Consider the following 220109-nt stretch of genomic DNA (forward strand, 5'->3'; position numbering starts at 1 on the left):
AGCTGTCCAGACAAAGCAACCTTCCCGGCTACAATCAAAGTAATTGGAGGGAGAAGCAACTCTTTCAGAACGAGGATATGACCAAGATACTCGAAACCTTAGAAAAACTAAAGACAATTACTTGGAGCACACAGAAACTTAAATTGTCGCCAAAAAGAGAGGTGTTCATCATGACTATTGTACCTGATTCAAATTCCAGGCTATAGGTTAGGTGTCATGACAAGAAAAGGCAAAGGGGAAGCATCACGTGAGCATCTTGGCCCGTGCCCAACCATTGGACCCCGCCAGTACGGAACAGTCAGGAGAACAAGGGAGATCCAAGTCAAAGACAGGAGATATCGAATAAAGTGACCTTCAACGCATTAAGCAACCAATTCGTTATCGAGATTAAAACTCTGGGACATAGTTTGGAACACATCGACTTAGAACGATACTTCTTAGCTCGCCGCCATGGATCTGGCTTACGATCATATCACTGAGGATGGCTACGCTAAGAAGACGGAAGAGCCAAAGACTACCCAACCCCAGTCAACTCTGAATGAGGACCTCCAGGACGCTTACAAGGCGTTTTCAAACAGTCCATGGGGCGCCAGGATTGGCGGTTTCTTTGGCACTGTAGCCAAGCAGGTATGCCATATCAGCCTACAGCCCTGACCTATCTAACATGGATAGGGTGAATCGGTATATACACAAGCATCAAAGGAGTTGGCTGAAGTGGGTGAAGATGCGTCAAAGGGGCTTACAACGCTGCGCTCAACTATTTTGAGTCATACACGGAACCTTTCACTCAATACTGCTACAGGAGGTGAGAGCTCAAAGGATGGAGAGAAGGATCAGGCCACCCCAAGAGCTTCTCAAGATGGCTCGCAAGAAGCGAAACAATCTGAGAATACCCTTGCTCGTCTTCGAGCTGAAGCCGCCAAGAGGTTGAAGGACCTTCAACAAGCTGAGGATGCTGCCGATGAGGCTCTCATCAAGTTTGGTGGCAACGTCCGAAACTTCCTTCGTGACGCTGTCAGCATCGCACCACCACAGGAGTCTGATCAAAGTGGCACCGTTCTCTTTGAAAGCAAGGACGCTCAAGGCAAGCGTGTGATCCATACCTCAAGATTTGATGCTCAACTACATGTTATTCACACCTCGACTGAGAGCTTCACGAAAGACCCCAACAGTGCTGATTATGCTGTTTGGTCAAAGGAGTTTGATGCTGATAAGAAGACCCCTGATATCAATGATGATCTACAGAAATTCCCCGACTTGCGAGCTACCATGGAGAAGCTTGTTCCCGACCAGGTTCCCTACGTTGACTTCTGGAAGCGCTACTATTTCCTTCGTCACGGTATCGAGACAGCCGAAGCCAGACGACGGGATCTCCTCAAGGGTGAGTCAATTATGATATCTCAACAACAATCCACTAACAAACAAACAGCTGCATCTGCCGAGGATGAGGTTGCCTGGAGTGACGATGATTCCGACGATGATGACTCCGACGACTCGGCCGACACCAGCACCCCCGCCAACAAGGACAAGACTGCACCAAAGGCTGAACCCAAGCCCGAGGCCAAGACTGCCCCTGCCCCTGCGGCGGCGGCCGCCGCTTCCTCCTCCTCCTCCTCCTCCACCACTACTACCCAACCCCCCGCAAAGACCCTGCCGAAGCCAACTGAACCTCGAAAATCCAATGATGAGAAGTCACAAGCCGATAGTGAAGCTAGCTATGACGTTGTCGGCGCGGCCTCCGGAAAGACAACTCAGACTCCCAACAGTCCTAAAAACCCAAAGGACCCCAAGAAGAAGACGGAGAGTAGTGACGAGGAAGACAGCGACGATGATTCAGAGAGCGATGATGACTGGGAATAGAGCCTGAAATTGGTCTAGTATATGCTTGGGATGATCGGATTTTGTTTGTCCAGCTCGGCGTTCGGTATTTTGTGATTGGCACGTTGAACCAGAGCCTGTAGCTTGATATTGAAATACCAGGATCTCGTGTCTGATATCCGACTGTCACCTCCAGCCTACGCCTTTTGTGTTGTTTCCGCCGTTGCTGCATTTATTTCTTCTTGGTGACCATGGTGAAGCCGTCCTCGTCCACCTGGGGCTGGGGCTTCTCCTTAGGTGCCGCAACCAGAGCAGGAGCCTCGTCCATCTCGACGTCAGCGCCACCCTCATCATCGTCGTCCGAATCACCACTCTCCCAGTCAGTATCCTGATCGTCGTCTTCAACCCTCTTGAAGACACCTTCGACCTTTGTTCCCTTTCGGTTCAACCAGCGTGTTCGCAGAGTCTTGACCTCCTCAAAGGTTCCAAGAGTGCAACTGGCACGAGCACGGAGAATATTGGTAGCCACCTCTGTACCTGAGTCGTCGTCGACGTTGACCTCGAATTCGTCGACCATAACCTGTAAGAGGACGGTCTCTATCTCCTCGAGATCAGGATCTTCGGGAGCCTTGCCATTCTGGGGAGGTGTATCGGTGTACTCTGGAAAAAGCTCAACGACGGCGCCGGCAAACCAATCGCGCTTATCGGCAGAGTCGGGACCTCCCCAGCCGTTCTGGACGGATAGTGTAAGGGCGGGCCAAAGGTGAAGGGCGTATGCGACGGCTTGCTCGAACTCGGATTGACGTTCGGCTGTAGATTTTGAGTTAATTCGAGCTGACTCTCCTTTCCCAGAGCATGAACTTACCGGCTGGGGGCAGCTGTGCGGGTTCTGTAGAGGCCATGATTGCGGTTATGATTTTGGCGGGGTTGGAGGGGCAATCTGGAAGATGGTTCTGCACAAAAATTTTGGTGTTTTTTTTTTTACCATTCACATTGGCCCCGCCATGGCCTTCGGTAGGCCCACATGATTGGAACCTCGTACCTTGCGATCTGGATGATATCTATTTTTGTTATATAAATGGCAATCGAGTTCGCTTGAGAGGTGAAGAAAATTTCCGACTACGGGGAAACTTAATACCACCACTTTTAACGTGTTTTATTAACATTTCCAGGTTTTGAAGAGCTATAATGTTCTGTTTATAGCATCGGTAATTCATTACTTGATTTCTTGGCTGGAAATCTTCCCCACAAAGACAAAGCACAGGCCACTTTTTAATGAAAAAGAGCGACTCACTCACTGCATGCAGCAGGTGCAGACTCGAATGCTCCCTTCCGTCGTGGAGTCAGGGGTAAGATTGGATGCATTGATCCTCCAAGCCAGGGATAGATGACATCATGAGACCCTGACTAGCATTAGGTTTTGGGTTCAGCTGAGCCGAGCCTGAACGAATTGAACGGGTCTCTTTCATGTCATGTCATGTCATGTCATGTCTTGATTTTGGTTTTGAATTTGTCAAGCTTCTATGGCAGATGGCGCTTCTTTAATAGCTTCTAAAGCCACCGACAGTTGTGTACCCAGCAACCATAGAGATTCACAGCCATGAACTCGCTCAATACCACGTCCGTCTCATTTGCTGTGACGCCGACAGTTGTCTCTACTTTATTTTCTCATGTAAGTACGCGCTCGTCGTAAGATCGATCTGCATCCTTATTGCGGGGACAAATACAATATTGGCATTGGCATTGGCATTCAACCAATACCTCGGGACTGATTACTGATTGCTTTCTCTTCAATAACTAACTCATTACTTCTAGTATTTCAATAGAAAGCCTCTTAGACAGCGCCCGACCGCGCATCTCTCTTACGATGAAGGACTCCACCTGATCCGATCCTTCCTGGAGTATGCATCGCATCATACTGTTGAAGAACTTCAGGCTTTCACTGCGCAATGGGTACCGCATCCTCAATGGGTCAAGGTCGAAGATGTTACCATTCCCGAGGACCATCTGACGCGCGCCGCTGAGTCTTTGCAAAAGCAATTGGGTCCCGACGGCATCAAGCAAGTTGGTGGAGAGAAGTGGTGGCAATGGCGGAAACCAGAGACCACCCTCGATGCTGAATGGATTGAGATGCGCGCGGATGCTTACGAGCGAAAGCAGGAAGGGGGCAAGTCGCGGCGCGTCATGATGTATATCCATGGAGGCGCGTACTACTTTGGTAGCGTTGACGAGCATCGATATCAAATGCAGCGACATGCGCGCAAGCTAAAGGCGCGCGTCTTTGCGCCTAGATATCGCCTTTCACCACAATTTCCTTTCCCGTGCGGTCTTCACGACTGCCTTGCCGCCTACCTCTACCTGCTCACCGTACAAGACCCGACAACCATTGTCCTAGCGGGCGATTCTGCGGGTGGTGGTATGGTTATGTCTCTTTTGTGTATTCTTCGAGATCAAGGAATTCCACTCCCCGCTGGTGCTATTCTCATCAGCCCATGGGTCGACTTGACACACTCGTTTCCCAGTGTCGCTGGTGACGCACCCTTCGATTACATCCCACAAGCTGGTTTTCACCACAAGCCTTCCAAAGCCTGGCCCCCGCCAAATGAGGATGATGTGGCAATGTTGAGAGAGGAAGCTTTGAAAAAGAAGAAGAGTGGGACAAAGAAGACCCCAGGGAAGAATGAACTTAAGGAGAAGCAGCAAGCGCCTGTTGCGAAGCAGCAACCGTCAGATGTCTCATCAAGATCGGAATGGATCAATGGTGGGGTTCCTGTCAACCCTGAGAAGCTTCTTTCCGTCAGCATCGATGGTCAGCTTGTGAAGCTGAAAGACCAAATCCAGGTAAGTTTGATATATGGCATAGTCAACTGGGTACTGACGCGCTTAGATGTATACTACTAACGAGCTTCTTGCTCACCCTCTGGTCAGTCCAGTTATGCAGCCTACACTGGGTGGTCTGCCTCCGCTCCTCATCATGGTTGGAGGAGGCGAGATTCTCCGAGATGAGCAGATATACATGGCTCACAAATGCGCCAACCCTACGAAATACGCGCCCCCAGAAGGGTCACTGACACCAGAGGGGAGAGCAATGTTAGAGCAATACAAACCGACAGATGTTCAACTCCAAGTATGGGACGACCTTTGCCATGTGGCACCAACACTAAGTTTCACACGACCTGCCAAGTACATGTACAGATCTGTTGCTCAGTTCGGAGCATGGGCTCTTGCCAGAGCTCAGAAGCGTGGTATCGAGATTCTCGACGATGACGAAATATCGGTTATCTCCGAATCCGGTTCCGATGGCGAATCCCAGCAAAAGCCGCCCAAAACCCCGGAAACTGTAGGATCCGATATTTTGGAGTCTGGCCAGGTTGGAAAGGCTGGCGACCCTTTACCACATTTCAAGAACCACATGATCCGACAAAGAGTTACCCGCCATGGCGAAACTTTGCCCTTGGTACCCGAGGCTGAGCTCACAGCATGCTGCGTGGACGCTGTATCTGTAGGCGTTGTGAAAGAGGGCACGGTGAAGAAATGGCTGGCCATGAAGGATCAGTGGGATCATCGATACGCGACTAAGAAAGCCAAGGTACAAGCAGCAATGATTTCTGACATGTCAGTTGGCTATCATGACTTTGGCCCTGGCGAATGCCCACCTCCAACGGCATTGGCTGGTCGACGAAGAATTGATTCCAAGCTAGTAGAAGGGAGCAAGAAGCAACAAAAGAGCTGGGGTCTAGCGATGTGGTCTCTCTGGGGTTCTAAGCATGACGAGATGACCGTTGAACGAGAGAAGAAGGCATCAGGACAACCAGTAACCCGAGTTGCAACTACTGCTGAAGGTGAGGGGGCTCGTTCCTTTGCCGATATCGAAGAACAAGACAGGCCACCTTTGCAAACAGGCCGATCGAGGAGTAGATCTCATACGAAAGTGGTCACCGATGAGAACCAGACGGGCAGCCATCCCATCACCGAGGATACTCCAGTTGCTAATCTCATTGAGCAACGAAAGGAGCAAGAAGCAGCCAGACCTAGCCTGCTCAGTCCAAATTATGCGCCAGAAACCGGCGTGGCAGGTAAACGGCCTTTCCTAGATGGCATCGCATTGCCGTTTAGCCTTAACAAGAATGCCGAGACGGCCAGTATGATGACACTTCAGTCTGATACCACGCCCCTTCCAGGCTCAAGACCCATGAGCCCAAGCTTTCAAGATGACGATAGCACTCAACCTTCACAGTCAACCCAGCTCACCTCACAGGATGCGCCGACTATCGAGATTGCAGGAAAGCGACCCTTCCTTGACGGTACGGCAGTCCCTTTCAGTCTCAAGAAGGAAGCAGAAACTGCCAGCATGAGGACCTTGCAATCGAATGTCACTGCGATGCCCAGCTCACGGCCTATGAGCCCAGCCACTCAGCCAGCCGAACCAGATGAAAGAGTCCAGGAGAATGGGGTGCCAAAAGAGAAAAGTGAATTGGACGATGGAGCATCGAGTATAATTGTTACACCACTGGAACGACCCGGCCTGGATACATTTGTCACGGCCCAGGAAGACCTTCCTAGGGTCAAGTAAGAGGAGGATTTCACGGAAAGGAGTTCATCTTTTGGCGCAATCGGTGGGATAGAGTCAGTTGTACTTTTTTGTACAGTCAGGATATCCCGTGTGTCAAAGCACAATCGTTATCGTCGTTTTCTTGCGTATGTAATCAACATCCATAGTCAATAGTCCATATGAAACAGGAATACCCAACATTCATCGTTCTCAGCCTGTCGAGTCCATAATCATACATAGTATTACAGTGTGTAGGGGTATATACGGCCTCGCAGAGATCCCCAGGGCTCTGGTAGGTACGTCATGTCTTCGTCCTAGATTCGCTTTGTCTAGAAATCCTTCCACTCCAAACCAATTCTGGTCGTTTTGGTCCGCTTAATCCACACCATTGAATCGCTTCCACTGTTCGACGTAGAAGTATGGATCTTGAGGACCCTTATCGAGGCCCTTGTAGTCTCCCGATTGCGGCTTTACCTCTCGGCTCACGAATGGTGTGAGCTATTCCATGATCATTAGCTTTCTGAAGCATTACGACTAAGAATGTCACATCCTACCTTAAAGTCCTTCAGAGGTGGAACAGCATATGTTCGGACCTTGTTCCACTCGATTATGTAGCCTCCGTACTTTGTGTGTCGACCCATGGAACCAGTGCGGTTACCCTTGTAGAAGCCCTTTCCAACATCTTTGGTGGTGAGTCTGATGTGGCGGTATCGACCGACCGAGAGCGCTTGTGTAGGTCTCATCTTGAGAGATTCGTGGCGGAAACGTTCGGACTCGTTTCGTGAGAAAGCGTCGGGCGAGGCGGGGCGAATGGGGGTTTATCCGTGGTCAATTGCTGCTGTTGGTACGATCGCAACATTGAATATTGAAGTTTTGGAGCTTCGGCGGTTGGTGTTATTCCGGTTCCGGGGGTCAGCTACCGATTGATCGCAGGGGTGCCGTTAACGGCCAAGCGTTCATCTAGAGGTTGCTGAGGCATGCTTCAAATAAATAATGATGTCGCTCTTGTCCCAATGAAGTTTGTAACAGTTTATAAGCAGAAAAATCACTCCCATTCTGCCTGAAATTTGGTATAACGTACTGAACGGCTTCTTACTTCTCTTTGAGCTTTGTAAGTGGGCTACAGCGCTAACGAGGGGCACATGCGATGGGTATCAACATGGATGGCTAACGTCGTTTGGTTACAGCAGCTCTAAGCCCGGCCAACATTCGCTATAGCGAACTCATGCCTTCGCATTCACAAATATTCTACCATGGACGGGTATCCGACGGGAAGTCTGGACCATAATGTCCCCTTTTTAGTGGCTTCCGGTCTCAACAGCGACACGAACGAGCTACCGCTGAGCGCAGAACTCAAGGAACAGAGCATCCTCCTCCGATCAGAGATACCGCCCATCGATGGCAAGAACGCGGAGGCTCTGTCGCAGTACTTTAAAGATGTCGATGCGAGCGCAAAGTCATGGAGCGCCTTTGAGAGAAGTGAACAGTATAGGTTTCGGGTCAGGACTACTGGGAGGGTAAGCGAGCGCGGGGACATTAGCCGTCAAGCTGTTCTAATTACTTGGGTAGTCGTTCTTATTACCGCCGCGCCGAGCTCGTCTTCCCGAAGGTATCGAACCTCTTAGCGAACACCCGACACTGCATTCGCCCTTTTCGCCTTTAAGTCCCATATCAACATTGTATCCCGATGGTCTGATCGACGCGCAATGGATCAAGAAGCACCAGGACCTTGTTCCTAGTGTATACTTGTGCTTCTACTCACTAACGAGCGACCCGAACTCCATGACACTGCAAGACAACCACATAAAGTCCGATATCAACAACATTAAGGGCGCTCTGCTACGATCAGGGTACAAGACCCGGCTAGCGATCGTTCTGATCGCAGACAACGAAGGCGAACCTCTTTCACTAGCTGAAGGTATCCAAGAGAGACTGGAAAACATACGGAGAGGAACAGCTTTGGACCCCAAGTCGGTCTTCTACGTTCCGTCGCAAGACTCGCAAAATGATCAGAAGCAAGTGTTCGACAACATACTAGGGGTTCTGTACACATCAGCTGTGGAATACTACCGTGACTTGGGACGGCATGCCAGGAAGAAGCGATCTCGTGGCATAGCACCCCAGCCAACTGTACCTCCTACATCTGGAACGTCCCAGACGCTGTCACTATCAGATTGGAATTTCAGATATGACTTTAAGTCAGCGATCCTTGCAGAATTTCGACAAGAAACGGATGCGGCCCTGCGGTTTTTCGAGCAAGCATATGAGGTGCTCCTTGGGCAGGATGTGCTGGACATTATTCCCAGTTGGAGCCCGCGCTGGAACGAGGCCCGACTTCTGGCAGATGTTATAGCTATACGGTGTTTAAGATGCCATCTGTGGATGGGACAGACCACACTGGCTGTGCGAAAATGGCACTCACATCGAGAACGAATCGCGGACTTTGTCGATCGCCGCGGGCGGGGAACCAACAACTATGGGTGGCAGGCTTGGGAGGCTCGATGGGCTACAGCCATGGCCAACCTGGTCGAAAGGGTAGGCTTGCCAGCTTTGGCCCCAGCGGCAGGGGCAATATATGTTCCCCAGGATAAATCTGTCTCGGGTGAGAGAGTTTCACCATGGGAATTGCTACATCACACAGGCTACTGGTATCGGATAGCGGCACGTCACATTATCGCTCGTCGGAAACTGGCGTATCAAATACCGGAGGATGATAGACATTCACCCGACACATCGCCCGCATCTGCAGTTGCCAGTAAGGCCTTCGCATACGATACGTACATGTGCCCAGAGCCTTATCAAGAATACCCGCTCTCCGGCAAAGGAGTGAATCATGCGCAATTGGTCATTGATTGCCTCCAGGCGGCCAGCGCACAGTTTCAAGCTCGCAACCAAACAAGGCTCGCTACAGAGATATCCCTGGAGTGTGCCAGGGAGTTTGCCAACATGGGACAATGGGATGATGCGGTTGAAATGCTATTACCTTTCTGGGAGGATATCACATTTCGATCAGAGGGCTGGATTAATATATCAGAGGACCTATGCTTGACTATGCGAAAGATTGCTGCAGGAGCTCATCGTCCCGATTTGGTGGTTGCTGCAGACTGGGAATTAATGGGCAACCGTGAGTATTCCGAATCATTGGTATTATGGAATGTACTAACCAAACCAGACTTTATGCGGCAACCCCAGTGGCATTACGACATTGCCAGGTCGCTCGAAGGAATTACTACGGATGAAAAGCCCTCCATCATCTTGAGTGACGAAAAGTCTGGATCGTTCGTTTCAGCATCCTTCGTGTTTCGAAACAAAGAGGGAAAGGCTGGTGAGAGTTGTACCGCGCAACTTGCGATAACCTCACATACGTTCCGGGATGCTGCCCCAGTCACCTTTAGCTTCCTGAAAGTCGAGTTCGATGGGAGCTTGAAACCGATACTACTTGAGCACGAGGCCTCGGGAGAGGAGGAATCATCGCCAGCAACAAGCTGTTCTATCCTAACGTTGTCTTTGAAGGAAGATTACGCGGAAGGGTCGGAGGATGAGCTACCGACATTGTTGAAGGGACAATCCAATCTGACACTCAGACCTGGCCACACTCGGGTCTTTGAGATGAACATACCCCTGAGAGAGCCAGGTACTGCGACAGCCGCAGCTGTCACCCTTTCCCACACAAACGATAGTTTCGATCTCGATTACAAACTGAAGATCCGCCCTACAGACCCTGTTGTTGGCTGGTACATCCAGGGTTCATCAAAGCCCAGGAGCACACGACCAGAAGCAGGTACCATACAAATTCAACCTCGACCGCCCAAGATGGAGATTAAGCTCTTGGAGCCCCTCGCTCAATACTATGCAAACGAAGCAATCGCCCTGCAGGTTGAGGTGATCAATGCGGAGGACGATTCTGCTACTGCCAAATTGGACATTCATCTGTTTGGAAAGGAGGTACCCGCAGTCCGAGTTGAGGTTGACGGACGTGAAGGTAGCGCTGAAGCATCAACGGAAGAATCCAAGATTTCAGGACTTACGCTAGGTGCAATCAAGAGCACAGCATCAGTCAAGCTAATCCTGCATATTGAGCCCCCTTCGACTCCCACAACACTGGATCTGCACCTGAGGACGTCGTATCATCTGGATTCAGATATCGCGACACCGATTATGCAGATGCTTACAGTCCAGCTTAACATTGTGAACGCATTCGAAGCGAATTATGATCTGGTCCCACGCCTTCACCCAGGTCCCTGGCCGAGCCTTTTCGATTCCGAGGGGCTCGGAGATACGGAGGAAGGTGTTGCCAGAGGCTTTGCGCAAAAGTGGTGCCTCCTTTGTCACTACGCATCATTTGCTCAAGAAGATCTAAAGGTCGTTGGGATGGATCTCAAGGTGGTGTCGTGTGTCGGCGGTGCACGATGCAACGTGACTCAGGGACCCAATGCATCACAAGAAGGGGTAGTCGTTTCGCCCAAGACGATGCAGGATGCACAGTTCGATCTGGTAGCCCAGAAGCTTACGATGGAGGATAGGCACCCTGTCACGCTCGAGTTGGCGTTTGTCATCCGATGGCAGCGCCAGGACCGCAGCGACGGACCAGTCAACACGACAACTATGCCGGTCGGCAAATATCTTGTGCTAGGCACAGAACCGCGAGTGCTAGCGTCTGTGTACCACGCCTCTAAGACAGAAGATGATATTCCGGGGTTACTGCAGCTGGACATGACAGTCGAGAACCCATCGAATCATTTCCTTACGTTTGGTCTCGGCATGGAACCGAGCGAGGACTTTGCATTCTCTGGCGCGAAGCAGACCACGCTGAACTTGCTTCCGCAGTCAAGACGGACAACAACCTATCGGCTACTACCGCATGTCAGTGGAGTCTGGATACGACCAAAACTGACAGTGCGAGACAAGTATTTCCAGAAGGTACTGCGCATAATACCGACAGAAGGGATGAAGATTGATGAGGATGGACTATTAGTATGGGTTCCAGGAGAGGAGAAGAAGGAAGAGGAAGAAGCTGAGAAGCCAGAGGAGCAATGATGATTCGCATGGCCAGATAGCATAGAGAAGGGATGACAAGTGTTTACATTGAGAGGTGCTGTTTAGGCGGGTTATAGATGGGAAAGCATAAATGAAGTTATCACGAGTAAATGTAAGGTACTGGCGCTAGCATAAATTTCAACGTGCACGTTAATTGAACCAAGGTATTGTTCTAGTGCAACAGCATGGAGATTTATGTATGACGAGACGTCGTGTTAATGTCTTTGAGGAAATGACAAGGTTTGACAACATCAACGGGTAATGCAGAGGCGTTACGAGTAACTATGTGCAACGTTCTAAACATGGGTGCAGTTTCAATCAACGTCAGATATCGAATAAGATTGAATTGATGGGTAAGGAAATAGAGTTCCTCCGTCTTTTCGGTCGTCGGCACTCAGCAAAGAGCGTAAATGATTAGCATCACGGAGATAAGATAACGGAGAATGGTATTGAATCCGAAAAATGAGTGCCTTGTCTGGACTTGAGCGCTAAAATAAGACGGTCGAAGTACGGTCGACAGTCTAGACCAGGGCCTATAGGCAGTCAAGTCTATGATGACTGATGACCGAGCTTGGCACGGGATGCGGCTGATGGACCGGGGGGTTGAAGATCGAGTTTAACGTCTAGTCTAGGTAGTGGAGATTGTCATTTAACGGTTGAGAGAAGAGAATTTGTACGAATATTAGGTACTCTGTACTGTATGTACCTACAAGTTAACGGTCGAGGTGATGCTGATATCGTGTGTCGATCGACTAGATATGAGATGCTTGCTGCACCTTGAAATGATGATCCAAATCAATGACCCTTTCAAAAAGCTAAAAACGAATGAAAGAAAAGAAAAGACTTCCATCTTCGGACATCGGCCTTGGAGAATTGTCCGACATGACATTTCAGTTCAAACTCGGCTATCGAATTGAATCAGCCCAATTTTACTGGGTCCTCTAGTCTAGTCTAATCTAATTAACTGAATTGTCACTTTTGACTTTGGCTTCAGCTGAGACAAACCTGTATCCGTACTGTACTGTACCTACTGTAGGTTGCTTACCGGAACACGGACGAATAGTTTACCGCGTCTCCACGATTCTTTTATTTATGTGTGTAATAATATTCAGAATTGTCCATTTTTCGGACTAAACAAGGACGGGGAAAGGGGGGATATTTGCTGTGCATCGGATCGTAGCTGCCATGCCATCCATACCTTGATGAAGCCAATAATTGACTGACACTGACACTGACCTTAGGTTAGTACTACTTATTTATACAATCTTTAGCCCATCTCCAAATCTTTCCTCTTGTTCTCGTTACTCGCCATTCGCGTTTCCCTCGCCTTTTCATTCCATCATCAGTTGCTCCTCCCAAACGAGAAAAGCAAACATCTAATAATAAAAGTCCTCCCTTCCCTTTCCCTTTTCCTTTTCCCTGCCGAAACAAACCAGAGCAATCTTGGTTGCCCGGGACCGAACCGAGACCGATCTAACGCTATTATCAATTGCTTGAACGGGTACAGAGTACATAAACTAGGATATCCCTTCCATCTTCTTGGCTTTCTTCCTCTACCACACCAAATCTGTTACAAGAGAGCATCACCAATGGCGACAACTACACCCGCCACGGCGCCAACAAACGCCATGGTCGAAGAGACTCGTCTCTCATCTGATGAAAAGACTGAAGTCGGCTCTAACAACATTATGGATACAACTACCGACAACAAAGAGCCACAAGCTGGAGCTGGCTCCATCAACGCTAGTAATGCCAATCCCGCTGAGGGAGAGCCTCAATATCCTGGCGCCGCCAAGCTCACTCTCATTATCTCATCTCTCTGCCTCGCCATCTTCCTCGTTGCTCTGGACCAAACCATTATCGCACCCGCTCTTGGAGCCATCACTGCTCAGTTCCGGAGTGTCAAGGATATTGGATGGTATGGTTCCTCTTACCTTCTCACCACCACGGCTCTGCAGCCCATGTACGGAACTATCTACAAGTACTTCAATGTCAAGATTGCGTATCTTGGTGCTGTCTTTATCTTTGAGATTGGTAGCTTGATCTCGGCGGTTGCGCCCTCTTCTGTTGCCTTTATCGTTGGGCGAGCTATTGCAGGAATTGGAACGGCTGGTCTTTTCTCTGGTTCCATCGTCATCCTGTCTCTCATCATGCCTCTTGAGAAGCGACCTCTTGCCTTTGGTCTTATTGGCGGTATGTGGGGTATTGCTTCCGTTGCTGGTCCTCTCCTTGGTGGTGCCTTCACCGAGCATGCCACCTGGCGATGGTGCTTCTACATCAACCTTCCCATCGGTGGTCTCGCCATGATCATCGTCTTCTTCTTCGTCCATGTCAACCGCAACAGCTCCGACAGCGTCAACTTGACTTTCATGGACCGTATCCGCAAGCTTGACCTTGCTGGCGCTGCTATCTTCATCCCGGCCATCGTCTGTCTTCTCCTCGCCTTGCAATGGGGTGGTGCTGATTATGCTTGGAGCAACTCGCGCATTATTGGTCTCTTCTGTGGTTTCGGAGCCATGATTGCTATCTTTATCGGCATCCAGTTCTGGAAGGGTGACGAGGGAACACTCCCTCCTCGTTTGTTCAAGAACCGCAACACCCTGGCTGCCATGGCCTTCGCCATGTTCTTCGGTGCCGGTTTCTTCCCTCTCATCTATTACCTTTGTAAGTCCTAACAGTGTATATCTTCCAATGCTTCAACTGACAATGCCCCAGCTCTCTACTTCCAAGCTATCCAGGGTGTTAGCGCCGTCCAAGCTGGAATCAAGATTCTCCCACTTCTCCTCGCTACCGTCCTTTGCTCCATCGTCACTGGAGGTCTCATCACCGCCATCGGTTACTACAACTTTGTCATCATCCCTTGCATGGTTCTCTACACCGTCGGTTGCGGCATGCTCACCACCCTCGATGTCAACTCTCCCCTTAAAGAGTGGTTCGGCTACCAGGTTCTCGCTGGTCTTGGTATTGGTGCAGGCTTCCAGATCGGTGTTCTCATCGTACAGACTGTACTGCCTCAGGAATGGGTTCCCGTCGGTACTGCCTGCGTTCAGTTCGCACAAGCTTTTGGTGGTGCCATCTTCATTGCGGTCTCTCAAACCGTCTTCCAGAACGGTCTCATCGACACAATCAAGGCTGATAACATTGGCATTGATCCTACCATTTTCCTCAACAGTGGCGCTTCGGAGATTGAGGACACTTTGAGAAAGATGGGCCGTCTGGACGCTCTGGACACTGTCCTGGAGGCATACATGAAGGGTCTCCGAGACACCTTTTACATTTCCCTGGCCTGTGCTGCTTGTGCTCTGATTTCTTGTCTATTCTTCCAATGGAAGTCTGTCAAGAAGGGGCCTGACGGCGAGGACAAAAAGGCCGAACCTGCTGTGCCTGTTTAATCTAAATGAATTATGGAATAATTCTGTTATGTATGGAATGATTTGGCATAAATACCCCAGATATCTCTCTGCTCTTGACTTCAGTTGGCGTACTTAATGATAATATCCATAGACTAGTCAGTTAATCAAAAGTTATCCTGCAGTACTTGTATTTGCTCATTGTGTATCATCTGGGGGCATATCCCATGAAACTCGCGCCCTTTTAGCTCTTGTCTTGACCCCAACAGCAGCTCCCACGAATCTGAGTACCCAATCTTTCACCCGCTTGGCCTTTTGCAACTGCGGATGCATCTGACCGCGCCTCGACAACTCCCTAGTCGAATAGAGACCAGATCCGTCTCGTCTCCATAGCAAGCTGACCCTCGTCATGCCTCTTCGCAGACTTTGACCGTATACTTTGTTTTGGAACACGTGCAGGGCTACATTTTGCATGAGAACGACGTCTTGCCGGCGTAGGGCCCTAATCTCAGCGGCGGCAGCGTTGTGTTCTTCGAGCCAGAATGTGACAGCGAATCCTGTCTTTGTGTCGTCGCCGAGTAGAATCTCTACTAGAGATAGAGTACGACCCCAGCGCGTCGTGACCGTTCGAGGTTGGGCGATAGATATTATTCCAGCAATGACATTGAGAGTAATTGTTTGGGGATTTAAAGCCAATATTTTTGATGCAGAAGGTATATCTTCCAAGTCAGAAAGATGTGAGGGCGCAGACTCGGTCGCATCAGCCCGGACTGCAGCAACAGTAGTCATAAAAGAAGTCTCCTCAATGGAAGTCTCTTCAAAAGCCGTTTCCTCAAAACTGTCAAGCCTCGATGAAGGCAGCGGGTTATGCACGGCCAAAGAGTGATCGTAAAACTGCGATAACAGCGTTTCTGCTTCATCTTGTTCAAAAGACTGTGACTGTTTATTAAACGAGACTTCGGCCGTGGTGAAGAATTCAGATTGGTTGGCGAGGTTAACGCTGATATCGTGTGTTTGACTGAACCCTGTATGAAGAGGTTTTCTGTCTAGGGGGAGAGACCGCCATGGTGCAAGATTCTGCAATGGCGCAGGTGCTGATTTGGGAGGGACCAGCCCTAGAAATTGGGCAAACGAGTCGTCGATTTGAGTTATCGTACATGACTCAGAAGTTAGAGATGAAGATGGCGGTGCGCCTGCGAATAGGAGTAGTCTTTGTGCCATGACCAGCTTGTCACGCCTGGCCTGGATAGTTTGAAGAGAAGTCTATTTGAAGCATTTCATGATTTTGTCAAGATGTTGTCTCTGCCTAACATAGAACGGAGCCTCATACGATAAAGTAAAGTGAGGTCCAGTTAAGGTAAGGCTAAGGATGCAATGCAGGATGGAAGAGAGATCGGCTTCCACTTCCCGGGCGCAGGTACCGAGGTATTCTTTCCCCACCCCCACAACTCCCGTTGAGTTACCAGTGCTCCACCACTTGGACGCCTTGCCGAGGTCGCATCTATTTCACATTCAACATTCAATCTTCAAATAATACATCTTGTACCCTACTAGACGCAGAACTCTAAACGAATATTTTAATTAGAACCTACCGGTAATTCTGTTTGCGCCATTCACTTGCAGTGCTGCTTTTATCATGTCCTCCTTCCCATTCACCATACAAGAGCACACAATTGAGGCTTCACATATACGCGAATACGCCCGCGCAACATCGCACTCTCAAGATGAGAAGCTCTACCTTCACATAAAGCAATACACACCCAAGGATAACACCAATCCTCAAAAGGGCGATGTAACCATCATCGGTGGACATGCCAATGGCTTCCCCAAGGTAGACTGTTCAGAATATTCTTTCATAAGAAATACCTGTTAACTTTCTGCTTCTAGGAACTTTATGAACCTCTATGGGAAGAGTTCTACCATGAATCCAAGCGGCGAAACATCCGCATTCGAGATATTTGGATAGCTGATACAGCATGGCAAGGGCAAAGTGGCCTCATAAACCAAGATGCCCTTGGCAATGATCGTAAGACTCATCCTCCTTCTCACTCAAATTTACACATGCTAACACTCATATAGCAAGCTGGCTAGACTATGCCCGCGATATCCTTCACATGATAAACACATTCCGTCCACCACCACCAATAATGGCAATGGGCCACTCCTTTGGTGCAAACGCTCTCACAAACGTCGCGCTTCTTCACCCTCGCGTCTTCACATCTCTTGTACTTCTCGACCCGGTCATCTCTCACTTTGCTTCTACGCCCGGCGCTTCGAGCGCAGGCCCTGCGGCAGCAAGTATGTATCGTCGCGAAGTCTGGCCTTCTCGCGCCGAAGCGGCAGCATCTTTCGGTCGTAGCGCCTTCTACAAGGCCTGGGATCCTCGCGTGCTACAGCGCTGGATAGAGTACGGTATCAGTAATGTGCCAGGCGAAGAAAGTGTAACTTTAACCACGACGAAGCATCAGGAGATTTTTACCTTCTTGCGTCCCAGCTGGCAAGCCTATGACGCCCAAGGCAAAGACGTCGTTCATCCTGAACATGCGCCCGATCTCGATACAAGTCTCAACCGGCGCTGGTCAACGTATCCCGTCTACCGTCCCGAGGGCCCCAACACTGTTGCTCGCCTTCCTAATGTTCGACCCAGTGTTCTATATGTCTTCGGTGGAAAGAGTAACGTTTCTCCGCCAGAACTGCAGGATGAGAAGATGGCTCTTACAGGAACTGGGGTCGGTGGTAGCGGTGGTGAGGCACAGGGCCGTGTCAAGAAAGTCGTCGGCGAGAACAATGGCCACTTAGTCCCTATGGAAGATCCTCGCATGTGTGCCACCGCCGCAGCTGATTGGATCAAGCTTGAACTTGAGCGGTGGTGGGCAGATGAGCGTCAGTATGAGGAATGGGCGACCAAGTCCAAGAAGGACAAGACGACCGTCTCAGACGATTTTCAAAAGTACATAGGCAAGCCTGCACCCCGCCCCAACAAGGGCGCCGTAAAGGCGAAAATATAGACAGACGGGCGCGTTAGCTTGGAAAGACACTTCTTAAATACCATTGCAGGTACTTTCTCAGTTGATAACCAATCTATTGCTGCAGACTCCTGATTTTTGCGTACGAAATGAAGGACTAGAAATTACTTTCACTATCTTTCCCAACCTAAACAAAAGAAGGCATAGGCAAAACAAAACAAACCAAACCAGACAGTCAAAGGTTGGTAAAGGTTAACACGCTACCCCAACTCAAATTCCAACACGGAATCCGACCTTCCCAGAGTACGCCGACTCTTTGCTTCTGTGGGTGACTAAAGAATGGCTCCAGCATTGATATCGCAACCCACTTCAGATATAGTACATCGAATTGGCCAAATTAGGGTGGACCTGTTTTGAACCGCTTGCACTTCCTCCTGGCCCAGCAGTGATGACACTTTCGTCGTCGCTAATCTCAAAGAACTCGGGTCGGTAAAACCTCGCTCGAGTACACACAATGTCTGAATAGTAAGCCGGGGGACAAATGCTTACAGCCTTGGTGGCTCGGCCAAACAAGTAGCAGAGCTCATGGGTATATCTCTCGAGTTCGTTGGCTGCCTCGGCTGCGTACTTCGCTCGGAAGACCTCATCTAGCAATACAGTGTAGTGCGCAGGGCGAGCTGTGCCCTTGATACTAGAATGAGCAGTGAGATAGAAGTCCCAGTATCGAGCTTGCGTGACACCTCGATCCACAACGGTGCCATTTTCGATGTTGTTCTTAGATGTCATGCTCTCGGTAGAAGTGGGATAGAAGCGAGTATGATGCCGCTTTACGGATACAATCAGAGTGATTCTGGGCCCTTTGTTCTTCGCGTACTTGGCATTACAGGCGATGCGAATGCGTGGTAACTCTTTCTGTAGAACTTGAGCAAATTGCCCCTCCGACACGCCGTCACGGAATATAACTATATTCTCCGGCAGCTGTTGGCGGTTGTGCTTTTGCCAAAGATCGAGGCGAGACATGAAAGCTTCAGTCAAAGTCTCGTCCAACATCTCCTGCTTGGACGACTGCTCCCAAGAGTAGGCTGGCCATTGCCCCATATCCCGGTCAATGGTGGCTACCAGGCCGACCAAACTAGGAGCAGCATCGCTCTTGTCTGAAGACATGTTGGTTGGGTGAGTGACATCGTAGCCTACAACCATTGTTTTGCCCTCTTTGATGAGACCAAACTCGTTATGAAGCTTGTGGTTCACGCCACCTGCCTTCAAGTTCCATTTGAGAGCGGCATTGGCGAAGTATGCCAGCGGGTTCTTTCCTGTTCCAAACTTGTCGCCTTGAACACAGCAAGTGTGGATGCCATAGGTGCAGTCGCCCAGTGTCTTGATCCTGCCATAGTATTGTGACTCTGTAGTGCCAAGAATCACGAGTACAAACTCGATGTTTGCTCGCTGAGCCCATTTGAAGAAATTTTCCATGTCTCCTTGAAGAAATTCATTTTGGTTAATGATTTCCTTGGGAGGCCTTTGAGGCTCGCTGTTGATTGCAATATTCATCTGTTTCATGGCCTGAGCAAAGTCTTTCACGGTACCGATCTGAGCAGGCCCGTTTCTGCCTGGGTTGACATTGACATAGGTCCACTGTGAAATGGGCTTGCCGGGTTTGTACACCTTTATGGCTTTCATGTTCCAGGAGCCTTCTCTTGGAAAAACCTGGATAGGCTGCTTTCTAGAGTCAAAGTAGGAAACACCCGGGGAGGCGAGAACGCGTCCCTGGACAGTGAGCAACTGTTTGCCAACTTGAATACCGAAATCACCCTAAACCAGTCAGCCTCTTTTCCAGAAAGCGCGCCATGACTATACATACCAGTTTTTCGTCATCAAGGCCCAAAGCCGCCCGCGCATCAGTGACAATGGACAGGGCGTTCGCGTATGGCGATCGGCAAGCAAAGTTGACCATCGCGGTCGATTCGCGGCCAGTCAGCTTCGCCTTAATTGACTGCCCTGGGATGATTTGGGCAAATTCTGCCGGAGTAAAATTTGGGTTTGCGGCAGTGCCAAGGTTGAGAAGAGGATAGTCCTGTAGGGTTGCATTGTATTCTGGAATTGTTAGGATCGTCTCAGAGCAGGGGATAATAACGTACTCTTTTTGTAGTATTGTTCGACGGTGATATATTTACCGCTTCCATTGCCGTCAGATTCAAAGAACTGTGCGTTTCGTGGCCCGGGATAATCGAACCCTCCCGTAAACTTGGGAGGATGGTCCTTTCCACGACAAGCTCGTTCAATCTCAGGTGCATAAGCCAGACCATAGATTGCTTTGGGTCGGTGGATTACTTTGCCGTTGGAAAGTTTCATTTGTGTCAACACACGGGTTTTGGGAAGGAACTTGTTGATCAACCTGCATCTCTGCTTACTTGCTGGCTGAATCCCTAGCTCCGCAAAGATCTTGTCACATTTGCCGTCGATCTTGAAGATACCATGAGTGACGTTTGTGTTCAGCAGAATTCGGCCAGTGCCTAAGCGTACGGACTGAAAGAATCCACGGGCAATCTGCAAGGGTCTCCCGTAGGTTCGCAAGTCCTCGACGATGCCACCATTCTTGAAAGAAAAGAAGCGGGATCTTCCTACAGCGCTGGTATTGTTGTTCGACCTCGGACCAAACCCGAATATGACGTTCAGGGCATCAACAACGTCGGGGAATTTGGGGAATGCCAGGGCTTTAGCCGCATCGTCACTGTCGGTAGAGTTATCTGGAGTGTCGTTCGAAGCACCAGTGGTCGAGTTGGTATACTTGAGCATCTCGCTAACTTGGATTTCGGCAGGACCATGCAAAGTCACTTCAAAAACTTCAGTCTTGTCAAGCTTTGTTGCAGATGGGAGGTTCACTTGGATCGAGTTGTTAAGTCCGAGATCAAGCTTGCGTAAAGAAATAAGCTGTGACGCGAATTCAGTCGCAAGGACCAATGTCTGGTCATTCTTGGTGAGCTCTTTCAAAGTTGCCTCGATGACCAGATAGAGCCGGCGGCCCTTGACCTCGCGGGGTGCGGGGTTCTTGGGCTTCCCTTGCTTCCCCTGTGCCTTTCCCTTAGGCTGGGCGACAGGCTCGTCGGCCTTTTCTTCTGATTCGGTCACTATCTGCTTGATGGACATGGTGTATTTGTAGATGACGGGGATTTTGGCGGTGACTTCGTAATAGTTCGCCCACAAAGTGACGGGGCGACCTTTGTTTCCGAATGCAGGTCGAGGAGGAAACTTGCCCAAGTTCTGCTTTTCTTCCACTCCCAAGTTGGACATCTTTGACGTAAGTTGGGCGACGGAATCGTTTTGGTTTTTCACCACCTCGTTCTCGAGCTTGGTGATGGCAGCGTCCGGTTGAGGAACACCAGATGTGACCCTGGAAGAGTAAGTGTAAGCAGACAATGATATACCTACTTGGTCAAAACTTACGTGAAAACAGGCGGCTCGTTTGAGGGCGCTCCTCCACCACGACCTCCTCTGAAGCCTCCCCTTCCGCGATCATGACCACCGCGGCTACCTCTAGGGCCACTGAAGCTGCCACGGAAGTCACCACGGCCTCCATCGCCGCGTCCTCTGCCGCCGCGGAAACCGCCATCGCCTCTTCCCCCTCGGCCATCATGGTAACCGCCGCCACGCCCACCTCCTCGCCCATCTTGGTAACCACCGCCGCGTCCGCCTCCTCGCCCATCTTGATTACCGCCGCCGCGTCCACCACGGCCACGGCCTCCACGTCCGCCTCGGTCACCTCTGTCCGCCATGGTAAGAGAGTGTCTGTGTGCTTTTGGTATGTATGTAGAATGAGGTCAAGATGTAAGAATGTGGGTTCTAAAATCCAAGAAAGATCATTGATATGAAGATGGTTCCTGCTCTTAATGCATGTGTGTCAAAAAGTAAGATTGATGAGAGAGTAATTGGAGGGGGGATTTGATGCCTTTATGTAAAAGCAGTTGTGGTAGAAGGTACTCGCTCATTCATAGTGCCGTACGTTAAGCAGGGTAGGAACGAACGGCGAATCAGCAACAGCAGCCAGAGAGCTGTGTTTGCGGTCACAAAGTTGGAAGGGAGTTCCTGCCTGACTCTGAAAGTGACTGATCACTAGAATCCAAGAAAGGAGCCAGTCTGTCACTGTTTCCAATTGACAAAGAAGCAAGCCTCAGCTTGAGGTGGTGAAATGATGGGAAGGTGGAGGGAAGGAACTAGGTGAAGTCGGTAGCTGGGATCAGGCCGGGAGGACTATCACGGGCGCTAGTCAAGCTCCTTGGTGGAGCAAAGCCAAGCGAAGACGACAGCCCGTCACCTAGCTTGCCTTGGGTTAGTAGGTATCCGTATAGGTGCTTTAATTGACAACGCGCGGGGCAACAGTTGCTGATTGACAACGAGGGGTCCAATTGATGGGAAATGTTAAGGTAGGCAGGTTATACTTTTTTTTTCTGTGTGTGAGAGAGAGAGAGAGAGAGAGAGAGAGAGAGAGAGAGAGAGCCTTAATTTAATGAACAAAGAGAACTAGGCTCGCTATTCTTTCCCCTCTATCTTCTCTTTTTTTAATATTCTTTTCTCTTCTACGCGCCCGACTAGGTAGGTTTTGTTGTGTAACCCTCAATGGTCGGCCTCCCAAGCCATGATTGTCTTGCCTTACATCAAGTTGCTGTTGAGTTGGCATGACGTCTCCAGCTGGCCATATTGAGGGGCGATTTACAATACGTTAGTTTTGTTTTTGGGCCAACAAGGTTTCCTGTTTCTTTAAGAATATAACTTCCCTGAATACATTCAGCATTATTGCCTTTGGCAATTAATTATAAGGCTCTACAGTATATGTCTTACAGTGCACCGAGAGTAGGTACTGAGTTTCGCGTTATTATAACGCGTGCTTAGGTTTCGTCCATCTTCCATGGTATCCTTGTGCTTTGCAACCGATAGAAAGCATCCTTGCTTGCTTCCAGGTTGGTTGGTTGGTTGCGTCTTCTTCAGCCACAACGCCAACGCCCAGCATTGGGCTGATAAACATAGAAAGGCTGTACGTACAGTATACCTATCTATTGCCTAGGCAGTAGGTAGGTAACAGGTATCTTATGACGGAAGTACGTACCTGTTTCGAATAGACGAATAGGCAGTCTGATTCAACAATGGCTCCTGAAAGAAACTGGCTGGGCAATCAGCCGTCGCGGTCAAGTACAGACCTCTCAGGTACCATCACAATCACTGTTGGACGAGATCCTGCCAACAGTCCCGTGCCCTTCCGATAAGTTGACAAAGATGATAGGGCTCATGTTTGTCTGATCCGTACTGAATCTTGGTACACCTGCAATCAACTTTTCATCCACTTGATTTCTCACATGCGAGACCAGCCCTGCGGGTGTTCGGATAACCAAACATCCAAACAACACCTGGATTGTTTGAGCTTGAGTAGCTGCAGCCGTAACTCGTCACAGATGTACTGTAGCCTCGTACAAGGGGATAAGTTCCCTTCAATTGGCCCCACTGCCTGGTGTTTGTCCCGTGTCTGAATCTCCCCATGCTATTCAGCTCAGTCACTTACATGGACTTTTTTTGTGTAACCTGAACCGATATCATGAAACTCAGAACCGAGATGAAGCTCTAAATCTCTCTTGCTTGGGAAACTGAGATCGAAAGTTTCGTAAAGGTGTACTATCTTCAGTAGGAGACTCTGTACTGGCTAACCCCGTGTCGATGCTGTACTATCGTCGTGGCTCAAGCGATGCTCGGTCCCTTGCATGGTTTAAACAAAACGATACAAAAGGCTGTATTAAATGAGCTCGGCTACATCTCAATGGCTCCGGAAGTCTTTGAGTCTTTCACTCGTTGGTGAATCACAAACAGCAATCAGAAAGATATTCCGTCACCCTTATGCTAAACACAAGTATTTCAAAGCAAATGGACCACCAGAAGATCAGCCCTGTTAACTACACCAAACTACAATCGTATGACACGGTTTACAAAAGCGCAGACAATCAGAAGACAGCACGTGAAGCAACCCTATATTGGGCAGCACGAGAACGAACATAGACCCTTCAGCGTTAACACTACCATGTGTACTGGTCAGAGGGGGTTTTATATCTGCCCTTGCAGAAGTACACATTGCCCAAAGAGAGGAATTATACCTCATAGACTTATCACGCAAGGTCACGTCTACAGGATCGAAATCGACACGATAGCATGGGACATCTGCGACTGGTGGATTGTGAATGGCCCCCCTGAACAAGTTCTCAACCGGTACCTCAAACCCAGCTGCCAATACTTCACATGGCACACACTTATGGTTCCCTCATCGCTCTGTCCTGAGTGTCAAGTCACTTGCACAGAAAAGAAAGAAGTTAAGGATGAAAACAGCAACAGTGATAAGAAAGCGTCGCGGAAGGCCAGAGGCAAAACACCGAAGCAGTGATGGATTCTATTCACACATGATCTGTCAGTTCTCTTAAGTGATGGCGCATTTCAGATCCAATAGAGCATCACTGGTGACTGAGGCCATGAGTCAGGGGCAAGTTCTGATTATATATGTTCAAGCCATGGTGTACCTTTCCTCTTTGTACTTGGTGGACATCCCAAGACAGAGAACAAGAGCAAGATCACGTTTGTGATATTTGTCAAGAAGAAAGCTGTGAAGAATTAGACCTGGGTGGTGGTGGTTAGTGCAAAGCTGTCAGGATTAGCACACAGCCAAGGTTATACGAAAAGGATATAGATATACTACATTTAACATGCCACGCCTTGTATGTGGTGTATCCGGCGAACAGAGTCCTATGTGTTGTGATGCATTTTACAACTCTTAGTTGAACCACCAAAAGCAGTGGTACCACCTTAGGACCTAAGGTGGGTTACATTAGTATATAGCAGTCTAACACTCTTATGAGTCTCTCTGCATGCTCAAAGTGTAACATTTTCATTCCTGTAGTCATGTAACCCACGATTTAGCACAGTATTTTCTCATTTATTTCACCACTACCAACTCCATTGTTCTTCCGATGCAGACATGCCATTTCAATGTTTTGGCCTATCGATACAACTGGCCCTTCAAGTTATATGCAGCAAACATTAATCCTTATCGTGTCCTGCAGTTGCTACTTTTAGTATGTCATCTTCCATTCCCGACACATGATGGATCTCAATCCCAGCATCCTCCAGCGTCTTGCGACCCGTGTTCTCTCCAACAAAAGTCTCGGGTTCTTGAACGCCGACATAAACTTGGGTGATCCATGACTTTTGGCGTAACACTCTCTCGACGCAAGGTAGCTTGCCGCTCAGCCGTTTAAAGCATGGCTCTACGGTAGTGTAAAGAGCATGAGGGGTGTTGAATACATCTGAGAGGTTCTCTTCAGTGGTTCCATGCTGTTCAGCAAGTTTCATCAGACATGTCTCTTCCGCATGTGTATTTCCAGGAAGTTCCAGAGTGTATCCTTCGGCAATAATGGTGTTGTCGTTAAGGCGCACAATCAAGGCACCCACGCGGAAGTTGGTGGGTTTAGGGGGGGAGTTATGTGCCAAGCTCAATGCCCGCTGCATAGCAGCTTTGTGGTTTCCAGGCTCTAATGTAGTCATTTTGATGTTGAAAATGTGTGTTGTATAAACGAATCCAGATGTGGGATCTTCCTGAATGCTCCATCTCCAGTCGGTGGGGATAAGCTCCGATGACCGAAAGCACTTAAACGTCGGCCCCACAATATCACATCAGCGCGTTGCGACGCGTCTTCCGCGCCAGCGACGAGCTTGAGCTACCACCAGCATGCATCTCTACTGATACATCACCAATCGAAAATTAACAACAGAATCATAATGTCAGATCACGAAGATGTTTTGGAGAGCGAGCCTCCGACCATCGATCCCTACGAGGTCCTGAGCCTTGAGAGAACAGCGACAGGCGATCAGATCAAGCAAGCATACCGAAAGGCTGCCCTCAAGAATCACCCAGGTTTGTCTGATCTGTGCTACAACACAGAAGTAGTTTGTTAATAATCTCTGGTAGACAAGGTACCTCAAGACCAAAAAGAGTCTGCGCATGAGAAGTTCCAAGCCATCGCTTTCGCATACGCCATTCTTTCAGACCCCGCCCGGCGCAAACGATACGACGAGACCGGTTCAACCTCCGAATCGATCGTAGACTCTGAGGGTTTCAATTGGAGCGACTACTACCGAGAACAATTCAAGGAATCTGTGTCTGGCGATGCCATCGACAAGTTTGCCAAGAAATACAAGGGATCTGACGAGGAGAGTGGAGATGTCCTGGATGCCTACGAAGACTGCGAGGGTGACATGGATGCGCTGTATGAGAGAGTTATTCTCAGCGACGTACTGGAGGACGACGACCGTTTCCGCGATATCATCAACAGGGCCATCAAGAGCAAGAAGGTGCCCAGCTTCCCAGCTTACACCAAGGAAACAAAGAAGAAGCGAGAAGGGCGCATGAAGAAAGCCCGAGAGGAAGCCACAGAAGCTGAGGACTATGCTAAGGAGCTCGGTGTACACGATAAGCTATTTGGCGACAAGAAAGGCAAGAAGAAGGGCAAGGGCAAGGGAAGTTCAGAGGATGACCTGGCGGCGCTGATCCAAAAGAGACAACAGGACAGGTCCGAGAGTTTCTTGGATCACCTGGCCGAAAAGTATGGGGCTAAGGAAAGTAAGGGAAAGAAGGGCAAAAAGCGATCAGTTGAGGATGAGCCATCTGAGGAGGCTTTCCAGGCAGCTGCTTCTCGTCTGAAGGGTTCGAAGAGGTCAAAACGCTAAGGGCTGGATGGATGATTGTTGGCATTCCCCTTGACATGGGATGGCTTGGTGGTGTTTGGGCGTTTGTTTTGCGCGATAATACCTTTCATGTTCAATAAATAATCAATCAAGAAGTTTGAAATCCTGTTGATCTTGTGTTTAAGTTACGTCTGGTGATGGACGCTAACTGGGTTACCCATTTGCCCCATACATTCCAAACGTCAACCAAAACGGGAGGCGTCAAACTCCCGTAATGAATAGACCAGAAGGTAGTTGCCTTACCCGAAAGCAAGAAACCATAATAGATTTAAGATGCACATGACAACTTTAAATGTTAAATGTTGTTTCAGGCACTTGTAACTGACATCGTGATCGTGTCGGTCCTACCCTAAACAAACCTACCTGGGTACTACTTTGGTGGGGCATGTCTAAACCACCGTGAACAGGTCTCACTCCAGTTGACTTCCTTCCTTACATGTCGGTTCATGCGAAAAGCACATCAAATCATCGATGATGCCAGGGAATGATAGACTCGTCACCTGAAGATACACTGCTATCATGATGCCATGAGCGAACCGAACAAGCCCCCAATCTACCCTCGATACTGCTTTCATCTTGCACCCACCGTGAACCAATGGTGCCCCTTCCGCGTGACCGATGTCCACGGTCTTGACCAACACTCAGGTTTTGAAGGTGAACAATATATTGCAGTACGATGATGGATTGAACAATGATGACTGACAGTCTCAAGGTGAAAACTTCTACTTCTATGAAAACCTACCAATCAAATGGGTGCGCATAGTTGGGTTAGTCGTCGCCATTGACGAATTCACGGGTAGACGCGTCTATACCATAGATGATAGTAGCGGCGCATGCATCGAATGCACTGTCACGATACCCGTCTTTTCAGGGGAATATGATAATGCGACTGCAACAGGAGATGCTGCCTCGAAGAAAGCGGACGCGAACCCGCCACTGCCTGCTAATCCCTTTCCGACTATCGACGTTGGATGCGTTGTAGACGTCAAGGGGGGCCTTTCCAATTTCAGAGACGAGCGGCAGCTCAACATCGAAAAGATGACTGTTCTACAGAGTACCCAGCAAGAGGTTGCACTCTGGGAAAAGAGGATCAGATTCCAGTCCGAGGTTCTCGCCAAACCGTGGGTCCTGCGAAAAAGCGAAATTCGCAGATGTCGCCATGAAGCTGAGCGAAGCGAAGAAGCAGCGGGGAAGAAACGAAAACGGATGAAAGCGATGGCCGGATCTGGCTCTACGAAGCAGGCATTGAGGTCGGCAGAGCAGAATGAGCAGAGTGACGAGAGGGTTAAGCGGGAGCCAAGCAAGGAAACACGCCTGGATCTTCGGCAAATTCTCGAGAGGGGCGGAAGAGGCAAATACAATGCGCTGGGATTGTGAGATGGAGACGGAGAAGCTGGTGCAAACTATTGATCGGCTTGAGTTAGATAGGAGCTACTAGCGGGTGTTGATGGGGAGCTGAAGGGTCTGGGCTATCTAGAGTGCTAGGTTGTGCGCAATACAGCTATCACTGCCAAGTAGTGATTGGCATGGCCAAGGATGTACGGATAGAAGCTGTCGTGTTCTGGAATGCGATTTCGCAAACAACCAGCGTGATCGTCGTCGTATGCTGAAAATATTTCCATCACCTAAGGATTCATGGGACAGCCTGGAACGGCTTGGTCACTAGACCGGTTCTGTCTCAGTTTATAACAAGTTTCTTTTTCTTTTTCTTTTTGTGACCTGGAGCCCGGTTTTTGGGCAAATGTCACCCTGAATCAAGTGCGGGTTGTCTTAACGCCCTTTTAACGTATGGCGTTCTGAGTCAAGTGACTGTCTCACAATAGAATCGAACTGCCTCTTTCATGAATGTTGATGTCGTTATCATCATGATCAAGTCATTGAAGAGGTTGGAATAAGAGACAACAAAGATAGTAAAGCAACGTAGCAAAGAAATGACTCGATACTCATCAGCCGTCCCCATCGTGAGGTCAATAGTGAGTTGTGCCAAGCATCAATATTTGGGACAAAGTCACTGCGCCGGGTGGAGACGATATACAGTATGCGAAACAATAACAGCCTCCAGGCGAAAAGCCTCCGAACCATCAACGTTGAAGCTGAGACTTGATTCGGAACGAACGCCAAGGACGTTAATGAAGGAGCCGAGAGGCGTAAACTTTGGACCTAGACTACCTAGAGGTAGACTACGAATACTGTACCTCCAAGTCGGAAGCTGAAAAGTATAAGCAAATTTGCAGAGCATTAGGCATCTAGCTAGTCTACCTAGGAGTTAGTTCATCACTACAAGATGTGGCAAGCGAGAAAAACCCCCTTGAATTTAATCAATCGCGAATCGATAGTTCCAGGAACTAATGCCAGCTTACCCAGAACGGCGCCCGCTAAGGAATAGTTTAGCGCTTGCTACTGCAGGCACACGCGGACGCCACAGACGAGCATCTAGGAGACTTCCCCTTTGAGACCTTCAGTCACATTCTCTCTACCAGGGGCCTGTAGGGCCTGCAGAGACTGCAGCTGCAGCTGCAGGAACGTGAACATGCGCTCCTGGCACTTGATTCGACTTGGTAAAAAAAAAAAAAAAGACCCTGCCTTTTCTGTTCACGATGCTCTTTCCTATCCTTCAATGATACCCAAAGCAAAAGGAAAGGACTAAGCTGTATAGAACACATGTTCAGGCTGTCTTTGATACATATTGGACCCTCAAATAGAAGATAAAAATGGAATCATCTCCAGTCATCCTTTCATTCTCTCAACCTCAAAAACAACGCACTCCAAGTTCCTGTCAATCGATCAAATAAACCAGCATCTTACTAAACGCCATCCTAAAGAATCCAATTTCTCCAGTTGCTACCCTAACCTCCATCACTGCTCCCCATCTGCATCTCACCGGCTTCTGAGTGGTCTCGACCCCTAGTGTAACATTTCTTTTGGTGGTAGATTCTAGCCTTGGTCTAGCCTTCAGGTAAGCCACACTCATCTATGTTACTGGACGTGTTTGTATTCTGTGCCTCTGAGACACGTCCACTTCATTTCATTCTCCGATGCAAGTGCCTGCTAGTCCCATCAGTCGCGGCGCCACTCGACTAGTGGTTTTCCCTTCTCGATGGCGTCCAAGGAGCTTGAGCCTAGGAGCTGGCCCTTGGCCGATTATATTATAAGCTATGAGGCCCCTTGTCCTTAAGATCTATCTCCAGCTTCACCCAAGCCTCTATCATCTTGATCTCCCCAGGGTTGTGATCTCGTTGCTCAAAACAGACTCACACTTTGCATCTGCCCAACATGAGATCTCACAACATTCTGCCTCTATGGCTTCTTTGGCTAACTCAGGGACAAGCTTCAGCCCTGCCACAAGGCGAACAGAACTCACTCGATTCTTTGGACGACTCGAACCAAGAGTTCAAGCGCGATCTCGAAACATCTGCTTTTGAGTACCTGACAACTTACGACAAGGAAGATATCATCCCGGTCACCGAGACTGTCAAAGTCAGCACCAGCAAGGCCGGCACTACTGCAACGGCTCAGGTTTTGCCATCTCTCTCGGACGTTGAGCCTCATACCGAAGGTTTCATTGTCACAGATCTTTACAACCCTTTCTACACCAAGCCTGCTGTCCTGAGTACTTCAATCCCCAGCCCAACAAGCCTTATCAAGCCCGTCAAGACTACTACCAAGAACGCGGAACCTTCTGGACTCTTCAAGATGGCTGCTGCTGTTGATATCTTTGCGAGCCCCATCGACACGAGTGCTCCTATGTCAATGTTCCAAAGGAAGGCCATCCATCCAGTCTCCAAGAAAGCCGTCAAACAGAACACCCCTATTGGAACCAACAAATTCTACTCCAACTTCTACCTGGAGGATCAAAACACTCCTGTCTATACATACCCTTACTCTCTCACATGGGCCAAGGGTTCAGGCCCAGCAGCAAGCTGGGGCATGGCTATCTCGCACATCGATGGAGATAAACGTTCATATGGTCCAGTTAAAGCTAACGGCGCCGTTGAATTCTACTCTAACCCCGTCGGCATCCAGTCCATGATCATCTCGGCCAAGGAACTTGGTAAGAACACTGTTCTGACCATGGACTCCATCACTCCTCATTATGCCAAGGCATACCTCAGCAAGGACAGCAAGTCGGCCGCTACAATCACCTTTCCTCTCTACCAAGGCAGCGTCTTCACAACTGCCTACTTCAGCGGCGGCACGCCCTGGATCCAGACCGGTGTCTACTTCCGAACTATGACTCAAGTGACAAAGGACCCTAAATCCAACGTGCGCAAATATAACTTCGTCCTCGAGGATGGAACCACATGGCGCCTCTATGCCTACAAGACAAAGGGTGATCCTCTTACTCTCAAGGTTACCAACCAAGGTCTTGCTGCCTCAGAAAAGCCTTTCTACGGCTTTATCCAGATTGCCAAGGACCCAAAGGTCGGCCAGTCGGAGGCGGTTCTTGACAACGGCTGTGGAATCTACGCAACTGGCATGACTATCAGCGGCACCAACGTTGGTTCTCAGGGCACTTACAAATTCAACTGGAGCAAAGCTGGTCACACAACTGGAAAGCTCTGGATCTTTGCTCTCCCCCACCATGTCGACTCATTTGACGCCACGACCAAGAAGGAGATGAGGACGTATACCATGCAAACCCTCACCAAGGGTGTAGCCACGGCTGTTGGCGGAGATTCTTGGACCATGGTCGAGCCATCACTTCCCGTTAACATGGGCTTTGCTCCTTGGGACCCTGTCAAGGGTAGCCGCGGTCTGTCTACCAATGCCAAAAATATCATTGCACCGATTGCCAAGTCTGAGGTATCTCAAAACATGGATCAACAGGCCAACACCGATTCCATGTACTTCTCCGGCAAGGTAAGTTATTGTCTCAAGAATCTAAAAGTGTATGAACTAACGAAGCACAGGCCCTGGCCAAGTTCGGATCGGTCGTCTATGTCATCAACAACATGCTCAACGATAAGGCGTTGGCACAAGCTGGTCTCGAGAAGCTCAAGACTGCATTCGCTCGATTCGGTTCAAACAAGCAAAGCTTTCCTCTTGTTTATGAATGTAAGTTGTCCATGAAGCTGCTTCTTACATTGACTAACTGGGTGAATCAGCTGTTTGGGGTGGAATAGTCTCCACTGCATCTTACGAATCTGGATCACCTGGGTCCGACTTTGGTAACACTTACTACAACGATCATCATTTCCACTTTGGCTACCATGTTCTCGCTGCCGCCTATATCGGCTCAATGGATAGCAAGTGGCTTGCCGCCAACAAGGCGTATGTCAACACACTCATTCGTGACTATGCGAACCCCAGCACCAGTGACAAGTATTTCCCTCAATGGCGAAGCTTCGACTGGTATCACGGACACAGTTGGGCTCACGGTCTGACCGCCATGTGGGATGGTAAGGACCAAGAGTCAAGTTCCGAGGACATGATGTCCGTTTATGCCATGAAGATGTGGGGTACTGTGATTAAGGACACCAACATGGTCGCGAGGTGAGTTGTCTAAGTAACGAGGTTTGAGGAAGGAAACTAACTCCGGATACAGAGCCAACCTCCAGCTTGCAGTCATGTCTCGATCTATGCAGGCCTACTACTACTACACTACAACTAACACCGTTCAGCCTAAGAACTTCATCGGAAACAAGGTGGCAGGAATCCTGTTTGAGAACAAGGTACACCACACGACCTGGTTCAGTGCAGACATCGAGGCGGTTCAGGGCATCCACATGATCCCTATTCTCCCATTCTCCAACCTTGCGCGAACCGGAACGTTCGTCCAGCAGGAATGGGACACTTACTTTAACAAGGGACGCGTCGACAAGTTCAACAACCTGTGGAAGGGTATAATCTACGGCAACTATGCAACAGTCCAGCCCAAGACTGCATGGTCTTTCTTCACAAAGTCCAATTTTGATCCCATCTGGATCGATGGTGGAGCTTCCAGGACATGGTATATGGCATATGCTGCAGGTGAGTTTTGAAACACTGAAATCACGGGAACATGACAGCTAACAATTGACACAGCATTGGGTGGCATTTAATGCGAACAACGAATCAATACTAGTGCTAGGATAAGCAGGGAAACCTTGTATAACACCAATTGAAGATAGACAGGACGATACCTCGAAGGGAAGATTTTCTTTGTACATTTAGAAGAAGGAGGAATGTTGCTTTAAGCGTATAGAGGTGGACAAGACGGAGAGTCAGATATCCCTGACCTGGCCGAGACTACAATGCAGATAGACGGCAGGCAGTTGCTGGACCCTTAGACTGGGTAATTCTTAATTTCATTCGTTAATTTCAATAATTTGATGTTGCTGCACATTGTTTGATGTGACCCTGGCAGGAGATCTGAAAATCAATTAAGCCATAGGACCAACCACGTGCTGAGAATGACACGTCGATTAAGGTACAGTAGCTTGACTGGGGCGCAGTTGTGACGACCCTGAGAGATGTGCGCCAAGGCGGGGGGAATATTTGAGATGAGTGCCAAGATGCAGATTGCTGACACTGCCTCTCACGTCTCAAACTCAAGTCCAGAAAGATGAGCAGAGTGACAGACTGACAAGTTGTTATGGATGTATGCCAAGGTGGATCGAACATGGGGCAGCCAGAGTCTGTGCATGTTTCGAATTCGGACCACAAAACGAAAGATTCCTACTGTACTCCGTACTGTATGTTTTACTGCAACAGGATGAAAGGAGATGCAATTATTTCTTTTCAAAGCATGTATCAGATGCAGGTAAGAAAACAGTGCAACATTACTTTGTTTTACCTTGCTTGCCTACCCATCTGGGAAGTATACCGCGGACCTGTAAGACGACGCCTCCATTGGAGTGATGCGTTGTTCCCTGGGAGATGCAGCCACAGCGTTGATCCCAGCAGTTCGGCAACGTCGGACAAAATACTAACCTAGGTAGATAGGATAAGCCTCGACGGTTACGCAAAGCGGAGAAAAAAGAAAGAAGCAGAGAAGCAAGACGAGAAAAGAACGCGTGCTATCACAGAAGATTGATGGCGGAGTCGATTGAGTACTTACTGTATGGAAGCTGCTGATACCTGGTATCGTACCCCATTCATGACGTTTAATATACAACTAGAGCTGGGGCTAGCCTCGGATATCTGCCCACAAGATAGGGGTAAAAGGTCACTAGATACCTAGATGATAGAGGGAAAAATAATAATAAGGAGAATCACAAGGCGGCTGATTGACTCTTTTTTCTTCTTCTGCCATTGCACAATCAAAAGATATCAATTTTGAATTCCTTACAACTTAAGCGCTCGCAAGTTCAAAGTAAAGTTTTAAGCTTTTTGCTCAGCCATCAGCTAGACTAAGCCGAAAGCCGCCCTGTTTCTCATAGGAAAGTGGCCTTTTATGGGTCAGGAGCTCAGGGAGGCGCGCACCGAATAAATGAGCATCAGTGACACAACAACCTGGCAAGGAGCTCAGAGCTTCTCATGTTAAAAACTAAAAAAGGGTAAAGTGGAGACCTTTGCCGCACCAGCTCTTGTCAGCGGACGAATGAGATTGGCTGATGGAGGCGTTGATCCTGGGAAAGCCCATGTCCTACGTCAACTCGTAGCGGTAGCGTACCTAGCTCTTTCCAGGTTCCCTGCTTGCCCGTCGTACAGCCAAACTCGAGCAGTCTTGCGCCCAAAACCCAAAGCAAGGCAAGAGGCCTCCTGGGCAACGGGTTTTCGTTTCTGCAACGTAACGCAACCATCATCGCTGCTAGTCGACATCAACATCGTCACCATCTCTTTTCTGGAGTTTCGCCAAAGGCTGTGTAGTAGCTTGACAATATCTCCTTCTCCTCCTTCTTCTTCATCTTCTTCTTTATCCGCCCGCTTGTTCCTTCTAACTCAATTGAGCAGGGGCCGAGCGTATCGATATTGTCACTGCCTCTTTCCTAGCTGGATTGGATTGGATCGTCATCCGCCTACCTCTCAATCGCAATTCATCTCGTCGCGCGCTTTCCTGCTCCATTCCAAACTGATTTATCCGCACATACCTTAGTACCTACCTAGGTAGTCTACTTGGTACCTACCTGATCGCCAAACCGCAAAAGACGCGGGGGAACACAGACAAAGACAAAAACACCCATCACGTTAGATTGATTTAGCCAGAAACAAGTCAAGCCATGGTTTGTGAGTGAATACCTGCTCTTTCCTCTTATTCTCCTTCAATGTATCAAGCAACATCCATCAACGCCGTACCCGCAAGCTCTATGAATACTTTCATCAAGTAATTACCCCTGGCATTGTGGAAAGCGAATCGTCATCTGCTTTTTCCTTTCGGTCAAACTTCTTTCTCTATCTACCCCATCCATATCCATATTCATCCATCGCCGTCACCCATCCCTGCACTGCACTGAGCACAGAGTACCGAGTACCACACACATCCAGAACGAGACAAAGTGCAAGATTAGCTTCTTCCACGGGGGGTCTCGACTGGAGACGCCACTCACGATATTGTGTCCGTTATGTATCTTAATCTACTGCCCCGTGCCTGAGCTCTTGTCATTTTGTCCTTCTTCCAACTTCATTCCCACGCCTGTTATTCCTGTTCCTGTTGCTTCCCTTTCGACAAAGGAACGCGGGAGTACATCCAGCGCATCTGTTCCTCGAATCCATCGAGTATATTGACAACGCGACGACAATCGGCACGCCTATCCTTCGCCTTCAACTCGAGTCCTTTCATTCCAATGTATGCTATCTACCTCTCTTCCCCTTCATTCGGAACCCTGTCATCAGCAAGCGCTGTTGCTGCACATGCGACTCTTCATCCACGCGCCGACTCCAGGCATGATCTTCTCATCATTGTATAGTGAAGATGGCGCAGCAGGGTCCTTGCCCTGTCGAGAACAGAACAAGCTCAAAGCAATCGCCCATGGGGAGGGAGCCAAGAAATCTAGCCCAGGCCAGGCCCAGTCAGCCTACCATGCAGCCTTTCCCAAGCTAAGCTTGTCTTGCCTCATTGAGCTTGACTGCTTATTGCTTAATTGATCTTCCTCCGCCTTTTGAAGTTCTAACACTAGTTCATGTTCAATAAAAACTAGATCGCTGACCATGTCGGTGACTTTCTTCACCATATAGCTCTTCCGTCCTTTACCCTTCAAGTCAGACGATCAATGTCGAACAAACCAGCAAACCTCAGGGCGGCCGACGAGACCAGCCCGCTCATCAACGGCGGTGCCTCGTCGGCTCTTCATGATACTCTTGGCCATCGCAATGGAAATGGGAATGGCAATGGCCATATCGGCCTTAGCCGAGACTCGAGTACCATGACGTTTCTCTTCGACTCGAAGCACACACCCGGCATCGATAATCACAACATTGCTGTCAGAAGCTTGGCTTATTCGTGGCACATCGCCAAGGTCACTCTTCTTAGCAGTAAGTCTGCGACCCTTTATATCCAGGCGCGCATGCATCTAACACCAGTGAACAGACTATGTCAACTTTCTCTTAGTTATGGTGCCTCTCGGCATCGTCGCTGGCAAGATGGGCTGGAACTCCACTGCTGTATTCACCATCAACTTCTTCGCCATTATCCCGCTTGCCGCTGTCCTTTCGTTTGCAACCGAAGAATTCTCCCTGAAGCTTGGTGATACCCTAGGTGGCCTGCTGAACGCTACTTTCGGAAACGCCGTCGAATTGATCGTCAGCATCGTTGCTCTCCAGCGAAACGAAATCGAGCTTGTTCAGGCTTCGATGCTTGGTAGCATTCTTTCTAACTTGCTGCTTGTCATGGGAATGTGTTTCTTGTTCGGTGGCATCATTCACCGAGGCGAGTCTGGCAACGGAAGAGAACAAGTATTCTCTTCAGCTACTGCCCAAACGACCTGCTCTCTCATGACTTTGTCTTCAGCCTCTCTCGTCATCCCTGCTGCTGTAAGTTGAGCGACTTCGTATATGAGAATCTGACTAACTTTTGTAGCTGTATGCTGTTCTTGACCAGAGTGGCTCTAAGGAAAAGGCTCAGAGCATCCTTACCCTGTCCCGTGGTACTGCTGTTATTTTGCTTCTGCTCTACGTTCTTTATCTTGTTTTTCAGCTCCGAACGCACAGCAACCTATTTGATGCCGAGAACCAACCGGATGATGAGGATGCTGAGCAGGAACATGAGGAGCCCACCATTGGTCCCGTCGCCGCTGTCGCCGTTTTGGTTGTCACGACTATTTTAGTCACCGTTTGCGCCGATTACCTTGTTGACAGCATCGATGACCTTGTCACTACCTCAGGAATCAGCCGTGCGTTCATTGGTTTGATCTTGATCCCCATTGTCGGAAACGCCGCAGAGCACGTCACCGCTGTTGTAGTTGCCGTTCGTGATAAGATGGATCTTGCTATGGGCGTTGCCATCGGTTCATCTATCCAGATTGCTCTTTTGGTCACCCCCTTCCTTGTCATTGTTGGCTGGATTATTGGATCCGAGATGACTCTTCACTTTGAAACCTGTAAGTTTGAAGGACCCGGCATTTGTATGAATGTTCACTTACAACGTTTTAGTCCAAACTGTTGCATTTGCCGTTTCTGTCCTTGTCGTGACTTATACGGTCCAGGATGGCAAGTCCAACTACCTCGAGGGTGCTATGCTTATGGGTCTCTACATTATTATTGCCTTGGCTTTCTACGCCACCCCTTCTGATGTGATGGACCCTGGTAACTAAACTAAGTGCTAGCGCCAGATTTGGTGTTCTAAGCTCTCAACAATCAAGTATTATGTTCTTAGACATACCTTTGAAAACTCGTGACTTGTTCTACCAAGTCACTCGAACTGGACATCCAGTGAAGCCGCTTTAGACGAGTGGCGTCGACGATACGTTAAACTACGATCAGATAATCGGGTCAATTTTTCATATTTGTATTACTAAGGAGATGCAGTCCGCTGGACTGGACCGCGCATCTGGAAGTTTCAGACTTCAGCGAGCTCTGGAATGAACCAGAGGAAAGAATGGGGAGTCTCAGTCGCATTCGCAAATTTTCATTGTGTCAAAAGGAATAAGGGGTGGGAATATGGTCCCGTCTCGCTAGGCTGGTCTAGCCGCAAGTTGCAATATAGGGGTTTCTTGTTTATATCATTGGACTGCAAGGTCGGAGAAGGAGTGGCGAGAACAGGAAAAGGTTGGCTAAACAGTGAATCAATGTTTCGAAGTTCTATTTACTGCCCCAGAAGTCTCCAAGCCCACACATGTCTGTCGCGCTAATACTAATTTCATGGTATCAAGGAAGTCTTGTCTTCACATTGATGTTCGGTTCTTTGCTAATACAGGTTCCAAGCCTTGGTGATAAACAGTCATACGTGACCAGCATAACGTTCGCTTTGTGATATGTCGATAGCTAGAATTTTATGCCGTTTGACTAGATCATGTCACATTATTAATATGATCTGGCTTCAGTTTGGTTCTCGGAAATCTGATTCCAAACAAGCAACATCTTATTACAGAACTATTCTTGTGCACCAAAGACCTCATCAAATCTACACGAAGAGACCGATAAACCAAGCTTTTGATTCTCAACGCCAATTATATGTACCGGTATATATTTGCACAGTATCCGTATTTTTAAGTCATGGGCTTGGACATGGGCGCAATAATGCCCTGCTTCATGAGCACACGAGGCTTGGTGCTCTCCTGGAAGGTCTCCTTTGTCTGCCATTCGGGCCCAACTGGTAGGCGCAGCGAGCGCTCGTACTGTTGGCGAGACTCGAAGGGGAAAGGGAGCTGGGATGCGAGGTAACGGTCGTTCTGGGGGATGTTAGTTAATGGCTCCTTTTTCGAGGTCTGAAGATGTAGAGTGTCTTACCTTTTTGATGCGCTTCTCGTTGATAATGACCTTGTCCAGCTTGGCGTCCTTCCGGTCCTTCTTCTTGATACCGTCAACCTTTGTTAGGAAACGGCCTTGGTGACGCTTTTTTTCCTTCGCGCTCACACCATCACCAACCCATGATCCCCAACCAGGTAGTGTGTTATCAATGACCTTGTCATCCTCTTCGTCGGCGATGGCCGTCTTCTCGGCCTCGAACTCTCCTACAACATCTTCTCCAGCGAAAGCACGATCAAGCATTTCTTGATCGCGGATCGCCATAGGGAGATGCAGATCTGTCTCGGACTCGACATCTGAAGCTTCATCGGCAGTCTGGGCTTTCGACTTGGGCTTGGGCTTAGGTTTGTTGAAGCCCTCTTTGAGCAAGCCAGCGGGTGTAAGGTCGATATCGCCAACATTTGTAGCAGACTGGCCCTTCTTACGGCGCGTGTCGGCACGAGCCCATGGACCTGCAGTTCCTGAGGTGGCGGGCCCGGATGAGGCTGTGATGTTAGGAATGGCAGGGTTGCTAGCAGCACCGTCGGTGGTTATTTCAACTTCGTCATCACTGTCCTCTGACCTGCGCTTCTTGGGCGCTCGGGACGATGTTTCAAGAGCCGGCTTGAATGGCTTGCCATCTGCTGCACCGTATTGTCGTCGACCAATCTCCTCCAATTCGTCTGCAGATCCATCAAACTCCTCGCCATCGAGTTCTCGTCGAATCTGCTTGATAAGAGCATCATCCTTCTCCTTCTTAGCAGCCTCTGCCTTTTGCATAAATTTCATGCCCATCACGCCCTTTTGAGGTACACTCTCCTCTTCCTCAAGGGCTGCGAGGTGACGACGCAAAGATGCCTCACCGCCATCGGAGTCACTGTCAGATTCAGATGTCGAATCGTCGGAGCCACCAGCACGGCCTTCCTTTCTTCTGCGGAGCTCTTCGTCCTTGCGAGCCATCTCGGTCAAGCCAGCACGGAATTCGTCATCCCACACAGCTCGCTTTGTCTTGTTGCCAAGCTTGGCCCACTTGCTGTCCTTGTGTCGCTGACCAACACGCTCTAAAGCGCGTCGCCGATCTTGGGCTTCACGCTCTGCTTCGGAATCGACCTCGCTATCCTCCTCCCCTTCGCGCTCACGCTCACGCTGCTTCCTGTGTACACGGTGGTAGGCCTTACTCTTGATCTTCTTGATGCGCTTGGCTCGCTTAGCCTCTCGTGCGGCCACCTCACGGTCTATACGCTTGCGGGCTAGAGCCTCCTTGCGAGTAAGCTCGTTGCCCTCTTCATCGTATTGCTTGGGTTTAGGCTTCTTTGGCTTATCCATGGACAAACCGCTCTGCTCCATGATAGACATGATAGCAGACTCAAGCTCGTTACTTGGGTTCGAGGTGGTCAAGGGTCGTATTTCAGTAGTGTCGAGGCCAGCTGTATCCGAGTTCTGGGCGAGAGGGAACATGAGATGCTCTGCTCTTCGGTTTTGCTTAACTGTATCATTCCATCGATCCAAAGTCTCATTGGTTTTCTCGTAAGCTGCGCTTCGGTCGAGACGGTCCTGCTGTCTCCTTGCTAAAGGCACGTCCAGCTTCTTGGAAACACCAGGGCGCTTTTCCTTTTCCTCCTTGCTCATAAGCTTCATGGACTTCTTGATATTAGCGTCGTTAATGCCAGTCAGTCCAAGGTCGCTCAGGCTAATCTTGGCTTTGGCCTTGGGTTTGGCGTCTTCATCGTCTTTCTGGCCTCCAAATTGCTTAATCAGGTTCTGCATCTTTTCTGAGTTTCCATTTTCGCCATCCTCGTCGTCGTCGTCTGACTCGTCGTCATCCTCATCATCTTCTTCCGATTCGTCAGAGGCATCGTCATCAGACTCTGAAGATCCAGATTGGTCCTTCTGCTCGGGCTCGTCGTCTGACTCTTCGAATTGATCGAGGGCAGTTGCTAGGTCGATTGCGTCTGCGCCAAGGGTTTCGCCCTCATCGTCTTGGGAATCGTCCTCAGAATCGTCGTCCTTTGAACGTGTTAGACTGAGATCAGCCAGTTTTCATAAATCAACCTACCTCGCGCTGTGTTGTCTTGCTTCCCCGAAATGCGTAGCCATCGAACTTGTCTTGGTCACTGTCGCCAAACGCATCGTCACTCTCAATTTCGGAGTCCTCGTCATCTTCTCGTAGTCCTCCTAATTGCCATTCGTTTCCTTCGCTGTCGCTTCCGTAATCGGCATCATCTGCAGGTCTGCTGGGTCTCTTGACCTTCTTCCTTTGGGGCTCCTCCTCTTCCTCTTCCTCGTCATCCTCGTCATCATCTCGGCCATGCTTTCGTTCTATCTCGGCATCTAGCTCTCTCGCTCGAGGTGTTCGCTTTTGTTTGGGCGCGAAGTTTTCCTGCGCAATGCCAAATGCATCGAGCGCATTCTTTTGTGCTCTCGCCTTTGACTTTTTGTTGGCGGCCTTGGCTTTAGGGGCGGCCACAAGTGACCTTCCGTGAGCCTGTCGTCCACCCATGATAATTCTCGATCGTCGTTGTCCAAAATGTCGAGAGTTGTGGTGGGTTTCGCGGACCTGATTTGCGACGTGAGATGGTCTCACAGTAACACTTTTTTCCAACTTTTCTGCCATGTAAAAAAGTTTGGCGGTGAGATGACCCTTAGTGGGGCATCCAATGGACGGATCATGGCGTCCATGTGAGTGAGATAAGCCTATCATGATCGCTGTAAATTGCTGATTCTAGTGGGGTCCTTTCCCACTGAAGCGGACCTAGTCCTGCACCGAATACCGAGTCACATCGGATCAGACAGATGTCGACCTATTTTATTGAATGACCGTTGTTCTGGGGTCGGGTCGTATGATTTATAAATGAGCCACTAACTACTTCTTCATCCTCCTCCCAATTGATCTCCTTTATTCACCTTTAGAACATTGGCTTCAACCATGGCGTCCTCTTTCGCCCCCGGGTTCCGGAGGTTACTCTTGCAGACCTCGATTACAGCATCCGGGCCTTCAAAGTTCTTCTTATGCAACCAATGTCTTCGAACTGCTCCCCGGAGCACGCCCTCCCGAGTCCTTAACGCCGTCCGATCACGATCATACGCTGATGCTGCTGTCAACAAGTCAATTGGATCAATTGCCGAGCAGGCTTCTGCTCGTGCAGCTCCCTCTGTTTCTCAAGCCGCCAAGAAGGCATGGCCTGAGTCGAACCCCAAGGGTGTCGGCCTCTGGCTGATTGGCAGCGCTGTTAGTGTTTTTGGTATTGTCGTTTTTGGTGGCCTGACACGATTGACCGAGTCTGGGTACGTTAATTCGCTCTTTTGTGACAATTGAGCAAACCAGCTAACATCATGGCAGCCTCAGTATTACTGAATGGAGACCTGTTACCGGTTCGCTACCCCCCATGTCTAGGGAGGACTGGGAGTCCGAGTTCGAAAAGTACCGCGCCTCGCCCGAGTTTAAGCTTCTCAACCCTCATATGAATCTCGACGAGTTCAAGAAGATCTACTTTATGGAATGGTTTCACCGTGTCTGGGGTCGTTTTATTGGCTTGACCTTTGTCATCCCCACTGCCTACCTAGTCGCTCGTCGCAAAGTCACTCCCAAGATGGCCCTGAACCTGGCTGGTATCTCTGCCTTGATCGGTTTCCAAGGAATCATTGGTTGGTGGATGGTCAAGTCTGGTCTCAAGGACGATCTGTTCGCGCCTGGCTCTCATCCTCGTGTCTCCCAGTACCGCCTTACCACTCATCTTGCCACCGCTTTCGTCTGCTATTCTTGGATGCTTCTCTCTGGTCTAACTGTTCTGCGAACTCGCCGCTGGCTCATGAACCCTGAGGCAGCCATGAAGCAGATTGGTGAAATGAGTCAGCCCGGTCTTCGCACAATGCGCCGTGTCGTTTTTGCCCTTGCTGCCCTGACCTTCACTACTATTATGTCTGGTGGTCTTGTTGCTGGTCTCGACGCTGGATTGATCTACAACGAATTCCCCAAGATGGGTCTCGGTATCTTCCCTCCCAAGCAGGAGCTTTTTGACAAGTTCTACTCACGAAAGGAGGACCAGTCTGACCTCTGGTGGCGCAACATGCTTGAGAACCCAAGCACCGTCCAGATGAACCACCGAATCCTTGCCGTCACTACTTTCACCTCCATTCTTTCACTTTTCATCTATGCCCGCACCCGACGTGTCAAGGCTATACTTCCCACCAATATCAAGAAGGGTGCCAACGGCCTTTTCCATATGGTGTCACTTCAGGTCGCTCTTGGCATCAGCACCCTCATCTATATGGTCCCTATTTCCCTTGCCGCAGCTCACCAGGCTGGTGCTTTGGGTGTTTTGACCATGGCCCTCGTGCTGGCACACAGGCTGCATATCCCCAAGCCTACCCTCCGTCTTCTTGAGAAGCGGTTAAAGGCGGCTGCTGCTGCTAAATGAACGGTTTGACGAAGTTGTAAGACCCGGAAGGAGGACATGTAAATTATCATTGTACAATATGGTACCATACCAATAGCATCAATAGAATTGCGAAAGAGGCAGCTGGTTCGCGCTGTCTGGGCGTTTGTAACACAACAGAACTAAGTACGCAACTCTCCGATCCATTGGCTCGTTGAGATGTTATCGAGCTCAAGCTTATAGAAGCCACTGGTTTCCAAGCTGTTTCACTAGCCCTAAGTTTGCAAAGTAGTATCTGACCTTGTTACAATGTTGCGTTCCTACAAGGCATCTGGGATTCAGGGCCTGGTGAGGGCTGTGTTTTGGGACGAAACAGGCTATGGTCTTGAGAGAATGGCCGATGTCGCATGATTCACATGAAATGTAAGAAGCAGCTTGAGCTCTTCTATCTAAAGCTGGAGGAAAGCTGAGCCTTATATATAGCCCTGCTTAGGCATCCAGAAGGTTCCTTAGGTTTACCCGTTAGATAACCTACATACAAGGATAACTAGTAAATAACAAACAGAGGCTTACGGGTCTGCCTAACAGATTCGCAGTCGTTGTGCTCTCCTGACAAAGGTTTGAGTGAAACATATCACGAGTGCCGCACAAAGATCAGATCAACTGTTAACAAGCCAAAGGCATTTCATTTTTTTGTTTCAGGATTGAATCTTTGTCCCTCCTGTTATCATTGTCCTAACTTTAAATCGTACTCTCCAACTATCATATGAAGCTTACAATACTTATTTCCCAATTTTACTTGTGGGCTGTTACAAAGTTAGCTGTGCCACCATAACCAAAGAAAGTACTAAACTTACCAATGCCCTCCTCAGGCATGGGCTCGATGCCGGCAACCTCAGCAGCCAGCTGCTTCTTCTGCTCTAGCTTATCATCCTTCATGAAGGGGAAAGTAAGGACCTCACGAATGGTGTAGTTGTCAGTAAGGAACATGACCATTCGGTCAATACCCATACCCCAGCCACCAGTAGGAGGCAGACCGTACTCGAGCGAGGTACAGAAGTTCTCATCGACGAGCTGGGCCTCGTCATCACCCTGGTCCTTCTGGCGGGCCTGCTCCTCGAAACGCAGGCGCTGGTCGAAGGGGTCATTCAACTCGGTGTAGGCGTTGGCAATCTCCTTCTTGCACACGAAGGCCTCGAATCTCTCACAGAGACCGGGAATCTCGCGGTGGTACTTGGCGAGAGGGCTCATGACCTGAGGGTGACCAGTGATGAAAGAGGGGTTAACACACTTCTCCTCGATGAACTCACCAACCAGCTTGTCAATCATGCGGGCGTTGGTCAGAGGAGGTGTGCACTCGAGGTTCATCTTCTTCAGGACCCTCTTGAGAAAGTCGTTGGTCTCTTGAGTGTGAAGTTGATCACCAGGAGGAAACTTCTCGCCAGTAGCCTCTTCAAGAGTGGGGATCATCTCATAACGAGGCCAGGGCTTCTCCCAGTTGACCTCATACTTCTCGCCGCTCTGAGTGTGGAAGGTGGTCTTGTAACCACCGGTGAGGTACTTGACAAGGCCGGAAATCATATCCTCAGTGGTTTCCATCAGGTCGTTGACATCAGCGTAGGCCTCGTAGAATTCAATGGTAGTGAATTCGGGGTTGTGGGTAAGATCAGCACCCTCGTTTCTGAACTGACGTCCAATCTCGTATACACGGTTGAGACCACCGACGACGAGCATCTTGAGGTACAGCTCAGGAGCAACACGCATGAACATCTGCATATCGTACTCGTTGTGGTGAGTGGTGAAAGGCTTAGCGGTAGCACCACCAGCAATCTGATTCATCATAGGAGTCTCAACCTCAACGAAGTCGCGCTCGTCGAAGTATCGGCGGATCCAGGTGATCATCTTGGATCGGGTAATGAAGACATTGCGGGCCTTCTCGTTGCAGATGAGATCGAGGTATCGCTTGCGGTATCGCTGCTCGAGATCCTTGAAGCCGTAGTGGTCATCAGGAAGAGCGTGCAGACAAGGAGTCAAGAGGACAATCTCAGTAGCGAAGATGGACAGCTCACCCTCCTCACCCTTCTCAATCTTGGTCTTGGGAGCAGTTCTATGATGATGTTAGTTCAGAGGTTTCTTCAATCGACATTTGAAAGTTAGCCTACCGGCCAGGGTATCCAATGATACCGATGATATCACCACGGCGAAGGTGCTCATGCTGGTCCTCGAAAGAGGGAGCCCCCTCACGGACCTCCTGAGCCTGACACATGATCTGGACCTTGACGCCCTCAGTTCGGACATCGTAGAAGAGGAGCTTGGAACCGGATGCTCGCTTTCCATGGACGCGGGCGCCGATCTGGATGATCTTGTCCTTGGCATGCTCGCCAGACTTAAGGTGACCGAACTCCTCAGCGAACTTGCGCAGATCGTATGTGACATTGAACTTGTGGGGGTAGGGGTTGGGGCTCTTGGTCTCGCGGAGCTTGTTGATGTTCCTTGATCGGATCTCGAAGTACTGGTTGGGGGTGAGGTCCTTCTCAGCAGCCTCAGCACCACCGGCAGCCTTCTTGGGAGTCGGAGCGGGGCCACGCTCAGCAGCCTTCTTCTTCTTTTCCTCCTCCTTCTGGCGGGCCTTCTGGCGCTTCTTCAACTCGGTCTTGGAGATCTTCTCGCCAGTTACCTCATCGAGGTGCAGGTTGGCGACCTGCTCGGTCGGAGGGGCAGCAGCGTCAGCCATGATTGCGGCTCGTTTCGCGGTTAAAGAGTCGAAATGGCAGGATCTCCAGATCAGGCGTCGATACCTGATATAAATCTCTGATGCCGGCAAATTGAGTCAAGCTGGGATGTTGTGAGTCAGTGGAACAGTCAGGGCATTGGAGGGGCAGAAGAAATGGTGGGCGCCACAATCGCGGGGTAAATTTTCAGTCAGTCCCGGCGTCTACGACTCAGCCACATCCGAATCAAAGCAAAGACCGTACATATGAAAGCATTTGTGGATGTCATTGATGTTCACCATGTTGTTGCATTGTGAGCAAACACAGATTTAGCTCGCTCGAATTCTTTCATCATTACATATTGTTTTCGGTGGTAGCCTCCCTATACCAGCCATTGTGCTATGAAACATAAAAATGGATGTATTATTCCAGAAACATGGCATCGCCGCGAACTCCTTGCATTGCCATGGCCATGTCTCCTCCGTGCATACCCCCATTTTGCATAGCCATGTTCATGTTAGGCATAGAGCGACTCATGTTGATTGCCGCCCGGTTGGCAGGACTTCCTGCTCCAGCGGGCATCATGAACTGTGGATTGCGTTGTTGTTGTTGCACAGGCCGTGTACGTGGCACTTCAAGAGTTGCTTGCTGCTGAATAGGTTGTTGTGGCTTAATTGGAGAGGGGTTAACCATGGCAAAGCTATCATCGTCCTCCATCTCCGCATCAGCATCTTGATCACTGTTTTCGGCAGTGGAAGACGGGTCAGTTGTGGCGGTGGAGGCAGTCGCATGTTCGCTGAGCGCGCCGTTAACGCTCGTTGTTGAAGGACGTTTGGAAAGCTGAGGTCGCTGCTGTTGCTGTTGCTGTAGTTGCTGTTGTTGTAGTTGCTGTTGTTGAAATTGTGGCTGTGATGGCGTCTGAATTTGTGGCGTAGGTTGAGTGCCGTTAATGGCGGCACCGCCAGAAGCTTGGCCGGATTGGTCTAAAGGTCTTTGAGCATTCATCCCGTTGGCATTGGCTCTCGACGAAGCAATGACGCTCTTCCAGCGCTCGATAGACCTCGAGACAAGTGTTGGAAGATCAACCTGACTATCCTCAAGCGAGAAGCCAACAGCTCTTCCACCCTTGACGGCCTGTTCATAAGAAAGGGCAAGAAGTTCTCGTTCCATCGGGATCGTAACGGGCGGTGCAAGCCTAAACTCCTTTGGTTGCTGAAGCTTGTTCAGTTGTTCTATCTGAGACTTGAGATTGGCGTTCTCTTGTTTGAGTCTGTGATGCTGTTCCTTCATCTTCTCGGCCTCCTTGTGTTTTCTTCCCACACCACGTGCCAACTCTAAGATCCAAAGCTCTTGCTGACGTTGAAGAGGCAGAGTTCCCCATACTGCGTACGCTGATTGTAGGTGCTCATCGACCTGTGCCTCCAGTTGCTCTGCCATCTTCTGGGCTTTACGGACTGACTCTTGGGGGTTTCGGAAGTTGTTTGCTGAAGGAGGATACTTAAACTCATCCATGACGGCGGTGGTGGCGGCAGCGCAAGTCACTTTCCAGGTCTTGAATTGTCCTGCGAACCAAGATTGTAGAGCCTCGAATTCGCGTTGTCCTGGGGATTGGACAGACCATGATGTTGATGTAGGATGCTGCGTCGATGAAAAGAGGGTAGGAGGAGGTTGTAGGCATTGAAGGGTCAATGCAGGGAAATCGAGAGACAAAGGATCAAAATCGAATGGCATTGAGTTGTTGTCAAGTTGCACCCTGTCATAAAGTTAGCATTCGATGAACGAAACCGACCCAAAAGTAAAAGCACATACTTGGCCGCCCTCCAAGAGCTGAGAAGCTCTCGCAATGCGAGCTCCGCGGCACGTGCTGTATCCATGGCATCGGAGAGTTTCTGTTTGACGTCGAATTGAGCCTTCTGGATAGCTTGTTTGCTGGCGGTCCGCTGCATGCCAGGGCGTTTCGGTGGCTCGGGTGCGGCGTCGCTTTCCCAACTGCCTCTTTTCGGGATATCGTTCATAACGCCAGTTGCCTCCCAGGTAGGTTGAAAAGGAGGCGCATATTTCATAGACTGATCAACTACAAGCTGGTTGTTTTGGGAGATGACAGGCGATTGATAATCCTCGCCTTCGGGAAGAGACGCTTCCTTCATGACAGGTGCTTTTGGTGTTCCCACAGGAGTCGAAGTTTCCCGCCTGCCACCCAGTGAACCTCTGGGCTGTCGCCTTGTGATACTACCACGGAGCTTCTTGATAGCATCGACATCGTGAACACCATCTGGTGGTTTCGGGTTCTTCTCCTTGATGTAGAGATCGAGATGGCGACCGAGGGATGATGACGTGAAAGCCTGGCCGCAAAAGGGGCAGTTCTTGTCTTTAGGGGCGCCAGCTTTGGGGGTTCCTGCATCGGTGGTTTGGGGCGTCGAGTCGGGCATTTTGAAGGAGGTATGAAGGATCAAATTCGGGGAAAATTAGGGGGATGCGAAAAAAACTTTGTGAATACGAGCGCCGAGAAGGAAATACGGTGGTCTCGATAACTATAAGAGTGTAAAAGTCGACTACGGCTCCAATGGGGGAGCTGTACAGACGTTAATCATAAGGAGCGAGCGAAGTTTGAAGTGAAAAAAGAACGAGCGTATTGGGGCCGAGACCTCCGGACGGAAGAAGAGTTTAATGGACGGTTATGAAAGTCTGGGCATGGAGTTTAGATGAATTGGATTGTAATGTAAAAAGAAAAAAAGAGCACGAGATGTGAAGTTTCGGTACGGACGAGTTAAGAGAGCGAAGACAAAGGCGAGAGCGGGAGCAAGACGGAAGGGAAGAAAATGAGAGACTCGAAATGTTAGCTAGTTAAATTTAGAGGCGAGCGATGGGAGACTAAAGGGGAAGCCAGGTTTCTTAGCATCGCTGGGTTTAATTGTTCTTTTGGTTTTTTCCCCCTCTCCATTTTAAAATAAAGCCTCCTCCCAGGCCAGGTCCAGGCTATTCAGGGGCGCAACCAATCCAACCAAGACCCCCGAAATGGACCCCCAGATTGGCGCCACTAGCACTAAGCAGCACCCATGAAACCCCTGACGCTTAGTGGCCGTCCCGCCGTCTGGATGTCTCTCCCGCTGCTCGCTTAGCGCTGATCGGGCTTCTCTGAGAGGTCCGGTTTAGTGCCGTCGGGACCTGGAGCTACCTGTCGATGAGATCCAATCCATCCATTCCATCTATTCATACCAACACTTCCTACGGTAGGGCAGCCCATGCAGTTGAGCTTGTGTATTGTGTTTAGGGTTTTGTAACGGCGACATCTCGATTCATGATGTAATTACTGCGTTAGTGGCTTCATGGCCTACCAAGACATTGTCGAAAGAAGTACTTCGTAACAAAGACTTGTCTACCGACTTAAGACAGCTCGTAACATAAATTTGGACCGGCAATTGCAGTTGATCGGCCCAGGGTCGCCAAAAGAGGAGGAGGATATGCAGCTATAAATACAACAATTTCTCATGCTAAAATTAAGCTATGGATATCACACGTTGTATTAACAAATTCGCTCTCGACTCCCTCTTCCCGTCCTTGTAATGAGATGGAGTTGCAGCCCACTAGACAATGTCGGTTACGTTGATACTAGGAATCCACTCGCGCTGTAGTCAATCAGACCCTTGGAGTCTATACTCTATAATAGTCGTTGGTTCCTTTAGATTCAGCTGCCACGATAGCCGCATATACGAAGATTGTGAAGCGAAAATTGCTGTCCGAGATTTACAGCATGGACTCTGCAATAGATCCGAAGCTCATTACTGGTTCTCTCCAACTCAACAACTTGGCGTCAACTAAATAGTGTCCTTTAGTTTCAACTGTTGACCACATTTATTGATTGGATGCTCAGCGGGCTCTGGTCACGCCTCAAACGTGCATATCAGAGCCGAAGGGGCTTGGTGGCTTTGCACCAACGTGCGCCCCTTTTATATGTCTAATACGTGGGTTCATCAAAACATAAGTTCTTCTAAACGGCTCATGGACCAACGACAGATCATCTTCAACCCAATCATAGAGAATGTGACCCGGGGGAGAGAACAGCTGTAAAGTGTAATCCTTCCGGCAGTCTTACAGCGCTAGACATCACCTAGACTGGACAAGATTGGCTTTGAAGCGCAAAAAGCATGGGTGGCACCGACCACAGGGTTGTTCTTAGGCATTGAATCCTTGTCCGAGACATGGTGAGCTTCTGCATGCCCCTTAACCACCGCAGCAACACTATCTCATAAAGAGCAGAAAGGCAGTCAATACCGCATCTGCTTAATTATACTCTGCAGCTGCTAAGTCCGTCAGATGCAAAGGAACTTGCTTCTGTGGGTTTCCAGTAACTTTCCAAGTTTTCCAGATGAGAACGCAGCACTCGGCAGGTCTATCCGTCCTTCCACCCTGGGTTTTCCGTGCCGAATTTAAGAGTGCCCATTTGCCCGCTTGGCAAGATGTCGGCCTCCTGGTCCATATTGAGCAGCTCGGAGATATATACAATAGAGTACTGGCAGAAAGGACTGGACGAGAAAGAAGGATGTAGAAACCTGGTCCTCTGTAGTCCGTTAATAAACTTTATACCTAATACCTCTTACCCCTGAGCAGAGCCGCAGCCAGCGCCTATCGTATGGTCAGAATACGATAACTAACCTAATTGAACTTGTGAGGCTACAAAACATACAATAGCCGCCGGTAAGAGCACATGCCTGTGCATCTAATTCTTTACTAGCCGCTATCCATCTTAGTTCATTAATAGCATTGTGGAAAACGAGACTGAGCATTGCCATGCTTAATTAATTAGGGGGAAACAAACATGAGACCTTGTGGTGGAAAAAGTAAAGTGATGTGAATAGTTTGTCTTCTACACCGGTAGTCGAGACCTCTTCTACTCCAAGGCATTTTGGTCAAGAATTTGTTCACTACAGTTTTTGGCATGCAACAGTCCTAGGCAGATTGCAACTTCATACAGTGACTTTTCAAACCTTTGCTTTTCAGGAGGCTAAATATCAATAGACAGGCCCCTCGTCAGTAAGTATCTATCAGTCATGCAATTCACTGTAGCATCAAACAAGGGCTCGGACGACTGTGGAAAGCTGCAGGCGACGGAAGCTTGGTAGAACAAGCACAGCCGGCAGTTAAAGAAAAGGGACACAAGAACAGAACAGTCCAGCCATGAGATGTATTTGTTAATGTGTCTTCCTTTTTCGTCTCAAATGGTGAAGGACTCCTGTAAGATTATAACAGAGAGGTCACGTGATGCTGAAGAAGCGCCACAGACTTGATCAAGCCACAACACCGCCCCTCCAAGATTGGGCAGTACCTACCTTCTTATTGGTCGGCAAGCTGCCTACCCGTGTTAGCTGTACCTACCTCGCGACTTTGCCTCCACTTATCGTCGTTTCTTCGCCGAATCAAGGAGCTTCCATCACTTGTACAAACAGCCCGATTCAACAGCATATAGATTCTGTCGCCCTCGTTTTGGCAAAACGAGACAATATCTGCGCAACCACGCCCGGTCCTCAAAATGCCTCCTGGTATGTTCCTAATCGCTTCAATAATTTGCACAGTCCACGCCTACCGCACGCGAGCGCGTCTCGCCCACCCCCAAGAAACACCACTTTTCGTCGTCGCAACATGTATTCGACAGTTGCTAATTAATGCGCAGCTCTCAGCGATGAGGAGACTTCTGACGTTGGTGAATTCACCACGCCTCCACCAGCTACCAGAAAGAAGTCGACCTCAGCTGCGGTGTCGGATAAGTTCGAAGATGCCAGGCCGGAAGATGAATCAGATGGGGATGGAAATGATGACGAGGACCTTGATGAGGACGAGTAAGACATCAGCTCAATGGCCAAGCGAATAACACTGATGCGCCACAGGTTTGTTGTTGAAGCGATCAAAAAGCACTTTGTCGATGAAGACGTACGAGAAGCCTGCATTGATTGAGTCCCACAGACTAATCATGATCGCAGGGTACTTTGAAGTTCCAAGTGAAGTGGGAAGGATATGAAGCCAAACAGGATATGACATGGGAACCAGAGGAGAACCTTCGGTAGGTAAAACGTTTACTTCCGACTATGTGTTTCTTGTTTAACGCATCTTCTGCAGAGAGTCTGCTCAAGAAATCCTCGATCAGTATTTCGAGCAATTTGGAGGGCGAGAGAAGCTTTTCCAACAGACCGAGACCGCTGCCAAAACTAAGAAGCGCCGCCGAGCGACCAACGGCACACCCAGCACCGCTACTCCGACGACAACAACAAAGCGATCCCGGCGAGGCAATACACATCCTGCTAACACCACACCACCTGCCACGTCCAAGCCGTGGAGCCCGCCCGCTGGGTCCTGGGAGGATGAAATTGAATCAATCGAGGTTGAGGAGGACGAGAGCCGAGGCAAGATCATTGTCTACCTAAGATGGAACAATGGCAAGAAGACCAAGCACGACACCGAAGTGGTCTACAGAAAGTGTCCGCAGAAGGTGAGTAGGCAACGCAGTTTGATCTAGACATGTACTAATGCGACGCCATATAGATGCTTCGCTTTTACGAACGTCACCTTAAGATTGAGAGAAGTGAGAATAAGGCCCTTTCTGAAGGAGCTTAGAATTAGATGCAGCAGGCAAAAACTTGTGCTTGGCTCCGAGCTCTGTCTGACACGAGATTAAAATGGAATGGCGTTTGGCGACTGCTGGGGGATAATGCATCCTGCATTTATGTTTTACTTTTACAAAGATACGCGAGGAATATGGACATGCAGTAGCTATTCGGCTGAGAGTGAACTTTATTTCAATTGGGAGATCTAACCATCAAGCATATGTACAGTATAAAAGTTGCAACTCGATATCTGCTCAGTACCTTACTGGACCTCAATGAACAACTAAAATTGAAAGAAATGCATGACATGGATGTGACCATGTAGAGAGTTGTACCTTGCATATTCACAGGCCGGCCGTAGTACTAAATTAGGCCGACTTTCATGGGAGAGGTATCTTAGTAGGTAGCGAGGGTCTTACCTTTCTCTTAGCTTTGAGTCCCAACGCGCTTTAACGCGACGATATAGCGCCTAAAAGATGATGAGGTGACGTTTTCTGCGAGGCTGGGAAAACCTCAAAGCTGTCCAGCGTGTCAGAACCCCTGGAAGACCCCACTATAGGACCCCTGTAGGGCAGCTTCTTCGCTCCCAGCCTTGCCATTTAACGCGTCCAGATCCAGAGTCGTACCTGTCTGGTCTAGCTGTAAGAAAAAAGACGGTGGCGGGGCAACGACTTATAACAGAGTGACTGGCCATGTGCGATTGAGAGAGAGACTGAGACTTTGCATTCCTGCTCCCGTTTGATCTTTAACTTTACTTGTTTTCTTAAGAAATAAATCTAACGATTTAATATTCTTGGGTAAAAATAGAAGGACAATTGCAGTACGATTGATTACTTTACGACACCATCTATCTGTATCACGAAGCTTCTGATTGGTTAACTTGATTGCACCACGTCCGTCTTTGACTCGACACCGACTTTAACTCAACACTTTACTACCTTGCATTTTTTATTGAGTATGTCAACTCTGTGCTTTTAGCATTCTGTTCCAAGAGCCTCAACTAACTCTGTATCAGATCAGGACATTCTCTCAAGCATCAACACTATCTTTAGTTTATATCAAACTCAACCCCAAACACAAACACAAACACTCCCCGCTCAAATCTCCAACCGCCAAGATGAAGAAGAACGACGTTATCGCCATCATCATTATTATCCTCTTCATCATCCTCGCCGGTGTCTCATTCGGTATTTGGAAGCTTGTCTCAATGGCGAAGAACCACATGAGCGCAACAGGCTCATCGAGCAGAAGCTCTAGCGAGATCGCCGACTAATTCAAAAACGTCCTCTCTCTGAATCACGATCCATCGGCCTTCAGGGCTCTCATGCCTCCTTCTCGATACCCCACAAGCACAGAAAGTGCTTGGCCTTTACTTCCTTGTTTATTCTTTTTGGGCACAGCGGTTTGGCGGTGAATGTCTATCACCTTTTTCTTACCTAAAATCATGGTGGAATGTGGATGGGTAATGTCTGGTTGACTGATTGACTACGAATCACTCACGTTCTGGGTTACGGCGCAATATCATGGTGACGTTTGTTTACGGTTTGTGTTGGGCTGCGGGTTATGGATGTTTATGTATACATGGGTATGACTAGTACGCAAGATAGACTGCTTTTACGATTTTAGGAAGTCAATTATGGCATGAATGATAACAAAACGCAATGGATTTTACAACCGGCATGTTTGTAACTCTGAATCTTCTCAGTGACTGGACACTCTCGTAACTGGTGTTGTGGGCCTCAACAATGATTCACTCAACTTCAGATACCTAGCCTGTCCGTGACAGGACAGGTCCAATGGCGTATATAAAGGTCATGAAACAACCGACTTTACATCCACCAAGCAATCTGTTTAGAACAACTCTAGTGTAACAGCTACAATGGGAAAACTTAGCATAGATCTCAACCTCACTGGCCTGGCCATCGAAGCCTCCAAGCTCAACCTTGACAATCAAGAGGCCGAAAAGAAGCCAAGCAGCATTGACCGCTACCAGAAGTACCCTTCTCTCGTTTCAACATAGACGAGACCCAGCCCGATGTTCTCGACAAGAACAGCCCCCAGTATCGCGAGCGTGTCATCAAACTTCTCGACGCCCTTGATGAGGCCTACCAAAAGAAGTATACCGAGTATCTAACCCAGCGGGCCAAATACATCGCAATGGTGGAGGCGGACGAGGAGCGAATCTGGAACCGTTATATTCTCAATCCGTTCGACAAGACTTTGATGGTCAGCGACCTCGAGCTCCACGACTTTAAAGCCATTGACTTTGAAGACCGCTTCGTGAAGACAAACAATCGCGAGTTCTTCTATCTACGAGACCTGCAGCTGGAGTTATTCTACATCGGAAGACTGGTCAGGATCGGGCGTCTTGAGAGGGCCCGACTTGAGGAATCTGACTCGTTTATTCAGCTTCGCAATGAGTGGGCGGACATGCTCGGTGATTATATTGACGATGACTCGGTGTGCAGTGATGAAGAGGGCCCTTCTATCTGTTGGCCCTCTGACGGGCCGGTTATTGAGGATTAGGGTGAAGAGATCCTGAGCACCATGTGTTTAGTGAAAATAGCAGGCAGAGGTTAGAAGAGAAAACCAGCTATTAGCTACTATTACCGGCCGGCATCTTCGATCGGGTTCATTAGGTAATGAAAGCATTCATTGACAGAGTGGAAGTGATTAATAGAACAAGTAAAGTACCTAACGACTGTTGTTCGTCTTACTAGACTGAGTCACTCACGCCGTTCTCAAACCAACTCTTACAAATCTACACAGATACTCCCATCTCATTGGGCTAACCGCTCTGCGTCGACTCAAAAAGGCAGCCGAGTACAATTGAGGATTATCTAATATCTGAATAAACTGGTCAAACTGATCGAACCGAGTGAACTCTTATGAGTGCTCTACTTACTTGACTTACACTTAAGTCTAGTCAGTTTACGCTCCAATTATAAGACCTTGAGTAGGTATATAAAAGCCCAACCCTTCATTTTGGTTCACATTAATATCGCGACATCACAAGTCACCATGTTCGAACTAGACTAGTATTGAACCCAAATCAAGTATGATTTCTTTCGCCGACTAGCGGCATTCTATCCATATGTATAACAAGAGAACCCTAGTCTATCCATCTAGTTCCTTGTTTCGCATCCTATTCAATGTACAAGAACAAAAAAGAAGTAAGCTCATTCAAGTCGCCGTGTTTGACGTCTCTACTTGCGGGCAGCGGGAGTGGGAGTAGGGACCACAACGGGCTCCTCGGGGGCAACAGGAGGAGCAACAGGAGCCGCAGGAGGGGTGAAGACGGGGGCTCCAGGGATGGGAGTAGGGACAACGGGAGGAGGGGTAGGAACAACGGGAGGAGCAACGGGAGGAGTAGGGACTAATAGGATCTGTTAGTATCAAGGTCTTGAGGTATAGACTTGAAGTGTAACTTACCACCTTGACCGGGCTGGCCTCCGACGGGGGGCATGGGAGGAGGAACTGGCAACCAACCACCAGGACCTCCGGGAGCACCAGGAGCACCAGCACCAGCTCCGGGACCGCTAGGACCACCGGGACCACCAGCTCCAGGACCAGCTCCAGGTAGAGTACCGTTCATGGGAGGAGGGAAGAAACCTCCAGGGAATCCACCATCTATACGAATATCATTAGTATCTCATGTATTCAGGAGGGTCAAAGAGTGTGACTCACTGGGAGGGAAAGGAGCAGCCATAGCGAGAGGAGCCGCAGCGGCGAGAACGAAGGCAAAGATTGCGGACTTCATCTTGATGGTTGTGTATGAGAGATAGTGACAGAAGATGTGTTTTTGATGTTGTTGAATAGAGACAGACAGGATGGTAGTCTTTTATAATCGAACGAGACCAGCTCACAGATAAACAACAAGGATAAAAGATAGGCAGACAATGGATGGGTCTCAGACCAGGGAAGTTGTTGTTAAGAATAGAGAAAAAGAATGGGTTGGAGCAGGAAATAGAACCTGTTTTTGCAAGAGAACAAGGCCATGACTATATACTAGAATCTGTATCTATGGCTACGTAGTCGTAGCAGGTCCGCACACCCCTTGGTAGCCTCGCAAATCCCTACTTGGATGGAAAGATTTCTCCGTTTCTAGTTTCTCAAACCATTGAGAGTGATCGACCGGCAAAAAAAAACAAGAGGTATCAGGTCGGCTGTTAGACTGGATGCACATCTGGGAGCGAACCAATAATGACCCACGAAGAGCCGGCAGATAACTAAACTAGATCAAGGCCACTAGACTAGAGTATCGTTTTGATGAAGCTTACAGTTTAAAGTGCAGGGGGTGGAGAGGAAAAGCTTGTCTTGTCTTGGATGTTTCCCTGTTGAATTGAATGGTTGGATGAGGCTCACGAGTAGGCTGCATATGCTCTATTCGCAACCCTATATGTCGACTATTTTTCCAGTTAATTAATTAATTATCCCATGTCAACTATTAACTCACTCACTAGTCTACCTAGCTGAATCTTTTACCACAACACCTCATCTTTATTCCAACCTCTCTTGTTCTCAATCCAAGTTTCTATCAACCATGACTTAAAAATAACCTTGACGATCGTCCATTATGACGCTCGAATTGTTCCTTTAGGTTCAATGAGAGTCTCCATAATTAAAAAAGGAGTTGGAAGTCCACAGTTTTCTAACAAACGACGCGTAACCAAAAGAAACATTGATTCCTTCTCCAGCCAAACAAAATTCCCCACAACCCAGTTCCTTGACAGCGACAGTTTCACGTTACGCCTTGTTCCTGTTTCTCCACCCGCCGTTAGACTAAACTCAGGGTTTCTGTCTGCAAGGCACCAAAGACAAAGACGAGAAAGGAAGGAAAGAAAACGTAACTACTGTACGTATCTACAGTATCTTCATTGCAGATCCTTCTCCAACAGGGTTCCTTGCTCCATATCAAGGAGGGTGACGACGCGGCCTGCAGAGACTGAGATCCAGTGGATTGCGTTGATGCACGGGGAGATAAAATTATAGGACAGATATGGAGGACGATCTGGAGGCTTGCAAGGTTTTGTCTCATCCCTATATCTCTCGTTCGTTTTCTCATGACAGCGTCGAGATGTGAATGGTGCAAGAATTGAAGAGGGTTACATGTTGCACGACACACGGAATGACTTGCTCCATATGGTATCCGCAGTGTCTATCCATGATCAGATAGATGAGAAGACACGACTCTCCTGTAATCACTCTCCATCCATGCAGCGTAGTCTTTGGCACTGCCATAGTATATCGTATATTCTATCTCTTTGTTCTATTCCATTCCCCCGTCTAAATATGTAACTCACACCTGATTGATGTACACATCTTCCCCATCGAAAGATCAACACTCTCCTCCCCGGAACCGTGGGTATCGACCTCTTCTTTAATTTCTCATCTTTTACCCAGAACAGTGGTCTCTATCACCCTGCTGCTTCTCACCAACTCATGACCCCTCTACCACGGTCGAAACCGCCTCGTAGCTGACGCTCAGGCTTGACGACCTTGCCTCTGAGGACAGTGTATCGGATCAAATTCTCGCAGTCCTCGGGCATGACTCGAGCAAGCCAGATGCCCTGAGCTGCACCCACGCTACCCTCCCCCGAGCCGTTCTTCTCAACGCCATTCGTGCCATTCTGCTTCTCAGCTGCATCATCCAGACCAAAGGCATTCGGCCGTCGGTAGATCATGACATTGGCAGAGTACTTATGTCCTCCCACATGACTGATGTAGTAGATACCGACACCGCCAGGTCTTTCATCATGCAAATCCCGATACAGACCTAGCGGCCTCAACTGGCGCTCAAACTCCTTTCTCAGAACAGGAGCACTCTGGGCACAGCGTACATCGCGTGTTCGATGACTGCACATGAGGATGACGGCGTTGTGAGGGCAGTCAGCCAGGGTCACGTCGGGAATACCAGCGGCCGGATCTGGAGATGGCAAAGAAGCAGGTAAGGGCGTTGGTGTAAGTGGAGATGTGCTGGTAGGGGCTTGATTGATGACCTCTGCGATGATCTGAGGCACGCTGAGAGGGTGAACGTCACGAAGAAGTTTGAAAGCTGGGAGAAGCAAAAGTGTTGTGGGTTCAGAGTAGTCATCTGTGTCATGGGGAGTGGGCATGTTAGATGCCGAAAGCTTGAGTTTCTGTGAGTTGATTGTTAGTGGTCGCTCATTCAACTAAACCAAGCATGGATGAGTTGGTATGTTTGAGAAATACCTTCTCACACAAGGTAAGAACTCACCCCATTCGAAGGCTCAACTGCTTTGGAAAAAGCCTGCATGACACTGCCCTCCTCCTCTTCCACATCCCTCACCCAATCCGTCTTGCCCGTCCCAACAAGAACATGCGTACTCCAAGCCGCGACATGACCATATAGCACATCCTCCTCTTCGATCTTGAAGCCCCTGGGATACCGCGCTGAGCAATTCTCGCAGTCGTGCAGACACTCGTCGCCGTCTACTTTTGGATCCGTCTTGACAAACAACTCCGAGGCCGATGGCGGCTTATCATCCTTGGCTCCTGAGCCCAGGACTGAGCTGACGAGGTTTTTGAACGAGAGGGCCATTCTCTGCTTTGGTGGTGGACGTGGAAGCCAAGATGGAGTGGCAGCTGTTGCTGAAGAGGAGAAGTTGGGAGTATGAGTACGAGTGGATAATAAAGTCATGGTGTAAGAGAAGTCAAGTCAGTCGGTAGATTTTAGGGCCGTCCACTTCAGATACCGTACAGTACAGTAGGTTCGGCTCGGCTACCTCAGACTGGTTGATTGGCAGTACGGAATCCACCTGGATAGGTAATTAGTTCGTAATTGATGGATCCGACAGGTATGCGATTGGATTTCCCCAAACTTTCTACTGATTGATAATCAAATAATCAATCAGTTAAGTTAATCAATCTGGGCTGTCAGGGATCAGGTAACTTACCCAGCCAGCTGACTTAATTACCTCAAACTAAATGAGGAATTACTCCAAGGTTAAATAAAATGAAGAGTGTTTAATTCATATACCTGTTCGTCTCCGCTGAATCTCGCTATATTGCCTCGCTCTTTTGCTTCGCTCTATTGCTTGTCCCGTTGACAGCAAATCAGAGGAATTGGCCGCCGAAATCGCAAGAGACGAAATAATTCAGTCACTTTACGCTAACTTAGATCTCCATTTAGGCTGTTTCTTTTTGGTGCCCTCGACCTTAAAGACATTTTTTCTCTTCCAGTTGGAGGTGGGCCCAGTAATGTAACCCGTCTAACTCCTATCACCGAGCCTTCGTCCACTGGCTTGGCACATCATTAGGTGTAGAAGGCATCTTGGAAGTCATTTTTATAAGAATAAGAAATATAATGCAATGTATTGACGCTACTTGAAATAGTACAAATGTCAAAGTTATGGCTACTCGGCGTCTTCCAGACTCGTTACAAACCATTTTCGTCCCAACGATTATGCGTTCTTCTTTCTAGCTTCGTCGTAACCCTCCTCTTCACTATCGTCTTCTTCTTCATCTCCATCTGTCTTCTCCTGGTCTGTCTTGTGTCGGCGATGCTTCATCGCCTCTCGAATCTTGCGACTCGCTTCATCAAAGCCACCACTTGAGTCGAGTGTAGTGAATCCACTGATAGGGAATCCACCAGATCCAAATCCACCTCCGCTGCTGCTTGATCGCGACCTGCTGCGGGCTCTGGATGGTGGCCGTGTAGAGAAGATGCCCACATGACCAATATTGCTGAATGAGTCGTTGCGCGGAAGCGCACGGCTGGATTGTGTTGTGCTTCGTCGTGACAGAGCTGGTGGTGTCTCAGGCTCATAACCAGTGCTTGACTGGTCGCTGTCTCGTCGTCGGTACGCCTTGGGAGATGTCGCGGCACCACCCTCGACCTTGTAAAGATCGGGAACAAGCCGAGCCTTCTCAAAATCGTCAAACATCTCAGGTCCAAGAGTGTTGATCACATCCGTCACCTGAGCGCTCAGCTCCGCTCGCCTTAGTCGTAATTTGTGGATGTTATAGTTTGAGGTTGGCGTCAAGCAGAGCAGAAGTGGTCGTAGAGACTTGAATATATCGATGCCGACCTCACCAAAGCGCAGAGACGCAAACGTGATGCCAACCATAAATGGCCACATAGCGAAGTAGATCACCCACAGTGGCACGCCCTCGGGGACGTAACCCCACAGGCGATCTTGCCAAACCTTGAACGTAACGATTCCTGAATAGATGTGGTACAGTGTGGGCGCAAGGCCAATTGCTACAAGAATCTTCCATGTCGCCATAACATCGCGGCCACGGATCTTGACAGTTGAACCGGCCAGAGCTGTCTTGGCCTTTTGCCGACTGATGATTCTTGTTGCGACGAAGACAGGTGCGAAGAGGATCAAGCCTGGCAATGTGCAGATGAAGAGGAAGAGGAGCTTGATCGATCGGTAGATGAAGAGGAATATGACCTTGAGCATGTTCATCTTGGCGTACTGTACTTGATGATCTTTCAAGTTCAGGTATCGTAGTTGTGAGTTGTACTCCTTGACGGCAGCAGACAAGGACGTAATGCGCTCGTCATTCTTGTACCTCTCATAGCCCATGCACAATCTACGGTTCAGCTCGATAACTACTGGCAGCGGCAGCTTCTTGCCAGTTGGGTTATAAAGTCGGCGAGCAGCTTGGATCACCATGAGCGTGTCGTAGTCAGGGGCGGAAACAGTGACCGAGTTGAGAGCCTGATACACCGTGTCCAGGACTTGACCAATGGCTTCACGACGTTGGTTATTGCAGTAAAGCTCGACGAGATGGCGGGGAATCTCAAAAGGAGCACCGAATTCAACAACAGCGCGTGAACGGAACTTATGAGCATGGAAGTAGTTCATGCCAACAGGAACGATCTTGAGACCACAATCAGGATCTTGAGCCAAGGTTCCCAGAGCCATGATTGCGACACCAGCCTTGAGAGGCAGCAGCTCAGTGCGATCATGACTACCACCCTCGGGGAAGATACCAACACAGCCACCGTTGCACAAACGGGAAAAGACAGCCTCGTAAACCTTAGTCTGGTCGATATGAGGAGCCATCTTGAACTTGGTACCCTGGTAACCTGGGGCAGGTCCGTTGACATCCTTATTGGTGAAGTTTCCGTCGGTATCAATATCGTCACGGCCTGTGAGTTGCGACAAAGCAAGCTTGCCCTTAAAAGGTCGCTTGACACGGATCTCCTCAGGGCCGATGATCTGGGAAATATCGACACTGGCGCCACTTTGGCCCTTGATGGACGGCAGAAAGAGCATGCCCTGAACTTCACCTTCGCCCTGGCCAAATTTGGTGCCAACACCGCGGATTAAGGTTGGGTCGTTGATAGGATCGGGTAGGTAGATGGCTCCGGTTGCTGGCTTGGCAGCATCTTGGGCGCGACCGACGGGAACTGAGCCGACTTGTCGTGAACCCCAACCGATAAAGCCGTGAACTGATTTTTGGGCGATCAGAAGAGACGCTCGTCGTTTAGCCTCGTTACGCAGAGTTCGCTGAAGGATAATGGCATCGACAAACTATTGTAGGTGTTGGTGAGTTTTACTGTCCAATGGCAACGTCAAGCTGTTCCTTCGCCTTCCCCTCTGTGTGAAGCATAACTTACCTGGTTGGCATGCGGCGCAGCGACGAACAGGACGGGGCCGGTTTGAGGGACGCGCCAGGCACCTCGAGGCACGACCTCTCGGAAGAACATATCGACAATGTTACCGACGGTGTAGAGAAACATGTCGTATTTCCAGTTCACCATAGGATAGAGCTCCTTCTGCGGGGTCGGGTTCGTCGCAGACTGCGGCGCTGCCGCGTCCTTGGTGCCGGCGTGTTTAGACATGGCGGGCGAGCGAGGAAGAGACCAGCACTCCTGAAGCAGGTGATAGGAACAGTATTTTGAAGTCCAAGGGTGGATATTGATTGTAAAAATCTTAACAGAGCTAGACAAGCGAGGTGTAATCGATGTGAGGGGCGGCGGGCCTCTGGATGGAGCGAAACGAAGAAAGGTCGATCGATAGGTAGTTACTAAGGTAGGTAATGAGAGATATGAGATATATTATATTGAAAGATGGACGCTATGAGCTGTTTAGAATCCTCAGCATTCCTGCGCAGAGACAGGATGAGCTGGGGAAGAAACAAGACAGGAGGTAACGAAGATGGAGAAATAGCTGGGGTTGGGGACGTTCTCTTGGTAGGAGGGGAAATGGAAGACTGGATGAGGTGCCTTAGTACCCAGTATGGAAGAAGGAAAGGTCCACTTTAGAGCTGTGAAGCTACCATAGTACTGTGGTAGGTAGAAATTCAACTTTATCGAGAATCTTCCAATTATCCTTTACTACCAGCTTCCTCTTCAGTCGTTTTCGCTTACTTGTGAGCCGCCTCTATTTAACTACCTCCTACCTAGTTCATGACCGAGGATAATTATTAGTTACACACCGTACTCGCTCTCGGCGGTTTTGCCCTTGCGAATACTGGTCTATCACCCCACTTAACATAAGGTCAGGTACATTAGTACAGGATGCACAGTACTAAACTTATCTGCTGCACAATCAACAAAATCAAAGACATTGATGAACCAGACTACAAGCCACATAACAATGGTGAAATTGAACAATAATAATAATCCATAGTGATATATTCAACTCGAACCGTCAGCCTCTCAGCATCGTGCATGTATGTATCACCATCTATATTCTTACAATATAGTACTTTGTTCTTGGCTCATCTCACAAGTGCGTAGTAGGCACGTAGTTCTTAATCACAAGTTGATTCACACCACCATCATGACCTAGCAGGTACCTATTCAGCCCTCTCTACGGACATTGATACCTTGAGCTATTCGAACCCCGGAACCAACCGCTCCATCACGCTACAGTTAAGTATCCATCATGGATCCTCTGCGAATTTCCGAGAAACAACGACAAGGAAAACAGATCCCTGCACCCGGGCTTTCACATGTTAATTTCGTAGTAGAACATTCGAACTGTAGCACTGTAGTGTTCATTATCATCGTATTGGATCCTAGAAGCCCTATGTAGAAGATCATTCTCTGGGCTCGTGCCTTGTCAATAGGAGTCAAGTCCCAACAAAAAGCAAAGCGCCAACACTGGTCGCATTGAATGTGGTTGAGACTCTAATGCGCCATCAAAACTACCTCTAAGGGAGGGGGAGGGGTACACTGCACTTCGCTTTACAGTACAGTACTAACTTCATCTACCTCATCTGTACTCCGTCAAGCCGTCTCCGTATCCCGAGGCCGAAAGGATCCCCAGATTTCTGCAAATGCTGGGTTGGGTTAGACTTGGAGAATGCAGCTGATCTGTTAATTTATCAAGCCACTTTCAAACCCCCCTACTTTTGCATATGCAATACTCCATTATGCTACAACTTAATTGTGCCGTAATCTGTAGAAAGCCAGTTAGTAACGATCTTGTGCATGCTGCACCTAGACACAATGGAAGTGAGTTGGCTCGGTCAGGATACCATATCTTTATGCAGGATTGTGTTGATTGTTCGGATTGACAAGTTGTTGACGAAGCTATCATGAGCTCCAACTTTCAAGCTATTTCAACCTTTCAACATCCCAAGCGATAAGGAAACCAATGCCGCATAGACTCGTGAACTTCGCCGATGCGCTATCCATGTTATCTAAGTAACTATTCAAAAATGTACAATGCGATTTCGCCGTGCGTCTTTCTCATCGCTTTCGTCGCCGATTCTTCTTCTCTGGTACGCTCGCGCTACTTCCCTCAAGGTCAACCTTGCCTTCATTCTCCAACTCTTTCAGTTTTTCCTGTCCAGAGATGAACATACTCAAATCCCGATTCATCTCCTGTAATTCGGCATTCTCTGTTTTGATCTTGTTCAGCTCTTTGGCCATTGTTTCGTGGTCGGTATTGAGATGTTCAATACGCTTCATCAGTCCTTCGTTCAGTCGTTTCTCTTCCTGAAGAGATTTCCCAAGGTTGCGTGCCAACATTTCACTCTTGCTTGCCTTGTTGCGCTCTCGTTCAAGCTGTTTCTCCAGCTCAGGAATTGTTGCCTGACTGAGGGCTGTATACTTCTCCTCTAATAGCGCCAACTTCTCCATAGCCTTAGAGGCTTGTGCAGCAGCATTCTCAGCAGTCGCAGATGCCTTCGAGGCTTTATCGACTGTCTTGCTAATCAGTTCTTCATAGTATGCCCGCTGCGATTCGAGTTGACTCGTGACTAGGTGCGTGTACTCCAGGCCAATGCTTTCGAGCTTTGCCCGAGGTACGACATCCTCTTCTTCTAGGTGACCAACTGATCTGTTTCTTGATGGGAGCTCCACCACTTTGCCGTCGCCTTTGTCCCGTATAAGCCGATGCACCCACATGTCACCAGCATAGTCCCAAACATGCTGTGTTTCCAGTTCGAGAGCAAAGCAGTGCGCTGTCTCTTTCCAATGGTCTTTGGCATGACCACCCTTATAACGGCCACAGCCTACATGGCCGCAAATCAGGCAGATCCACAAATCGTCTGTACAATCACAGACGGTGCAAAGGTTTGAGACTCCGGAGCCAAATGGCTGTGTATGAGGATTTGACGAGTCCGAGTCTACCTTAGGTGGCGTGTTCGTGAATCTGCAGACCGGACATCCGGCTCCTTTCCAATTCTGAAGGCATGTGCAGTGGAAGACGTGTGAGCAAGGGATAGTCATCAAACCGTTTGTTTCATCCATCCGCTCTAGGCAGACAGGGCATGTAGGTAGTTCTACCAAGTTCGGCGTTGGGGGAGGAAACGGTCGAAGGCTACTCGACATACCAGCTGAGGAGGTTAAAGCAGAGAGGGCAGCGCTCGTTTTTCTTGTCGGGATTTCGAACGTTATAGTTTTGACGAATACCACATGGCATATCTGAGGCTGAAGGGTGTTAGCAAACATGCCTTCCTATACTATTAAACCATCACATACCTCCATGGTGTTAAAAACCTTTCCGTCAAATTCTTGACGCCATTGTTTCGCTCGGAAATTATCTCGAAATTTGAGGAGAACGAGATACCTGTTCATCCGGGAGGTCATAACCATACGACAGTGACTTATACCACTTCTCCATTTCTCTCCTACGAATCCCATAAGATCACCTGGGGACATGTAGGCAGGAACTGCCGGAATGCAAAGGGTGGTGCAGTCGTTATCTCTTGAATCCCCAATTCCATTTTCTGGGCCACCGGATTCCACAAGACTTGGTGTCTCATCGCCGTCTCGGTAGAAGTGCACAACACCCCATCCAAGTTCAGTATTCTTGGTCTCGAGTGGAAGGAAGTCGGCCTTGGTTGCCGTACCGGCCCCTCCGAACGTTGGCCCTAGAGAAGGGGCTGCGGAAGGAGTGCTTCGACTAGCCTCGCCCATGACTGTATGTCCGGTTCGTAAATCGACCGTTTCAAGACCAACACGACCAAACCTCCAGTCTCTAACTGCGTTCTGTGGGTGTATTGCGACGCTCGAGTGCGGTGGTGGGAAGCTGTTAGCTCTCTCAAGCCACTGTCTTTCCGACAAAATCTCAATGTTCTTTTCAGGTTCTTTTACAGGCGGCCTGGTAGCTGCACCACAGTCAATTATACCGAGACTTGAAGTAGATGAATTTTGCCCTGCAGTTGTGTACGGAGATGTGTGGTTCGCAGAGCTGTATGAAGGAGATTCGAGGGCGTTCGGTACTCTGTATATTGTTCGTCGATCGGGTCTTGGGTGGGAGGGGAAGTCGTCGAAAACGCTCGCTTCGGATAGTGGAAGCCAGATATCCTTATGCTCCGTCGTCTCTTGCGCGGCGGCTACTGGGTCGGGCGTCGGATAGAGCTCGAATTTGATGTGATAGAAGTAAGACGGCATAGCCTGTATCAGCCCGTGGCTGTACTAGTTGCTCGAAAGTTGATAGAATCACAGTTTTAGTTGCAACTCGGGCTCAAGAGACAACCGACGAGTATGACTCTGATTACTAAGGAGGCAAGAAATTAAGATGTTGGTGTTTACGATGTTTTAGAATCATCATATGATACTGTGGAAAGGCGTGAATATGGCTTCGCAACTTTGAGTTCATGAGTGTTATTATATATGTCGGCTGCCCCACTCGTCATGAGCTGGGCTGTGGAGCATGAGCCGGGCCTGAGGAGAGTACCCCACCCACAATTAAGCGCAACCTCACTTACAACGACAGGCTGCAGACACCGTGTCAGACGTCAAAATCCGAAAGCATGAAAGCATGAAAGCATGAAAGCATGAAAGCATGAAAGCATGAAAGCATGAAAGCATGAAAGCATGAAAGCATGAAAGCATGAAAGCATGAAAGCATGAAAGCATGAAAGCATGAAAGCATGAAAGCATGAAAGCATGAAAGCATGAAAGCATGAAAGCATGAAAGCATGAAAGCATGAAAGCATGAAAGCATGAAAGCATGAAAGACGAAAGAACGCAGTCAGTTTATGTCCAGCTGATATCAGCGCTTGAATAATTTTATGTTGGCGCCCTATCCTTACGATTTCACACGGAATGTTGAAGAATGATGCAGACTTTAATCGAGTCTATTGTCAGAGCATGATTATTGCATGCGAAAAACTACATAATGTACGATCCCGGTTTCAAATGAATCCCCAAACGCCATCGTTAATCCACGTAAAATGCCTACTGGCCGCCACGAAGTCGGAGGACAAGGTGAAGGGTAGATTCCTTCTGGATGTTGTAGTCGGACAGAGTGCGACCGTCTTCCAGCTGCTTACCAGCGAAGATAAGACGCTGTTGGTCAGGAGGAATACCTTCCTTGTCCTGAATCTTGGACTTGACATTGTCGATGGTATCAGAGGACTCAACCTCAAGGGTAATGGTCTTTCCGGTGAGTGTCTTGACGAAGATTTGCATACCACCACGAAGGCGGAGGACGAGATGAAGGGTAGATTCCTTCTGGATGTTGTAGTCGGAGAGGGTGCGGCCATCCTCAAGCTGCTTGCCGGCGAAGATCAAGCGCTGTTGGTCAGGAGGGATGCCCTCCTTGTCCTGAATCTTGGACTTGACATTGTCGATGGTGTCAGAAGACTCAACCTCAAGGGTGATGGTCTTGCCGGTAAGGGTCTTGACGACTGAGGGTGAATGTTAGTAACGAGACATGTAGCTGTGATGTCAGAATAACTTACAAATCTGCATACCACCACGGAGGCGGAGAACAAGGTGGAGAGTTGACTCCTTCTGGATGTTGTAGTCGGAGAGGGTGCGGCCATCCTCAAGCTGCTTGCCGGCGAAGATCAAGCGCTGTTGGTCAGGAGGAATACCCTCCTTGTCCTGAATCTTGGACTTGACATTATCGATGGTGTCAGAAGACTCAACCTCAAGGGTGATGGTCTTGCCGGTCAAGGTCTTGACAAAGATTTGCATGATGGCGGTGGTATGACGCGAATACTCTTTGCGTTGATGGTATTTCGGATGAGGATGTAGATGAGTCTCGAGCGCGTGGTGATGTTTTATGAGAGACAGAGATGTTGTGAGAAGAAAAGAAGATGAAGTTGCGAAGAGGCGGAGAAGGTTTAAGTAGGTGAGGGGGGTTGTTGTTTGATAATCAAGGTGCGAGGGGGCGCAGTGACCGGTCAGTGACGAACAGTAGCGACAAGGCAGGCAGGCGCTTTGGTTGCAGGCAGTGGCAGCCCGAGCCAGACAAGGAGAAGGAGCGCAGCTTCCGGGGGCGGATGATTCATAATACCTAGCCAATGATGGTGACGACTAGGGAAGGCTCCAGAACCTGGCCAGGCTGCAGCGCGCCACATTAGGTTTCAAGTACTTCAATCATTCACTGTTCAAATATGCAAGGCGAAGTATCCGAGACATGTCACTTGGGTTATCATGCCAGAGTGGGTCCGGGCAAAGCCAAAGGCTGAGAGTCAGACTGATGTCAGGAGCGTGCTTGTTTGTTGTTTCTACTCTGGTGTTTTCTAGCAGAGTCTAGAAGGCTGCATGAATAAAGCATACCAAGAACAAGCAATGGACACATACATGCGTCGCAGCCTCAAATCTAAGACTTTTCTCAACCGAGAGCGCATGCTGTAAACAACAAACACAGAGGCCATGTTGTACCCGTCATGGGCGGTCGCATTCACTTGCCCGTCACCGTCTAATTCACGACCATTCACCCATCAGCAGATACCCACGGCCAAGCGCTTGAGCCCAGGCCCCGCCACCCCGCTCTGGTGCATAGGCAGCGGTATGTCGCCACTTTACCCCGGGAAAGGCTCTAAGAAGCAATGCTTGACTGGGTATTATTGACAAAGGCCGTTGTACAAGAGAAAGCGATATCGAAAACAGACGATCTCTATCAGCTTTATACGGCAGATCACAGTTGATCGTTACCCTAAGCTTCCAATGGCTAAGTCTAGGCTCAGGAACCACGAGTGTAACGCGCTTTGGATCAACTTCCATTGCCGAGATAAGCTCAGAGTGGAGATGCCAGCCTCAGTAACACTAACAAAAGATGGGGAGACTCTACGCACCTGGACGGACACCTTCCTAGAATCAAGGCTTGTTTATTCCAGTAATCAGTTGCAACCTGCTTCGCTGACTTTATCACAGCAGAGGAGTTGACGATAACTCAAACTCCAGTTGAGGGATAACCGACTTCTGCTCTCCGCTGAATCCGGCCGTATCGGCCTCCGCGACGTCATCAGCCAACGACAGGCCTGGCCCGTGAGGACCCTACCTTGAAGACCACCCTGTTCGCATCAACTTGTTGAGCTGGATGCAACACTACGAGGCTGGTCAGTTTCGCAGTTTTTCTGTCACCCACCTGCCATTATAACCCGCCATCCATGGATATGACTCGTTACTGAAGGGCCGTGTGGTCTTATCGTGACCCCGCCTTTCGTGGTGTTGGTTCGGTAATACCAGTAGTTCAGGATTGTCTACCCTGGATCGAACCGTCACCAAAGAGTGGTAGTGTGAATACCGAATTCCTGCGTTCATTGCATCAAACCAAAGGCACGTAACCGTCAAATATCCGTGAAATACCACAATATCTTTCTTCTCATGCGATTGATCGAGCTTTTAAAGCTACATAGTGGCATACCAACCTCCTACGATTTTTAACTGATGCTGTTGCTGACTGCTTGTCGCGACCAATTATTGAAAGTTAACAGGGCACGACAAGTCTGATAAGAAACCTGTTTGTTCCGACAAGACACAGTTTCAGCTGCTTCTGACCATGGTCTGCGTCAAGCAAACCACACTGGATTGCAGTGAAGCTGCAGTTAGTTTCTTTATTATCGGATGAGCAGACTGGGATCATCACACTGCACGGTTTCTTCGTCCAACATTGGAGACAAGTTTGCGGGTTAATCTCAATTCAATATACTCGTGGCAGTGCTACAGCGCTTGCCTAGCATGAAGCCTTTTTTGTAACTACCCAAATATCCCTTTGTCAAACTGCTATAAAAAAACATGATTCGCTCTGCTCTTCTGCTCTGCTCTGTCGACCATGGCTTGTCGCGAGTCCAGCCCACTTGAGCTCACCAACGCCCTCAAAAATATAAATCACTCAACCTCCATATAGGCTCTTCAGCCATGCAAAATCAGTCATCTCAAATGCCAGGTCGTCAAACATGATCCCATAATCACCACAAAGTGGGTGAGGTTCGCTCTGGATTGTATGATATGTTCGTTCTCCTCCGCCGCCAAGGTTTAAAAACAAAAAAATATGATAAAAAGAACTAAAACGCTCTGTCTTCTTCAGTCATACATTCATAGAAGAAAGTCATAAGAAGGTCATAACACATTTTCCCGTGTCAGGTTGCTTCGTGTTGTCGGGCGGTGACCAGCCGTGGTAGAAGGTTAAAGCCGTATTCGTATGCTCAAAAGAACAATTCTGGGGTCGCTGTTGACCAAGATCGAAACGGCCTTGCCAACGCTGTCGCTGTGATAAAAACAATTGTGACAAATGAAAAAGGCGGGCGCCTTACGGGCCCTATCATATGTTTTGACAGATTCATAGCAACTTGAACAGGCTAAGCTATCCTAGTTGGCCCGGATAACAAGCTTGGAAAGGAACTTGTTGGACAGAGAGTCGAAGTCGTAGCGGTCGAACTTGGACTCCTTGCGGGTACGGAGATAGGCCTCTGTGTCATGTGTTAGTGGTGTAATGCGAGATAAGGCATTGGAAAGGATACATACCGTGCTTGATGACATGCTGTCGCACTTCAGTCATGGCCTCGCAGACGGAGGTGTTGTTGTGAAGCAAGTGACCATGCTTGCGGGTGTCCCAGTCGGTAAAGGCGGGAAGCTTCTGAGAAATGGCGTGGAAGAGACCCACAATGACACCAACAGGCGTTGTCTCCATGTCAGTGCAGAACTTGTTGACGGCGACAGGGTCGGGGACTCTGTAGTGGCAGTCGAACTGCATCTCCTCCCAGACGGCAAGGAGGATGGAGGCAATCATGAAAATGGTAGGCCAGTTCTTCATCTTCTCGCCGCTGTAAACACCAGAATACAGAGCCGAGAGCTCCTCAAGAATGTCCTTCTGTAGCTCACGCCACATGTCGGCAAGGGCACACTTGATCTGGAAGTTGATCATGACGGGAGCGACGGTGCGACCGTAGTACTTGGAGTCCTCGTCATCGATCTGGCCATCAAGCTCGACCTCGGATCCCTGGTTCTCAACCATGGTAATGTGCATGGTCAGGTTGTAAGCAAGGACAAGCTTCAGAGACTTGCGGATGACGGGCATCTTCTCCTTGACATAGAAGCGGTGAGCAGTCTTGAGGATCTCCGTGATGAAAGGGGTACCCTCGAAATGGTCGTCAATGAAATCCTCGAAAGGTCCGTCGATGTGCTTGTCGAGGTATTCGGACAAAGCATCAAGACGAATACCCTCGGCACCAACATCGAGCTTCTCAGTGCGGGTTTCAAAGTCAATGGGCTCCTGATCAGTCAGAGTGGACTCGACCCAGTCGACGGAGAAGCAGCTGTCGTCGGCGACGAAGACCTCGCGGACCATAACGGGAAGGGCGAAACCGTAGCCATGAGTGATCCACATAAGAGTCTCCTTCTGGGCGAATCCCTTCACGTTGTAGACCGAGACACCACGGTCCATGTGTCGCTCGTAGTCAGCCTTCCAGTCCTTCATAAAGTAACCAATGTCCTTAATGTCGATACGAGTGCAAGGAACCTGCCAGAGACGAGCATGAGAAGGTTGGCAACCAGCGCAGGGCTCTCCCTTATCACAAGTCTTCTTGAGAAACTTGCATCGCAAGCAAGCTCGGAGCTTCCTGATCTCACTGGCCTGCTTTCTCTGCTCGGGCAGAAGAGGTCCCTTTCTGCGACCAACCTTCTTCTCAACGGTACCATCTTTCTTGCCGTTGGAAATACGGCGAACAACGCTCTTAGTAGTGCTCTTAGCAATGGGGCTCTTGCGAGGACCCGAATTTCTACGGTTTGTGCTGCTTGAAGACGGGGATACGGATCCAGCACCACTTCCGGGGCTATGACGGCTCGAAGAAGGTTCGGACTTGATGGGAACAGTGGCAACAGTGGTAGTGGCGACGGGTTGAGGGCTGTGATTATGGGTATGGGCGTGGTTGTGGTTGTGGCCGTCGTTGGCGAAGCAGTTGCGGTGGTTACCAGCATCGACATAACCGTCAGACTCGGGAGAGAAGGGGGAGTAAGGGAAAGGTGGAATCTCCTCGAAGCTTCCAAACTCCATAGAATTGGCGCCATCGGATGAATCGGAGTTGGTCCTCAAGTGAAGGGTCTGGGAAGGGTTGAAGATAGCAGCACCTTGAGCGTGAGCCTGCTGGAACTGATCAAAGTTGGGCTGGTTCCAGTCCACCATAGCCCAGCCTTCGCCCGACGAGGAAGGAAGCGACAAAACCTCGAGGTAAGTTCCGGTAGGCGAGTTGCTGCCGACGCTATCCAGACGAGGCATTCCATCCATCTGCAATGTATTCTGAAACTCCTGCCAATTCTCCATGCCGGTGTTAGGCCAGACTGTTTGGGTATGGTCGTCCATAGTAGGAAGGCCGCTGAATGTCGATTCGAGGAGGTTGGCCTGGAGAGCAGCCTGGGTGGTCGCAGGAAGGTAGTCAAGAGGGTTTGTTGGCTGGAAGTTGTGGGGGAACGCATTGAAGCTCATGAGCGCAGCATCCTGGATGAACTGTGTCATATCAGCAGCAGCCAGGTGCTGCTGCTGCTGCTGTTGCTGCTGCTGTTGTTGGAGGGCCCAATCTGTCAAGGGGTTCACGCTCTGCTGGAAGGGCGATTGTTGTAGCGGCGAGTGCTGGCTATGAGGGCTGGCGGATTGCGACGGAGGGGAAGAGATCTGGTGCTCCTCGGGACTCATAGAGCCATATCCGTGAGAGTGGTTTGAAGACATATCGAAGGGAACGGCCCAGTGCCGGGCGTCCTGTGACATGATGTTTGAAGCAGCTGAAGGACTCGAATGGGTAGTGGCCGTCGAGTACGTTTGGTAAGCAGCGCGGTTTCGATTATCGAAGGTCGTCAAGTCGAGATAGGCATCACCCCCGCCGTTGTTGAAGTCGTAAGTCATACTGGGCAAAAATCAAGAAGGAAGCGGAGTAATAGATACGGATGATCGATAATATTGTAGGAACTCAGCGGACGACACCGCTCTTTCGTGAAGTCCCTGTTGAGGTGAAGGGAGAAGGTTTTGGAGCAGCTGGAGAAGGAGAGGGACTGCTGGAGAAGGTTTAACGGGTAGATCATGGGTTAGTCTCGCTGCTGTGGGCGGTTTGTCCATGGGGGGAAGAAGCGGTGAAGCCGTCGGGACATGCAGCCAATGGCCAAGCCACCTGAGATGGAGGCGCCCACCCACTAAACTGGCCGCTACATAAGCCTATCCGCTGGCGAGCACACCCTCGAACCCTTGACTACTGCAACCTTCCTGCGCCTCTCTTCGGGGGTTAGAGTATTGGCCAATTGGAAAAAAGCTTGAGGGGAATTGGTTCATCTGTTAAGAAGGACTAATAAACACTATACAAGCGCAAACAGATGTACCATGAGTTCAGCCAACCACCTCTGTAGCCGCGACCGCCGCCGTCACCCGAGGCCATGATCAAGTCCGTAAGTATCCCGATCCAGTCGAATCGAACCAAGAATTCGGCCTATCGCCAGTCCTCAAGGCCCTGGTCAAGGCCCAAAGCTAGAGTAGAGGCCCCGTAGTCCAGCCATCTCCATCCTCCAAAATAGCTATTTTATCCTATGCCTATGCCTATGCTGTTTTTTCCCTGGCTTTGTGTTGGAGAATCACGATACGGGGCGGGGCGTTGTGCCAGCAGATCCATTGTGGCCATAAATCGTGCATGAAATCCAGGCACATTGTTCTAGCAAGAGCTGTTCCTGGATGGGGACCTATTGATGGATAGCTCTAGCTGTTGAGATGAGGTTCTGGCATTTTAACATCTCTATTGAACGTCTGTTTTCTCAAGATAAGGCGGTTTGGAAATGCTCAGATCTACTTAACTTGCGCCATCTTATTTCTCTAGTCCCAACCTTGGTTGAGGCCCCCGCCGCATTGGCTCCATCAAGTTTAGCAAGTGTCAAAAAAACCTACCTAGAGGCCAGGATCTTGCACAGTGCATATAGTTGTTGTTGGGTGAGAACTTGGTGCACGAACAGTGCATATCCGACTGTCTACTGTAGGAGACCTGTCATCCACTGATATTCCACCCACCAGCTCACCTTGCAGCAAAATATCGTTACAACGCAGCACCGTTGGTGGTTGCATTACTACTTCGTAAGCAAATGGGAACGCATCATGGCGACTACGAGATATCAGTCTTACGGCACATAGTGGTCTTATCACGGAATACCCGTCTACCCAATAGTCGTCTTTGCCTCTCGTTCAGCTGCAGGTTATTTCCTGTCCTGGCTTCGAGCTTCCCGTCTGCCCGCCTGCACGTCTTGCGTCTTGTCTTGATGCTCCGAATGCTCCACTATCTGCCTCTATGTGGTGCAGTTCTGCTACATTCTAGACAGCGCAACTTGTCGCTCGCCCACTCCGATTTCGAGATTCTCTTCCTCTACATACGATAAGACGGCCGCCGCAAAGGACAAGCTCCGGTCGGTTACGCAGAGTGCAGTGCAGCGCATGTCATCCGTTGGCGGAAAGCTACACGCTGGTGGTAACACTAACACGGCCATGCGGCCAAATGTCTCGAGGCTTGGAATGCTGCAACATAATACTGCACGTGCGAGGGTTTGACTTAGGTTGTACCCCAGCACCTCTGAAGTGGACAGTCCAGGACATGTCACGCATCGCATCTGTTGTCTTGTCTTGAAAGCATCGGGTCTGCAATTCCGTCTCGATTCGAGTCTCAGGGTCCAGTTCCAGGAGCACACTGGGTTCGATCGACAGAGTAATTCTGAGCAGGAGATATCGCCTGTTTGTTGTGCGGCTTGTTGAGCGGTAAACCTCACAATGGATCATTTCAGCCATCCCGCCAACCATCAAACCCAGAAAAGCGACTGTCAGCGGCCAATGCTCAACAACCCTTGTCATGGCCTCACTTACAAGAGACCATCGGCGAAGCACTAGCTAGCTTAGACTCCACCTCAGGGTCTTGCAAGGACATGTTCAGTTAGACCGTCGATCCCGCTCGACTTCTCAAACGCCCCATCCGCTTGTCTGTCTGGCGAGACCGGTGCTCGTGATTGCCAGCGAACACGTCAAGGATTTATCCCAATATATCTCCATCCAAGGCATCACAACCAATAAACAACCTCAAATCTGCAGAATCTGGTCTGCAAACCCTGCTCGGGAAATGCACGATATGTCCGCGCACATAAGTTGATGCGATAGATCGTTCCGCAGCTTTAGCTCTCTACAAGCTCGTGGGTCATGCCTCTTGCGAAATAGCTGGATGATTGATCACGATCATGAGGCACCTGCGATCGTCCATTGTTTCCTTCAAGCTGTTTTTTAAGCTGGAACTATTGACTGCAAGGGTCAATATATTGCAATTGAAACAGCTACTATATCCATCAGGCATTTTTCGGTTTGCAATGAGCGATACAGCTCACGAGCCTCTAGATGCATACCATACTTGCGTCCGCAAATGAGGGGCTACCCAGGCTTGCATCTTCGCAAAGGCATATCGATATGGCTGATTGAAGAAAAGAACCTGATGGGCACATGTTGCAATCGTCGATCGAGGGTTCAATTGCATTAAATGCAAACAAGATTGAATGCCTTGATTGTTAGTTAGTTGAAAGACTAGCTATGTCTTGCGTAGTAAGTGTCTTCAGGCGCGCGAGCATGGGCCACAGACGCCCACTTCGGGTTATCTTGATCTGGCGTGAAGAAAATCTCCCGCGCCAGGCGTTACATGGACGATGGAAGAGACAAGGAATCACCGGCAGTGCAATAGAACCAGCCCAACGCACAGCCTGCGTTGCGTCCTGTAGGCCACGCAACATGCTGGCCAGCCTCCCCGGAGTTGTGAAGCAGAGGCCACCTGGTGTCTGTGTGTGATGTTTCTCAGACTCGTAGCACGCACGAGGGTTGAAGACATGGCGCACAGTCACGTCTGCGACCCTGCTGTCGGACCGCTCGTTCATGCTGCGAGACTAACAATGATGTCAGCATCTCCTTACAGACAATAAGCTGAGACAATCTCTAACATCTGAGTCTTGAGTCTCAGGAACGCATAGGACACACTACACAGCGGCCTGTTCGACCCCTTCTTGAGTTAAAATGTCCCAAGTTAATCTATGACCTCCCCTTGATATCTTGACCGCATCTGATGTTACAACCAGGGATCTCCCGCAGTATCCTGGCCTAGCTTAGCTGTTTTCCGTGTGCACGTCTCACCTGGTGGTACTGTAGTCCCCCTCTTTGGTTCTCCTTCCTTCTGGACCACGACGAAGAAGGATCTGCGGTTTCTGTCTACGGAGAATCGATGATGCGAGCTAGAGCGATTCATGTGGAAAAACTAGCAATTCTTCCAAGTCTCAACAGAATGGCATGGCCTGCCGCAGTTTCGATACACAGCATGAGTCAGGTCAATGAGCGCGCTAACAGCTCCCTCCAATTATCTGGGTTCACGTTGTAGGAAACCCTGCAGAAACATACTAGGTATTTACTGTACATATGCAAATACGGTACGTACATGAGAACGCTATCGAAACAAACAAACAAACATGGTATGTTACAGCAAGGTGGGCTCGGTACATCCTCCGGCTTCCTGTTGGGACATGATCTTGGCAAACAGCTACAGTGACAGCCAAGCAATGGTCTAACCAACACGAACTGTCAAGCCAGAGAGGCGAGATAGACTTAACGGCGGTCGTTCTGAGCTCGGCATAGTACGTACATGGATGTCAGCCGCATCGCATCTCGCTCCACTGCCGATGGATTCTCTTGTGCCGGCTATTGGCAACTCTGTCGCCATCAGACCATTCTTGACGCAGGGGGTAATTTTGACGCTCAGTTCTTGGACTTCGATTCCAGGGAACAACCGCCGGCGGTCAAGAGACATATATAGACGAGTCAAGTTAATTGGCAGATTGAGAGGCGATTTAAATTAAGGAGTCCTTATTTAACGCTCCATAGCCGCTTGACAAGCTCTTTTTCTATCTCTCGCCCTGCTCCGCTGGCCGATCTCCATATAAACTCAACCTGTGAGCCTCCGCCTCACCTCCACAACAACTCCGAGACGATCAGTCTCCGCCGTGGGGACGCAAGGAAAGGCTTCTGGTCTTATACATACTGGAGTTAACTTGATAGACCGGAATCGAAGGGCCAGGATGCGTATCGTGCGTACGTACGTACGATATGTACGTCTGCACTGTCGAAATGTCGTGGCTACTGTATGTCGATCGCACTTGTTTCGTAGTCCCTTGACTATGGACGTGAGGGGCGACTTTGAGCTTGAGCGTGTCTGTGTCTGTGTTTGCCCGCTGTGACTATGAATGAATCCGGCCTACTAGCATCGGAGATGAAGCTGCGATAATAGACAGCCTAACAGACTATTGAGTTATAGTTGCCATTCATTCCAGAGAATAGAAACTTGTCGGTCTCTCCTCTGCATGCTACTATCTCTATCTAAGAGATTGATAGCCTATACTGTACAGAGTACCTGTACTATCTAGACGTCTTGGCGTTGCTCAATGATTGGGTTGACTTGACCTCGGATGTACATGTAGCTGGAGGGGTTTCGTCATCATGGACTCACTTAAAGACCTGGCCAAGCCGATTCGAGAAGTTGCACGATCTCACTCACGAGGCGCAGTCAAGTTGTACAAGTGTTCAGAGATCCCTTCATCTGTGGACTTATCAAGAACTCACAGACTGCTCCACCATCGCCTAGCTAACCTTTTCGTAAACCTAAATTCACTAGTTATTGGACAAACTCGGCTTCTCTAACATGAGAATCGTATCAAAAATCTGCATTTCGACCCAAAGCAACTTGACGTGCAGAACTCTCGCTCTCATCTTGGGCAGCTGTGCAGAAGCTCGCACATGGCCAATAATCCGGCCCAGACTAAATTCATGCACATGATTTCGAACCGAAGCATGCAGCAAGTAGTGAACAGATTTTCCGGGGATGCATGCCATACATGCAAGTATGTGTTGTTTCATGCATAGTCGGCCACATCGTTTCCAAAACGCTTGATGTATGATGAATGCTGCGCTTTGTTAGCAGGCGAGACGCCGAAGTTGTCGAGCCTCTGAGTCATAGTTATCCGGATGGCGAATTTCCTCTACAGAGAAGGAGTTCATTGAGAGCGAGTGCCGACTTGAACTTCTATGTGAAATGTAAGCTTAGGAACATGCGTATTATTTGGTGACTAGGTGGCAAGTATTGTGGCCAGAGTATTAGCTATTTGCATCAGCTTAATGAGGCTTCTTGTGTAAGGACTGAGACTTATACAAACGTTATGACTTGATCTTACACGTCACTCTAAGATATACCAGCTGCTATTCAATCTGTCCTAATATCTCGTACTTGGACTCGGCGAGGGATAACTTGCTGTAAATGTCATGAAGGGTTAGGTGAATCAGCAGACTCATATAGGTTTCTAGATCGTTAAAAAAGGCTATTGATAACGCCTTTGTCAACCTGTTCGAAAACTAACGATATGTAGTACCTGATCTTTTCCCATATTCTCATGGTAGGGTTGGGTTTAGGACTTCCAAAGCTTCAACCGTCTAACCGTATAAACCTGTCGGCCAAAGCCACGCCATGTCATGATGGGCTGCTTACCCCTATCTTATATGCGACTCCGGTCATAATGCTTCAAATATGAGAAGGTTCTTCAGAGTCGGTAGGGGAAAGTCTGGTGTTGGAATGAGTTCGGCGAAGAGTCAGGCAGTTTTTTATATACCCCCTTCTTGTTAAGGCCACTGAACGATTGGCAGCTTTAACACAGAATGGCGGGGAACAACTACGAATCAATGGGGGCCTTCCATTATCGGTTTGAAAAGATCTAAGTCACATATGTAAATAGATGTTCTTTCCTGTGGGAGTCTCAGGCAAATACCAGTTTCCGCCATCAGTCAGGCTGTATTGAGTCAGTATGAGTTAAACAAAACATAAGTATCAACCATGCTAAAACAAAAGCTATGCGGTTTACCAGACAATCGTATATATGCCCACAAGCAGATTGAGGACAATCAAGCAGATTGAGGACAATCAAGCAGCTGGTTCATAAAAGAATTTTTCAGTATTGATAGCTACTACTGGGTATATAAGACGCAAAACTATAAAGAAACGACGAACATGCTGGCTAATCGTAAATACTAATGGGCTTTTGGGGGGTTTTCCTCCTGGTACATTAAGCGTAAATGGCCATAACGATACAAGGAGGGGAGGCGGAAGTTAGAGAACTGATAGCCCTACATGGCCGTAAAGGACCTGCGAGCATCAGCTAGACGAGATAATATGATCGTAAGACGAATCTGATGCGACATGGAGGCTCATTGCAAAAGACCTGTGTCTGAGATGGTCCTCCGAACTGTGATACTCACTCACATACCCAGAAGGCGTCGTACACCATAACATTCATGTACGTGCTCTCTGAAGCCTTCCTGAGACCACAAACGAGTCAATAACGCGAGAAGTGGGCGATATGGTCCAACATCAGCTGGGACAAGCTGTGAGAGTGTATGCTGGGGGAGCATGCCCTGCATATAATGGCTATATGTAACAACGCATCCTTGACACAAGACTCCTTTCTCTGGACCAGCGTCTGATAGATACGGGAACCGGATTGATGCCATGCCACCAAAATCGTCCTCCACTACCTCAGCTTTTCTGGGCAGTCTCGACAGGTCACAGCCTGGAGGATCCAGTGAAGCTTCGTGAAAGTGTTTGAATACAGCAGCATCTTTCATCGATACTCTGCCAGGGCGATATGTCGGTCTCAACTTGGCCAGCTTCTCGGCTGAGCCGTGTACTTCCAGCGCAAGCTTCTTTGCCTGCTTGACACTAACCAGGTGCTCTACCTGTTTATGGGCGAACTGAAACCTCAGACCAAAGGTACCAGGGACACTGTGCATTACAGGAATCCGCTCGAGATCCTGATCTGTGAGACCGAAGCATTGCTTCGCCATGGCCGGAGAAGTCATCCGGAGAGATTGATTCTCGTACAGGCACTCGAAACAAACCCTCTCACAAGTGGGTAGAAGGAGGAACCCGCCGAAAGCAAAGCACGAGGCACATCTGCTCTGTCGTAGAGTAGAGTAAATCAGAGTGGCGGGATGATAGCTCAACATATGAGTTTGTCCCAAAGCGACCAGCGCCTCGGGAGCATGCTCAACCACGTCCCTATAGACTGGCAGATCCTCTATGATATATTTGCCCAAGAGAGAAACTCGCGAGAGACGGGACAGAGATTGGAAATCGAGAAGATCAATAACAGAGAGGAGAAGCTCTGCAGGGAGGAAGTCTAATTGGCCTAGAGATGAAGCATAAACTCGTGGCTGGTTGGAGATGGTTGTGATGGATGGGAGAGTCTGATCTTGGTTCTGATTGGATACATGACGAATCATGCCCTTGAATTCTGATTCTTCGGTACGGATGAGCTGTTGGATGATGCTGTTGCAGGGTGTAGCCATGGCGTGTATCAAGCAATATGTATGTATGTATGTATGTATGGGTAGATGGATAGTATAGTTTCTATGGAAGAAATCCAAGTTCTCAATGACACAGAAGGAGAAGAAGAAAAATCATAGAAGGTACACTAGTAGACGGGATGGATGACACTAGACTTATAGCTCAGAAACAAGAAAGCGGTAAAATAGTTGCACGAGTTACGGATACCCTTAGAGAGAATTTTTAAAAAGGCCGAGGTTGTCGACCATGTCCTCCTTACTCAGCAGGATGAACCGCTTGGTTTCAAGGATCCAAGACAGAGGAGAGACACAGCAAGACTTATTATTTGTGTCTTGGAAATGCACTGCGCTGTAGAATATGCATGGCCATGGGTTCTAATTAAGCGCGGGGGACTTTGGTGTTGGGGGCACTAGAATGAGTGAGGCTCTGATGTCTCAATGATTATATGGATAGTCATAGGGTTAATACATGACGTTGAGAAGCCTTCTTTTGTATTTGGTAGCCTCTCACTTGTAGTCTTTCATCTCATTGTACATCAACATAGCCGATTAACTTGATCAATAGAAAGGGTATGGTACTCAATCAGTACGATGTTGATGGCTAGTATCTGTATGATGGCCCTCTATACCCATGTCCTTGTACCATACCCATGCCATGATGGTCGATATCGTGCATATGCCATGCCATGCCCCGGACCGGTTTGGTTTGGTTTGGTTTGGTTTGACAAGCCGGTCTTTGAGTTCCGGCTTCTTTCTCCACCAAAGAAAATGTCTTGGATTTGTCTCAAGCAAGGGACTAGTTTTTGATGCCCTTTGCCCAAGAATTGAGTGAATCTGAAATAGCATCTGTCAACGTACAATAGAGCTTCGTTGCATATACGAATTGATTTAGTGCACACACGTCCTCGGGTCGGCCCTTTACTACTGTTGGATGACATGACAGCTGGAAAGTCGGGAGACCAGCCGGCACATCGAATGCAGCACGCACGAGACAACGATACTGTACTGTACGTACAACACAACTCGTGAGTTATTGACATGTTGATATGACTAAATTAAGAAGCCTGGTTATCAGCGGAACAGAGCAATTAGACTGTCTCAAGCCTGGCATCATTGCAGCTTAACTCTGAGCTTGTCGCATTGAGAAGCCATGATGCCTCTGTCTAGGCTCTCGTTCGCCTTAATTTCCCAAACCAAGGCTCTGATGTTGGATTTTGTGAAGCAGATTTCAGTATAGACTGTTCGTATATACCGTAGGATAGTATATACACAAACTTCTATCACCGCAAAATGGTTCATCACAATTACACCCGTTCAAATGATCCTCCTTAGTGCCCCACTAGCCGCTCTCTTGGACTCTTAGCGTTTCCTTTAGGTTGGGGGTTGTCTGTCGTCGGTTCGGATACAGGAAAAGGGCTCGGTCGAGAACTCGGATATTCGAGACCATATCAATCGACTTCCGAATGTAGCACCGGGCATTCAATTTTCGTTTTCCGAGACTCAACAAATGATTCGCATTTGATCTGCAGTCTTCTTTTTGTCTCACTTTGTTTGTGTATATCCGCTGCAGTACTCGTAACTGCGCAAATAATACATCATGATGTAAGCCTGTGTGCAGCTGTAGTTACGATAGTGTGAAACTGAGCCGTCTGAAACCGAAGCTCTTGCACCCACTAGTCAAAGTAGCGGAGCTCTTTATCAAACATGTTCAATCTTTAATGGATGCTATGATCTGCTGGTCGGTAGGGATACGGACACATACCTCCGCTGTGCTGTCAAGTTGCAGCGATGCTTCTTAGCTTCGGTACTTGAGGGCGTCTATGCTTTCAACAAAATAAGACTTGGTCTTGTTGGCTTCTAGAAAGACGTGCTAACAAGAATTTTCTGCTGTGGTTTCGGTCCGATATTGATGGCGTGTACTTGGTTGGACAATGGTTTCGTGTGAGTTATATAGCTTGCTGGCAACTGTTGATATTGTTAGTCGCTTTCTGTGCAAGATTGGGGGACGGGCAGAGTTTGTCGAGATCCGTTGTTATCTGATCTTCCAGATCTGATCGCCCCAGTTTGTGAGATCCTTATGCTCACTAGGCCTTCAACGAATCTCTCATAAAAGCCTTATCGTGTACTACTATTCTGGTGCGTTTAATGTTCAGATCTCATATTTCTGACTGTATGGTGATACAGTCTATGATATTTGATCTTATAAGTAGGTGTTTTGTGAGTATCCGCGAAGGATTGTTATATCAAGAGAATTACACAGTTTGGTTCATCAAGACAACCATATCAGTTGAACCACCAAAAGCAGTGGTGCCACCTTTGGACCCAAGGTTGTAACTTTGGTATATAGCAGACTGACCAACAATAGCTACCTATGTAATGGCGTTCACACTCGGCGTATTGGTCTGAAGTAAGGCAAGTGAAAGCCTTGTTAATTGAAAGATACTTCACTGGGCGTGACCCATCATAACACACCAGCGAGCTCTCAACAAAGAGTCGAGCCGAGTGACTATAGGCCGGATCCCAGTAGCCCACATGGGTATAATCATCAATAATATACTTATATATAACTCGATTCAGTATAAATCTGCAGTTGTAATGATGAGGTCGTTAAATGAATATTGTTTCTCTCATGCTTTATGTCGAATTGTGAGTAGCTCAGTACTTCTCTCAAGATCTGATTTCAACGGGATAAGAAATGAATGCGGGCGACTTCTAATTCCAACTGATTTTTTTCCACTGAGAATCTCCTAACATTTCTGAGAGAAATCTGGCGACGTCTCATCTCAGTCGACTCTCATTAATCGATAAACTCAAGAGCTTCAGGGTATACACAGCTGTTTTAACCACCATTCTCAGTATTGGGTCTCATGACTGTTTTCTGAGTTTAATGACTTCATAAAGGAATATTACTAGATCAAAGCATCAAACAATACAAATAAGCAAAAATGAAGCAAACAAACTCATAGAATGTTGATGCCGTTGGTGCCAGAGTAACCGACAAAGAGAATTACCCCGCCAAGTGCATATCCTGGCAATAGTGGGGTTGAGGATGGGATGCGATATGCCATGGCTTGAAGAACAATATGAACCAAAAGTTTCATTGTTGTCAAGTCGATGCTGCCGATACCACGACGATAAAAAGAAAACGGCTATCCCCATATAATCGGCTGCGTGATGAGAGCTCGTTCTCGCCTTACTCGTCCTCGTCCTCGCGTTTTGTTTCCACACAGCAACAACAACAGCAACAGCAACGGCAATACTACTACAACCACTACTATCAAAAGCAACACCAAGCCTAAACCGAGACCCAACACCAGGATGGCTTCAGTAGAAACACCACCACAGCCAGGGGTGCAACTGGAACCCTCTATTCCTCAACTCTTCACCACTGATCCTCCCATCCACGATAGCCTACCCACAGAGTCGTCTCGCCTACAGGACAACACCATAGACGAAGTGCTGCCTTACCTCAAAGGCGAAGAGTACGAGCAATGCAATTCCCACGGTCTGCCTCACCTGGACCGCCGTCGCCATGTCAACTTCTTGCATAAGCAGCTGGGCAAATTACCTGCCGCCTTCACATCCGCTGACCCCAGCCGACCCTGGTTCTTCTATTGGTGTCTCTCTGCTCTAGTTCTTCTGGGAGAGGACGTCGAGGCGTACCGGGAGAGACTTGTTGACACTGTTCTCCCTATGCAGAACCCCGATGGAGGCTTCGCTGGCGGCTTCGGACATACCTCGCATCTCGCCACCTCCTATGCAACCGTCCTGTCTCTGGCTCTGGTCGGCGGTGAAGACGCCTACGAATGTATTGACCGGCGAGCCATGTGGAGATGGCTATGCTCGCTCAAGCAGCCTGATGGAGGGTTCCAGATGGCCCTGGGCGGCGAGGAGGACGTCAGGTATGTGCATACTGTACCACTGCACCATGCACTCTCTTCTGCAATGTCATGTTGGCGATCGAGGCCCGTACCCCGATTGCTATCATGTTGTGAACCATCAAGAAACAAATCCACGATCCGATGCTTCGTATCAACCTGCATACTGACAGAATTGCAGGGGTGCCTACTGTGCGGCCGTCATTATCTCTCTGCTCAATCTCCCTCTTGAGCTCTCACAGGATTCTCCCGCACGATCTGCTGGCCACACTGGCCTGTTTGCAGGACTTGCCGACTATGTACACAGATGTAAGTGATGCTGATGCATGAAGCCCTGCACGCTTGTGGTTCCCTCTCTGATCGTCCACCTTAAACAGGCCAAACGCACGAGGGCGGCGTGTCGGCAAAGCCGGGCATCGAAGCACACGGTGCATATGCCTTTTGCGCTCTTGGATGCCTTTCAATTCTTGATTCTCCACATCGAGCCATCCCGCGGTATGTCTTTCTCCCTTTCCTTGTCCACTCAAATCTTGACATGAGAGCGGTGCATGCTAACCTAGCCCTGATCATCCGGACTCTTAGGCATCTCAATGTACCACTGCTCATCTCTTGGCTATCTTCTCGTCAGTACGCCCCTGAGGGTGGTTTCTCGGGTCGCACCAACAAGCTAGTCGACGGTTGTTACAGTCACTGGGTCGGAGGATGCTGGCCCCTCATCGAGGCCGCGCTCAACGGACCCGGGTCGGGACATGAAGGGCAAGAGGCCAACTTAGGTGACCGCCCACTACCTGCGGCCCAGGATAGCCTCTTCAGCCGCGACGGTCTGATCCGGTACATTCTTTGTTGCTGTCAAGATCAGTCTAAGCGGGGTGGTCTGAGAGACAAACCAAGCAAGTATGCCACTCCGTAGCCCTGCATTCAGAAATTTCAATGAGCGCTAACTCCAGTTCAACAACAATCAGGTACTCGGACGCATACCACACGTGCTACGTACTTTCTGGTTTGAGCTCAGCGCAGCACAGATGGACCTTGGGTGCTGCTCGTCCTCACGAGGCGGATGTCAAGGGCGATTCGTGGTCTGTAACACCTTACATGGAGGGGGAGCAGATCTTTGACGAGGAGGATCGCGTTGCCACTGTGCACCCAGTTTATGTTATTCCACAGCACAAAGTGGAGGACATGCAGAATTACTTTTCATCCAAGCATGGTTTTTAGATTAAGTAGCATCTGTGTAGCGCCAGGTGGATGCTTGGGAAAAGATATGAGACACGAGAGATGACGGACTCCAAGCTATTAGAGACCAGTCACTTCATGATTCTGTAAGTGAGAATGTTACCATATATAACAAGGGCGTATGCGTCAAGTTCTAAATAAATTTGCTTGCAGTGCACGAAGATCTGCCTTGTTAACGATGATCTACACTCGACATATCAGACTCGAGTGGCCAAAGCACGACATGGCACCTGCGCCGTCGAGGTATGACAAACTGTGCTGCTCTACATTCTTGAGATACCGCGCAAACAAACATCCATGAACATTCATGAACATCCACCGCAGTGCATGCATGCATGCATGCATGAATCAATCATTGAACGCGGGCGGATTCAACTTACGAGTCACAACGACGCCGAATGTGCCATACTGTACCGTCAACAACAAGCATGACAGAGTAACAGCGTAGCAAACATGTATCTTACTTCGATGGGTTCGCAACAGCAAGATCTGGGAATCGTTTCGGTAACAGGGAAGATAACCATCACTTCTAAGTATCGGAAACTTATTACGCAATGTTGTGTCTTAGTTACAAAATGTTCCACGTTCAAGAGATAGTTCTGTTATCGAATTGATGGCATATACACATCTATGTAGTTCAAGCACGCGGCCACTCTGGGGCACTTTGTCATCTAAATGTATTGGGTTTTCGGAATATAAGTCTCTCACAAGCTTGACGCTCTTGCAAGAACTCGATCTTCTCTTACGACATACCATAGCAACAAACCTCGCATTAACAATCGAACTACCATGAAGCGCGATAAACATAACTCTATTCACCCCATGAATTGTCCAATCACCATGAACAGCGTGGAGGTAAGAAAATAGGGTCCTTCAACGGTCGAGAGCAGGCATCGGCATGTAAGACAACCCCACGATCATGTCTCAGTTGTAACGTGCGTGCTGTTGACCGCAAGTACCTAGTTTATTTTAGACTGGCCCGGCACGTATTCGGCAAACCAGTTCCACGTATTTTATCATTGATTGCAGTGTAGGCACAGTTGCATACTCCATTCTAGTGCAGTGACTTGTGCCATAATTTTGGCCGGGACGGTATTCGATGAATCGGAGGAGGGGCCCAAGCACTTGGATCGACCGACAGGGTATAAGCGAGTCCGACCCTATTTATATCTTGTCGATATTTTGTTCAGCAACGCTGTACATAGCTAAGTAGTCATCTTTAAGAATTCTCTATAAGTAAGTATATTGGCCCCAAAAAGTGAGAATGGAGTCAATAAACATGGATCATGTAAAGATACCTGACCTTGTTGAGGGTCGTAATTGTTGCCCTCGAAGGTCCAGCCTTGCTTCCTTGATCCCCGTCAGACGGGGCTTCCCGCAGACCGCGATATCAAAACATACCAACATGATGGATCCTTTTGCACGTTTCCTAGCCGACCTATATCTTGAACACAAAGCGCTTGGTCTAGCCGCCGGAAACCGCAATGAGAAGATAACAAGAGTCGCAGTTCTGGAGTGAACTCAATCTGCCACGGGACAAGTCTCCCAACTAACTTTATTATTGCTCAACATGCGTAGTTCGAGCAGGATATGCAAGGTTGGTAGCGGACTCACTCACATCGTCATAGCCCATCATCACCGGCACTTCACCACTGTGACCGTCGCCACGCTCCGGGCCCATGTTCATTCTTAGAAGGGGTTAGGAGTTGAGGGGTGACAAAAGAAGAAAGGCAACCTTAGCCAACTACCTAGGTAGGTGGAACTTGTTAGGTGCATCTATAGTCTAGGTTTTGGGGCCAACTTCCTTCAAGGGTTTTTTTCTCCTTCTTCTTTTCGTGGAGTTCCATAACAGTCTATTCGTAGGTCCAACCGCAGCAACAAGCCCACAGACTGCTTGCCTCGATGCATTTTCTTCTTCTTCTTTCTTTTTAAAGCTGTTCAAGTCCTGTTGTTATTGCCGGTTGTCTTGGCTGTATAACCGCTGTCTCTCTAGCACAGTGATTTGCTTTCGCATGCATCACAGCAGGCGATACGCCCAGATTGATAAGGCGCCTAAATGATAATGTGCTCTTGTTTTAACGCTCGCGGCTCCAAATCGGTATGCCACAAATTTGGGGCCGACCGAACTCGCAAAGGAAGAAGAATCTCCAACGGTTATTTTCCAATTCGATGTTTGTCATGGGGCTGTCTAGAATTGGCACGTCAGAGCCAACTAGCGGCATCCTAGACAGAATTCTGGAAGAGTTCGAATTGTCGAATCGTTATTCGACGTTAAAAGCTCGAGCTCCGTCATGGCTCATCATGTTGGAGGGGGGTACCCTGGTTCCTCCACAAAACCCACAAAAGGCCACAATCTTTCAATTGAATTCAACAACACCCCTGTCGCGACTCGCAGTTTGATATCAGTCCTGCAGATGCTTGGCAAATCTTTTGTTCTCGAGACTCTTTGAGCTTCGTTAGCTTGGCTTGGACCTACCTAGCCAGTCAAAGAACAAACCTAAAGGACCGGGCCAAACATGGTGAGCATGTGTGCTGGACCTCGGTAATCACGATGCTGTAAAATTAAATTCCGCATGCATTGTGAGATGACTTGCTGTCATGTCAATCAATGGCTGCTGCTGATGGAATGAAGTTGGCAAATTGACATGGAGGGAGCATAAAGCGGCCACCTCACCTCACGCATAGGTGAGGTGAGGTGAGACGCTCAATGAGGTAGTAGAGGTACTTGCTGTTGACAAGCTTGTCGGTTGTTGTGTCTCGCCATTGCAAAGTTTCTACAATGTTATTATTGTTGATGTTGTTTTTCATTTGATTCAAAGCATTGCCAACACATCTTTGCATGAGGTTAGTACTGTAGGGGCTGACCCGAAAGCTACAGTACCTGCTGCACCTGCCTTACCTTGCCTTAGTCGTTACCTCGAGCTTCTTTCTATTGGGGTTCTTCCTACCATCCATTTCCATACAATACCCCTCCTGGTGTAGAGGTAGCTGCTGCCTCTGATAGCTTACTTTCGATTAGGCAAGGACGGCGTTCGGACGTCAGGATACCTTCCCCTCTTCGACTTAGGCCTCTCTAGCCCGTACCTCGGAAGGTACCTTAGTGTACTGGCCTAAGCTCCGGGCTGGCCTCCAGTACCTAAATACCACCAAAGAGACGAGACTCCTCTTGTCATCCAATTTCTCGAATGCCATAAAGAAGGTATTCTGCATTCTTGAACCATCAAACACCCTCTGTGCACACCATTTCAATGGATGCAAAAGTCCTAGCCCCGTATTTATTGCTGAGACATTCAAGCAAAAGTTGATGTGCATCTTCCAATCAACTGTGCCGCTTTCACCGTTCTCGTCATTCGAGTTATGGATTAGAGACTCCTTTGCTTTTGCTACGTGCTGGGGACAGCCCTAACGGCGCCCACACCCACGCCTGTAGATGCATGGCGCAGGGTATGGTGGGCAGGGATCGATGAGCAATACCGGACTCTGCTCTGTATTGCTGAGAAGCCCAGCCACTGACTATACTGTTCATGCACTGCACGTCGTCGCGCTGCTTCACCGACCCTTTCTCTGGGTCTTGGGGAGTGGCATGTAAAATCCACCAATGTGGACAGACAGTCTTTGTCAGGGAGCTCGGGTGCCATCACCGTAGGGCCATCCTCATCTCTCGACACATGGCCTTGCACAAGTTGGTTGTTGACCATCTTCGACCAGTCGATAACGAAGGACTGTAGCTGATATCGTATCCAAGAGTTTGATAGAATCGGTCTCAAAGATTCACCCTGCCACCTATCTTACTCGTGATGCTATTCCGAGCATGGTTCTTACCAATTCTCGTGACAGCAGTGCCAGGCGCCCGTTATGGTCACACAAGGTCTTTTCGAAGTTTGATATACTCACTTTAAAAACATGCGCGCTTCACGATCTTGTTGTTCTGCGTACGAATTAGTCCTTGGTTCTAACCGCCACATGAAGTTGAGAACGTGGCCCGCTTTCAATGAGTCGTTGTCACTCGGCCCCGGTACGACACTCTAGTCTTCAGGCTAGGCCGCTCAAAATGGCCGTCCATTTCGCGCGCGACTGGTGAGGATCAAAACACAAACCTGGCATATGTCAATCTCGACCCTGAGAATTTTCGCTTCCAATTAGTTGCGGTAACGATGGACAACTTCGATGGTCCTGCAGCATCTCCGGCCACCGGGGCTCTCGGCGCTGGAGAGGAGGGGTTCAGAGTGGGCTGCCCCTCGCTGCACCTCATCGTCCAGCCTCAGGGCAGTACTGCGCAAATACAACACGGTACGGACGTAGTACTTTGGAGGTCTGGCCGCTGTGCATTAGTGGCCGCCAAAGCAGAGATCTCAGACGTCAAGATATGGTGTTGAGCCAGGGACGCATTGTCTTGGATACTCGGACGTTATTAAAGCTGCCTTACGGCTGCAGACTATTTTGCCCCTCGTCAACCTTTTGGTCTTTTCAGACGTCCGGCCTGACAGCGAGAAACGGATTACCCGCCTTGGACCACTGCGGTGATCTCCTCTTCGCCACTTGAGTTGAAGCTAAAGCAAGTTGAAATTGTTGCCATGTAGCAATGCATCTTCAATCGCGTGTCTGCATGAGCTTCAGAAACGGGGCCCTCACTGGCCCCGTCGCCCCCCATTCCAGACCATGCCATCATGTCTTCATGTACTCGGCCGGATACAATACAAAGACCCTGGCTATACCATGTACCATTGGCCTCGAGATGCCAATATGGGGGGAAGTGGGCAAACGAACACGTTCAACAATACAAAGTTTGAACTAGAGGCCATAGCCGAGACCGCCAAACAAAACGTTGTCAGCGAGGAGAGGAGAAAAAAATATAAAATCAAATAAAATCAAAACAAAAAGAAAGAGAAAAAAAGAACATAACCCGCAGTAGAGGATCCAGCTGCAGAGCAATGACTGAGAGTAAAAATGGGAACCTACTAGGTTCCTTGGTGGTACGCCAGTGGCCGAAGGCGTTAACTTTGAGACTTATCAGAGAGATCGCCTGCTTGCTGCATCCTCCATGTGTCGCGGTGGAGTGGCCTAGTCGCCAGCGGTTTTGATCAACTGGCAACCAGGTAGGCCAGCACAGCAAGATGGGTCACACTCTTTTGAGAGCCGCATCGTTGCTTGCATCTGCCCCATTCGCGCGTCTTCCTTTGTCTCCAGACACCCCCGGCCCCGCGCTAATAGGTTGTCTGGAATAAAGGCACACACGTCTCGCCGTGCCATCGGCTCAACTCGTCGTCTGCAGCAGATGGAAGTACATGCTGTCAGTACCTAGTATTACTCAAGACGGATATTTTGACAAAGCTAAGGTTATTCTTCCTTTTCTTCCGGTGCTCGTTCTCAAGTGTATCGAATCCTGCTTCATAACCACCTTGCTCCTTCGTCCCATCTCAACTCTTACAATTCATCTTGTACGTCAGCCGCCTGGGCTTTCTTCAGCTTCAGATACAACACGAGCCGAACAAACTTGACAGGACCCCCAAGACTTGCAAGGCTTGTTTCAGTTTCGATTCGGTTCCTGACATCTCTCTGCCTCCACATCCTCTACCCGCTGCAACGCTCGATCCTAGAGTTCGTCCTCGGAGCTAAACCCTGTCTTTCGGCATCAGTCTTCTCCTTTGGATCTAGACAAGCGTTTATTTTGGTCGCGTTTCCTCCATTGATATTCCTTCTTTATATCAACTTCCCCTCTCGGGCCCTTGATCCTCTCCACTGTCTTTGCCGCCCCAGAGAAGCTTTTATAAACTTCGATTTCCACCTTTTTGTTTACTCAAGCGCAACCACAACTGCATCTCAACCGACCTCCAACTTACCACAACTGCCCATCAGGTGACCGCCACCAGCATCAACATCACAATGGGCGGATTTTATATGCAGTACCTCGAGAGTAAGTCAATAATGATTCGATCTGTTTCATTTTTGCAAGTCAATTCCATCCACGCCATCGGCAATTGCTCTAGGAAACATTATGTGACGGACGAGAAAAAAAAAAGTGTACAGGGTAAACCCGGGTTCTCCGCATGGGGTAATGAGCAATCATTGTTCTTGCTCGTGTGCAACCGGGGTTGAATTGCATGGCACAATCGAGGGAAGACTGTGAAACCTCGTCGAAATATAGGTGGTGACTATTCAGTAGTCCTTTCTCGATGTTCCATGGATTTGGCTTATCCTTGAGTCTGGATGGATCGCGGGGGTTTCTCAAGCCACCAACTTACACCGGTTATTGAGACAAGGACTTTTTGCTAACAGAACTGTGCACAGGCCTCTGCCGGCGTCGAGGATGGACAGACCCCATGTACGAATGCTACCGGGATCACAACGGCTACACCTGCCTGGTTCTTGTCAATGGTCGCGAGTACCAGACAGATCTTGCATACGAATCTGACGTCCTTGCCCAAGAGAACGCTGCCATGCGTGCTTTCATGGTCTGCCGCAACTTCTCTGTCAACGGGGGTATGTTGGCTCGCAATGGTATTGTCCAAGGCCTCCCAGCTCAGGAAACATCACGCCGCCGCAAGAGCCGTCACACATCCTCACGAGACAGCGACCGCCACAGCAGGCGATCAGGACATCACTCTAGTAGTAGCTCGACGGCCTCATTCGATTAGAGGGTGTTTCGACGCCACGCAGCTGTCAACAGACATTCGGGATACTTGATGGTATGCGTTTTGTCTCAGATTAGCTTTACTCGGAAGCATATCGAGAAAGCATTGGAGGGAAACCACACAAGACGACTTATAAGCGGTTGAAATGCTTCACAGCAATCCCAAGGGATATACCCAAGCCAACCTCCTTTGGTAACCTCTCTCGCGAGACTTGGGGAAGGATTATCAGTTATTTCTTTATTTTCTTTTATCTGTTGCTCGAATTTGTTGCATCAATTTGCTTTTCTGTTCGACACCCATTGTTCGCTTTGAACTGGGTCAACGAGGATATATAACCTGATATATCCTCACTATCTTCGACGATTCATGACGACACGACACGACTTTAGATGCGATCTTAAACGTCTGCAGCCGGCATTTGCTATGACGCCTTCATCCAACCCGGCGATTTGTTATTTCTCGCAAAAAGAACAAAAAAAACTGGATCGACTTTTACCAGGGAGACTCGACCTGGCTTACTCATGACGAACACCCTTTTCGTCGTTCTGGTACTTGGCAGAATATTCATCAAACCCTGAATGAACTGACTGTGTCAAATCGATCTGAAAGGACGATATTCCACAAAAAAGGCCCCCAGTGACACCGGAAGCCATTCCAACTGGGCCCGAATCCGAGAAACAATAGTCGCAAGAACGAATGGAGAAGATTGAAAAGGGCACGAATACCTGGGAATGAACAAGTTCTGGATCGGATGACAGTATCATTCAAAAAAAGAAAAAGAGCATTTGTCTTTCAAAAGTCACGCAAAGGCGGATTTGACACGCGTTGAACGACCGTTTGATGAACCACGACGAAAAGAGAAAAAGCACATTTCCTGAGGGTTTCTTTTGGCATGGGGCACTATTAGCGACGGCTGGGTTTTCTTAAGCACATTTCTATAATGGATTCTGATGAGAAATTGGAATCTTGTTTTGATGGAAGAAAAAGTACGAGCATGGTAGGAGCTAGCGTTGATTTTTACATGAGGAAAGATGAGAAGGATCACGAGAATGCAACGATTGATGAGGATTAGCATGGCCTGTGGAGGGATATGATGACGAGGTACTTTGACGACGATAATGATCACGACTTTTTCTGTTTCACTGCCGATAAATGTGCAGGTACCACCATGTGTTCCCTGATCTTGATGCATCTGTGGTATATGATGTGAGACTTGAGCTACCTTTCAAGAGGGTTGTACTCATTACACAGCGTTTCTCCAACCACAAGTTCCTGTTACATTTGACCTGTTTTTTTATGCTCTGGCTCCTTAGCTTTGCTACGTGTTGTGGTGTGGAACTTGCTGGGAGTCTCATTGCTTTGTTCATTTGAGTTTCTCTCATCCGGAGCTCTAACATGTTGGGTTGTTTGGTGCCTGACGAAACAAAGGGACGTTGACTGCATGCACAACACCAGAGGCCTTGTAACACTCCATCCTTGGTGCTTCCTTCCTGTAACTACCATGACCGGGTTTCTCACTGGCATCGCGGGCATCCAGCCATACGCTTAGATACAACACCCCACCTTGCGCTTATAATTATCTCTGTCGAGAACATTAGTGCATCTGAGGGTAGCCTTTTCAACCTAAAGTAAAGCGTCTCGCATTCCATACGTTTAAGGCAAGCTCATGTTGACGATGTTATTCTCATCCTGGTCATATAGAAGCATCCTTGCAAATGTCAATAAGACCCCCGCCCCTCAACTGTGCATCTATACTCCCATTCTATCGTACGTACAGAACAACCCATTCACTACATAAGGCGTACCACACAAATCCTTTATTTATGTGTTGAAACTTGCCGGTAATAGAAATACTATCTTGCCACATGATTTTAACCCCGCAATGATTCGCTTTGAGGACATGTTAAGATCATCGACTCTATGGTCTCTGGGGAGACAGACTTGTCAACTTTCGCTACCAGCCTGCAAGGACTTGCTAGATTGCGGACAATGCCTTTGAATAGGTTATATCATGTGATTGGCGTTTCTTCAAGATGACAAGTGGGACTTCGAGTTGCTTCTTCATGCCTTGTTGAGCGACGCATCCTGTCGTGGTAAAGTTTCTTAGAGACTTTGTAAGTCATGAAAGGACTCTTGAACTCCCTACGGTCATCGTTCAGCAGCAAATATCTGGCCTTACAGCTTCTTTCTCTGTCACGAGTACGCCGTGCGCTTCGGGGCAACCCTGGGAAAAGTCCAGAGTCGACTTGCTCACGAACCAGGCACAAGCGATACAAGCCACTCAGGGGATCCTTCACAATACCCGATGTAGTTGAGGCATAACAGTAAAAAGCAGTAATTTATTCTATGGAAAAGCCTTAAACAAGATTTAACTAGGTTTAAAGGTCAGGCCTTGATAGCCTGTAGGACAGGAGCGAGAAACATACAGAGGATGTCGGACGACTGAACGAGGTCAGATACATTACACAATTCGATTGAAGTCATCTGTAGTGGGGAACTACCTTGTGTCAGGGAGCCTATGAAGAGCTACAAACGGCCGTTCGGTTTGGAGAATTGAACTGCATTGCGGTGACACCGGCAACTGTCAGCTGTCGAAGTAATGGACACAAGACCACCCAACACCAAACTCTAACGTCGTACATTTAAGCTTTGACGATTGATTGCCGAGCCAGTTCAGCTTCAGCATCCAAGTTTCACCCATATCAAATGTGCGATGACGTTGAAGGAGAGCGTAGCATAGCCGTGAAACAAGAGGCTAGCAGGGCGATGACTGTAGCTTGGGGCCATTAGGTTGATTCTATCTTCAAATCATGATCCCATTCGTCATATTTGAACCGCAATAATTAATTCAAGGTATCCGTAGAGGGAAGAGGGGAAGTTGACAGAGTTTGGGGATTGAAGTTAGTTAGCTAGCTACGGATACGTGTTGGGGTCACGGGGTGGTGATCAACCTGTCAATCAGATGTAAGGAGACGAGAGGGTCTCTCACACTAATAAGTTTGCAGACGTGTCAGATGGGGACACGGGAGAGGCTGAGATGGAACGCCTCGATTATGAAGTCATATGGGGCTACTTGTGGAACGGTTTCAAGGTTCACGACACTGAACTGCATATCTACGAAAAGATGGCTCAAGTCAAAGGCGAGGAAGGTCGAGACAGAGTCATGAGGATGTTATACTTGGAACATCAATGCCGTTGAAGAGCCAATGTAGAAATGTCTGGTACCAACACGAAGGACTCTCGTAAATGAGTTGCAGGGTCCTTGACAAGGGTTGTATAAATGAACGTCAGCCTATGAGTGGTTAACTTTGCATGACCACCTCCTTAATGCTTACACTTGGAGGGAATGGTGCCACTGCTAGCTCAGACCTCTTTTTCCTCTTTTAACGAATTGGCCAACTGTTAGAGTGAGGAAGGAGGCAATATACCTCGTCAGGGTATCCGAAAGATTGACTGCGAGCCTGGAAGACAAGATAGTTTAGGTAGGTAGGTACTTTAACTTTAAGCCCTGAGAGTGGCGCATGCTATTTAATTTTAGGACTCCGAATCTTGGAGGATAATCTTCCTGTTGCTCAGTAGCTTCCCAAACCAGGTGATAATTGCTTTCAACCTCAGCTGAAACCTTGTCGGATATTGATTGATTAATTCTAGAATACCTTAGTATCCGTATCCATCAGCAAGACGGAAACGGCCTATTCCAACAGAGGGGGCTTAATATAATTTCGCCAGGGAACGGGAAATGGTCGAGCCACATTGACCCCGCTAGACTTTGTTTGATTGGAGTAAGAAGCCCCCTTTCTCTTAGAGGACCTCGTGTCGCGGATCGTTGGCTTGTGTGGACCGAAATAACTACTCTACTAGGTACCTAGGTGACTAGACTAGACTACCTAGGCATTGGATGACTGAACATCACATCCATAGGTAGGCATGGAAGCCAAGGAAGATACCTACAGTATACTACCTAAATATTCAATGGTATGAATCCTTTGGTACAGTAGGTACCTATCTTAGTAGGGTTTGTGATGTTGTCGATCTTTACTGTCCATCAATTGGCTGAAACAGAATTCAAGTAAAAAAGACTATTTACTCCCGAATTAGGTTTAGAAATGCCTCGAAACAACACCAACTTTACAAAGAGATCTTCATCGTGATTAAGCCTGGACCTAAAAAAGGACCCTGTTACTGGTGATAGCCCGACTAGGTACTGGGCTGGCATTGGCATTAGCATTTGCACTGGCACTGGCAATGGCGCTACCCCCTGGATCCCGTTCCCCACTTTCGCATCCCATCCCATCTCATTCTCAAGCTCCAGGTGGAAGCAACCTGTTTCTATGGCTGCCGCATGCTACGAGGCAGTGAATCTACCCACGTTGGCCTTTTTAGACATCCCCACTTGCCTTGGATTGCTCTCCATCTCCTGAGTTCAAAGTCGGCCTACTTTCTTCTTCTTCCTCTCCTCTTCTTCCCTTCTCCTCTCTGACCTTGACTTCTACTTTGACTCTCCTCCATTCCATCTTCACATCTTTCGAGATACCCAATACCCTCTAACCTTTAACCTACCTATTCTAATCTAATCCTGTCGAGGTTTCTTCCTTCTTTTCAGGACCTCGCTGCTGTCCCTCTCTGTTCTTACATTCGCTGTTCTGCTACCCTTAACTATTTGCTCTCAGCATATTCAGCTTAGCTTCCCAATACCGCAATCATGAAGGGTTCGTCCTGCCAAATTGTCTTACCAGATTCCTCAGCTAACAATCTTCAGGTCTTATTCTTGTCGGTGGCTATGGCACCCGCCTTCGCCCTCTCGTACGTTACCCCACGAATGCTCGCGACTCGACCGCGCGCACCTTCAATACTCTCGACTTTTCAAGTGACTAACAGTATGCGCCGCTTTACAGACCCTGAGTGTTCCTAAGCCCCTGGTCGAGTTCGCCAACAAACCCATGATTGTGCACCAGATTGAGGCGCTGGTCGCAGCTGGTGTAACTGATATCGTCCTTGCTGTCAACTACAGACCTGAGGTCATGGAGAAGTTCCTCGCAGAGGTAAGAACGGCCACTGCACTCTTGTCAACTCGTATTCTGACCCTTGCTACAGTACGAGGAGAAGTTCAACATCAACATCGAGTTCTCCGTCGAAACTGAACCCCTTGACACTGCTGGACCCCTGAAGCTTGCGGAGCGAATTCTTGCCAAGGACGACTCCCCCTTCTTTGTCCTCAACTCCGATGTTATCTGCGACTTCCCTTTCGAGGACCTGCTGGCCTTCCACAAGAATCACGGTAACGAGGGTACCATCGTTGTTACCAAGGTCGAGGAGCCTTCCAAGTATGGTGTTGTTGTCCACCAGCCCGGACACCGCTCTCTGATTGACCGATTCGTCGAGAAGCCCGTCGAGTTCGTTGGCAACCGTATCAATGCCGGTCTCTACATCTTCAACACCTCCATCCTCGACCGTATCGAGCTTCGCCCGACTTCGATCGAGAAGGAGACCTTCCCCGCCATGGTCAAGGACAACCAGCTCCACTCTTTCGATCTTGAGGGCTTCTGGATGGACGTTGGACAGCCCAAGGACTTCCTCAGCGGTACTTGCTTGTATCTCTCTTCCCTCACGAAGAAGGGCAGCAAGGAGCTCACCCCTGCCAGCGAGCCTTATGTTCACGGCGGAAACGTGCTGATCGACCCCTCAGCTAAGATTGGCAAGAACTGCAGAATCGGACCCAATGTCACAATTGGCCCTAACGTTGTTATTGGTGATGGTGTCCGTCTACAGCGATGCGTCCTTCTTAAGGGCTCAAAGGTCAAGGACCACGCTTGGGTCAAGTCTACCATTGTTGGCTGGAACAGCACCATTGGTCGATGGGCCCGTCTCGAGAACGTGACAGTTCTTGGCGACGACGTTACGGTCGGCGACGAGATCTACGTCAACGGTGGCAGTGTCCTTCCCCACAAGTCTATCAAGGCTAACGTCGACATCCCTGCCATTATCATGTAAGGAGCGTTTCTCTTCACGATTTCACGTTCTGTACAAGTCTGTTGAAGGACACACCAACGGGCTTTTCCATCTACACTATAATCTCACACGACATCGACGATGAAAAGGATATCGAACAAAATTCACCACTCTGGGAAGGTGTGCTGGCCACTATTTTTATACCAAGGCGGCCTGGCGGGAAAGAAATTAAAGAGCCTGCTGCGTCATCTATCTTAATACTTTTGTGCAGTCGTCTCAAGCCCCTATCATGCGTGTTTATCAGGCGTCCAGGTCGATATTTACAGGAGGCAGGCAGACGAGTAAGCCATGGAAGGACGAGACAAGAACAGGCTAGGTTTATGGCAGCGTTTTGAGGAAGCCGTGTACAATGGTTTGTTTATTAGTTATTGAATTAAAGAAGGTGGTGCAATACCATTTGAAACTTTACCTCTCCACGTTTCCAGTCGCTTGCCCTTGTCCCACCCAACTAAACTAAACTCTGGAGACATTAACATGGTCATTGTTACGCGATCAAGCTGACACGTCGCCAAAAAGTCATGTTTCCCCGAAAACCTTCCTGAACAATAGTAAGGCTAAAAAATAGGAAAGTTCTGATGTCTTGATTCAAGGCTTAGGAACCAGAATGGATGGATCTATATCCGACCAAAGACTACCTGACTAGAATTCTCCAAGCTTCAGTCTTGGGCATAATTCTATTAAAATGCTTCTTGTAAGTCATTAACATCTCTGATTGGCTACAGACCGAAGTGACGCGAGACGACAGCCGGCCTCGGTGAGGGATCCCTAGACCTTGTCAACGTCTGGGGACCCCGAACTCGGGTAAGCCAAGCGATAGTTAAGGAGATCGCGGGGACGGTGATGCAAGAGTTTGAATGGGACCGGTCTCGATACATGCGGTCATGGACTAAGCTGTCTGGTCGAGATAGTATGGAGCCATAGTACGAGTGAACTAAGATAACATACCAATATGTTGCGATGACAGCGATATTACTTGGCCCTTAACTGCGATCTACACGATGCGATAAGATGCCATTAGCCTTGACCAAATTTTTACAAAAGCCACAAAGTCACAGGAAAGAGGCAGAAAATTGGAAGCCTGAACCATATAAGCCAAGCGCATCAAATCGATGGGGATCCCTCAACGCCTCCAAATACCAGGTGCTGTACAAACGTCTGAATTCATAAGAGGCTTGGACTTCAAAGCCAGAGGAATTTGAACCTAGTACCCAATCTGGCTTCAAGCAGGTGAAGGTAGAGCGGTGTCGTGGAATAGGGCAAGGGGTTGAATGCACCTGCAATGGAAGGACGGATATTTATGTTGGTGGTATTATTGGCACCTTCCTAAAACTTTCTACTCTGCATTGAGAGTGAATTTCCTTCCCACTGCTATACCTCAGCAACCAAGGTCATCGTCCCCAAAACAAGGAAAGAAGCGTATCGTTACTTATCCCGTCGACCCTGGTACAAAAAAAAAAAAAAGGAAAAAAAAAGCCGGGCACTGGCGAGGTCTAAAATCGACGTATCTTGCACCCTGCCATTCTGTTCGACCCAAAATCAATTTGCGACACTCACACACGCAACGGAACGACCCAGACTGTGAATATTTCTCGAATGACTGCGGCATTTCCAAGATAAATCACGGACACGGATAGAAGGTAGCAGATCATATACTGTCACTCGCGTCATTTCTCCTGGGTTCCTGAGGCTCAAGCGAACCACTGCACCTGCACTGGAATCAAATCCACCAGTTACATTACACCAATCATAATAAGAAACACGCGACTTACTAGATCAACCGCCGAAGTTCGTCCAGTGAATCTCGAATGATACCTCGGAACAGTCTGAATGCGCACAATTGACGGTATTCCTTTCCGGTCTGGTGCGCACACAATACGGACGAGACGGCCCGTTTACCAGGCTCCCGATACAGCGGCCTTCGACCAAAGCGATCTAGAGCTTTGTTAATTGTTTGCGGAGAGTCATAGTCACCTTATTGTCGGTGCTTTCGACCAGGAGACAGTCATTAGGCGTGAAATTTCCACAGACAGGCAGGTCTCAGACAAGCACGAGACCATAACAGATCAGGAACACTTCATCTTGACATTCACTACAAACCCAAGACCCTGGCTTGGCAGCGGTCTTAATTATCAGGACAATGGGGGCACAGCATGTGCAAGGGCATGGGCGTGGACTTGAATCAAAGGCTAGGAAACGTCCTTGGCCTCGGTTTATTGTCTCGTTCATTGCAATTATGCTGATTTTAGTGGTGAGTTGCTATTTCTATTACCGTGTGTTCTGTCTTCCCTGTGCTTGGCCTTCAATGGGTGATCATATCACCCATCTCTCTCCAGGCCATTCCCCGTCATCCCGCCTTTCACCCACACCCTTCTTTTGTCTCCCCGTGGTTCCCCCGTCTTTGGTTCTGGAGCCCATAGTTCACCCGCCCGTACCGTAAGTCTGGGTTGGGTTGAGCGAGACGTTGCATGACCTGACCGAAATCTCACTAGTGAGGATGCAAATTGGGAGATTTGACGATAGCATCATTTTACGTACCGAGACGTCCTGTTCGCAAAATTTTCTGGGGCCAAAGTTGGCTTATGACGGCATCCCAGTGGGTATGCACGCGGACTAAGGACCTCAAATCGAAAAATCTCTATTCAGAAACCACGTATTACAGTACCGCGAAAAACTAGGAAGTTCCATGAAAACAAGACACGGCGATGTTCGGCGTATTAGCGGAGCCTCTATGAGCTTTCTCCCCCGCACCCCGAACACCACCGACCACACCTCCACCATCTCTCCACTCGGACGGCCTCTCCACGGCCGCCCGGCGGCACTTCAATTGGGCTGGCTGCTTCAGAACCATGGGGAGCCCGCCTCAATCAGGAGAACAAAATACCTGGAGTGAGGCTCGTGGTATTAGATATCCACTGAAATTCGGGCCCATTCGGCGCTGAATACCCCGTCCCTGTAGTGGACGGGGTCTCTGCACCTCACCTCACCTCACTTCCATTCACTTTGCAAGCTCTGGTCACGTAACTCAACGCTCCATGATCCCCCAAGCCCCAAGCCCCGAGCCCCAGGCCCCCGGCCAAACCCCCCCATACTCGAACGTCATTGGTAATTGATCAGCCACTGACACAGGTTCCGTCAGCAGCTCTCCCAGCTTGTTCCTACTGATGGTGACGCCAAGCTCCAACAGCAGCCAAAGCTCAAAATCCTATTCCCGCTGCAGAGAAAGCTTTTGAACTCGTCGTCGTCCACCAACATTTTAATTTCTTTTCCTTCTCTTCTCCAATTCTTCTCTCCCCTCCGTACTCTTCATCTCTTATTCCCTCACCTCTTTCCCTCCTCAACCCCACCAAACCCGACAGCATCCGAAGCTGTCTGCTATATTCCCTCTCCCTTCGCGACCGCGCCTCCCACATCACCTCCAGTAGCCATGGCTCTCGCCGATGAATCCAACCGTATCGTCGAACAGTTCGAGTTCCCTGATGAGGACCTCAACCGCCATGTGAAGGAATTCTTGAGGCAAATGGGTATGTTGCTCTATCGCTCTACACAATCTGTGCCGCCGTGCTACTGCATTTCGACGCTATGATGCTTGTCGCAATTTCACCTATTCTGGCTTTAAAGCCTCAACAAGCCCAATACTGACACCTTTCTAGACGAGGGTCTTCAAAAAGAGGGCACCAGTCTCCAGCAGATCCCTACCTACGTCACCGGCGTTCCCAATGGCACAGAAAAGGTGAGCACAGTCCACAATTGGCTCATGTAGCTGCTCATGCTAATTTGTAACTCGACAGGGCCTTTACCTGGCTGTTGATCTAGGAGGCACAAATTTCCGAGTCTGCTCCATTATGCTCAATGGCGACACCACCTTCAACCTCACTTACAACAAGGTTGCTATCCCCAAAGAGCTTATGGTCGCGAAGACGTCTTCAGAACTGTTCTCTTTCCTCGCCAAGCAGATCGAAATTTTCCTGAAGGAGCACCACGCCGATCACTTCAACTCCCACTTGCGCCGCCGTAACACTTCCAGCGCCCCTTCAGGATATCGAGATGAGCATATTTTCCGCCTGGGCTTCACCTTCAGTTTCCCCGTTAAGCAGCTTGCCATTAACAAGGGTCTGCTGATTCGATGGACTAAGGGATTTGACATCCCAGATGCCGTAGGCAAGGACGTATGTGCCCTGCTTCAGACAGAGATTGACAATCTTCATCTTCCTGTCAGGGTTTCTGCGCTTGTCAATGACACAGTCGGTACTCTCATGGCCCGATCCTACACCTCCACTGGCAAGAGCCGCTCTGTTTTGGGCGCCATCTTCGGTACTGGCACCAACGGTGCTTACATGGAGAAGCTTGATAACATCAAGAAACCCATTACAGGCGAGTATGACCAGTCAACGGGCGAGATGGTTGTCAACACCGAGTGGGGTTCGTTCGATAACCAGCTCAACGTTCTGCCCACTACACCTTGGGATAAGGCTCTCGATGCTGGTAGTGTAAACCCCGGTGATCAGATGTTTGAAAAGCGTGTATCGGGCATGTTCCTGGGCGAGATTGTCCGACTGGCTGTCGCGGACATGATCAACAACGAGAACTCGTCTCTCTTCAAGGATCTCAACTCGAGCTTCAACGACTGGGGTACCACCACTAACATTGCCCCTACCTCTGGTTTTCTCAAGCCTTGGGGACTCGATAGTGCCATTATGTCTGTAGCCGCTGCCGACAACACCCCTGAGCTGTCGACTCTTCGCCAGGAGCTCGAGAACTTGCTCAACGTCTACACCCCTTCACTTGAGGATGCCCAGGCTTTCAAGGCCGTTTCCAATGCTGTCGGTCGGCGTGCCGCTCGCCTTTCCGCCGTCGCCATTGGTGCTATTGCCCTTAACTCTGGAAAGCTCGACGACATCAACGAGGAAGTGATCGATATTGGTGTCGACGGCAGTCTCGTTGAGCACTACCCCTTCTTCCGCGATATGATCTACGAGGCCCTTCGTTCGATTGAAGGTATCGGACCCAAGGGTGCTGAGAAGATCCGAATTGGCATTGCCAAGGATGGCAGCGGTGTCGGTGCTGCCCTTATTGCTCTTGTGGCTGCCAGCAGGGAGAAGCCCGAGGATTACCTAACTGACCTGAGGTCCGAGTCCAACCGCGCTCGCAAGTCTTCTGATGCGATTCGTACGTTCTACTCCTAAAACCCGAGCCACTGGTAATTCGGGCCCCTGTGAAATAACATCCGCTAACTTTGAATAGTTGAATCATCTCCAGTCTCGAACCAGGCCCTGCTAGTCGGTGGCGCCGTTGGTGTCCTTGCGCTAGCAGCCCTATGGTATAGCAAGCGCCGATAAGCAACATCAGCCGTTGTTTCCATTGAAGTCATGTGTTGGCGTTTTGTTTAACAAAATTTGTATATATATGCACATCCGAGACGATGTTTTCATGTTCGCTCTTGGGATATTTTGGCGTCTTATGCTTGCAATCTTTGCGCTCTTCTCGCATTTAAAAGCTGTATAGGTATGAGGCAACTGGTCTTTTTTTAACGATATAATTTGATGATGTTCAATACTCTACTCCCAGTTTATTGCCCGCCTTGTGATCGCTCTAGTATTACTATAACCAGTCTAAAATTAGCTCCTTTTCCCATAATCGCATCTATCTCATTCCGAACCATTAACTCATATACCATCATGAAGCATATTCACCCTTTTAACATGCAGTTTATACCGACCTCAGTTAATTTACTATCTAGCTTCCGAAGGCTGCAGCAGGGTAAGAACGATCTCTCTTCTTTCTTGCCGCAGAGCTACTCCTAGAGCTTGCGCTGGAGCCGGTACCTCCAACAGCCCCGCGGGGCGGTGGCGCAAGTCGACTGCCAGCCATATCGTCAGGCAAGTCGTTCCACTCCCTTTCGGGTCCTTGGTTCTGGTAGGACCGCGCAGAAGGCGGCATGGACGGCCGTGAAGCGCCGCTCCTGGGAGGACCTGAAGCCGGGTCCAGATTGGCAGCAACAGCGGTTACACTGGCAGGGATAGAGCTTGGAGGTGCTGAGGAGGATACAGGCAACAAACCTCGAACAGAAGCACCCGTGGGACGACTGACTAGCCAAGCAGAGTTGGGTCGTAGTTTGAGATAGTAACCCTGAATTGGTTGGTTCTCGCGCTTGAAGCCTCGACCTTCATACCACTTCAACCCTTCCTCGTTCTCAGTCCAGACATGCGCAGTGACGTTCGTCACATTCAAACTGGGATCTGACACCGCAGTTGCAACGATGTTGTCCACGGCGGCGTTTACTAGTCCCAGCGACCGATAAGGCGAAAGAAGGCACAAGGACTGAATGTACAGATTCTGAGGAACATCGCCTCGGGCGTTGGGATCGAGAAGTGGTTCGACTCGACAGACAACACCGCCAACAACCTTGGGCTCAGCTCCCTCATGGGCCCATGTGATAACACGAGAGAAGCGACCAGAGGCAGAGGGATCGACGGCGCGCTGGTAGAAATTATCCGGGTAGCTCACGGGCAGGAGCAGAGCGTTAATGCGACGCAATGCATTGACGTCGTCGCCCGAGACGAGTCGAATTGTCGCTTCTTGAGGAAGGGAGGTCGGAAGGGGAGGGATCACAAATTCGGAAGTCGAACTCGTGGTCAAATCTTGCGCGCTCGAAGTCGGTGGAGGGGCAGTTGCTGCTGGTGACGGAGGGGGGTTGGCGGCTTGAGAAGGAGGAGGCGCATATTTAGGAGTCTTTGACGAAAAGAAGGATCGAATCGAGGTTTGGGCGGGTTTGGTAGACGGAAGCGACATGTTTACGGTGTAGATGTATATATTTGTGTTTTCCTTGTATGTCGGGTGTACATGGAAGGGACTCAGTCAGTTGTCGAAGGGAAGATTGAAAGTATGAGTAGGCCAAGCAAAGGAGATTTATGAATGATGAAAATGAGAGGCTGGGTAAGCAAGACAATGGCTCAGCTTAAAAGCCCCAAGGTCTAAGAGATCGCAGATCGAACTGGAGTCGGAAAGATTATGGTTTCGAGGAGGTATTCAAAAGGGTGAAAAGAAATCTAGGTTAGTCGAGACGAGACGAGATGGGCTCAAGGTAGGGGTTACTAGCGCGGATCATCCAATGAGTGCCAACCAAGATGATGGGAAGAAGCCAGATCCACGTGAGGGATCTAGATTCAAATCGATCGTCATTTGTAGAGGAATTCTAGGTCGGCCAGGAGCTTTTTTCTTTTTTCTCTCTCTCTTTTCAAGGTACCCGCCCCCTGAAAGTCGATTTGACATGTGGACTTTTTGTATGGAAGGGGACCCGACTGGATGGATAGTACCTACCTAGCACCTAGGTACCTACCTGTACATTCTCGTTGGAGATTCCTAGGGTACAGGAAAAGTTCAATTATTCTTAGATGAAATAATACTCATGGAGGCATCGCTTGGAGGGTAGTGCAAATCAATACTGAGTTATTTGCTATCTAATGATTGTCTCGAGACATGGACGGTTTAACATGAGTTTCGAGAGTTTGGGAGATCTGATTTCTGCTTCAATAACGTTCTAAAACCGAGAGCAGAAATGCTATACTATACGACAGACACCAAGTATACCAGTTCAAGTTATAATACTAACTAACATTCATAGTTTACATTTAAATCTGCAAGGTTGATTGGCCTATTAATCTCATTTATAACTATTGAAGCATATGTTGACTTGGTGGTGCCCTTCATCTAAGCTGCGTCAAAACCGGTAAAGCAACAAAGGGTTTCTTTTATTTCTCTTTGGTTAGCAGCTTTCAATATGTATACTCTTTGATCAAATACATACTAAGTACTAGTCTAGTAGAGATGCTGAGTTACACCCCTGTTCCGGACTGGTTGATACATACATCCATATGTTGGATCTAACAGCAGATTCCCTTTCCGAAACTCCCCCAATGGAACCATAGGTAGGTCCAGCCAGTGGCTGACACTACTGTAAGGCAGCTGGGGTGCATTGGCACACTTTTGAGGCTCTAAATTCTTTTTTCTTCACCTTTAAACAGACTGAAATCTCCCCCTTGTTGATTTAACTAGGTATTTTTTTTTTCTTCTCGTCATTGGCTCATTCACCACTCGTCCGTCACTGCCTGGTTTGGAAGCATTTCTGTCTCTCTTGTCTTGATTTTCTCTTAGGCCCTACCTACCTACCTATCGAGAACAGCCATACCTAAGGTACCTACTAATACCTGAGTAGTAGTATAGTACCTACCTAGGTAGGTGGGTCTCGTCTCGTCAGGCTCTCTGAATTCCTCGAGCGCTCAATTCACCCAATCCAACGAACGGTCTTCTTCTCTCTCTTCACCCACTCAAACACAAACGCTGTACTGCTGCATTGTCAGCTAAATTAGAGAGCCTCGATTGTTCACGTATTGTCCATCTCGCTCTTCTCCCAATTGTTCGTCTTTTTGCTTTTTGTTTTTTGTGATACATTCATCTCTTATCCGGACCAAACCTAGTATTGGTCGTCACTCTTACTCATTGCTTGTTAATTACCTCCTCTTTTTCCCTCTTACAGCCAATTTTCACTGCTTTTTCTCGCCCTGAGCCCCCAGACTATCCCCCCCCTTATTGCAACAAGCCTTACTGTACTATACCTTAGCACCTAGTTCCATTAGTTCGCAGTACTACTGTACCCCGGGCTGGCCTGTAATTCCATTCCGTGCACACCCCCCTCCGCCGTTCATACGGTACAGTACAGAGTACGGTAGCTGCCGTTTCGCTCCTCGGCATCATTCATCACACGATTTCAGTTACACACCCTCCGCTTTGCTTTCCTGTACAAAAATCGTCGGCCCTGGCTCGGATTTGGATTCAGGATACCCGGCGACATCATGAATGCTGGCACAGGCAGGGCGGGCGTCATACGCGCCGACGATGATGCTTCGTCCATGGATAAGTTGGTAAGTCATCTACTTTCGCCGGCTCTTTCTTTGCTTGCTCCAGCAAATTTCCTGCGATGCAATGTAATGCGATTCTCAACAACAAAGTCGCTCGCCGGCGCCATCTCATCACATATCCTCCGCGATGATGCCTCATCTCTGCGATCCCTATCGCGGCGACTTCGCATTGGGCTTTTTGCTTGTCTCTCATCAACAATTCTATCTTCAACGGATTGCTAACCAATAACACCCCAGGCACATGCTGTATTAGACGATGTGCTTTACAATGTTCTGAGCGATCTATTGATGAAGACGCACCGCGAAGAGAAGACTGCAAGAGCCACCACTGCTGCGATTCGAATCGAGAAACTGGCCGCCGACGCGTCCGATGCCAACACAGTCGATAGTAAACCTGATGTACGAATAGAGACCGACGCCGCCATCTACGAGGATGGAAAAGTATTGCTCAAGGGCAACCCCCTCAAAACAACCGCTGAGATCCTCTGCCCCCGATGCCATCTACCTCGACTCCTCTATCCCACCGATGGAAAGGGTGCTAAGAAGCCCGACCCCAGCATCATCTATTGTAAGAAACACCCTTACATCGATAAGCCTGGATGTGACATCTACGGCCAGAGCTGGGTTGGGCCCGGTCCTGGTCGAGGCAAGAAGAAGAAGGACATGGAGAAGAATACCGACTCCCCAACGCCCGAACAACGACCACCTAATGTTCTCTCCTTCCCTTCCGCCACCTGCAGCAAGTGCAAGCGCTGTATCCTCGTTACTCGACTCAACAACCATATGGGCTCGTGTATTGGCAACAGTGGACGCAATGCCAGCAGAGCTGCGGCGCAGAAGTTGAGCAACGGTGGTTCTCAAAATGATCCTACGCCTCCATCATCACAAAAGGCGACACCTGCTCCGGGCTCTCGTGCCACTAGTCCAAAGAAGCGCGACGCCAGCGATGAAGAGGAGGATTCCGAGAACAGTCACAAGAAGAAGAAGCTTAAGCCCACGACCTCGGTCACCAAGAAGGTGATCCTCAAGACAAAGCCGAGCCTCAAAAAGGATAAGCCTAAAGGTCTCTCATCTTTAAGCCAAGAGCAAAAAGCTGACTATACCAACGGCGACTCGGTGGAAGTGGCTCCTAAGAAGGCAGTGTCTAAGGGAATCAGTCCTGTTAAGAAGCTTAAGATGAACAAACCTCAGCTAGGCTCACCCAAGCCCAAGTCCAATCTCATTAGGGAGGCTACTGGAGAGTCTGAATCTTCCGACACCCTCTCGTCCCCACCTCAGTAGGCCTTGGCTCAACGAGCTCAGGCTTTTCGAGAAATCGCATCTTGGATGATGCGACAAATTATTGTTACGACTGCATTTCTTGAAAATTGCACTTCCTGCGCTGCGTAGAGTACACCGATCAACATATAGTTATGGTTGGATACATAGACGCTGACAATATGTTACGCGACCAAGGAGACCACTTGCTTATCGAGATCCCTTATTCACTTGTATTATCTCAACAACATTGCATTGGCACGGCGGACTGGTTGGCTAGGATTACCGGGACCGGATATTCACAGCATCCATGGAAAAGGGACCGGGGCGTTTTTTGGCGTACCAAGTATAAGAATTGATACTTTCAGAATACTTGTGATCTTGAACGTGATGTGTGCCCAGACGACATGTGAGATCTGCTGTCAATGCTCCTGAACGCCAGGTACCTATGCAAAGAATTTATCTACTCCCAGACTCTTCAGAAAACTTTTATTTAGACCTGTTCCTCCTCTTCCGCAACACGCGCCTTGACAACCTTGACGTCCTCCACCGGTCTGTCCTCAGAACCAGTCTTGACCAAGCCCATTCTCTTGACAGTACCCATGCCAGATTTCACCCTGCCAAAGATGGTGTGCTTACCATCGAGCCAAGGTGTTGGAGCGAGCGTAACAAAAAATTGTGATCCGTTCGTGTTTGGGCCCGCGTTAGCCATGCTCAAGATGCCAGCGCCCGTGTGCTTCAGGCTTGAATCGATCTCGTCCTCAAATTTCTCGCCGTAGATGGAGCTTCCTCCGCGACCGGTCCCTGTAGGATCACCGCCCTGAACCATGAAGTTGGGGATGATGCGGTGGAAGATGGTGTTGTCGTAGTAGCCGCGACGAACGAGGGTGGTGAAGTTGTTGCAAGTCTTGGGGGCGTGCGAGGTGTACAGCTCAAGAGTGAGCGAACCCTGTGGCGGGTCAGTATATACGCGTTAATGATTGAGGACTTTTGAAACGTACCATTGTGGTTTCAAGCACAATGTTTGTCGTCATGATTGCTTGCTGTATCAGAACGGACTGCCCGTACCTAGATGCGACAAGGTAAGTATTTGTTTACTGTATGATGGAGGGGTATGAGAACAAGGCTGTCGCATTTTCTGACGTCGGGTTCCATGGATGTTCCTGATTGTTTTTAGCGGCTTTGATTGAGTGATTGGTCGCTGAAAACAGCTGGGGCTGTTTGCAAGTAGGTGCCTACCTACCTAGACTACCTCCATAGGTAGTTGGTAGCGCTGGATCTCAGCCTTGAGCACCTAGGTTTCAGCCAGCCAACATCATTTATCTACCTAGGTACCCAGGTACTCTGCACCTAGTAACCAAACACTACAAGTCAAGATATTCATCGCTCTTTGTGGAATCCCTCTTCGAAACATTTTGTCACTGCCAGGAATATTCAAAGTCGAGCAGAATTGCATAAAGCGGCATATCACTGCGTACGTTATCGCTGAGATGAATTAGTCTGGTCTCTACGATTCTGTCCAGACTTAGAACACGTTGCTCTCCTACGACATCACCAGCAACCATTCACACAAAATGGCCGGAAACGCTACAGATACGTCTACGTTCGAGAGCTCTTTTGATGCGCTGGACTCTACCGCAGCAAATGAGCAAAGTTGGTTGTCTGCCTTTTCCTATCTTCAAAACCAAAGCTTTCTTCTGCTTGAGATTAGACTCGTTCTCAGCGCCATCGGCATCATCTATCTTGGAGCTCACGCTGCTCTTCGCCGCCCCCCTTCTGCGGCGCCCGTGAAGAAGAACAAGCCAGGTGATGAGGATGAGGCCGATGAACGCTTCGCGCAGGGACTGGAGCCCTCTGATGCCATCATCTTTCCACTCATGGCTGGTTGTGTTCTTATTGGCTTGTACTACCTCATCCAGTGGCTTCAGGACCCCGACATTCTCAATAAGATCCTGAGATGGTATATGTCTACCATGTCGGTGGCCAGTTTGGTGTCTATCTATTCCCATGGCATCGAAGTGGCTGCAAGTTTGGTCTTTCCACGATATTGGCGAGGACGAGATGGGCGTTTGAGAGCAGTGAGCCAGAAGGACAGATCGGTCCAGGTCTGTGATGATGCAGGTAACCCAGCGTCAGAAGCCACAGTGACAGCAAATCCTTTCCCTGGACTTTTTGCTTGTTTGGCATTTTCGGACAAGATTCGCAAGTCAGGATGGGAGTTGCGAGGTCTCCTCACTCGACACTGGGCAGTCAAGCTTTTCGTTCATGGCATGGGCAAGGAGGAAGGCAGAATCAAGTTTGCTCATGTCGTATCCTTTGTCATGGCTTTGGCTACCGCACTCATCTACTCGTCTACTACATCGCCTCTGTTGGCCAACACACTTGGCTATGCCATGTGTTACGGTTCGCTGCTTCTCATCTCCCCAACCGACTTCTTTACTAGCACTCTTATACTTGTCGGTTTGTTCTTCTACGACATAATCATGGTGTTTTATACGTGAGTTGGCTACTTAAATTTTCTATTTCGGCTGTCAGCTAACTCTTTCTAGCCCCTATATGGTCACGGTCGCAACAAAACTGGATGTGCCCATCAAGCTCACTTTCCAGGCCGCGGATCGCAGAAGCATTCTTGGTTTGGGTGACATCGTTATTCCAGGCATGGTCATGGGTCTAGCCCTTCGATTTGACCTCTGGCTCCACTACGAGAAGAAGATCAAGTACGAGAGTACCGATCTTAAGCTGATCGAGAAAGATTTATCCTCGGGAGCTCTCGTCACTAGAAGCGAGACCAAGTACAAGGAGGTCAAGGCCAAGTACGTTAACGTCAAAGGTAACTGGGGGGATAACCTCTGGACTCGCGGAGCTTTCTTCATCTCCGGGGCTAAGCAGGTACCTCAAGACCTAGCGGCTACACGCTTCCGCAAAACCTATTTCTATGCTTCAGTCACTGGTTATCTCCTTGGAATGTGCGTCACTTTGGCCATGCTTCTGATATTTAAGCGTGGCCAGCCTGCGCTTCTATACCTCGTTCCCGGCGTGCTAGGTTCACTGTGGTTGACGGGTCTGGTTCGCGGAGAAATCAAACTGATGTGGAAATACACCGAAGATGGAAGCCTTGATGTTATCGATGTAGTCGTTGACTTGGATGGCGATGGCAATGCTGTTAAGAGAATCGGTAAACTTGAGGATGGCGTTGTTGATACGACCAAGGATGACAAAAAGGAAAAGGACGATAGCAAGACAAAGGATGGAAAGGAAAAGGACGAGAAGAAGGGAGACGGCAAAGATCAACATCGGGTATTCATGCTCTCAGTTGATGCTGAAGAAGAGGACCATTAGGTGGGGGGTACTGAAATGGAGGTTATCAATAGTGAAATTGGATTCGAGGACAGCGCACGAGCATCATAAAGCGAAATAGTCATCTTCTGGGGGTGGCAGAATAGACTTCATAGATTCGAGGCATCTCGAAAGAGGTACACTTCACTTCCAAGTCCCCAGCAGGGCATCTTTTTGTCATTATCATTAACATTAATATTAAATCTGGACTGCTTCACAACTGGAAATATTAATCATTATCTCAAATGTCTCTGTATCCTTCCACGTCTTCGTCAGATTCTCGTTCTTCGTGAGAAGATAAAAATAAAAAGAAGAGTGAAGAAAACTCCTCGAGTCTGCATTGGTCGGGAACATCGGCCACCACCAACGTTCCTTTAATCCCCTGCACCGCGTAAAGGTTCAGACTCTCGACAGGGGTCGGTCCATCTGCTCAGTAGCAGTAGAGCTGTATAGGGAAAGGCTCTGTTCTGGGCTTCATTTGGATCTCTTTGGTTTGCCCAACAGTCGGCGTTAAGATGGGCGGGTAAATAGTGAAAATCGAGAATCTTGCGAGCGACAGAAGTGTCTCTGCTGTTGCGTTGTATAGCGTTGTCGTTCATAGTATATTTGCTGGCTGACATGAATAACACCAGTGACTTGGCAGAAGATGGCCTTTTCTTTCGATCGGCAATATATCTCGCTTGGCTTGAGCCATAAGGTAGAAAACACCACTGCTACGCTCCGTAGAGTCAAAACCAACTCAGACGCAAGTGACACAGGGTAAAGAAATTGAAAAAAGAAAAAAGTAAAGTTTGAATAGAAGAATAGTTGAAGTAAAGTCAAGGGTTGAAGTGAATCGAAGTCCTCGTGGACATGGTAAGCCGTTCAAGTTTCAACGGGCTTACAATGTGTTGGTAGTCGTATCGAGGAGAAAAAAAAAAGAAGCAGGAATCTCGTTCCGGACTCGACTGCATGCAAAGTTGGTTCTTGAAAAGTGAGGAAAAGGCAAGAACCTGCTCTCAAAGTTCAAAATTGTCAAAGTCGAATTATTCTTGATATATTTATACTCAATCTCTTCCTACATATACCTAACACCCATCCTCTTTCCGGCCCGTGTTTCGGCCGGGCCGTCCAGAGGACCCCACCTCCGACGTCCCGGGTTTCGTCTTGTTCGGCTTCCGAGTCTCACTTGTCTCATCTTCACCTTGATCTGCGACTTCGCCAGCTTCTTTCACAGACTCAACAAAAATCTCAAACGCTCGTTCCTCTCAGTTGATGTGACAAATGCCAATATAGTCAAGTAATTCTTGTATAAGCAATGAGCCAGGCCCAACCTTCCCCCACGGTCATCCAATGGGTCATCGACACTCGTCCTCTCTGGTCCTCAGCTCTCAAGACCAGAGATCTTACCACCAACGTAAGTGTTTCAGTCACAGCCTCAAGCCTGGTACTCATCTGTTTCTCCCAGGCTTCACGCGCTCTTTCACTTCTCACTACTGAGGAGCAAGCCTCTGTTCTGAGATATTACCACGTTCGCGACGCCAAGCTCGCTCTCGCTTCAGCCCTTCTTAAGCGCTATGTTATATCGCGCTTCTGCCACGTCCCCTGGTTCCAAGCCAAAACTACCCGAGACTCCCGAACGAAACCCGTATTCGTCTTGCCAAGCGGCGATGAGCCCCTCATCTTTAACGTCTCGCATCAAGCCGGCCTTGCAGTCCTGATAGCTGTACACCGTCCGCCTCAAGGCCTTGCTGTGGGTGTCGATGTCGTTTGTCCGCCAGAGCGTAGGGATCGCGATCTGCACAGTTTAGCGGAAGAAGGGTGGCCGAGTTTTGTCGATATCCACGCCGATGTCTTTGGTCCAGGAGAGGTTGCAGCACTGAAGCACATGAAACCCGGACCTACCATTCCCGAGCGAGATCGTGTATTGCGCTACTTCTACGCGCTTTGGTGTTTGCGGGAAGCCTATGTCAAGATGACCGGGGATGCTCTTCTCGCGAGCTGGCTGAAAGATCTTGAGATGCGAGACTTCGCTCCACCTGAAGACATGCGAAAAGCTCAGGAGGTTTGGTTCAAAGAAAGAAAAGTCGATGGTGTGGATATAAAGTTGGTGTCATTTTTAGAGGATTACATGATCTCAACTGCCCTGAGGCATGGCCTGGATGGGGAGACTGTCGAATTGAAAGAATTTCAAAATCTTGACATAGAGGAACTGTTGTCATTTGGAGAGAAATCGTTGAGTCTCAAAGCAACATAAGAAAGAATAATGAACAAATACAAGCAGACTTGACATAAAATATTATTTCTTGTGTTAATTTGTCATGTCTCATAACATAAATACATTGCGTCTTTCGTAGACAAATACAGCATCTCTGTTTTTAGAAGTTCTTGCCAAAGAACTCAACGACGGTCTTGTAGCCTCTCTCGTACTCCTCTTTGACACGGGAGTCGTTAAGATCGGCACGAGCCGCCATCCAGCCGTGAATCTGGTCCTTAAAGGTCTCAACGTGCTTGGCTACCTTAAGGTTATTTTCAAACTTCTTGACCTCCTCTTCAGGCTCCTCCTTGGAGGCGAGTAACATAGTGGGAACTGAGAGACCCTCGGCATCGGTTGCATCAACCATGGCAGGGTGAATCTGAGCGGCGATGGAAAAGGGGTTGGAGTCAGCCTTGACACTGAGGGCGACGACCTTGCCACCCCAGCAGTACTGCCCAAGTTCGTGTCAGTCATATAATCTCTGCGGTAAAGCGGATCACTTACGCCGATGATGCCAAGCTTCTCAATGGAGGAGTCTTGCTCCTTAACAGCCTTGACGTAGTCAGGTACTTGGTCAGCAATCTTAGGAGGAGGGAAGGTCTCGAAAAATTCGCCAAGCTGCTTCTTCTTATCATCATTGTCCGGAGGATAGCTGAGTATTGACATTAGCTTCGTTCTAAGCAACATGACAGGCAGGAACTCTCACATCTCAATGGGGCAGGGACTACCCTTGAACCAGTCAGGGATGAAGACCTTGTATTTCTGATGGGCGTCGCTGAAGGCGAGGATATCAGCACCCTGTAGGGTTTGCTCGAAGTAACCAAAGATATCGTAGATAACGACAATGGCCTTCTTAGCGTCGACGGGGCCAGTGACATCTATTTACGTTAGTGGTACTTCTGGTGACGAACATTGGACCCCGTACAAGTCTTGTAGCCTCCAATCTCCTTGTAAGTCCCCAGAGGCTGATATCCCTTGGTGACAACAGGTGGGATGTTGCAGCAGGCCTCGTTGTGGCCGTGAGACGCGGGCATGGTCGACATGATGGGCAATTTGGTGGCTGTCAATGAGCTATGCGTTAGCTATGTTTTTGTCCGACGCGAGGACTGACAATAAATTTGAGTCAATCGCGATTGATTAGGCTTCAACTCACATACTCGGATATGAGAAGATGGAAAAAGAGAATTGTCGATTAGTTCCTTGACGACGTTGGCGGAATTAAATGGGTGGGAGCTCTAGTCTAGAGACTGCGGGGAGGAGGGGCAGGAGCTCATGCACGAGCGAACAGGGGAAAGAACCAATGATGTCACTATTTACTTTTGGAGCCGTAACTGCCGTGTTCAACAAGACTGACTGACTCTTTTCCAATCTACCTAGGTACCTAAGTTGTTATAAGTTGTTATAAGTTGTATCAGCGAGGCTGATGTACTCCAACATACCATCAATATCGTTTTGGCTTGCTCTTGACTCTGACTCTGATTCTGACTTTGACCCTCAGCCATGTATCCGTGGTCTGAGCTTCCTCTAACGTGGGGGGATGGATGTGGTTGAAAGCCCAACTATCATTGCCATGCACTCATTAATGAAAGATCAGCAAGGGCAGTTCAATCGTCCTTATATAGTGGGTGACAAATTTCAGTGCTCTATTGTGAGAAGTTATCGAAAGCCCATCATCGCATCAAAATGTGACCATAGGCCATCCAAAGCTAACCTCTCGTGACCTCCAATGTTCCAGATTAGACCAAAACTCCTTTTCGTTATGCTACATATGCAACCAAGCGCCAAAAACTCCTTCTTATGCCGCTTGACTTTTCTTGGACCGTATAATTTCAGTGGGATCCCCATCATGGTACCCCTACTCCAGACCATTTGGGATTGGCTATCACAACATATCCTCAAACCCTTGCCAACGTTAGGCCTCCTTTCAACTTTGCCTCAACCGGGACTGTCGCTGTTTTCCAGTCCGTCTATGTAAAATCGGCAACCATCATCTTACTGGGGAGTTCGGGCTGAGCCCTCCCATTCGCCGAACAACCACCTGCATCTTTTCGATAAGCTCCGGAATCCTGTATGGCTTCACCATCACATCATCACACCCAGCCTGCTTAGCCTCCATAACTTGCTCGGGTCGCGCATTAGCAGTGACTGCGATGATGGGTACCCGGCCTCCAGATGCGCAGAATATTTCTCCCTCTGCTTCCAATTCACGAATTATTCGCGTGCATGTCAAGCCGTCCTGGATAGGCATCTCGATGTCCATCAATACCAGGTTAATGGCAATAGGCAGTGAATGCGCGTTGTTCCTCCCTGAGCGACCAGCAACTCCTTTGAGGCCAACTCCTGGGACGCTACCTTGACGCCTTTTCAATTTCTCAAGAGCTTCGACTCCATGATTTGCGACATCGACCATATAACCCCGATCTGTCAGTCCTCGCCTTGTGATTTGCTGGTTGATGAGATTGTCTTCGACAACAAGGATTCCGTCCAGTCGAACGTTTCCTCCTGGGTTCTGATGTTTTTGTAGGCGAATATCGCGGCAAGGCCGCTTCCCATCAGTCAAGTCCGCACAGTCACCGTTGGCGATCAGCCTGGCCGCGGCGGCAGCAGCCAGTGCTTCGTTTCGGGAAGCCTCGCTCGGAACATACGCCTCAATGTAGAATGCAAACGTCGAGCCCACACCTGGTTGGCTCGAAACACCAATCGCTCCGTTTTGAAGCTCCGTCAGTCGACGTGAGATAAACAGTCCAAGGCCAGAGCCTCCGTACTTGGTGTGCGTCTTGGCGCTGGCTTGAACAAATTTGTTGAATAGGCTACCCATTTCTTCCGTCGTCAACCCTTGGCCTGTGTCTTTGACCTCGAACAACAGATAAATTGGTTTGGTTCGTCCTTTCAAAGCCGGTTGGTCGTATTCTTCTGATACATCGCAAAATCGAGGAATAAATTGAACAGCTGTCATGTCCTCTCCTGGTGGCGTCAATGACCCTTTAACGCCGAGGGTGACGTTGCGAGTAGTACCAGACTTGGTAAACTTCAAGGCATTGGTGAGAAGGTTGATTAGAACTTGCTGGACTCTGCTTGGATCAAGATCAAGGTAGTCGTATGCCAGATCCTTGTACGACTTGTCGACATACGATGTTAGCTCAATATCAACACGGCGAGCCTCCACCTCGAACATCTTGAGCGCTCCGTTGACAATCTGAATAGGGTCCACTGTACAGGGAGTAACGGCCAGTAGCTTCGAGTCAAGTTTAGACATCGTCAAGATGTCATCGACAATGCGCTTCTGGTGCTGGGCGCATGTAACAATAGTCTCTGCATTTTCAATGCTATCTTCAAGAAGCTTTCTTTCTTCAATAGATCGTTCGCCAATGCCTCTTCCTTCACGATGGGCACCATTTCGTGTTGGAGTAAGGGGTGCAGAATTGTCGCTAATGTCCTGTACCCTCGCAAGGGAAGCGATAATAGCGTCGGTGCAATGAAGAATGGCGCTCAATGGATTCCGCATTTCATGCGAGGTCATATCAATGAAGTTCTCCTGTTGTCGCTTAGACTCGATCGCTTCCTCTTTCCGGAGTTTCTCTTGTTCCAACTGCCACTTCTGTATCGAGACGTCACTCAGACAGCCAGTAAAAGACTGTATGACCCCGTCTGAACTCTTGACTGGCATGAACGTAGCGAGAACCCATCTAGGGGCAACGGATGAGTTCCCGCTGCCATCATCACTGATCCAGCCGTTGCGCAGGCGGAACTCGGCCGTTTCAGTACGTCCGGACTCCACCAGTTTATCGAGACTTTCTTGAAGAATATGAAGATCTTCTTCGACAACACATTCTGGCCAAGGCCGCACGTCGACTTTGGTGAGGTCGACCTTCTCCAGATCCGTCAATTCCCAGAACAGGTTGTTCGCGCTGAGCAGTCTTCCGTCCATGCTGACATCATACATGCCAACCGTCGCAAATTCTGCCAGCCGCTTTAGATTCTCCGCTTCCTGCGCTCGTCGCACAGCTTCCTCGGCCGTGTCCTTTTGCACTGTTACATCAGTCAGGCAAGTAAGTATTCGGATGACACTGCCGTCTGATGCTCTCTCAGCCTTCGTAGAAGCTAGGATATGGCGCGATACTCGTTCATCCATTACAGGCAAGGGTCCGGTGGAGGATTTGAAGCTCTGCGGTCCCCTCGTGTTTTCGGTTCGCGCGATGCGGTACTCGAAGGTGACTGTGTCGAGCTTTTGAACATCCTTGTATGCCTGCATAACTTTCTCCTTATCCTCTTCAAGGACTGACTCGAGCAACGCCCCCTGCGCAATTGTGCCTTTTGGATATCCGGTGATGCGATGCCAAGCGTCGTTGGCAAACGTGATGTTACCTTCGTTATCGACAAAGCACATTCCAACAGGGATAAATTCTGCCACCGAAGTGAGCGTTTGCATTGATCTCTCTGCCTGCTCGGTTTGATATTCCAGTCGCTGTGTGAGCATTGCATTGTCATAAGCGGCCTGTTCGGTGATGTTGCGCCTCCGGCGTGCCTCTTCTTCCAAGAGTACTGTGGAAGCAAGAGAGCTCGTAAGTTTTTGGTTCAACAAAGAGATAAATTGTTTGTAATCGTTGTCATATGGGCGTCTAGGGTTCAAGCCCAGAAACAAAATGCCCATCACATGCTCTTCCTTTGTAGGGCGAATAGGCAAAACCACAGCAGCCTGACAAGGATCGCCGAAGCCGCGCCATGCCAAACCGTGCAGTAGACCTTTTGGCAACGTGTCGTCCTTAGTCTGTAGGAGCATGGGTTGACGCTCATCTAAGGACCGTCGCAAGATGGATGCCATGCCATCGTCTGCTTCCTTGAGGTTTAGGACCGGAGGTGCAATGGCATGTCCTTCTGGTACACCGAGGGAGCCCTCGAGCTGGCAGGTATTTGAACAATCGTATTTGGAAGAAGTGGAGTTGTTATCGTCTTGCTCGACCGAGTATATGAAGGCTAACGGAACGTCATATGTCGGATTCCAACGTTCCAGCTCCTCGATCGTCCTGGACCAGTAGGATTTAGCATCTTTCGTAGATACTAGAGCCTCGCCAAGATCGATAAGCATCTTCATCCTTCGCTCCCAAAGTCGTTTTGAAGTCATCTCGAGAAGCGAATGCTGGATTCCCAGGCATTTCTTTTCATAAACAATAGGAACCATAGAAGACTTGGCATAAGTCTCTTCAAAAGTCCCATCCGCTTGCGGTATGAAAAACTTGGATTCGTCTTCAGCATTGGAATAGTTTTTCATGGGCGAGGCTGTCATCTCATCGAGCCGAGTCTTCAGATGAGTCCAAGCTTCGGTAGCAGGTCGACCCAGGAGTCCAGGATGTCGCGCGCCGCAGTATTTCGAAAATGCTTCATTGTAGATAGTGATGTACTCGGGTCCCCAATAAAGCGCCACAGGTCGCGAATCAGACACGAGCTGGTTGAATGTATATTGCAGTTGAGCCGGCCAGTCTGCCATGGGGCCTAGGGATGTTGATTCCCAATCTACGCTTTGTACCACGTCAAGAAACGGTTCCGCCTCGGAATCGGAAACAGGTACCATGAGGCCTGGATTTGATTCGTCGCGGTAGAGCATGGGGGTTTTGCTCTCCGACTTTCTTCGGGACGGTAATCGTGCATTGTCTAATGGTGACTTCTGTGGGTATTTCCTTGTTGTCTCGCCTTCTCTTCCTTCTATTCGAACTTTGCGCGGAGGCTCTGAGGAAGGAGGAGTTTCATTACCACTCATCACCACCCATTGGCCCAGCACAATGCTTCGCGTCCAGTAGATACCAAGGTATGGCAGTGAGTGCTGCGTATTTGTTGCTGCAGGGCCCGCGGCGTCCTTTTCAGCAGCTGGCACAGGTGGTGGGCTGGTAACCCAGTTCCAGAATGGAGAATGGGAAGCATCTTGAGGGATAGAAGAAATCGATTGATCGAGAGTATGTAAATTTTGCAGGGCAGGGTTTCGGTAAAGTATGTCGGCGGAGGAAGTTTGGTTGGGCAAAGCAACGACAAATATAGGTCGAGGGTCAGAAGCGACTAGGTCTACAAGACCGAGATTTTGAAGAGCTGGGGGCGGCATTGGGCAGGTCAATTACAGCGAAACCCTACTAATGTCGAGCAAAGGGACTGTAAAGTTGAAAGGAGTCGGGTGGTTGTTTGAACCGCCCTAAGATCGAGGTCGAGAGGGAAAGCGAAGTGAGGTATCGATCGTTCTCTGTGTCGTCATTGCAGTCGCAAACTGGAGGGGGCTCGTTAAGATTGCTGGTGAGTCGAGTCGAGTCGAGTTGAGTCGAGAAGAAGTGTGATGATCGGGGTCGTCAAAGTTGCACGCGATCGGTGGGTGACGTGTAAGTGGGAACAATTCAGCCCAACGATGAGAGTGAAGCCATCGTCTGTCGATAACAATGTGACTGGATAACTGGGTAAATATGGTGTTTTGTTCACCTTGTAAACGGTGGGTTGGTCCAACTTCTTGTTGGCTGTACTTGGATCGCTGCTAACATTAAAGGCCTGTTGACAAGACGCCAGGGCTAGGATCGGGGAGTGTGATCCATCCATGGACGTATAAATGCGGGTGCGTAAGTGGAGCACATTATGCCTTGCTCCCTGGAACCTGAAAGTGTTAGTGGGCAAGCGAGTAATGAATGACAAGATTTAGTGGCTTTTCCACAAAAAGAGGATGGAACGGTCATTCTAGCGATCGGCTCCACTACAGCACGCACCTGTTCCAGTGTCAGCGGTGAATTTCTGACTGCCCGTCAACCCTGGTCCCTTAGGTACCTAGTATCTAGCTTCGTACCTACTGTAGGTTAGTAGGTAACTTATTGTCTTCCAAGGTTGAGTCGATTTTCCCTACTATTATGACATAATCTTGGGTATTCTGGAACCGCTCTATGCGCGGCATTCTTCGTTTCTGTTGGGCATTAAACGACCCCAAATTTGAATTATAGATGTTGAGGGCACCACAGGCAAAGAAAAACATGAGCGACCAGACATTTTGGAAGACTAGGTCACCTGAAATAACCCCCGCCCCTTACAAACTATTCGCGCTAGCACACGCTATGGCTCTCACTAGGGAGAGATCAATGACTTCCTGCCTACGTAGTACCTCAAAGGTAGGTAGGTAGTAGAGGCGGGGGTTGGGGGAGAGGAGCCCGACTAGCCAACATTTGCTCCGGCGGCCTGGGATTATAGTACCATTGAAAGAGACGCCTCGAGCAAAAAGAGAAGGAGGGCGACAACCCCATCCCAGTATGTTGGCCGTTAACTCTTGAGCAGTTTATATCCTGCAGTCATGTCAAGAGTCATGCGAAAATTCAGAGCCATTACTTGGAACGGAAGCGTCAACTGCGATGAAACGAAAGGTTCCCTCAAGTCCTAGCTCACGTTTCAAGAATTTGCATAAGGAATGCGGACATGTGAGCAAGTAAACTACAGTACGGAGTACGTTGAGTTACTCTCTAAATGCCTGTGACTCGGAAATTATAGATTGCCCGAGATGGATGATGGCGCTAAGAAACGTATTCGATTGCGTTTCGCTAAACACGATTCTTGATTCGTTGTGGTCAACAGGAAAAGGGCTACCTACTAGGTAGGTAGGTAGTATGCAGATACTCAATTTTTATACAAACCAGGTTAAACTGTCGTCTGCATGAGGCTTATGCAGCCAGCCTACACTACTAAAGCTTAGCCCTGACAACAACGCCGCTACGAGGGCTTTTGGTATTTTATAGCCAGCCATGCGCATGCGGTCCTTATTCTAGAGTTGGCAAATCCGAGCTCGAATTGCCTGCTGAAGTCTGATTAATACCTTGAAGCATTGTTCAGTTTTCTTTTTTTTACAGTACTTGCTTGCTTATCAGAGGATCAGAAACGATCGTCCGAGCCGACAGATCTCAGGATGCACCCCTGGCATGCAGAATGAGCACAGTCTGCATGCATGTACAGTAAGTACTACTTACTCATTTAGTATGTATGGTCTAAAGGAAACTAGCGATTAAGTTTGTCAGTTTTCGGGTGCCAACTGTCAATGGACGGATATCGTGCCACATGAATGTCACTCTCACTCACTGCCACTTCAAGTTTAGTTACTTCCATTACCATTCGGGGACTTGCACATCTCCCGAGCTGTCGGTAAGTAGCACCGCAATGGTTTGGATTAGATCAACGGCTAGCTCCAGCCGGCCGTTGTTGGAAAGAAGAAGAGTATTTTGATAGGCTATATGGGGTCGATAGCTCGCGATGTTATCCGCTGGAAATATTAACCTTTATATGGATATTAGGTAGCTTTTATCCATGCAGTTTAGGGTTTCAACAACTAGAGAACATATTGAACAACTCAAATCCAGAGTCAAGTCCGTTGGTGGAAAGTACTATCTCCTCGAAGCGCATTTTCCAATAAGCCACTGGCAGATATGATTCGTGAATAGCGAGACGAAAAATGCCTCTTGAGTTGCTTTACTAAAACCTTCATCAAGTTTCTGGGCCAAGCAGAACCAGTTGCTACTTCCCTAGATGCCTAGGCAGGCAGGTAGGTAGGTAGGTAGCCTTGGCCATCTAATGGCTGGGCCATATGCTACCGTTGACCACCCATTACTGGCAAGTGAAGCTCCATGATAAATTTTGTGTGGCGTTCTGAACAAGACAAGCCAAGGCAAGGGCTAGTACCATTTTGCCTTGCCTCATGCAACCAAGAAAGCTGGTTCCTGGCCCGAGAGCCTGGTTCCTGGGTCGTAAGTTCCCGGTGTAAACTTGTAAAGATCAACCTTAGGTGTCTAGGTCTAGGTAGGTAGGTACCTCTCTACGCGACAACAGGCTCGTAGCGTCTTAGCTTTGCGAGTTTCCAGTACTTTGTAAAACAAGATTCCTGAGCAAAAGACACCTTACCAAGATCAAACATTCAAGGGTCTAGACTAGAAAGGTGGTTTCTAGTTCCCTTTATCCTCACTCTTGCTTTTCGCAAAATGTTTGTTTTCATATTGATAACATTCGATGGCTCCGAGGCGTATCAGTCATGTTCCCAAACTAGCCCAAGGCATCGAATTGCTCAACCTCCACAAAGTCCTGCACCCCATCGAAACCGCCGACCTTGGTTTACACGCCCGTGTGATACTACTGATAACCTTGGCATGAAGTATGGCAGTACTGCTACCACCACACTATATTCAGATTGCCATACACGGCCTCTGAAACCCATTGAGGAACCCGTGAGTTCACCTTGGAACTATACACCCACAGATAATCACCAGACTCGGGGAGCCGCGGCAATTGTTGATCATTCAACTCCAATATCTAGTCTCGTACTGGATTCGGAAGAAGACGACTCGATGCCTCATGTCCAATCAAGAGGTTTTAATCCTGCTCCTGGGGGGCAGTATATTTGCAAAGAGAACGATTTGTATCCTCAAGCAACGACGAGTCTTCTACGACGTCATCATTCACGCTTGCCTTTCTGATCAGGCACTATGATATGAATGCGACGATGATGATGCTTTGTTCGGTCCAATTGCTCAATGTCCTTTTCTTTGATTAAACAAGTACTTGGCACCTGGCCCGGCTGCTTTGGTTTAAGTACTTTCAATGAGTTCTATGGGTTGACGGAATTATACAATTTCTAAAAAGCAAGTGATACAGATAGCGATAATAAAAAGAGCCAGTACAAAGATTTGTTCCGAGTCTTGCCCTCCAACCCTCATAAGTATTCGCTTTCGTCTAGATAGGGGCACAGCCCTTTGAGTATATCGCTGGATATCCATCCCAAAAACGACACATCAGTGGAATCATTCTGATTTTGGGCAACTGAAACATATTTCTGGTTACGATTTACTGAGCGGCAATCAAGCTCATATAAATTCCCCAGGCAACACCAGCCAAAGCGCCCACAAGGTTACGTCCCTCAACAGTCTTGATGGCAGCAAAGTTGACAATACTAACGGCAGGCCAAAGCTTCCAGCCAGCGTAGATAAGAGGAGCAAAATCAGACTTGGCAGCCTCCCAGACAACAGTCCAGTTGACACGGCTGAAATCTATGGTACGCGGAGAGGTCCAGTAAGTAATGGCTTTGGGAAGACTGGTGATGACGGGAACATCCTTGATGGCAGATCGAAGCGCGTGGACGTAAGTGCTAAAGAGGAGCGTGTTCACAGCGGCGCCAACAGTCTGGTCGAGCGCGAACTTGATGAGTGTGTTGCGCACTGAGAGCTTGGGCTGGGTCATCTTGGCACTCTTGGGGTTCTTGGGGTCCTTGGACTTGGGAGATTCACCAGGATGGGCTGGGAAGGTCGATTCAAGAAAATCTTGCCTAATGGAGCGTCAGTCGGATATCAAGGTAGTGTAGAAAGAGTGAGACTTACCAGTAGAAGTTGGGCGGTGTGCAGAGCACGTTGAAAAGGAGGAATTGGAACACAGGAACCCAATCTATCACGACATCGGTCTGCAAGACCAGCCAGTTAGTATGTAGGTCAAGCGAGGATTAGGACGAGTGTCTATCTTGACTTACCCCAGCTCGGTAGGCTGCAATAACTTGAGCTAAAATATTGGCGATGCCACCGAGAGCAGCACTCTGGATAGTGGCCATGACCACGGGTGGATACTGAAGGCTCATTGTTGCTAATTCAATGTGTTGCGAAGAGTATATGAGGTGGAGTTGGTAGAGAGTAATATCGAGATGTTGAAGAAAAGAGAGACGTGTTGAGTTGAGTTGAAGTGATGCTGCTGAAAGATCGGCGCTAAGATAGGCGAGCACCTTCTGATGACACTCTAGTGTTGAATGCGTTGATCGTAGGTTACAATTTAGTGGTGAACAGTCACAGTAGGTAGACACAATAATGAAGAATAGCAAGAGAAGAACTGGATGGATTATACAGAAATGGGAGGTGACGTGCGGTATCCATATCAATAGTAATCTCGAGTTGTCAAAGAGGCGTAGTTTGGTTGCGTGTCCTTTTGATTGGCCAGTGCAGCAATATAGCAAAATTCCACTTCTATAATAATATCGAACAAATCGTTTCAACGTTCCTTTGATGGATCATCATGCAAAGCAAATAGTTATCGTACATCCTCGGTCATCCCTCATTACCATCGCCGTACCTTCGTTGACTCAACTTTTCTATCCACCAGACACCGCCAAGACTCTTGAACGCCTGGATGAATGGATATCACTGACACGGTAGCTATCTTTCCCCGGTCTACGTTGCTGTTTATGCCCTAGTGAGAATCCACATAAAGAACAGCTGCACAAAGTACGAGTACATGAAGAGGAACTTTGTACGTTGGCTGCGCTTCGCCCGTGAATCCGTCTGCATGGGCCCGCCACTGACTCCAGCTGAAGTTTCGGGAAGGAGAACATACTTGAGCGACCGCATCTAGATCGATTAGAATAAGCAAATTGTTTAGGAATCGGAAGAAACTTACCAAGAAGAGAGAGTTTGCCAGGTAAGTGTAGAAAAAGATCAACCAGCCAACCCAACCACCAGTACCCTTTCCGCCGTTGAGAACCTCGGCAACGACAACAGTAACGATGATTCCGACAAACTTGTATCCAGAGTAGGCGATCAGGTCCAAGAGCTGCGATTGGCTAGAAATGCTTAGGAGATAACATCCAAGCTTAAGGAAGAAGATCTCCACGATGACAACGATAAGACTAATCGTGGCTGTCTTTCCAAGAAGTTCTGGCTGGAACTGGTGGTTCAGACCAGCAATCAGTGTCGAGAGAAGGATATAAGTCACCAATGCCATGACTACGTCGTAGTTAGCCCTCCGTCCTTCGCTCGGAATACCAAGAGCTTGCGTTACACACCTGGAATGTACATGTCGGGACTGTTAATGTCGTCTCGTGGGGGTAGATACCAACCCTCCTGTCCGTTCTGTCCAACAGCTTGCTTTCGCGACCAAGGCTTGTGCCTCCAAGGGAACAGGACGAGGAACAGCTTGTTGACGACATACGAGTTGGAGACGTTGAAGTAGTGCTTGAGGGCGGAAACGTTGACATATCGACCAAACTGTTCAAATCAGCATCAGAACACCGCCAGACACCCCCTAAAGACTCACGTTCTGTTCCACATATTCCTGTCCATGCCTAAACGCTGTCTGACCGAATTGCGCCGCGACCTGCGCTGTGGGATCGTTCATAAAGTTGCCGTATGCGCCGAATACATTGCCGCTGGTGCCTCCCTGCTGCTGGTACGGGTTTCCCCCAGCATTAGCAGCATATCCCTGCTGCGACTGCGCGGAGCCTGGAGGAGGAGGAGGCGATCTTAGTTGAGGGACGGTCGAGACATGCTGGGGAACTGGATGGTGAAGGGGGGGTGACTGCGCGTAGGCCGCTCGCTGCATGGCGGGTTAGGAGGAGATGATCGGTATTTGAGGAATTTCCGATGGGTTTTCGGCGCAGTGCTGAGGTTGTTGGGTTAAGGTAAATTGAATTGAGTTGGTGATGACGAGGTAAAGCTGATGTTTGGTCTTGTTTGGTCCAGTTCAGGGAAATGTGTTCGATTCTCTCTGATTGGGCGCTAGCATCATGGAGAGCTCCAGCCTACCTACTCCGTACCTTGTAGGGAATCTGGAGCTTAGACGTCAGCCCCTGTTCGTTTCTCTAACGGGCACGTGATCTTTTTACAAGCACAGTTTTGGACGTTGAAGGTACCTGGGTATCCATGGATCTTGCATTCCATATCTTGGGTGCTTTTGAATTAATGCTATGCATCTTAATTATTCATGGCGGTACCATAACTGCACAGTAATATCATAACATTAAAGAAGAATTTCATATGGTCATGTAGATAATGTTTCATTAAGGATTGATTGTTGGTTGAGGTACCTAGTGCGGCGTGTCCGGCCGGGTCGGGTCTGGTCGAGTCCCTCGTCCCCATCCCTCCATGGATGTCTGTCCCTCATTTTGATGTGCAGCGGTTTTATCTTATCTGGGTTACGTTACTTACACTCTCGACACTACAGTCCTGGAGCCACATCTACCATCTAATCTTTCGCCTCCCCCCCGTTGGCCGCGACCTTGATTCTCACACCAACATCATCATTCTCTGCTCGCACAACTCAGACCTAAGAGAAGGGAAACATACAAACACAAAATGCTGGACTCGTTCGAAATATTGACCACCTCAGGTGTCGTCGTCTGGTCGCGCACATACACACCCATAAATCCTTCCATCATCAACAACTTCATCGCGGATACTTTCATCGAAGAGAAGAGTGGCGCCATTGCACTCAGTGACTCTAGATCAGCAGCTGTCAACCCCCCCTACAAGAGTGACCAGCACACTCTCAAGTGGACTCTTGTCAAAGAACTGGGAATTATTTTCGTTGTGAGTATTTGATCTTACTTGTCATGATGGCTTCTTCCCCCGATCCTCGGCGCTGACGTCCCCACCCCTCTTAGGCTGTCTACCGATCCCTCCTCCACCTCTCATGGGTTGACAAGCTCGTCGATAACATCAAGACCATTTTTGTCAAGCTCTACGGCGAACAATTAACGAAGCCGCATACCACCCTTGTTGAATGCCATGCTTTCGATGAATACTTTGACGTGCAACTCGAGGAGCTAGACCAAACTAGTACCAAGGGTCCCTCCACCACCATCACGGCCGGCGCAGTCCCATTGGAAGAGGAAATCATCTCAGATAACACTGGCGACGAACCCCCTGTTGCGCCCGGTCTAACATACCGAGGACGCCACCTCAATGGACCTCAGGATGCCCTGTCCGCAGACGAGTCTACCCCTGCCTTGACGCCAAACGGTTCGCGACCCGGCACACCAAGCAACCACCTTCTTGTCGCCAAGGGCGGCCCAATAGCAAAGATCTCGCGACGTGCGCGCAAAGCTAAGAATCAAACATCCGCTCCCGCCTCTTCCGGAGACGAGGCGCCCCGGAAGAGGAAGGCTGCCACCAAGAAGGGGCGTAAGTGGGATGCCGATGGCTTCGCGGATGAGGATGACGACGTGCAGCTTGACTACTCCGCAAAGGCGCACGCTACCAGCGATTCAGAGGCTGAAGGGCGATCGACTGCAGTGGATGAAATTGACTCCAATACATGGGGCTCGACGTCAAAGGGCAAGTTTGTGTTGAAGGACTTGGGTGACGAGGTACACGAGATCTTGGCCTCGGAAGCGGAGAAGGCGGCAGGAGCAAAGTCACAATCCAAGTCTGGTCTCTTGGGATCCGGCGTCAGTGCCATCAGTGGTCTCTTCCGCAATGTTGTCGGAGGCAAGACTTTGACCAAGGAGGACCTCGACAAGGCTATGAAGGGTATGGAGGAGCACTTATTGCAGAAGAACGTAGCCCGAGAGGCTGCTGTGCGATTGTGCGAAGGCGTAGAGAAGGAATTGGTCGGTGTGAAGACTGGCAGTTTCGAGAGTACGTTGTATCTAAATCCGATCAAACCCCCCATACTGACAAGTATCACAGGTATCAACGCCAGGATCCAAGCCGCTATGGAAGCCTCATTAACAAAGATGCTCACTCCCACATCGTCGCTCGATCTTCTCCGCGAGATCGACGCCATTACCGCTCCCCCTGTAACATCTCTCCGCAAGGCCCGCCCATATGTCATGTCCATTGTCGGTGTCAACGGTGTCGGCAAATCCACCAACCTTTCCAAGATCTGCTTCTTCCTTCTCCAGAACAAGTACAAGGTTCTCATTGCTGCCGGTGACACTTTCCGTTCTGGTGCTGTCGAGCAACTTGCTGTTCACGTTCGCAACCTTAAGGAGCTGACGGCCCGTGAAGGTGGTCGTGTCGAGCTCTACCAGAAGGGTTACGGCAAAGACGCCGCCACTGTTGCGAAGGATGCTGTGAGTCATGCTGCACAGGAGGGCTATGACGTCGTCCTTATCGATACAGCCGGTAGAAGGCATAATGACCAGCGTCTTATGTCGTCTCTTGAGAAGTTTGCCAAGTTCGCTCAGCCCGACAAGATTCTCATGGTTGGCGAGGTAAGTCTCTCATCTTCTCGCACTTCACTGCTCATTGACTAACCACTCAATAAGGCTCTTGTTGGCACCGACTCAGTCGCGCAGGCTCGAAACTTCAATGCTGCTTTTGGCGCTGTCCGCACGCTAGATGGTTTCATTATCTCCAAGTGTGATACGGTTGGCGACATGGTAGGCACTCTAGTTAGTCTCGTTCATGCAACCAATGTCCCGGTCCTTTTTGTTGGTGTCGGTCAGCACTATTCGGATCTGCGCAACTTCTCTGTGAAATGGGCTGTAGAGAAGCTTCTAAGCAATCACTAAAATAGATGTTGTGTATTTCGGACAACAGCGAGTTATCACGGATCTTCTTGGCCATACCTGGGTATCCTTAATGAAATAAGAGAAACCTTCTCGTTTTGACACTACACATTCTATACCCATTGTTCATTCAATTGCTATGTGTCACATCATGTCAAGATCAATGCATTATATCTCATTCCAATTCTTCTTTTGAGAGTTAATTACGATTATGTACAACAAGCAATCATATAGAATGCATTGTCGCGTCGAAGTGATGTCTACCACACTTCCATGGAAGCGACAGTAAGGGGTACTGAAATATCAAAAAAGAAAATGTCGATTTCGCAATCTGTTGCCTGACTTTTGTCCACTTTTTTTTTTCTTTCTCTTTTTGTCAAGTGTTCATAGTATTCTTTCATCAAGTAACCATCCTCCAAGACACACACAGGCTTCAGAATGGAGCAGAAGAACAGAGTGCAAAAAAAGACGGGGTAAATCAAAAGATGAACAAATCCCAATCTGTGGCATAAACATGAATCCAAAAGGGGGTATCTTTCTAGGTTGGCAGTCTCGATGAAACTAGTATAATAATGTGCAGCGCAAATATTTATGCATCAGCCGTTTTTCAATGTTTTGACAAAGGAAATAGTAGATTATAGATAACCATGACAATGTAGATCCCAGTCACGGCCCCTCAAGCTCGTGATTCCGCCTAGTCTTCGAAGAAATCGTTATCGTCGAAATCTCCGGGTTGTGCATCTGAGTCGTAGCCACTCGTTCGCATCATTGGAGGAGTCATGGGCTCGTCCTCTGATTCAACAGGCGGTGGTGTAACGATGGCTTGCTCCGCTCTATGCGAAGTATTGGAAGCTCCTCGTGCTCGTCCAGGAGCGTGGCTTTGCGATGGGAAGCGACGTCCAGTACTTGCAAAGGCGGTGGGTTGGGGCTCATTATCCACTAGCGATGTCTGACGGACAGTGGAAGCGGGAGGTGTCATGAGACCCCCCATAGGTTTGTTCTGGGAGGTCGAGTTGCTACGCGAGGGGGTAGCTTTCCGTCGAGGGGCAGGAGAACTGAGGACGCCAGAGAGGCTGCTTAGTGAGGGTTGGGCGCGGTTACCCTTTCGCCAGTTACCCCAAGCAGCTGCCAGGGGACCAATGGTTTGTGCCACGCGAGGCGTAGCATTCTGAATTGTCTGAGCAATGTTGGGTAAGTTGATGGCGGAACCACCATTCATTGCCCTCTCTCGCTCCTGTTCTTCCATCTGTAGGTTTGCCTTGAGTCTGATCGCGGCGTCCTTCACTGCGTCGCGATCAAAAGAGTCGCTTTGAAGAGCCGCAATGATATCTTGTAGGTTCTCGTGCCTGACAGCCAGGAGCTCGCGCAGCCAGGTGATTTCATCATCACGTTTGGTGATCTTAGTGTTGGCTTCGGGATCAGTCTTAGATAGAGTTTGTTCCAGTTCCTCGATGCGCTGCTCGCGAGCCTGGAGTTGTTCCTGGAGTACCATGATAGATTCACGAAGAGCCTGGGGAGAGATTCTCTCAGGTGGGTCGAGGTCTCGAGTGGCCCTTCTCGGCTGAGCGACAGGAACATGGACGTCGGCCCCTGCAGATTTGGCGGCTTGTGCGGCGGCGGCGGCAGCTTGTTTCGCGATTTCGAGCTTGTCCTCAAGATGGAGAATGCGATCTTGAAGATGCTCGGTCTTAGAAGCTGACAGACTGAGACGCTCAAGAAGGTGTTGCTCAGCCTTGTGAGCATCCTCTTGGGCGTTGTGAACTCGTCGCTCATATCGAGTTTGAAGATCTTCCATTTCGTTCTGATGCTTGCGAGTGAGTTCGTCGAGCTCGACTGTTTTACTGTTCTCAGCCTCCTCCAAAAGCATCTCATTCTGTGCTTTAGCGGTGTCGACTTCAAGTCTAACGCTATCCAGCTCAGCTCGAAGTTTGGAATTATGCTCTTCAAGTTCCTCTCGGATGTAGTTGACCTGGTTGTTGGCGGTGTCGATCTCAGTCTGCAAAGCCATTCTAGTTCTCTTAACCTCGCTGAGTCCAGATTCGCGTGCCTCCTCGAACTCGCGCTGATACCGCATAGCTTTCTGCTCGAGCTTGTGGTTTTCGGTCTTCAGCTCGCCAATTATGCCTTCCAAGCGAGCACACTCGTTGTTGGCACGCATGCCGGATCGTTCGTTCGATTGCAGACGATCCATCTCAATCTCCAAACGCTCGCGGGTCTTAGCCTCGGCCTGGAGACGAGCGTCCAATACTTCCTGTCTAGCAAGCATAGCCTGGTCTTTCTTGATGCGACGAGCATTCTCTTCAGCGATTTCACGAGCAGCCCTACCCATGTCTTCTTGAAGAGAGACAAACTTGCTACGCCAAGATTCGCGGATACGTTCATTCTCCTCAAGCTGGGTAGTAAGGGTGGTCAAAGACTTCTGCATGTGCTGGTTGTCTTCCAATGCACGGTTTAACTCAGCGCCCTTTTGCCGGGCAGACTCGTCGTACCGCTCAGCCTCGGCACGCCAGTGGTGGTTGTCTTGACGAACGTCCTTGAGCTCAACTTCCATACCCTTACACTTGGCAATGGCTTCGTGTTGGGCCTGGGTAGCGTTGTTCTGAGCAGCTTCTAGAAGAGCGATACGCATAGCAGTCTTGCTGTTCGCTTGCTCCAGGGAACGCAACTTATGGTCCCTCTGCTCAATCAGTTCGCGGAGACGAACCACCTCTTCAGCAGCGGTCTCTTGGTGAACACGAGATTCAGTCAGCTTATCTTCAGCAGCACGGCGAGCAAGAATTGATTCCTCGCTCAGTTCTTCAGCCCCCCGAAGTCTTTCTTCAAGATCGGCCACACGCTGGTCAAAAACGCTACGGTTGATGATTTCGACCTCAATACGTGTTTCGGCGGTTTGAAGTTTGCGCACAAGCTCGGCCGCCATATCCTCAGCAGCCCGTCTCTCAGAGACCTCGTTCTCGACCTTGGTCTGCTCAAAATACAAACGTTGTTCAAGGTCGGTAATCTTACTCTGAAGCTCAGTGACCTTCGAGCTTTCTTCCTGTTCAGATTTGACGGCGGGTACGCTAGCCTGGACGGCTTCCTGGATCATCTTTTTCAGATCACCATCGCGGCCAACGTTGTTGGTGTACTGCTCTTTGAGAGCCTCGATGAGCTCCAGAATAGCCGCAGGAGGGTTTTCTGAAGTTACCGGAACAGAAGCAGGGGCTGAGGCTTCAACTTGGGTGCGTTGCTGAGCCTGAAGACCCTCCATAACCGCGATTCGGATCTGGTCAAGGCGTCGATCCCTTCGAGGACTCATTGAGCGGCGGAAAATGGGTTCCTCGTCCTCATCATCGGCATCACTCTGTTGGAGTTCGGCAGACATACTGCGCATATCGCGGCGGGAGGAAGGAGTACCACGTGCTCGAGTGGCCAAGACTTGTTGAATAGAAAAGAGAGCCTTTTCCAATGGTTCAAGGCGAGACGCCAACAGATTGCCAACTACTTCGTTAACACGACCATCGAAGAACTGCGCTCGGTTCTCCAACTTGTCATGCTCATCTTCAGTGAAGGCACCCTCCCAGTCACTAGCTGGCAGGCTCTCACCATCATTAGCTTGGCCAGCATTGAGCATAGGGGGGTCGAGGAAGGGATCCTCAAACTCTGTACTGGGCATAGGTTGGACAGAGTTCTGGGGAAGAACATGATACTCCCTAGGTGTCGAACTAGCCTCGTCACGCATGTACCGGTCAATTGCAGGCTCTAATTTATAGGGTGAAGAATTTGCAACGGCCGACAAGTTGTGAACAGGGCTGCTCTGCGGCCACTGTGAAGATTCGCGTGTTTTATTGACACCCATTGTAGGGTCATCAAAGAACTGATCCATCACGGCATCGATCTCCTCGAATGTCGGCTCATTGCTGCCACGGCCAGTAGCGGGTAGCGCGGTAGCTGAAAGCTCAGGCGTGTCCTCCTCGACAGATTCAACGACATCATCCTCGACGGGTACAGGAGGGAGAGGCTTCTCCTCAGTCGTCGGGCTCTTAGCAAATCTGGAAGCGGCCAGACCCTTAGCTGGTTTGACGGGATCGGCGAAACGAGAAGCGCCAAGTCCCTTGGAGAATGTCCTTGGAGGAGGCTGATCAGTGTTGAAACGAGAAGCACCGAGTCCAGAAGTAGCACGAGCAGGTACAGGGCTAGCCACAGGAGAAAGGTCAGACACCTCGTCTTCTTGTTCAGTCTGTGTGGTGTCTCCGTTGGAACTCGCGCCAGGCTTGAAAGGTTCGGCATTAGCGGATAGTGTCTTCCTGTGACCATGTGTAAAGCTTTCTTCGCCAAAGGGACGGGCTTCGTTGAAGTTCTGGATATCCTGGTTGGACTCGAACTCATAAGGCTTCCAGTTGTTGTTCTCTGTAGTCGATGTGACAGAAGGCGCGGCGGATGGGGCAGCGGTGGTCGCCTTGGTATCAACCTGATCGGAGGTGACAATAGAAGACATAGAGGTATCCGCAGGCAGAGCATGCTCGTCTTGTGTGTTTTGTTGAGTTTCTTGAGGCGAAATATCTTGTTCACTGGGCTGCTCTGCAAATAATGGCACATCGTCACCACCGGGTGCAGAACTGCGTGCTCGCTTGAATCTGTTCTCATCAGCAAGTGGCCGGCCATCGACGTCGAGCTGCTCCTCGGGCTCTTCTGAATTAGCAGACGAACGACTAGATGGTCTAACGATCGGCACTGCCTTCGACTTCTTGTTCGATTGCATGTCGTTGGAGCTGAGATCGATGCTTCCGAAAATGCTGCCATGTTTGCCCTGGCTAGCCGGGCTCGTGAAAGAATCAGAATGGGGTGTAAACGTGGGTGCAGCGACATTGAATTTGGGACCTGACGTGGAGAAGCTGAAAGCACTTTCGGCTGGTGAAAACGACGGCGCGTTAACGTTAATCTTTGCCGGTGTAACTTGTGAAGGCTCCTTCGCAGGTGGAGAGCTGAACATATTTGTGCCAGAAAGGTCGGTATTGGCCTGGAATACAGAGGGCTGGAAACCAACAGGTTCAAAGTTGGCAGCCTGGAAACTGCTCGGTTCGAAAGTGCTGGCAGTAGGCTGGAAGCTGCTAGCACCCGGCCTGAACGTGCTCGCGCCAGGTTGGAAGCTGCTAGCACCGGGTTGGAAGGTACTGGCCGTTGGTTCAAAGGTGTTGACAGCAGGTTCAAAGCTGCTAGCACCAGGCTGAAAAGTGCTGCTCTTGCTACCAAAGTCGAACTGGCCAGGTGTGAATGAGCTTGCAGGGTTAAACTTGAACTCAGGCGCTTGCACGTTAAGCTTAGACAGCGAGGGTTTGCTAACATGGCTAGAACGTCGGTCCATCTGATTGCCACTGCCAGCGGAGCCAGCGTCGTTCCAGGGGTTGCTGGCTGTCGAGAAGTTCTTCTGATGGCCGAACCCAGGGAAGTCGATCTCTTGAACAGGGGTACCAAGATTGCTAGGGTTGGTCTCAATCTCATAAGCCTCATCTGGCTTGTGAGATTCTGGGATCTCATTAAGACTGCTAAACTTGGTGAGGTTGCTCTCATCAGCAGTGACACTGTTTTCATTATGGTCACGGAAGTAGCCCTGAGAAAGTGAATGCCCACGACTGTGAGGTCGAGGATGATGCAACACAAGAGGCTTGGACTGCTCGCTGGCAAATCGTTCCTGGACAGGAAATTGGTTAGAAGCTTGGTGACCATGAGCAGACTCAAACGGGTCTGGGAAGGTTGCAGGTTGCTCGTTCTGGGGCTGGGGGTTGTAGTCCTCATGCTCTAATTCATTGCGAAGTTGCTCTTCCAGATGGTATTCAGCGTCATCAATCTCGGCTTGTAGGGTGTCAGTATTTTGTTGTTGAGACGGCTCCGGTGTCATCGAGGGACTCTTGCTCGGAGCCTCCTCCTCATCCTCGCGGACCTCTTGCAGGCGAGGAGAGTTACGGGCAGGCTGCAAGTATGAGAATTGCTGGTGGGGCATCATGGGATACTGCAGGGACTGGTGACGCTGGTGGATATTCATGCCAGGGCTCTCGGGTCCTCCAAAAGGTGAGTGAGGAGACATCATGCCCATAAGAGAAGGTGAATCGTGGCGGTTAAGGCCAGGCCAACCTTGTGGAGTTTGTTGCTGGAAACCAAAAGGCGAACTATTGGCAGGAAATGAGATAGATTGCCTGGGGTTGAACTTGCCGGGCATGCCTGCGAACGAGAGTGGTGAGGCACCATGTGATAGACCAGGACTATTTGTGGAAGGTCGTGTAAAGTGACCAGGTTGAAATCCAGGTATGCCATGGTTGCTGGAGGCTGACGATGTTGGCAGAGGGGGAGAGAATGGAAGCGGAGGGTATTGAGCGGAGGGTTGGCGGCTCAGATCTGTGGTAGCAGGCGAGGGCACTGGTTCATCATCGCCGAAGGACACACCAAGCGCCCGCAGTTTGGCCTCTTGAAGATCTGCCTCGTATTTTTTCCAGCCATCCAAGTCGGGAAGTGTGACTTTGAAGCTACGCTGTTCCCTCTCCCTAACGACTTCGTCAAAATCTGGCCAGGTGTCTCGGGTTTGAGAATCGGCTGTGCCTTCTACTTGGTAGCCCTCAACTTCCAAATCAAATCCTGAAATATCATATCCGAGCTCTTCCCAAGACGCAAACATCCGTTCTATCTCATCCTGGCGCAGAGGCATGGGCGCATTACCAGGTTGTCCTCGTTCAGTATCCCGTGGGATAAGGACCATGATATTCTTGCCTCTCCATGGCACCTTCTTCTTCAGACGAGGTGTCGGTGCAGGCTCCTTGGGGAGAGGCTTTTGAGTGCCCTTCTTCGGTGTGGCGGGCAGCGCAGGCTCCCCGTTAGTAGGACGGCTAGGGAGACGCTTTTCTGTAGTTTCTGCGACAGGTACTTCCGGAGTGGAGGCGGCCTGAGACCTGTCGCTCGCCGCATCATGCATTACTGGTGCGGCTTCGGAGGTCGCCATACTGTTGTTTTGCCCCGTCTTGGGACTTGGGGAATCCCCTGGTCTGAGAGTCTCGATGCTAGACCTGGCCCGTGGATGGTGCCCAGATCCTTCTCGAGACACGTTTCTTGTTCTCTGAGTAGCTCGCGGAGTGCGAATCTCGCCTTCCTCCAGCCAAGCAGGTTCGGAGCCGCTCAACGAAGAGTGCTCACTTCCACTTCCGTCACTGAACCAATGTCGACTCTCGTCGTTGGGGTCGTCGGTGGTATGAGTACGGATCCAATCTTCAGTAAGTCCCCGAGTCGGTCGGCGAGCACGGTTTGCAAGGACGGCGGCGGCGGCGCTCAGCGAAGAGCCCTGTGGGTCTGACTGCGATCGTAGTAGATCAGGAATTGGACGGAGAAAAGGGGTCTCGATGTCCAAGTGGTGAATTGGAGATTCGTCCGAGCCTTCGCTGCTCAAACTTCGACGGCGGAGGTTGCTATCCGACTGGGGGTAAGGAGAACCCCAGCTAGCAGTACCGAATTGAGTGGTCTCGGGAGGTGGTGTTCTTAAAAATTGTAGAGCTCTTTCTGGAAGTCGGGGAGCTTGAAGAGTAACGAGGACGGGGGAAGACTCGATTTCCTCTTCGCCGTCAACGGTTGAAGTGTTCGAAAGAGCTGGAGAGGCCGGTGAGGCAGGGCGGGATCGAGAGGGTGAAGCTCCGTGACCGTCCTGTGCGGATGCACCAGGAGGAGCAGCTGTTGACGTTGTAGAAGACGTCTTTACAGTAGCCTGTTTATTGAGCGGCTCCCAGTCAGCAGCCGTCAGTTATGCAGTGGCGTCAGGAGACGAATGTGTGCTCTGCGGGCTCACACATGTCCAAGACTGAAAGGAGGGAAAAGTGGTTCAGTTCAGTGTACTCACCCAGGGAGATCAGTGCAGACCAAGAATACGTCTGCAGCTGAGTCTCGAATAGAGCCAGTCCTTTTCTCTCAAGGTCGGTCGCTTAGTATAAAAGCCGATCTCGAAGGCCTGAGGGAGGGACACAGTTTTGCGAAACCAGAATCGTGGCCGATATTTCTAACGATCGAGGAATAATCTAAGAACGCGACGCGTTGTTCGACTTTATTAATAAAGGGGCGATCGGAATGACGGTTTGCCTGTGCTGTGAGCGCAGCGTAAGTGGGAAATTTCCGGGGTGTGGAAACGGACCACCAGGGGGGGCGCCTGGAATACCAGAAAAAAAGCGTCTATCGAGAACCTAAGGAAACGGCCTCAAGAAAGGAAAAGAGTGGCCAGAAGAAGAAGACAAGGGAACAGAGACAATGCGGCCGGACTCATCTGAGGGCTTGAATTATTGTCAGTTGGGAGTCAAACAGCCTACGATAACGGTGTAAAAGGGGATAATAATGAAGAAGGTGAGGAGGAGGTCAAGTTGCGGAGTGAAGAGAAGAACAAAATGAAGGCAACGGTCTCATTCGAGAAGGAGGGATGGGATGGGATAGGATAGGATGAGATTAGATGAGAGCTTCATTCAACAATGAGTGGCCGAGAGATGGACTCGATGCTTCATGTTAAAATGTTCGGATACCGTATGTACCTACCTACCTACCTAGGTACTTACCTAGCCGTACCTGCCCGGGTGCACCTGCCTCGAATTAGCTCAGTGTCAGTGCTAATAGCAATGGACTGCTGACTTAGGAGATGCGCTTGTGTGATTCGGTCCAGACGGCAGCCACTTCCAGTTCTGGGTGTGTGAGTTGTCACAACTTACGGGCTGTTTTTTCTTGTTAGGTACCTGGGTACCTACCCAGATTTGCACCAGTTCTTCCTTTCCATGAACAGTTGGCCACTGGAACTTGTTAATGCTTCACCTTACTCATTATTCTAGTATTGGACCAGTCCCTTCGCTTGGAGAAAGACATCTTCAAAGGAGCGCCTGTTCGTGCTGTAGGTAATGAGACCCGCACTCTACGAGTACCCGCATTAGCCACGACGTAATTTCGGCAAGGGCCCTAGCATCTTGGAAGAATTTCGAATCAATGAACAAGACGAGCGATAGGGGATACATTCAACCAGCTTCACCATCTATTGGTGCTGGGTGTACTCGCTATCAATTTCACGCTTCTAGACCGTTTGATCTCGACCCGCACATCAGCATTGGATGCGATGAACCAGTCGGTGACCAGTACCGATTGCTTCGCTGGCATCAAAACAAAACATTTCGACCTGATTGCCCGGGCTTTCTACTTGGCCTCTAGCTTTTCAGCCTGAAGCAACGGTTTTATGATGACTTGCAGTACTCAGTATGGGTACCTATGGTGCAATGGATGGATGTACTCAAGTTTACTCACCTCTTTCAGTGCCATAATCGTTGCACCAGGGGTTTGTTTCTTGTTCCATTTCTGTCATGGTTCGAGGGATGTCCGCTACAAGCACCCGGCCCTTGCTGGAGTAGGCCAATGAGCAACGTGGGCTTGCTTCCTCGAACATTTCCCCGGAGTTTTAGGTCGATTGAAGAATGAACAACTCAGCATTCAATGTCATCATCCCAAAACACTCGCTAACTGTCATCAAAACATACATTGGAATGCATGACTTGTACATATTCTGCGCATATTCAGTCACTTTCTCATTTTATCTTAACAGCCCCAGTCAAGGTCTCAACTCCTCCCTCACCCCTTTCTTTTTTGCGTTTACGCCTCGTTTACTTTACTGCAGGACCCTTAAAACGTCGAGGCCGCACCCGCCCGTACCTTGAGCTAACTCGGGCCTCCTCCACCTCCCTCCACTTGTTGCTGCGTCTGGAATGTTAGCTCAGGCACGCAGCTTTCCCTTTCTAGGAGCTTTAACTCCTGTGTAGAAGGGGTTCTGACTTCAACTCAAGGACCGGGCGATATAGACATCATTTTTATGTCTAATTATCCGAGAACATGGTTATGGTAAGAGTTCCACTTCAGCTGGTCGCTTCATTACTTAGTACGAGTGTTCGCCTCATCGCTGAATACTCCGTACCAAAGACCCATTTCCATTTCCATTTCTCCATAATACGCTACGCCTTGGGTCACAGCAGCACGACATCTAGGCAGCTGATAGCCTTGATCGCTACAAGGAAAGTCCTGGCCACAATCCCGTCGCAGAAATACCTTGCGTGCATATACTCTTACCTTGAGTACGAGTATAAAATGCCGAGCCGGTTGTCTTTTTGCGAACCCTTTGTTATGTACCCTTCAGCGTTTTTCGAGAAACGTGCACACAGAACTTGGTAGCAGTTACACAGTCCTGAAGCTGCATACGTTTTCTCATACCAAGTGACTGAGTACGATAAATATGAAGATCAAAGTTGCCATGGTTAGACCTGTAGCTCATGGTGCCGAGCGAGACCACACGTATGTTCTTGAGCCTCCTCGGCAGTTAAGTGGTTCAAACAATTCCCACAAAGTCGGATTGTACAACGTTCAATAACATGTGGCAAGCGACTTTAAATAGCAACCTAGGATAGTTAGTGTATGTTCTCTAGATATTAAAAGTATGTCTCGTATACTTTGGAGCTAATAGCTTGTGTATGCCACAAGAACGTATTTACTCGTGTTGGTTCTATAGGGTAGAAATACTGTGCCAAAACCATGCCGGGCGAGATGAGAATATAGGATGAACAATGAGTATCACAAAATTGTAGCACCTAAAAATCCAAGCATCTAAGGGAGAGTCTAGAATCAGGGCATTTTGATTTACACAAGTCTGAAGCATTGTTGAACAAAAGTAACTGTGGTTTCGCGCGTCCCGACAACTTCTTCTTCTCTTTTTTTTTTTGCGCCGCAAACGAATAGTCATAGCACAACATAATGGAATAGGAAAACATATCTTGAGATGATGTTATTATTGAATTTCGAAATACCAAGACGTAACGGGCAAGTAATCCGTTCTGATGCCGACAGGTTCATGCACGCAGTAAGGGGAAGAAAGCAAGATATGCAATCATAATTACTCCCCAAAAGCTCAAAACTATCAACTCGTAAACCACGTCATGCCTAGCAATGCAGAGTATGTAATGCTATTAGACTGCTATACACCAAGATAAACCACCTTAGGTCCTAAGGTAGCTAGCTACTGCTTTTGGTGGTCCAACTGATGCTGCTTCAGTCAATTGCAGCCGTAACTTTCGTTATCAAATTCGTACAGCACTTTCTATATGTACCTCCCAAATGATTCGTATCCGAAAACGCCACCCGCGATAACCCTGATGACTTCCATCCAAATGAATGGAGCGGGATGATAGTGAGAATAATGCTTTTTTTACCAGACATGCTAAAGAAAAACAAAGGATAAAAGAGTCCATCTTTTCATAACTAGAAGTTGGATGAAGCGTTTACGTGTGTTGGCTGATGATAAGTGTCCAGCGTGGAGGCGAATGGGCTGCGCTGAGGGCCGGCGCTACCAACACTGCCATATTCGGTCTTCTCAACGCTATGGTAAGGACCGTTGCTGTTAGGACGGCTGTTGGATTCGTCAAAGTCCATGAGACCATCGGCCTCGTCGTTGTGCTTCTTACGTCCCCAAATCCTCCAGGCAACGAGTCCGAGGGCACCGACAACAATAGCACCGCCAATACCGACAACAACGCCAATAACAGTGTTGCGAGTCTTGGTCGACATACCGGAGGAGCTGCCGTCATCATCGCCATCGCTGAGTCCAGGTGTTGAGGTAGAGACACTTGTAGTGGTCATGGTCTCAAGATTACCATCGCTGTTGGTCCTTGTGACGACGGCGATGTGGGTAGAGGTCACAGGCTTAGCGGTAGTTCGGACGTCTTTCTCAGTTGCAGTGCTAGCAGCCTCTCCATCGTTGTCGGCGGCGGTGCTGCTAGTGTCATCGTTCTGGTTCTTGCTGCTGCTGTTGTTGTTGTTGTTGTTGTTGGCGGCGGCGGTGGTGGTTGGCGAAGAAGCTGCATTGGTCGAATCAGCAGCAGTATTGTCGTCAGTGGGAGAGGCAGCAGCATCAGTAGATTCAGTATCGTCGGTAGTTTTGGTGGGAGAAGGAACAGCGGTCTCGGTAGGCTTGCTATCAGCAGCAGTGGATTTCTCGGCGGCTTTGGTAGTAGGATCAGCATTGGTAGGAGAAGAATCCGCAGCTGTAGTCTTCGCGGATTCGTCGGCAGTGGGTTCAGCAGCTGTATCGGATGGCTTTGAAGGCTCATCGGTAGCCTTGGTAGGCTTGTCGGCGGCGGTATCGGCAGGTTGATCAGACTTGGAATCCGCTGCGTCAGTAGGAGCCGCTGTATCATCTGGTTCTGCTTGAGAAGCGGAGGGCTCGTCGACTGGTGCGGTAGCACTTGGTTGAGCGTCCTCGGACTTCTGGCTTGGGCTTGCTCTTCGCATAATGCGACGCTCCTTCAGGTGAATTCTGTTAAGGTCGATCCATGATGCCTGTGCGACGCAGACAATAGCGAGAGCTACCAGTAGCAGCTTGACAAGCCGTGTAGCGTACATGGTGGCTGTGACTGAGGAGGGTGCCGGAAATAATAAGGCCAAGGGCGATTAGACAGAAGAATCAGTCGAGATGTCGAGAGAAGATTGTCGTCCCGGCTCAAGAGTGGTAGATAGAAACGCGTAATGGCGCTTTGAGCCTACTGACGCAAACCGGATTTGCAGCCCAGTAGGGAGATCGACTGTCCGTGATTAAAATCGAAACAAGTCGTTGGTTGATACGTGAACCGTGTGCTCGAGATTAAGAGGACAGCTCCGGTTTTATCTATGATTACTTGACAGTAGGTCTTGTTGGCCGTCAAATGAGTTGTGAGAGCGAGAGTGAGATCGACCAAAAGTGTCGAAGTGGGTTATGATCCTAATCTAAACGACAGAAAGAGATGGAGAAGTAAGACAAGTAAATGACAAAGACAGAACAAAAAGCGAGAGTAAGAGGATGAGCGAGAGATGGTTGGATGCAAGTCGACTATAAGAGTCACGAAGAAATGCAAGAGTCGTGTGATGAGTGCAAGTGAGAAAAGCGAGAGACTTATAAAAAGAGACAAGGGCTGGATCAAGTGGAGGTGGACAAACAAAGGAAGATAAGGAATGGAACCTAGGAATAGGGTGGGTCAGGGATTGGGTTGCGTTGCTGACCGGGGGCCTCGTATTTGGCAGACACAGCATTACCTACCTACCTAGGTACCTACCTAGAGTAGGCATGGGTCTGGGTCGGGTGGTACTGTAGCGACCCGGGCTTTGATGGATGGAGGCTGTGCTATTCATGGATGGATAGTATAGTACCTATAGAGGAGGTATCCGTAGACTATCCGCCCTCATCGCTACGCTACTAATATTGTTGCCCTGAGCATTTTGCATGCATCCAATATTACCTTGTAACTGAAGTCTCCATTTAACCCTATTGACGATTTCTCATTATTTGGTATTGCTGACAGGGCAGTCTCTAACGTCCATGGATGGATGGTGCCCGGGAAAAAAGCACAGAGCCGCCTAAACCGACTGAACCTACTAACCTCCACTATGGAACTAAGTCCCCTAGCCGAAACAGCCCGTTTGTGGCGGCCACACCGCGTCGAGACCACTATCGACCAAGCTGGGAACGCTGGGTTAGGTTAAGTCATGTCTAAGTGCAGTACTGACAGTACTGTAATGTACAGTGGGGTTTTTCTTATGTTTTTTAAGGTTGCCCGATTGTGTCTTCATCAGCTATGGAGGTTGAGAAAGCCCGCCTGTTTCGCCTTACGGTAGTGATCGTTAACCGATTCGATAACGTTGCTCAACGTGAACATAGGTATTGAAGATCTATTGTTTCTGGTACTGCACGGCCGTCTCCACGGGTATGCATCAGAAGCCAAGTCTTTGCTTTAAAGTGCATGACTGCTGTCAGGGGCGGATTGTCATTTCGGCTGTTTGTTGATTGCTTTGCTCTGTTTTCCCGAACTCTTCTCACATGCCAAATCTTGGATACTCTCTCTGACTCTGTATGACATTCGATGTTATCTGACATCATATTCTTTACTTTAATATAGAGAAATCCTCAGACGATTAACAAGCCTAGGTACCTACGTATGTCAACGTTGTTGGTGGATCACCCACCCATGTTACGATCAGTGTGAGTCGTCGTCATCAGCGTCAACAGAGGGCGATCGACAGTTTTGACATTATTTTTATTTCTTTCCCTTTTCTTATATGCATAGCAAAAGACCTGGCGGTTTCTCATCATGCCTGCTGAGCGGCTGCCTCTCTCTCTGACTCCCCTTTCTTTTCAGGGTCCGTTGCTACGACGTCAGTTACCCATCTTCTTCCTTGTCTACCGAAATCACCCTGTTCAAATCGTAGCGTAATCAAGTTGAAGGACCCATGCCCAATCCACTCTGTCTTGACCAAAAGTAGACAGCTTCTGGGGGACCGTCTAGGTTGGACGGGAGGTTGGTGTGGTCCGATGGAAAAACTTCCCTTGGAGAAGAACAAAAATAGCATCTCGTCCCAAGCCTGGTCCAATCCTAATCGATCCCCTGAGCAAAAAAAAACTCTCCGTCCTGCCGGGCTCAACCTCATGGCTCAACTCAATTTGGTTGTCTCATCCACTTCATCGTCGTCATTGTTATATTTCTCAGGCAGATCTTATAGCTGGGGGAGTCCACAGCTTGCAACATCAAATCAAGGCTATCACCCATGGCATAAATTGTATCTGTTCTTCCCATATACTATGTTAAAACGACAACTGTCAGAGGTTCAAGCTTATTCCAAGCTATCCAATATGACCTTGCGCCCGACCTCAAGGGTTCAAAGTGGGTGCGTGACTTGTCCTCGATTTTGACAGTGATCATTCAGGATCAGGATCAATCACTAAATCCTCATAAGCTTACATAAAGTATATGAGAATCCCCATCCAGTTGAATCGTCTCTCATGATTATGGTCTCGTTTCATCTCGTTATTTGTCAACGATGTGTCGAGGGTTGGGTGGTAATGTGCCTTTCTTTCTCTCATGCCACATCACTTCAGCTAGACCCTTTGTCGATCCCCGGGAGGCTGTGTTCGATCACGGGGTACTTAGCGCTTAATCGAACAGATCATCTCAGTCAACTTACCCATTTATTCAATCCCTGGCAGTCAGAGCTCATTTACGTGGATTTATATATGTGCAAACGTTGACTTCATTCACAAATGCTACTCAACAAGTAAAAGTTAGCTGCATTTGAAGGCACAAGACAGATAACCAACGATGTCACGAAACAGCTCGGTATTGGCAAAGTACAGTCATTAGGTGATATTGTATTACCAGAACGGCGCTCCTGATCGGCGCTCTTCAGTATGATGCACTCGAGAAAAGGAAACCCGACAGCTTGAAAGCAAATATTGCCCAAAAGACCATGCTCTTCAATAATGAACCACTAAGATAACACGATATGCGACACCACATAGGTGAAGCGGCCCAAACCTGATAATATTTTTTCCTCAATCGTAAAGTGCACATGCAATCTCTTAAAATGAAAGACAATGTGTGTAATGGATGCGTGTGGACGCTGTGGGCTAAATTCCATGTCCTTAGGAAAAAGCTGTGTGTACCCGAAAACGCCAGGCAAAGAATCAAAGAAATAATAAATCCCTTCCATCATATATGGTATCTCAGTGAAAGCAAAGAAACAGAATGTGAGCCTGATAATGTAAAGGCTCCAGGCTATTGGCTCCAGATGGGAGCGTGCCGATATGCTGGCGAGTTATAGCTGTGGAGAACCCGGAATGGAGGGTCTTGAGCATACATCCCACCACCCTGGGAGCCTTGTCTACCATGGGTATGTTGGTTGGGCATGGGGCCAGTCACGTAGATGTTAGGATACTGTTGGACCATGTTTGATGCCCCATATACCAGCGCCTGGTTCTGCATCATATAATTTTGCTGCAGTTGCTGATTGAGAGTGTACATGTCCATAGGCGCCCACGCCTGGAGAGACGACTGGGGACGAAGCTGTTGCTGTTGGAGCTGCTGCTGTTGATGCATTTGCTGCTGTTGTAGCTGTATCAATGTAGTGCTGCTTCTCGAACGTGGCATATCGGGTCCTGGGCGCGGTTGTGCTGGTGCTGATACTCGACGGTTGTGTCTCGATTGCGAGATAGCTGGGCCAGTTTGCTGTGTCCCATTGCTCGAATACGATAAAACTCGGGGCTGCTGAACAGTGAATCCTGAATGGGAACCCATGTTGGGCGCAGGGCTCATAGCCATGCCTCGGTTGGAGCTGCGTGATTCTGTGCGGCTATGCGAGACCTGACGGTTGTGGGGTGTCGATCGACCATAGTCCTGGGGGAGAGAAAGTCGCCGACCAGTAGTAGGTCGAGAGTTGATGGGGAAAGAAGGAGTCATAGAACGGTTGTGCCCCTGCGGTTTGCCTCGCGAAGATTTAGCATTTCGATTTTGCATACTCACTGGTGGTGAGGTTCTCGTTCGCAAAGCTTGTTCCGTCTCAAGCTGGGATGGGCTGAGCGACATTCGTCGACTCGCTGCCAGATTTGGGGCCGACACGTTGGTGCGAAGGTGAGCTAATTCAGGCTTGTCAAGTCGCTCTTGCATACCAGGAGTGTTGATCTTTCGGGTTGGTGAAGGCAAGCTGCCAGAGCTACTAACTGCTTTCCTAGGCGTCGGTCGAGAGGATCGCGAGCCCACAGCCCGAGGACTAGGGAGAGGACCGAAGTGTTGCGAGGAAAGCTCCATGGCAGTTAAGGGGCGTCTCGGAGACGTCTCGGGCACGGAGTTCATCGTCGGGCTCGCGTCTGCGCTTCGAGAACCGAACATCTGGGTGATCGACTGACGCCACGATTGACGCCGAGACGGTTTCTTGACCGCGTCCTTGCCGACACCTTTGCTTGCATCCTCCTTTTCAAGTGCTGGTGCAATGTTCATAGTCTGGCTCTCGACGCTGAGAATCGTGTGCAAGGTATCTTTGCTCGGCTCGTTTCGAAGCACTGATCGCTTGGATGTAGACTGAGACTTCGGTTTGAGACCCAAAGTATTGTTCAGGACATCCTGTTCGACCGTGGGTACGTCACCTTTCTTCTTTGAGGAGCTCCTGTTACGGGAACCATTGAGGAAACGAGAAATCTTACTGCCTCCGCGGGTGACATCAGCATTTGCTGCGGGCAGCTGATCGTCGGAATCACCCTTGGAAAGTACGATCGGTACAGTCGCAGTACTTGATACTCGCGGCTCGAAACTCCGGGTGGACTTCAGTGACGAAAGACGCATTCGGCTACCAATGGTAAATGGGGAGAATGGTCTACCGGTCGGACTGGATGGACTTGTTGGACAAGTCGAGGTATCGTCATCGGTCGATGACAGAGGGACCTCGAGGTGGATGGGCAGCCGGTTGCGTGTCTGTGAAGGGACCAAGGAAGAAGTACGTGTCGAGTTCGAATCCGAGGACGAGCACATCCCCGGCACGTCGGCGTCAAGCCTTTCTAAAGCCATTGTGTTCTTGTCCGTAACACCGGATCTCAAGCTAGGCAGTGATCGAAGAGAGACATTGGAACCGTAACCACTGTCATTTCGGGACGCGGTCCGTTGGGTTTTCTCAGATGAAGGACTTGGGACGAAGCCACTGTCAGACCTTGTCAACCCTTTAAACATTTTGTTTTCAAGTTCCAAATGCATTTTCTTTGGGTTTGGCTTTGCATTTGGGTCTTCCCTTACGTCCAAAGCCTCAGCAACCGGAAATGAGACAGCATTCCCATTCTCAGACATTTGGCTATCGCCTGTTCTAGATTTGTCCGCATTGCTTGAATGCTCGGCAACAAGGCTTGGAACTTGAGTGGTGGCCTTTCCAGGTGTCATAGACCTTGTGGGCTCTGAAATGGACAATCCTTCATTCATCAAATTGGTGGGATTGCTGGCTTGCTCATCAAAGTAACCCGCACAAGGGGTTGCTAGCGTCGACTCAGAAACCCCTTGTTGTTTGACGCCATCCTCAGGCACTGGGGAAGTAACCGGTGCACCGTTGGTGATGCGTAGCGACCCAAACTTCATACCACCCAACTGCTTGTAGTCGGCTTCGACTGGCGTGACGGCTCGGTCTGAAGAGTGTGTCTGAGATGGGATGGTCGTAGGCATTGACATGCGTCTCGTCATGCCGGACTCGATAGAATTGTGCCGTGATTGACTTGGGGTCGGCGGGAGGCTCCTGCGGAAGCTTGACTTGGCTGAGACTGGGGGATTGGAATGGTGGGCTCTGGTTGCTACGCCTGGGGTTTGGACAATCGAGCGACGGCGCATTGGCATGTAGAGGGACACGTCTGAATTCGTTCTGCTAATGGACGAGCCCGCAGAATGATTGGCGTTGCTGTTGTCATCTGTTACATCCTGACTGGTCTCATCTGAATGGTTTTTGGATTTAGAGATAATGGGCTCGCTCGGAAGTTTCTCTTTGGTACCGAGAAGCGTTTTGGGCTCGGCAGCTCTCGTATCGTAGCTAGTAGAGCCACGCGGTACTGCAATGGGCATGCTGTTTTGAGGCAGTCAGCTTTATTTATCGACACGCACAGATATGTTTCACAAACCTATCAGCACGCGCAAGTGTGCGGTAACCACTATCTTTGGCGATAGAGCTCGTCCTGGAGCTGTTGATGAAGCTCGGCAACCTGGGAGACCGCTCTGACTGGACCGATGCTCTTCTTGGCATTGAATCGCGGCGCGATTCTCTACATGTAGGCGTCGGTGCAGGACTAATGCCGTCACTGGCAGGGACAGCTATACCGAGCCCAGGCGCCACTCTTCTCGTGGAGGAATCCTTATTAGGAGCAGGCGGCAGCGATCCAACAAGATACGAGTTGGAGAAGTGCTCACGATGAGGTGTCACAGCAGTAGCAGTGTATGGCAGGCCAGCTGCTGATGTCTGGTTGCAGTGAGGTGGCTTGGATAGTTTCCGATGCCCGCGAGGGGTCTCGGCGGATTGTTCATTGCCCATTGGGTCAAACTGCTCTCACTCCTGGTTTGTGAGATGCTATCGGAAGCAATATGTGATGGATGCTCGGAAGGAAGCTTTTGGGGCTCTCGGCGAGCAAAGACGACCGTTCACTGGTACATAGACGCCTCCATGCCGTCAAACATGAATTATCCCGTGTTCTACTCAGCCGCGAGGGAGGATAAGGTGGAAAGACCGGTGCGTAAAGGGGACAGGCCCGGTATTTTGGTATTGGTATTGGTTGTTGATTGATCTGGTTTTCTGAAACTATGAGCTAAGAGAAGAAGAAAAGAAAAGAAGGTAAAGGGTAGTTCGAACATATGAGAAATGAAGAGAGTAAAAGAGAGGAGAGGTTGGACGAGGTGGAGTCGAGTTTAAGGATCCATGACAGTTTTGGCGGAGTTGATAGTCGCATGAGGGGAAGTCCCGGACAAGGAGAACCTGGTTGTTGAGGTGAGGTATGAGATCCATGTGAGGGGTGAGACCAGACCGAGCAGGGGATGGTTCATGTCGAGACGAGACGCGAACATCAACAACAAGCCAAGCCAAGAACAGAATGAAGCAGCCACAGCTAAAGAGGATTAGCAGACGGGAAGGAGACAGCGCTGACGTGACAGGAGCTGCAGGATAGACAAGGAAGAAGGAAAGTTAAAAGACGGGAGAGCTAGAGCTGCCTCTATGCCGGAAGAGACGAACTCTGAGTTTCCCCAAAGCTTGGACTAGAGGAGAGATGAGATGGATTATCGAGAAAATGGAGCATCCATGATATGACGGACGGGACGAGAGTGGAGTTTAGTTTTTGGTGGTGAGCAGCTAACGTTGGCAGCCAACAGTACTGTAGCGATGGAAGGTGGCACTAGCCAAGGCACATCCATCGATACTTCCGATCCTATACAATTGAGGTGGACTGTATTGCACGTTTCGGCAACCGCCCAACGGCCAACAGCCAATCAGCTAGTCCAATGGGTAATTGACTTCGGATAAATCTCCTCGATCCAGAGGCGCCAAGGTTTCATTTCAATGCATCTCCAAAAGATAACAAACATTTTTTATGCATCAAAGAGGCTGCCCTCAAGGGAACCTAATTGACTAAGCATACTAGATACCTACCTACCTAAATAGACACCTACCACGGACAGTACAGTACTGTACTCACCGTAGCTCTGATTAGGTTTCTTCCATCGCTACCCTCACTTGTTTTTACATGCAGGTGAAGAGAGCTTTACGAGGATTGAGTTGCGAAGCATGCATATGCAGCAGCCACAGCCAGCCAAAGCATGTGGTGTCATTGGAATGGTTGGGCCGATCAAGTTTGACCAAGTCTTGGAGTTCTTGTACGCGGTGATGAGCAGCGAGATTGTTCTGGTGCAAATCCTCATCTTACAACAGACAGACCTGCTGGATTACATCAACTGTCCATATCTATAACATAGCACTGACCACTTGTTATAGGACAACACACAGCACCGCTTTTTTATATTACAGGGCTATTGTTGGCGGTCACACCCCGGTCTTACTGCTGTTGGTCTCGTTCTGTCTTGTTCCAAGTCCATGACGACCGGCCGAGGCCACCAAATTCATACTGTAGTAAGGAGCATAGCTGACATGACGCTGTCCAACAATGGGCTGAGTAGCGGGTAGTCTGCAGCGATACACGGTACAGCTCTGTCACCTGTGGCTGAACAAGAAAGTAAAGTCAAACAAACGAGACACGCAAGCCGTCCAAGCGCCTCTCCCGTGGATACGATGCTGATGCTGGTGCTGGTGCTGTTGCTGTTGCTGTTGCTGTTGCTGTTGTTGTTGTTGCTGATGCTGATGCTGATGCTGTGAGACCGACCGGGACAGCGACCTTGCTTGATACGATATCAGACAATTCGATACGATATGGCTGCATCATGATTTCTCCATGCCGTCATCTCCACAATGCCGGATACATCCAACACAGGACGATGTATGGATCCATAAAAGCCAATACAGCAGTCACTGAAGCGTACACTTACAGCGCGATGCAAATGCACCTACCACCTATACCGGAGCGTTTCAAATTGACAACGTACGATTCCCACAAGAGAACAAGTTAACAACAGTTCCAGACCAAACCCGCCCACCCGCTTACTATAGTACCCAGTTAAGTATTACATCCTCGTCTGCACAGGGCAGGGCAGGATAGAATAGACTAGGTCAGCAGACCTGGAAAGCGTTTGCGACTTAAATCAAGACCCTCTGAGGCTTTGGGATACTTTTCCAAAATTGGCTACGGTTACACTCACTAAACTCTGATTTGTTTATCGACGCGTACAGCCACACCATGTCCGCGACGACGTCTTGTTATTAGCCAATGGCGATAGTTGTTTATCGAAACACTATGTTTTGCATCCGTAGCGTATCCGCACAGCTAGTCAGCTACTGAATAGTCCTGGCTCCATTACCACGTCTTATTTGTTGGGCGCGCTAGTTAACTCACTCATTTATTGTCAATTGTCTAGACATACGTCGGCAAAGTATCAGAACTCAAGCTTCAGAGTCGGCATATACCACCGAGAAGAGGAGAAGCCGGATCCAAACATGCATCGATTACGACGCCTTTCTCCTCATCGCCATCCCCGGCCCCTCGCAGGCATTCTGGCTTGATGTCTGTCACTGTGAGATCTGGGCATTGAATCAAGCTTACAGAGACGATAGTCCGCTATTGAAAGCTAAATTATAGCATTGCCTAATACCAGTTTCACCTTACCTATATGGGCAGCCCGATCATGAGAGTTGATTTAGCCTCCGCTCCCACTTCCCCAGGCAATTGGCCCAACCTCTCGACTCGGATGAATGAAGCCCTGTACTCCGGATGACGTTACACGAAATGAAGATATGTTTCCAGTGTGGGGAGGTACCATACTCAAAGGTTCCATTCATCGGCCGAACAAGGCGAGCGGGGGTTGCATTTGCACATGGGTTTGTGCCAACGGCCAAATATAGCCAAGCGAGTTTTTGTCGTCGATAATGGGCATTTGTTTTCAGGTATCCGTAAACTGGCGGTCATTCCATGCTACTCTCCCCGGAACGCTTACATCTACCAGACTGTTCTCAATAAGCGGATTCAACGATATGCTAGCAAATCAAACCCCAAAAAACAGATGCTTTTATCAAAGCACATCATAGTAAATTGTACTGCAGCACAAGACGGCACATATCACATACACATGGGAATTCCAAAAATCGTACAATTGAATTCTCCGGGATCGACATGCGACCATTCGTTCATCCACAAATCATCCGGTTGCCTGCCGATGCCATTGGCCCCTGTTAGCTTATCTTCAAATACCTTAGATTTACATAACCCCACGACGATCATCTTCGTTCATTCAGACTTCGGGTCGGGAGACAAACTCTCGTCTTTTCTTTCACATGGGAGAAACGATAGCCAACCTCTTGAATTTTCCCCACAAACGCCTGCTGTTACGGCTGAAGACGATACCCTCTGATCCGCTGACCCAGATAAACCTTGGCTTCTCCTTTGGTTCTCGGCTCTTGTCCCATAGCACTATCCTGCATCTGTTAAGCCAGGCATCCATCATTGGGATCAGGCCTCGTCTCGTTTGCAAATTTACAGATCCACACCTAAGTAAGCAGCGCGCTGAGCATGCACGAATATCCTATACTTTGTCACCGCACTTCAACAACCCCGGACGAATGGTTTAGGCATGATTCAATTGAATAACCTGGGTTCGATTCCCTGTTCGTCCAACGTAGGTGGATAGATCCCACCAATCCACAGTTTTTTTTGGTTAACTATCGTACCTATATCAGGTAACTCTTCTTGAGCTGACGTTGGTAAAGTTGTCGAGTTGTGCTACCTACCCTATACATATGTATATCAAGTTTGGGATTCTTTACAATCTTTTCCATAACATTCGTGCAGTGAACAACAAGGAGAAATATAAACGTCCCATATCACTTTAAAGTAGAGATGGTTTTGTAAACAATGAATAGTTACAGTGGCCCGAAATATTCAGATTGTGCAGTGCCTTTGTTCATTCACCAATTACCATGGTACATCCGCTTCCCCCGATCATAACCTCATGAACTCTTCCTGCGTCAACGTCAATACGTGACCCTACTCCATAAATCTGCTTTTGGCTGTCCTCCTCGTTAGGATACCACAGTGTCATGGACCCCTGGGTGATCAGATGAGTCGTGAGGGAGGTATGAGAGTGCGGTGGATAGTGGGTGTTCCTATTCAAAGGTCAGATTGAATATGGGGCTTTGTGGAGGCTGTGTCAGAGCCTCATTTCAGAGCGACAGGGCGGTCATGAAGAATACGTAGTAGTTGTAACGAGGACAAGATGACTTACGGGGAATCACTCCAAGTGACAACACGGTTGAAACCCCATGCTCGCACCTGCTCCTCGTATTCATTTCTGAAACTCATGATGTTGTTGGGTTTGGCTATTACATAGGTATGTAGTGAGCGAGGCAGGGCTGGCGAAGAGGGACAAGGAATATTAGGCACCTACACTGTTTCTTATGCAACTGGGTAGACAGTAATACTGACAGCAAGCGTCCGAGTAGGCTTACTATGTATCGTCAAAATGTTGATGTATTCAAGAGAGTTGTTTTGTAGTGACGCTGATATTGAGTGTCACTAAGCTGGGCAGAGAGTCCTATGACCTCACAGCTGGAGCTGATGATTGCTTCGGACGACTGCGCCCCGCCCGGCCCCACTCACCCGACCTAGCACCCGCGGCCCGGAGCCGGCGCCGTCGGTCTGGGCAATGCTTAGACTCGGGGTTGAAATGCCGTCGAGCCTGGACTAAGTAAAGCATGGACACTATTGATGCGTTTTATCCTTATCAAGTTCTGTGCGCTTGTTTGAAGAATCATGCGGTTTAAAAATAATAGAGCTTGTTGTAATGCGCGAGAGCCCAGTTCAGCCCAGTACAACGCAGCAGCACAGAGTTGCACATGTCTGTCTGCGGCCGTATAAGCACAGCCTATTCAATGCCGTCGCTGCACTCGCTTCAAAGCAGTCATCACAGAATCAGCGTCTCAGCGATTCTCTATTTGCATTGTGTGCCTTTCCTCTAACCAAACACACAGCAAGGAAACTAATCTTTCCAATCACGTCTTGGCCCCCAAGCCTCCATGATTCAATCTTTCTCTCAGCCCTGGGTTTTGTGTCCATTCTTCCTCCCTGTCTGAACCAAAGGAACCCTCCCCTAGGGCTGTGCTGCAGGACGCTAGCATGGAGCCTGGACTCGGCCTGCTAGTTTGGCTCTTCGGCCTGGGGGGGCACCGCCTAATTTATCGCCTATCAGACGGGGGTACTGACATCTAATGCATCCATTCTGTCCCTTTTCTTTCCCGTCCCTTCTTAACTTCCGTCTTACTCACTCAAACCCGACAAGTTGGAAACACCTTTGCTATCGAAATTGTTCGCCAACGACGGTTCACTATAATTAAAAAACGAGCGACCTCGACCAAACGGATGTTTGGCTAGGCCAGCGGGGCATCCGTTTCGCTCCAATGGTCCTGGCCGTTTAGCCATCGCCATCGCCAGCTTCAAGTTCAAGTCCTCTCCTAAGAACTACAGCCTGTCGCCATGCCTCTCTGCGGACTAATAGTATGCGAAAAGCAAAAAAAGTAACTCCTCTGAGACGAACTTACTAACAGGAGTTTTTAGCGGCGCCGCGGCGCAAAGTGCGACAAACCTCAGCGCGCGCGTACCATGTCCATCTTTGGCAACTCGAATATCCAGGCTATTGACGCTCTCAAGGGCATGGTTCGCTTCACCACCGCTGCTTCTCCGGCTCCCATGCATGGTTGGGACCCGGATACAATACAGAAACCTCCACCGACCGACGAAAGTTCTAGCCAAAGTTCGAATCCACAAGCACCAATCTCCAACATCCCCGACATACACATCACGAACGAGATGTGGGAAGCTCTTGACCGTACGTACGAAGAAATCAAAGGCTCAGAAACTTGCCTTTCCAGAGCTAAGTTTGCCGAGTTCCTGCGGACCACCCAGGGCGAGAGCGAGAGCGCTGTTGAGGAACTTTCCAAGGATTATTATACTTTGGGTGAATTCAAGTTTACATGGCATACCGAATTTTCGTGGGAAGCAACTGCACCCCTGCCCGTAAAAGATCTTTCGAAGCCTCTTACAAACTACTTCATCAGTAGCAGCCACAATACGTATCTTGTTGGGAATCAACTTGCTTCTTTGAGTAGAAGCTCACCCGAGGCGTACAAGACAGTATGTTGAAAACGTATTTCCATGCATTTAGGTGTCTTGTTGACTAACTGACAGTTTGAAAGGTTCTCCTTCGTGGATGCCGGTGCATCGAAATTGATGTATGGAACGGAGATACTGTCATTCCCACGACAAGTAATAGATCTGACCACAGGCGCGGGTTATCAGGCGAATCGTTTCCCAATGTCGCCACGACTGTAATCGAGAAAGTAGAAGACTATCTTACCGACAAGACTACCAATCATTCCCGCAGCGGCAGTTTTGGAAGCCGCAGCTCATCTCCACGATCGAGTGTGAATCGGATTCCTCTCGATACTCGCGAGTCCGGTGATCTTCTTGATGTCGCGAAACCACCCGCGCCACGCCCAAGGCTATCGTTTCCCAAGGACGAGCCCATTGTAACACATGGGTGGACTCTAACCGCCCCGTGCGGGTTTAGAGAGGTGTGTAAAGCTGTCGGTGAGGCTGCGTTCGTCGAGAATGATCTTCCCATCATCGTCAGCCTGGAAGTACACGCAGACGAGGATCAGCAAGAAGTGATGGTCAAAATCATGAAGCAAGAATGGGGAGAAATGCTTGTGGATAAGCCATTGGATGATATCGGCCCAAGGATACAGCTACCGAAGCTAGGCGAGCTACGAAGGAGGATTCTCATCAAGGTCAAGAGGGCTCCCGCAAAGATAGTAGTTCCACCGAGCACGATGGATCTGCCTGCTATCTACGCACACGACGAGGACGCATCCGGCTCCGAGGACGAACGATCATCACAACCTTTGGGGCCTTCTCTGGCTGGGTCCAACAGTACATTCCCTTCCCACACAAAGAGCACTAACTCCAAGGTGAACATATGTGAGAACCTTGGTAAATTGGCCATATACACACGCAGCCAGCACTATAAGGGCCTCGCGACTAAGGAAGCCAAAATCCCATCCCACATCTTTTCCATTAGCGAGAACCGCATTCTCGAGCTCAACCAGAAGCAGCACCGAGAGATGTTCATCCACAACAAGGGTTATTTCATGCGTGCTTTCCCCGCAGGTCGAAGGTTCGACAGTTCGAATCCAGACCCGAGTGCCTTCTGGCGAGGTGGTGTTCAGATGGTCGCCATGAACTGGCAGTACCTGGATGAGGGCATGATGCTTAACGAAGGTATGTTTGCGGATGAGAAAGGCTGGGTTCTGAAGCCCGAGGGCTACCAGAGTTCAAATACTTCTGCAGAGACCCAAAGTGAAGCCACTCCAGGTTGCACCATGGACTTGAGAATCATCGTCTTTGCCGGCCAGCACATTCCCATACAAGCCGGCGACGCAACAGATGCCGCCCGTTCTGCCAGCACGCTTCGCCCATTGATTAAGGCGGAACTGCACGTAGACAAATCTACCGACCCTGAACGGGATGAACATGCGCATGAATGCAAGTACAAAGACAAAACAGACATTGGCAAGACAGACCATCCCGACTTCGGCCCTCGTGGCTCGCTCATCCAGTTCCTCAATATTCCCAAGGTGGTCGAGGAGCTGAGTTTCATTAGGTAAGTTGTCAGCTTGTTCATTCTGTCATATATGGGCTTTACTGCACCGTCCACTACGCTCGGACCGTTCTCAATGTCTTGCAAAACATGGATCAGACATGCGTGTACGTGGAAGTACTTAAGTCACCATGACAGAAGTCAGGGAATTCGTACGAGTTTCCATGGATATCACATATGACTAGCTGCTGTTCGAGGCACGACTTATTTGTGGACACAGAAGTCCCGTGCGCCTTAAGCAAGGCGTGTCCCGAGAATTGTCAAGCACTCGTCGACTTTGGAGTGGCGAGTCATTTCTTGCTGCTTGCTGACGCTGGCACGGTCGTGTCTACTACTTCGATGGACTGTCCTACGTACATGCTGTACAGGGTGATGACTAGTGTTTATCACCCGCTCAGCGCTCGCCGTCCAGCGGAATGGGACGAAATGCTCGTTGCCGACTCTTTTGCACGTCCTGGTTTGCATAACACTAATGCATCATATTTAGATTCAAAGTCGAAGACGATTCATCTAGGCTTGGCAGCTCGCCATTGCTTGCATGGGCTTGCATCCGACTAGACCGCCTGCGTCCAGGCTATCGATTCATTCGACTCATGGACTCTACGGCCCGCCCCATACCGGGCGGGAAGTTGTTAGTCAAAATCGAGAAGACCCTGATTTGATCGTCCGTATATTCCATCCTTGCGTATGACGCTGTGCTTTGAACCTCGACAGTCCCTGTACGCTTTATCAGCCTTTCGGTGTGCAACAAAGCTTGGCTTCGCTCCTACTGCACTATGCAGTACAACGATACTGTCCTGCGCCTATTGTATTACTGTCGATTGCACTTTTTAGCTGCATCCTGCATGTTTTATTCCTCAGGTCGGATCTCAGGAAGATTGGTCGAAAAGTTATTGATGGGTCTTGAAGTTAAACAGAGGTCGATATGGTTGTGTAAGCGGATGAGCTTCCATTCGCAGGCAGTATATATCAAGCTGCAATTGTTTTGTTTTTGTGTGTTGTATTTTTGTCATGGCTTATTAGGGGATCTGGCTAGATTTAGACAGGAGTTTCGGGATACCCGGGAAAGAATGTAACATTTTCTATCGAGAAACATGTTTTCTCTCGGGCTCTCATTGACATGGGTTGGTGGTCATCTGCCAGCCAGAACCAAACTCTAACTCAGCTCTTCAGTGGCGCTTGGACATTCAAGGAGCGACTTGCACCACTCTTGATGATCCGCGGAGGACCCGAGTGACATCCCCTTCACGGTCATGCTCCACGGATATGTGGTCACTGATTAACATCGTGGTGTTTTCAGCCCGCCGCCGTTCGGGTTCGCAAGGTGACTGACCTCAGAATGGTTTGGCTGCGTCCGGCTGTAAAGCTCTAATGTGTGGAAGATGTCGGCCGGTCTTACCGTTGTGCTATGCTCATATTGGATGATATTGCTTCTTTGCAGAGGTTCGAGCGCTGTGACCACCTCCGGCTACCCCCAGTCTTATGGAGATAGGAGTAGACACATAAAGCATCAAGTTATCAATAGTTTGCCAACAACGTTGAAGCAATTGGGTTTAGGTTCCGAACCAGATAGTCTACTAGGCCGGAAATGGCGTTGCAAAAACCCGGTAGAGCACCATTCCAAGCTTGAGGGCTATAATAGACTAAGGACTACTGCACGCATATACACGCCAGCGGCTCGTTTTCAACGGGCTTTGGGTTTACCGTTTCCGTTGTGCTTGGCATTGATGAGAGCTATTTGATCCGACTCAACAAGAAAAGTAGCGGTCATATTATGGATGGCTACCAAACTGCTGCTCACGACCAACATCAAGCCAGTTTTGACTCGCTTACTGGTTTACACAATAAGCTCAAGCGATATTCCAGAGCCACCTGCCGTTGCTACTTGGTGGGGACTGGATCCTGAAGCTACTAATGTAGTCTATTCAACCGCGGAAGTGCCTCAAGACTATGACGGTTAATCTTTGGAAATGATTGCGACACATGCATTCGGACCACACAACATCCGAGCAGGTCTGGATGAAAGTCCATAGAGATGGGGCATTTCGAATCAGTGCAATCGATTCGTGCTTGTTGCTGGTGGGGAAGGGTGGGAGACAGAAATATAGTAGCAATCCGAGTCGATACCTGCTGCATGTAAACTAGGTAAACTAGGGGAAAGCGATCGATAGTCGCCGCCGTCGTTAGTCACGACTTTCAGAACTGGCCTTGCATTAGAGGCTTCCATCCTACCTACCAATGTACTAGCATCCATGCTCTCGTATCTCCTATCTCCAATCGTTTTGACCTACACCGTTGTGTGTATCTGGCTGTGGCGCAGCCGGTGCTGTGCCTGGAAGCCAGCTTTCTCGCACGATGTGACTTCACTGAGTATCAAATATGATATGTCGCTTATCGGTAGTCAATGGAAGCAACAGGCATTTTTCAATTAACCCAGGTACGCCTCACATTTACACCAACTGCTTATCACAACACTCGGACCTTCCGAGCCCTTATGGAACTGTCGAATTCAATTTAATTAATATTTCTTTTGGCTAATGAAAGTCACTCGCTCGTCATTAAGCATGAAGATGGAGTTGACGGGTTTCCCCTGTCGTGTTGCGGATCCCTCGAGATCTCGGACACGGTCTCAGCTAACGATCGTGATTGCCCTCTGATTGAAAGCACTTTGATCTTTTCATGTTCGTTTGTTAATTCTGGCACTGTTCTCGGAGCTCATTGGTCAGGTTTCAGGATGATCAGTGAAATTATCAGGGGTAAAATGGGAACTCAGTCATATTTACAGAATAGAATAAAACCCCCCAAAAGAAAATAAAAAACCAATTCCGCAGTACCCTAGGTAGGTACCTACCATGTGCCCAGTGAGGTCTGAACCGTCTGGCATACATACCACGTGTAAAATGGCGATAGGGAGGCTGTCTCGCAAAAGAAGATTTCCAAGCTTGATGGTTACGACCAACAAAGGAACTGTGGCTGCGTCGTTGTGATCCCGTGATGATGCCCGTCTGTGGTTGTGGTGGGGTTGTAGGGGTTTTTGTCGATATAAAATGACGAATAGACAGTCCGTACTACTGGTAGTGAGTGATAGATCGGATCTTTAGGACTTTCTGATGTACATATGTACGCAGGCGTCAAGGCGTCAACGAACGACGTGCGTAGGTCGATAAATAGCTACTAATTAACATAACGTAGCCCTAGGAGTCTGGCATTTCCCTGTCTTTTGACAAGGTTCTCACTACCTACGTATTGCAGTAAACGTTGAGGATTCGTGGTACACGGGTTTGAAACATGCAAGTCAACTAAGACAATCGTAGGATGCCTCGGCAATGTCAGCTGTCAACCAACACGCTGTTGATGTAAGGGTTTGAAGTGGATAGCCACTCTGTAACCTGTCGCTTCTTATTGCCTGTTTGCGCCTGGCTGCGTAAACTCCTTCCATTCATTAATCGGTCAATTTGTTCTTTTAACAAGCCATAGGGAGTGGAGCACAAAAAGCAACTTACCTAAAGCTGAGTACCTGGTACCTACCTGGGTACTAACCTACTAAGGTACTGCATGTGTATCCGTATCGTATTGCACTTATGTATGTGCTCTGGCTGGCTGGCTAACGAGACTGGCCGGCGTACATGACACAAAAGAAAAGTGTCTGCGAGTGTAGTGGGAAGCCTTCTTCTGTCGTTCGGGGCGAAAACTCCTTCCCATTGGTAGATAAACGCACCCAGCCAGTTCGTTCAGCCAGTTCGAGAACATGGATGGTAGATGTCGAAAACTTTCTAGCGGTGAGTCGTCCAGAAAATCGGCCAACAAGAACAAGTATGAATGGTTTGATGCGCAGTGAAGGACTGGGACTGCTCGAACTTTGGTTTCGCCCAAAAGATATTGCAACATTCCCACTGTGATTACTGATCTTGCATACCTAGATATCGCGTGTTCGTCGATCAATTCAATTCTCAGGGTGGCGCCTGCAGTTACGAATGGTCCGGGTGTTAGCAGAACTTGCTTTGGAAGAGTCCAAGAACTGCTATGTATTGTACTGTGTTTTGTGTTGGACATAAGTAGGTAGGCATGGTGTGAGGGGCAATCGGATGATTCAGAGTGTTGGTTGATATTTGACAAGGCCCCCCCTAGAACTGAACTGGAGGAATGACCAGGAGCCCTGGCAAGACAGAAGACGGCGCGATCGTGGCTTGTTCGGGTACAGTATGAAACCATGACCAATAAGAGACCCCGGAAACCATTGGGCATATACTCCATCCCTTCCAATAGGTCCCGTCACCTCTGGACAAAGTTGAGACACCGAGGGATAGGTACTGTGGGCACCTGCAGTACTGATGTAGATATCGATGTGTTATTGGACTTTATCCGACTTAAGATAGACCTAAAATCTGGTTCATAGCCCGAAACCCTTGCGCAGCATACCTACTAACTTTGTAGTGTGACAGCTGATGGCGTCACCAGCAACGTTGACAGTCTTTTTGTTTTTCTTTTTGCCCTGTTCTTGTCCGTTTTAGAATAAGAAAGAAGAAGAAGAAAAAGCAATAATTCGCTAGACCTGATGTCTCGTATAAGCAAATGTCGCGAAAATTATTCTTTTTGTGAATAGCTGTACTACGTTAGCTAGCTACTATATCTAGGTACTAGGTGAAATAGCAGTAATATAGGCTAGATTTTGATTGATAACAGTCAAATGTTAAAAACTCGCCAATAAAAATAATCAAACAAGATCAGGGAGGGAACTCACTCAGTACTCGAGTACTAAGGTACCTTACCTACATAGTACGTGCTAAGGTATAAGTTTTCAGTGCTGAGATTTAGAGATCGCTGAGCTGTGGGTAAAGATAGAAGCTAGGATTAAGAACGAATTGCGGTGATGGATGGCTCTGGAAAGAGGCAAAAACGAGGCAAGGGTTATTGAAGGTAGCTACAAGATATTTGTTGCCTTGCTTCAATTGCATGAGTTCAACCCATGAGTCGTGGATTTTTTTTTTAAAAAGTATCTGAAGCCGATATCCGAGTCAATTCAAACCAAAGTTTAAAAATGAGGTGCGCTGAAGCGAGGGACATTCAGTGGAGATACGCTCACACCAAGCACGGGCAGCATAGATGGATGTAAAGCCAACAATGTACTGCACTAGATAGTACTAATTCATGGATGTCACTGGAAGGATTCCCTAGCTTCCATCTCACCATCTGCACGCTATAATAGCTTGACTTTAACTAATGAATGCGGTGATATCGATTCGTGGAAACAATCAGAGAATTACCACGAGCTTGGTTATCTTATTGCTACCGATTTCGCATATACAATACAGTACAGTCCATACCTACACATTCGCAGCGCAGTACAGTACAGTACTTGCAAAACCAGCACGATCTGCAAGAGGCGTATGCAGATGCACGATCTGACGGGAAGGCGATCGAGAGCTACCATGTACTCGGGACGCGAACCTTTTTTTTCCTACTATCCAGCCTTGCTTTACCTACCCTGAGCTCTGGAGATTGCATCGAAATGTACCCAGCTCTCCCAGTGTAACAGGTACCTGCCCTTCTGCCTGGCAGCTCAAGCTTTACGTACCAACCTATGGAAGGCAAGTATGGATCCAAGATACAACCTACCTAAGCAGCTTCCATTCTTCCTCAACATTCATTGGATATACCCTAGGTACTCACTGCCCGGTGGCTGGCTGGAAGGCACGCAGCGGTACTTGGCGGCTCAAATGCCGATTAGATCCAATGCAATGCAATGCAATGTGATCCATGCGATGCAAGGCAGGTACATAGCCAATCCCAACTGCAGATTTCCATCCACTTGACTGGAAGGAAGAGACACACCTGACACAATAGTAGATACGATGAATGACAGCCTCACGACCATAACAAACCACCCAAGACGTAAGGACGCGAAAAGAAAGGACCTACCTAGTACTAGTTTAGTAGTTTATCCCCTTATTCTTTTCTTGCTTTTTCCGACGCCAACGTCGCTTGACCCAGTATCGATTGACTCCATCAACTCCACTGTCCCCATTGCTTTCCTCTCCATCCTACGCCGGCCCGTCGAATGCTGACGATTTGCAACCTTTGGCCCAAAAGGACCTACCTACGCAGCTTTGCTTTGCTTTGCTCATACACAAACCCCGTAGGAGAATATGCATGTTGCAAAATTACGTTACACAACCACGGACTACCCCTCCCGGTTAAGAGTCTCAGATACTATAATTACCATTCACAGGCAGGTTTTGACGTCTACCCAAGTATATCCAAACCCGACATTTTTCGGCCTAGGATCTACAATGCTCTGTTGGAGATCTCCTACTCTCTACTGTTGGAAGCCAGCGGAATATGCCAGGAGACTATTCTGCGGAATTGTGGATGCTTCATCTATGTTAGCACCAACAGCCCGGTGAGATAGCCCGACGCACTGGCGATCGTCCTTACTGTACGTTCTACAGTACAAGGGAGAGGGGCAATGAGCCGGCCCTGGCGCGGCATCTGACGGCGTCACTTTGGATTGACCTTAGAAGAGGAGAGGAACGAGGGTCCATCATTCCAGAGCCCTGGTGCCCGCCAAGGCCTGGGGTTGGGCCGTGGTGTTCGATGTGGATGGGCGACCAGGGTGTTAGATCGTGTTTGTTAGGGAAATTTCCCTTGATCTTCAGATTTACCACTTCTGTGCAGCGCACAGACTCTATACGAAGCTTCTGCTGCCCGCTGTTCATTCGGACGGAGGTTAAGCTGGGCAGGCCAGTCCGGCGTACCACCTCCAGACATTCTACCTGAAAGCCAAGCCGCTTGAGTGAGTCCCCTGGACTTGATCGCAATTCAACCATCAAGAAGCAAGTCAGCGTCGTGGGCTCCTTGTTGCTGTGACCCTTGCGGAGACGAGCAGTCACAACTTTGCTTTTCCTTGTGTCGACGCCAAGTTCTAATACAACAACCCCCCTAAATGCTCTGACCAATTAGGCACTCGATCGCCGTCCCGTTATATCCTTCCCAAACAGAGGTTGTTTTTCTCTTTCTTGCGTTGGCTTACTCGAAATGTCTATTGGAACGTTTGAGGGAAAAAAAAAAAAAAAAAAAAAAAAAAAAGTACACGAACTTAAGACCAAAGCAACCGAACATCAGGGAGCTTTTGTCCAACCTAGGCTTAGCTCGGCGATTGACCCGTCGGCGCAAGGACGACATATTTCGGCATCAATGCTGATCACCGAATTTCGAGGTCAAAGTTAGAACAAAAAGAAAGGATGCAACAAAGGAGACCCCACCTCCATCGAGCTGGCCCACAGTCTCTTTCAAGGGCGGCGCCACGCAACTCCCTGGCAAGTAATGACAGCTTCAGTCTGGCAGAAAGCCGATGTGACAGGTCTGATGCTACCACCGCTGGGCCCCAGCGCCCACCGAGACTACGGCCCTGGGCTGCCTACCGATCGTCGAGAGATGGGAGCATCATCCTTGTGGTAGGGTATTGCGTACCTGTTTTGTCTCGAGAAATTCCCGTGCTTTGTTCTTGGACCCCTTGATCTTACCCTTCTCAGCCCTCCTGATCCATGTATAAGTCGCACTATTGCCAGTCTTTAGTTAGTTCTCAGAAACCATAAATCCCGTCCAGGCTCCCACCTCTTTCAAGTCGTTCGGATCCTGACATCTTCAAGATTCTTCATATATTGTTTTCTGATCCAAGGTTTCATTCCGCTATCGACTTGCCATCAAAAACAACCCTTCAGTCATCAAGACTCGACTGCCCCAACCAGAGAAATAGCATTCAACACCGCCATGCCTCAGTCTCTATTTCCCACAACCTGCGTGGACTTTCAGGATGATCAAGAACAGATGGAAGTCTTGACACATCCTAACTCATATTCAGAGTGCGCAACATCGATATCACCGGCTCTGTCGCTCGGCTTCAGATCCCACAAAGTACCTGGAACTCGCTGTCCTACGTGCGCTCTAGCAGGAAAAGAAGTATGGGTGATCCCAGGCCGTGCCTGCGGTTATTGTGGAACTCCATGCGTCGATTAAGAATCATCCAATAGTTAAAGTGAGTTTCATCATATTTGGATCCAAACAAGTCACTAATTATGCCAAATCAGTCAGAAACAATATCAGTCATTGAGATGCTCAATGGTACATGCGTGACAGTTTTGGGGAGCTACATAATGTCGACCTCAACTCAAGTCACAGATGATGGAGTACGACATGAGCAACCGAATTGGCAAGGCCTTGCCAGCAAGAAACATGAATCGCAGCAAAAAAAAAAAAGGCGAAGGGCGGAGTAGAGCTTTATGCAACTCATGGTGCCAAGTAGACACCTTCATGCCATCTGATGGCACAAACAACACTTGCGTCTGTTCTTTCGGAGATTGAGCAGACATCTTAGAAAAGCTGCAGGGCTCTTTTATGGATGAGCCAACGGTTGACGGGCGTCTTTAGCATATGCTCCTTTGCCCTGACTAAGCACGAGTCACGTCAACCTCCGAAGTGGTGGTTGAATTGATATATGACCTGGGGATTGGAACCCATATCAAAGCCATGCTACCAGCCTCTTAGGGGTACATCGATGGTTGATGCATCATCCACATTGGCACTGTACAGCGCCGCTGGGTTTCTATGGGATAAAACGCATGAGTTGCATAAGACGATCGAGTGGTTAGTTGATCGGATTGACGGCAGGGATCTAAGGACCAACCATATCAGCCATGTACAGTACACTGAATGGTAGCATGGGTACTTCATCATGTGTTTGAACTTTTACAGTAACGCGGACCACGGTTTTCTATAAACTTATGTAATCTCATAATACAATAGCTTTTTCACAGTGCAACCCATCTCTTGACTCGTAATCACTCGTGTTTCCACCCCTGTTGCAGTTGGCGTGCCTAGTAGATAGGTACCTAGATATGTAAGACAACGGAGAATATAATCGGTATTGTCTGATCGCCTTTCTCATACCCTGCGCCAATCCCCTTGGCATGCGGAGGCCTGATAATGAGACTGAGACATGTCGAAGGTCTAGACTCTTGACCCAGTACATCCAGGTTGGCAGTCTTCATTAAATGACTCAAGTGACGCCATAGGACTGCTGAGACTATACTGACAGGTACTTTGATACCTGCTCAGTTCGATCATCGTGGTAAGCTTAGAGCTGTCAGTTACTACCCCTGTCTGAGGTGTTACTTCAGCCCATGTACATGTATATTGAGCATCATGCAAGGGCTGCCTTGAATGCGATCAGCTCACATACCTATTTGGTGTTGTACTACTGAGAGGAACAGACAAAGTGATATCCATAAACATGCGATGACTGAGTGCATGTGAGGGGAATTTTCTTCCATTACCTCACCCTCACGAATCTCGATTATCGCATCTCTCCTTGATGCAACCAAGGACGGCTCATGTAAGAAGCTAAGTCCAAGACATTGGGGGACTCGGGGTCCGGGTCCGGGCGTCCATGTCCGTTAGACACAGAGTCCGGGATTGGAGGCCGGCCGTTGATTTAGGCCGGCCCCGGGAAGTGGATCAGGCTGGGCTCTAGTGGGTCACAGAGGTTCAGTTCCTGATGAATGAAATTGGATTGCTCTGACTCGCTGAACAGCCGCGTGAAAGGGCAAGACTGGACCCCACCAAAATCCGCTAAACGCTTGTCACATCTCCCGCCCCCGCCCCCTCTCTTCCGAGAAACTACAACGGCGGCCTTTGAGTTGTTTCGATTGCATCGCCTGATTTCGTCTCAATTACTTACTGGAACTCGCCAATCCCTGCCGCCTCTGGCTCAATAAGCTACGCGTGGTTCTCTGGGTGAGTCCGGGCGTGGTAACTCCTCCGTGGCCAGGAACAGTACGGCACGGTCCGGCTTAGCTTGACTCGGCTCGTTTTGCTTTGCTTTGTGAAGCAAGGGGTACACCGGCCGACGACTTCGTACCCAATGGCAGCTACCGAACAGAATGGCATCGACATTCTTTGCGATGCCGCTGGCTCTGACATGTTGCTCTCTTCGCTCTTCTCCCTAGCAACACCCGTTCCTGCCCCCGACCCGCACCAACGAATCCAGCCGCCTCTGCAGGAACAACATGAGTTGCAGCACTCGCTACTCCCAGTGTCACCTTCGAAACATCATGTATTCCAGCAGCAGCTCGATCCCGCACTGCGAGAGAATTCTGGAGAAACACCACAGCGATCTTCGTCCGTACTGCCCGCCAAGCGAAAACTCTCGAATGCGTCTGCTTCTTCACCGTCTCACGTCTGTCACATCTGCCGTCGCGTTTATGAACGCGCCGATCATCTGACAAGACACCTCAGATCTCACGAAAACGCCCGACCGTATCAATGCACTCGCTGCCCCAAGCGCTTTAACCGCGCCGATCTCTTGACACGGCATGAAACTACCCATGATCGAGACGGGGCCGCCAAGGATCGTCCCTTCATCAGAAGGAGCGATCGAGCCGCCGAGGCATGTCTCAATTGCGCAGCGTCAAAAGCAAAATGTGAGGATCAGAAGCCGTGCAGTCGATGCCGCAGTAAGAGCTTGACATGTCAGATGCCTGTAAGGCGAGGGAACCAATACAGAACATCGGAGTCGCAGGCTGGCATGTCGCCCTCGGATAGTTCAATGGTCGCTTCTACAGTGGGGAACGACAGCCAGGCATTTACTGCTGGCGATGCTGCCTATCCTCTATCACAGTCAGTAATCGCAAGCCAAGAGCATGCAATTGATTCCACTGTGGATTACAGTGCTGCCTCTTTCATTGGCGCTTCAAGCTTCGAAGATGCAACGGAAGAATCTCTGTACTTCGCAGCGTCACAAAGGTTGTTCCCGGACTTTGGGTTTTCCTGGGATTCAGACTTCGGGCTGATCAAGGCCCCACGATCGAATACATTTGAGCGAAGCCCCGAGCCTGGAATGGGCGCTAAAAGATCTCGTCAAGCCTGTAAAGATGCGAAGAAAGAAAACTTGCACCTTGCAAGTTCGACATGGGTACTTGAACCCGAGACCAGCAGCCAAGCAGGGAGCCCAGTGCCTCCTTCAGAGATAATCTCATCTTACTCACGGGACAGCCTGTTTGCTATGGTCCTTTCCAAAAACCCTACCCCAAATCGGGTGCCGTCATTCCCATCGGCCGATCTTTTGAATTACATGATTGAGACATACTTTATTGTCGAGGACCTCAAAAGCGAAGCCTTCATCCACAGGTCGTCCTTAGACTCGACAACGACTAGCCTTGATCTCGTCTTTGCTGTTGTTTCAAACGGAGCTACTTACATATCTAATCCAGCAATATGGCAATTTGCTCTGGCTCTTCACGGTCTTACTGCAGGCATAATTCAGAAGGTATGTCTTGAACACTGCCGCCCGACAAAACTGTTTCTCGTGATAATAGAACGGAGCAAAAATCTAAGACGATTGTCTAATCATCGGTAGCTTGAACATACGAGTGTGACATTACGGGACTTGATGGTGTTCCAAGCCTCTATGCTCCATCTCGAAACTGGACAGTGGAGTGGCTTCAACCAACAAACAGCAGCAGCAGAAAGTTCTGCCCCGCAACTGATGATCGTGGGTCTGTTCTGACGATGATTCTTGACTGGCAGGCTAATGTTGATAGTTACTTCGAAAGACTGGTAGAACAAGCTTCACGTCGGACAAAAATGCACACACGCCTAATACTGGCGATTCCCCCGAAATGCTGGAGTCGAAATGGCGAAGCTTTGTTACACTCGAGTCCTGCAAAAGGTTCTTTACACAGTTGCTACTAAAGTCATGCCATACTGACTGGGGTATAGATTAGCCATGCGGGCATTTCTACACGACGTGCAATCATCAATATTATCATGGAAAGGGCCCACACTGGCATACAACGAGCTTGAATTCGCCCTTCCAGCAGCTGGCGATCTCTGGAAGGCCAGCAATTCGCATATGTGGTGCGAGTTGCATTCTGGCAAGGGAGTATTGCCTGCTGGCGATGTTCCACGGCTTTCAGATATCAGGGACTGTATGGCTTTTGTGACTGAACCAAACGCCTGGGTGGATATCGAGGGTTGCTGCAAAGTTGCCCTGCATGGGTTATGGGGACAAGTGTGGACTTATCGCTGTGCCATTGCCCCCCGTCACAGCTCAACTTCAGATCACTCGGACTCTGACGTCCCCTTATGGGCACATTCCCTCTACCAGAGTCTCTATAGTGGTCTCCGAAGATTTTCGGACAAGGTCAAGGAAGTGAAGACTTTTGGTCCTGAGCTTTTGCTCCTCTCGGAACTGTTCATGATGATCCTCCATGTCTCGCTGAATGATCTGCAGCGCCTCGCAGGTAGGAAGGGCGAAGAAGAGTCTCGAAGAGCTGCGCAATCTTTAGAGAAAGGCTGGTTGCCCAGATCAGAGTCTCGTCATGCTGTTTGGCATGCTGGGCAAGTGCTTCGACATGCGGAAGAGTGCAAGTCAACGACACTGCAAGGATTCAACGCCATGGTAGTGTATTTTGCTAGCCTTACGCTGTGGGCGTATGGTATGGTCTCGCAACAATCAACAAATGACTACCAAGGGGCAAGCGGCGAGACAGTCTCTCTGAATGGACCGGAGACGGGTGAGTTGACAGCATTTCTCGAGCTTGGTCAGGGCATACCGTCCCTGGCGTCACCGGGAGGGATGCGCTCTCAGTTGGATCCCGTGTCAGATCATGCCGCAACGTTGTCCCTGGGTCGGCTCATTTTTCGACTAAACTACCCTGCTACCAATGAAGCCATGCCGCCCCTTGTCGAAGGCCTATGTCGACATCTTGCTGACCTACAGTCTGGGGCCAATGGGCAAGTGGCAATGGGTACCTTGTAGACAATGCTCTGGAAGGCGAAAGGAGTAGTGTGTCTGTTTTCTCTATTGTATAGGTTTACAACAAAAGTGATTTGGTCTTTTTCGAGGTATAGCAAGCCAGCGAAGGAGTTTGTAGAAAGGGCAAGAAGGGAACAAAGGAAAACAACGGTTGCATGTATATGTAGTCAACTTTTTGGGGAAGTAGGGATGCGTTAAGAAAGAATTGGCCATGGCTGTTTCTGTGGAGAGAGGGGGTTATGCACCCGGGTGAATGGTTAATTGTGTAGTTAGGCTGTGAGCCTGGAAGTAATAAGTGAACTAGGGATGCAGCTTTACTAGAATCTAGAATAATCCCATGTCTGCGATGAAAGAAGAAGAAGAAGGGGAAAAAAAAAGATGCAAGAAATCCTGTGCTTGTACAAAGGAATAAAGTGGAAGATAATTCTCCCGCCAATGGTTGATTACTGTACCCAGGTACGGATAGTTGGAGTTGGAGATTTGATAACTGCCTACCTACCTACTATCTAGGTACTATAGGTAGACAACCCAGGTCAGACCGTGGGGGCGGGGTAGGAGAGTTGCCCTGTCCGGGCTACCTATTAAACAACCGAATTTAGGTCATGTAGGTAGCCCTCTTTGAGGCTTTGACCTCAGCTTAGGAGCCTTAGGTAGTTGATAAAGAGCATATACTATATGAGCCAGCCCACTTTTGCCAGTGAATGATGATGAACAACCTAGATATATTCAACTGCTTTGGTGGTGGCGGCATGACAAACGGAAAATCGCGGGGTCAAGAGCGGAATCAGAGTCCATTGATCTTGAGTACCTGCATTCATGAAAACGATGCAAAATGATTGGCTCTTTTATCTTAGTAATATGAAATAACCTCCAACCGTCGGCACCCCCGCGTTTGACCCGCATACAACCGCCTTCTCTTTGTCCCCTGTTACTTCTCCAAGCTTTTGCATCATCATATATGAACTCCAGTCTCGTCCGGGCTTTAACTCTCTCTTCCAAACGAATCATCCCAAGCCTCCCTTTGAGTTCCAGCTCCAGTTTCAGTAGCATATCGAGACCCTTCACCCAAACCACCACTGTCAAAATGGCCAACCGTGTGCACCGAATCACCATGTTCAAGCTCCCCAGCAAGGACGACCAGACTAAGCTGCTGGACCAGTACCACAAGCTCGATGCCGCTCAGCAAAGGGTGAATTTTGCCCAATCTTCTATCATACCTAACGATACTAACCATTTCCAGGACGGCAAGCCTTATATCCTCTCTATGGTCGTCGGTGCCGCTGATGAGGATGCTCGATCTCAGGGATACACATTTGTTTCCAAGACTGAGTTTGCCAGCATGGACGACATGAAGTACTATGATGATGGCTGCCAAGCTCACCAGGCGCTCAAAGATTTTGTCAAGGGCAACCTCAGCCCCGAGGGTGTCATGACCGTTTACTTCAAACCCCAAGCTATTGGTGGTGCTGACCACTCTTAAGCACGATATATAGATAGAATAAACAACCCGGTCATCCACAACTTACCCTGGAGACTTTGTGCTGATAGAATGAGAAACCGTGTTGTATCAAACCACTCGACACATTTGACGTCCAGGCCTTAGGAACCCAATATTATATTAACTGAAAACATCAACACGTTACTCTCAGTCTAAATCATGGACCTTTGGATCAAAAGATACGACCTTGCCGGTCAAAACCTCGCATAAGTCTTCGGCTGGCCGACATTTATTTTCCTGTTGATCTTGCTCCTTCCTACGTACAAAACTCCGCCTAGGAAGAATTGGAAAGAATCTGTGTTCCTCCTTTCTTGCATTGTGATACGACCTCCTGAGATCCTTGAGAAGGTGACACCTTTTGTCCGCGCACAATTCGTTGTCCGCTAAAGCCCTTTCTATAGTGTAGTAAGCTTCGTCTCTTTCTGTTAACGAAACAAAGGTGCTGTTTCGGTTGTGGTAGTAGCACAAAAGATGTGACAGTTCTGGGTGGTCGTTGATGTAGTGGCTCATCTTTGTCCAGAGGCGTTTGAGCCGAGGCTCGGCAAGCTGGACCTGATCAAGGACGCCCTGAATGTAATCTCGACCGATAGGTGTGATGGCGACTGCTTGTGTCATAGTGACCAAAGTCGTCTCTCCGAATTTGTAACTGATAGCATCGAGAAACCAACGATTCGAGGCGACTGCGCCTTGCTTATCAAAGGTGAGCAGCGTCAAGAAAACAAAGCACCTCTCTTTCTCGCCTTGGTTGTAGGATGCCGCTCCCCAGTATAGATAACGCCTTGCTCCCGTACCGTACTGAGGGTGGTTGGTGAAGAGGAATCTGATACCGTAATCTGTCGGGCGATCAAGATAGAGTTTCTGCCTGTCGTTCAGTTGTGAGCGGCATGCAAAGAACATGGGCGAGCTTGGCCTCAGTAACGAAAGGATCCGATTGAGGGTCTTGTCAATATAACCGTCCTCCCCGATTTCTCTTTGTGAAAAGGAACTGACACCTTGAAGCGCCTGACTTGCGATGTCAGCCCAAGTCAGTATCGACGCGGTCTCTGAGGGCGTAGGACTTTTCGGTCTAATACTAGAGACAGGCCTTTTGTTTTCTTTAATGTTCATCAACAATACCAAGACGAGGAGTAGGATAGCAAGTAAGAGAGAGTATCATGTCGAAAAGGAGAGGACTTCAGGTGATTAAAAGTGTGTGTTGCAAAATCCAAGAATTTATTAGACTTTGAAAGTCAGACGTGTCATTCATTATATCCCTACTTCTAAGAAGCGTGAAGCCAAATTACCGTAACGTAGAAAGCATAAACATCGTTACCTGGCAGAGCTCAATAATTTGGCAAAGACAACACAGTCTTATTGAATGACCGATTCAGCCATTACTGGACGAAGTCAGATCTAGGCAGCATCAACAGCAATATTACGAGGGCCCGATGTATGACTGTAAACAGCAGAGAAAAAGCCAAACCTCAATTACACGGGATCATTGTGTATATTTACCGGTAATACGAGCTTGTGTCTGTGGACACCGTATTTCTCCTGTCTCGAATTCTGGTTATGTTATATCATCTTCTTTGTGGATGTAGGAGGAAGGAAGGGGGCTAGGCCACTGTGCCTTGCACAGCAGCCTTTTGTGCGCGTGGAAGCTTCGTTGGCGATGGTTAGAGTTAGAGTTTAGTTGATGCGGGCGACTTCAATGGAAATGAGCCTACGCTTCGACCTACCCTAGAGGGGTCAACCCTGAATCATATCATCCTGCCCTAGCATCTTGACTCCCAATTAGAAGACTACCCAGGTGACATCCACATCTTGTCCATAGTTCTGGTTCTAGTCCTTAAAATATCTCTTCGACACACTGCTAGGTGTCCCATGAACTTACAACCTTTCGGTTCCAATCCCAACTGCAGAGCGTTTGGTGGCTTTCAAGCACAAAATGGATCGATCTCAAGCAAAAAGGGAAAGCTACCAGAAAATGGACCTGATAACAAAATAAAGCTACTTCCATCCAAATTTTAAAGGAAGAATTAAATCCTATGACTTGTCCAATGAGAAGCCTCAATGCCTAAAGTCGCTGATATCCTTCGTAACTTTGTGTAAAGTCCCCTCCAAAATTAGCAATAAGTGATGAGTTCACAACACTACTTATAACTATGCTCTATCCTTTCCTGCACTATCAGTCGAAAAATATCTCGGCTTGTGACGGAGTTTAGCAAAATAACGTATCGTAATCTCTCTCAATGCTGACAGTAGAAGAATGTTCAGGTCGTGTTCCAACGGGTTGTGTCCAGCTGATGGGGTTGTTTGTATATTTCTATACTTCCATTCTGGAACAAATAGTTAATTGGTTTAGGTCTATCGTTTTGCTATTACCCAAGCTCACTAAGCATAACAGTGCCAGCCAAGACAATTTGAACCTGTTCAACTGCATATGGATGGATGGCTTGACAACTGGGTCAAAACCTCTCACAGTGCACTAGATCTCACTGCACATCTTGCATTCTCTTCCTGCCAGATCTCGATACCCAGTCCACCCTAAAGTCGTGCTCGTTACACGACCCTCCCACCAAAAATTCAAGTCACCAAACGAATCTCAACACTCTCCTTGCACATTCGGCCTTTCTCTCTCAGGGGTGGCGTAGATCAAATAGGCGGTGAAACTCCAAAAAGCATGCAAAGCATCCAAGACAAACACGGTTTCAATTTCCAACAAACACTGCCTTCTTGTCCTTGCTACAGGCCTCAGCCATCCAAACTAACAAAGACGTTGGCAGAGATCGTCTGTACAACCGGCTTGTCTCAAAGGGGACTCACGTTCTTATCCGTAAGGTCTCTCAAGCTACCCCGATTTCGGACTTTGCGATTGACCGACGGACCCAAGAGCAACACAGACCCTGTACTACAGTAGAAAATGTGATAAGTATTCTAGAGCTAGTAGAGCTAGTATTGTGCTGCCATGCAAGACTATGCGCCATGGTAATACAAATGGATGAAATTTGTCTGGCTTGTAAGGGGTAGCCGAGACTTTCCTTGAACAGACGAACAGAACGCGTGTTTGACTTCCCAGTGATAGAAATCAATGTACTAGTTTCTCAGCCACATGAATGAATCAGTCTAGACATTTCTAGTCCAGATCATCAAACTCCTCAAGGCCAACCAGTACGTAGATATGGTATAGTCTCTTTTGATATGATCAGAAGAAACGTTCCTCACCAAACCTTGAGATAATATAAACTTGTACATATACCATCCAGTCCCTGCTTATTGAAATATCTGAACACCCAGATGCGGCGCAGTGAACGCCCCCAATACTTCAAGACAACGCCAGATATGCCACCCAAGACGCCAATCCTATCAAGAAGAGCCGTGTTTGACTCGTATAATAAAAGGCGGAAAAAGAAGAAAATAAATAATGTCAATAACATTCATGTCAGACCGAGCGACGGATGCTCGACACGTCGGTCATCTCCGTGGCAGATTCGCTGCCCCTTCTGGAAGAGAAGTCATCCTTAGGGAAAGCTGTCAATCTTTCGAGTGGCGCAGGGTTTCGCTCTAGTGAGAATAGAGAAATGATGACCATGACGGAACAGACAAGCATCATAATCTTGATCTCCTCGGCGAACGCGTCGGCGTAGACGTCTTTGACCAGTGCTTGTAGGCTTCCTGAAAGTTGTAAGCTGGTAAGTGGCGACCGGTGAAGATTGTCGAGTTGTGTCGGTGTCAGGGAGTTCTTAAGGTACTCATTAACGTGAGAATTGAATATAACAGTGCAGCTCGAAAGTCCAATGCAACCTCCCAAGACGCGAGCCTGTGCAACGGCACCCTGAGCAGAGGCGAGCTCACTGCGTTCGGCTGCCAGGATACTGGTCATTATGGTTGCTGCTGAGAAAGAAAGGCCGACTCCAAGTCCAAAGATCGCTTGGAAGGCATATTGGGATTTTGTGTGCGAGTCTGGTTCGGTTAACATTGACATTAGTCCAACACCAAGAAGTTGGAGACAAGAAGCGCCAACAAGTGTTAACGAAGTGTTGTTCCTTCGGCTAGATATTGCTCCTCCCAGAAAAGAGCCAACAGCGCAAGCCCCTAGCATGGGAAGGATATGGACACCTGCCATGAGCACCTCTTGGCGACTGACGATTTGAAATCGCTCCGGAATGATAATCGAAAGCGAGATGTAAGGGAATCCTGTGAATAAAGTGACGCTGTAAGATGTAAGCGACCAGCTGAAACGATTTGCTCTTAGCAACTTACAATAGTCCGGCAGAGTAAACTCGGCGCAGCATCAGTCGAATTGGAAAGATGGGTTCGATGTTGCGCAGTGTCTTAGGCTTAGTCTCCAGGTAGACTTCCCACCACACAAACACAAACCAACTGACACCGGATATTGCCAAGGCTGAAATGATCTCTGGGCTTCCCCAAGCAAAAGTCTCAGAGCCAGCCTGCTGAATGGCAAATACGAGAAATCCAGAACTGGCAAGAAGTGTCGCACTTCCGAGAAAGTCGATACTGGCAAAGGCTCTCCATGAGAAGAAGTGGGCCACTTCTTCGTGTGGCCAAAGATTCGTGATGGTGAGAATCGCAATGAGGCCGAAGGGGATACTGACCTTGTCAGTGTCACTTCCCAAAGCAAAGCAATGCAATCAGTGAGTGTACTTACTTCATGTTGAATAACCATCTCCAATCTGATAGCTGAGAGACTGCACCACCAATGATAGGACCTAGGACAAAAGCGACTGCGAGTGTAGCTCCAATCAAAGCCCCTATCAGACTGGGACTATGGGAAGGACCAACCTCAACCAGGCCGATTTGTGTTAAGCTGTACAATCCAGACGCTCCCATGCCTTGGAACGCCCGACATACAATCCTAAAAGGGATCAGCTTGAGAAGAGAGTACAAGTACAGAGCAGAACACGCACAAGGCTGTCATACTTGTAGCCGATCCACAGCCCTGAGAAAACCCAACAAAGATGACCCATGATACCACGAGCATGTTTCGCCGACCATAGATGTCACTCAACTTGGACACACAAACCGCGAATCCTGTTACGTATTGTCAAAATCTGTTCCCTAGTCCACGAGTTTCGGGGGGTATACCCATGTAAGTCAAAAGATATGCTAGGACGATCCATGGAGCGTTGGTGAAGTCGTTCAGGTCGTGTGAGATAGTGACGAGCGATGTTGACACAATCGAAGTATCGAGGCTTGAGAAAAGAAGGCCCATGAGTAGGCTAGAGAGTGGGTATTTTGGTTAACAAGGGCGTCTTGGAAGACTGAAGGTGACTTACGATATGACAAGAACTGCCCGCTTTGGGCCAGTGACCGAGTGCTTCCGCAACCCAATGGCAGTTGCCGTTATTGGTGCATCTTCTTCTGCCGGGTTCTCCATCATCGCCATTTGACCCAAAGATGTGTTCGGATAGGAAAGCGACACGCGGTATCCATTGGACATTCTTGCTACTGATTCTAACTATATTTAGCATGAGAGCGTGAGTTCCTGTTGAAACCTGTGGGGGAAGGTTGAATCGGAGTTTCTATCCGAGCTGTAGAAATCTTTACCTCGGATGGAAGTAGGTGCCTGTGGCAACTATATGAGCTTTTTGAGTGGAAGCCGATGTCAACAAAGACTTTGGATAGAGCAGGTGCGATGAGGCGAGAAGGGTCAAGATAGTTATTGTCCAAAGGAAGGAAAATAAAATAAAAGGCAAAATTTCATACAGAGTTGAAGAGTTGGAATATCCTTGATCGTCAAATTGGAAAAAGAAAAAAGGATGTTTGCTCTTCATATCGAGCCCAGGCTTTTAGAAGAGCAATACTAACGATACCTCGACATCGATACGATATTCTTGAAACACTCCCAACATTGGGCAGATGTCTTGCCAGAGAAGGCGAAGGATCGAATTAATATTTGAGACATGGTCCTCAACCGTTACACGACTACAAGCGAAGAGGCCATTCAGTTCCATCGCTAACGTCAGTCCTCACCCAGAACCAGGAAAGCAGCCAGAGCGAAGCTCAATCTCAAAGCATATGAGATCTTCTCTGACAGTGGTACGAGTCCAGGAGCAGTGGCTATGACGGGCGCTGTGCTACTCAGGGCACTCTTTAGGTAAGACAGGGTGGTCTATGACCATCAGGTCGGTGATACGGGTGAGTATAAGCTTTGGGCCCGGACTCTCTTTGTCAAGATGCAGTCTGTAGTTTCAAGGCCGCAATTCCATTCTCATGTTGGACTGGCCGTGTGGTATTTGTGAAATGAGTTGACACAAAGGAGATGGATTGTCAAACTGCTTTGTCCGTGACAAAACCCAGCGACTTAACCGCTGCCTTCTCGTCCAAGCGAAAATACCTCGGCAACACTGTGGGACACTGCATATGTGTTGGTAACACATAGTATGTTCACTTCTCGTGGCTGGGCCAGGGCTTTGGCCAAACGACAAGTGCTGTCGGCCTGGACTTGGATTTCATTCCATTTCTCCTGCCTGTGCCGTTGCGAGGTTCTGATATCATACCTAATGAAGAAGCTTCTCCGTGTATACGTAGGTTTTCGGGCTTGGACAGAAGATGGCACTGATGCCAGTACTCACTGGTGCGATCATGATGCTGTCTATGGCTTACGATGGTGTGTTGTTCAGGCTTAGCTGACTCCTCTTCCCTTGCACAAAGATACCCAGGCAAGACTTTTCTTGCGAGCATGGCTGAGCATCCAAGTCAAACGACAAGAGCAGCAGCTTTTGGCTGATGGATAGCTACGTTTCACGGTTGAATGTTTAGACAGATAACTGCACAGCGACAGCCAAACGACGCTCGCCTGGCGCTACGCTGTGCAACCATGTTCCGCCACATTTTCCCAGGTAATCGGATGATTCAGGAACATGAATGACGGCTTTCGATGGCGAGAAATTCCTTCAAGACACTGTGCTCGGTTAGTAATTCTGGGGAAGGTACCTACCTAGGTAGTTACCTGGTTGACGAGGTAGACGAGACCACGTGATCCTAGGAACAGTTCACCTTGGCCGAATAGACTATCTATACCTTCTCGTCTCGTCCGCAACTTGATCTCTAATCGGCAATTGTGAGATACAAGAATCTCCGTGTTCAGCCTATCATCCTTCTGTCCGCTTCATTGCGGGCCATCTGACGTCGTGCGGACCTGCTTCGGGAGGTTATCAACGGTTGTTCCGCTGTTGGCCCCCCTCGTGCATGGCATTGCATGCTTCATTTAGCCGTTGCGACACGGTAAAGCTTCCCGTCTTAGAAACATCACCAAGCACGATGTGTACAAGGACAAGGTACTTACTTACTTGCCCGACCGGGGTGTCTGGGACCAGCTGGCACCATGTACAGTACTTGAGTCGACTACCTTAGTACCTTGGTAGTCTACCGCTCGTATATGCTGACCAAGCTTGGCTTGGCTCCTCTTCCTCTTGCATATCCTATCCTTAACCTTATCCTGTTGCAGCGGCTCGTCCCGTGGGGTTAAAACGTCTTGGATGGAGATGAAGCAAGCCGCTGAATTTTAGCTCCCAAGAGGCAAGGAGCAAAAGTCCCCGCAATCAGGGTCATGTCATGTTATGCTATACACTGAGTTGACTATCAACTGTCAGATGCTCGTATCCGAGTATGTTGCAAGACTCCAGCTGTCAAAGTCTGCAGTTCAGAGGCCCAGCTTCAACCCTAGAAAGATATCCACATTCTTACTCTGCATATACTCAGTGTTGGTCTTCTGATACATTGGATCTAAGTGGTACTTCTGTTGGTTAGGATACATATGGGTGAACTTTTGTAAATTTACAAAAACGGGTTGCGGTTGGAGTTCATCAGGCCTCGGTTTGCCTTTGTCCGATAGACTTGTTACGGGCAATGCCCCGTTCCTATATGCCGGACTCTCTCTGATCAATGCGGGGAGGGTGTGTTTCTTGGGACAATAGAAGCTCGGGAGTTCCTCAATCAAGAAGCCTGACTTCAAGTGCCGCACCTGGAGACGAAATGTCCCGTGTAGTTTTGCCGCAGTGGTGGCGGGCAACATAAACAATTTCAAGTCGTATACCGTGAATCGGAGAAGAGCTGTCGATTTGAAGCTTTGAACTCTATATCACCCAAAGAACAATCCATGATCCTCTCAACATGTCTATGGGATATTGCAGCCAACACTGCATCCAGAGTGAAGCACGTTGCCGTTAGGAAAGCAGTTTGGCAATCTGCTTTCTCACCGACCGTCATGTCAGTCTCAAAGAATCTTTTACTTCACCCGAACTGGTTGTTCTCCTCATCTGTCTAGGTAGGTGCCTAGTATCTTGAAGCTGCATACGCACACCGTAGACTCTGATGTATCTCCCAACACAGCCATAATAGACATAATCTGACCTTTGAATCATATAATTTTGATCAGTTAGGTTCCTCCTGCACCTTCCCTGCTCTGATTCCTTGCCTCTCTGCAAGGTATCTTGGTCATACTCCGTGCCGTCGGCCAAACTTGGAGTTATCACGCCGACCGCGGGATGGAAAAGCTGTTGGCAGTGGCAGTGGCAGTGTTGTGACGGCACGGCATCAATCTTGTCAGATCATTCATTCTAATTAAAGATCTTGCTAGGTGGCCATTGAGGCTTTTTCATCTGCATTTGGATTCGTTCTTCAGGCGAAAGATCGAGAAGGCCGCGAATAAAAGAAGGGACCATATCCATATCCATATCCCCGACCCCTTTCTCATCTCAACACCGAACAAGGGGATGAATAGCCTCCGTGCTCGTCATACAACAGAACTATTGATTTAACACCTGTGCTTGATCTTGATTCTTCTATTGAACAATTACGAGACTCGTGGGTCCTATTCTGGCCTCAGAACTGCCAGCCAGTGCTGGCCAATTGAGCTACCTCCAGTTAGTCCACTGTTAGGACTATCAATATATTTCAACTTATTGGCACTGGCATGGCACTTTTAGAACTTCCGTTATTACTGGCAAACTTTGAGAGATACTGTTCTATGCTTGGTCATATTTAGCACGCAACTGCCCAGCTTATCCCTTCCTTCCCTTCCTTCTTTTCCCTTCTTCTCTCTTCAACCTCAACACCCTTCTTGCTGTTCAAAGCTTTCCCAGACCTTTTTTATTTCTCCCAAAACTCACCACAGAACCTAAACAAAATATCAAGCCATATCACCTTCCCTACTTGTTCTTTTTTGTGTGGCCTTTTTGGACGCTATGGAGGATGACATCGCGGTCGTAGGTATCGGCCTGCGGTTCCCCGGCGATGCCTCTTCTCCCGAGGAATTATGGAAAGTCTTGGAACGAGGAGAGTCTCAATGGAGCGAGTTCCCTAAAGATCGTCTAAATATCGATGGCTACTATCATCCTGGTGGTGATCGTCAAGGTAGCGTAAGTCAAGCAGCATGCCGGGTCCTCAATGAAACATGGCTAACCATGCACCTTTCTTAGATCTCCTTCCGCGGAGCCCACTTCATCAAAGGCGACTTTGCCGCTTTCGATGCTTCTGTAGGTTTCTGCTTCTACTTACATATCCAAAAAAGAAAATTCTTTTCTAATGTTTCCCCTTCTTCTAGTTCTTCTCCGTTGCGGCAGAAGATGCCAAAGCTATCGATCCTCAACAGAGAATCCTTCTTGAGGCCTCATATGAGGCACTTGAAAATGGTCAGCCCTTCCGCTAGCTCAACTAAGTCAATAATACTAACTTTAGATATTTAGCTGGAATTCGAAAGGAGGATGTTGACGGTAGCGATGCTGCAGTCTATGTCGGGTCTTTTGTCAAAGGCAAGATACATCAGCTGCTAGCCCAGACGCTTGCTAACTTTGGGCAGACTATGAACAAGTATGCCTCCGAGACCCAGACTGGCAGCCTCAATATGCTGCTACTGGAAACGGCATTGCCATAATGGCGAACCGCATCTCATACTTCTTCAATTTGCATGGCCCCAGCATGACCATTGACACTGGCTGCAGTGGCAGTCTTGTGTCTGTTCATCTCGCTGCACAGAGTCTAAGAACAGGAGAGACATCTGTAGTGAGTTTTCCCTGGTTATCTGTTCGTGAGAGGATACTGACAACCTGTCAGGCGATTGCCGCTGGTGCTGGCATGATTCTTACTCCGAATACCATGATGCCAATGACGGCTCTCAACTTTCTGAGCCCCGATGGCAAGTGTTTTACTTTCGATTCCAGAGCCAATGGATATGGCCGGGGTGAAGGCATCGGCGTTGTCGTTATGAAACGCCTTTCTGATGCTCTCCGCGACAACGACACCATTCGCGCAGTCATCCGAGCTACCAAAGTCAATCAAGATGGTCATACAACAGGTATGTGAAATAGTTTCCTTGTCTTGCATCCCACGACTGACTTTTAAAGGTATCACTCTACCCAGCAAGGAAGCACAAGTCCGCAACATCAACTCCATCTACGAATCTGCAGGTCTTGACTTCAACCAAACCGCCTATGTCGAGTGTCATGGCACCGGTACCAAAGCTGGGGATTGGCGTGAGCTCAAAGCCATTTCTGAATCACTCGGCTCCGTTCGCGATGTTGATAATCCTATCGTTGTTGGGTCGATCAAACCCAATATTGGCCATCTTGAAGGTGCTGCTGGTGTAGCTGGACTCATCAAAGGTGTCCTGACTCTGGAGCATGCCAAAATTCCACCCAACATCAATTTCGACAAAGCCAATCCCGATATCGACTTCGAAACCTGGAAAGTCAAGGTATGTACTTGGATGATTCTACTAACGATCTTTACTCACTTTTAATTCTAGGTACCAACCAAAATGCTTGACTGGCCTCTTCCAGGTTTACGCCGCGTCAGTGTCAACTGCTTCGGCTTCGGAGGCACAAACGCTCATGTAATCATGGATGAAGCTCCTCGCTATCTATCAGCTCGCGGGCTAAAGGGCAATCATAACTCTCTCGAGGCCTCCGACTCAGCTTCGAAGAAGCCGCATCGCAGGACAGATTCCAACCCACAACTTTTCCTCTATTCAGCGCACGAAAAGTCTGGTGTTGGCCGTATCATAGAGTCCCATCTGTCTTACTTGAACTCAAAGAAGGAAGCTGATGGGGCTTTCCTTCAAAACTATGCCTACACACTTGGTTGTCGCCGGTCCAGCCTGGAGTGGAAACATGCCGTCGTCGCCGAGTCTCGAGAAGACCTTATCGCCAACCTTCAGAATATCAATGATAACCTATTCAAGCGAACTTCCAGAAACAAACAACCCAAGATATGTTTTCTTTTCTGCGGTCAAGGAGCGCAGTATGCGCAAATGGGGAAAGATCTTTTAAATTTCGAGGTTTTCCGTGATGCTATGGAAGCTGCTTCTCGCTATATGAAAGTCGCTCTGGGAAGTCAATTTGATCTCCTCGAGGAGATACTCCAGGACCAGGCCCGGACTCGCATATCTGACGCTAGAATCGCCCAACCTGCTACCACTGTTGTTCAAATGGCCTTGGTAGACCTTTTTGACTCATTTCAGATCACTCCCAGCTTTGTTGTCGGGCACTCTTCTGGGGAGATCGCAGCGGCATACGCATCGGGCGCTCTGACAAGACAGGCAGCCTGGGAGGTTGCTTACTACCGCGGCGTAGCTGCCTCGTCCCTGGCGACTAAATGTCCGCCGATTCATGGATCCATGATGGTAGCTGGACTACAGCCTAAAGATATCCCTAGCGGTTCAAAGGGCTCAAAGGCCGAGATTTACCGATGCCAAGTGGCTTGCATCAACAGTCCTCGATCAGTGACACTTTCCGGGAAAGGGGAAAACATCCAGTACGCATACAAAGAACTCACTGCAAAGGGCATCTTCTGCCGCATCCTTCCAGTCCAGGTCGCTTACCATTCTACCGACATGACGTTGGTAGAGAAAGAGTATAAGTCTGCCCTAGGTCTTGTGAGCCCATGCGAGCACCGGAAGCCCGTGGCTATGTTTTCTACAGTCAGTGGGAACTCTATCGATGGCAGCAAGCTTGATAAGGGGTACTGGGCGTCCAACCTGACCCATACGGTCTTGTTCATGTCTGCCATCAACAATATGCTGAACCTCCCTCCTGAAGATTCTCCCGACATCTTTCTAGAGTTGAGCCCTACCTCAACGCTCCGTTCTCCAGTTGCTGATATCATAAATCAGTCCAAGCAAAACATCTCACCCGTTTTCCGCTCAGCTCTTAGCCACAAAGCTCATGGCTCAACTTCTTTGAAGCAGGCTTTGGCCGAACTTTGGGCGTCTGGATACAAGTTCGATATAGAGAAAGTCATTGCTCAATATAGCTACGAAGTTCTTCCAAAGTGCTTGGCCGACCTCCCTCCCTATCCATGGAACCACAACAGGTCTTACTGGCACGAATCTCATCTCGGTGAAGCGAACCGCTTCAGAGAGTTCCCTCGTCAGGATCTTATCGGTGCTCCTACCGCCGATGCCATCTCCTATGAACCCCGCTGGCGTGGTTTCCTCCGTATTTCGGAAAATCCATGGATTCAGGATCACCAGGTACAAAAGACCATCATATATCCAGCAGCTGGCATGGTCACTATGGCTCTACAAGGAGCAAGCCAACTGGCAAAGGATACGAAGAATCTTCTTGGGTTTGAAATTCTCAACATGCGAATTGAAAAGGCTATGATTGTGCCAAATACTGCACATGGACTGGAGATGGCCATGAACTTCAAGCGTATCTCGACCTCCGGTGATCAGCAGCAGGATACCACCTTCGAGTTTTGTATCTACTCAAAACAACTGGACTCTGCATGGGAACAGAATGCCACAGGCTGTATCGAGACGCGATACAAGCGAGGGCACTGGCAGGTCACCTTTCATCAGTACCGTAAGAAGTTTGAGTCATTCAGGACAACCTGCAAGCAGTCGGTCGTTCCCAGGCAGCTCTACGAGCTCCTCGACATTGTTGGCATGAACTATGGTCCTACCTTTCGTAACATTACCCATATTCTCCAGGGAAACAGCTCATGTGTTACTAAAATCCGCATTCCCGACACGCGTTCGAAGATGCCTGCTAAGTTTGAATATGATCATCTCATTCACCCCGCAACCCTAGACTCAATGTTCCAGACACCGTTCGCAATCTCGAATGAGCCTATGGTCCCGACATTTATCAAGAGCATATTCGTCTCGGCAGATATCTCGCGCGATCTTGACAAGGGTTTTGATGGGTATTCTACTGCTACTCGGATAGGTCTTCGTGATGCTAGCACGGATATCGCCATGACACAGTCATGTTGGGACCAACCCTCGGTCGTTGTCAGCGGTCTTCACTTCACTGGTATCGCCAATTCAGCCCAAGCTGTGGGAGGCTTCCTTCCGAACAACCGCAATTTATGCACTCAGGTCTCGTGGATACAGGACATCACTTGTTCGCGATCTTCGACAATTGAGTCTCTCGTCACAACGCTTGCCCACAAATTCCCGGGCCTCTCAATTCTCCAGGTTGGCGGCAGCTCATATACAGCACTGGACATTCTACGTGCACTTGACTGTACTCGCACGCGAACGCCTTGGTTTTCTCGATACACGCTAGGGCACACTGCCGGTAGCAAGCCTTTGAAAAAGCTTTCTTTGGTCGAGGGAACACACTACGAACACTTCATCGAGAATCGAGTAATTGATGGCTCCGAGCCTTTGCCCGAGTATGATCTTATTATTGTTTGTGACCAGAAGGGTGTAGACACCCCCCGGCTTCTGGCTCACCTGAAGCGGCCTGGGTTTTTGCTGGAAAGCTTGCCGCCTGGCGAGTTTGACCCTGTGGACAAAGAGGTTGTCGCCCACAGCTACCAGGATAACAGTGGTCAGGCTGTTGAAATGAAGTTTAGTATTCACCGCGCAGATCCGGTCCACGATTGGTTTTCTGTGCCTGATGTGGTAATCCTTCTAGCCAACGAATCTCTTCCCGAGGCACGATCACTTGCTGGCAAGCTCATCGTAGAGCGCTACACTGTTTTGCAAATTCACGTCATGCATCTCAGTGAAGTGATGAGCCAGCCAAACAAGCTCAAGGGCAAGATTGTCATCTCTCTTCTCGACTTCACTGCAGATAACTCGGATGCATATGTCTACAACTGGTCGGAGACAGAATTCAACGCTTTCCATACTGTTCATCAGTTAGCCAAAGGTATCCTTTGGGTCTCGCGCGGTGCTCATATGGAGCCTATGAACCCAAAGGGCGCCCCCATCATTGCTCTGGCACGCACACTCAACTCAGAAGATCCGTTGAAATTGTTTGTGACATTTGACTTGAACATAAATACCCCGCTGGACTCTCCCTCAACTGTCAAGTCCATCGACAGGATATTCTTGCAAAGCTTCGCATGGGCACCCGGATCTCGTCATCACGAGCTAGAGTTCGCCGAGAAGAATGGAGCAATTTTTGTCCCCCGATTAGTTCCCATTGAGTCGCTCAACGACATTGTCGAGAAAGGGTCATCGCACAACACTACAAAGGTGTCATTCCACAGCTACCCACGTCACTTGAAGCTTCAAGTTGTTCAACCCGGTCTAGTTAACAATGGTTTGATGTTCACTGCTGGAGCCAACGTTGCTCCGCAGCCTGGCGAGGTTGAAATTGTTTTCGAGAGTGCCCCTCTCAACTTTCATGACCTGGATACTGTCATGGGAAGGACATGGGATTCCGAAATTGGCACTGATATCTGCGGCCGTGTTAGACGCGTTGGGCGCAATGTCTCTGGGTTCATGCTCGGTGATCGTGTCTGCGGCATTATCGCTGGTGGCTCTGTTCAGAGCAATGTCAACGTTGACAGCCGGTTCGTCGCTAAACGATCTTCCAACCTTCCTCTCAGCCAGTGCATCAGTGCTTACCACTGTCTTGTTCACGTTGGAAGACTCGGGCGCGGAAAGTCGGTCCTCATCCATGCTGGGGCAAGCACCTTTGGCCTTGCAGCTCTCAGCATAGCTGCTCATCTGTGTGCTGATGTGTTTGTGACCGTTATGGGGCATGACACAGGAGATCAGCGAGACTGTCTTTTGAATCTCGGCATCAAAAAGTCACACATCCTTAATGCTGACACCGATAACTTCACTGCGATTCTTCGCGACCGTGTAGAAAAAGGAGTTGATCTGGTATACAACCCTACTCAAAAACATCTCGAGGCTAACCTCAAATGCGTTCGTCATGGTAAGTTCTTACACAATACAATCGCAAAATCATGTGTTAATAGTTTACAGGTGGTACCATTATACAATTCGCAAGCAAGTCCCCGAATCTCCCATCTACTCAACTTGGGTCCGCGACTGTTTCGATTATCAACCTTGACTTGACAACACTGATGAATAATGATGCTGAGTACGTGGCGGAACTAATCGAGGAAGTGGTCAAATGCGAAGAATGTATTGAAGACAGACTGGTCGTGGCGGAACGCTTTATCAAAGGCATCGAGCTCCCCAACATCACCGAGGCTCTAAAGCTCATCGATAAGAGCCCGTTGTCTGGACTTGTATCTGTTACCGCTCCCCCTGAGGCGAACCCCATGGTTGAGATTACAACTTTGAAGCCTGTTCGAACGCTTCATCAGGTTCTATCTCGTACTGGCACTTACCTTCTTGCTGGGGGCCTTGGTGGCCTTGGTCGCAGTATCTGCGATTTACTGGTTCGAAATGGCGCTCAACATGTCGCTTTCCTATCACGATCTGGCGCTTCGTCTGAGTCTTCCCACTCCTTTATTGAGGATCTCAAGGCCAAAGGTGTCGATGCCCGTGTTTACAAAGTTGACATTTGTGATATAATCACTCTTGCTAGAGTCGTGAAGGAGCAGATTTGTCGAGAAATGCCTCCCATCAAAGGTGTTTTCCAATGTGCAGCAGTCATCAGGGATTCGATATTTGCAAACATGACATACTCTGACTGGATGGAGGCAGTCAAGCCAAAGACTATCGGTTCGGATAACCTGGTGCAGGTGGTCTCCAGCAATTCGGAAGACCCTTTGTTTATTTTCCTTGCCAGCTCTGCCGGGGTAATTGGTAATCGTGGTCAGGCAAACTACGCTGCTGGCAATTGTTTTGAAGATGCCCTTGCACAAAAGTACCGCCTCCAGGGCAGATATGCTACTTCCATCGATCTCGGACCTGTCCTTAGTGCCGGCATGCTTGCCGAGGACGATGGGATTCTTGACATGCTACGAGCCAGTGGCTTCTACGGCATTCGACATCAGGACTTCCTTACTGTAGTTTCTTTTGCCATCACTGGGGAAATTACACCAGAGATCCATACGCCCAGCCGCATTGTCATGGGCATTGGCTCCGGTGGTCTTATCCGACAAAATCAGCCAGCTGATCCATACTGGTCTCGCACTGCTCTTTATAGCTACCTCAACCTGGTTGATATGGCACCTCCCGATCTGAGTGCTGTTGATGGTTCAGCCAAGTTCGACTTGAAATCGCTCCTTGCATGTTGCGCTAGCATAGATGCAGCTGCCGGCATCATTACTATAGGCCTTACGCACATGCTGGCCAAGGCTATGAACATGCTCCCGGAGGAGATTGACACTGGCAAGCCGCCCAACGTCTACGGTGTTGATTCTTTGGTCGCCGTTGGAGTCCGGAACTGGGTTGTTACAAACTGCAGCGTCGAAGTCTCGGTGTTTGAGGTCCTGAGCGACAAGACCGTTGCTGAGCTGGCCATGGAGATCGCCTCCAAGGGTGGTTTCGGAGCGGAAGGTAATTGAGGAACGTTGTAAAAATTGGTAAACATGAGTCAAGGAATTGCAAGTGGATCAGGATATTTATATACGATGAGCAAGGGGTGTCTGGTGCGTGCAAGTTGAGGTTTGGGAAACGAACAGGCAAAGTTGTAGTTTGAGTAATACCGAAGCAAGTCTTGGTTCTTTTCGATAGAGATACCTTAACAATCACGATTGAACTGCACAGGAATGGACGTGGCCACGTCTTGTGTGAATGACTTCTACTACGATATAATGCATCCTAGTCTTTAGAAGAATGAAGAAAGTATGGGCATTCCACTGGAAGAATTATCCTCTCAAGTTTAGGGCGAGAGAAATGAAATGATCAGCAACGGCGGATCTAAACTCTCATAAGGTAACCAAATTATTTCATTTCTTATGATCTTAGCAGTTGACATTTATAATCCCCTTATGTACAAGGAATGAAAGGCAGGTAACAACGGGCGTCCAGGTCCTTCCGTGGCTGTAAAGAAGCATGTGTTTCACACTTCGAGTTCACTCAATAGATGGCAAAAAGGAGATTAAATACTGCCCACTACGAGCAAAAGAAGAATTCAATTGCGTAATCTGGGAATCGAACCCAGGGCTCCCCGATGGCAACGGAGAATTTTACCACTAAACCAATTACGCCTTGATACAATGAAACTTTTGTATTGATCTATATATAGCCTCTGGTATCTCTTTGAATCAAGTCCACGCCGCTATATCTTGCAGCAAACGCGCCTTCGATTACGATCGTCCATTTTCACCTTATTATTCGCAAGCTCTGAGATGAAGAGCGGTATCTGAGATCAGATGAAAACCGGAGCCTTGCTCAAAAAGTGCTGGATCGGCACCATAAGTCTATCGCATTCCTCAATATGCAGCTCAAAGGCGTTAAAGATCTAAAGCGATATCTGACGCTTTGCAAGGGCATTAGAATCAATGGCTACCGAGAGATCACCCAAGAGACAAAATATTTTGGTTAATTGAGCCTAGAAAACTATCTCAGCTACCTAGCTTAGAGGGTAATTCTTACACCTACCTAGACAGCAGCCAGCAGACACCGTTGTTGCAAAGTTTATTGTGGACTTGGGAAGGTAGGTTCTTTTCCAGATCATTCGCTTTATACTGAACTCAACTGGCTCTTCAACACCTTGAACTCAAGGTTGCCAAACTGCCTCGATGATACTCATTCTACATCCTTCTGGTCTTGTCACGCCCTTTCGTAAAATCTGTTAGCAAATATGGATGATACTAATCGAGACAACACACGGCCTACCTTGAAAACAAATCGTTCATCAGCAACCTTGAAAAGCTCCTCGAACTCCTTTTCTGTTCGCTCTTGGGAGTTCAGAAGAGTCAGCATTAAAAGATCCATGCTCCGCATGAGTTTCTCATCCCAGCTGTTCTCAACCCCAGGTTCGCGTAGACAATGATCATTGATGAGTATGCGAGCACCGGGTTTAAGAGCTGGAATAAGGTTCTTCAGAATCGTTATAGCATAGTGAGAGGCCAGGTTATGAAATATCCATCTAAAGTAGAAAACTGGTCGTTTGTCAGCTCAAGTCTTATATCAGTGTGTTATACTGGATTGTATCTTACCATCAGCGCCTTTGATGGGTTGTTCTGTGAAGAAGTCGTGAGCCTGAAGCGATATACGCTGGGTCACGCCTTCATCTTCGCATATGGGATTCGGTGCACTGCTGATGGTCTTTGGTAAATCTTGCACCACGAATTTCATCTTGCCCCATTTCCTAGCCAGATCAACGCACACAAACCCATGGCTGCCGCCAACGTCTACGAATGTCCCTTCGTTATTATTCACTTCGGAGAAGTCGTAGTTTTCAACGAAATATCCAACTTCGTAGCCCTCTCCACCAGTCAAGCTTGCCATGGCCACAGCGAATCGTTTTCCTCGCGGAGGATCTTTGCCGAAGGTTGCAAACATGGGTTCCTTATCGACTGTTCCCCAAGCATGATTGAAGCCGGTCCGCGTGAGCGAGGTAGCCACTGGATCAGCGCGGAGAGCTTCCAGAGTGTGCGCTCCAGCAGGAAAGAAGTCTTCCCCGTTCAATCCCACCCAAGCTTGGAGGTTGGCGTCCTCAGCCAGAATTTTGGAGGCGGCAGTGTGTGATACAAAACCTGGCATGGGTTCATGAAAGATCTTGTTTGTCATAGCATGGCGGAGAGAACGCGCCAAGTTCACGGGATCCAATGTCGTTGCACTCTGAAGATCATTCAGTGAAATGGTTCCATCCAACGGGACAAGATCGTCTGTCAAGTATCAGCGACTAGGTCGATGGCAAGGAGGGTGTGCTCACAAATCTTGAAATTATTGAGAATCTGAAGGCTTAGCGTATCTAGATACTTCCATACGTTAGGGACGAGAAACAATTCATTGAGCAAAGACTTACACTCCATATTCCCCATCTGACAGTCTCTCTGGGACCTCTCACAAGAAGTTCGAGCTGCTTTGTTGCCGATGAAATTTCCAGACGGCATTTCTGTATGTCTTCTGGCAGCTTGGGAAGATCATCAGGGGCATCGACGTCAAATCCCAAATCCGGAAGGCCGTTGCTCTTGAAATAGTTGTCAAGCTTTTCCGTCTCTTCGGTAATCTTCCTCGCCAATTGAACCATAAGAGATGTCTCTAAGCTTGGTGAGGCATGCGAGTATGGTGGAGTAAGTTCTTCACCCATGTTGACAGAATGCGTGATGTGGTCGTGCTTGACGGTCAACGTTGCAATACGTAGTACGGCCTTGGGGTTGCGTGGTTTTATACATTCTGAACTCCCATCGAGGCCCCATGGTCATTCAAACTTCAAACGAACAGTAAGACCCAATGCGGATAGCGGATACGTGAGCTTCTCGGAAGATGGACGGCATGAACTATTCCATCTGCCTGCACCAGCTCCTGATAGCGCCAGTGAAAAGGGTGGCAAGGTATGTTGAGCCTAAGTCTATCTCGATGTAAGAGCCTTCATGATTGGCATACAATACTGCAAGCTATGGCCTTGATCCCAGAAACAAAATCGAGAAATGACCTGGGACCAGTACAAGAAGTGCACGACTAGGATTCTCTGCCGCGATAACACCGTCTAGGTTAGGTTCCAAGCCCAGCCATTCCTCTGCTCCCTCTTCCCGCAGGTTAGTTCCGAAGCTAGCATGGATGTAATGGTGGCACGAAGCCACTTAATGAAGCTTGGCCTCCTTGGCTGCATAATTAAATCCGTGTGCTGAGAATTTTCATCGAGAAGATCAAGGATGAGAAGCTATCCACCAATTCTCTTCATATTAGACGTTGTTCTCAGTCTGTGAGCGTTGGCGGTCATTTTCGTACGATGTGACATTTGTGGTATGCAAAATTATTGTGGGCAAAGGATATGCAACCATCAGCTGAAGATCTTTGGGTAGTGCCAGGGTGTAAGTACTTAAGATGGGCCCTAGCAATAAGAGATAAGCCATACATCTTTTGAAACATGGTACTCTTGTAAATATGAAAAACGCTGCAATGTCGTGGCTGTCTAACATCAACTCGTGGGTCGTAGTACGGATTCATGAACATGCCTATGAAGGCAGTGGGTGGTCCTCGATACCGCATTCTTAAAGGCAAAGCTAGTGTGCCTGGCACTTATTTCCGGATCAGACTTGCACCGAGCCAGCCGGTTCGTATCGGGTAGTCTAGACAAGAATAACGTCCACCATCGATTCCACTTGGTTCCTTTAGCGGCTCCACGTTACGATGGCGCCTCCGGGTCGGGACGCCCTTGGTTGCAGAACGGCGTCGAAGCTGTCAGTGAATCGGTCGCGAATCCCTCTTCCATCCTCTCCATTTTTGTTCTCGTATGAGCTTCTTAATGTGGCTTTTGCCCATAAACGATGTGCATAGGCATGTACAGGAGCGCCGTGTTGTCGCAGTATGCCCTTCGCACACTGACAAGAAACACTTCAATCTGCTCGCGGCTCCATCCCATCCCCCTTGACATTGGACCGAGAGCGATGGCTTGAACGCCATCATTCAAGATGGTACGCCAATACAATCCAACAGTCTTGAGAAGTTGGTTCTTGGGCCACGTTCCGAGAGGGACATGGAATATTCGCTCAGTAACATTTACGAAACCGGCTGCGTGCATCTTAGTAGCCAATTTACCTCCTGCCGCAGCAGGAAAGTCAACCCCGAGAGCTGCGAGTCCTTCGTTGATATAGGTCCAGTATTGTGCAATTGGGTGGTCGTAGGGGTGAATAGCTTCGCCTGTCCTCGCATTGTGGGGGTAATGATGGATTTCCTGGAGTTCCATCCAGCCACCGGGCTTCATGTGCCTTGTGTTGTGTGAGTACGCAGCAGATAGAAAGGCTGTAAGAAGTTTATACTCACTGGAGGGCGCTCTCAAAGAGTCGAGGCCAATCTTTGACCGCTTGAACTGTGTGTCGAGAATGAATATAGTCAAAGTGGTTCTGGGGATGAAGCCATGAGGACTCAACGTCGTCGACCATAAAATGAACATTGGGTGGCAACCAAGTAGGTTGAATGGGTGAGAGATCGATACCGAGAACATTCGCACTCGGATATTGCTCGCCCACTATCTCAGTGTTAGCTGCCGAAGCATACATATACGAAGCAATACGGCCTTACTCTCGATTGCCCAGATTCCCGTGCCAGTTCCAATGTCAAGAATATTTTGCGGATTGTCGCCCAGAGGCGCAAAGTGAAGTTTTTGACCAGAAAGCAGTCTCACCATGGCATGCTTCATGTCCTCTCTCTCCTGTTCCACGTCGTCATTGGGGAAGTTGTAAGCTCCAGCTCGGAAGCTATGGTAACGACGGCCATTCTCGAACATGTAATCCCGAACAGATGAGCCTATAGAGGTGCTTGCAGAGCTCATGTTGTCACTCCCGTACCCGGCATCGTCTGCGGAATTGTACTCGTCGCTGTCGGCAACGATGTTCTCCTCGGCCTGGGCGAGAGCTTGTCGAGACATGGCCTCCTGCTCGGTGACCGACATGTCTGGGAACATAGAGATGCCGTTCGGGTGAGTGAGTGGCGACGTGATTCCCAGATCATTGCGTCGACGCTGCTCAGAGATGTCCGAAGCTGGAGAGCCTGCTACACGATCCGCTCTAGAGCTTTCCTTATGGGCATCGTAAGGTTTGCGTAATTGTGCGGGGGAGCCCGCGCTGTTGTCACGGTCATCGTCCAAAATGCTTCCTCGAGTTGCGGATATCTGGCGGCCGTTTGACTTGGCACCGGCAGAACCAGATTGGTCTTGAGCGTACAATTCATCATAATTAGTGGCGTCTTCGTGCTGCCTCTTATTGCGCGGCTCGTGGTCCATCGTAGTTGGATAATATATAAGTAGACGTATATGTAAGTGCCGGGAGGAAGACGGATATAACCAAAATGTAGTAGTTGTTTAATAGACTTGGCGCAAAGGTAAATTGACCCTTTGAATAAGAAGGAAGAACGGCCGGATCTGTGCAACCTAGGGTTTCGTCATGAGCCTGCTTAGATTTTCGCAAGAGTGTCGCAAATGAGGACACAGAATTGAAGCAGCAAGTGTGGTCCGATGACGATGTTATCGACTTGGGTATATCGTTAAAGACGATCTGAATGCAAGGGGTCGTCTAGGACTAGAAAAGCTGTAGTTGGGTGGTGGTCTTTGGCGTCAAAGCCACATCAATAACACGCGTGAAGACAGATCCGAGGATATGGGTTTGAATGAAACAGCTTCTGCAGTTGCAGGAGGAGAGTTCCATGGATGGATGGATGTCTGCAAAAACGAGGCGTCTGAGATTACAATAGCTCCCTCCCTACAGTACCTCCTAGATACCTACCTACCTAGGAAGGGAGGTAGACATCCAATGGATGGAGCACCGTTCGTTCCTACCCGCATCTGCTTTGAGTACCAAAGTAGGTGCTTGTGGGGCCCTTTACAGACGGGAAGGAACGAAGCAGAAGTTGGTTGTGGTATAGATCGTGCCAAGAAAGTGGCAGATTGCCGCCACGCCGATTATAAATCCCTTACCCATTGACAGATGTTGGTTCTAGCCAAGTCGAGGCGTTATTGCCTCTTGATTGATCAGGCATTGGCAGCAGCCTCGGTCCCCGTATGTTGCTGCAGTGTAGGTCCGTCCACCAACAGCCAGCCAGAGGAAGCATCAGGGCATCCATCTCATCAAGGAGAGGGACAGAACAAAGAAACTAGGCTGGTACTGAATTAGCCTGTCGACTAAGGTAGCCTACAAAGAAAGGCACAGGGCAATAGACTCCATACCTACTAAGGTACCCAAGTAGCTACTAGGTACGGACACCTTACCTAAACTAACCGCGTTGTGGTTGTATGTACTGCATATATGCATCTTGCTGTTTACTTTTGGTGGGCTGTTTCGTAAATCAACCTCTAATTCAACATAACCGCGCCCCTCTGAGACATTGAGCTTGTGATAAATGACCAGGTGTACAGAGTAGGCTCCTCATAATGATGTATCAAACGAGCTGTCACTTTATATTATAATAGCGGAGCACTGTATCCATCCAGCCAGAGAATCCAGATAGGTAGGTATCTGTATTCTTTGCCGACATGGCCGGACTATAAAACTTGCCAAAATGAAAACACAGACTGGCCAAGTTGGATACTAATACCGAGCCACAACACTTGTCAGGGCTGCTCTGATGGTTTCGCTGATGTTTGCTCAATACCTAGCAACTTAGTACCTAACTAACAAAATGAAGAATGGAAGACATTGGCTCTGCTGTTCAATTGAGTGGGTGGACCTAAGCTGGAAAAAAGCATCCACTTTTTCAAGAGATGAACTTAGCAGAGGTGCATATTCTCCAACAACGTCATCGAGTCTTTCTGTAAATCACTAACCTAACTCATCACCGAGGTAGTCGGGTGGCATTTCTCAAATGTCTCAATCCAAGTTCGTCTACTGTGTTGGAAGCCCAACATTCAAGCCTGATGAAGCCATTGAAGATATTGATGGCCAGAAGGAAGCTGTCGACCACCTGCTGAAGAATGACCTGTACAGCGCCAGTCGAGTACTGTTTCAACTTCCTCACCCTGATCCCTACACATACCATGCCATAACAAGTGTAAAACTTGCCCAAGTGCAATCTGTTGTGAATCTCGGAGGTGCCAATGGTTTACATGCCTGGTATCGTAACGAGGATGGCTCGCCAGTAAGACATTGTCCCTCAAAACCATTAGTGTTTAATATCAGATAGACTGACTTTGACAGAGGGAACCGGCTCCTCAGATTGACGTCGAAGCATATACTTCTATATTCCGACCATCAACAGCAACTGCCGCCGTTCTGAAAAACCTGGGGACCAATGCTAAAAAGGGCTCGACAAGGAGTGAAGTAGCCACCAATCTGGAAAGCAAGCGATATCTTCATCCTGGACTTGCCACGAAACTCACCATTCCCAAGTGCAAGAAACCACCCAGCACGAACCCCTATCTCGATTTCTGGATGTGGTCATGTCACTCCCTTGAGTGGTGCGGTCCTTGCCCAGCATCAGAACGTGTTGTGACAAGCCACCACGTACTGCCCATCTTTATGCATCACTTTGGATGCGCGACACCAACTCATGAAAGCCTCTCTATTCTCAAGATTCTCGCAGATGGGCGCTCGATTGCAGACATAGGGTCGGGCAATGGATACTGGACATTTATGCTGCGTCGTTACGGCCTAACAGTACACGCTGTGGATAACATGCAGAGCGAATGGCGTGTCAATTGGGTCAACGATACAGTCATTTCCGACGGCGTCAAGTGGTTGCGCAAGAACGCCAGTGGGAAGGACATGGTTCTCTTGCTCGTGTATCCCGTCGTTGGTGGTGGCGTGGGTGGTGGCACCGAGGGGGGCTTTACGAGAAACCTCGTAGCTGCCTTCGAGGGCGACACTATCGCGGTTGTGGGTACGCAGAACCGGAATGGTTACACAGGATTCAAGGGAGTTACTATGGACGAGTTTATGCAGAGGGAGCACAAGGATTGGATCATGGTTGTCAAGGTTGCGTTGCCGTCGTTTCCTGGAAAGGATGAAGCGCTTTATGTGTTTCAACGAGGCGAAAGAGTGCCACAGCAATAGAATTCAAGAATTTCCAGTATCCAAAGCAAAGAGGAAGCTCGTCCATTGAGCTACACAATGTGATCTCTGGTGGATTCGTGTTCATTGCGCCAATTGCTCTATCTCCTTGCTTTGTTGCATTGTCTTCAGTTCGTCAAGCCCGTAATAGTTGAACCAAAAGCAGTGATACCACCTTGAGACCTAAGGTAGTTACTTTGGTATAGCAGGCTCATATGTAATGATCCAAGTAGTGAGGCATTAACCTTGACGGTGAAGGACATAGTACAGAAGTTTGGTAGATAAGTTAGGATCTAGTCATTTTGAAAACCCTTAGATTTCTTACTCCTTGTGCCCTAACGTCCAGGGCTCGGTCCCATGCCCCAAGGTCTTGTTGGTTAGGCATAGGAATGCTCGGTTTCGTCTCTTCGTAATGATTAAGGAGATATTCTCATGGCATGATTTGCAACAATTATTATACCGTAATATAAGCAGCTGAACACATACTTGGTCTATGATTCGGAATTCGGCGAGTCACTCAACAGCCGATTGCGTTTCAAGGGACGGGAGAATTACATGTAATAAATAATAGGATCCAGCTGGCAATGTCCATACGTATTCCTTAAACTCAGGTTTATAACGTCTCAATAGTTCTACTAGGTGCTATAGTTATAACGAGTCCTGGATTTTAACGTATGTAGCCCTGGGTACCTAACGGTTCACATATGTTGTGAGCCTAATGTTAAACAAAGTTATTCGGCTCGGGAGATGACACGCCCACTTCATAACGTCATAACGCTTCTCGTAGATTGGCCGTTGATTGAATCTCATGATATGACTTGATACTCATACTCAGCACAGCCCAGTGCGGCCCCGCAAATGACAATCCTCTTGTTCTCAGCCTCAGCCTCCTGGAACAGCCACACTAAACCCCAGTTATGCGGCCGGGTGAGCTTTCTTAGCGTTCGGGGTCACCCGATAGATGCGAATTGAGACCCTCATGAGCTGTTTGACTGGTGTGCCGTCTTTGCCTGGACCCTATGACGACCCAACTCCCATACTCCAAGAGCTTGGTTCTCTGCAGGTCAGGTTCCAGTCCCCTCTATTCTCCCTCTCCACGGTAAGGCATCGACCACTAATACCATCCAGGTAAATCAAATACCCTAGCCAAGCACTTCGGTCCGCCCGCCATTGACGCATCGCATCGCATCAGGCGGCGTATCATCTCGAATTTAAATGGACGAGAAGCCTGCGGTTTATTGCTCGATCCGGCATGATCTCTCGAGCTTCTATTCTTCTCCCTCATAATAACTAGACTAGCTTCCTCAGTCTCAGTCTCAACCTCAATCTCTTCCCTCACCCAATCTAGTTTCATTTCATTTCATCCCCATTTCAGTTTATTTTATTTCGACAACGGAAGCAACCCCGCGAGCTCCACACAAATACCCCTCCTTCTACTGCAGCTTCAGCTTCAGTCTTTTTCCAGCACAAGAACAAGAAGAGCTGAGCAAAACAAGCGACAATGTCTTCCCTTCGACCTGATGATAGGTCCAGAAAGGATCGCTCCAGGTCGCGCTCTCACGATCGCAGGTCTAAGAGCGATGTTGCACCTGAGCGCCCATCTTACAGCGATTACCGCGAACCGAGCTATATATACCCAGAAGATGACTTGAATGACCGCACAAGACCGGGCGCACCACAAGCGAGCGGCGCTCTTCCCTATCCTGAAGAGGGTGGCATCTATTCTATGCTTCCCGGAAACCAAGCACAATACAGCTACGATGCTTACCCGACCAGTTACCAAACCGCCTCTCCAACCAAGGACTCGCCTTACAGGTCCTCGCACGACAGGGTTGACGGCAATCTGCCAGGAGCATTCCCAAATGACAGCCGTCGCGAAAAAGAAAGAGATCCATTCGCCTATAGTACAGAGCCCCGTACCAAGGACGAGCAAGACAAATTCAGCTTTCTGCCCCAAAAGTACATGCGCAAGCTCACCGGATCTCCTGGTGAAAAAGAGAAAGACAACCGAAGCCGTAAAGAAAGGCTAGACGATGACCTAGCCTATGGACAGCCAGGGCTTCCTCCGCGACCCAAGGCCGAGACAGATGACATGGCTTACGGTAAGGCTGTGGGAGTTCCTTCAATAGCCACCCAGGTCATGACCACGTATAACCCCCCTCCAGCTTCCGATGACGACTATTATTCTCAGCAGTCACCCTCATACGGGTACTCTCATCGCGATCCTGCAAGTCCATCTATTGATCAGTATGGTTCGCGCAAGTCCAAGGACGATCTCCGCTACAATGACAATTATGGTTCAAACGCCAATGTGTTGACCGTTGAGCCTAGAAACCGTGAGGACGACAAACATCGTGAACATCGCAGAGATAGATCTTCCGATCCTCGCGGCAGTTCAGATCGTCTCGCTGTTGACTCTGGCGACCGAAAACGTGAGAAATCGCGAGACAGATCCCGTCGGCGCGAAAAGTCTCGAGAAAGATCTCGATCTCATAGGAGAGAAAAGTCGGGTGATACTTTAACTGTGGACAAACATCACCGACACAGATCACGATCCAGAGACGGACACCGCAGTCGAAAAGACAAATCCCCTCAGCCCCCGACCGAGAGGATGTCAGGTCTCAGCATCAACACTGGGCTGACTGTCGGCGGACTCGCCGCCGGTGGTTTGGCCGGTGCATCGCTAGCAAATGCTCCAGCATCCCCGATGTTAGAATCTTACTATGGTACTTACCAGGATTGCTCTCCAATGCCATCTCCTCTGCTGCTCGCTGCCAAGTCGAGCGACGATAATAGAGCCCTTGAGGCACTTTCACCACTTGGGTCTGATAATGAGGATGATAGCAGACGCCGCAGCCGACGTGCCCGTTTCCATGATCCTGAGGACATCACAACTCAACTAGCTCAAGCCTTGAAGGGCAGTCGCAAGCCTGACACCGAGCCGCTTATTGAGATTCTACCAAGCTTGACACACGAACAAGTTATGAAGCTACGTGCTGACTACAAGGCGCTCGTTAAAACAGGCTCCGAACGTAAGGGCGTCAACGTCGCCAAGCATATCCGCGCTCGCCTCAAAGACGAGGATCCTCTGTTGATGAAGGCCTGCTACTCTGTTGCCCTGGGCATGTGGGAGAGCGAGGCATACTGGGCCAACTTTTGGTACCAAGGCGATAAGACTCGCCGAGAACTTCTCATCGAATCTCTCATGGGCCGCACCAATGCCGAGATACGTTATATCAAGGATTCTTTCACAGACAAAAAGTATGATAACAGCCTCACAAAGTGCATGAAAGAAGAACTCAAAGAGGACAAGTTTAAGAAAGCTGTCCTTCTCGTCCTTGAGGAACGTCGCATGGAGGAATATGACCACTATGGCCGTCTGCTGCCCATCGACTACGCTCTGGTTGACCATGACGTCGCTGATCTTCGTCGATCTATAAAATCAGAAAAGGGTGGTGAGACAGCCATGATCAACATCATCGTACTGCGGAGTGACTCTCATCTACGCGCCATTTTGCAGGAGTATGAGCGTCAGTACCGTGCCAACTTTGCACGCGACGCTCTCAAGAAGAGCGGAAACCTTGTTGTAAGTCCAGTCCATTTATACTCCTGTTCCATAGCTAATGCCCGCTAGGGTGAACTTTTGGCTCACATCCTGAACGGCGTGATCAACCGTCCCGTTCGTGACGCCCTCCTCATTCACCATGCTACCTCGGCATCTCGCAAAGATGGACTTCGTCGCGAGTTGCTCATTTCACGTCTCGTTCGATACCATTGGGATCCGCACCACATGCGGGCCGTCAAACAAGCTTACCGCGAACGCTACGGTAGAGGCATGAGAGATGCTGTTCGTGATGCAACAAGCGGCGAATGGGGCGAGTTCTGCGGTGAATTATGTATTGCACGTATGCCGGATGATATAAGAAAATTCGACAAGGTCAGCTATGGCACGCGATAAGCGAATTTATGATTTATGAAGAGATGGATTATGTAGCATCGGATATTGTCAAAGAGTTATGGTGCATGGAAAATGCCTCGGATGTTTGTCATGGTCACAAATCTAGCAGTTTAGTAAATACATCAACATGGTTTTATCTTTTCTACTGCTTTTGCTATATGAATGGATTCAGGAAATCCATTGATTATTATTTCTTAGACCCTCTGCCTCCCCTTTTGCCCTTGCCGCCAGCACCTTTCTTGCCGCCGCTCCCACTGCTTCCGCCAGCCATCATGACCCTCACCTTACCAACGGGCACAACGTTGAAGGTCTCCTCAGGCTTAAGCGCCTTGATCAGCTCCACTTCTCGTGGCCACATTCGATCCTTGTCCCGAGCATTCTCATCCACCACTCCCTTCTTAGTAGAAGCCGCCTTCCAACGCTCGAGAACCTCCTTAACTGCCTTGCCCTTCTTTGTCGCTCCAGGCTGCAGCTTGGCCTTATACTTGTAACGTCCCAGAGCATTCCATGGGGCACAAACAGGGATGACCTCGAGAATCTCGTCGCCTGGAAGAGGAGTACCAACAATGGCATCGAGCGCTGTCATCTGACTGGCCTCGTCTTCGTCCAGCATTTCAACGCCTTCCTCCATCATAACACGTCGGATCTCTTCGTGTTCAGCCGTTTCCTTTTGTTGTCGTTGGTGCTGTGCACGACGTCGCTCTTTGGCAGCAGCGAGCTCAGCCTCACGATCGGCTTTCGCTTTTGCTTCAGCTTCGGCTTTCTTTTGTCCAACTGTTGCTCCAATCAAGGCTTCAGCAGCGGCTCTGTCTTCATCATCTTGATGCTTGTACTTTGCGGCAATCTTCTTCGCTTTGCCCCGTTGCCCTCGCTTGGGAGGATGCTTCTTGGACGAGTTTACTGTATCGTTCTTCGTGTTTGCTCCCGCAGGCTTCCCGGCTTCCCTTTCTGATTCAGCAGATTCTTTAGATCCAGCGGCTTCTTCATCTTCATTTCCTTCATCCTCTTCATTCTCTCCCTCTCTTTCGTCACCCTCGGCCAGACCTTGATCAGGGGTCTCATCAGCTGCCTCATCCGAGATCTTCAGCTCAGAAACGCCTTCTTCAGCCTCTTCGACGTCCTCATTACGCCCTTCGCCGTTTCCGAACGCCTGAAGAGGGTTATCACGGGGCTCTTCGTCATTTTTCTCATCTTCGGATTCGTAATCAGAGGGAACATCGGAGTGTTCTGCATCGGGTTCATCGGCGTCGCCTATCATATCTGCTGATTGAGGAGCCCGTGAGGGTTCGTCACCTGCTACCGAGTCTAAACCGTGTAAGCGATGCTTGACGTGCTTGGCTTTACTCTCTTCACTGATTCTGAAAGCAATACCCAGCCCAAGAAGAAGCTGGGCTGGAGGAAGGAAGTTCTTCTTCCCACGAATCATGAAGCTTCCCGCTGGCAAAAACTCTCCTGTCGGAGCAGATTTGGAGACTTGGTCAGCGTTAACCCACCACGCAGACATGCCAGCTTTGGAATCCCAGGCATTTGACGAGCATACGGCGAGTGATCCTGCCTGGGAAAGCGTCGACGGGGGGATAGGTGCATCTGGCGTCTTGGGGTCGTTCTTGATAATGACACTGGATGCCCCATGCAGATCAGCATGGCAGTAAATATCGCCTTTACGAAGGTACTTCTTGTAGATGGTCTCGTTCTGCTGGGCATCTTTGCCTCCGATTACAAGATAGCCGTCTGATGAAATGAACCAGATGAACTTCTCGAACCACATCTGCTTACGGATGGGCTGAAGCAAAGCCTTCTCTTGTTTCAACCCCTTTTTGAGATCCTCGGTGATCTTTTGTTCCGCATTTTTCAAGGCCCTGGAGGCCTGTTGTTGAGTCTTCTCCTCCTTGACAGCTGCAGTCTTCCTTTGGTCGAAATACTCTCGAGCGTTGCTCCAAGGGCTCAAACCCAGGTTGATCTCCACACTAAGCGCCTTGTTGGTCTGCTTCCCCTTAGCTGCAGGTGATGTGTTCTCATCCTCGCTCAGTGCGCTATCATCATCGTCCGTCTCGTAAGGGTCGTCTTCTTCTTGTTCAAACTCTTCCTCGGCCAACTCGAGCGTGATAAGGTTCTCGGCAAGGTTCAGAGGTAGCTTAATAATCTCGGCAACAGGATTGTGCCGTTTCTTCTCACGTTCAACCAATTTCCCAACATCCACCCAGTCCATTCCTTGATTGAGTAACCCGTTGACGGCGTCCATGGTTTCCTGGACACGTTCGACATTCGCTTCTATAGCGGCAGCTTTGCGGAAGTTGAGGGTTTGTGCTTCTTGGAGCCCCTCGATCCGTTTATTTTGTTCGTTCTTTGCGGCCTCCAACTTTCGCTTTGCTGTTGCCTCGCGTTCACTCAGCTTGGACTCCAGTCGTTGACCTTCCAAAGACGAGAAAAACTCATCGACCGTTTCATTGTAACCCTGAAATTCAAGGACTTCAATCGCGGGGTCCTTCTTCAGCTTGTAAGGAATAAATGGATGGAAATCGTCGTAGAGTAGGTTGTCACGCCTTGTTTTTGTTTCGTCGTCATCGTTGGCTTCGGTTCCTTCAGGTCTTTCTCGGCGTTTAGCGAATATATAGCCAGTGCATGTTTCTGAGCTTGTAAGCTCTTCCACGATTTTCCGGGCTTCCTGGAGTGACTTGACCAATTCGTCCAGCAAAGTTTCGTTCGCCAAAACCTCATCTGGCTTAACAGTGGTATCGAAGTTGTTCGTATGTAACCAGTGATCTACGAGCACGGGGGGAAGCTCTGTGATAGAGACAGCCAAACTCTTCCTCAAATCACCACCAGGCTTGCCCTTTTGCTTCTTCGAAGACGTTGCATCGGCAGCCGCCTTGGCCACGGCAGTCTTGAGGGCATTTTGTACTCTCTCTTTAGTTAAGAGAGGTATTCCGCCATAGTTCTGCCTGTTGTCAAGAGAATATTGCAGTCCGACTCGCTGAGGCTCCTGTCCTTCACCTTCGGGTACGGTTCTTGCCAGGGCAAGGATGTTCAGATCGGCATCAGTGAGAATGATGTTACCGCTCTAGAAGTAAGTGTCAGCGAGTCTTGTTCGAGACCAAAAAGTAGAGAACATACAGCAAAAAACTCTAAGAACATGCGGTATTGGCCATCACTAAATTCAAATTCCAGGACTCGATCAGTGCCCACTTGTCTAACTGCCGTCAACCGTCTAGTCTTGAGAAATTTCCGGAGCCGCGCAACGAATATGGATGGGGCCGCGGCGGTTGTACGTGCGAACTTTGTCAAGTGGCAACGAAATCCAGTGTCAATGACAAGCTGCTTCTTGTTGTCGGGTTTCGCAAACTTGAGAAGGAGAATTTTGGAGGAAAGGTCGTATACGTTGGAGAGTCTAAGAGTCACCAGGCGTTCCTGGAGCTCATGTGCGATAATCTTATTCGACAGTTAGAACGGAGTTACTGTATATATCTTTCACATGGCACTCACTTTCACATCCAATGAAGAGAATCTTTGCTTCATCTTGAACTGCAGTTCCCAGGCCAAGGCACACAAAGTTGAGAAAACTCAGGCTTTACACTACATCATCGCGATACAAGGCAAATCCCAACGTGGGGTAAGGTGGAGGGGTATGCTGACATCATCCAAGCCGCCACGTGACCTTGAGCTTGTAGGTGGAAGGAGAGGGAAACGTGTATTGGATATGGATAATATCCACAAAAATTGACAACCAGCTTTCATGTATCCATATCCGGCCTCACACTGACAAGGAATGGTTGCAGCTGTGGGGGATTTCTCATAGCCGAACAAATCTGAGAAAACCGCTGGCATTCTCGGCATGCTCGTCTAGATGTCGCTAAAGGATAGGCTTGTTGAGCCCCCAGAAACATGGACTCAGTGGGTTGATGGCAGACCCGCGTCGCAACACCATCTGAAGCGCCTTTGCTACCTCAATGCGCATCAGACTTGCATTAGTACGACAGAAGGTGCACGCATCGCATCATTGCTTGCGTGGTGTTGATGAATAACACGAACATACTGTATATCACAATGTATGCAGGCATTATGCGCAGAGATACCCCAGATTTGTCTCAGATCATGACACCGGCACGGTTCAGGCCTTCACTGCCGACAGCTCCCAATGGGTACGCAAAGCTGCCAACTTAACCAGCACATGACACATATTGAGCCGAGGAACTCTGATCAATTCTTTCAATCAATATCCGTACAGGACACTAGAAAGCAAAGCACATTTCGCACGGTACTCTTGGGGACCGAGGCACGGATCCAATGTCAGAAGCTAGTGGTGGCCTGAGATTATGTGACCCGATGTTGCAAATTATCTCAAAAAGGATCCGTCGTCAGCAAATTGGCCAAAATGCTTTTTTGGTCGGCAGAGCAACTAGAAGCCTAGACTTGGTCTAACTTGGCAAATTAATGGCTCCCACCGGTTGCTGTGTTATTGATAAGGAGGATTTGCTATCAGGCATGGAACATGGAACATACAAAGGACATTGTACGAGGTATTGAAATGAATCTCAGACAAGAGAATCTGTTCAATTGGTTCGGAGAAGAAGCCAGCGACCGGGGACAAGCCTTGCTGCAGCTAACGGTGGTGATGACGAAGCTGCGTTGGAGGTTCAAACACAATTGATAAATACGGGAGGTTGGTGATCGATGATGACTGCTCAAGGTTGGTGCGAATCAGACTTTCCATGGGCCGTTGCAGCTGACGGAAGCTCCGAGGCCACCCAATGCTAATGCTGGCGGCTTTTGGTATTAGTTCCGCCGATTCTTGAGGCCAAGATGAGGCAGACAGACAAGGCAGAGTACCCCAGGTGCGCTGACTGGAGGGCGTTCATCAGTGACAACTCGTTTTCAAGTCAACAGTACCTACTCTAGGTAGGAATGTATCATATTACACGCTTGCACTAAATAATACACTCGCATAAAAGGTGCAGCGTTGTCCAATGGTCAGCTTCCACGATTTTCCCCGTGCCCGTTCAATATTGATTACGAGTTGAATCATGCCTGATCAGCCGCTGGAACTGCAGCTGAACGAAGTTTGTTGGCGCACCGGCGTTGGAACTATTCGAGAGTCAATGAAATTGGAGAGGTTGGGAATTCACATGGCCACCAATAGGATGAAAGATACTGTCTGCACGAGCCCGCCTTGTGGTCTCCTCAAACTGTGCTGCCGCTCGAGAATCGGTTCTGGTTTCGCGCTGGCCAGCCATGCTTTTTCTTCAGCTAGGCGATTCTCGACTATCAGAGGATTGTATAGCCAACTCGGTCACAGAGTTTTATTTCCAATCATCGAGAGGCTTCGAACTGAGATCCTTAGATCTCGCGAGGAGTACCGACGATGAAATAAGTGGTTGGGGATACTGTGTGGTGCCGCCCACAGCGGCAGCCAGGTTCCACCCCCTGATTAACATGGTTTGAACGGTGGCGTTACTGGTTAGGATCCGGATCATATCTAAATTGGTAGGCTCGCCCAATGACGCGAGCTCTCAAGGTCGCTACGATGTCCAGGAACAGGCCAATACGGGTCAAATTGGTTAATGAGGTGAAGTTGGAGCTAGGGAAGAGGGAAAGATCATCGCGCTGGAATCCATGCTGCCATGCTACCGAACAGGCCAGATGGCGCTCAACTCAGTCGACAAGGTCCGACAAACGCGGAGCGGTGACGAGATCGAAGCTTCATCACTTGCGTATGGGGTTGTGTTCCACTTTCTATTAACGTTTTGCAGGTTATTGTTTGAGAGCCATGCTCAAAGCATGGGCCGTGTCACATCTTTCAAGATGAATCTGGAGTTGGGAAGAATTGCGTGGAACAGAATAGCGCGGATAGCTGGCTGACATGGAAAGCTGGGTAGCTTCCTGGCTGATTACTGGCTAAAGCTAGAAGGTAGCTAGGTAAGAACAGGAAAAGAGCTCCAAGAGCTTTTGGGAGGCTGGCTGATTGTCTCTGGCTGAGACGCAGGAGGAAGGGTTAGCATGGTCCGTTCAGGCCAAGATGGGGCTGCAATCACGAAGTGGTTGGTGGGGCCTTCCACATACGGGACTGAGGCTGCGGATCTATTCTTCATTTGGTAAGAGGTAAATAGAGCTACATGCTGAACCCCCTGGCATGTAAACATGACAAGTGGTAAACAAGCCGTCAACAGCAACAACAAAGAACAATCGACACACCCAAGGGGGTGGAATATGGCAATAAGGCAGGATGCGTGAAAAAGGGCTGGGACAAGACAGGACACGACGGATCAACAGAACGTTGCGCTGCCGAGGGAGCAACACACAAGTACAGTAACCGCTCACAGAGGCACAACTCGTCCAATCCTGCCCCCGTCTTCAAAAGCCCAGTTTCGTTCTGTGTCCTGTCCGGTCCCTCTTCTCCTCCTACTCCCTCCAATTATCGCCATCCACATCGACATCGTCAATTCACAACCTCACCCAGACAAGAAGAAAAGAACGACTGAAGGCCTTCGCTCGCCCTCCGATTCTTTTCCATTCTCTTCGACTTTTGTTTCGTAGGAACAAGAGCCAGAGAACTTCTTGTCTTCCTTTCGAATTTCGGAAGGTTGTATGAGAAGCTTCTCTCGCGCCAGCAAAAGTCGCAAATCTGGACTTTGAGGCACGCGTCCCCGTTCCTTTCAGCATCTTCCCATCGACATATCGGGAATCCGAGTCCCATACACAGACCGTTACCGAGACCAAAACCCACGAAGAGGTTGAGATCAAGCCCCAACAGCCCGAAGCCGGACGGGAAGGTCAATACTCTTCTGTCTCTGTCACCGCCGAACAGGCTCCTCCTTCTCGCCCAGAGCAACAGTTTAGCGAAGAAGAGGTCCGTATTACGCGTGAAGAAGAACATTACCACCGTCCCGGTGTCCAAAAATTCGAGCACGAAGAAGAGCACTTTACTATCCGTGAAGACGCCCGACGGTATGTCCGATTTTACATTTCATTTTACAGCCTTTTCAATGGCCCATTTTCTTTTGCTTTTTTAGTCAATTGCACGGGGGTACAATACAGACAGTCATGGTAGAAGAAAGCCTGGCTTTCAACGTCCATGTCTGTCTGTTCGACCGTCCGTCTGTCGTTGCGCTGATCTCACTTGGAGACGTAAAGACAAAACCGCAATCAAAGCACCGCTAGGCGAAAACAATTGCCGTTGCCCCTGAGCTTCTTCCCCCAGCCCTCGGTTATCACTTTCACTCTTCTTGGTCTGGCTCGCCATTACCCATAATGCACGGGGCGCTTCAGTCCCCAGCCATCCCGTTTATCACATCACATCTCATTTCCTCTGTTGACTCTCCCCACACCTTCTCACCTCACACCCCACCCCCTGCACACTACCTTGGCAACCCACCTCAGCTTGGCTGGATACCCAATTTGCTTTTGCTTCCTCCCCGGCTCACTAGCGCCTCTAAGCCTGCTGGCCTGAGCAAGGCGGTGGAGCTATCTCAGGGGCCGCCCGCCTCCCGTTGCCATATGATACGCAAGCGAATTACTATAGACATCCATCAGCTAACCCAGACAAATCTAGACCTCAACCTCCCTCTCAATACCAACCTTCCCAGTACCAACCACCTCCTTCCCAATATCAAACTTCTCACACTCACGTAGAGATCGACACCCACCGTCATCCCTACTACTCCACCCCCATCGACCTCGCTGAACGTGAATACCGCCAGCGTTACCGCCCTGCCCAAGCTTTTTCCACAGAAGACCCTCCTTCCCACTCTCACTCTCACCACCAACCTCAAGACAACTTCCAAGCCAACAACTACACTGTTGAAGGCCGACCCGCTCCCCAATTCCATTCATCTGAGAAGACTGAGTTCAACACCTTCACTGTTGACGGACGTTCCTCTCGCCCTCAGTACCAACACACCGAGAAGACCGAGTTCAACAACTTCACTGTTGACAGCCGATCTTCCCGACCTCAGTACAACACCTCTGAGAAGACCGAGATCAACAACTTCACTGTTGACGCCCGCTCTTCCCAGCCTCAGTACCGAGACACCAAGACAACTCAGGTCAACAACTTCACCGTTGACACTCCCGCTTCTCGTCCATCTTACAAGAAGGACGTGAGATTTACCGAAGAAACCGTCGAAGCTTCCAAGCCAGACAACAAGTCCAAGATGGGTTACTACGACGACGACGGTCAGTACAATCCTCCCTATCCGGGCAGCTATTGAGCCTTTTCGTCTCCTTGAGTAAAAACTAACAGTTGCCAGGTCACTACAACTCCATGCGCTCCGGCGGCATGCACAAGCTCGGTGACAAGGGCAGCCGCTCGATCGAGGTTGACATTCACGAGGGTCCTCGCCCTTCTGCTGACTGTGTTCCCAACACCGTCAGCATCCCATGCCACCACATCCGCCTGGGTGACTTCCTGATGCTCCAGGGCCGCCCCTGCCAGGTCATCCGCATCTCTACCTCCTCTGCCACCGGTCAGTACCGCTACCTTGGTGTCGACCTTTTCTCCAAGCAGCTTCACGAGGAGTCCTCTTTCATCTCCAACCCTGCCCCCAGTGTTGTCGTTCAGTCCATGCTCGGCCCTGTCTTCAAGCAGTACCGTGTCCTCGACATGCAGGAGGGTCAGATCGTTGCCATGACTGAGACTGGTGATGTCAAGCAGGGTCTCCCTGTCATTGACCAGTCCAACCTCTACTCTCGCCTCCACAGCGCTTTCGAGTCTGGTCGTGGCTCCGTTCGCGTCCTCGTCCTCAACGACGGTGGCCGTGAGCTCGCCGTTGACATGAAGGTCATCCACGGCTCTCGCCTGTAAGCGTGTTCAACTGTTTTTTTAAGACGGGCAGCCGTTTGCAATGCGACTACTTCCCAATGCCTAATTGAGCGAAGGGACAGTGCTACCAGCTTCACCTCGTGATGAGGAGCAGGTCTGGGCTGTCTCGGACCTCACCTGTACAATGTCAAGTTTTCATAGGGGATTTGTTGTGTTAAGATGGTTCGAGTTTTGTTTATGTGTCGAGATTGGATAAATCATACTGGCCAGCTGGAAATATTGGAGTCTTTTGCGTAGATGGGAGGGTTCTGTACATGAACCATAGTAATTGACAATTGATTCCGCATCTACATAATTCATTGATCCGCGCCTCTTCTCTATGCCTCGTGATGTCCTATCTATGATGCTATCGGGTTTTGAACACCCGTGCCTTTGCTTGCAACACTGATCTGTCAAGTTTCCCCTCTCGTTTTATCAAGCTAACCATGTCCGGACACCATTTTTCGAAAGTCCCGATATCTTCAATAAGTAGTTACCCTAGATTGTTCTTCTCAATCCGCTGGTTTAATCGTTTGTCGTGCCATTGACTGTTCGTCCAAACAACTATTGCTTTACTTCTTCCACCTGCTGAGATATTGTTTGCTTTGGCTTCTCATTTAACAACTCCTCCCTCATGTCGGTATTGCCTTTCTCATCAAGGTGCTTGCTTCCCCGCGTTATGAAACTTAGCCCAGGATGGATGGATGGTAGGACCCAGCCTTTTCTACACGCAAGCTTATGATTGATAAGAGAGCGCGTGACAACTCTCGGTTACCTGGAGAGTTTCTTTTCTCTGGAAGTATTTATTCCTAACTTATCCTCATCCCCTGCATCTCAACACAGGCCTTATAACCACTACTTGTCACACCTACCCTGAACTGGCATCTCATCATGGGCGCCCAACCATCTAAGCCAACACTTCATGAGAAGGCTGTTTTTGAGCGTTTTCATAGTCTTCAAATGCAGGACGATGAAGAGTTCGTCGAGATCAGTAGCAACGCCGAAAAGACCCCCCTAGAGCCTCTCGTTCGAGACGCACAGGGTCTCTTGATCGATGTGCTTGAGTCATGGCAGGCTTCCGTTCTTAAGGATCCCAAGAATAAGTGAGGCTCTACTACTACTACAGCACTAGCTCGCTACTGACTTCTAGGAAGACTTGCCCTCACCGCGCTGAGCTCAGCCAACCCAAGACAGGTTCTTACTTCATTGCCTACCGAAATCGCGGACCAGCAGATATTCAACGTCAAGATTCCATTCGAAGGTGACCCTATCACAAATCAGCGTTCAAGCGGTCGCTGCTGGCTCTTTGCCTCCACAAATGTTTTCCGTGTGGCCCTCATGAAGCGATATAATCTCGAGAGTTTCGAGCTGTCGCAGCAATACCTCTTCTATTGGGACAAACTCGAGAAGTCCAACTGGTTTCTTGAACAGATCATCGATACTGCTGGAGAAGACCTCGAAGGTCGCCTTGTTCAAAACTTACTAGGCGACATCGTCTCAGATGGTGGCCAGTGGGATATGGTTTACAATCTCGTTGAGAAGTATGGTATCGTGCCTCAGACCCTGTACCCAGATACATGGAATGCTCAAAGCTCCGGTGTTCTCAACAACGTCATCAAGACTAAGCTTCGCGAGTTCGCACTTAAGCTAAGAGGATTGGTCAACTCCCAGACAGGTGTGTCTGCTACGACACTATCATCAGTCAAGGACAAGATGATGCGCGAGATCTCTCTTATCATGACTCTCCTCCTCGGGCCACCACCTAGCCCCGAGGAGGCTTTCGTTTGGCAGTACAATGACAAGAACGGAAAGGCTCATGAACTCAGGGCCACTCCTAAAGAGTTCGCCAAGAACTTATACAGCTCCGAGTTCCGGATCACATCTACCACAATTGAGAGTATGATCTCACTTGTGCATGACCCTCGTCACGAGCCGCTCTCGCTACTCTCAGTCTCACGACTTGGAAACATTGTCGGTGGACGTGGAGTCAGCTATGTCAACGTCGATATCAATACTCTCAAGCAAACCTGCATCAAGATGCTCAAGGCCGGTCTTCCCATTTTCTTCGGCAGCGACGTTGGCAAGTTTAGCGATTCTAAATCTGGTATCATGGATCTTGAACTCTTCAACTACGAACTTGGCTTCAATACCAGCTTGCTCGGTATGAGCAAGGCACAGCGACTGACGACAAAGGAGAGCCAGATGACACATGCCATGGTGCTGACAGCTGTGCATCTTGACGATGAGACGGGCAACCCTGTCCGCTGGAGGGTGCAGAATAGCTGGGGGACTGCTGCGGGCGATAAGGGCTGGTTCGTTATGAGTGACGCTTGGCTGGATGAGTTTGTTTACCAGGCTGTTGTTGATCCCCGATTTTGCAGTAAAGAGGTCAAAGACGTCCTCAAGAAGGAGGCCATCATCCTGCCTCCTTGGGACCCTATGGGTGCACTGGCTTAAGCGAGAGTTATGTTATGCACATTGAGAGGCTGTGTCACTTCATTCTTCACGCGTCGTTATAGTATCTATATCATGTCGAAATGTGCTATAAGGATATTCTATATTCTGATTAAAGTATACCAAATACTGTTATCACGCAAGCAAGCCTCGACTAGCTAACAACACTGTCATCTTCGGTCACGTGTGGGTCGTCGTCGTATCTCCTTGTAGGACATGATGATAGATCAAAGATACAATTAACGGGATGGGATCATTCACCACTGCATGACCTGACATGGGATCGCGAGAATATTATTTCAAGTATGTGCGTCTCGGCAAACAAGTAAAGCTTCACCGCTGAGCATTATGGAGTATGGTTTGCAACAATCAGCAGATGTTTCATCCTGGTTCCTGATCCGCAACTTACAAGAATCGCTGATCGATGATCGTGCCTTCAACATGCACACAAGGTAAGTTCCGTCCCACGTCCCACATGACAGTCGGAACTGTATGTACCATCGACGGCCTTTGAGCATACCGACGGAATATTCAACTATTATCAGCCTAGTCCTCCTGTGGGCTGAGGGCTGATGTGTCACGCTGGACAGTTCTCTTCGTGGCGCGGGAACGTAGACAGAAAGATCAGCGCTGTTTGGGCCAGATGGATGCCCAAGCAAGACCTCCAGGTCGAATATGGTTGTTTTCTTTTTCCTCTCCTCGGTGCCACATTGCGGAGAAAGTGTCTAGCTAAGCTTATTTGTGATTTAGCTTCACTCGTCTGGTCGCAGGTGAAGGTGATGATAGACACAGCATGTGATAGCAAACATATGAGTATCCCACACCCATCCCCTCTGGAAAGGTGACAGCTTTGTCCCAGAGCGATAAAAGAGTCATCTCGTCGTCAAAAGGGACTAACGTTAGTAAGTAGTTACCTGAAGCCGCTCAACGGTTCCGACCGAGTCTCTTTGTGAATTGGATTCTCCAGGTGCAAGCTACGGGGATGTTCCTGGTCAAACAGAACCAGGGTACGCCTTCTTCAATCGCCGAGCTAATTCTTTATACCAAGCCTTTCCAGATCGGCTCAATACAGTGAAAATCAAGTTTCTTATGTAGGAAGTATCCTGGAGTTGTGGATCGGCTTGGATATTCGCTCGGATCTTGATGTGGTGGAGGTCATGTTTAGGCGTTAATCAAGGACAAGGGGTGCTACTGATGCATCCGGTGTTGGAATCCTTCCTTCTGGTGGGTAGTGAGCAGTTATTGCACCAAGTATTGATTTGGTATCGGACTTTAAGGCTATAACAAAGGCTGGCCCGCATTGGCTAAAGGTGTCTGCGTCGAGGCAGGCTCGCAAGGGGACCAATGCGTGTAAGCGAAATGGACTCGGACGAGCTAGGGAACAACAACAAGCTGTCATCCAAGGTTTGAAAGGTGAGGCTATCTGGATCCCGCAATTATCTGTCACTTGTCAACTGGGTACGTGCTGAAGAACCCACATCTTGAATGCATAGGACGGATGAGACAAGAACGCACATACGGTGTTTCCCATTGTACAACGAAATGGCTGATCTGGTTGAGTAATGAGAACTCTACATGAGTTGGGTATTCCTTGTTGACAGGAGGCATTCGTTTAGTTGGTATCCGTATTATGGAGTAAACTCGCTGAAAGCCTTTTGCATCTGATACTTGTCGTATGGGATTGAGCTGAAAGTCCAAGTGCGGGCCGTTCCTCTAGCTGATGCAATGACAGGACAACAAGCAAAGATTCTGTACCCGTGGGATTGGGATAGGGTAAAATACGATACTCATGGTTGGTTGGGTGGATGGATGGATGGCTGTTGCAAAGAGCGACTGGGTACTGTATTGTGTCGGGAGTTGTTGATTGATTGGGTAGCAAAGACTCACGATGATACTGTCCATTTATGGCATTGATTGATATGGTTGTCATTGTAGGTGCCTATTTTCAGAAAAACTGTCATCAATGGCTGCTCGAGGTAGTACAGTGCTTTAAAGTTGCAACCGTCAGTTTACTTTCTTTCTCACCGAAAGGCCAGCGCTTTGAAACAAAAATAGGTTGACCAAACAAGACGAAGCATGATTCAACACGAAACGACGACGTAGCCGCCTGCTTACCTACCTGCTAATCTCCCTAGTCGTCCTTCTGCCCAACTTACGACTACCTCGTCAAGTCTTCAATCCTCTTATATAGAACCTACTAGGCTACCTACCTACCTAGGTAGCTTTCCTTCTCAAAAATCTAGTTATCAAGTCAGTACCTATCGATTTATGCCCTATATGGGAGATACTTTCCTATTACCTTAGTAGGTATCCTTTCTCGCCAATTCATTGTCACTGCTTCAACCGACTTGGCTGGGAATAAATGGCCTTGCTGACGTCCCATCTGTTCCCGTTTCACCTTTCATCGACACTCCTAAGAGACAAGTCCTTCAGGTTACCCATATGTTTATTCTCAGCAACGAAACATTGATTGCAGGTCTACAAATTGAGAAACTTTCATCTTGGCCATTGCCAGTCATTCCTGTCTGCACACATGCAGGCAACTCTCAGTTTCGGTATTCGCCACAAAAAAGATAACCGAGTTTCAAAAATAGCAGTGGAAACTGCCCGGATTCGCTTGAGCGAGGAGACGTCATTGCCCAGGCACCAAACAACACCACCATCCTGTTCAGGCGTTGACGCCAGCTAACGTTAACGCCGAAGCCAACGTTTCTGCAGGAGAAAAAAAAAAAAGAGTGTACGAGTACGGTACGAGACATAACGTTAGTCTAGTCTACACGGTCGCAGAGCCTCACGATTCAAGAAGCAGCACGGCCAACGGTTCTAGCTCAGGTCTGACAGCCCACTTGGGTCTTCGGTCTCAAGCTATTTGTCTCGAAATCAAGGGTTCACGAGGTCCCTGACCCTGCCCTGGCTGGCATCGAAGCCTGACAACTCCATCCCCACCACAACCATTGCAGACCCATCAATCACCAAGCGGACGATTAACACAGACACGTCCAGCTCGCCCCACTGTACCTATCCGAAGCCCAAGGCCCGGGCTCGAGCCTGGGGTCAAGGTTGTTTGTTCTTGTGTTGGGCTTGGCCTTCTAAGTTTTTGGGCTCCAAGCTTCATTGTTCGGCAGGCGCCGTCAATGCTACTTGTACATACATAGTACATTAAAACGTTCCATCACTTATTCGAGTTAGTAAGCCCGGTAAAAGTAAAAACCAGCGAGGCTAGGTAAGCATACTAACGTTGGTAGGTACCTAATTAGCCAGCTCCGCTCAAACACGGCGGGATACCCTTGGGAATCAATCCATTTCTTCCCAGTCGAGCGTGCGGTGTTGAGACGACAACACGATACAGGAACGACGGAACAGGATTGCAATTAAATAACCGCAAGCCAGCCAATTGCATACCTACCTATAGACGGCACCCAGTCTTCAGTGAGATCCAGCAAGGCAAGTTTGCTGCATTACATGCATTGTCCAATCTTCACTGCAGGCAAAGGTACATCTCATCCAAGGGTCGGACGGACCCTGTACTGTATGTAGTCTGTACACACTGCCTGGCCGCTGACAACTGCATCCTGGTGGGTGACGTTCTCCCTGCTTCTTACCGAGACTGTTATCCACACGTCTTTCTGAATAACCGTTTCATGGTGACCTTGACTGACGCCAGCTTCTATCTAGCTTACATATGTACGTCTGTAGTCGGGTTTCCTTCTCCACGCCACCGCATCGATCGTCATCGGCAATCCCATCACTCGACTGATACCAAATTACGCCAAAGACGTTGGGACTATACCGTCGGCAAATAACCACTAGTTGCAATAACGGAGCATATTGTTTATCTTCGAATCGTTTGACTTGTGGGGGGTCCCTTGGAGGTGAGAAAAATTGGCCTCTGACAAAACATCGCCAACTGCCTCTTCTGCCATCTTCTCCCCCATTCTCTCTTTCTAAACGTTTTCCCAATCTCTCCATAATTTGGTGCATTTTGTTCTTCTGATATTGCCCCTCACCCCACCTCGACCACCTTTTGGTGGTGGACCCTCGTACAAGAAGAACACGCGCACAGAGTAGAACAAAGAAAAAGTCGATTGTTCAGATAGGACACCCTGTCAGTCTGTCAACTTGCTCGTGCATTCTTATATTTCGGATAGATCTACTATCTTGAGAACTCTGTGAGTTTAGTCGCTGCTCTGTTCTGATATCCAAACTGACTGGTTAGGAATTAGTGGGAAGGAACACACTATTCAGACACAACCATCAACCACAAGCAAACCGAGCAAACGAGTTTAACCATCGCCTTTGTTGCAGAGATCGCAGGGACCCACTTGTCTGCCTCTGTCATTGAGTGACTATCTTACGAGGTAGTGTCACCATTGTTCTTGTGGTAGCTTGTCGAACTCGGCGTCATCTTGGTGACAAAGCCAGAGCTTGTCTATCAACAACACCAATTGCGATCTACCCAACAAGTGTTCTACGTCCGAAAAGTAGATCACCTGTGGGCATTCGAACTTGGGCCGTCGCTTTAACCAACATACAAACCCTGAACCTGCCGTTATTACTAGCAGGTGTTAATACTGTCATTGCTAGTCTACGCTGACAAGGACCGACCAAGTTCGACCCCTCCTCACGTGGCCTTGGCTTCGTAGGAGACTGCCGTCATTCCGCCGCTGCACCACTTACACCACTCTACAAGACGCCACTGCTGCCCTCCACTCATTTCAACGCCTGGCGCCCCAACGCTACCGCTCTTCTACACAGCGTCACGTTTTGTCCAACGTTTCTCACGACTCGACCCCGATTTCGTGACTCCGAACCTCACGCACCGTCGGCTTCCAGCAATACGCATAACCTGACGAGTGAGGAACCATTTTGGCCTTTCGATCCTAGTGCCCCACGTCATCATGACGGATCGTTATCGCAGCTACCCGTCCTCTGGGCGAGCGGCTACATTCTCGAACCACGCGAGGACTTCTTTGCCGTCAAGCATTGGCTATACTTCTCTGTATGCTGGTGATATGCATGTCATGCCGACTTCTACCCGTCAACAACAGCAGCCTGTCTCAACGACCCCACGAGGATACGTTACAACCACTTCCACAACGCCAACTCCCAACACCACGACCCGCACGTACGCCGTTACCCAGGATCCTCGATCACACAGGCCGACTACTCGAGATGTCACTCGCACGCAGAGGTCCTCCACTCTCGATTCCACGAGTCGACCACCGGTTATTGTTATGACCACCCAGAAGGACCGTGCTAATGGTACCAGTTCGCATACTTCCAACGCTCGTCCCGGAAGTCCCATGCGGGATGAGTACCGGTCGAGCGATGGGCAGTTCTATACACAGCCTGCCTCATCTATACGTTCACGCAGCACAGCCCGCTCCTATGCCGACCAGTCGGGCACCGACAGCTATGGTCGCAGTAGCAGGGAACGCAGCAACAGCTTGGTGCGCGATGATCCTTACCGCAACAGCCGTCAATCCACTACCTACCAGAACAACCCACGCCAAAGCTCCAACAACGTCGATTACGGAGACGATGGATACCAGTACACCAATGCCGGGGAATTGGTTCGCTATGATCTCGATCACTCAGCTCCGACGAGGACTCGGAGACGTGAGAGTCTCGACCGTGGATACTATCGTCCTAACATTAACTATAACGCGGATCAGCGGACATTTAACGTTGATACGAGCCCCGACTTGAGCCGCAATTATATAACCACAAACACAAGCAGCTCTTCGACCAGTCGGCAATACGATAACCGAGGAGGCCCTCCACCTAGTACCCGTGGATTCGATAAGATTCGAGGGTACGAAAGCCCCCGCGACTACGCTCCGATGCCCTCCAAAACACCAGAACCTGTTTCGACAAAACAGGATGTCCCTCTCGTCGCCACTACCGAGACGACAAGACGGCCTCGGCCAGTGTCGCTGTATCAGGAGGGACCACCCCGTTCTTCGCATCATGATGACTACTACCGCAGTCGAGAGGACGAAAGAAAAATGCGAGAGTTTCGTGAACAGCCTGAGCTTGAGCGTGCTTATGAGCCGGAGCGCTCACACGAAACCCCGTATTTTCATGATGACCGAGTCACTTCCCGTGGTTTTGGTATTCGAACTGATCTTGCTGATGAACACGATGACCGCCGCGAACGTCGCCAAGAACCCAAGAAGCGGTCGGATGAAGATTTACCGCGCGAAACTGATTATGAGCGCGATGATCGTCGCCGGAGCCGTATTGATTCAAAGGAGCCCCGTCGTGAGAGACGTGAGAGTAAGAAGGGCAGCGACGATGAGGAAAAGGAGCGTACTCGATTTCGCGATAAGGTGGCTACTGGCCTGGGCATCGCTGCGACTGCAGTGGGACTCGTCCCTGCCATCAAAGACGACGACAAGCGCGAGAAGGAGGCGAGCAGACGTAAGGGCTCTGATGACGAACGCGAGCGTGAGCGAGATCGCGACAGGCGGCGAGACTCAATGAAGAGCGAACGCCCACGAAACCTGGAACGGGATCGATCGCGACAGCGGGACCACTCACGACAACGTGATCAGGACCGTGGGTCCAGAGACACAAGTCGCCGGCCTGGAGACTCTCGTAAGAGTGGCGAGGCGGTCGTTTCAGCCTCGGACTCAGACGAAGGTAAAAAGTCGACTCGAAGACGTCACGACTCCAATGCTTTTAATCCTAACGATACATCTGATTTGAGGCAGCTCAAAGACCAGCTCGCAGCCTTAAATGCTACTGACAAGGAGAAAGAAAAGGAGTCTCCTATCGTAGCTGAAATCACATCGCCCTCCTCCTCGCCTTCGGGAGAATCGAGAAACGTGACCGACACCCGGCCATCTAGAGAACATCATTCCCCATCTGATTCAAAACCTTCCACTCCTCCTGGAGAGGAAGTTCGTGGCCGTGAGCTGCAACAGGCTTCTCTGGACGATAAGCAAGTCCGGGTTGTATCGCCCCCTCGCGACAAGAAGGACGAGAAACCTCTGAAGGGTATCTTGAAACAGCCCAAAGTTAGCTTCCCGGAAGAGCCAAATCCCATCCGCGAGGGCGTTGCACCTCATAAGGAAGACAAGAAGGCTAGAGAAGCACCCGCAGGTGCAAAATGGACCAAGATTAGCCGCAAGGTTGTCAACCCCGAGGCTTTGACTATTGGCAAGGAGAGGTTCGAGGTTAGAGATGATTTTGTAATCGTGCTGCGAGTACTCAGCAAGGAGGAAATTCAGGCATATGCCTCAGCAACACAAGTCCTGCGTGGTAGGTTCCAGGCTTAAATCCCTACATCTATCAGAGTATGCACTGATCACGTATACAGAGAGACGTCGCCGCGACGAAGATGGTGGTGACACGGATCGCGACAGGGAAGATGATGACAGAAAAAGGCATCATCGCCATCGCCGTCATCGTGAAGATGACTCATCAGACTACGAAGATAAAGATCGGGATCGAGAAAGGCGCAGGCGACACCGAGACGAGGAAGAGTACGACACGAGGTCAAGGGACTCTGACCATCATCACCATCACCATCGCAGTCACCGCGAGCGCGAGCCTGTTCTCGAAGCTTGATCCAACGGGCAAGCGAGCACAAGGGACCTATACTGCCATGCATGGGTGGATGGCTTCTTTCTCTCCAGGATTTGAGGCTTTGCGTCGAATACTTTCAGTGGAGGCATTATCGAATTTATATATTTATATCAAGCTAACATACATATACCATAAGCATGGACTGAGCGGTTTAGCGAGGCATTTTTGGATACATAAAAAGAAACAAAACAAAATTCGGCTCGGACCATATTTCTTACTCAGTATTGGCTGCTTCTTTGTCCCACAGTGACTGATGAATGCTTCTAGCTTCCAGGGCGTGTATATTTAGAGCAAGAGAATCTTGATAGACGGCCCGGTACACCCTTTGAGTTTGAAGCTTAAATCGAAGGCTAGTGAAATGATTCATATGTCAAAAATTGGGTAGCAACAGTTCCATGTTGGGTGTCTACGGTGGCAAACTGGTGATGAGATGGAGCTAAGATGTGATAAAGGCTGAGCGGTTTACACGCAATGGTGCACTAGCAGTAACTAACGGTCTACTTCGTTGAGGAGGATCGTAGGCTACACATGTGCTGTGTCTGTTTTTTGCTCATGTCAGGTTCAGGATGATCTGTGAACTGCATTTTGATGGCTCGCAAGCAAGACCAAGTGACAACTTTAACTAGGTATGTAAATCAGGATGTTTATACTTTCAAATTCTTGAAGTACAGCTCCTAGTCCATACAAAATTGCAGTATTTCCACGCCTACATCAATAAGATTTGCAGGTCGCCAGTTGTTTCGATGACAGGAAGACCTCCAAGGCACAGCCATCTTGGGCCTCGGCTTTCACAAAGGTACAAAAGCCTTGTGGCAAACGTCTTGACCGATGCCAGTGCCCGCAGTAGCATGATTGAAGAGGTAACCTAGACCTGGCGCGGGAAGGTTCGTCGTCCATATCATGCTGGCTCCCGCAATTCTCATTCCTCTGGCCGTGTCTTCTCCTCAGTATGGGAGGTGCCAGAAACTTGCCTTGGTGGTTATTAGTAGGCAATCACGGATGCCGGCCTTGAGTCTAGACTGAGGTGTTGTACGACATTTCTAAAGAACAGAGGAGCGATCGCTCGATTCTGGACAAGTGTTGTCTGGCCATGGGTGGGATAATGCGCGCCAGCGTCCTGATATCGTTAGCATTACGGGTAGAAGCAGTTTAAGGAATGAAGTCGTGACATGTTCCCGCCTCCCATTCATTTTTGGCTCGCTAAACTTTCCTTCGAGTTCAAGACTCAGGTCTTGTAGTTGCTGTTTACATCTCGAGCAGTCTTGTGACCACTGCTACAGTAGTAGCTGGATGTAATGATGGCAGGCTTGGAATGGAGAGTTCTTGAACTCGTGTTATCTCCGCCGAGTTTCTGTGTTTAGCAATTGTGTTTACCCAAGATGAAGTGGCCAGCGACTAGTACAAGGCGTTCTTTGTGTCATGTTCTGTCCGATGTTGAATCAAGATGAGACGGATGGTGGGTTGCTAGAGACCGTGGTCAGGAATGTACGCGTTTCAAGTATCTAACTACGGCTCTAATGAGAGGTGATCAGGACTTGGTCAAAGTCAAAAAAAGGCTTACAGTAAAAGCTACAGCGACGTTCCAGGCTGGTACTGTACCGTTCAAGCCATCAGAGTTTGTTTGCCAACCCGTCACCAAGAATAGTAACCTAAGTTGATTAGCAGCCACGTCTGGCTGGGATGGAGTGACGCCCAACCGCCGATCTCTGGCTTGATTGTGGCGGCGAGAGAGGATGGAGACACGACTAAAATTCACCCCATCGAGTATGATTTAGTCTGTGACAATAAACCCCTTTTCTCTATACGTAGTTTATTTACATACGGTGAACGGCCCATGGATATACTGTACTGTAGGTGAATAGAGACGTTCCGATGTGCCTACGTTGCTTCTTCCCTCTTGGCTTTAGAGACAACGTCATGGATTTGATGCATTTCCGACATGACCTTGTGCCTGCGTCTCTTCAGGATATCGTAGAATCTGTTGAGAGCAGGATTTTTTTTTTTCCCAGTCATTTGTTGGTCTGCAAGATTCGGGCTAAAACACAAAGTGTCGTTCGACGTCAGGATAATGCATGTGTGCAAACTGTGAACGCGTCCAACTTGGTGCGACGACTGGCAGTGTGGTATTTCTTTATAAGATATTGTAATGACCAGGAAGTGCTCTTAACTAACACTGAAAAAGATTGCGAGCGTACCAAATACAAGGCATATAAACTCATCATCTCTTAATACTAATAAATTACTGCTGAGGCGTAACTTGGTTCTGGACTTTGACTCGCCTTGAATATAGAGTACCAACTGAACTTAGACTGCAGAGTTACGGGGAGGATCAGACGATGTGTGCACTTGCATTCTGTGAGTAAGGTCATGTTTCAAGGTAGCGTACTGTCAAAATTCCGGCTAACAGAAGATACGCATGCCCCTGTTAGCTTCGGGTCGATGAGACTATAATACTGCAGAAGAGTGATTCTGCATAGTTGTTTGCATAAACTGCACGATCATGTCAAACCAGTGCGTGTCTAACAGCCTATCATCGTGCAGAACCTTCAGAAGCACACGTCAATAGAAATGCAAACAACCAACTGGCGGGTTGTCGTGGAACTGCGTAGTTATTCTTGTTTAGAACTATATAGCTCAGTCGTAAGGTGAGCGTATCCAGCGGTATACTGAGTGAGAGTGCATGGTGCCGTATTAAAGAGTCAAGATAGGCTGTAGTATGCGAGGTCATGGATTGGTGCTAACACTGTTGGCTGCGAGCACCGCGTGCGAAAGGTAGTTTCATCGACTCGAAGGATCGGAAGAGCTCATACCACCTGCTCATTCTT

General features: G+C 49.0%; 63 protein-coding genes and 1 non-coding gene across 64 annotated transcripts; 33 read left to right on the plus strand and 31 right to left on the minus strand.

Moving 5' to 3' along the window:
• The first annotated feature begins 223 nt into the window (after window positions 1-223).
• Window positions 224-1955, plus strand: B0J16DRAFT_131734 (uncharacterized protein). Its single transcript, XM_046121764.1, has 2 exons — window positions 224-627; window positions 673-1955. The coding sequence occupies exons 1-2, from the start codon at window positions 451-453 to the stop codon at window positions 1858-1860; spliced, it is 1365 nt and encodes a 454-aa protein (XP_045983068.1). The 5' UTR covers window positions 224-450; the 3' UTR covers window positions 1861-1955.
• Window positions 1956-2720, minus strand: B0J16DRAFT_399201 (Pre-rRNA-processing protein TSR2-domain-containing protein; the record flags this gene model as incomplete). The annotated part of the gene is made up of 2 exons (XM_046132439.1): window positions 1956-2628; window positions 2684-2720. 2 exons carry the CDS (start codon window positions 2718-2720, stop codon window positions 2051-2053), a joined length of 615 nt encoding a protein of 204 aa, XP_045983069.1. The 3' UTR covers window positions 1956-2050.
• A 698-nt stretch (window positions 2721-3418) lies between these two features.
• B0J16DRAFT_267028 (uncharacterized protein) lies at window positions 3419-6391 on the plus strand (the record flags this gene model as incomplete). The annotated part of the gene is made up of 3 exons (XM_046123432.1): window positions 3419-3490; window positions 3634-4659; window positions 4706-6391. The coding sequence occupies 3 exons, from the start codon at window positions 3419-3421 to the stop codon at window positions 6389-6391; spliced, it is 2784 nt and encodes a 927-aa protein (XP_045983070.1).
• A 354-nt stretch (window positions 6392-6745) lies between these two features.
• B0J16DRAFT_384492 (uncharacterized protein) lies at window positions 6746-7113 on the minus strand (the record flags this gene model as incomplete). Its single annotated transcript, XM_046131428.1, has 2 exons — window positions 6746-6868; window positions 6925-7113. The coding sequence occupies 2 exons, from the start codon at window positions 7111-7113 to the stop codon at window positions 6746-6748; spliced, it is 312 nt and encodes a 103-aa protein (XP_045983071.1).
• A 217-nt stretch (window positions 7114-7330) lies between these two features.
• B0J16DRAFT_131762 (Gryzun, putative trafficking through golgi-domain-containing protein) lies at window positions 7331-11788 on the plus strand. Its single transcript, XM_046121765.1, has 4 exons — window positions 7331-7481; window positions 7558-7887; window positions 7940-9494; window positions 9543-11788. The coding sequence occupies exons 2-4, from the start codon at window positions 7624-7626 to the stop codon at window positions 11405-11407; spliced, it is 3684 nt and encodes a 1227-aa protein (XP_045983072.1). The 5' UTR covers window positions 7331-7481; window positions 7558-7623; the 3' UTR covers window positions 11408-11788.
• Window positions 11789-12996: 1208 nt separating this feature from the next.
• B0J16DRAFT_384494 (major facilitator superfamily domain-containing protein) lies at window positions 12997-14799 on the plus strand (the record flags this gene model as incomplete). The annotated part of the gene is made up of 2 exons (XM_046131429.1): window positions 12997-14071; window positions 14123-14799. 2 exons carry the CDS (start codon window positions 12997-12999, stop codon window positions 14797-14799), a joined length of 1752 nt encoding a protein of 583 aa, XP_045983073.1.
• Window positions 14800-14953: 154 nt separating this feature from the next.
• B0J16DRAFT_341624 (uncharacterized protein) lies at window positions 14954-16126 on the minus strand (the record flags this gene model as incomplete). Its single annotated transcript, XM_046127845.1, has 1 exon — window positions 14954-16126. Exon 1 carries the CDS (start codon window positions 15976-15978, stop codon window positions 14956-14958), a length of 1023 nt encoding a protein of 340 aa, XP_045983074.1. The 5' UTR covers window positions 15979-16126.
• Window positions 16127-16254: 128 nt separating this feature from the next.
• Window positions 16255-17796, plus strand: B0J16DRAFT_414786 (Alpha/beta hydrolase family-domain-containing protein). Its single transcript, XM_046133472.1, has 3 exons — window positions 16255-16588; window positions 16645-16783; window positions 16837-17796. The coding sequence occupies exons 1-3, from the start codon at window positions 16394-16396 to the stop codon at window positions 17763-17765; spliced, it is 1263 nt and encodes a 420-aa protein (XP_045983075.1). The 5' UTR covers window positions 16255-16393; the 3' UTR covers window positions 17766-17796.
• A 1-nt stretch (window position 17797) lies between these two features.
• On the minus strand, window positions 17798-21921 carry B0J16DRAFT_372242 (ribonuclease H-like domain-containing protein). The gene is made up of 4 exons (XM_046130465.1): window positions 21168-21921; window positions 19862-21114; window positions 19585-19817; window positions 17798-19535 (listed from the first exon to the last, which is right to left on the minus strand). The coding sequence occupies exons 1-4, from the start codon at window positions 21494-21496 to the stop codon at window positions 18093-18095; spliced, it is 3258 nt and encodes a 1085-aa protein (XP_045983076.1). The 5' UTR covers window positions 21497-21921; the 3' UTR covers window positions 17798-18092.
• Window positions 21922-24673: 2752 nt separating this feature from the next.
• Window positions 24674-25340, minus strand: B0J16DRAFT_341627 (cytidine deaminase-like protein). The gene has a single exon (XM_046127846.1). It carries the CDS (start codon window positions 25293-25295, stop codon window positions 24792-24794), a length of 504 nt encoding a protein of 167 aa, XP_045983077.1. The 5' UTR covers window positions 25296-25340; the 3' UTR covers window positions 24674-24791.
• Window positions 25341-25461: 121 nt separating this feature from the next.
• On the plus strand, window positions 25462-26603 carry B0J16DRAFT_341628 (DnaJ domain-containing protein). The gene is made up of 2 exons (XM_046127847.1): window positions 25462-25665; window positions 25720-26603. Exons 1-2 carry the CDS (start codon window positions 25530-25532, stop codon window positions 26475-26477), a joined length of 894 nt encoding a protein of 297 aa, XP_045983078.1. The 5' UTR covers window positions 25462-25529; the 3' UTR covers window positions 26478-26603.
• A 319-nt stretch (window positions 26604-26922) lies between these two features.
• On the plus strand, window positions 26923-28070 carry B0J16DRAFT_131807 (uncharacterized protein). Its single transcript, XM_046121766.1, has 2 exons — window positions 26923-27149; window positions 27208-28070. Exons 1-2 carry the CDS (start codon window positions 27023-27025, stop codon window positions 27870-27872), a joined length of 792 nt encoding a protein of 263 aa, XP_045983079.1. The 5' UTR covers window positions 26923-27022; the 3' UTR covers window positions 27873-28070.
• A 1496-nt stretch (window positions 28071-29566) lies between these two features.
• B0J16DRAFT_304861 (endo-1,3(4)-beta-glucanase) lies at window positions 29567-32800 on the plus strand. The gene is made up of 5 exons (XM_046124737.1): window positions 29567-31355; window positions 31406-31550; window positions 31601-31988; window positions 32041-32465; window positions 32520-32800. The coding sequence occupies exons 1-5, from the start codon at window positions 29769-29771 to the stop codon at window positions 32534-32536; spliced, it is 2562 nt and encodes an 853-aa protein (XP_045983080.1). The 5' UTR covers window positions 29567-29768; the 3' UTR covers window positions 32537-32800.
• A 2826-nt stretch (window positions 32801-35626) lies between these two features.
• B0J16DRAFT_384502 (Sodium/calcium exchanger protein-domain-containing protein) lies at window positions 35627-37165 on the plus strand (the record flags this gene model as incomplete). Its single annotated transcript, XM_046131430.1, has 4 exons — window positions 35627-35888; window positions 35944-36386; window positions 36433-36952; window positions 37005-37165. The coding sequence occupies 4 exons, from the start codon at window positions 35627-35629 to the stop codon at window positions 37163-37165; spliced, it is 1386 nt and encodes a 461-aa protein (XP_045983081.1).
• An 894-nt stretch (window positions 37166-38059) lies between these two features.
• On the minus strand, window positions 38060-40797 carry B0J16DRAFT_267984 (Utp14 protein-domain-containing protein; the record flags this gene model as incomplete). Its single annotated transcript, XM_046123467.1, has 3 exons — window positions 38060-38242; window positions 38301-40304; window positions 40354-40797. 3 exons carry the CDS (start codon window positions 40795-40797, stop codon window positions 38060-38062), a joined length of 2631 nt encoding a protein of 876 aa, XP_045983082.1.
• Window positions 40798-41071: 274 nt separating this feature from the next.
• On the plus strand, window positions 41072-43092 carry B0J16DRAFT_131879 (cytochrome oxidase assembly protein-domain-containing protein). The gene is made up of 2 exons (XM_046121767.1): window positions 41072-41582; window positions 41638-43092. The coding sequence occupies exons 1-2, from the start codon at window positions 41224-41226 to the stop codon at window positions 42713-42715; spliced, it is 1437 nt and encodes a 478-aa protein (XP_045983083.1). The 5' UTR covers window positions 41072-41223; the 3' UTR covers window positions 42716-43092.
• A 187-nt stretch (window positions 43093-43279) lies between these two features.
• On the minus strand, window positions 43280-45549 carry B0J16DRAFT_287139 (uncharacterized protein). The gene is made up of 3 exons (XM_046124127.1): window positions 44836-45549; window positions 43531-44780; window positions 43280-43479 (listed from the first exon to the last, which is right to left on the minus strand). The coding sequence occupies exons 1-3, from the start codon at window positions 45405-45407 to the stop codon at window positions 43469-43471; spliced, it is 1833 nt and encodes a 610-aa protein (XP_045983084.1). The 5' UTR covers window positions 45408-45549; the 3' UTR covers window positions 43280-43468.
• A 105-nt stretch (window positions 45550-45654) lies between these two features.
• B0J16DRAFT_372251 (uncharacterized protein) lies at window positions 45655-48261 on the minus strand. Its single transcript, XM_046130466.1, has 2 exons — window positions 47194-48261; window positions 45655-47137 (listed from the first exon to the last, which is right to left on the minus strand). Exons 1-2 carry the CDS (start codon window positions 47811-47813, stop codon window positions 45808-45810), a joined length of 1950 nt encoding a protein of 649 aa, XP_045983085.1. The 5' UTR covers window positions 47814-48261; the 3' UTR covers window positions 45655-45807.
• A 2334-nt stretch (window positions 48262-50595) lies between these two features.
• Window positions 50596-52439, plus strand: B0J16DRAFT_341643 (uncharacterized protein). The gene is made up of 6 exons (XM_046127848.1): window positions 50596-50921; window positions 51053-51218; window positions 51267-51309; window positions 51360-51439; window positions 51496-51865; window positions 51919-52439. Exons 1-6 carry the CDS (start codon window positions 50912-50914, stop codon window positions 51988-51990), a joined length of 741 nt encoding a protein of 246 aa, XP_045983086.1. The 5' UTR covers window positions 50596-50911; the 3' UTR covers window positions 51991-52439.
• Window positions 52440-53835: 1396 nt separating this feature from the next.
• On the plus strand, window positions 53836-54506 carry B0J16DRAFT_372253 (uncharacterized protein; the record flags this gene model as incomplete). The annotated part of the gene is made up of 2 exons (XM_046130467.1): window positions 53836-53975; window positions 54035-54506. The coding sequence occupies exons 1-2, from the start codon at window positions 53860-53862 to the stop codon at window positions 54504-54506; spliced, it is 588 nt and encodes a 195-aa protein (XP_045983087.1). The 5' UTR covers window positions 53836-53859.
• A 517-nt stretch (window positions 54507-55023) lies between these two features.
• On the minus strand, window positions 55024-56112 carry B0J16DRAFT_414799 (uncharacterized protein). Its single transcript, XM_046133473.1, has 3 exons — window positions 55668-56112; window positions 55413-55610; window positions 55024-55356 (listed from the first exon to the last, which is right to left on the minus strand). Exons 1-3 carry the CDS (start codon window positions 55738-55740, stop codon window positions 55187-55189), a joined length of 441 nt encoding a protein of 146 aa, XP_045983088.1. The 5' UTR covers window positions 55741-56112; the 3' UTR covers window positions 55024-55186.
• A 1300-nt stretch (window positions 56113-57412) lies between these two features.
• B0J16DRAFT_266897 (Sucrase/ferredoxin-like-domain-containing protein) lies at window positions 57413-61800 on the minus strand (the record flags this gene model as incomplete). Its single annotated transcript, XM_046123430.1, has 5 exons — window positions 57413-58120; window positions 58219-58592; window positions 59052-59105; window positions 59437-61489; window positions 61576-61800. 5 exons carry the CDS (start codon window positions 61798-61800, stop codon window positions 57413-57415), a joined length of 3414 nt encoding a protein of 1137 aa, XP_045983089.1.
• Window positions 61801-63340: 1540 nt separating this feature from the next.
• On the minus strand, window positions 63341-65978 carry B0J16DRAFT_414802 (uncharacterized protein). The gene is made up of 2 exons (XM_046133474.1): window positions 64894-65978; window positions 63341-64842 (listed from the first exon to the last, which is right to left on the minus strand). Exons 1-2 carry the CDS (start codon window positions 65806-65808, stop codon window positions 63658-63660), a joined length of 2100 nt encoding a protein of 699 aa, XP_045983090.1. The 5' UTR covers window positions 65809-65978; the 3' UTR covers window positions 63341-63657.
• Window positions 65979-66250: 272 nt separating this feature from the next.
• B0J16DRAFT_362831 (ubiquitin-related domain-containing protein) lies at window positions 66251-67520 on the minus strand. The gene is made up of 2 exons (XM_046129834.1): window positions 67104-67520; window positions 66251-67049 (listed from the first exon to the last, which is right to left on the minus strand). Exons 1-2 carry the CDS (start codon window positions 67339-67341, stop codon window positions 66598-66600), a joined length of 690 nt encoding a protein of 229 aa, XP_045983091.1. The 5' UTR covers window positions 67342-67520; the 3' UTR covers window positions 66251-66597.
• Window positions 67521-69963: 2443 nt separating this feature from the next.
• On the minus strand, window positions 69964-72490 carry B0J16DRAFT_267968 (uncharacterized protein; the record flags this gene model as incomplete). Its single annotated transcript, XM_046123465.1, has 2 exons — window positions 69964-70064; window positions 70120-72490. 2 exons carry the CDS (start codon window positions 72488-72490, stop codon window positions 69964-69966), a joined length of 2472 nt encoding a protein of 823 aa, XP_045983092.1.
• Window positions 72491-74071: 1581 nt separating this feature from the next.
• B0J16DRAFT_320240 (uncharacterized protein) lies at window positions 74072-74534 on the minus strand (the record flags this gene model as incomplete). Its single annotated transcript, XM_046125554.1, has 2 exons — window positions 74072-74427; window positions 74474-74534. The coding sequence occupies 2 exons, from the start codon at window positions 74532-74534 to the stop codon at window positions 74072-74074; spliced, it is 417 nt and encodes a 138-aa protein (XP_045983093.1).
• A 3861-nt stretch (window positions 74535-78395) lies between these two features.
• B0J16DRAFT_320241 (uncharacterized protein) lies at window positions 78396-80020 on the minus strand (the record flags this gene model as incomplete). The annotated part of the gene is made up of 2 exons (XM_046125555.1): window positions 78396-78465; window positions 78936-80020. 2 exons carry the CDS (start codon window positions 80018-80020, stop codon window positions 78396-78398), a joined length of 1155 nt encoding a protein of 384 aa, XP_045983094.1.
• Window positions 80021-83335: 3315 nt separating this feature from the next.
• On the plus strand, window positions 83336-85110 carry B0J16DRAFT_384516 (terpenoid cyclases/protein prenyltransferase alpha-alpha toroid; the record flags this gene model as incomplete). The annotated part of the gene is made up of 5 exons (XM_046131431.1): window positions 83336-83919; window positions 84077-84204; window positions 84273-84390; window positions 84478-84789; window positions 84858-85110. The coding sequence occupies 5 exons, from the start codon at window positions 83336-83338 to the stop codon at window positions 85108-85110; spliced, it is 1395 nt and encodes a 464-aa protein (XP_045983095.1).
• A 5709-nt stretch (window positions 85111-90819) lies between these two features.
• Window positions 90820-92161, plus strand: B0J16DRAFT_132636 (uncharacterized protein). Its single transcript, XM_046121769.1, has 2 exons — window positions 90820-91042; window positions 91417-92161. Exons 1-2 carry the CDS (start codon window positions 91012-91014, stop codon window positions 91761-91763), a joined length of 378 nt encoding a protein of 125 aa, XP_045983096.1. The 5' UTR covers window positions 90820-91011; the 3' UTR covers window positions 91764-92161.
• A 4097-nt stretch (window positions 92162-96258) lies between these two features.
• On the plus strand, window positions 96259-98188 carry B0J16DRAFT_132786 (mannose-1-phosphate guanyltransferase). Its single transcript, XM_046121770.1, has 4 exons — window positions 96259-96469; window positions 96520-96563; window positions 96656-96802; window positions 96855-98188. The coding sequence occupies exons 1-4, from the start codon at window positions 96463-96465 to the stop codon at window positions 97749-97751; spliced, it is 1095 nt and encodes a 364-aa protein (XP_045983097.1). The 5' UTR covers window positions 96259-96462; the 3' UTR covers window positions 97752-98188.
• A 1373-nt stretch (window positions 98189-99561) lies between these two features.
• Window positions 99562-101453, plus strand: B0J16DRAFT_132835 (uncharacterized protein). Its single transcript, XM_046121771.1, has 2 exons — window positions 99562-100017; window positions 100909-101453. The coding sequence occupies exons 1-2, from the start codon at window positions 99907-99909 to the stop codon at window positions 101350-101352; spliced, it is 555 nt and encodes a 184-aa protein (XP_045983098.1). The 5' UTR covers window positions 99562-99906; the 3' UTR covers window positions 101353-101453.
• Window positions 101367-103227, plus strand: B0J16DRAFT_132900 (uncharacterized protein). Its single transcript, XM_046121772.1, has 2 exons — window positions 101367-101499; window positions 101558-103227. Exon 2 carries the CDS (start codon window positions 101612-101614, stop codon window positions 102950-102952), a length of 1341 nt encoding a protein of 446 aa, XP_045983099.1. The 5' UTR covers window positions 101367-101499; window positions 101558-101611; the 3' UTR covers window positions 102953-103227.
• B0J16DRAFT_132948 (uncharacterized protein) lies at window positions 103204-104860 on the minus strand. The gene is made up of 2 exons (XM_046121773.1): window positions 103426-104860; window positions 103204-103378 (listed from the first exon to the last, which is right to left on the minus strand). The coding sequence occupies exon 1, from the start codon at window positions 104556-104558 to the stop codon at window positions 103503-103505; it is 1056 nt and encodes a 351-aa protein (XP_045983100.1). The 5' UTR covers window positions 104559-104860; the 3' UTR covers window positions 103204-103378; window positions 103426-103502.
• Window positions 104861-106665: 1805 nt separating this feature from the next.
• On the plus strand, window positions 106666-108315 carry B0J16DRAFT_341693 (uncharacterized protein). Its single transcript, XM_046127849.1, has one exon. The coding sequence runs from the start codon at window positions 106973-106975 to the stop codon at window positions 107963-107965; it is 993 nt and encodes a 330-aa protein (XP_045983101.1). The 5' UTR covers window positions 106666-106972; the 3' UTR covers window positions 107966-108315.
• A 1-nt stretch (window position 108316) lies between these two features.
• On the minus strand, window positions 108317-109106 carry B0J16DRAFT_287163 (peptidyl-prolyl cis-trans isomerase-like 1). The gene is made up of 2 exons (XM_046124128.1): window positions 108943-109106; window positions 108317-108890 (listed from the first exon to the last, which is right to left on the minus strand). The coding sequence occupies exons 1-2, from the start codon at window positions 108973-108975 to the stop codon at window positions 108435-108437; spliced, it is 489 nt and encodes a 162-aa protein (XP_045983102.1). The 5' UTR covers window positions 108976-109106; the 3' UTR covers window positions 108317-108434.
• Window positions 109107-109243: 137 nt separating this feature from the next.
• Window positions 109244-111516, plus strand: B0J16DRAFT_414812 (signal peptide peptidase-domain-containing protein). The gene is made up of 2 exons (XM_046133475.1): window positions 109244-110438; window positions 110491-111516. Exons 1-2 carry the CDS (start codon window positions 109516-109518, stop codon window positions 111278-111280), a joined length of 1713 nt encoding a protein of 570 aa, XP_045983103.1. The 5' UTR covers window positions 109244-109515; the 3' UTR covers window positions 111281-111516.
• A 900-nt stretch (window positions 111517-112416) lies between these two features.
• B0J16DRAFT_341696 (uncharacterized protein) lies at window positions 112417-113553 on the plus strand. Its single transcript, XM_046127850.1, has 2 exons — window positions 112417-112673; window positions 112725-113553. Exons 1-2 carry the CDS (start codon window positions 112575-112577, stop codon window positions 113511-113513), a joined length of 888 nt encoding a protein of 295 aa, XP_045983104.1. The 5' UTR covers window positions 112417-112574; the 3' UTR covers window positions 113514-113553.
• Window positions 113545-114728, minus strand: B0J16DRAFT_341698 (Alpha/Beta hydrolase protein). Its single transcript, XM_046127851.1, has 4 exons — window positions 114439-114728; window positions 114220-114391; window positions 114018-114165; window positions 113545-113964 (listed from the first exon to the last, which is right to left on the minus strand). The coding sequence occupies exons 1-4, from the start codon at window positions 114554-114556 to the stop codon at window positions 113635-113637; spliced, it is 768 nt and encodes a 255-aa protein (XP_045983105.1). The 5' UTR covers window positions 114557-114728; the 3' UTR covers window positions 113545-113634.
• A 766-nt stretch (window positions 114729-115494) lies between these two features.
• On the minus strand, window positions 115495-119690 carry B0J16DRAFT_133051 (uncharacterized protein). The gene has a single exon (XM_046121774.1). It carries the CDS (start codon window positions 119602-119604, stop codon window positions 115501-115503), a length of 4104 nt encoding a protein of 1367 aa, XP_045983106.1. The 5' UTR covers window positions 119605-119690; the 3' UTR covers window positions 115495-115500.
• Window positions 119691-123014: 3324 nt separating this feature from the next.
• On the minus strand, window positions 123015-124383 carry B0J16DRAFT_341706 (uncharacterized protein). Its single transcript, XM_046127852.1, has 3 exons — window positions 124024-124383; window positions 123878-123957; window positions 123015-123825 (listed from the first exon to the last, which is right to left on the minus strand). The coding sequence occupies exons 1-3, from the start codon at window positions 124126-124128 to the stop codon at window positions 123348-123350; spliced, it is 663 nt and encodes a 220-aa protein (XP_045983107.1). The 5' UTR covers window positions 124129-124383; the 3' UTR covers window positions 123015-123347.
• Window positions 124384-124428: 45 nt separating this feature from the next.
• Window positions 124429-126051, minus strand: B0J16DRAFT_372271 (YIF1-domain-containing protein). The gene is made up of 4 exons (XM_046130468.1): window positions 125574-126051; window positions 125323-125524; window positions 124938-125263; window positions 124429-124888 (listed from the first exon to the last, which is right to left on the minus strand). Exons 1-4 carry the CDS (start codon window positions 125856-125858, stop codon window positions 124724-124726), a joined length of 978 nt encoding a protein of 325 aa, XP_045983108.1. The 5' UTR covers window positions 125859-126051; the 3' UTR covers window positions 124429-124723.
• A 361-nt stretch (window positions 126052-126412) lies between these two features.
• On the plus strand, window positions 126413-129187 carry B0J16DRAFT_341710 (signal recognition particle, alpha subunit, N-terminal-domain-containing protein). The gene is made up of 4 exons (XM_046127853.1): window positions 126413-126844; window positions 126919-127894; window positions 127946-128472; window positions 128527-129187. The coding sequence occupies exons 1-4, from the start codon at window positions 126611-126613 to the stop codon at window positions 128770-128772; spliced, it is 1983 nt and encodes a 660-aa protein (XP_045983109.1). The 5' UTR covers window positions 126413-126610; the 3' UTR covers window positions 128773-129187.
• Window positions 128990-136577, minus strand: B0J16DRAFT_399221 (uncharacterized protein; the record flags this gene model as incomplete). Its single annotated transcript, XM_046132440.1, has 2 exons — window positions 128990-136458; window positions 136574-136577. The coding sequence occupies 2 exons, from the start codon at window positions 136575-136577 to the stop codon at window positions 129464-129466; spliced, it is 6999 nt and encodes a 2332-aa protein (XP_045983110.1). The 3' UTR covers window positions 128990-129463.
• Window positions 136578-139791: 3214 nt separating this feature from the next.
• Window positions 139792-141369, minus strand: B0J16DRAFT_133134 (uncharacterized protein). The gene has a single exon (XM_046121776.1). The coding sequence runs from the start codon at window positions 141187-141189 to the stop codon at window positions 140050-140052; it is 1140 nt and encodes a 379-aa protein (XP_045983111.1). The 5' UTR covers window positions 141190-141369; the 3' UTR covers window positions 139792-140049.
• A 1543-nt stretch (window positions 141370-142912) lies between these two features.
• On the plus strand, window positions 142913-144105 carry B0J16DRAFT_133156 (uncharacterized protein). Its single transcript, XM_046121777.1, has 2 exons — window positions 142913-143481; window positions 143551-144105. Exons 1-2 carry the CDS (start codon window positions 143129-143131, stop codon window positions 143840-143842), a joined length of 645 nt encoding a protein of 214 aa, XP_045983112.1. The 5' UTR covers window positions 142913-143128; the 3' UTR covers window positions 143843-144105.
• Window positions 144106-144368: 263 nt separating this feature from the next.
• B0J16DRAFT_320256 (uncharacterized protein) lies at window positions 144369-147642 on the minus strand (the record flags this gene model as incomplete). Its single annotated transcript, XM_046125556.1, has 2 exons — window positions 144369-147180; window positions 147236-147642. 2 exons carry the CDS (start codon window positions 147640-147642, stop codon window positions 144369-144371), a joined length of 3219 nt encoding a protein of 1072 aa, XP_045983113.1.
• A 1743-nt stretch (window positions 147643-149385) lies between these two features.
• B0J16DRAFT_320257 (uncharacterized protein) lies at window positions 149386-149809 on the plus strand (the record flags this gene model as incomplete). The annotated part of the gene is made up of 3 exons (XM_046125557.1): window positions 149386-149465; window positions 149509-149590; window positions 149642-149809. 3 exons carry the CDS (start codon window positions 149386-149388, stop codon window positions 149807-149809), a joined length of 330 nt encoding a protein of 109 aa, XP_045983114.1.
• Window positions 149810-151436: 1627 nt separating this feature from the next.
• Window positions 151437-152062, minus strand: B0J16DRAFT_320258 (uncharacterized protein; the record flags this gene model as incomplete). Its single annotated transcript, XM_046125558.1, has 3 exons — window positions 151437-151487; window positions 151680-151866; window positions 151986-152062. The coding sequence occupies 3 exons, from the start codon at window positions 152060-152062 to the stop codon at window positions 151437-151439; spliced, it is 315 nt and encodes a 104-aa protein (XP_045983115.1).
• Window positions 152063-153232: 1170 nt separating this feature from the next.
• Window positions 153233-155506, plus strand: B0J16DRAFT_399231 (PLC-like phosphodiesterase; the record flags this gene model as incomplete). Its single annotated transcript, XM_046132441.1, has 3 exons — window positions 153233-153253; window positions 153314-153889; window positions 153952-155506. 3 exons carry the CDS (start codon window positions 153233-153235, stop codon window positions 155419-155421), a joined length of 2067 nt encoding a protein of 688 aa, XP_045983116.1. The 3' UTR covers window positions 155422-155506.
• A 391-nt stretch (window positions 155507-155897) lies between these two features.
• Window positions 155898-156838, plus strand: B0J16DRAFT_341737 (uncharacterized protein). Its single transcript, XM_046127854.1, has 2 exons — window positions 155898-156131; window positions 156185-156838. Exons 1-2 carry the CDS (start codon window positions 156102-156104, stop codon window positions 156488-156490), a joined length of 336 nt encoding a protein of 111 aa, XP_045983117.1. The 5' UTR covers window positions 155898-156101; the 3' UTR covers window positions 156491-156838.
• Window positions 156839-165074: 8236 nt separating this feature from the next.
• Window positions 165075-168252, plus strand: B0J16DRAFT_133282 (C6 zinc finger protein). Its single transcript, XM_046121778.1, has 4 exons — window positions 165075-166737; window positions 166828-166962; window positions 167012-167139; window positions 167190-168252. The coding sequence occupies exons 1-4, from the start codon at window positions 165334-165336 to the stop codon at window positions 168229-168231; spliced, it is 2709 nt and encodes a 902-aa protein (XP_045983118.1). The 5' UTR covers window positions 165075-165333; the 3' UTR covers window positions 168232-168252.
• Window positions 168253-169312: 1060 nt separating this feature from the next.
• Window positions 169313-169708, plus strand: B0J16DRAFT_384534 (uncharacterized protein; the record flags this gene model as incomplete). Its single annotated transcript, XM_046131432.1, has 2 exons — window positions 169313-169417; window positions 169469-169708. 2 exons carry the CDS (start codon window positions 169313-169315, stop codon window positions 169706-169708), a joined length of 345 nt encoding a protein of 114 aa, XP_045983119.1.
• A 165-nt stretch (window positions 169709-169873) lies between these two features.
• On the minus strand, window positions 169874-170623 carry B0J16DRAFT_384535 (uncharacterized protein; the record flags this gene model as incomplete). The annotated part of the gene is made up of 1 exon (XM_046131433.1): window positions 169874-170623. One exon carries the CDS (start codon window positions 170621-170623, stop codon window positions 169874-169876), a length of 750 nt encoding a protein of 249 aa, XP_045983120.1.
• Window positions 170624-172655: 2032 nt separating this feature from the next.
• On the minus strand, window positions 172656-175353 carry B0J16DRAFT_372280 (major facilitator superfamily domain-containing protein). The gene is made up of 6 exons (XM_046130469.1): window positions 175003-175353; window positions 174812-174945; window positions 174634-174757; window positions 174375-174581; window positions 173969-174316; window positions 172656-173919 (listed from the first exon to the last, which is right to left on the minus strand). Exons 1-6 carry the CDS (start codon window positions 175164-175166, stop codon window positions 173148-173150), a joined length of 1749 nt encoding a protein of 582 aa, XP_045983121.1. The 5' UTR covers window positions 175167-175353; the 3' UTR covers window positions 172656-173147.
• Window positions 175354-178914: 3561 nt separating this feature from the next.
• On the plus strand, window positions 178915-186616 carry B0J16DRAFT_399240 (uncharacterized protein; the record flags this gene model as incomplete). Its single annotated transcript, XM_046132442.1, has 9 exons — window positions 178915-179088; window positions 179149-179205; window positions 179274-179361; window positions 179416-179442; window positions 179529-179731; window positions 179783-180023; window positions 180073-180422; window positions 180474-184851; window positions 184902-186616. The coding sequence occupies 9 exons, from the start codon at window positions 178915-178917 to the stop codon at window positions 186395-186397; spliced, it is 7014 nt and encodes a 2337-aa protein (XP_045983122.1). The 3' UTR covers window positions 186398-186616.
• Window positions 186617-186971: 355 nt separating this feature from the next.
• B0J16DRAFT_t152 lies at window positions 186972-187042 on the minus strand. The gene has a single exon. It is a non-coding gene; the product is annotated as a tRNA-Gly (tRNA).
• Window positions 187043-187492: 450 nt separating this feature from the next.
• B0J16DRAFT_133324 (S-adenosyl-L-methionine-dependent methyltransferase) lies at window positions 187493-189136 on the minus strand. Its single transcript, XM_046121779.1, has 5 exons — window positions 188809-189136; window positions 188716-188761; window positions 187997-188668; window positions 187674-187939; window positions 187493-187614 (listed from the first exon to the last, which is right to left on the minus strand). Exons 1-5 carry the CDS (start codon window positions 189091-189093, stop codon window positions 187555-187557), a joined length of 1329 nt encoding a protein of 442 aa, XP_045983123.1. The 5' UTR covers window positions 189094-189136; the 3' UTR covers window positions 187493-187554.
• A 985-nt stretch (window positions 189137-190121) lies between these two features.
• Window positions 190122-191831, minus strand: B0J16DRAFT_133340 (S-adenosyl-L-methionine-dependent methyltransferase). Its single transcript, XM_046121780.1, has 3 exons — window positions 191028-191831; window positions 190770-190974; window positions 190122-190714 (listed from the first exon to the last, which is right to left on the minus strand). The coding sequence occupies exons 1-3, from the start codon at window positions 191725-191727 to the stop codon at window positions 190249-190251; spliced, it is 1371 nt and encodes a 456-aa protein (XP_045983124.1). The 5' UTR covers window positions 191728-191831; the 3' UTR covers window positions 190122-190248.
• A 1470-nt stretch (window positions 191832-193301) lies between these two features.
• On the plus strand, window positions 193302-194488 carry B0J16DRAFT_384540 (uncharacterized protein; the record flags this gene model as incomplete). Its single annotated transcript, XM_046131434.1, has 2 exons — window positions 193302-193574; window positions 193634-194488. 2 exons carry the CDS (start codon window positions 193302-193304, stop codon window positions 194486-194488), a joined length of 1128 nt encoding a protein of 375 aa, XP_045983125.1.
• Window positions 194489-195494: 1006 nt separating this feature from the next.
• On the plus strand, window positions 195495-198575 carry B0J16DRAFT_341769 (uncharacterized protein). Its single transcript, XM_046127855.1, has 2 exons — window positions 195495-198071; window positions 198120-198575. Exons 1-2 carry the CDS (start codon window positions 195987-195989, stop codon window positions 198441-198443), a joined length of 2409 nt encoding a protein of 802 aa, XP_045983126.1. The 5' UTR covers window positions 195495-195986; the 3' UTR covers window positions 198444-198575.
• On the minus strand, window positions 198556-202018 carry B0J16DRAFT_414831 (uncharacterized protein). Its single transcript, XM_046133476.1, has 3 exons — window positions 201927-202018; window positions 201558-201872; window positions 198556-201504 (listed from the first exon to the last, which is right to left on the minus strand). The coding sequence occupies exons 1-3, from the start codon at window positions 201957-201959 to the stop codon at window positions 198631-198633; spliced, it is 3222 nt and encodes a 1073-aa protein (XP_045983127.1). The 5' UTR covers window positions 201960-202018; the 3' UTR covers window positions 198556-198630.
• Window positions 202019-203962: 1944 nt separating this feature from the next.
• B0J16DRAFT_414832 (uncharacterized protein) lies at window positions 203963-207543 on the plus strand. Its single transcript, XM_046133477.1, has 4 exons — window positions 203963-204532; window positions 205049-205385; window positions 205990-206612; window positions 206687-207543. The coding sequence occupies exons 1-4, from the start codon at window positions 204457-204459 to the stop codon at window positions 207238-207240; spliced, it is 1590 nt and encodes a 529-aa protein (XP_045983128.1). The 5' UTR covers window positions 203963-204456; the 3' UTR covers window positions 207241-207543.
• A 300-nt stretch (window positions 207544-207843) lies between these two features.
• Window positions 207844-209979, plus strand: B0J16DRAFT_133482 (peptidase C1B, bleomycin hydrolase). Its single transcript, XM_046121781.1, has 2 exons — window positions 207844-208340; window positions 208392-209979. Exons 1-2 carry the CDS (start codon window positions 208129-208131, stop codon window positions 209692-209694), a joined length of 1515 nt encoding a protein of 504 aa, XP_045983129.1. The 5' UTR covers window positions 207844-208128; the 3' UTR covers window positions 209695-209979.
• A 4610-nt stretch (window positions 209980-214589) lies between these two features.
• Window positions 214590-217266, plus strand: B0J16DRAFT_268633 (uncharacterized protein; the record flags this gene model as incomplete). The annotated part of the gene is made up of 2 exons (XM_046123492.1): window positions 214590-216957; window positions 217016-217266. 2 exons carry the CDS (start codon window positions 214590-214592, stop codon window positions 217264-217266), a joined length of 2619 nt encoding a protein of 872 aa, XP_045983130.1.
• Between the last annotated feature and the right edge of the window lie 2843 nt (window positions 217267-220109).

This window comes from Fusarium flagelliforme (assembly GCF_020744385.1).
Source record: "Fusarium flagelliforme strain FIESC 12 MPI-CAGE-AA-0113 chromosome Unknown B0J16scaffold_4, whole genome shotgun sequence".
Lineage (NCBI taxonomy): Eukaryota > Fungi > Ascomycota > Sordariomycetes > Hypocreales > Nectriaceae > Fusarium > Fusarium flagelliforme.

Coding starts and splice junctions, on each gene's coding strand:
- B0J16DRAFT_287139 (XM_046124127.1), bottom strand. CDS start 45,407: ATGGCTGACGCTGCTGCCCCTCCGACCGAGCAGGTCGCCAACCTGCAC. Junction 44,781..44,835: donor ATCATTGGATACCCTGGCCG/GTAGGCTAACTT, acceptor ACATCATCATAG/AACTGCTCCCAAGACCAAGA.
- B0J16DRAFT_131762 (XM_046121765.1), top strand. CDS start 7,624: ATGGACGGGTATCCGACGGGAAGTCTGGACCATAATGTCCCCTTTTTA. Junction 7,888..7,939: donor GGGTCAGGACTACTGGGAGG/GTAAGCGAGCGC, acceptor TTACTTGGGTAG/TCGTTCTTATTACCGCCGCG. Junction 9,495..9,542: donor CTGGGAATTAATGGGCAACC/GTGAGTATTCCG, acceptor TAACCAAACCAG/ACTTTATGCGGCAACCCCAG.
- B0J16DRAFT_131807 (XM_046121766.1), top strand. CDS start 27,023: ATGAGCGAACCGAACAAGCCCCCAATCTACCCTCGATACTGCTTTCAT. Junction 27,150..27,207: donor CCAACACTCAGGTTTTGAAG/GTGAACAATATA, acceptor GACAGTCTCAAG/GTGAAAACTTCTACTTCTAT.
- B0J16DRAFT_372251 (XM_046130466.1), bottom strand. CDS start 47,813: ATGCCCGACTCGACGCCCCAAACCACCGATGCAGGAACCCCCAAAGCT. Junction 47,138..47,193: donor AGCTCTTGGAGGGCGGCCAA/GTATGTGCTTTT, acceptor ACTTTATGACAG/GGTGCAACTTGACAACAACT.
- B0J16DRAFT_133324 (XM_046121779.1), bottom strand. CDS start 189,093: ATGGGTGAAGAACTTACTCCACCATACTCGCATGCCTCACCAAGCTTA. Junction 188,669..188,715: donor TCTCAATAATTTCAAGATTT/GTGAGCACACCC, acceptor GATACTTGACAG/ACGATCTTGTCCCGTTGGAT. Junction 187,940..187,996: donor ACCCATCAAAGGCGCTGATG/GTAAGATACAAT, acceptor ACAAACGACCAG/TTTTCTACTTTAGATGGATA.
- B0J16DRAFT_287163 (XM_046124128.1), bottom strand. CDS start 108,975: ATGACGACAAACATTGTGCTTGAAACCACAATG. Junction 108,891..108,942: donor TTGTGCTTGAAACCACAATG/GTACGTTTCAAA, acceptor GACCCGCCACAG/GGTTCGCTCACTCTTGAGCT.
- B0J16DRAFT_132835 (XM_046121771.1), top strand. CDS start 99,907: ATGGGGGCACAGCATGTGCAAGGGCATGGGCGTGGACTTGAATCAAAG. Junction 100,018..100,908: donor CAATTATGCTGATTTTAGTG/GTGAGTTGCTAT, acceptor TTCCGTCAGCAG/CTCTCCCAGCTTGTTCCTAC.
- B0J16DRAFT_414799 (XM_046133473.1), bottom strand. CDS start 55,740: ATGAAGTCCGCAATCTTTGCCTTCGTTCTCGCCGCTGCGGCTCCTCTC. Junction 55,611..55,667: donor GGCTGCTCCTTTCCCTCCCA/GTGAGTCACACT, acceptor ATATTCGTATAG/ATGGTGGATTCCCTGGAGGT. Junction 55,357..55,412: donor AGGCCAGCCCGGTCAAGGTG/GTAAGTTACACT, acceptor AGATCCTATTAG/TCCCTACTCCTCCCGTTGCT.
- B0J16DRAFT_131879 (XM_046121767.1), top strand. CDS start 41,224: ATGGCGTCCTCTTTCGCCCCCGGGTTCCGGAGGTTACTCTTGCAGACC. Junction 41,583..41,637: donor ACACGATTGACCGAGTCTGG/GTACGTTAATTC, acceptor ACATCATGGCAG/CCTCAGTATTACTGAATGGA.
- B0J16DRAFT_372242 (XM_046130465.1), bottom strand. CDS start 21,496: ATGGCGGACAGAGGTGACCGAGGCGGACGTGGAGGCCGTGGCCGTGGT. Junction 21,115..21,167: donor AACGAGCCGCCTGTTTTCAC/GTAAGTTTTGAC, acceptor TTACTCTTCCAG/GGTCACATCTGGTGTTCCTC. Junction 19,536..19,584: donor GCCTTGATGACGAAAAACTG/GTATGTATAGTC, acceptor TGACTGGTTTAG/GGTGATTTCGGTATTCAAGT.
- B0J16DRAFT_362831 (XM_046129834.1), bottom strand. CDS start 67,341: ATGCAAATCTTTGTCAAGACCTTGACCGGCAAGACCATCACCCTTGAG. Junction 67,050..67,103: donor CCGTGGTGGTATGCAGATTT/GTAAGTTATTCT, acceptor ATTCACCCTCAG/TCGTCAAGACCCTTACCGGC.
- B0J16DRAFT_133051 (XM_046121774.1), bottom strand. CDS start 119,604: ATGCCGCCCCCAGCTCTTCAAAATCTCGGTCTTGTAGACCTAGTCGCT.
- B0J16DRAFT_372271 (XM_046130468.1), bottom strand. CDS start 125,858: ATGCAGCGAGCGGCCTACGCGCAGTCACCCCCCCTTCACCATCCAGTT. Junction 125,264..125,322: donor TCCCGACATGTACATTCCAG/GTGTGTAACGCA, acceptor ACTACGACGTAG/TCATGGCATTGGTGACTTAT. Junction 124,889..124,937: donor TGGCAAACTCTCTCTTCTTG/GTAAGTTTCTTC, acceptor TAATCGATCTAG/ATGCGGTCGCTCAAGTATGT.
- B0J16DRAFT_132786 (XM_046121770.1), top strand. Junction 96,564..96,655: donor GCACCCGCCTTCGCCCTCTC/GTACGTTACCCC, acceptor GCCGCTTTACAG/ACCCTGAGTGTTCCTAAGCC. Junction 96,803..96,854: donor TGGAGAAGTTCCTCGCAGAG/GTAAGAACGGCC, acceptor CCCTTGCTACAG/TACGAGGAGAAGTTCAACAT.
- B0J16DRAFT_372280 (XM_046130469.1), bottom strand. CDS start 175,166: ATGTCCAATGGATACCGCGTGTCGCTTTCCTATCCGAACACATCTTTG. Junction 174,582..174,633: donor GCTACAAGTATGACAGCCTT/GTGCGTGTTCTG, acceptor GATCCCTTTTAG/GATTGTATGTCGGGCGTTCC. Junction 173,920..173,968: donor GTTTACTCTGCCGGACTATT/GTAAGTTGCTAA, acceptor TACATCTTACAG/CGTCACTTTATTCACAGGAT.
- B0J16DRAFT_341769 (XM_046127855.1), top strand. CDS start 195,987: ATGTCTTCCCTTCGACCTGATGATAGGTCCAGAAAGGATCGCTCCAGG. Junction 198,072..198,119: donor AGAAGAGCGGAAACCTTGTT/GTAAGTCCAGTC, acceptor AATGCCCGCTAG/GGTGAACTTTTGGCTCACAT.
- B0J16DRAFT_341628 (XM_046127847.1), top strand. CDS start 25,530: ATGTCAGATCACGAAGATGTTTTGGAGAGCGAGCCTCCGACCATCGAT. Junction 25,666..25,719: donor TGCCCTCAAGAATCACCCAG/GTTTGTCTGATC, acceptor AATCTCTGGTAG/ACAAGGTACCTCAAGACCAA.
- B0J16DRAFT_341693 (XM_046127849.1), top strand. CDS start 106,973: ATGAAGACGCACCGCGAAGAGAAGACTGCAAGAGCCACCACTGCTGCG.
- B0J16DRAFT_131734 (XM_046121764.1), top strand. CDS start 451: ATGGATCTGGCTTACGATCATATCACTGAGGATGGCTACGCTAAGAAG. Junction 628..672: donor TTGGCACTGTAGCCAAGCAG/GTATGCCATATC, acceptor TAACATGGATAG/GGTGAATCGGTATATACACA.
- B0J16DRAFT_132948 (XM_046121773.1), bottom strand. CDS start 104,558: ATGTCGCTTCCGTCTACCAAACCCGCCCAAACCTCGATTCGATCCTTC.
- B0J16DRAFT_341627 (XM_046127846.1), bottom strand. CDS start 25,295: ATGACTACATTAGAGCCTGGAAACCACAAAGCTGCTATGCAGCGGGCA.
- B0J16DRAFT_341710 (XM_046127853.1), top strand. CDS start 126,611: ATGCTGGACTCGTTCGAAATATTGACCACCTCAGGTGTCGTCGTCTGG. Junction 127,895..127,945: donor GAAGACTGGCAGTTTCGAGA/GTACGTTGTATC, acceptor CAAGTATCACAG/GTATCAACGCCAGGATCCAA. Junction 128,473..128,526: donor AGATTCTCATGGTTGGCGAG/GTAAGTCTCTCA, acceptor CCACTCAATAAG/GCTCTTGTTGGCACCGACTC.
- B0J16DRAFT_133134 (XM_046121776.1), bottom strand. CDS start 141,189: ATGTACGCTACACGGCTTGTCAAGCTGCTACTGGTAGCTCTCGCTATT.
- B0J16DRAFT_341698 (XM_046127851.1), bottom strand. CDS start 114,556: ATGTCGACCATGCCCGCGTCTCACGGCCACAACGAGGCCTGCTGCAAC. Junction 114,392..114,438: donor GATTGGAGGCTACAAGACTT/GTACGGGGTCCA, acceptor TAACGTAAATAG/ATGTCACTGGCCCCGTCGAC. Junction 113,965..114,017: donor AGAAGCTTGGCATCATCGGC/GTAAGTGATCCG, acceptor GAACTTGGGCAG/TACTGCTGGGGTGGCAAGGT.
- B0J16DRAFT_341706 (XM_046127852.1), bottom strand. CDS start 124,128: ATGAGCCTTCAGTATCCACCCGTGGTCATGGCCACTATCCAGAGTGCT. Junction 123,958..124,023: donor TTGCAGCCTACCGAGCTGGG/GTAAGTCAAGAT, acceptor CTGGTCTTGCAG/ACCGATGTCGTGATAGATTG. Junction 123,826..123,877: donor ACACCGCCCAACTTCTACTG/GTAAGTCTCACT, acceptor ACGCTCCATTAG/GCAAGATTTTCTTGAATCGA.
- B0J16DRAFT_133340 (XM_046121780.1), bottom strand. CDS start 191,727: ATGGACCACGAGCCGCGCAATAAGAGGCAGCACGAAGACGCCACTAAT. Junction 190,975..191,027: donor GGGAATCTGGGCAATCGAGA/GTAAGGCCGTAT, acceptor ACACTGAGATAG/TGGGCGAGCAATATCCGAGT. Junction 190,715..190,769: donor CTCTTTGAGAGCGCCCTCCA/GTGAGTATAAAC, acceptor ACACAACACAAG/GCACATGAAGCCCGGTGGCT.
- B0J16DRAFT_414802 (XM_046133474.1), bottom strand. CDS start 65,808: ATGCCGTCTTACTTCTATCACATCAAATTCGAGCTCTATCCGACGCCC. Junction 64,843..64,893: donor AGGTTTTTAACACCATGGAG/GTATGTGATGGT, acceptor AACACCCTTCAG/CCTCAGATATGCCATGTGGT.
- B0J16DRAFT_341696 (XM_046127850.1), top strand. CDS start 112,575: ATGAGCCAGGCCCAACCTTCCCCCACGGTCATCCAATGGGTCATCGAC. Junction 112,674..112,724: donor CCAGAGATCTTACCACCAAC/GTAAGTGTTTCA, acceptor TGTTTCTCCCAG/GCTTCACGCGCTCTTTCACT.
- B0J16DRAFT_132636 (XM_046121769.1), top strand. CDS start 91,012: ATGGGCGGATTTTATATGCAGTACCTCGAGA. Junction 91,043..91,416: donor TTATATGCAGTACCTCGAGA/GTAAGTCAATAA, acceptor AACTGTGCACAG/GCCTCTGCCGGCGTCGAGGA.
- B0J16DRAFT_304861 (XM_046124737.1), top strand. CDS start 29,769: ATGAGATCTCACAACATTCTGCCTCTATGGCTTCTTTGGCTAACTCAG. Junction 31,551..31,600: donor CTTTCCTCTTGTTTATGAAT/GTAAGTTGTCCA, acceptor TGGGTGAATCAG/CTGTTTGGGGTGGAATAGTC. Junction 31,989..32,040: donor GACACCAACATGGTCGCGAG/GTGAGTTGTCTA, acceptor CTCCGGATACAG/AGCCAACCTCCAGCTTGCAG.
- B0J16DRAFT_414812 (XM_046133475.1), top strand. CDS start 109,516: ATGGCCGGAAACGCTACAGATACGTCTACGTTCGAGAGCTCTTTTGAT. Junction 110,439..110,490: donor ATAATCATGGTGTTTTATAC/GTGAGTTGGCTA, acceptor AACTCTTTCTAG/CCCCTATATGGTCACGGTCG.
- B0J16DRAFT_133156 (XM_046121777.1), top strand. CDS start 143,129: ATGGAAAAACTTCCCTTGGAGAAGAACAAAAATAGCATCTCGTCCCAA. Junction 143,482..143,550: donor ACCTCAAGGGTTCAAAGTGG/GTGCGTGACTTG, acceptor AATCCTCATAAG/CTTACATAAAGTATATGAGA.
- B0J16DRAFT_414831 (XM_046133476.1), bottom strand. CDS start 201,959: ATGAAGCAAAGATTCTCTTCATTGGATGTGAAA. Junction 201,873..201,926: donor TCTCTTCATTGGATGTGAAA/GTGAGTGCCATG, acceptor CTGTCGAATAAG/ATTATCGCACATGAGCTCCA. Junction 201,505..201,557: donor TGTTCTTAGAGTTTTTTGCT/GTATGTTCTCTA, acceptor ACTTACTTCTAG/AGCGGTAACATCATTCTCAC.
- B0J16DRAFT_414832 (XM_046133477.1), top strand. CDS start 204,457: ATGGGGCTGCAATCACGAAGTGGTTGGTGGGGCCTTCCACATACGGGA. Junction 204,533..205,048: donor GCGGATCTATTCTTCATTTG/GTAAGAGGTAAA, acceptor CTCTCGCGCCAG/CAAAAGTCGCAAATCTGGAC. Junction 205,386..205,989: donor ATCCGTGAAGACGCCCGACG/GTATGTCCGATT, acceptor AGACAAATCTAG/ACCTCAACCTCCCTCTCAAT.
- B0J16DRAFT_341643 (XM_046127848.1), top strand. Junction 51,310..51,359: donor AGCACTTTGTCGATGAAGAC/GTACGAGAAGCC, acceptor TCATGATCGCAG/GGTACTTTGAAGTTCCAAGT. Junction 51,866..51,918: donor ACAGAAAGTGTCCGCAGAAG/GTGAGTAGGCAA, acceptor GACGCCATATAG/ATGCTTCGCTTTTACGAACG.
- B0J16DRAFT_133482 (XM_046121781.1), top strand. CDS start 208,129: ATGGGCGCCCAACCATCTAAGCCAACACTTCATGAGAAGGCTGTTTTT. Junction 208,341..208,391: donor CTTAAGGATCCCAAGAATAA/GTGAGGCTCTAC, acceptor ACTTCTAGGAAG/ACTTGCCCTCACCGCGCTGA.
- B0J16DRAFT_341737 (XM_046127854.1), top strand. CDS start 156,102: ATGACGCTGTGCTTTGAACCTCGACAGTCC. Junction 156,132..156,184: donor GCTTTGAACCTCGACAGTCC/CTGTACGCTTTA, acceptor CTTCGCTCCTAC/TGCACTATGCAGTACAACGA.
- B0J16DRAFT_132900 (XM_046121772.1), top strand. CDS start 101,612: ATGCTCAATGGCGACACCACCTTCAACCTCACTTACAACAAGGTTGCT.
- B0J16DRAFT_133282 (XM_046121778.1), top strand. CDS start 165,334: ATGGCAGCTACCGAACAGAATGGCATCGACATTCTTTGCGATGCCGCT. Junction 166,963..167,011: donor CTGCCCCGCAACTGATGATC/GTGGGTCTGTTC, acceptor TAATGTTGATAG/TTACTTCGAAAGACTGGTAG. Junction 167,140..167,189: donor ACACTCGAGTCCTGCAAAAG/GTTCTTTACACA, acceptor ACTGGGGTATAG/ATTAGCCATGCGGGCATTTC.
- B0J16DRAFT_414786 (XM_046133472.1), top strand. CDS start 16,394: ATGTCCTCCTTCCCATTCACCATACAAGAGCACACAATTGAGGCTTCA. Junction 16,589..16,644: donor ATGCCAATGGCTTCCCCAAG/GTAGACTGTTCA, acceptor TTCTGCTTCTAG/GAACTTTATGAACCTCTATG. Junction 16,784..16,836: donor AGATGCCCTTGGCAATGATC/GTAAGACTCATC, acceptor ACACTCATATAG/CAAGCTGGCTAGACTATGCC.